Source organism: Gobio gobio (genome assembly GCF_949357685.1).
Source record: "Gobio gobio genome assembly, chromosome: 1".
Classification (NCBI taxonomy): Eukaryota; Metazoa; Chordata; class Actinopteri; order Cypriniformes; family Gobionidae; genus Gobio; species Gobio gobio.
The window spans coordinates 50,202,972-50,491,329 of NC_137097.1; the positions used below are offsets into that span (position 1 = coordinate 50,202,972).

Below are 288,358 nucleotides of genomic sequence, written 5' to 3' on the forward strand. Positions count from 1 at the left end.
AACACATTCAGAACATTCAGTTTGAGGAATCCTGTGTTTAAATACAGAAACTAGGAGTGTCGGGCCTTCGCATATTGCTTTTGGGCCTTGGACTCGCTACCTATTGTATAGCGCTTAAATTGTCGTTATGACTGTACTCTTATAATAGTATCATTGGGACAATAGCTTGTTAATCAGGCACTTTCATCCTGGCATATGAAATATAGACCAACAGATCATGGAGCCGCTGATGGGCCGTCACGCCAGAGCTGCGTCTTTCGCGTGACCAGCTCATTAGCAGCAGCTATTCAGCTCTTCATATCCACCGCCGGTATTCACCCAAAGAGTGACAGACCCCCGCTTTCCGCTCTGCAAATTACCATCACAAAATGCCCCGGACTCTACCTATTAATAATGCAATTAGCTTCCTTTCTCCTGCCCGCCAGCTACTATTGTGTGGCCTTTGAGGCCTTCGGCACGTTTGTTTCTTCTCCAATGACACCTGCGCTAGTCGCTCGCGCTTCGTCATGCCTGACTCTCAACTCTCTGAACATACCGGCTTGAATGTTGATATAGCTTGTATTTTTGTTGATGCTCAAAATATGATGAATAGTCAATAAATGTGGAGCCTGAATTGAGTTTTGATTGAGTTTCATCTCATGAATGCAGTGACGCGGGTCTGATTATCAGTGACGAAGAGGCATGTTAGAGGTGTTATTTATACCCCACTTGTAGTGGCATTCATTAAACATAATGATGAGCAAATGAGCCAAGCCACGTCAAGATGAGAACCGCGTCTCCTCTAGTTTTGCCTTTTCCTCACAATGTCTTTCCTCTTTCTCGCACACTATAATTCTTCCTCTTTGTTATCCAGTCTTCCACGACTTTTCTGATCATTCAACACTTCTTTTTTCGTATACTGAAAAGGGCAGAGATTGTATTAAATGGTTAGTTCACCCAAAAATGTATATTCTGTCATTAATTACTCACCTTAATTACTAGACCTTCATTCATCTTCCGAACACAAATTAAGATATTTTTGATGAAATCCGAGAGCTTTCTGACCCCACATAGACAGCAACACAACGACCACTGTCAGTAATCCATGTGATTACAGTGGTTCAATCTAAATGTTATGAAGCAACAAGAACACTTTTTGTGTGCAAAAAACAAACGACTTCATTCATCAATCTCTTCTCTTTCGTGTCACTCTTCTATGTGATTCACGTAAGCACCACAACGCATGCATGGGGTGCTCAGCCAATAGCGAGCCAGCGTTCTGCTGTAGAACCCAGAAGCGCTGCACTGTGTGAATAGCTCAACAACACGAATAGCGTAAGAGAGTGACAAGGAAGAGACGACATTGTTGAATAAAGTCGTTATTTTTGTTTGTTTTTTTGCGCACAAAAAGTATTCTCGTCGTACATTCTTGGGTACATCAAGACCCATATGTGTCTAAATGTGGAAATGTAATGCGTCTATTCAATATTTTGGAAAAAGAAAAGGATGATGGATAAAAATAGAGCGTGATGAAGTTTAATCTAAACCAGTGATTCTCAACTAGGGGGACAGGGCGAACTTCTTCTTAAATGATTTAAAATAAGACAAAACAAGCATTAAAATCAGCTAAACTTTTTTCTTTTCTTTGAAGAAACGGTGCTCCCACAGTCTTGTAAAAAAAACTGGGTATATGAGGTATATATGAGGAAGTGTGAAAAGTCATGTCAATTTATTAAAAGCTTTAAAATATTTGATTAGTTAGAAATTATAAGTAAAAAAATCTTAAAAACCATTGTCCTTAATCTGTATCCATTAGAAAACAATGATGGATAAAAATAGAGCGTGATGGAAAACTTTCTCGGTCCGTCAAAGTGAGGGATAATAATCTGACACTCCGAGTGACAGCAGGAGAAAGCGAGAGACAGTCTTCAGTCCCAGGCTTGTTATGCTTTGCTGCACTCAGGTCATCTGATCTGGCTTTGGACACTCTATGTAAAATGGATCATGTCTCTGCATTAGATCCGTGTGAAATATGAATGAAGGTCTTGAGCTCCAGGGCTCTCAGAATCACTTAACTGCCATGTACTCCACCACCTCGCATAAAAACCATCATCCACACGGTTTCCTCACGCTTTTTCTCTTTTTTTCCCACTGTAAATTCAGGCTCTGCTCTTGTCCAGCTGTTATTTCATTAGGCAGCGAGAGAAAGAAAAGTGAGATATAATAACCTCATATCATTCTCAAATTATGCAGTTTTGGCATTTACTTCCAAATTATGCTACAATTTGTTGGTTTTTAATTTGAAAACTGCTAAAAAGTTTACTGTTTAGGTTAGAGTGTTGGATAAAGTTAGTCTATATACTGTACTTATAATTAACTTGCAAGTGTATTAGCCATAAGCAAGCTTGTCGGTTAGCTGTTGTTCTATCACATACATTATAGTGAGAGAAAACATTGCTCTGCTTGTTTAAATGGTCTGGTATGCCAACTACTGGCTCAACCAGTGACGTGGGTTAGATTTGAATTTTTTTAAGAAAAAACATAATTTCTGCAGTTCTATTTGGTGCCGTACTTCACCTCAAAAGTGTGAAGAACTTGCTGTAAAATTACTCTTTTTCCTTTCTTAATTCCAGTATAGAGTGAGCAGGAAGAATCTTGAAGATTTGCATTCACAATGGTTTCCCTTCATCGCAGTTTTCTCTTCCGCTCTCAGTGCCAGGAGCAAACATTGTGAAAGGAAAGGTCAAAAGTGAAGCGATGAGGGAAACATAGGGAAATATTTGAAGACAGGGAGAAACGGAGAAGGAGGGAACGAGTGACAGATGGCCAGAGGGAGGCTGGTGTCATTGTGGAGTCCTGCGTGTCGTCATACAGAAGTCCGTTTTCTTTGTCACTTTTACTCTCTTTCTACTCTCTATCCACCTGTCACTTGCGCTCAATCACTTTTCCGTCCTCATCAGTCACTCTCATACACTCTTATCTCGGACACTTTCTGACTATCCCCTGCCAAACAACTCATTTTTAGGTTGGGTGTCATGTAGCATTTGTAGCGTTGTCAGATAAATGCATGTAGATGTTCAAAACAAATTATGGATGTCCAAGTATAGTCAGTTGTTTTATATATGAATGAGAGAGAACAAAACACCCAATATGGTGCTTGTAGGAATGAAAGGCTCCGCTTATAGTTCTCAACGGAGACATCTCATAGATGTAGACTGAATAAATTGTATGCCTGTTTCCTACATAGCTTCCTGTAGCATTATTAAGTGAGTGAACTGACTTGGTAAAAGGATTTGGTATAACTCAAGGGGTCAAAGTTTGGCTAAATTGCACTAAACCCATGAGCAAAGATGACAGATTTTGAATGGCAACTGACTTTAAGATGAAAGGAAATGCAAGCCAATAGCCTTTTCTATAGGGTATAGATCAATTGCGATATCTATAAAGAAATTGGGGAAAAAATACTATCAGTCAAATTCATCTTTAACTTTTTTGGCCAATGAATCACTCAAGATATGAGGCGAGGAGAGAGTTTGTAACCATAACTGTACAAAAGCGTACAAAAATAACTTGTGTTGATCAGCACAGTGAGAATGTCTAACACCTCATCTTTTTACGGGTTGAGTGTCTTGCTTTTGCCTGTTATCTCCTGCGATATGATTTTGAGCGGCTATACCGCTTCATCTTATACATTTTTGACGTTTTAGGGCGGATGGCAACCAGAGTTAAGGTTCAATGCCACCATCTACTATGTTAGAGTGTCAAACAGATAGTTAGAGGGTACACTCTAAAAAAAAGGCTCGTAATCATAGGGGAACCTTTTTTAGTGCTATATAGCACCAATTTTGGTGCTTCAGTGGTTCTTCAGCGGTTCTTCAGAGGTGCTATATAGCACCTTAGTCAAAGAACCGGTGAAGAACCTCTGAAGAACCACTGAAGAATCTCTGAAGAACCGCTGAAGAACCACTGAAGCACCAAAATTGGTGCTATATAGCACTAAAAAAGGTTCCCCTATGATTACGAGCCAAGAACCATTTTTGGTGCAATATAGAACCTTTTTTTTTTTTAGAGTGTAGTTATTTGAGATATTTTCATGTTTTAGTATTAACATTACAGTATATCAATTATTCATTTTCGAAATATCACCGTTAGCATCATATTTCACATACTAGTCATCTCAAATCATGTCTTTAAAAGTTCTAGAAAACTTTTGCTGGCCCGTACAAGCCACTTAGGTACAGAAGAGCAGCCGTTTGAGGTCTCAGAAGAGCTTGAGCATAGAGGCCGCACACGTAAGCGCACACTCTCCCAACATGAAACGGGCCAAGATCAAACCTGGCTAAGCGTTCTGATACACACGGATAAAACACCGCCATGATCAATAGATCAAAGCCTTCTGGGACACTGAGGATCAATTAGCACCCAGCTGGTGAGAGTGTGTGTGTGTGTTAACATGTGATGAAAGCAGAAAGGGAGCATCCCGAATGCCTCTTTTTCTAGAACGCATCACATCCTGGTATTTATGACATCACAACCCCATTATCATCCTCATTGTCAATGTCATTGCTATGGAAATGGGGTTCATACGAGCTCAGTCTGTCTCTCCATCAATCTGCGGCGTGATCTTTAGTTCTTCTGACACATGAGCGGCATGCATGTATAATCAAAGCGCTTGTGCACTCTTCGCATCTCCCATTTTGATTTCCCTCGCAGGAGAGACACTCTGTTTAGCTCAGTATCTGAGGAGGCACCTCATCTGATCCTGTTGCTGTGGCAACAGGGCCCGGCTTGTCTCGGGCTACTGTCAGGGTCCAGTGCAGCTTAACATCTGGGAGACAGACAACAGCCTTCCTCTTCTTCTCTTTATTCTCGCCCACTCTTACACCCTTAAGACTTGTGTATGTGTGTGTATTTGTGTGCAGATGTGTAACTACATCACTACTGTGACTTCCATGATTGGTGCGCTGCGTCTAGATGATTTTGAATGCAAGAACACGTCTTGCGTTTCTCTTATTCCGCTTTATTCCTCTTTTAACAAAGTGTTGAGGGCATTTGTCTTGTTTTCCACTAAAAAAATCTTTAAAACACGGTAAATTAGCTTTAAGGCTAAATTGAGTTGTAATATTTGGTTTTAGAAAACTTATCTTCAATTAAACGTTTTCTAACCTCTTTGGCTGATGTGGGTAAAAAATATATTTTGTTTTGTTGATCTTTTGTTGATTATTAAAATCTAATAATGAAAGAAAGAAAGAAAGAAAGAAAGAAAGAAAGAAAGAAAGAAAGAAAGAAAGAAAGAAAGAAAGAAAGAAAGAAAGAAAGAAAGAAAGAAAGAAAGAAAAAAAAAAAAAAGAAAGAAAGAAAGAAAGAAAGAAAGAAAGAAAGAAAGAAAGAAAGAAAGAAAGAAAGAAAGAAAGAAAGAAAGAAAGAAAGAAAGAAAGAAAGAAAGAAAAGCAATGTGCCAGTGGGGTAAGAAAAATAAACTTATGATATAAATTCTTAAAGTGCCCCTATTATGGTTTTTCATGTATTCCCTTTCATGCAGTGTGTAATATTGGTGTTTGTGAATGTAAACGTAAAACGTTTTTAAACGTAAAAGTTGAAAGTGCACAATAAATAAAGTTATTGTCTCCCAAAAGAAAGAATCGACTCTGAACCGCCTTTATGAGTCCTTTGTATTTCGAATCTTACTGTGGGACAGTTTTGTGTCACTAGAAAAGACATTGCATAATGCCTGTCTAGGGTTGGGAACCGAGAACCGGTTCTTATGCAGAACCGAAACTGATTTTTGAAAAATACCAGAACCGCGCGAAATTCCTAAGTTTCGGTTCCGAAAACGGTTCTGGTGCAATGTGTGTGCGAAACGCTGGTAGCGTATCCTTTAATAGCGAGCGACAGCTCACCTCATCATGAATATTAATTACGTTGCCTGCCGCTTTCAGGAGTGCAACCAATTAACGCAGTTCAGCACTGAAAGCCCTCGCACTACACATTCACGGTTTTGCGTCAGATATTTTCGCATGGTGAAGAGAAAGTCACAAGTATGTAGACACATAGATATGGATATCTACGTGTAGACATCCCAAGTCTCCCGGAAGTACCGGGAGTCTCCCGCATATAGATAGCGGCTCCCTGATGCCCGCAAATTAGTTAAATTCTCCCGCAGTCTAGAGCGAGCGAGCAAGAGCGCGCATGCGAGACACAAACTGTGTACACGAGCATGGCAGAGAGGGAGAGAGAGCGAAGGACTTTGCGTGTGTTGTGTGCTGGTGTGCACCTAATGAAGCGCATGTAAGACAGAGAGCATCCTGATTGGCCTGTTTCGGTAAGTCAACCAATCAATTGTCAGTGTGGGCGAGCTACAACTAATTAATAAATATAACTAATAAATATAATTTATAACTTGGTTTTATTCAGAGACAGAGAGAGAAAATGTAATAAGACAATTTCAGAGGTGTTCATTTGAACATTTAATTTTAATGTCCATAAATTCCTTTTTTTTTTGTTGCAAGAATGGCTTACTGTAATACTGTAATATGTTCAAAACAGTACTTTTTTTGATATTACCAAACTGTAAATTAATTTGAGAGCAAGTAATAAACACAAAAAGGATTGTTTGAGTTGCATATTGTGCCTTTTCCTTTACCACTATTTATTTAATAATTTTAATGGAACCGGAATCGGAACCGGAATCGTTAGGCGGAACCGGAACCAGAATCGGAACCGGAAAATTTCTCACGATTCCCAACCCTATGCCTGTCTATATGCAGTGTTGGGGAAAGTTACAAAAAAGTAATGCATTACAATATTGCGTTACTCCCTTAAAAAGTAACTAATTGAGTTACTTAGTTACTTTTTAAGAAAAGTAATGTTACGTTACTTTTGTGTTACTTTTTCTCACCTGGGCTGGGCTTGTTTTTTTTTTTTTTTTTTTTTTATAACAAAAAAGTTATATTTTTGTGCAACGGTAAAGACCTCTTCATACCAAAATTGAAATAATAAGCCCCAGGCTGAGGTAAAAATGCAAATTCACACATGAACAGTATGCTGCCATTCTGGATAATGGTAGAATAGGATGCAGGAGAAAAAAGTTTTACCAATAAAAACAAAAATTCGAGTAATTTTCATCATCAAAGGTCAGCAGCAAGACATTGGTAAATTAAATATAAAGGTAGATTAAATGCATACAAATAGTTGTTTTATTTAACATTTAATTATTGGAGGTTTGCATAGTATTCTGATTTTGCAGATGACTGTTTTTATTCATTTTGAGGAGTACTGAATCTTTATTGTGCAAGTGAGATAAATAAATGCTCACATTTAGTCTAGAACTACAATAACCATCATGTTTACACACAACGCCTCTGCACTTATTTTTCTCAACATGGGGGCAGGAGAGCTGTCTGTCAAATTAATGTGAAAAAGTAACTCAGGTATTTTGTTGTAAATTTGAAAAGTAATGCGTTACTTTACTAGTTACATGGAAAAAGTAATATTACGTAACTCAAGTTACTTGTAATGCGTTACCCCCAACACTGTCTATATGTTGTACGTTTTCAAGCCCTCAAACGTCATTTTACTGACGACTGCTTCTCTGAGTTCTCAAACTCTGAGTTTAACGCGGGATTCGCAAAAAGCTTGCTCTTGAAAGATGTGTCAGTACCCAGTTTATTTGGACGAACTTGCTCCTTAGAATCACAACCTGTAAGTATGATTCATTATTGATATAAATATTTTCTACAGAGTGTTCAAAACACGTTTAGATTTATATTGTGTAAGTTTCCGGCTAACTCATTATTACTTACTGAAATACTTCTGCAAATCAGCTGTGTACCACTATTACCTAAAACTGTGTCTATTAATGCAGATTGTCTGTCGTTCTTACTACTTTGAGTAAAGATAAAGGATGGAGCGAGATTTGTTTAGCAAACTTTAATGTTACATCAGTCATTCACGTTAGTGCTAGGCTAACATGTGCACTGTGATACAGTTAATACAGTTCCCGCATGTGCACCGCAATAAATTAGAAATATACACATTTATTGATGGACATACACTTGTTAATGCTGATGGTGAGGAATTGCAGTTGCAACATCTCATAATGTACCTCAAACTGACTTGCGTATCACTAAGAAAAGTCGTCCTTGTGGTGGAGGTTCAGGTTGAATAACTAGTCCTTCCAATGTTTCATCATCAGACTTAAAATCGACGCCATTGTTTTTTTATGTCTTTACAGTGTGTACAATCACTGAGCTTTAGCAAGCGGAGCTGAAGTTAGTTATGGTAATGGACGAAACTTCCGAAACGCGCTGTACGCTGTGGACCAATCACAACAGACTGGGCCTTCTGGCCAATCAGAGCAGAGCAGGCTCGTGGAAAGGAGGGGTTTAGAGAGCCTGATTCATGCATTCGTTTGAGAATCATTGAACACTGTGGTTATGTGCAATGTATATTATGAGAAAATGCAAGTGTTTTTTTTAACCTTTGGTGCATGTAAACCTGTGGTAGGAGACCTCCAAAACAAAATGAGGAACCTTTAAATTAGCATTATACGGTCACTTTAATATTTTAATCAATTTGCTTCTCAAGTTTAAGGGTGTTTAGCTTTTAGGGGGGAAAAAGTATGAATTTAGTCCTCGTCTAAATGCTATGCTAAAAATACAGTATTTTGAAAAATAAAATATCAGGGTATGCATTTATTTTTCATCAATCATTGCTATCACTTCTGAACACTCAAACTCATACCCATCTCTAATATAAAACGGCCTCTGAGACCACAAATGCTGGGAAGCTAACCAGGTTTTGAGACATAGTGTGTTTTTGCATGCCCTGTCCCATCTGTATTTTTAAAGATTATTGTTTTTTTGATGGATAATGTAAGAAGCATCACATTCAGTATTCACGTCTCAGTGTGACACTGGAAACAAGGTGTTCAGTTCCACTGCAGTCTGTTCTTTTTGTAAGCGCACTGTGCTGCACGATGTCCTCTCTTCGCCTCTGAAAAACTGCATAGATTTTCAAGCCTTAATGTGTTAAATGAAAACAACTTAAACACACTTTGCTCTGTTTGCCCGAGAAGCTGTTTATTGCTCTAGGCTCCTCATAAAATTACAAAGAAATTTCTATTATTTAAAACGTAGATGCAGCAGAACCAGCTTAACACATCTTGGCTTGAGTGTGATGCTCATAGACTTGCAGAACAGTACAGAAAAAGGCCTGTAGGTTGTGTGTGTGTGTGTTTAAGGAAATATGAAGGAAAGCCTCACTTAACGTAAATGCTAATGTTGATAATGTTTTGAATATTATGCAAATACATGTGGCTTTTTTTGGTGGGGTCATCCTCTGGTTAAGGTGACCAGATGACCATGATGAAATATGGGGACACATTCTAGGCTTGGCTGAGTGGCTAGTATGCATGTTTCAACTAATTGGGCGGCAGTGCAGACAGCCCTTGTGTGATTTTAGGGTAATGTTTTGGTTTTATTGTTTGAAATGTGGTAAAAACTGTAGGGGCGCCCAATCCTATTCTTGTAGATCCACCTTCCTACAAAGTTCAGCTCCAACCCTGATCAAACACAACTGAACCAGCTAAGGCTACGTCTGCATTAATCCGTGTACATTTGAAAACAGCGTTTTCGTTTTAAAACGCTCTCCGTGGCGTCCACACTGTTTTCCAAAAGTTTCTCATCCACACTGAAATGTTGGAAAACGCTAAATTCACCTTACTGTGTGAGCGTAAAACCTTATAAAAGCTCACTGTGATGATACACATGGAACAGACATAATCAAGTTCTCACGCTATTCTTCTGGCAGGATAATTTTATTTAGCTAAATATCTCGCCATTCACTGATTCATACAGGTCGCACTTAATCACATTGTATAAAATGCAACTGCCCTCATGTTTTGCCACAGGACAAATGATACGCGGGACTGTGATATGAAGAGTGTACAAAGGAACATTTTAGCAATAGTGTGAAAGTGAACAGCACATAACAGACACAATACTGGGTATAAACATAGATATCTGTTGGTACAATATGCTTTACATAACTAAACATGCGTCATAGTTTTCGAAGGAGTCCGTTGTCACAGTCCACACTACAACACGAAGACGCCATTTTCAAATGTATCCACTTTTTCAAAAAAGCTACATTTTCACAGGACAAAAACGCAGTCTCGGTGTGGACAGAAGGCAAGACGGAGAGAAAAAGATGTGTTTTCAAACGAACACATTAGTGTGGACAAGGCCTAAATAAGATCTTCAGGAACATTTGATAATTACAGACAAATATGTTGGATCAGGGTTGGATCTGAACTCTGCAGGTATAGATCTCCACGAACAGGATTGGGCACCCCTGCTGTAGAAGAATAATTAGCTTTGGGTTGTTGAATTATTGAAAATGAATCTACATTAATTAAAAGTGTAATGGCTACAATACAATTTTGGGATGTGCATTCATTTTCAGTAATTGAACAGTCAGTTGTGATATACAAGGATATGATATATAAATGAGCTGTATATCCTTAATAAAAAATAATAATGTTAATAATGTATACTTATTATGATTTTATATAGATGTTTTACAAAAGAAAAGCGCTTTACAATAAAGGTAAAACAGCAAGAATAACACAAGATATGAAGACAAGAATAAATAAATAAAACCAGTATTCAAGTAAAAGATATCCTGAAAAAAGATGAGATTCAATAGTACCTAACAATTGTTCTTCCCTAATGTCAGCTGGGAGAGAATTAATATAAGCTTTATAAATTAGATTTTTTTTTTTTTTTTTTACAAGAATGAGGCTAGCCTACTGTTTCTTATAATTGTACTCACATTTGCATGATTCAGTTGTGGAAGTGGTTTCGAGGTATGTGAGATTTGTGTCGTCTTCAGCTGCTGATGAGTGCATGAATATTGCAGCGTGCCTTCAGCTGAGAGTGTCTGACTTAACACGATGAGGCTGTTGAGGAGGTCAATGGTTTTAGTGAAGTGTGTACTCTATGTCTGCTTGTTTCACTTTGAGTAGTGACATCCAGCCAGTGTCTGCCTACTTTCTCTGGAGGCTCAACACACTGCGCTTTTGACCAGTATGTGCGCTCCAACAAATCCAGCAGATGAAAAGATCAGGCAAATGTACAAAGAGAGAAATGATGGAAAGACCTGAAGTGATTTTGCAGAATGTGAAAATACAGACTGGATTGGAATGACAGTTTTGGAAACTTCAGTACTCATGATGATACAGTGCTACTCAAGAACAGCCAGTGTTGCTTTGGTTACTTTACAGATTACTTGATTTTAAAAGTAACTAAGTTAGATTACAAGTTACTTTATTAGTTACATTCAGCATCTGCCGACAACACCCCCTGCCCCCTCAACATAAAAATGACAACCATCTTTGCCAACACTCACTTTATTGGAAGTGCATTTTTAACAGTAACGTTCAACATGTATCTCCTGCTGTTGAAATTAAAAAATATTTCCTGTTTTAATAAAAAAGTCTTTCTTGACTTCACTTAACATAAATACTCTCCCCGAGACGCAAGAAGAAAGCAAAAATATATATTTTTACTAAGGAAAATGACAAAAATAGAAACTCACAGTGACTTGGATAAATTACTTTAATCTGATTACTGGTTTGGAAATAGTAATGTGTTAGATTACTCGTTACTGGAAAAAAGTAGTCAGATTAGAGTAACGCGTTACTAAGTAATGCGTTACTGGCATCACTGAGTAGGCTACAGCTCGAGTGAATGTATATATTTTTGCCCACAATAGAGGGCATTCACACAGGACATGTTCTTCTATGTTAAAAAAAAAAGTCTGAGCACAACAGAAATGTAACAAAAGACGTCTCAACTTTGGGCACTTTGTTTGCTGGGGTATTTTTTATTTCTACTGTCAGAGAATGAATTTGCATTTTCATTCAACTCGTCTGCTGCTTTTTCGCATTGGTCTGAATAGACAAATTGCTGGCAAAATCTGTGCTGAGCATTTGTGTTGGTGTGAACAGGCCCTAAAGGGTTAGTTCACCCAAAATTGAAAAATCTTTCATCAATTACTAACTCGCATGTTGTTCCAAACTGATAAGACATTTGTTCCTCTTCAGATCTCAAATGAAGACATTTTTTATGAAATATGAGAGATTTCTGCCCTTCTGTTGAAAGTCTATTAACCCAAAACGCTTCATAAAAAGATTCTAAAATAAATCCATATGAATCGAGTGGTTTAATCCAAGTCTTCTGAAGAGACACGATCGCTTTGCATGAACAGATTGAATTTAAGCTTTTTTTTCAAATATAAACATTGGTCAGCGAACTTGCGTAGATCAGTCAAGTTTGGTAGAGCTCAGACATGTTTGCTTGACGTGTGAGAACCAATTAATTTATTCTCACGTATCAAGCTAAGCCTCCATTTACCATATTTGAGTGTTCTATGTATGTTTGCTGTTCAATGTTTTTCAAAGAATGAAAAGTCTTATGAGTTTGGAACAACATGAGAGTGAGTAATTTTTTAGGTGAACTATCCCTTAAAATGCACCTCTCGGAACCTTCCAGAAACCGTTCACCTTCTCAGAAAGTGGCTACAGCTCGGATGTTAACTGTTCTGCTGATCATGGTTAATATTAGTTAGATATGTTTGGAGAGTTCATCTTGGATTGAGGACTGGAGTGAGTTTTTAATTTTACTGGAAGATGAGTCTGCTCCCACAGACAGCTATGAGTCACCACGGCCTTCGTCGACAGAGTTTCACACGGACACTCACACTTCACACCACACGTTCCTCTAACAAGAGTGCAGCACGCAATCACTCGCGCACACACACACCCAGTGTACCAGAAAAGCAGGCAAATTCAAACTGCGCGTACAAACCCACACAATTAAGGACAATGATGCAGGCAGAGTTCATAGGTGCTTTGTCGATTGTACCCAAGGGAGATCCACACAGTTTCACTTTACAGAGCTGTAGAGTACTCAAGGGACGCGCATACTCGCTTTTATGGTGAAAGGTTTTAGTTAACTGGTGTTATTAATCCTCCTCTTAACATCTCTTAACACCAATAACCAGAGCAAATGTCGCACGCTCTCCCTTCAAAACACACACTGCCCGCGAGCTCTTTACATACGCTCACTTAATGCTAATGCGTGGAGGGTGGTGGGAGTGCTTCTGGAATTTGTTCCCTTTTCCACTGAGAGTTGCGTGGTTAAAGCGGAACAGCTAAACGAGCGCAGAGGCAGTCAGCTGAGCAATGGCTGCAGTTATTTGCACAGCTCCGCGTGGCTGTAGGTCGTCCAAGGCAAAAGAGGTTCTGCATAGTGTGTGCGTTCATTGGATAATGTCCAAACACTCCTTAGAAGTCTACATCAGAGAGAGAATGACTCAAAGAAGCCATATGACGTGAGAGAATCTGTAATACCATTTTTTTCCTTTCAAAAGCTATAATTTTTCAGCATCATTACTCCAGTCTTCAGTGTCACATGATCCTTCAGAAATCATTCTAATATGATGATTTGCTGCTCAAGAAACAATTATGATTATTAGTAATGTTTAAAACAGTTGTGTATTTTTTTTTGTTGTTGGTAGGATTTTTTGATGAATAGAATGTTCAAAAGAACTGTATTTATCTGAAATAGAAAGCTTTTGCAAAATAATACCGTTCAAAAGTTTTGGGGGGCGCTGGGCACTTAAAGAAATTCATGCATTTAGTCAGCAAGGATGAATTACATTTATCAAAAGTGACAGTAAAGACATTTATAATGTTACAAAAGATTAAATTTAAAATAAATAATGTTCTTTTGAACGTTCTATTCATTAATGAATCCTGAAAAAAATATTTTACACAAGTGTTTTCAACATTGATAGTAATCATAAATGTTTCTTAAGCAGCAAAGCATCATATTAAGCCCTATTCGGACGGTAATTGTTTCTTGTGGCGTCATAAGGTATTTTCATCATTGACAGGGGCTAGTCAGTGATTTTATTGACGTCCGAATCCAGAATGTCAGTGTTTTTCTCCCACCACCCGCGTAAAATGTACTGTTTTTCTAAATTATCAACTAAAATACAGTTTTTTGACCAACACCAAGGTCGTTTTGGTAATTTAATTGCCGTCCGAATCCACATCTCTGAGTTTTCAAGTATATCACTTCAAAATTCACTGTTTATATCCTTTTTGACCACTGCAGAGCACCGTACAGTTGCACTTCGCTAATTTGGATGCATTGCCTTTATTACTGAAATGCTGGTATTTACAAGAGCAATATATTTCATCACCGCTCAAAAAATAAAAAGAATAAAAGCACGTAAACATTTGAAATGGGGCGTTATTACGGAAGCAAGTATATACTGTATGTTAAAATAACCAAGCAGCATTATGTTTACCTCATGTGGCTGTATTAACTTATTTCCGCTCATTTCCATGTGGAATAAAATGACACCCTTTATTTTTAGATGAAATACGCATAATGTGCGTCTCTATATCTTCCTATTTTAAAAACAGATTTAAATAATTAAATGATAATTAGGATATCATTTTCCTATTATTAAATTAAGTATGCATTTATTCTTATTATACCAAGCATGTGACATTTTATTTACGGCATACAATCATGTTATTGACCACGTGAGTTGCGCGTTCCCAGATGCGCAGGATCACATAACTCGCTCCTCCACCGTGAATAAATCACCATCCGAATGCAAAAACTTTATCACTGAGGTGGCATGCAAATGTATTTTTACGGACGTCCACGTGAGAAACAATTACCGTCCGAATAGGGTTTTAGACTGATCACAGAAATAAATTACATTTTAAAATATATTCAAACAGAAAGCAGTTATTTTACATTTTAATAATATTTCACAATATTACAGTTTTGTTTTGTTTTTTGTATTTTTTATAAAATCAATGCAGCCTTGGTGAGCATAAGAGACTTCTTCTAAAAACATAAAAAATCTTACCAATCAAAAACTTTTGAACGGCAGTGTATTTTTTTCAGTAAACTGATCACAATGCATTTTGGGATTGCCTTCTTTCATAAAGGATACATGTGATGCTGTCTTTGGCTAAAATTAGGTATCTTAGGAGGCATATGAATTAAATTACCCACGGTACGTTTTTAAGCAGCCTTCACATCAGGTACAGTGACTTAAAATTCTGCCTCTGTAGAGTAATTGCCAAGAGAAAATGTGATGGACAGAACTGTTTTTGTAGATGAATTAGCTCATGCACAAGGCCAGATGTCACACCTGCAGCCTGTTTGTGTGCGAGGAAACATTTACAGCATGTGCTTTCACCGTTGACTCACACCGCACTACCTTGTTCATTAAATCTGTTTGGTATGCTTCTGCAGAGCACGGCGGGTCGTTTAAATCAGTATTTTTTTAGCATTGTGAGACAAATATTTTGTCATCTGTGGGACCTAGAGTCCTGTCCTCATTATTAAAGTCTCCATGGGAGCGGAATATCCCAAAATAGGGCCCTTTTTCCTCGTCAACTGCCTTAATTCTCATATTGTGTAATATTTTTTTGTCCTTTGTTTTTATATATATATATATATATATATATATATATATATATATATATATATATATATATATATATATATATATATATATATATATATATATATATATATATATATATACACACAGTGAGGAAAATAAAAAGTATTCGAACACCCTGCTATTTTGCAAGTTCTCCCACTTAGAAATCATGGAGGGGTCTGAAATTGTCATCGTAGGTGTATGTCCACTCTGAGAGACATAATCTAAAAAAAAATCCAGAAATCACAATGTATGCTTTTTTAACTATTTATTTGTATGATACAGCTGCAAATAAGTATTTGAACACCTGAGAAAATCAATGTTAATATTTGGTACAGTAGCCTTTGTTTGCAAATACAGAGGTCAAACGTTTCCTGTAGTTTTTCACCAGGTTTGCACACACTGCAGGAGGGATTTTGGCCCACTCCTCCACACAGATCTTCTCTAGATCAGTCAGGTTTCTGGCCTGTCGCTGAGAAACACAGAGTTTGAGCTCCCTCCAAAGATTCTCTATTGGGTTTAGGTCTGGAGACTGGCTAGGCCACGCCAGAAGCTTGATATGCTTCTTACAGAGCCACTCCTTGGTTATCCTGGCTGTGTGCTTCGGGTCATTTTCATGTTGGAAGACCCAGCCTCGACCCATCTTCAATGCTCTAACTGAGGGAAGGAGGTTGTTCCCCAAAATCTCGCAATACATGGCCCCGGTCATCCTCTCCTTAATACAGTGCAGTCGCCCTGTCCCATGTGCAGAAAAACACCCCCAAAGCATGATGCTACCACCCCCATGCTTCACAGTAGGGATGGTGTTCTTGGGATGGTACTTATCATTCTTCTTCCTCCAAACACGTTTAGTGGAATTATGACCAAAAAGTTCTATTTTGGTCTCATCTGACCACATGACTTTCTCCCATGACTCCTCTGGATCATCCAAATCGTCATTGGCAAACTTAAGACGGGCCTGGACATGTTTAAGCAGGGGTTTATGCAGGGGAACCTTCCGTGCCATGCATGATTTCAAACCATGACGTCTTAGTGTATTACCAACAGTAACCTTGGAAACGGTGGTCCCAGCTCTTTTCAGGTCATTGACCAGCTCCTCCCGTGTAGTTCTGGGCTGATTTCTCACCTTTCTTAGGATCATTGAGACCCCACGAGGTGAGATCTTACATGTAGCCCCAGTCCTAGGGAGATGGACAGTCATGTTTAGCTTCTTCAATTTTCTAATGATTGCTCCAACCGTGGATAAATAAATAGTTAAAAAATCATACATTGTGATTTCTGGATTTTTATTTTTTAGATTATGTCTCTCACAGTGGACATGCACCTACGATATCAATTTCAGACCCCTCCATGATTTCTAAGTGGGAGAACTTGCAAAATAGCAGGGTGTTCAAATACTTTTTATTTTCCTCACTGTATATATATATATATATATAGCCCTTGAGTACAAAGGTTCACTTCCACTATGAACACAAAATGAGCTGTCTACACCTGTTCCTCCCTCTAATTCTGCTTCAGTGTGTGTCACCCCTTGATCCACCAGTGTCCTGCGTGTCTTAATGGCAAATCCAACAATGTTACAGTGCCTTTGGTTTCTTTCACTTCAGGGTGCCAATTACAGCAATCCCCATCTTCATCCTCCTCCTCCTCCTCCTCTGTCGTCTCTGTATTACGTTGACTCAAACATAAGCTGCGTCTGTCTTAATCAGCTAGCACTTGTAACTGATAGAGCTGCTCTCAAAATTAACTTGTTTCATCACTAATCACACTTAACACACACCTAATTCTCCACTTTCTCTTGTTCATCTCCCTCTCTCTCTCTCTATCTGTGGCTCTGATGGTATATGCATTGGCATAGGTGCTGTGCTGTTTTCCTGATGAGCCTCAGGAGGCCTGATTGTAAGTGTCTGTGATTGGCTGTTGATACTCTGACCCTCCCCTTTCTCTGATAGGAGCTTTCTCATACATCATGCATGATCTTATCAGTGAGCGGTTTTGCATACCTGTCAAAGGTGCAAGCTTTTTGACATAATAGCCAGTGAGTGAATTGAGAATATATATTGGCCGTAAACATTTTATGATCATATTATGCTATTTTAAAGGTCCCAAATCTAATTTTGTTTGGGAGGTCTCCTACAATTGGTATACATGCATCCAAGGTCAAAAAATACTTGAATTTTCTCGTACATTGCAGCAGCACCTCTTTCTCACAGTGTCTGAAACTGTTTGATAAAGGATTCTGTCTCTCCAAACCCATCTTTTCTCAGAGCCTTCTCTGCTCTGATTTGTCAGAGGGCCCAGTCTGTTTTAATTGAAAGAAACGGCCATTACCATATTTGAATTTCAGCTCTGGAGGCTTCCTCAGCAAAGTGTAAAAGTTGATTTGCTTTCGCAGCATAGAAAACAGTCTCTTCTCAGCATGGCGACAACATGAACCAAATTCGTCCTGGCCTCAGCTACACCTACAGTGTTTGAGGGTTGGAAAAAGTTGTTTAGTATATTTGTTATACATCTACATTGGTTTGTGCATGAAGTAAGACTGACATTTCTGATGACTCATTTCAGGCAGTTCAAAATCTTTCTTTTGAGAGACAATAACAATAACAAGGACACTTTAAAACAAATAGTTATGGCCCTGTGAACTATCTGTGCTGTAAATAACATCCTACGACCTCAGAAAAAAATTCACAAAAGTGAAAAGTGAGTGAAAAGTGTAGTGACGTGTGGCCCATGGGGACCCATACTTGGAATCTGTGCTCTGCATTTAACCCATCCAAGTGCACACAGACAATAGTGAACACACAGCCAGCAGTTGGGGGTTCGGTGCCTTGCTCAAGGCCAAGGGTCTCACCTCAGTCGTGGTATTGAGGGTGGAAGACCTCAATCTTCGGGTTACAAGACTCTCTAACCATTAGGCCACGCCTGCCCCCAAAAGCTGTCACTGGGGCAGTACCCATACAAAAGCTACACCTTTGCACCTTATGGCTCGTTTCCACTGAGTGGTACGGTTCAGTCCAGTTCAGTTCAGTATGTTCCGGGGACGTTAAACCCTGATCCGGCTTGCGTTTCCACCGCCAACAGCACCCTTATGATAGGCGTGGTGTAGTGACTGACATCATTCTCACGCGAAGAAGTGGCACAATCAAAAATAGTGGACGACATACAGCAGATCTTGTTCTTGTTTTTCGGCATGTGGATGTTGTCACAAGAAGACGACAAGCTTTGTTTGAGCCAAGGCTGCAAGGAACAACACAGCCAAAAAAGCATGCGCAAGTGACGATTCTCTGTTAACCAATCAACGTTCTGCAGTGCAACGTTCTGCAGTTCTAGCTCCACCCTTTAGTACTGGACTTTTATGCTAGGTACCCCAACGGAAGGGTGCCAAAAAAGTAATACGGTACAGTTCAGAATTAGGGTACCATTCACAACTTCTGACAATGGAAATGGCAAAAATTGCGTACCGTACTGAACTGTACTTTAATGGTACACATTAGTACCTATATTAAAATATTAGTACCTAAATAGTACTTAGTATCTTTTGAAAGGGTACTTCCCCAGTGACAGATTTAGTAATTTTATTCTGAGGGTGTATTTAGAAAATTACAAAATCCTTTTTATCTTTGAAGCGATAACTTTTTGCACTATTTTGCATATTTAATTTAAAGGATAACTTCATTCATTTTCAACCAGCTTTGTATTGTTACAATGTCAGGAGTGCAGGTTAAAGAGAACAAAAAAAGAACACATTGTATGTTTACATATACTCCTGACATTGTTAGAATAGGAAGCTGGTTGATAATTTACAAAGTTATCCTTTCATTTTTGTAACATTTTTTGTTTAATTTTTGTATTGTTGATTATTTATTTTCTCTTTCATTTTTAACTTTTTTTTAATCTTGTTTTTTTTTGTATAATGTTTGGGCCTATGCATTTCATGGAAATATTAAAGGGTTAGTTCACCCCCCCCCCCCCCAAAAAAAAATCTGCCATTAATTACTCACCCTCATGTCGTTCTAAACCTGTCAGAACACAAATTAAGATATTTAATGAAATCTGAGAGCTTTCTGATCCCACATAGACAGCAACACAACTTAATTCATAAATAAATCCGAAACCCTAAACATTAAACTTCAACACAGCGACCACTTTCAATAGTCCATGTGACTACAGTGGTTCAACCTTAATGTTATGAAGCGATGAGAATAACTTTTTTGTGAGAAAAAAAAGAAAAAAAAAAAAAATACTTAATTCAGCAAATTCTTCTCTTCTGTGTCAGTCTCATGCACTGTTTACATTGTAAGCTATTATTATTATTTAGCTATTATTAAAAAATTGTAAGAACATTTTGTTCACTTGCATAATAAACAGTGTTGGAACTGTGTTTTTTTGCCACTTGATATCAGGTCCAGAAGCAAAATCAAGTGCAATTCCTCGTCCACCCTTTCTTCCCAATAACATCTTTGAGTGAAATGTTTTCCCTGTGTGCATGTGATTGTCTTATTTCACACTCCCTCAGCCTTCCTTCCATCTATTCCTTAAATAAACAGGCCATGTTTCTGTCAACCTATCGGCTTTGGCTCGCTCTCTCTTTCTCCCTCTCTCTCTGTGATGTGTTCTGTGAGATTGATTTTGTGCTCCTGTCCCTTTAATGTCATTTAAGTGTTTCTGTTGGTGCTTTTTCGCTCTGCCAAAAGCCTGCCTCATAACCTGATGAGGTATCAACAATAATATAACAAAGAAAGGAGCAAGTAACCAGAGCGAACGCTTTGCTGAATGATGCGGATGCTTGCTTTACCCCTATGAGGGTTGCGGTCTCCATTCTAATGATTAAAGCAGGAACACAAGCCTGCAAGGCTTTTTACAATATTACACACGCAAGTTCATAGTGTGGCCAACACTGTGGCAAATCCCTTAGTCTAATAGCACATGCATATTGAAATGTACATGTATTCTCATTGAAAGTTGAAGGGGGAGAATGAAATGAAAAATTGCTCTTAAATCACATTTTACTGAGTGCCAGAAGCCTATTTCCGGTGCAGTGCGTTTTTGGTAGGTCCTAATTAATTGAGGAGTGTATAGCGTTGTAAGATCCAGCACAAAGCGAAATCAGCAACCCTTTTGCCCTGTGGCTAACACGGTTCAAACTGTAGAAAATGTTTCATGAAAACAGGAAATAAAAGGCAAGTGTTGGAGATGAGAGGCAAGATGGAGGGAGAAGGAGAGAAACATGATGGAGTGAAGGAGGAAGTTAAACGAGGAGGAGCAGACGGTATGTGCAAACAGAACAAAATAGCTCACTAAAAGGTTGACCAAGCCGGAGGAAAAGACGGAGTAGAGTAAATTGAAAAAGAAATGGTCCATAAAGGTGAAGAGATGAGGCTTGTAGAGATTTAGTGGAGAGGCCTGAAGATTTCACTCCAGCTAACAGGCCTGAGGGAGGAGGGGGTTTCAATTTGTTTTGTGTTTCTACGTGATGTGCTTTCACTGTGAAGGTTGGATTAATTGAGTGGCCCGATAAATACAGTACTGTATAATGTTTATTAATTTGCTGAGGCTACATTGGCGTGAATAAACTGCTCTGTTCATGTAAACGAATCTACATCCAAAATCCGCATGGTGCTATATTTCATGATGATAGGTAAATATTTACAACAAGATTTGCTTTTCAGAATTATCATTATAAGTGGTGTCTGCTAAGGCATTAATCAGCCGCAAACACAGCTAATAATGGAAGATAAATCTGTAAAACAAATCTTGTTCCTGAATTTGAATAGGAAATATTAAATACTCACCTGTCACATACATAAATCTGAAACCCTAAACATTAAACTTCAGCATGGGACTCATTCTGGTAGCAATCAGCAAACTACATTGATATACTACCATTCAAAAGTTTGGATATGTTTTATATATATTAACAAAAACTTAATTGTGAAATATTACTATTTATTTTCTATTTTAATATACTTGTAATTTGTTTTTCTGATGATTGTCAAGCTGAATTTTCAGCATCTAATATGCTGATCTGATGCTCAAGAAACATTTTTTAAAACAGTTATGCTTACAGTAATACTTAAAACTGCTTAATACTTTTTATATGGACCATGATACAGTTTCTTTGATGACTAGAAAGTTCAAAAGAACATCATTTATTTGAAATTAGTAACATTATAAATGTCTTTGTCCCTTTTAATGTGTTTTTGCTGAGTAAACATTGATTTCTTTCTTTTTTTATCTTACTGACTGAAACTTTTTAACAGTAATGTTACTTCTTAGCATCTTGGTAGCATTTTCCCCACAGGTACGCATCTTCTGTGGAAAATGAACTTTTGTGTATTATTGCATTTAGGTGTCTGCTGATAAACATTATCCTTAACATAAGCTTCCTCACGTGGTTCGAGCGCATCAGTATCATGGTGATCCTGCTGAACTGTGTCACTCTGGGAATGTACCAGCCCTGCGAGAACATCGACTGCACCTCAGAGCGCTGTCAGGTTCTACAGGTCAGTATGGACATATATAGGCCTACACACAGACTAGCTATTTTCCAAAACCTAACATGCAACCTTTCTAAGGCATTGTAAATGTTATGGAACAACCTATTCTGTCATTCTTTTTTCTTTTATTTTTTTGTTGCCTTTTATGTCTTTAATTTTAAAAAGGGAAATTAGTTTGGCTGTTCTGCTCAGTAACTTGCAACATAGTCTTAGGTAGTTAGGCAGTCTCTGTGGATGAAATGTTTCGGTTATAGGAGAATTTCTTTTTTTTTATTCTAGAAACAAGTGTTTGGTATTGTAGCAAACTTATTTAAAGCCACTGAAATATTGTTTTACGGTGAAATGGCTAAGTTACAAAAGAGGGGGTGGCGGTAGGGATGTGGTTCTGGGCTCCTAATTCATCATGTCTACACCTTTAGAACAAGGAATTAAACAAGTTCAAACAGCACCTGGGAGGCATCCGCTGCTCTCTGAGAATCCTCTCTGACCTGGTGTTTGGCTCAGCTGTCCAAAACAAGCACATTAGCAGACAGTCCCAGTCCCAGACAGATATAAGATCATGGATTGCGATCAAGCCTGAAAAAATCGTCATATGATATTGTTGTCATATCGGCCACCCCTAGAACATCATTAGGCAGCAACTCTTGTCACGCACAGATTCTCGTTTGATTTCAATAGAGATTAATATTAGCGTGTTGCTAAATTAAAAGCATGATACTCTAATTACCATGTTATCTTAGTAATTGTATTGAATTAAATGTGTTTGATAATAATCAAAATTTCTCTCAGTCCGCCATCTTTTTTAAACAATACTTTCTGCACTCTCTGGAAAAAAAAGGTGCAAATATAGTAACGTGTTAACCTCTAAAAGTTTCATAGTAGTAACTTAAGTATTAATTTAAGGGTGCATATTACTACTCTAAGAAAAAAATGTGTTGTGCACCTGATGTGTTGACAAAGAATGGCCTTTAATTGCTTATGTCATCTTTTGGGAGCTTTAGGACATTTTTCATGTGTCCTCTAAACTCTCCATGCATTCACTGTCCCAGGAGCCCTGCTGTGTTCATTAGCTTGCCTGGATGTGATGACTGGGTCCAAGGAGTCTGTTCAGAGAGAAAAAAATTTTTTTGCCTATGGCACTTGCTCCATTTCAGCTTTCATTGCACAGCTTAAACATGAACACACTCCATTGGGGTGGCAGTGGCTCAGTGGTTCATGTAGGTTGTCAACAAACCAGAAGGTTGGTGGTTCTATACCCGGTTCCACCTGACCAAGTGTTGAGGTGTCCATGAGCAAGACACCAAACCCCAGCTGCTCCTGACGAGCTGGATGGCGCCTTGCATGGCTGACACCGCCGTCGGTGTATGAATGAGTGAATGTGAGGCAATATGTGCAGGGCTTTGGATGACCCTGGGTCTACCATTAAAGGATTAGCTCACCTAAAAACGGTCAGTCAGTACGTTGACATGGACAACAATACTCTGATATTAACCTGATTAAGACAATACTTAAGAAACTACCGTGTAAACAGCAATTTGTAATTACCTTAATGTAATAAGCAACATGAAAGTGAGAAAATTATAACTTTTATATTCAGATATCAGACAAAATAGCTGTATTTTCCCTTCCCCCTCCTAGTTTTTTCTTAATCTTTACCAATGTATGCAGTATAAACTCTCTTGGTATCTTATAAATAAAACAGAGCCTTTGTGGGCCGCCCATCCTCACGACTCATCAATATGAGATTAATTTATATACACCCGATCTTGAACAGTGTCATAATGGATGGTAGTAGGTTGGTGATTTTGACTTCTGCCTGCACTTGTGAACATCCTCTGTATGTGCAACACCCTCCGACATTTGCAACACCGTCTAAATTCATAAGCCCTGTGTTCACAATAATCAAGGCACAGACCAATTTGATTTGATGCAAAAGCTTACCGCTTAAAGGCATAGTTCACCCAGAAATTAAAATTCTGTCATTTATGAACGCCCATTCATGTCATTCCAAACCTGAATGACTTTCTTCTGTAAAAGATATTTTTTTAGAATGTTTTGGCCATACAATAACAGTCAATGGGGTCCAAACAGAAAAAAATAAATATATATATATATATATTATCTTTTCTGCTATAAGTCGTGAGTCATTTTCTTTTTTTGGGAGAAGTTTTACAAGGATGAAACAATACAGGCAAAGCACTGTAAGTCATATTAAAGGCCTTTAGTCTTAGAGATGATAAGTTATCGAGATCTTCTCCTAATTACTAAGCTTTCCGCCAAATCGAATGAGGTTTATAGCAATTCCCAATAACTGCCTACAGTGCATTGCCCAATTAAGAGATATTGCTGACTGTAGGCTTATCTTACATCTCTGGCTTACCTGTGAAAGTCGCATACGTTAAAGCAGGCCAGAGGCATCAGGCGGCAGCTTTACCTTCTCATAGGTGCAGCTGAAATGGAGCGAGAGCCATGACTCAATATTTTATCAGCCAAGATGGCTGACAGTATTCCCTCAGTGAGCTCTCGCTGTTTAAAGCCGCACTTCCATTGTGTAAAAAGAGTTTTGAAGAGAGAAATGCAAATGAAGGTCTGCAATGCGATATTTCTCACATTAGCTTTTTGGATTGACTGCAAAACAAAAAGACAGGGTTGAAATGAAAACTGTGTGGGCAGGAACGAGAGTCTGTCTCTCTCCTGCTTGCTGTGTGTGTACAGACTCGTATAGAGAGCCATATGTCACGTATGCCGTGTGGAAGAAGGTAGCTTTAGAGGAAGCGTCCTCTTGGCGCCAGGATGTTTGCGTCCTCTGGTCCCACAGGGGATCTTAAACCAGTGCTGTTTTGCTCGCCTGCACTGGCCGATTTCAAACTCTCCGTTTCTCGTGCGGGCGGGCGTCCAAATTGGCATCGCTGCACAACGGCCTCCTCCCTGTATCACACATACACACTGTAGCATGAAACAAAACCTGTATCAGCTCTACTTGGCAACTGGGGACATGTAAAGTGACGAAGGGCACAACGTAACAGACTTTCTTTTTTCTGCAAAAAAACGCTTCTCACATCTTTATAATTATCCCCGCAGGGTCGAACTTAAGAACTAAACGAGTGACCAACGTAAGAAGAGAAACAAAGCCATTGATGAGGGTGATTGCGGCCTGACTGGTCTGTGTAATCAGTCGTTGAAATCCCAGCTATCTGTGGTGTCGTAATGAGAACGCAGCGGGGCTTTGACAGCGACAATCACACGTCGGAGTGTTTGTAAGGAGCTAATTAACAGCTCTTTTAAAGTCTGTGTACTCGCGCGACTCAATTGTTTATGAAAGAAACGCTTTCTGTCAAGCTGATCGTCTGCTCTGATTGTCAGTCATCTCAGCGTCATTTGGGAAATGAGATCCGGGGAGGGTCTTCCAGGGTCAGGTGAGGGTGAACAGGCTGGGTGCTGACTGGACTTCATAATCAATCGTTCATTTACACAAGGGTTCTTGAGAGACCTTTCGTTTCGGATTCATTCAGCTTTTGACTTCTCTCATTAGTTCTCATTGGCAATGGCAGTCAGACATTATGTTTTAGAGGGTTTCGGTCACTATGTCCTTCCCAGAACAATTTGAATGATCAGTGGTTCCTTTTGAAGAGAGCACAGTAAAAGCAGAGCATGATAATGGATTGTGACCCAGATCTGGTGAATTGGTTCCGTATGGACTGCTAATCATTTCTCTAATAATCATCTGTCTGTCTGTACTGTACCTATCTGTCTGTCTGTCAGTGACTCAGTCATCGTGAACCAGATCTGGAGAACTGGTTTCATCCGGTATACTATTCATGTTGCATAAATTAATATAATCTATAATCTGTCTTTCTGTCTGTCTATTGTTCTCTCATTCTATCTAACATTCTATCTATATCTGTCAAACTGTGTCTTTCTGAGTTTCCTCTCTCTTCAAAAGCACCAGCCACCTCTGATTTACATAGGAATCACAGTTTGCAGAAACAATGTCATCACATTTTGTCTGCCGCTTGTTGATTCTGACACACAGCGAATGAAAAAAAAAAACATGCTCTGAAAGTCATGACAATGGCCCAGTGTAAAGCTATCAATTTCTTTCCAAGTTGCCACGGTTAACTTTGCAATTCATCCAGTAAGTGAAATAACTAATCTAATGTTGGGTCTGTTTTACACACACACACACACAGTTTTTTTTGTGATCTTTGCTTTATATGATCATTGTCATTAAGAATTTATTTAATTTACAACTTGAAAATTTACAAGGAAAATTGGTGGTTTTGGGGGAGGCACATTCTCATTATAAAGAGCATCTAATTCACCCTTCGCCGCAAGTTTGATTGACAGGCGAACTGACCAATCACATCGCCGAATCTGCCGTTTTGTCCGACAAAGCAGTCAGGAGAGTTAGTAGATTAACGTCGGTGGACTTGAACATGGAAAAACGGTGTGTACTGACGTCTTTCCGCGGTTGAAACAACATTTCTTTTAGTGTTCATATTTCATGCTTATCAATGAACTAGAAGGAAGAGATAATCGGTTCACGAGCAGCTTTAACTGAGGCGCTACAGCGATCACGACACATTAAAGAGCCACAAAACGGTATTTATTGTTTAAATTTCTTAAAAAAATTACAATTTCAAAGTTGAGACTTTGTTTCATGTCAAAAGTAACTTGCTTTGTCCTGTCTGTCGGCATGTTGTCAGTGTCCTCTTTGCTCCGCGAAGTATTTTCTCTACGTGAGAACGTGTGTGGTGTGAGAGCGTCATGGCTTGTCGGAAATAGCAACAGTAACTAAAGGGGGGCGGGTCTTTGCGAACGGTCAATTGGACAAATTTGTGCAGTGATTGTCAACTTTAAGGACTACACTATAATTAAAGCCTCAAAGCTAAATGTGGACTCAAAGCCACAAAACTATAGATTTTGATTTCATGGGTTTTGTCAAAACATACACTGTGTTATTCAAGTGCCTTTATTGATCTCTCTTTCTCTGTCTTTTAGGCTTTTGATGCATTTATCTACATTTTCTTTGCACTGGAGATGGTGGTGAAGATGGTGGCTCTAGGGATCTTTGGCCATCGCTGTTATCTTGGCGATACTTGGAACAGACTGGACTTTTTCATCGTCATGGCAGGGTAAGGGCATTTGTGTTTTTTTTCCAACCTTCCCTGACATACCATTCATTGTAGCTGCAGGTGAATCCGGGGCTATAGTGACCCTGAGTGGGTTTCTTTTTTCGTCTGCATTCTGTGAACTGTATTAATGGACATTTCAATTCAGTTGTTCAGAGAAAATGGCTCATGTAAGAACTAAATGTTTAGATTGTGAAGTATCTCTCAAATACTTGTACTTCATGTTTTCCTCTAGAATGCCCTTGATGGTCTTTTTATTTGTTCTGTTGTATGTCCAGGCCAAACCCTTCAGCTACAGTCCTTCAGATCTCAGCTATGTCGAGTACAGGCATCCCACATGTTTTGTTTTGGGGTTTTTTTATGCTGTGTGTTTTCAAGATCTCCTAGTTTTTAGTGCCAAAAAGAGAAGTGAAAACTGCTAAAAGTGCTATGAGAGTATTATTTAACTTGTCTGGATGTTTCTCTGAGGAGGACATCAAAACAGACAGGAGAAGCATTGAATCAACAGGACAGACCTGCTGGAGTGAGATAAACCTGTTGTAATTTGTTATATACACATAGTCTCTCTCTGTCTCTATCCACACTAACTCACAGGAGACAAACACTCATAAGTTAAGAGGCTGAACAAATGGGAACACAGCCATAATGTGATACAGGTTGTTAATTTTTTATTATATACTACCTTAATTGGCCATGAGCAATGCATCGCATAGCTATCTTTCTTTCTCTTCATAGAGCACATTAAGCTTTTCTTCTCTACTGTTGCATGTTAATTTGGTTGCACATTTAAGTGTGCATTTAAGTACAATAAGGTAGTACAGGGTTTGTATCAGTGAGCAGCCCCACCCTGGGTTTGGCAGGATTCGCTGAGTGAAAGATTAGACTCATTAGAACATGATGGGCATTAATGTAGCTTTGCCTAATGACAGACATTAGTCTGTTCCATGCCTGTATCCCTGGTATAAAACAACTCTGTGTCATATACACACTGTTGTGAGTAATTTTGTGATTTGTGATAGATTCACACTTTTTTTTTTGGCAAGGTGTATTTGTTCATATTGTCCATTAAAGCTTAAAGGGATAGTTCACCCAAAGATGAAAATTAGCCCATGATTTACTCACCCTCAAGTCATCCTAGGTGTATATGACATTCTTCTTTCAGACGAACACAATCAGAGTTATATTACAAAAGTCCTGGCTCTTCCAAGCATTATAACTGCAATAATAGTTGCTCTGTTTTTGAAGTCCATAAAAAATGCACATGTCCATCGAATAACATGCTCCATGCGGCTCCGGGGTGTTAATAAAGGCCTTCTGAAGCGAATCAATGCGTTTGTGTAAGAAAAATATCCATATTGAAAACTTTATCAAGTAAAGTTCCAGCCGATTGCCTTCCATGGAAAACTGTTGAAAGTGAAACGTTAGTATTTCGATCGGCAGTGGACCTTTCAACACTTTTTCCATAAATTGAACACGGAAGGTGGTCGTGTTTACTTTATAAAGTTTTAAATATGGATATTTTTCTTACACAAACGCATCGATTAACTTCAGAAGGCCTTTATTAACACCCCGGAGCCGCGTGGAGCACGTTATTTGACGGACAGATGCATTTTTTATGGACTTCAAAAACAGAACAACTATTACTGCTATAATAACGCTTGGATTAGCCTGGACTTTTGTAATATAACTCTGATTTTATTTGTCTGAAAGAAGAATGTCATCTACACCTAGGATGACTTGAGGGTGAGTAGATCATGGGCTAATTTTCATTTTTGGGTGAACTATCCCTTTAATGTTTTTGGCTTCCAGCCTTGCCAGACTAGTTATACTGGTCAAATCTGAGGGTTTTAAAGAGATGTTGAGGGCTTGTTATCTAGTCAGGTTAGAAGGCCAGCTGGTTGACCAGATAAACACCAGCTTGGCAAGGCTGGGAGACCAGCTAAACCCGGTTAACTAGCTAAAACCATCAAATGTTTTTTCCCCATATGGTTCAAGACACATATTTGTCTCTGCTTCCTACTATTTACCTTCTGAACTGAGGACCAACAGCTTATTACAAAATTGCTTCAAAGTAGATTAGATTATCAAGGTATTTACATTGAACGCTTGAGGGAAGGTATTGATGGAGGAAAGTACTGGGAAACACGGAATTTATTACTGTGTATTACTGAGCAAGAAAACCTTAAAAGCCACAGACAGCATGGGCATGTTTAATGTAATTCTCATTTTGTTAAGTATGATTTGAGAGCAAACAGCAATTAAAAAAAATGTCAAATATGACCCACTGGAAAGTGTAAAGGGGATATGTTACTTCCATGACCCAGTGAATCGGTCTTCACTGCATGGTTAAAAAAAATAGCAAACAGATGAGGGGTTGCATCACACTGTGCGGTTCAGTTGAGTAGTGCCGAAACATCACATGAGTGTTCGTCTTCCCGGGGCAACTTTTTGAGCAATGTTGCTGGGCAATGGGCAACCAGGTGAGACACAGGGCCCATGACTGATTTAAAGTATCTAGATAGAAATTTGTTGCCCATTCTCAATGGGAAAGTGCCCACTCTGCAAAACAAATTTGCCCTGTGTATCATTAGCTTAATGCAGTCTGTAACTTTGAGGAATGTTAAAAGGAATAGTCTTCTAATAGGTTTTATTCCGCACACACCCACTCCCACTCCCATTTAAAATTCACTCTGTGTTCACCCGCTTACCGCTTAGAATTATTTTCTTCCTGACCCGACCGATCCCGCTAAATTTAGACCTTGTTTCCAGATTTATATTTCCCATAAAAAAGAGAGTGTGACTGGGCTAACAAATATAAAATGTTGGCTATACAATAATTGTATTTGTTATTTTGTCTTATCATGATACTGTCAATACCGTAAAAAATGTCACAGAGAAAAATAGGCTCAATCAAGTACGACATCTGTCACTCAAAACTAAACGAAATTATGCGAAAACTGTCGGCTTACTAGCTATAGCTACTGCAAATTATTAAAATAATTTTTTTACATCCGTGCAAGAACAGAATGTCGCTGACTGTCGCTGAATGTTCTCTCTGAAGGTGCTCTTGTAGACGGGATGCAAAGAACATATATTGCCAGGTTCAGGGCAGGGAAATGGGAACTGTTAGCCTGACGTCGTCATACTCAATTCTAGTCAGAATATGAGTCTGATACTGCTCCATTGGGCTGTGATTATGGGGCGTGTTTCAACCGAACCAGGAAAGACCTCAATTGGATAGACCTACAACCAATCAGAGCAACGGAGCCACGCATAGTTGTCAACAGAAATTAACTGCACGCACGCTGGAAGAAGTAGAAGAAGAAGATGAGTGTAAACGGTCTTTGTCGATGTTGTAAAAAGAATTTAAGGATACACGTACTTACAGGGGCGGGTCTAGACAATTTTTCGTGGGGGGGCCAGGCTGGGGCACAGACTCAGAGAGGGGTGGCACATTTAAATACATGTAAACAGTGAACCAGTATAAATAGCCCTACACTGGAGGTAATAATACTGTATATTATTGATAACTAAACGTATTATAATGAGTGTAAATGAATTAAAAATGAGCAACTTCAAATTTGATATGAAATAACAAATAACTCAACAGTAGTAGAAGAACATGGGTTGTGGTAAATGCAATGCAAGCATGATTTTTTTCCATCATAATTGTATATAGTTGTAAACAAGATGGACCAACATAATTGACAAGAGTAGAAAGGCTTTTGAGCTCAACAAGAAGCTGTAGCAGTGTTTATTCATATTTATATTACATTATACTATATATATACATATATATATTACATTATATATTATACGGGTTTCCCACAGAATTTTTTGAGACTATGCTGGGTAGACATTGGTCCCTCTAGGCTAGGGGTTGCTCCCCAAAAGAAAATTGTTCATTTTAAATTTAAATGCATAAATCTGGTGCATTTTGAGAGAAAAATTAAGTGACTAGATCCATAAAGAAATGTGTTTTTTGTAAACAATTTTGTACTTTAGTAGTAATTTATTTATTGGTTGCATAGATATGAATGGTGATGGTATAGGGCACATAAATGATAGTTCATAAATGGTAAAACATGGAGAGTATGCATTCAAACCATCAAAAATATACAGCAAAAGAGGTTACCTTCGTTGAATTAACTTATTTCTAGAATAATTAGTGGGGGCCTGTAATACATATTTATTATGTGAATATTTAGGCTATAGGGTAACTGTTCAAATTACTCATGGTTCAGTCTGTATGTGCTATATTCAGGGAAAAAATAACTACTGTCAAATAAAAATAAAGAAAATAAAAACAAATAATCTAACTATGCAAAAGCACAAATAAATACAATCAGAGCAAAGATACTTATAAAATAAACAGTGCTTTTCAGGTTTTTCTGGTAGATCTAACATTAGTTCTCAGAAATGGAATATCAGTAATCAAATGTAAAATTGCATTGCATAGCCTATTTGACTGTATAAATTAAAGACTGTTATTAAAGTTATAAAAGCTAAAGCAGTGAGTGATTTCCTTGTCTTTTGTAGTTTGATTAACATTAAAAACAAAGACAGCAGGAATATTAGTTTGCTAGAATACTCAAGACGATCATGTTGACAATTTTTGTGTGAATTTGTCCGTTTAGGCGGAAGACTTTAAAGAGAACTCAATATTTGCTCGCTATCTGAGACGCGGGTTTGCGCGCTTCGGATGAGCACACACACACACACACACACACACACACACACACACACACACACACACACACACACACACACACACACACACACACACACTCTTCTCACAGCGCGCACAACTTCTCATTCGCGTCTTCTAGCTCCTGAATTGGCTTAGTTTTAGTTTATTTTTGTGCTCAATTTTTTTATAAGCTTTAAAGTAGAGAAACCCACCACCGCACTTCGCCGTCCGTTTGCGCCCACTATTTACTCCGATAACAACACGTGACGGTAGAGTGGTTCCTCTCCAGTGCAGAGGCGCTCCACAACCACAACAACAACAGGGGGATGAGTGCAGTGGCCACTTGCATGCATACAATAAAATATAAATAAATCAATGCTCTGTAAAATATTAGTTTTAGTTAAGAAAACCGCTGGAACTACTTGTAAAGAATTAATACTGACAAGTCCAACAACATATTACCTTCCGACTCTGATGGGTGGGGGTGGGGGGGGGGGCACTTGGGGTGGCCAATTACATTTTGGGGGTGGCCCGTGCCACCCCAGGCCCCCCTCTGGCCCCGCCCCTGCGTACTTACCAACACGATCATCATTTTTGAGAGAAATAGTAAAGGTGAATGCATATACGAACAAGTTCTCTGTTTATGATTAGAACGAATTTAACCCAAGCGCTCTTTGGGGACGTGGATGATTACGTTACTGTTGAGCATCTGTCCATCATCGTATAAAGCCCACCCTGACAATTTCATTGGTCCGAACTGCTCCTGTTCGGGCATAGTTGCTCCACAACGGATCAAGTCCAGACCGAATTTCCCGAACTCAAATGTTGTGGGCGAGGCTAAATTCGGCTGGCATCCAGGCTAGGGAACTGTGTGAACACCAGCATTGCAGAAAGTTTTGTTCACTTCAAGTTCAAGCGTGGATACACTGTTGTCAAAGGATGTCAGGAGCCGCAGGCCATTGTCAGGGCAACCGCCAGCTTTTTTTATTTGGAAATTTAATCCCGCATTGCAAGAAGACACCTGCGTTTGTTGGTCTTTCAGAGTTGTGACACATCTGGGTGCAATCATACATAAATGTTCTCAAAGTAAGACCTAACGGCAAATTAATTAAAAAATGAAACCAGTTGGGAAATGTAACGTAAAGTCATTTGCACTTTTTGAATGGTGGAATTTAAAAAGCATCAGAGCTCAACAAGTACGAAATATCACCCACGAGCAAATACAACACCATTAGTGCACAATCTAATGAGAACCTGCGACTTCCAGGTGAAGAAGACATGTTTAACCAAGTAAAATCGAAATGTTTAAGTACCCCCTGAGGTACTCACACACCTGGTTGGTAAACACTGGATTAGAAGCCCTGTTACATCAAGTCCTCTCCTGTGTGTGTTTTCTGTGTTGTGGGATGTCTCTGTGTTTGTGTGATATTTTCTAGCCGACTCTTTGGCTAATCCTTCTGTTGTGTTGTGGGTGAAGTCAGTGAGGCTATCTCGAACTACACACCCAGATTACATGCCTCTTTCTCCCAATTTTTCCCCATCTCTCTCTTTCTCTCTCTCGCACTGCCTCAGCTCAGATTTCCTTACTGCCTTTTTTAGTCGCTATCTCTCTCTCAGTTTTTTTTCTCTTCCATCCCCACACCCACAGAAGAGTCATCATTTTTGCAGTCTCATTTCTCAAGATGCACACATCAACAGCACACACACATATACACCCCACACATTAACACTCTAGAAGACTGACGGTACATGAAAGTGAGGGAGATGAATGAAGAGCAGGAAAAAGAGGCTGCAGCAAAGCAGTGAACAATTAGAGAGAGGCTGCCCGTCGGCAGGTAGCTAATTACTCTCACAGACACACACTCTGATTGATGTGCACTGAAACAGCCGATCTCTCTCTCTCTCTCTCTCTCTCTCTCTCTCTCTCTCTTCTCTCTCTCTCTCTCTCTCTCTCTCTCTCTCTCTCTCTCTTCCTTCTAAACCCTAAACCCCTGTTCAGGATTTGCCTGTGTTTATTTATGTCTCTCCCCACAATACATCACACATGCTGTGGCTTTTTTTTGTGTTGTTTTTTGTCCATCCCTCCATTGTTTTGGCACGTTCCCTCACTGCTTGGCACAGCAAGGTTGATTTGTAATTCAATTATTCTGTTAAAGTTATACTAGACCCACCTGGGGGGCCTGACATATAGCAATGACTATATTTGTTACATTAAAGACTTTGTCAATGAAAACTGTCACATTTTCATCATGCTGCATAATAGTTAAACTGATAATAATCATTATTTTGATCAAAAATGTAATCGCAATGATTGTTGTCGTTTGATACTTTTTTTAAATTACATTTAATCAGGATTATTGCACTTTCATCCTATGAGCGTGAATCAATAGAATGTCAACTCATACGTTTGGTTTATTTTACCTCATCTAGTGTACTGGTTTATTATTGGCTATTTATCATATAAATTAACACATTCTCTGTTTACATTACGCAAACTGGTAAAACAAGAAATGTCTCTCAAATTAAATCAGTGAAATTCCTAATAGTAATTCCAATAATTACAAATTGCATTCATGTTTTTTCTAATTTTAAACAGCAACAACAACAACAAAAAACTTTATATTGCCACACAAAGGTTGCCTATAAGATTTATTTAGCAACCACAATCGCAAACAATATTGAGATCCATGTTTGGATATATTAAAGGTATTTACTGAGGAGGTTTGATCACAGATTTAGTCGCAGCAAACAGCGCAAGTGGCTCATGATAGAACCCAGACTGGTTGAATGAAACTTTCTTTTAAGCAGAATATCTCAAATGGAGATCACTAAACTCCAGCTTACTTGTTTGTTGGTGTTTTCAGATCATTGGCGCTTCTTCCGCAGTGTAGAGAGAGCACTTGTAAAAATGAAGTAGGCTAAAACACTGGGCAGAAAATGTATCCTTTTAACAGAAAAGTTCTGATTGGGGGATTTTAATCTGGCAAGCTCGTAGTAGAAGTTTGTAAAGACTAGTCTGTAATGTTTTGTCTCTCTTTTTTTCAACAAAAATAGAGATTTTGGTAAAGTTTTTATTTTTTAACTACATTTTAGTCTCTGCTCTGCTTATTGCGTGTTGATATAGTCACAGTTATTGTTTAATGACCTTATTGTCGCCTCGTCATCATCCCGTTTTAGTCACGGGGAAAGGTTTTTGACTAAAAAATTTTTGTCAGATTTTGTCAACAAAATTAACGCTAGTTAGCATTAGGAGTGTGGGATATTGAAGAAAAATGTGATATGCGATATCCTTGTTAAATAATGCGATATTCGATATAAGATACGATATTGCTTTAAGTGTGTAAAATCTAAATTTAAAGCATTTAAAGCATAACCGACTGTGTTTACATGAATATTTATCAAGACAGCCATTTGGCATAACTGTGTGTGTATTTGACAGTTTGAGTGTGTAACACGACACAAAAAAAAAAAGGCTTGTGCACACGTTTCGGTGTGTGTGTGTCAGACAGCAGACAGCACGAGACTGCAAGGAGTTGTTTTTCGTAAGTTGAGGTTTCGTGAGTTTCGTGAGTTGTTTTTTATTGCATTTAATAACTCTTTTTAACGTCAAGCAATTCACATAAGTAACAGTCGTGTGCCCAGTCTATTCTCTGCTATATGCGTCGACCTAAAACCTATTAAAATCATTCAGATATTGTGTGCCATTGCGATATGCATATTGCGATATGTACATTTGCGATATTACGATAATTTCGATATATTGTGCAGCCCTAGTTAGCATTAATTGATTTTATACCCTGCTGTGGGTAAAATTTCCTGCAAACTATTCAAAATTAGCACATTTGTGTTTGGAAGTGTGTCTGTCTGTACGGGAGGGACTGCTTCTATAAGAATGTTATACAGAAAGGCCTCCTGCCTGCAGGTTTAATCCCTCCAGGTGTAAAAGGAAAGGGATAAGCTCATCTCTCTATAGGTTTATGTATGTCTGTCAATTTGCATGTGTCTGTGGTGGTTAATTTGTCCAAATGTAGCTTGTTCAGTTCTCTCATGTCCCTCTGTTGAAGATATCCGGTAGGCATCATGGTGCCTTTCAGGGTCGGACCCTTTTGCCATTAAAGCATGTTTGTGTAAATGGTGTTAATGTCAGTGTGTTTGTAGAGGGGAGAGATCCTGCTCTCTCGGGTATTCTCACTCTATATGACATTTCAATCGCCAGTCTGACATTTCAACTGATTCTACACTGCAAAAAAAAAGGAAAAAAGCTCTGCTGATATTTTTGGATCATCCAACCTGGTCAGTCTGACTTCTGCCTGAATATTTGCCTTGAGTACAAGTGTGTACTTGTACCTCCTGAGCGTGAATGTGTGTGTATTCACCCAAAGCCTGCATTTATGCATCTAAATGGAGCCGTTTATTTCATTCCTAATCAGGAACACTGTGTGTGAAGAACTCTACTTAAAGTGCTACAATGTTGTCCAATTATACACCCGTCTCATTGGCTTCACTCTGAAACAAAATAGCTTGTCGTGTACTGTTCTTCACTTAGCTGTCCAATCCCCTCTCTGATCCTCTATTCTAATCAGCTTTCTTTGCATGAATGAATAATGTATGTATGCTAATGAGAGGGCCAGCTGCTGTATGTGATTAGCAGGTGTTTATTGAGTGATGGACGGAGCACCTAAGGCTCTGCTTCCCTCAGCAGGCCCGGGCGTGAATGAGTAAAGATGTTATGGAAATTCAAAATGAAAGAGGAGAAGAAATATTTTTTCTACTAGATTGAAATTGAATGAGATGTTCAGAATGAGTGGATGCCTTCATGGATACCACTGTTACAGCAGTATCGCTATTGCCAGTGGAACATTTTTTATTGGGGTACTGTATTTAGCATAGTATGTACGATAGTAGATATTTCCAAATAGCTTGAGGTACTCGGCCTGAACTTGTTTGTGTAGATGCGCTTGTGGCTCATACTTAACATTGCCATGTATTATCTGAGGTTAGTGAAAGAGATCTCGAGGGATCTCGAGATTTGTTTTTCAAAGAACTGCTTATGTATTTACATTTAAGCATTTATCCAAAGCAACTTACAGTGCATTTTAAAAGATCATTTAAAATATTAATGAATACTCTAATAATATATACATAATACTACTGCTCTTGACCCACCAGAAGCACTGATTCAGTTGCTATCATGTTGTAAGACATTATGGAGATATTATGGAAAACTTTGGACAGTGATGGAGAGAGAATAGGTGTGCTCAGAGAGAAAGGGAGACACTTGAGGGGAAAAGAGAATGAAGGAGGCTGAGTAAAAGGAAAGAGAGAGAATGAGAACAAGTCAAGTGACGAATGCACATCAAACTTAGGAGTTTTCCTGAAGCCATGCTGGTCTCAAGCTTTTCAATAATTCATGACAGACATGCAGAGAATTTTAGTGAGAGAGAGAGAGAGAGAGAGAGAGAGAGAGAGAGAGAGAGAGAGAGAGAGAGAGAGAGAGAGAGAGAGAGAGAGAGAGCGGGATGGAGAGAGTGTGTATCTGTGTGTATCTTAACATAGGCTCAGCTCTAGCCGAAAATGTGTTGTCCAGTGCTTTGTAGAAATAATAAAACAGCAGCTTACAGAGTGGTTAAAAGCAGTTTATAAATGCGTACATTTCAAATTAAGAATAGCCTTTATGGAGAAATAACCATTGTAATCTTTAAATATTTACTTGGTTATCTCTAAAGCTCACTCAAATTTGTTTTCAGTATGTCATTAGACATGACGTAATAGTGTATTAGAAGGTCTTCGTGCTAGTTCTGTCTGTTTAGTCATGGACTGACTGTGCAGTAAAGCTGCTGCCTTCAGGTTTGAACAGTTCAAAATTGTTGAGAGTTTTATTGTGAGGGTTTCCTCTTGTTAACATGTTTTTTGAAAGTGATGGGTAGTATAGTCCTAGACTATCTGGGCTGGTAACCCAAAAAGTTCATGGGACGATCTGCAGGGTAGCCACTTAAACTCCGGTTTCTCCAGGCTCGTTGTCCCTATTGCTGTACAATAGATCACCTAATAAAAAAAAATATATGAGCTAAGAATATCTGAAGTTTAGTGCACTCTTTGTGCATGCAGTGAATACAAACAGATCAAGGCTATATTTGTGTGAGTGTTCGTACAGAATTCTCACGCCAATTCATTCATAAACAGTTCTTAACATCCCGCTTTACATGCATGTTTGTTTATTAAACATTTTGTAATAATTCAATCAGTTACCAATTTATTTAATGCTCTCAGGTTTTCCATTTTAATACATTTGCATTGGGTAGCTTGACCCACACTGAAAATCCATTGGACTAAAATTCTACTCCTTTGATATAAATGCATATATCAGACATGGATGGGTAGAGATTAAGTGTGAGTTTGCCGCCTATTATTTGAATACATTTGAAATGTTTTCTATTATGATACAGCCAGTTAAATCAAGTCTTTTTTTGATTTTGAAGCGTGACTTGGATTATGATTGTTTTGATTAATTGTGGAAGTTTTGAAAAATGTAATGATAAATTCCTCAAGTTCCACAAGAAGATCCATAAAAAGCATCTTATCTGGTTGAAATCATGGAATCACCTTAGAATTACAGTATTCAGCTGCATTGTATTGGGAAAGCGCACAAGTCATGCTGATTTACTGTGATTTTCTTGCATCACGCAGCATTTTTACTTCGACATGGACAAAAGAAAATTGCTTGTCACTGGAATCTTGTCTCATCATGCATGCCTATAGAGACAGAGTGACACGCGTCATAATCTGAAAGCCACGCCCACCATGAAGCGGCCTCCTTGTCATTTCTGACTTATAACAAAAAACAGAACAATGTCTAAAAGCTGATATGTGACGAAATGTACCGCAAACAAGCTAAACAAAACCCAGAACCAAAAACCCAGAATTTTTATAAGCTGTTGACACAAAAAAACGAGCTTTTAAGGACACAAAAGTGGATACAGGCAATTGAGACAGGGCACGACATGTTATATTACTCTGAGAACTACACCCACTAGAGGGGAACGTAACCAGCGACAGGAAACATAATGTATAAAACTTACATTTGGATATTTGACTTAGCTGTGACAAAATGTTTACTGCACACATCGGCATACTGAGACATACGGAGTGTCAGGATCCCAAAATTTACCCATTCTTCCTGCTGATGCTTCACGTCTTATTGCCTGTATCCACTTTTGTCTCCTCGAACGGTCGCTGTACACCCTGTCACATAGCAGCCTTTAGACAGGGCGTGGCCTAAATGTGCTCTGTCTCTATGACATATGTTATATTTGTAATGAGAGAGCTTTTGCTTATTTTTATGAGGATTTGCATCTGTATTATGAAACATTATACCCTGGAATTTATTATTGTTAAGGAGTATGTCTGTCACTGCTTGAGCCACACACATCCGTGAGCCACACAAGCAGCCGCAGTGGTGTGTGTGTGGCAGCGTCCCACTACTTTTCGAGTGCTGACACCGCTGTCAGTCAGACAGTAATTGACATAATGGGATTGTCAAGCTCTACAACAGCAATGGAGTCGATCGTTCATCTGTGGTAGTACTACGAAGGAACACAGTCCATGTCCTTGTTCTCTTTCTCTCTCTCTCTCTCTTGCTTTCTGACCTGTTTCCAGTCGGAACTCTTTTCCCTTAAACCAAGTCTTTTGGATAAAGCCATGCCTCTAGGGTTATGAATATCCCATAAGCCCTTTGTACAACTTTTATTAACATCCAGTCTCACTGGTACAGTCATAATGATTGGTTACTTTTCTAATCAAGGCACAGCATGTCCGCACCTGCCTGCCGAAATGCAGCGCTTGCAACCAGATGTTTAGTCTCCATTGAATATTTTAATTAGCACTTTGTTTCTACTCACCGGTGGATTATAAACTGGAATTCACTTTAGTGGTAATTTTTTGCAGGGTTTTTGTTTGTTTGTTTTTTTTCTTATGTTATATTCATTAAGTACTTTATTTTTTTTTTTTTTTTGTCATTTACTCTGACTAAAATGTGTCTTATTTTATTTGACAAGAAATACAATGTTAATAAAGTGAAAAATGAAACCAAATATTCAGTCTTGCATATTAAATTAAATATGTATCAACATTTTATAAAAACATTTCAAAACTTTTGTTGTATAAACCTGAGACACAAAAATAATGATACTGAATACACAAAAAATTATTTATGCTTAAGTTAATAATGTATTAATAATTTAATCTGTTAATAATGTAAACATGTATTAGAACTTTACAGAAAGAGCGTATTCACAATGCATTCTGACAAGCGCTGAACTTAGTTTGAGTTAACTTGTGCATTCACGTCATTGCCAGCTGTAAACGTTCTGATCTGATTCGTCCTATGGATATGATTTGGATGAGTTAATTAATCCACTAGTAAAGCTCTTCATTTTACTTTTGTGCATTCACTTTTCAGCTTTAACTCACTCAGCTCAATCCCCAAATTCCTGATATAACTGCATTATTTGAAACAATCATAATCTTTCTAGATTGTCCTTTTCTTCTCATTTTTTTAAATCGTTAATGTGGTGAAGAAATGGCACTTGTAGTGTATGGACTGCTTTATACAGGAAAATGTTTAGATTAAGTAGTGGAGACGATGTGAACATGGACTTTACATGTAACAGAGCAAACTGTGGGTGAGTCTTCCGTCAGTTCGCTTTCTGATTGGGTATTGTTTCGTTTCATGTGATAATCTCCAGAGCGTGCTCGCATTTTTGTCCTCGGGGTTCCCCCCACACAACAGGATTTCTGATTGTAAATATTCAACATGTTGAATACTTACTATTTGAGATCGGTGCAGCTCCGATGTTCTTCCAGGCAGATTCAGTCACTCTTAACGCACCTCACAACACAGGAAAATCTGATAAAATAATCTGTAGAACCATCAAGATAATCTGGACTTTACCTAGGATTGTTGGAAGGGGATTAATCGGCCCAAAATCACCCGATTCTATTATGTTTGTAGCCAGCACTACATAAAAGCTCATCAGTAATTTTGTAGATTAACACCATTTCACCTGCAATGAAACACAAACATCACATTTTAAACTGTCCAATAACATGACTACCTGTTTAAATCCACATTGTAGATTTTCCCCTCAAACGCCATTTGCAGATTCCATATGGGCCCGCAGATCATTCCCGTTAAAGTAAACGCTACTAAATGGTTTAATTACATGCATGTGAGAAGGTTTTTGGCAGTGGAGCGGCTCTAGAGAGCTGTGGAGTATTTCTCACTGTGTGGTTATGTAGACATGTCGAATGTGTGACTCCCTGTGCTGATGCTATGAGATGCTGTCATTATATTCTCAGTGGCCGGTGTGACTCATTCGTCCCGTTCTGTGACTCAGCTCTCACCGCAGATGCCTCCCATTGAAAACCATCTCATGGAGATGGAGGTCAAAGGGAGGCTGACGAGATTGGTGACATCACCGGAGGTGTGCCTGCTTTAAGATGGTCCTCACTTGGGTGGGAATAAAGTGGCTGTGCGTGTGTGTGTGTGTGTGTGCTGTTGGTAGCACAACAGCATCTAGATTTGTTCGCTGTGATGAACCATGCGGATTAAATGGGAGATCAACAGCAGATAATGTCTGGTTCTGTCTGGGAAAAGAAACCCTCTGGCCTCTATTTTCAAACACACCATCCCACAGGGCCGTTTGATGCAGAGAGCAGTCAGTAGCTATTCCAAACTGCTCTCACAGAGACGAGAGAGATGAACCCCACCGCTTCAGTCCCTGACATAGTACACATGGTCAGATCAAGATGAACAGCGTTGTGCTTAGGGTTGGGTTGCATTAGAATGGCCTGTTGTCCTCCTGTGTGTGTGTGAGAGAGAGAGTGATGAATGGAGGTGTCTGATTGTGGTGTGGTCTATATGAAAATGCTGCTCACCTACAGTGGATGTGACCTGGTGCTGAAGATGGAAGCAATACCAAATTCCTTTGGATTGCTAATGAGCCACAGGACAAAATAAAACACATGGGATGAGTTGATATACATACACTACCATTTAAAGGTTTGGGGTCAGTAAGATTTTGTTTAAAGAAATCTCTTGTGCTCACCAAGGCTGTATTTATTTGAAAAAATACAGAAAACAGCAATATTACAATTAAAATTTAAATTTAAAACAACAGTTTTCTATTTGAATATATTATTGTATTAGTGTCACATGATCCAGAAATCATTCTAATGCTGATTTGCTGCTCAAGAAACATTTCATATTATTATCAATCTGCTGCTTAATATTTTTGTGGAAACAGTGATACATTTGTTTCAGGATTATTTGATGAATTGAAAATTCAAATAAAATATAGTAAATTATAGTAAAAATATAATTCAAATAGTAAAAACAAATGTTTTTACTGTCATTTTTGATCAATTGAATGTGTCCTTGCTGAATAAAAGTATTAATTTCTTTCTTTCAAAAAAGAAAATCTTACTGACCCTAAACTAAAAAAAAATTGGATTTATATGCAATATATTATTTTAAAAAATGTATAACATAAAATGCCTGGGAAATATAAGGTCATTAATAGAATAATCAAATGTTTAACACTGATCAATGTGAACTCCTCTGTGCAGACCGTCAGTTTTTTCCACTCAAATTGTTATGACATTATTTTTAATGAAAAAACAGACAAATAAATTGTTACAAAAATTAAAGTACATGCCATCTAGCAGGTCAAAACCCCTCTAAAACCATTACGTTAGACCAGTCTGACCAGCTAAGTAAGTAACGAAAAGGGTGGCAGAAGCCAGTGTTGAAGTCGAGACCTAGTCATTCAAGGCAGTGTAAAGACTAAGTCCAGATAAGGTTCGGATTCCACATTTTCATGGTCTTGGTCTCGTCATGAACTTGAGAACATGGGGACTCAGTCTTGACTCAAACTCGACTCTCTTCTGGTCTTTGTCTTGACTTGGTTTTTAATGAGCTGGTCTCATCTACACTGGCAGACACTGGCAGAAAAAACTACTTTTTTTTTTGTTTTGTTAGTTTTTTTTTTTTTTTTTTTCAGTTTGTTTACACTTACAGTAATTTTCTGTATGTTTCTATTTCTCAGGATGGTGGAATACTCCCTTGATCTCCAGAACATCAACTTCTCCGCCATCAGAACAGTGCGTGTACTCAGACCTCTCAAAGCCATCAACAGAGTACCCAGTGAGTAAACAACACATGCCCCGATTCACTGTGTGTCAGATTTTTCTGGTGTTAATGCCAAGCCTCAAAAGCATCCTCATGTGTCAGCATCAACCCCTGTCCTATCAAAGCCACGGTAGCATGCATTGTGTAGCTTTGTGTTTGGCATGCAGGTCTTCCAGAGCAGCAAAGCTGGAATGAATCAAAGAGGATTTCAGAGCTATTACTTCCCTGCCACCACCATTAGCATAGCCAGATTAATCCCCTCCTGTAATTGGGTAGAAAAACAGTTGTCCTTGAACAAACGCCATAATTCATATTCCTCTGCTTCACGTTCACACCCATTCAAAAACTTGTGGCCTTTTTTTTATCTTCCATAAGAAGCCCAGGATTTATCAATATTTCAGTGCCCATGACCATGGTGTAGCACATGAAATATAAATGCTAACTGAATTAGCTCGCATTTGATTTTGCTGCTCAAAGTCTTGATGAAGTGATAGTGAGTGTTCAAGGGGACGGATTCAGGAAATGTTTGTAGAATGTAGGTCTTTGCGTGTCTGGAAATAAAAAGACACACACAAACACAATGCATAAACACAGTTACACACTCTCCCTCATGCATGTAGGCATGCATAATCAAATTAACATCCACTTATCTGTGCATGTAGCATGTCAAATTATAGCAAGGTTTTATACAAGGCTTCGTAAAAAGGATAGTTCGTTAAAAAAGAACATTCAGTCATCATTTACTCATCATCATGTCATTCCAAACCTGTATTTTTTTGTATCATTTTCTGTGAATTTGCAACTGGATATTTTAGTTAAATGTTTGCAAACTCTTTTTGTCGGAAAAGAGATGGACATTTCAGGCAATTTTAAAAATCCAATGGCAAGAAAAGTCATGGAAATTTCTAAAATGATGATACTCTCAGAGGTCAGTAAGATTTTTATTTGATACCTTTATTCTGCAAGGATGCGTTAAATTGATCAGTAAAGACATTTATAATGTTAATGATTGAAAAGATTCCTATTTCAAAAAAATGCTATTCTTTTGAACTTTTTATTCATCAAAGAATCCTGAAAAAAAGTATCACAGTTTCCACAAAAATATAAAGCAGCACAACCAATTTCAACATAATAGTAAGAAATGAGAAATATATTCAAATAGAGCATAATAGAAAATATGTGCATTCTCTCCTGTTGTTGTTAGCAACTGTGATTGCCTTTTCTGTGAGCGGCCAAAGACACAATTCTGCTTCCATTCCAGAGGTCCAGATATTCACAGCACTAGACCCTTCACCTGTCCGCATTGATGTTTATAACATGTTTAGTGTTTCCGCACACCACACCAGTGTGTTAATGTGTTCCATCAGTGTTGTGTTCCTCCTCTCTCATGTTTCCCCCAACCCCACACACTGTGGTAATCACATGCTGCTGTTCTCCAATCAGAACAGACACACACCCTTCATTCAATCCCAGCAGTGCTTCACTACACACATGAACACACCATCACTCACACTAACAATCCCACTGTTGCAGAAGCAAACATAAAGTTTTATGATGACATACTCGCAAGAGTCACAACAGGGTGGACGGTCATAGTAACACAAATTGTTATATGCAAATAAAATTACAAAATGATGTAAAAAATAACCTGAGAGTGGCAATGACATTAACTCCGCAATGTGACAAATGTATGTTTTCAGTGAAAAGCTGAACATTGATTTTATGACATTTTTGCTCAGTAATATTATAAGGTAGTGTCAGAGACAGGAAAGGTTATTACATTTAATGAAAGGATACGAAAATCCACTTTTTCTAGAAAAATGAATATCATAGGGTTGTTAATCTTTCGTATCATAATCATTTTTCTGTGTTTGTATAGGTATGCGTATCCTGGTGAACCTGCTGCTGGACACTCTACCCATGCTGGGAAATGTGCTTCTGCTCTGTTTCTTTGTCTTCTTCATTTTTGGCATCATTGGAGTGCAGCTGTGGGCTGGACTATTAAGAAATCGCTGTTACCCAGAGGAGAACTTCACCCTGTGAGTACCAAAAGAGGAGGGCTGTTGGGCTTAAGGGAGTGTGTGTGTGTGTGTGTGTGTGTGTGTGTGTGTGTGTGTGTGTGTGTGTGTGTGTGTGTGTGTGTGTGTGTGTGTGTGTGTGTGTGTGTGTGTGTGTGTTGTGTGTGTGTGTGTGTGTGTGTGTGTGTGTGTGTGTGTGTGTGTGTGTGTGTGTGGTGTGTGTGTGTGTGTGTGTGTGAGAGAGAGAGAGAGAGAGAGAGAGAGAGGAGAGAGAGAGAGAGAGAGAGAGGAGAGAGAGAGAGAGAGAGAGAGAGAGAGAGAGAGAGAGAGAGAGAGAGAGACTGAATGTACGGTTCCAATTTAGATTTAATTGCGAAAATAGGCACAGAATCCAAACTGTGGGTTTATTTGGATTACAGTTTAGGTTTACAAGGATAAAAAGATTGAATTTAGGAGGCCGGATCTTCTAAAAGATGCATTTCAGAGTGCTTGATCACTCCATCATTGGATTGGACTTGTATTTCAAATGTCCTCTCTTTCTAAGAATGGATACTTGATGTGATCAATGGATATTTTGGGATCACGTGGACATTGGGGGCCAATAAACAAATGATTCATTCAATTCCATGTTATCCTTGTCGTATGTTCTCAGATTTTTTTTTTTCTTTCAAAAAGTTTTAAAGATGTAAACTAGTCTTTCTTTCACTCATCTTCTCGCTTGTATCCTTGTTTTTAATCTCTCCTCTCATCTTTTTGTTTTTACTGTCTACCTGCCACTAAAAATGCAAATGTGGTTCCACCCAGTCGATGGCTCCAGTTGATTAAAACTCAGATTGGCGTCCATATTCATGAGTGGGTGTCTGCCTGAGGTTACCGTGCCAACCGTGGTCTGCCTGCCTCTCGCTGCTGTGTGATTGGATTTAAAAGGACTCACAGTGCATGGCAGTGTGTGAGACACCCTGTGCGTTTGTTTTTACGCGCGTGTGTGGGATAAAGAAGTGCATGTCTGAGTTTACACATCAGATGAGGTCTGATTGTCGTTTATTGTCTTGCAGCAAGTATATTTACGGGCTGGCACTACAGTCAGAGGATGATGAAGTGTTTTGAAACGAGAGTCTATCATAGTCTCTTGAGAGAATGCCTGACTTTCTTCTGTTTCGTACATTCTGTACATTCTTTTTAAAATGTGCATTCTCCTTTGGTGGAGAATTACTTGTTTTTATGGGGTTTGAAAGAACAAATACTACACTGATTTATTTCAACGTATCATATAAGGAATTTTTTTAGCTTTTGCAGACGTTTACTGCAAATGTTAGATCACAATAACTTTTATTTGGCTTCAAACATTACATAACCATAACAATGTAACCATACCAACAGTTAGCTGCTGGAGCACTCTCCGATTATCGAAGCTTATGTACCATCATAGTTAACTTCATAGTTTTACATATATGTAAGTATATCAAATAAACATCTTAAAAGATACTATAAGCAATTTCAGCCATTTTGTTATTTCAATTATATAGCCATTTTAATCATATTCCCTCTCAAAACCCGAAGATAAGGCAGTTGCCAGCATTTGCTTGCAAACTAGTTTGTAAGAATGCTTTGTAAGCTTGCTTTACACTTTAAGTTATTACATTTTATTGCATTTCAATTACTAGTTTGTTTCAATTTACCTTCAGAAGTGACCCATTTGTTCTCATGTAGACATAAAAAAGCAGTTTTTGTGATATTCGCAAGTATTAATGTAAATCTACAAATTAAATTTGCTTGGATTAAAATGAAAGGTGTGATTCCTCATGGCACCTATTTCAGCGATGTCTATCATGTAGTTGCTGATACCCTTTAGGCCTGTACACACCGAGACGAATATCGAGCACGCTTATCGGCAGCGTTTTTCGTGATGTTTTTTGGCGCGTCTTGAGTGTTCACACCCAAGCGATTTTCACTGGCGATGCGCCGAGTGAACGTGCAAATTCAGTAGATAGCGCTCCCAGTACACAAGGTGGTGCTGCGGCACTTTACGCTTCTGACACTTGCTTGTCACACAGAAGAAGAAGAGAGACCGTATTTACATGCTTGCCAAAACCAAGCACGTAAATACTGTCTGTGTGAAAACCGTTCACACACTTTTTGCTAACTGGCAAGCAGCATTAGCAGCTCATCTTCTTCTTTGTCTACTTACTACTACTTCGTCGTATCAATGTGTGCTCGGTAAGACCGTTTTGTGCTTGAGCGCCACCAAGTCGTGTTTTACTGTCACTTCAGCAGCTCCAGGCACGTGAACAAAAGCGCCGATCTCATTGGTCGGCCAGTTTTTAACGCGCCGCATAAAAATAAAAAATGAACCAGAGGCGTTTTTTTTTTTTAAATTACGCTTTTACGCCTGCCGTTTTGCACTTCAGTTCGCACACTCACATTGGCGCCCTTTGTTTAGTCACGAGGCGTTAAACGCGCACGAAAATCGTCCCGATGTGAACAGGCCTTAAAAGTCGCAATGAAACAGAAGTAAGGACAGATCTTTATTGACGTACATCTGTGTGTAACGTTTAATTGAAAAAGAAAAACTGTAAGGCGGGAACTTGATTTTGACGTGGGCATTGCACTCAAAAATAAATGCGAGCTTGCATTTGATGGGATGAGGTATAAGCGAATGGAGAGGACTGACATGCTTCTCCAGAAGTTAATACGATTAATAACATGCATTTAGAAAATTTTTCATTTCATGCCGACTTTAAGACCATCAACGTTAACTAAGATAGAGGCACTAAAAATACATCTTCTTAAATTGAACCTTTGAAAATTACTTCTAATCTGAGGCTCGATTTATACTGCATTCCTTAACACCCACCCACCTGCGACGGCTCACAAACAGCTTGTCAGTCATTGGTCCATTATCCCCATGTGCGAGAGCAATGTCATTGGCAGTGGAATGGCATTTTGTGCCACAGTGGGGTGTTAGCGGTGTGCCACGCTGGGCTGTGCGTCTTAGTGTGCTGCCACGCTGTGCCCGAGCCCTGGCACTGGAACAAACATCATTCACACTCCAGCACTCCTTGCAGAGCCCTGACAGACCTACTGATTCTCTGTCTCTATGTCTTTCTCTCCCAAACCCCTGGTTGTCGCCATACCACTGAGCTCTTTAAGGAAAATGGTGCCGCGCAGTCCGGCTTGACTGTCGTACTGAAAATGCAGACTTATGTTTATAGGAGAGTTCTAGAAACACACAAAGCCCACGTTGGGAATTCATACGTCTGGTTTGATGATTGATGCATTGGATCAATTTGCCATATCACCGGCATTGATTAGTTTTGCGAGTTGGAAATGTGCACACGCATATCCTCGCACGAGTGTCACCACGGTGGTCTACCTAGACAAATTGCTTTTTCTGGTGTAGCCTGATATACCATTGCTCATTACTGGTATCGAATGGCTCCGATCTTTTGGCTGGCGTGTTGTTGAAGGGCAAAGGAGAAATGTGCTCCACGACAGCAGAAACATTCTTGCCCTTTATCGAGCTGCGTGTCTGCGGAGGAATCCTCCGTCCAAATGGGGAGAATTACACCCTGGGGATGATGAACCAATCCTTTCTTGGCATCCAATACCTCCAACATGGCTGTCATGGGAGCTTTGTGTATGTGTGTGTGTGTGTATGCATTTAGATTAACTGTCTAGACCTCAAAGCAATAGAGGCATTGATTGGTCAGTGTGACTGTGACTTGCATGTGCTATACTTATGTGTGCTGTGCAGAAAAATGGCATTGTATGTTGCTGCAAATACATGGATATGTGTGAGAGAAACAGAGAAAGAGGATAAGAAGGAGTGAGAGCGGAGGAAAGGGAGGGTAAATAGTCATTGTGACCCTGTTATATGAATGAGAGGGTGAGTAGCTGATGGAAACAGCTATTTCTGGGCAGTAAAACACTGTGATTAAGGGGCAGGCTGCCCTCAATGGGTCACTCCGAGAGAAATGGGCTTCACACACATGTACACTCTACACAAGCTCAGTTGCTCTGTGAGTGAGTCCATACTGGATACTGCTCAGGACAGGGGCCATATTCACAAACCATTTTATCTTACCACTAAGAGTTTATAAAAATTGTTTTATTAACAAAGTTCGGGAGGAGCATGTTCAATAGCTCTATCTAATCACAGCCGACTCACCTATAGTTAGCTTGACAGTTTTCTGCATCCTCCGCCACACCGACTCCTCACTCTCGGCTGGTTCCTATTCCCAGGATACGGGGAAGTACCCTGGGTTTGGGCTAAATTCCGAGCTCGGAGCCTCTCCTCGGACAGCACGCCAAATATGCCTATTTTACTCTTTTACTCCATTTTCTTATTAATCTATTTATTTATTTTCAAAGATGTATTTTTGGCATTTTTGCCTGATATGACTGTGAGTAAACAGGAAGCGAAGTGGGATCAGGAAAGGTTCACAAACTCGAACTCAGGTCACCCGAGCTGCCCATCATCAGCGCCGACGATAGGATATTATTTTCAACTTGATTGCAATGTTTTATTCTCCATCATTCAATGCATTTTGCCTGTACATGAATTAACGTTTATGTTATGTCATCGTAGATTAATATCTATAAATCAAAATATTTATTGCATTTATGATGAAAAGGCTCAGCACCCAAGGCTCTATTGCCTGTTATTACAGTGTCTTTGGGCGGATTGCTGAGGCAGATTGCCAGCAACAACTATTTTAGGATTTTTTTGTGATTTGGTCTTCGTGTCCTCTTGACTACTCCTAACGGTTCACAGATTTAGGAGCTAGTTTTAGTTAGGGCTGGCGATATGGTCAAAATTTATATCACAATATATTTCTTCATTTCGGTCGATTCGATATCATTCCGATATCGATATGAACAATATAAAAGCCTCAGAAAAACTGCCAAGAACGCCCACAACGGATGTCTGTACCTACAAACTTCTGAAAAATGTATTTCCCAAGTCTATGAAACCTCCTCCTATGTGTTTAGCCTTCATACAAACAAGAAATGTGAAATCACTGTCAAATAAACAAAAGACTCTCAGACTTACCTTATTGATATTAACATCTTTAACTTTTAAACTATAACATAGGCTGATTATATTATTCTAATAGATTGAAACAAAAGTGCTTCAGGATAAAGAGTGCTCAGAGTTGCTGCAGATAAAAAGAGTAAGCAACAGCAAAAACACATGTTGCTGGGGAGCGTAACGAGGCGCTGAGTGGTTTGCGTTTTTACCGGAAACGCACCATTATTGAAAAAAATGATATTGCGATATACAGTGGGGAGAACAAGTTTTTGATACACTGCTGATTTTGCAGGTTTTCCTACTTACAAAGCATGTAGAGGTCTGTAATTTTTATCATAGGTACCCTTCAACTGTGAGAGACGGATACCCCCCCCCCCCCCCAAAACCATTAGTAACACACTACGCCGTCATGGATTAAAATCCCCCTGCTCAAGCAAGCGCATGTCCAGGCCCATCTGATGTTTGCCAATGACCATCTGGATGATCCAGAGGAGGAATGGAAGAAGGTCATGTCGTTTGATGAGGCAAAAATAGAGCTTTTTGGTCTAAACTCCACTCGCGTGTTTGGAGGAAGAAGAAGGATAAGTACAACCTCAAGAACACCATCCCAACCGTGAAATATGAAGGTGGAAACATCCTTCTTTGGGGATGCTTTTCTGCAAAGGGGACAGGACGACTGCACTGTATTGAGGGGCGGATGGATGGGGCCATGTATCGCAAGATCTTGGCAAACAACCTCCTTCCCTCAGTAAGAGCATTGAAGATGTGTCGTGGCTGGGTCTTCCAGCATGACAATGACCCGAAACACACAGCCAGGGCAACTAAGGAGTGGCTCCGAAAGAAGCATCTCATGGTCCAGGAGTGGCCTAGACAGTCTCCAGACCTGAACCCAAAAGAAAATCTTTGGAGGGAGCTTTGAAAGTCTGTATTGCCCAGTGACAGCCCCAAAACCTGAAGGATCTGGAGAAGGTGTGTATGGAGGAGTGGGCCAAAATCCCTGCTGCAGTGTGTGCAAACCTGGTCAAGAACTACAGGAAACGTATGATCTCTGTAATTTCAAACAAAGGTTTCTGTAACAAATATTGAGTTCTGCTTTTCTGATGTATCAAATACTTATGTCATGCAATAAAATGCAAATGAATAACTTAATCAAACAATGTGATTTTCTGGATTTTTGTTTTAGATTCCGTCACTCACAGTTGAAGAGTAACTATGATAAAAATTACAGACCTCTACATGCTTTGTGGGGAAGTGGGGAAACCTGCAAAATCGGCACTGTATCAAATACTTGTTCTCCCCACTGTATATTGATATTGAATTATTGTTCAGCCCTAGTTTTAGTGCTAAATACTCTTAGATTAAAAATGTAGGAGTCCTAAATATAGGACTGACACGCCCATTATTTTTAAGGCAAGTTAGGAGCTACTTTTAGCCTTAAGATAGATGGCTGCATCTATCTATCTAAAACTTATAGCTTATATATATATATATATATATACTGTATATATATATATATATAAATTTTTTGTTTTATTTTGTTTTTTTGTTTTTTGTGTGTGTATATATATATATATATATATATATATATATATATATATATATATATATATATATATATATATATATATACACACAAAAAACAAAAAAACAAAAAATTTATATATATATATATACAGTATATATATATATATATATATATATATATATATATATATATATATATATATATATATATATATATATATATATATATATATATATAAGCTATATGTGTGTGTGTGTGTGTGTGTGTGTGTGTGTGTGTGTGTGTGTGTGTGTGTGTGTGTGTGTGTGTGTGTGTGTGTGTGTGTGTGTGTGTGTGTGTGTGTGTGTGTGTGTGTGTGTGTGTGTGTGTGTGTGTGTGTGTGTGTGTGTGTGTGTGTGTGTGTGTGTGTGTGTGTGTGTGTGTGTGTGTGTGTGTGTGTGTGTGTTTTGCATTAGGAATGTGCGCAACGACTAATTTCATTAATGTTTAAACAGAAATTTTGTCTAAACCTCCAGAGACAGTCTGTATATGCGATCCATTTGAATAGACTACTTAATCTATGAACAGTCAAATCCCATATTGAATGTAACTAAAAATAGGTCAAGATACGTGAAATGTCCTTGCCTTGCGTTCTCGTTGTATATTAAACTTGAGCGTTCACTTAAGCATCATTTGACATTACAGACATATTTATTCAAATCAATAAGTCAATCGGCTGTGCAGGACCTATATATTAATATCCAATAGCCTATTATAAACAGATTTCCTCAAATAAAAGGTATTCCACATTAGTCATCATTTTAAGGTATTGTTGTTCGTTACCATGGCAATCACTTGCGTTTTTTAAGTATCTGTACAATTAGCGGGTGGCAAAATCCCAAGAAAAGCCTGACGTCTACTGACAACTATACATTATTTAACCATATTTTCTTTGTTATGATGTTGATATAGCAACTGTTCAAGTGTCAAGTAAGTTTCATTCATAATGTTTCTCCTTTAATCTGATTTTTAAAATTGTACCGTATTTTCCCTCTTGACCGGTACTATAACAAGCCTATAAGCAAGCTTAATTGCTATTATACTTTTACATAACAGAGAAAAAAAAGCCTTTTGTGTAGGCTTTCAAAATACTCCCTCTTCCGAATGGACATTTCTCTGAACCCGAGTGCCACAGAGAAAACAAACGCATGCAAAATCTGAGATAAAATGAAATGATTTTGTTTTCTGCTGAAGATACACTTTTCAAAATAATGTATTCATTTTAAGATGTAACATTAACATGACAGTAATTTATACATAGACTTTGTAAAAATATAAAGCAAAACATTAAATGTGCAAAAACTAGTATTTTCAAGTCTACTAGCAGCAGCAGTATCGTTTAATCGCACATCCCTAGTTTTCATATGTGTATGTATGATTATATGAATTATTTCTATACATATTTAATGCATTTTAATTTTTAGTTTTTAACACTGTATTTCCAAAAACCTTGACTTATCCCCTCGTCTTGTCCTCAGCACATCTGGCATCACCCTCCCCGCCCCATATTATCGCCCTGAGGAGGATGACGAGCGGCCCTTCATCTGCTCTCTGGCTCAGGATAATGGCATCATGTCCTGCAATGATGTGCCTGCTCGGAGAGAGGGCGGACGAGAGTGCTGTCTTGATAAAGACGACGCGCTGCACCGTCAGGCCCTGGGTCTGAGTGCGGAGCCGCTGGTCAATGGCAGTGCCTCTGCAATGGGACTCTGTGTGAACTGGAACCAGTACTACACCCGCTGTCATACAGGACACACCAACCCACATAAAGGAGCGATAAATTTTGACAACATAGGTTACGCATGGATCGTCATATTTCAGGTATGAGGCTGAGCCAAGTTCCATTTGTTTAAATTATACATCTGATTCAATCTATTTCGGGTGATCCTATCATAAATCAGAAGCGCTAAATATAAAGTAAGTTATAAATGCGCATTTTATATATATAACATATTTTTTCCCCCTAATCCAAACTAGTAACTCAAACCATGTTTGGATGAAGTCAGTACTGCATGTGACCACTTTGCATGTGTAGTGCGTTGCAAATGGACAACAGTGCTTCCACTCTTTTTACACTCTTAACACTTTTTACACTCTTAACACTTCTAACTGATGTGCATATATTTGCTATATAGATTCTTCCCTCAAAATCTATAATTTACTTCATTATGAACAGCAGTTTGTCTCAACTAACAACTTGTGATGGATCATCCGAGACTAATCTTACCAGGTGTATAAAGAGTCTGAATGTGGTCTGATCTGGTTTGTGCAGGTGATCACGCTAGAGGGTTGGGTGGAGATCATGTACTACGTCATGGACGCTCATTCCTTCTACAACTTCATCTACTTCATATTCCTTATCATCGTAAGTTTTTATATGTTGGCATGCATGTGTTCAGAAATGAAGCATGTGTCCTAATTATTGAGAACTTGTAGTCTGTGGTTTTATATGGCATATATAGTCTGGGAGGACCTGAAGTTTGGTGACCTTTAACAGGGCCAGAGGGTAAACTGGATGTTTGGTCTCACTGGTAAGAACAAAAAGGTCATGTCTCTTCCCTGGACACAAAAATAGAGCCTAACACGTCACAAGACTGAACCTTTCAGCACAAAGCCTACTAATTAGGGATGCACTGATATTAATATTCTGGCCAATACAGATTAGACAGTGATTATTTTCATGTTATGGCTGTTAACCGATAAATATCTAATATTAAAATTCTATACTATTTTGTCTAAATTAATACAAATAAAAAATAATACTGCAGTCAACCAATTTAAATGTAAAATTAGGCATCAAAACATTAATGTACAGTACCAAAAATGGCTTTTCATTTTGATATGTTAAATAAATGAAAATATCGGCCAATAACTACTATGGCACCAATATATTGTGCATCCCTACTACTAATTATTTATTTTTTTCTTCCCGAAAAATAAAAAATTGGGACTCATATTTAGTGTTTAAAGTGCCATCTGTAAGCTCAAACTTAATACAGTAGTTTTAATGCAAGGCCACGTATCAGCTAATAGATATTTAAAGACAATATCCATTTGATTAGTCCTGCCATATGGCGCATTGCAGCTGAAGTTTAAAATTTTGAAAGGCATCACTGCTCTCATTCCTCAGAGATGCGTCTGCACCCAGCTTTTATTGACAGACTGAACTTAACTGAATCTGTAGGACTTCCGTTGATGGCCTGAAGGTTTCAAAGATGCAGATATTAGCTAAACAGCACATTTAGGAGTCGACGGAGCCGGAGAGATCAATTAGGCAATGAACAACGTAGTGAAAAATCAATCGCTGGACACTATAAAATGAATTTATCGTTGTTTTTGCTGCTTGTTTAACGATGCCGTGTTTGAGCCAGCTCTCGTACCGTGGTGGCCCTCTTCGTTGAATTGTAGGAACGGCAGTGAACGAGACAGCCCTGCAGTGAGATGTGCTTCAGATAATGTCTCCTCCCAAGATTAAAGAAGAGAGAGTGCAGAAAGAAATGCCCTGAGGATAAGGAGGAAAGGGATCTGAGGCTGAAAGACAGCAGGAGACTAAAGGAATAAAGGAGGAAGGGAATGGGTTTAGGAATGAGATGTGCAGGTCAGATAGTGGAGAGTCCTGCTGATATTTGTTGTAGCCATTTGTGCTTTTCTTTCCTTGACCGTTTCCTGGGTTCAAACGCGTGTTAGACAACTGATGGCACTGCTGGAGATGGCGAAATCCATTTTAGCCCAACAAATGGCATGTATAGGGAATATATGTGGAGTATATGTGGGTGTGTGTCTGTAGCTAATGACAGGGCCTAATCCTGTGTAGGTCAGCGGAGTGAAAGCATTAGCAGTTAATTAGAGCCCATCAGACTAGCGGACCCCTGCCGCCATCACGGCAGTCTCACACACTTCCAGACAGAGACCCTGCCACCTTGACACATGCACCCTGTGAAGCTGTCTTGTGATCCTTCCCAGCATGCACCAGCAGTACCTTGACTGGTGGAATGTGACACTGAGTGAAGTATAAAGAGACTAAGCAGACGTCGAGGACTGAGCAGACATCATTTAGACTAGTCATTATTAGTCTTGTGCTTGCTAAAAAACAGGACGTGTCCATAGGTGCAGCCCAGTTGACACTCACTGCATCCGTATTTACTTTGCAACCATTAAAAGGAAGGCTGTATGTAGTATGAATATGGGCAGTATGAATGAATCCTCAGATGTACTATATCTGCCATGTTGTTATTGTCACGTGACCTAACAGTGTCAGTTATCTTGTTTCAGTTCCATTCATAAATCCCCTCCCGTGGCCTTGTGGGATAGTGAAGTGTTCATCGAATGTGCACTTCAGAATCTTGGCGGAAGTAGTAGGTCATCCAGGGACTTTTCAAATACTATGCATTCGGACATACTACTCTTTTGACGTACAATATAGTAGGGAAGTATTTGATTGCAGTGAGGGAAGTATTCGATTCGAATGCAGTGTGTGCTTTGTACTCGCCATTATAATAATGTACCATAGTTCTTGCACAGTATCCTAACTTTTATTCAGTTTAACTATGCTAAAACTGTGGTTTGCACAAATGCATTGGGATTTTTGAATGAGTTTCTTTAAATGAGTTTTTGGTTAACACAAGCTCAATGTATTTTCATGTTTTATTCTGTTCTATTTTATTCCCATTCATGATTTTTTTCAACGTTTTTACATGTCTTGAAAAAGGCAGTTACTAACAAGCGTGGGCACATTAAATGTCACACTGAACAGGAAAACTCATATACGTATTAAAAAGCGTATACAATCATAAAATCCCCACTAGATGAACAAAAATCACAGAAAAAAAATTGCAGAAAACGTAACAACACGCGGAAAATGCCATATTTTTGTTTACAAATTTTAATGTATCCTTCAATTTAAGCTTAATTTTTTTTTTTAATTCTTGATTTTTAAGTTTTGTATTTCTGAAATCTTTTTAAAGGAAAGCAGTTATGAGTTCTTAAATTCTTAAGTCTTTTGACTCTCTGTGCGTGTGCGTGTGTGTGTGTGTGTGTGTGTGTGTGTGTGTGTGTGTGTGTGTGTGTGTGTGTGTGTGTGTGTGTGTGTGTGTGTGTGTGTGTGTGTGTGTGTGTGTGTGTGTGTGTGTGTGTGTGTGTGTGTGTGTGTGTGTGTGCGTGTGCGTGTGCAGACTGTCCCTCAGCACTTTTATTTACTTCTTTGACGCCCTGCTCTGTCTGTAACCTGGCAACCACACAGCCAGCCATCGCTACCTGTAGAGAGAGGGCCATAGTGTGCCGACACAGCCCACACCCTGCTGATGCACTTCTATTCACTTCCTTTCGCTTCTATTGAACATTGGAGCAATTAATTCGGGCTCGGCATCTCTGTGCCCAGTTTTTCCTCTTCAGCTGTTCTCTGACATATCGGTGCGAATGATCACAAATAATTAGATTAAATGCATTGTCTCCGATTACAAGCAACAAAATATTAACAAATCTTATGTTTTTGGCTTTCTGCTTGTGGGTTTAACTAATGAAAATGATTCAGAATCATTCATATAATTTTTTTTTAAATTATTATTATTTTATTGCCTAATCTATTTTATATAAATCTATTAGTGAAGCTCTCCATATATTTGCAAATGAATGAAATGGCTGGCTTTGCTGACTGTTCTTTTTTTGGACAAGAAGTCTTAAGGTCACCCTGTCTGCAGTCAGACCCTTCCAATTGTATTGAGGGTATAAATCATGACCTGTCATTGTTCATCCAACTGTAACAGAACTGAAGTATATTCACTAACCAGCACCTCTTTGACCCCTTTTCTACTTCTGCCTTGTTCCTTCTGTATGGCTGACCCTTTCTTTCTTTCTCTTTCTCTTTCTTTCTTTCTTTCTAAGCAATGTCAGATGATTTATTTTATTTTTTTGGTTTGATATATTGTATAAGTAACAGCGCTGATTTCTTCTATGTTGGCACCATTTGGGATTTAAAGGTGTAAATTAATTCAAATAAGTTAAGTTGTTCATGACTCTCACTACCACTTTTATGGTACCTATTTTGTCCCCCAGTCCTCATTCTCTTTCATAATATTCAAGACTGGCCTAGGTTGCATTTCCCAAAAGCATCATGAGCATCATGGTGGCAGTGGTCTCCACGATCAACTTTGGCTCATGATGCTTTTGGGTAACACAGCCCTGGATATTCCTCAAAAATTCACATGAAGACAGAATTCCAATGAAGAAAAAAAAGTCTTAAAGGTCCTGTTCTTCGTGATCCCATTTTTCAAACTTTAGTTAGTGTGTAATGTTGCTGTTAGAGCATTTATAATACCTGTAAAATTATAAAGCTCAAAGTTCAATGCCAAGCGAGATATTTTATTTAACAGAAGTTCCCTTTCAAAGCCTACAGCGAACGGCTGGTTAGGACTACATCCTGGTATTTCCTGCTTTAATTACGCCAGTAGAGCAGTATGTCGACTAACCTCCGCCCACAAGAACACGCGAAAAAGGGGGCGTGGTCTTGTTGCTCCCGCGTGGAGAGTGTTGCGTTCGGTTGCGTTCGTATAGTTTGTTTTTTGCCATGTCGTCGAGACGCTGTTATTTTCATCCCGGAGTCAAGTCACCTTTGTTTGGCTTTCCCAGGGACGCTGTACTTAGAGATCATTGAGCGCATGCATCCCCGTTATGGTGAGAGGCGTGACCTTTCCGGTAACGTGCGCTCTGCGTGCCCTAAGCTGCTGTCGAATCACAACACGGGAACCGCTTGCACAATCAGAACTCATTACGTGTTTCTGAAGGAGGGACTTCATAGAACAGGGAAATCTTTCAAGCCGTTTTGAGGACAGTGAAAACAGCAGTATACAGATAAGTAAATTGTGTGAAAAATACTGTGTTTTTTTACACGCGAAACATGAACACATGTTATATTGCACACTGTAAACACAATCAAAGCTTCAAAAAAACACGAAAAACGGGACCTTTAAAAGTACAGGTTTGGAATGGCATGAGGGTGAGTAAATGATGACAGAATTTTCATTTTTGGTTGAACTATCACTTTAAAGGAACCCGTTAGTTCTGGCAGGCCATGTTGGTCAAGCTTGCATCAGCTGACACTCAGCTTATTCACTCCTACCTATAGGAGATGGTGGTCTAGTGTGTCCTTGAGCAAGGCACGTTGCTCCAGGGGGATTGTCCCTGCACTGTAAGTCGCTTTGGATAAAAGCATCTGCCAAATGCATAAATGTTAATGTAAATAGGAATACAACGCCTATCACAGCATATCTATAGGGTCCATTCAGTATGATCGCATTTCTCCGGAGCTAATTACCCTTCTCCATCCCCAGCTCCTCCTGTCGTCCAGTCAGAATTTTGCATTCTGATATTCCTCTTCAAATCAGAATCATTTCTCGAATTATGTTGTTACATTAAATTATTGTCATTAAGAACATTAATGACATCGCAATACCTTATATTGCTTCTGTTCTGTTTACCCTAAGAGGGGTTATCGCTGCTCTCCCTGCTCTTATCTATGCTAGGCTGCATAGATGCCAGTGTTAATTTCGTTGACAAATAATTTCCTTCATAATTTTCATCAACAACCTTTTTTCACTGACGAAAATGAGACGATAACTAAATAAAAACTAGTGTTGGACAAAAAACTATGACGAAAATCAACTGTCATTTTCATCAACAAATAAAAAAGAGACGAAAATGTTAGGGAGGGACGATTAGGGAAGAGATCCAGTCAGAACTGATATCGTGTAACAGATGTGCACATTTGATTTGAATGTGCTGATCTAACCTCTGGAAAACACAGCGCTGTTGCACGCTACACAGGCTCACGCATCCCCAATACAGTGCTCCAGAGCGGCTCACAATCAATGAATAGCGCACATTTATGCCAGGCAATTGTTTATGAACAAATGCTGATGAATAATGACGATGTTTACTTTACAATGTTTATATAGTAATATGTTTTAGACGGTTGTAACAATGCATATTTTATCTCCTGAACTTGAATGAGCATCCTGCAACTGCAATTTTAAGGCGCAGACATTTCAAAATAAGAGTCAATGTGTATTTCGAGCTTGTTTATAATTAAAAGTCACGCATTATATATATTCGTTTTTGGTTACACAATAAACGGTATTTAATTTAATTCCCATTTAATTCATAGTCAGGAGGAAAGACCAGTATTTGACACATATTCAGTAAAGTATCAGGGTTATAATAGTTAACTAAAACCATTAAAAAAATAGACATAACTTTAAATTAAATAAATATTAACTGAAATAATAGTAAAATAAATAAACAAACTTATTTGAAGCTTTAACTTAAGCTGATATGAAATCTTATGATATTTAGTCGACTAAAACTAGACTAAAACTAAAAACAATTCAGGTGACTAAAATATGACTAAAACTAAATGGCATTTAAAACTAAATCAAAATTTGGTGTCAAAATTAACACTGATGGATGGGAGTCCTTGCCCAGAACAGAACTATACCGCCAATCCAAACTGTATGCTAATTGTCAATTATCTTTGACGATAGTGGTCCTGACAAAAATATGTTCATAGCATATTGAAGTGAGGAGCAGAAGACACAGTTGTGTCTCTGTGTGTGTTAAACAGTACAGTGAAATTGATGATAGGAAAGGTGAGAGCAAGGAAAGAAGGTGTCTATCTGCATAAAACAGAGGTCTGGTGGTTGATTAGGCACAGTCCATTCACACATCAGAATCCCAAATCAGGACAGCAGATGTGAAGGCAGGATACATCCGCACAGCTGCCCTACACACATATGGACAACTCCTCATTTCTCCACCCTCTCTGTCCCCCTCACAGCCCGTCCGTCCTCTCTGATCCCCACTTCACATAAGCTGGAACGGGCTGTACTTTCATTAAAGAGTGCAAGATCTGTGTGCGTTTGCGTGTTGACAAATGCCAGTGATATGAATGGTAAATTATATAAGAGCAGGCTCTCTGTTCTGATGAGTCTGGAACTGGTTCGCTCTCAGTCTTTAAAATGATTGCCTCCCGATTCTAATCCGTTTTACGTTGGCAGAGGGATCTAGCCCTTCTCTGCGAGGACTAGGAGATATTTAGAGGTTTTGCTGCTATGAAGAGCCTGATAATTATAGCATATCAAAGCCAGAGCGGTACAGGCGCACACACAACAAAACAGGCTCTTGTTTGGGCGTCTGCTGACTTCTTCAAACATAGGGTCCGTTTATAGCAGCTCATCTAGACAGCTATGGCCGCTGCTTATGCCAAACACTGCAGCACAGGCTGCGTTAGAGAGCTTCCAAGGGGTTTTGGTGTCATGTAGATCTGGATATTTAAAGCAGCTGATACTTCACACGCAGTGCAAGAGTTATGGCTACAGTATTAAGCTTAAGAATGATTTTTTTTAATGACGGCAAAACGCATGTAAACTCAAATAAATATATTTAAAGGTTTAGTTCACCCAAAAATGGATATGAACTTCGTCGTTTCAAACCCATTTTACATCTTTTCATAGAACACGAAAGGAGAAATTTGAAAAGAAAATCCTGATGTTTTTCAATCAATTATACTGAATGTGGCATGGAGCTTTCAAGTTTTAAAAGGATTGCAAAAGCACCATAAAAGTATCGCAAAAGTGGTCTATAGGACTTGTGCTCTTTAGTCCAAGAGTTCTGAAGTCATACAATAGTTTTGTGCGACAAAGAGACCAAAAAGTTATCCAGTGAAAAGCTGCCTTAGCCTTCCTTGAGAGAAGTGCTGAAGTCTGATTTGTGTATGAATCACGGTTCTTATGTGAGTCAAATTGGTTGAATTGATTGATTCAGACACAATTAGTCTGAATGATTCAGGTTTAACTCACTATAACTGCTGCGATCATTGAATCAGCAAATTAAACGGCAGATCCAAATAAGTCTGATTCAAATTCCAGAGTTGTCAATGAACAACAAAGCTCTTATATGACCTTCAGAAAAGAATGACCAGTACCAGAAAGTTCTTCAACATTTCTTCTTTTTTTTCCACTGAAAAAAAAAAGACGTTAGGTGTGGTCACATTAGGGAAATTTTCGCAAGCAAAAAAGGTCCATTGTCTATTGTCAATCGTGTAGTGATGTATTAATCACAGAAAAGTCACTTTCAAATCAAGTAACTTTTTTTGTTCAACACAGCAAAATTGCATGACCAACTTGAACTCGTTGTGGCTGTATTTTGGCTGTGAAAATTAGCTGGACAACTGTAAATGTGACTGCAACTTTAAGAGTTTAGAACAATGTAGGAGTTACTGGCATTATTTTCAGGATCTCTCTTCTTCTTCCTGTTCCAGATTGGATCTTTCTTCATGATTAATCTGTGCCTGGTGGTCATTGCCACTCAGTTTTCAGAGACCAAACAGCGAGAGCACCAGCTGATGCAAGAGCAACGTGCTCGCTACCTGTCCTCCAGCACGCTGGCTTCGCTTATTGAGCCCGGAGACTGTTACGAGGAGCTCTTCCAGCTGGTCTGCCACATCCTACGCAAGGCCCGTCGCCGCTCAGCCGCCCTTTACTACATGCTTCGTGGCAAAGCACCTCCTCCTGGGGGAGGGAGGGGGCGTGGCAAAGGAGGCGCAGGATCAACAGGGGGAGGGGCTAATGTGAATGGTGGAGAACGACATCACTGCCATTCAGCTCAGAGTGAGTAAGGAGAGAGTTGGAGGCAGAGAAATGACAGTGGATCATAGAAAACCTATGACTAACCGTGTTAGGGAGTAACACAGGAGAAACTATATTTTTCTTAAGTAACCTGACATTAACTCAACGGTTTTTAAAATAGTAGCAAGCTTTCATAAAAACTCTCGCTCATTTGTAATGTTGAAAAGTCAGTTCATCCTAAACTGTTTTGTTTAACATATGTTGTGCTGGAAAGTCTGATTTTATGGAATGAATCAGACTATCCAACACGTTTATCAATCATGTGATTGATAAAATGTTTGAAAATATGATACATTCTAGTAAACTAGTTATTGTCTTAAACGTAGCATTGATTTGGTTGATCTTGAACTCTCCTCGATCACTTGTATTTGGCGTCAAAAAGTCTGATTCATTCTAGTGAACTGGTTAATCTTAAAATGTCATCTCTCATTCATACATAGCATTGGAAATTCTGATTCGTTCTAGTGAAGTGGTTCATTAGGAGGGTTTAAAACATGCTTTTTTATTCAGTTACATTCAGTAAATTAGGATCTATTCTAGTTTAATTTAGGTGCTATCACCATTATTTAATTCAAAACTCAAAGAATATGGTTCAGAAAGTAGAGAGTTGTTTATTTGAAAAGATATTTCCATTTTAAGTTGCTTCAGTGCATTTAGCAACTTTGTGTGAGCTTGAAGCCTGGCCAAGTTTCAAAGTAGCTTCCTTGATGCTCCAAACCTAATAGCAAGTTATAAAAGCAAAGAGCAAGTTGCAATAAAAACAAGAACAAATCCATCCTTGTCTTTGCTTTAATGCCCCAATTACATTTCAGTCAAAAGCAGTATCATGGCAGTTGTTCAAGAAACTGACATGTTGAATTTTTCATCTGTCTTATAGCGCCTCACTGTATTCACGAAACCAAGTTGGACCACAGCTCCCAACCTCTAGAGAATGCCATCTCCCTCTCCATCACCCCAAACCCACCGGAGTGTCCACAGTGTGCTGCATCCCTGTCACTCAAGATGAAGCATTCGGCCAATGGGGAGGAAGAAGAGAGTGTGCTGGAGGAGACCGACAGGGATGAGAACCACTTGGACGAGAGGGGGGACGAGGACTCCGAGGACACACTGAAGAAACGCTCCTGTTTCGGGAAATGTAAAGACGTCTGGGATGAAATGAGGGTGAAGCTTTGGGGTATCGTTGAAAGCAAGTACTTCAACAGAGGGATTATGATCGCCATTCTCATCAATACAATCAGCATGGGCATTGAGCACCATAACCAGGTAATTTCACCCACAGTGCAGTCGGTTCACATAATAAACCCAGCCTGAAGATGTGTTCAACCTCATCATGTCACATATTACTGTAATAGCCGGCTCTTTCTGCAGTGCTGATAGAGTCTTCACAGGGCCTGCCATTCAAAGTAATGAGAGCGTGTGGAACGGCCTTTGGAGTCTTGTTGGATTTTTTTCTTGCCATATAAGTGCAGTTAATTATCTTTGGAAGATGTAGAAAGCTACTACTACTCATGCACACTCTCTTGCTCTCTCTCTCTCTATCTCTCTCCTCCTCCACCCCCTCACGTCTTCGCTATACCTTGCCTGCAGTGGGGCCTGTTTTCTCATCTCTGTGGGCTCTAAAAATATCAACAAGCAGAGAAAGACAGATATAGCGAGAGAGAAAATGAGAGAGTCACCATTGGCTTCTATTACGCAGCATTTCTAACATGAAGCATCATGTAAATGCAGCCCACGCAGGCAAAACAGAGAAGCCCCTGTGTGCATGTTCACATATAAACACAGTATCTGTTCAACAGTTCTTTCCTCACGAGTTTGTGTTCTAATCGACCTGATATGGTTGAACAGATCATGTGTGGTAACATCATCTGCTGTGACTCATTATGTTTTAACCTGGCTCTCAAAAAGGCTGGTAAAGATCACAATATTTACATGTGTGTGGGCAGCATGTGTGTGTGTTTGTGCTCACGCACACAAGTCGATGAGTGTCAGTGAGTGTCAGGACACTTGGTCTGCACAATCAAATGCATTCAAAGATTCCTGTAGCTCAAACAGTAGAGCATGGAGCTAGCAACACCAAAGCTCGATTCCCAAGGAATGCATCAACTGAAAATATGTACAGTGCATCCGGAAAGTATTCACAGCGCTTCACTTTTTCCACATTTTGTTATATATAGCCTAGGGATGGGACGATTACCGGTTTCACGATAAACCACGATAAAATGTACTGATGGTTAGTAATATAATTATCCTGTCCAGCCAGCATCAGTCTGACGCAGACGCAATGTTGTTTTTTGAACGAGATGAAATGGCAGAAGGATTGGCAGAAGAAGAGATTTTTCAGCCTTCTAAAAGGACCAAATCTGAGGTGTGGTCATATTTTGGCTTTTACAAAAGTCCTGAGGGAAATTTCATCGAAGAAAGAAAAGTCGCAAAAAGAAAGTCGCTGCAATAGGGGGAAACACTTCAAATTTGCGTCTTCAGTGAGTCATCTTCAGTGTATAGCGAACGCAAGGCAAGTGGACTTTGACCTCAATACCAAAACTATGTCTGGGAAATAATTGGACACAAAGTTTTGAGCTTAAATATTTTATCTCACTCGCTTAAAATTATCCTGAAGCTTCCATGAAGAAAAGTTTGCAGCAAGTGATTTTGAGCCAAAGATGAACGAACAAGTTCAAATAAGACAAAAAATATTAAACGTGACATTTTAAGGGATAATACTGTATATTCATTAATTACACAGATTTTCTTTACCACATAAATAATTACGGGAACATATTGCATTGAGATTAATGTTTTAAATCTTACCTGTTTATAAATCCATTTTGTACAGCATATAAAACAATCGTCCAGACAAGATGATCAAAAGAAGTTATAGTAATTATAGTAATAATTATAGTAGTATTAATAGTAAAGTCCTCTGATTTCATTTTCAATACAATCAAAAACAGAGACTCAACTGTAGCATTTGAATGAAACGAGAGAGCGTGTCCGTTGTGATGCATGGATGTGCGCTCTTATAATGCATTGCTATTGACGATGGCCATTATAAGGATCGAAATGCCACAGAATAGAATTTTGCTTAAAAAGTGCATAGAGCTGCTTGTTTTATTTGTTGTTTGTTGATTTTCAACAAAACCGTGATAATATTGATAATCGTGATAATTTGAGTCACTATAATCGTGATATTAAATTTTCGTACCTTCCCATCCCTATTATAGCCTTATTTCAAAATTGATTCAATTCATTATTTTCCTCAAAATTCTACAAATAATACCCCATAATGACATCGTGAAAGAAGTTTGTTTGAAATCTTTGCAAATTTATCAAAAATAAAAAACGAAAAAAGCACATATACTTAAGTATTCACAGCCTTTGCCATGACACTCAAAATTGAGCTCAGGTGCATCCTGTTTCCACTGATCATCCTTGATGTTTCTACAACTTGACTGGAGTCCACCTGTGGTAAATTCAGTTGATTGGACATGATTTGGAAAGGCACACACCTGTCTATATAAGGTCCCACTGTTAACAGTGCATATCAGAGCACAAACCAAGCCATGAAGTCCAAGGAATTGTCTGTAGACCTCCGAGACAGGATTGTATCGAGGCACAGATCAAGGGAAGGGTACAGAAAAATGTCTGCAGCATTGAAGGTCCCAATGAGCACAGTGACCTCCATCAACCGTAAATGGAAGAAGTTTGGAACCACCAGGACTCTTCTTAGAGCTGGCCGCCTGCACCGCTCCGCTCATCACCTGGCCAACACTATCCCTACAGTGACGCATGGTGGTGGCAGCATCATGCTGTGGGGATGTTTTTCAGCGGCAGGAACTGTGAGACTAGTCAGGATCGAGGGAAAGATGAATGCAGCAATATACAGAGACATCCTAAATGAAAACCTGCTCCAGAGCTCTCTGGACCTCAGACTGGGGTGAAGGTTCATCTTTCAACAGGACAACGACCCTAAACACACAGCTAAGATAACAAAGGAGTGGCTACGGGACAACTCTGTAAATGTCCTTGAGTGGCCCAGCCAGAGCCCAGACTTGAACCCGATTGAACATCTCTGGAGAGATCTGAAAATGGCTGTGCACCGACACTCCCCATCCAACCTGATGAAGCTTGAGAGGTCCTGCAAAGAAGAAGGGGAGAAACTGCCCAAAAATAGGTGTGCCAAGCTTGTAGCATCATACTCAAAAAAGACTTGAGGCTGTAATTGGTGCCAAAGGTGCTTCAACAAAATCTTGAGCAGGCTGTGAATACTGAATTTAATCTATTTTGGAATAAGGCTGTAACATAACAAAATGTGGAAAAAGTGAAGAGCTGTGAATACTTTCCAGATGCACTGTATAGCTTGAATGCAGTGGAGGTTGCTTGGGATAAACATGTCTGCCAAATGAGTAGATATAAATATATGTAAATATAAAGGTGCTATAAGCAATGTTACCAGATGAGTCCGCTGCAATTAGCAGCTGTTTCAATCCTGTATGGGATCATCTGAGCAAGCAGTGAGACCATGAATAAAACTGCTAAATACTCAAACTTATGCAATTTCAAAGCTGAAAAACCTGATTTAGTCTGTAAAATGTACATTATTGTATTTAATTAATATTTCAAATGCATGCTTGAATTGTGGATCGACTTCGAAGTAAATGGATTAGTTTGCCCCAATAATGAAAATTCTTTCATCGTTTACTCACCCTCACTTCTTTTCAAACCAGTATGACTTTCATGAGGATGTGGCTTTTATGAGGCTGTGGAACACAAAAGAAGATATTTTAATGAATGTTGATAACCAAACGAATTGAATTCCATTGTATGGACAAAAAATACATTTCTCAAAATTTCTGCTTTTATGTTTTGCAGAAGAACATCATGGGCGAGTAAATTATGACAGAATTTGTATTTTTGTGTGGGTTTTATTTATCTTTAAAATATACTCACTTTAACACTTTACAATAAGGTTCATTAGTTAACATTAGTTAACTGCATTAGTTAACATGAACTAGTAATGAACTGCGCTTATAAAGCATTTATTTATCTTTGTTAATGTTAATTTCAACATTTACTAATGCATTATTAAAATATTGTTAACATTAGTTAATGCACTGTGAACTAACATGAACAAACCATGAACAGCTGTATTTTTATGAACTAACGTTAACAAAGATGAACAAATGCTGAGCAGAGGTGTTGTTCATGGTTAGTTCATGTTAACTAATGCATTAACTAATGTTAACTAATACAACCTCATTGTAAAGTGTTACCATATACTCGATACTTCAACTTAACTACAAGGAGTGAAATTTGGGAGCAATGAGATTTCACAGTGGGAAGTTTTTAGCAACACTGTTGTTGTCTCTTCCTGATATGAGTATGTACTGCATTTAACATCTTAAGCATCTTAGCTGTTACTAAAGTACGTTCTTTACATCCATAGTGTGGTATCTTGGTCGAAGTGGCAGGTAATCCTGTTTTTTGCCTTCTGTTTAATGAATACTGGATATTCGGACACAACACTCAATTGACTTACTGTCTTTCACATACTATAAAGTAGGGAAGTCACCAAATTTGGACATAGAGATTAGTCATTAAACTAACACCCTCGAAAACCCTTTTTGGAATGTTCATTTTTGTATGACTTCTTCAGATATATTTCAGTAATCTTTCCGTTTTTGGTGACAAGTTATTCATGGTTTACAAAAAAATCACTTAGTAGCTCTTTTAAGTAGTGTACAAATAGCTCCGATAATGAGATGATCTGCTGATGGATTATTTTAAGAGAAGTTTACATACAGCGTGAGAAAGGACAAAGAGAAAACGAGCCATATAAACGAAAAGAGAGGGGAGAAGCTGTTGTTTTGCTGTTATTACTCCTGATTGCTGTGTCAATATTCAATTTCTCTAAATGGCATCTCGCTGGAGCTGCCTGTGGTTTGGTTTTCATTCGTCCTCCAGTTGTGTTTTCTCTGCCTTAACTTGTCAATGGAAAGATATTGATCAATAAAAGGATGGAGGGAAAAGGAACAAAAGGGACAATGAAGGAAGTGTTTTCAAATCAGAGTTTGCTCTCGCTCAACTGGAATTTGGTCGCCCTCTTGCTTGTGCACATGAACATACACTGAGAAAAGGTGTAATGGATTTATGTGATGTCAGATTACACAGCATGCACTGAAGCAGATCGGGGTGGTCTGTTGATCCCTTTCTAAGCCCCGTAGATCTTACACTAGTCTCAGCATTCGACGGACCACCCACAAGCCGTTCACTGACTGTCTGATGCTTAGTGCACAATACAACCTGAAAATGGCTAGCTTCACATAAAGTACATGAGAACACAGTCTGCTTGGAAACAAAGGGGTGTGTACAAGGTTAGTGTGTACATTACTGTACTAGTAAAACTACACTACAGTTCAAAAGTTTGGGGTCAGTAAGATTTGTTTTTGGCATTTATAATGTTTCCAAAGATTTCTACAGTATCCACAGTATCAGTGTACTCGCATCACCCCTGATCTTTTCCTAACTGACGTTCCGCAAGGAATTGTTCAGGTTTAAACTCGGTTTTCTCTGACCTTTTATATCATATGAGAGGTCACAGCCTCACTGAGGATCTCATGCCTGCTGTCGTGAACTGATCTTGTCCATGCAACAATGCACACACTCTCTTAAACAGCAATGCAGTGATCTGAAATGACCTCTCCACATTTACCTCTCCTTTTATCCATCCCAACCTCTTGCTTGTTCTCTCTCTCTCTCTCTCTCTCTCTCTCTCTCTCTCTCTCTCTCTCTCTCTCTCTCTCTCTCTCTCTCTCTCTCTCTCTCTCTCTCTCTCTCTCTCTCTCTGTCTACAGCCTGATGAACTGACTAATGTCCTGGAGATTTGTAACATAGTGTTTACCAGTATGTTCACTCTGGAGATGATCCTCAAGCTTACTGCCTTTGGCTTCTTTGAATATCTGAGAAATCCCTACAACATCTTTGATGGCATTATTGTGATCATCAGGTAAATGGATTTACTTTTATAGTTTGACAATATTATTATATGACTTATGGGTGTTTCTTTAACTGTGATCAATTTTGGTCTTGTGGACATTTAGAAAATAAACTGTTGATACATTTTTCACACACTCACTTGACTGTTTAATTTGTGGATATCAATGTCCATCAGGGTATAAACATACTTAACAATATATATATATATATTGCATACAAAAATATTATTACAATGTTATTTTATTAAGATTGAAAGTATGGGTCTGGAGCATGGGCTAAATCAATCTAATGATCTCAAATCATGAAGACAAAAGTTTTCCCCATGCAGATTTCTCAGTGAATTCAGTGCGTTAACTAGTCTCAGCCTCAGACGTCATGCCCACTGACCGTGGGCTGAACATCTGATGCATATGGAATACTTTTCTGGAAACGCTTCAGGAGTTTCAAAGTCGTCATCTGATTGGTTTAATTCTACAGGATGTCCGCGAGACGAGTGTATTGCGTTCTTTAACGGTCCACTTGAAAACAAATGCCGTGGGGCAAACCCCCTTGTGGAAGAAGAAAACTGTGGTGTTTACAACTATGACAATGAATGCTTACCAGGATCAACTAAATGCTGGTTTTTCAAAAGTTAGTGAAGTTCGCGGCTCCATTGTTACAGTAAATCTGCACATCTTTCTTAAATGAATAATTTATAGATGCACGCCGGTCTTTTAATGCAGGGACCGTGACTTCACATTTTCAGGCCCCTAAACATGATGCAGAATAAATCGAACTGTGATTGGTTGGGTTACATGTCAGTCAAATGTCCTCTTGGGTGGTCCTCGACCAATGAAAGCTGCGAGACTATGCGTTGACCAACCGAAAGCTGCTTGGTTTAAAAGTAACTAAAGTGTGAGTCATTGCACGTCATATCACTACATTATTAACAGTAGACAATGGACAAAAGTCAACATTTCACAAAAGTGTCTGAAGTTAAAGAAACACCCTTATGCGATAGTTTTGTCTACATTTAATCTACACTTTTTTTGTGAATATCTGTATAGTGTATGTGAGATCATTGGGCAGTCTGACGGGGGTCTATCCGTCCTGAGGACGTTCAGACTGTTGAGGGTCATAAAGCTGGTGCGGTTCATGCCAGCTCTGCGCAGACAGCTGGTGGTCCTGATGAAGACCATGGACAATGTGGCCACCTTCTGCATGTTACTAATGCTCTTTATCTTCATATTCAGGTGGGTTGGTCTTCGTAAATGCATTACAGTGGGTCTCATACACAATTATTAGTGAATGAAACCCAATGCGTTTCATATCTGTGTGCTTACTCATAGCCTCTGTCCGTATCCGAGCTCATACTTGTTTGTAATAAACGCCATACACTTTATCACACAAAGCAGCCTGGGTTCATAAAATCCCACACCTAACAACAGCCCCCTCCTCACAGCTGGATCACGCCGGGCTCTGCATGGCTGAGCGTCTCAGCTGCACAGGCTCCACAGAGTACACCTTAGCTTCAGTTGCGAGTGACAGGCCCATAAGGATCAGAGTGAGATTGATGGAGAGCAGAACAATAACACTCAGGCCCCTGGTGCCCACTGACTCACCCGCCTTCCCCCTGCAGCGCTGCAATTCCAGCAGAGTGCACAGAGACAGATGGAGGCTGCTGCAGGATTGAGTGCATAAACCAATCCTGCCGATTCGTCTTTCCCACTCACGTTTAGCTTTCAGCGACCCCCTCCCCCCACCAAGCATCTCAATTTATAACCCCTCATCTAAAAACAATGCCCTGATTTATGTCTCTTAAATGGATAGAGTTGTCCCCAGCCTGCGGGTACAGTCAACAAGCTTTAGTAACTGTTAGCAGATGCCTGGGATGATGTGTCTTTGGAGGAAATTGAGAGAATGAATCAGCATTACAGACTCAAAGTTATAGTTGTGCCAATTATTAATCAGCTTCATCATCGCTCTGCTGCATAGAGAACTGTTTAACACAAATTAAGTTTGTCTTTCACTAGGTGTTGTGAATGGAGTTTTGTGGGATGTTGCTGCTAAAAGAAATGCGTTATAATTGTGTTTTACTTTTTAGGAAAAGCAACATTAAGTTTCTATTTTGTCTTATTTTTTCTTTCTTCAAGAGTGGGAATCATTCAAACATTCACTGACGCACGCACTCACTCACACACACACACACACACACACTCACACACACACCCACTCACTTACTGACACATTCAATCACTCACACACACACACACACACACTCACTTACACTCTCACACTCACTCAGTCACTCACACACACACACACACACACACACACACACACACACACACACACACACACTCACTCACTCACTCACTCACTCACTCACTCACACACACACCCACTCACTTACTGACACATTCAATCACTCACACACACACACACACACACACTCACTTACACTCTCACACTCACTCAGTCACTCACACACACACACACACACACACACACACACACAATCATTCACTCACTCACTCACACACTCAGTAACTCACTCACACACTCATTTACACTCTCACACTCAGTCACTCACTCACTCTCACACTCAGTCACTCACTCTCTCTCACACACACACACACACACACACACACACACACACACACACACACACACACACTCAGTCACTCACTCTCACACACACACACACACTCACTCACTCACACACACAATCACTCACTCACTCACTCACACACACACCCACTCACTTACTGACACATTCAATCACTCACACACACACACACACACACACTCACTTACACTCTCACACTCACTCAGTCACTCACACACACACACACACACACACACACACACTCACTCACTCACTCACACACACACCCACTCACTTACTGACACATTCAATCACTCACACACACACACACACTCACTTACACTCTCACACTCACTCAGTCACTCACACACACACACACACACACACAATCATTCACTCACTCACTCACTCACTCACTCACACACTCAGTAACTCACTCACACACTCACTTACACTCTCACACTCAGTCACTCACTCACTCTCACACTCAGTCACTCACTCTCACACACACACACACACACACACACACTCAGTCACTCACTCTCACACACACACACTCACTCACTCACTCACACAATCACTCACTCACTCACACACTCAGTCACTCACTCACACACTCACTTACACTCTCACACTCAGTCACTCACACACACACGCACTCACTCACTCACTCACTCAATCACTCACACAAACACACAATCATTCACTCACTCACTCACTCACACACAATCATTCACTCACTCGATCACTCACTCACTCACTCACACACACAATCATTTCACTCATTCACTCACTCGCTCACTCACACTCACTCACTCATTGCACTCACTCACACTCACTCACACTCACTCGCTCACTCACACTCACTCACTCATTGCACTCACACTCACTCATTCACTCACTCACTCACTCACTCATTCCACTCACTCACTCACTCACTCACACACTAACTCACTCACACACTAACTCACTCATTCACTCACTCTCACTCACTCACACATATATTAATAATATTATTAATCTGGATGTGTTCATTCACTCACTCACTTACACACACTCACTCACTCTCACTCATTCCACTCACTCACTCACACACACACTCATTCCACTCACTCACTCATTCCACACACTCATTCACTCACTCACTCACTCACTCACACACTCATTCACTCACACTCACTCATTACACACACTCACTCAATCACTCACTCACTCACTCATTCCACTCACACACTCAGTCACTCACTCACACACTCACACTCTCACACTCACTTACACTCTCACACTCAGTCACTCACTCACACACACACTCACTCACTCAATCACTCACACACACACAATCATTCATTCACTCACTCACTCACACACAATCATTCACTCACTCGATCACTCACTCACTCACACTAACTCACTCATTCACTCACTCACTCACTCACTCACTAACTCACTCACACACTAACTCACTCTTTCACTCACTCTCACTCACTCACACATATATTAATAATATTATTAATCTGGATGTGTTCATTCACTCACTCACACACACACACTCACTCTCACTCATTCCACTCATTCCACACACTCATTCAATTTCAATTTCAAATTTGCTTTATTAGCATGACTGTGTATCACAATGTTGCCAAAGCATTAACATATTATATATAGTTAATAAAAACAAACAAACAAACAAACATTCACTCACTCACACACACACTCATTCACTCACACTCACTCATTCCACACACTCATTCATTCACTCACTCATTCCACTCACTCAATCACTCACTCACTCACACTCACTCACTCATTCCACTCACTCACTCACTCACTCATTCACTCACACATATATTAATAATATTATTAATCTGGATGTGTTCATTCACTCACTCACACACACACACACACTCATTCACTCACTCACTCACTCACTCACTCACTCACTCACTCACTCACTCACTCACTCACTCACACTCATTCATTCCACTCACTTACACACACACTCATTCCACTCACTCACTCACACTCACTCATTCCACACACTCATTCACTCACTCACTCATTCCACTCACTCACTCACTCACTCAATCACTCACTCACACTCACTCATTCCACACACACACTCACTCACTCACTCACTCACTCACTCACTCACTCACACACTCATTCCACTCACTCACTCACTCACTCACTCACTCACTCACTCACTCAATCACTCACTCACACTCACTCATTCCACTCACACACTCACTCATTCCACCCACAGACTCACTCAAATAGGTTATCTGTATGACATGCATTTCTCTCTTGACGTGTCCAGTACTGCGGAGATGGCGAGTCAGCATCGTCAACTTCATCTTTGCAGCCAATAATGACAAAGAAAAATTGAGTTTATTAATAAGCAATTAAAAGCTCTCCTTGCTATTTTTGACACATTCATAATTATTACTTTTGCTGTTCTTTGTGGCAAGCTTTATGCATGCGCTTGAGTGCGGAATAGTAATGTATGTAATGTAAACTAATGTATTACATAAATGCTTGTTTAGAATTCTCTCCAGTATATATTTAAGTAATTAAATTAATATACATGTGTACTTAGTCATCAACTAATTGGTTAAATGAACAACTACTATTCCAGTAGAAAAAACTTTCGTCAGTGGCAGCCCTAATTATTTCACATATTTTCCAGTCCTTCCAGAAAAATGCGGCTTTTTTTTGTGATTGTTGCGGGCAAAAATCCTTGATTATGCGGCACGTTTTCTTAAAAAATGCGATGAAAAATGCGGGATATTTATGCAATTTTATGCGATAAAATTGCGGGAACTTGCAAAAACTGCGGTTTGATGAGAAAGAGAAAAAAAGCACTACATCACAGAAAGTGCTGGAATATTTAAGTTCTCATCTTGTTTTATTGAAGACCTTAATAATGGCTCAAATTTACAAAACATTTAGTCAATCAAGTTCTGTAGCTTTACAAAAGGAATATGCTACAACTTCTGAAAAAATTTATAAATAACTTCCTGTTTTACAGATGTCGCTATACAAAACAGACATTTGAGTGCTTCCAATGCACAAAGTGCAATCTCTTAAAGGGTTAGTTCACCTAAAAATGAAAATTCTGTCATTAATGACTTCCCTTTATGTTGTTGGACACAAATTAAGATATTTTAGTTGAATTCCGATGGCTCAGAAAGGCCTCCATTGGCACAATGTACACTCTCAAGACCCATAAAAGGTAGCCTACTAAAGACGTCGTTACAAAGTCCATCTCACTACAGTGGTTCTACAATAACTTTATGAAGCGACGATAATAGTATTGTGTGCAAAAAATAAATAAATAACGACTTATATAGTGATGACTGATTTCAAAACACAGCATCATGATGCTATGAATCATCGAGTCGATTCATGATTCGGATCGCGTGTCAAACTGCTGAAATACGTGACTTTGGCGATCCAACCCGCTGAATCGACTCATTGATTCATAACGCTTCAAACCGCTGAATCAACTCATTGATTCATAACGCTTCAAACCGCTGAATCGACTAATTGATTCATAACGCTTCAAAGCTTCATGATGCTGTGTTTTGAAATCAGTCAGCACACAGGGAAACTGCTTTGCTCTTTTGCTGTTATTTTTGTTGGCCAATGGGAGTTTGTGCTTCATCATGGTTTCACCGGTATCTATGGTTTCTCCATGGGGTTTGAAGCTTTTCGATGACGTTCGCGTCGGGTAATCACGTCACTTCAAAACGTTCCCATGGCAATAGGCGGAAATGGCGGCTCTTGTGTGAAGTAAACGAAAATGTTTCAACTTTCTGCTAATATATATGACTTTTTTTGCAACGAAAATGCGGGGATTATGAAATCATGATAGCCCCGCATATTTTGCACGCGGAAATAGGCAATTTATGCGGCGAAAGTGCGGCGTATTTGAAAAAATGCGGCCCCCGCATGAATATGCGGACTTTGGCTGATTATGCGTTAAATCACGCGATCGCATAATCGCGTTTTTCTGGAGGGACTGATTTTCGAACCAGCACATCACAAAGGGCATTCTGGGTTGAGCAAGCGCTCCGCTCACATGCTCTGATGTCCATATGCAATTGCTGGCACGTGTGCCATAGGTTGCCGAACCCCGCTCTAGATCTACTACAATACCTACACGTCTTACATAAATGAGAGGTGGTCTCTCAGATATTATGGTTTAAATTTACCACAACACATTCTTTTACTTATTCCTTAAAAATAAAATGTCAAGTTGTCACGTCACAATGTCTGTCACGTTACCACGAACACTGCTTGTATATGTTTGTACTATCACCTCTGTCTCATTTATCTCTTGGTGTGTGTTGCATTCTGAATTTGTTGATCCGTCTCTCCAACATGACTGATCTCATCTCTGGCTGCTGTCCAACCAGGACATTCGTCTTCTCTCATAGCACTGATATCATTTTTATAGGCTCCTCACCTCTGACAGACTCATTCATCCCACATCCTGTTGAGGTTGATCGGAAACACGGTATCAGAATATCTAAACGTGAGAGTAACATTCAAAGCTTGTCTGTCTGTTTTCGTTCTGCAGTATTCTGGGAATGCACATATTTGGCTGCAAGTTCAGCCTGAAGACAGAGGCTGGGGACACGGTACCTGACAGGAAAAACTTTGACTCCCTGCTTTGGGCTATTGTCACAGTGTTTCAGGTGCGTAGATCTCAAAACTCATCTCACTTATGAAAGCACTGCTGCAGGTGACGGGAAACACAGGGCAACTGGGAGCTGGGTGAAAACACATTTTAATCACAGACTTATGGGTATTCTTTGTAGAGTTTAAATGTTTATACTAAATGTTTTGGTCTGTTTTATTATATACAATAACAATAATTAAATTAATATTTATAATTATTCATGATATTTTATTTATTAATTCGTTTTTCTTGGCCTGTTTTATTGTAAAAAATAAAAAGATAGAAAAAAATTATTATACATACTATAATATGAGATTATTTATTTATAAAAAAATATAAATAATTTTATTTATTATTTATAAATAATTTATATAAAATTTATTTATTTAAGCCAATTTATATTGGCTTCTTGTAAAATAAATAAATAAGTAAATAATAATAAGTAAAAAAATATATTTTTTATTTCTTTTTTTAACTAATTTGCTCCCAAGTTTAATCTAAAGTTGAACAGTATTTGATAACGTGTGTGTGTGTGTGTGTGTGTGTGTGTGTGTGTGTGTGTGTGTGTGTGTGTGTGTGTGTGTGTGTGTGTGTGTGTGTGTGTGTGTGTGTGTGTGTGTTTCTGCAGATCCTAACTCAAGAGGACTGGAACATGGTTTTGTATAATGGCATGGCCTCTACCTCCCCCCTGGCAGCACTGTATTTTGTAGCGCTCATGACTTTTGGGAACTACGTTCTGTTCAATCTGCTTGTGGCCATCTTAGTCGAAGGATTTCAGGCTGAGGTAAGGTACACACCTTAAGGCCTCTGGGTAATTGAGTGTTTTGGTTGATGCACAAAACAATCCTAGACATAACAGGTCCAATAGCTTTCAGGTTTAGCTGCTAAATATGAAAATTTCACGCTCAATGAGGTTATTTGAATACGTTAACCATCTGTTGGCTATGGTGCTTTTCGTAATAAGGTCAAATTGTGCAGGTGTATAGCAACAAAATGACAGCAAGAACATGTTGTGGCTCTAGTATCTTACCGCTGTCCTGGGGCATTTTTCCAAAGGCTTTTGTCGTTCTTGCCAGTGAATATATTTTCCATGTGCATGCTTGTATAAATAGGGTTTCACGGGCAGGTATGCAGTCTGCAGAAGTAAGTTATCTCTCCAGGGAGCTTGTAGAAGTGGGCCTTCAGGTTATGGTTTAGATCAGAGGCACAATGTGAGGGTGAGTGGGGAACTAGAGCAAATGCGACTGACTTTCAGAGGGAGGGCAACAAGATGACATCTATTAAAAAATGCTCATGACTGTTAAGTTATTACTGTAAGAGATTCTGTCCCTCACTCTTGTCTTTTATTTGTCTATGGTTCACACAGCACTAGAATGCCACACAGCACTAGAATTTAGAAAAGTTTTACAGTATGGAAAGTATGGTTATGCTTACACACTTAGGTTAAATCACATTCTTTAACCAACCTCACTTTTAAAGTGAAATATGTGATATATATAAATGTATTTTAGCAGTATTTGCTTGATAAAGTCAACCTTATTATTGTTCTTGTGTCATTTTGACCTTTTGTCCCTGTTTTTTTTTTTTTTCTGCCTGAAACAGGGTGACGCTAACCGTTCCTACTCGGATGATGACAGATCCTCTTGTAACTTAGAAGAAACAGAGAAAAAGGACTCGCTCCAGCTGTCAGGTACTGAGCTGTGGACTAATTAAAGAAGTGTTCTTAAAGCACAGCTGTGTTTTCCTGTGTGCTTCCGAACCTTCGGTAAAATACTGTAGTTTTTAACTTGGGTTCATTCTGAGCAGAAACAGAATATCCTTTCCAAATTATCGTAAAAATGGGTTAATAACTATCCTGTAATAACTATATAACTAGTAAATAAATCTTTTACAATGATGGTACACTGCGCTATGGTCAGTTACATGTTAAAATTCATACAGTAAGCCACCAGTGTTTTGAATTCTGGTGATGATTTGAATTTGTCCGACCAAGTCATTTAGTCCTAACACCTACAGTAATTACAAATGTAACTTTACAATATATAATAGTGATGTCCTTTTGCATACAGTATTTTTTACTGACGGTAGTTATGGGTTGCTACTGCTAACATTTGCCAACTTCCTTGCATTGATTACTCTATTGGAAACTGTTTTGCGCTGACAAGTCAAACTGTTTTGCGCTTGAACTGTCTTGCCAGTCAAGATGAACAGATTCCTGATTTATTATTCATTTATGATTGAATGCTAAATTCGGAAATGATCACTTTGGTACATTGGGCTGGCAATAATTAACACTTTGGTATCCTTTTGGCAATCCTTTGGTATTCGCCAGGCCACAGGGAATTCCCCCATTGCTCTCGATGGCCAGTCCAGGCCTACTGTGAACGATGCATTGAAATGTCTCATTAATATCTGGTCAAAAAAATGCATGGCGCTGTGAGATCTGAGGACATGACGTTATGAATAATGCATGTACACACTGAAGCTCTCCACAGACAGAGGACAAACTTACATGCTCCCACCAGTGTTGCCTGGCATGAGAGAAGGGTATAGAGATACCAGAAACTTGAATAGGCTTGGTGGAATATACTTCTTAATTCCGCACCACAAACACCAAACAAATAGTTTTTCAACGTATTGTGCCATGCAATATGATGGCTAGTTTTCATCAAATGATTTTGTGATTCTATTCTAATCAGTCTTGGCATGTGTGTTTTTGCAGATCCCAAGATTTCCACTTTGACCCCTAATGGGCATCTGGATTTGGCACCTGCACCCAATGCCGGGGGCTTGTACCCATCTGAAAGGCTGAGCTTTGCCTTGGGTTCCTGCAACAGCAGTGTAAGCTCTCTGGGAAGGGCTAGCCTGGAGCAGACAACGCTGGTGAGCCATTATGCATGCTGCAGTCAACCTGCCATTCATTACAGGGTCTTACTCACCGAGAGGGCACAAAAGCTATATCATACCACTCCAGCAATCCAAAACCCCTTTAAAAAGCACAAAGAACACAATAATTATCCATCGACTCTGCATGTATTAGCATTCAGCAAACCATTAATAAGACACTTACTCAGCACTTAGAGTCTCGTCTCTACTTGTCTAGCTTGCATTATATTATCATACACACGGAGGGTCATTGAGCAGGCACTCGAAGAGCTGAGAGCAACTTATAAACTACATAATTATTTTTACAATGGTTTAAATAATAACAGCCCTTGTGAGGAGGTTGGCTTTTTATAAGGGCTCTAGACGGTGGGGGGAATTAGCTAAGAATGAGTTGAAAGCATGGTTTATTTGCATGTGCTGTTTGTTGTTTTAGCCAGATTCCTCAGAAATGATGTAAACCAGGTAACACGCGGCACGATTTTGGTGCTACTTGTGGAGGATGCAATTCACAGTTTTCACGTAACGTCATAGTCAGAGAAATAAAGAGAACACACAGAGGCACAAACAACTGCTGGGACGTAACAGTCTTATGGTGTGTACTTGGCATAAAACACAGGGTGTGCTTAAATGTTTCAAAAGATTTCTATTTCAAATAGGTGAAATAATAATAAATGTTTCTTGAGCAGCAAATCATCATATTAGAATTATTTCTGAAGGATCATGTGACACTTAAGACTGGAGTAATGATGCTGAAAATTCAGCTTTGAATCACAGGAATAAATTACATTTTAAAATATATTAATTTTTAAATTGTAATAATATATAACAAATTTAGGTTTTTTTTAATTGTAAAAATTCCCCCTCACAGCCTTATACTTCGTTTTTTGAAAGCATAGTCGTTTTAGTCTTGTAGTGTGAGCTTTGCATAAAACACTGGGGTAGGTGCTTAAGTTCAGGTTCATATATTGACTATGAACTTTTTTTTTCAGTGTCCAGGACGAGCTTCTTTGTACCACAATTGGGGACGGCCCACACGACCCAGTATATGGAGTCGCAGGTCGAGTTGGAACAGCTTAGGGCGATCCTCTAGATGCCTGGGGATGGGGGGCGGAGGTAGTTTACGGGTTCGTAGCCCTCACTCTCGTCCCGCTGAGCAGGAGTCCCTGCTATCTCCTCCGCCCCCTCCTCTGCATCCGCCTCTGCTCTCTAGACACTTTGTCCCGCGCAGAGAACGACGTGCTCTCTCTTTGGAGCTTCCGGAGCTGCTGCAGGTGCCTGGACCAGCCTTGCCCCCTCTGCTTCCCCGGCAACGCAAGAAGAGCTTCTCTGGGGGTCTGGGAAGCGTTGGAGAGCACCAGGACTGTAATGGAAAGACACCATCAGTCCAACCACAAATCATCAATGAAGTCTACCCTCAGGTCAATGCACGCAAGGACAGGGAGGATCTGGACGATGAGCTAGACTATGTAAGTCTAGTGTTTTTTTTTTTTAGGTATAGTTCAACTATAAATGAAAAGTGTCATCATTATGTTCCATATATATATGGAATATCCTGAGTGCTCATATCCCAACAGTGAAAGTGAATGGGAATGGATGCTGCCAAGCTCCAAAAATGACAAACAAAAGCATCATAAAAGCATATGAATGTGTCATATGTATGTCACAAGTCTTCTGAATCCATACGATAGCTTTGGGTGAGAATAGCATCTTAAATGTTTATCTGTGATTTGCACTCAGCTAATTTATACAAATTTTCGTACAATATATATATATTTTTTATTCTGCAAGGATGCATTAAAGTAATCAAAAGTGACAGTAAACTAATTTATAATGCTACAAAAGATTTATATTTGAAAGAACTTCTGTTCTTTTCATTGTAAGCAACACAACTGCTTTCAACATTGATAATAAAGAAAAGTTTTAGAATGAATCATATTAGAATGATTTCTGAAGGATCGTGTGACACTGAAGACTGGAGTATTGACGCTGAAAATTCTGCTTTGCCCCCACCGAAATAAACTTTTGAACGGGAGTGTACTGTTTAGAAGACTTGAATTATGCTACTTTTATGGTGGTTTTTTTATCATTTATGGAGCTCAAGTAATCGATGTTCTATTGAATAAAGAGATTTGATGAAAATGTAGAAAAAGAAAAGAGTTGTAATTTTTTTTTGGATTATCTGAGAATTCTGGAGTTAGTATTGTCCCTGTAAAAAACAAATAATTAAAAAAAGCTTCTGCACACATTGTAAATCTCCTAAAACAGTGCCAATTGTCCATACAATCAACTACACAATAAAAACCACCCAATTATTATCTGTTGAGGAGGAACGCTAGCAGATGGCAGTAGGATTTGAGTTTTTAATTTACAGCCAGACTCTCTTGTTTTGTAAGCAATTAAGAGTAACATGGCAGCTCCAAGGGGACATGAAACATTGGAAAGCTCTGTTTCATAAATGCTTTAACTATCATATGCGTTTCCAAGAAAGTTCTCCCACCCTGGATCCTGCAGAATTAATCTCAGTCCTCATTTTTGCCAACAAATCTTCAACTAAATGCTTTTACTGTCGGCAGAGTTTATGTTTCCGGATCCAGAAGATGATGGAGGTGTACAGACCAGACTGGTGTGAGACCAGGGAGGACTGGTCCGTCTTCCTCTTCTCTCCTCAAAACAAGTCAGTCCTTTCACTGTCTCCTCTCTTTCAATACATAATAGTCATGAACACTACATAAGAGCTGAGGGAAGCTGTTTTTAAATTATTCAAAAATTAACTTTGGTCTAATAAATACAACCCCAAATCAGAAAAAGTTGGGACAGTATGGAAAACGCAAATAAAAAAGAAGTGATTTCTAAATTTACTTTGACTTGTATTTCATTGCAGACAATATGAACACAAAATATTTCATGTTTTGTCTGGTCAACTTCATGTCATTTGTAAATATGCATCCTTTCCTGTCATTCAGACCTGCAACACATTTCAAAAAAAGTTGGGACAGGAGCAATTTAGGGCTAGTAATGAGGTAAAATGGTTAAATAATGATGTGATTTGAAACAGGTGATGTCAACAGGTGATTGTAATTATGATTTGGTACAAAAGCAGCATCCAAGAAAGGTCTAATCCTTTAGGAGCAAAGATGGGCCGAGGATCGCCAGTTTGCCAACAAATACGTGAGAAAATTATTGAAATGTTTAAAAACAATGTTCCTCAAAGAAAGATAGGAAGAGATTTGGATATTTCACGTTCAACAGTGCATAACATAATTAAAAGATTCAAGGAATCTGGAGGAATTTCAGTGCGTAAAGGACAAGGGCGCAAGCCTAAGCTGAACAACCGTGATCTTCTTCCCTCAGGCGGCACTGCATCAAGAATCGTCATTCATCTATAAGCGATATCACCACATGGGCTCAGGACTACTTTGGCAAACCTTTGTCAAGTACCACAATACGTAGTTACATCCACAAATGCCAGTTAAAACTGTACTGTGCCAAAAGGAAGCCCTATGTTAACAGTGTCCAGAAGCGCCGTCGACTTCTCTGGGCTCGGAGGCATCAGGGATGGACCATCACACAGTGGAAACGTGTACTGTGGTCAGATGAATCCGTATTTCAGGTATTTTTTGGGAGGAATGGACGCCGTGTGCTCCGGACCAAAGAAGAAAAGGATCATCCAGACTGTTACCAGCAACAAGTCCAAAAGCCAGGGTCTGTCATGGTATGGGGTTGTGTCAGTGCCCTTGGCAAAGGTAACTTGCACTTCTGTGAAGGCACCATTAATGCTGAAAAGTACATAGAGATTTTGAAGCATAATATGCTGCCTTCAAGAAGACATCTTTTCCAGGGACGTCCATGCATATTTCAACAAGATAATGCAATTCCACATTCTGCACACATTACAAAGTCCTGGCTGCGGAGGAAGAGGGTACGGGTACTTGACTAGCCTGCCTGCAGTCCCGACCTGTCTCCAATAGAGAATGTGTGGCGCATTTTGAAGCGCAAAATGCAACAACAAAGACCCCGTACTGTTGCCCACCTTAAGACTTGTTTGCAGGAAGAATGGGACAAAATTACACCTGAAACACTTCATCACTTGGTGTCTTCAGTCCCTATACGTCTTTTAAGTGTTGTGAAAAGGAATGGCAACATTACAAAGTGGTAAATGCTTTACTGTCCCAACTTTTTTTGAAATGTGTTGCAGGTCTGAATGACAGGAAAGGATGCATATTTACAAATGACATGAAGTTGACCAGACAAAACATGAAATATTTTGTGTTCATATTGTCTGCAATGAAATACAAGTCAAAGTAAATTTAGAAATCACTTATTTTTTCTTATTTTTTTGCGTTTTCCATACTGTCCCAACTTTTTCTGATTTGGGGTTGTACATATTTTAGGTCAAAGGGGTTTGGCTAACAAAAAAGTTTGGAAATACTTGGCTTACTTACTGTTGTTGTTGCACTTGTGCTGGTCTCACCTTAACCAAAACCCACTGACATTCACGTAGCTTCGTGTCACTTTACACTTTAAAAATCACTCATGGGTTTTGTCAGGTCAGGTACAAGTCAAATGCTAATATTTGAGAGTGCAGCTGGAAGTTGTCTTTCATAGAGCCTGACCTCATTATAACACAAAGCAGATTAGTAGTTGCTCTACGCCCTAGAACAGGTTGAAATTAAGCAGATAAATGGAAGCTAGTGTCGCAGGTTGTTTCCTATAGTGCCACTGATTTGATCTCTGAGTATTACAGAGGGGAAGAAAATTAGTGCCCACACACCCCTTCTTCTCTCCTGACGGTAACTCGGCCAGCAGTTATTCTGCGATCCCTGCCTGATCAATAGCACTGATGGGCTGCCAGCTCTTTAGAGGGTGGCTTGATTAGGATATTGATTGGTGTCAGAGAGATAGGAGCCGATTATTCCCACCCTCTGCCTATCTATCTGTTTTTTCCAAACTGTCTAGTCTTTGAATGTCCATCTAAAGTTTGTGCTGCAATGGAAAAATTTAGATATTTGACTGTTCAAACAACTATTGAGCTGTTAGAATGCATTTTGACAAACTGTAAAAAAAAATTATCCAAAGTGGCAGATGAAGTAAGAATCATATTACACTACCATTCAAAAGTTTGGGGTCAGTAAGAATGTATTTTATTTTATTTTATTACTGTTTTTTTTTTTTTTTTTTTTTTAAGAAATTGATACTTTTGTTCAGCAAGGATGCATTAGATTGATGAAAAATTATTTATAATGTATAATTAACTTTTCCCCTGCCATTGACAGAATTTTCTGGCAATCCACGTTTTTAACTGTTATACGGTAGGGGACGCTATTACGCATCTTAAAGAGAACTGAATCTCTGGATCAAAACACTGGTGAAGAAGCAGCAGAAACAAACAATAAAACCATTGCTTATACACGTAAAATATTGCAATTATCAAACATAAACAGCATATAAATCAAAACTGAATAACGTTACCAAATGAAACCCCAGTCAGTATAAACGCGATATACAGTTGACAATTCAAGGATCCGCAGTGTGCTTTTAAACAGGTCGCGTGCTATGTTCATCCAATCAATGACGCTGACCGCGAATAGGCAAATAAGAACGTAAACCCAGGGTTTAGGAATGTACAATGTGAAGCGTCAGCTTATGAATACCCAGGATTAATTGTAAACGCGAAGCAAGATAACCCATGATTCAGTTTACCTGAGGTTTAGAATGACCCATGGTTAATTTAGCCAAAGTTAATGTGGGTGGGCGTAATTAACACAATAAAAATGTTTTATTGGCGTAAATGGTATTCCCATTTGTAAATTTACACTTTTTGATAATAAAGCACAATTTTTTGTAAATAAATCGCACCTGATTAAGTTGCATGCACCGGGTCAGACTTAAGTTGTTGAGAAAAAAAAAAAACAGATCAATTGCATTGGTGTATCAGTCGCATTTTATTATTACATTCCAAAATAATGTAAAAACGAAATGTTTATAAACATTACAAACATGTACTGTATTTTAGGCTATTTCCACAACAAATCCTTGAAATTTAACTGTGTTCAATATGAAACAAGAATAAAAAATAGACTATAAAATAAACAGAAATTATAGTGGCATTCATTACAAACAATATTTATTTTAAAGCTTTAAATTAATTTATTTAATGCGAAACTGAAACCGGCGTTGGGCTCCTCTCATTCGGCACTAATCCAAATGTTTCTATATTCACACTTAGATCCTAAACAATTATTTGTTATGTTAACAAGGCTTTGTACTTCACCCATGTCTCAGTATCCACGTAAAACAGCAAAAACATGTTTGGAATAACATCATAGCAACTGTATAAAACAGCGGTATTCAAATGGCGGGGCTTGGTTATATCTGGACCACGGGACATAATTGCGGCATTTGATAGTTTCTACAAGTTTAAAATGAGTAGCGCATCAAAACGGCCTAACCCTAACCCAAAAAAGAAACATTGACACAGAAAACCTGTCCACCTTACCCAACACGAAGGTGGACTTGCGCTCAGGAGTAGAGCGAACAAATTATTTATACGCAGACTGCAACGGTCACAATATGATGTATGTTTTAAAAAAACATATTTAAACATAAATAATGCTTTTTTTTTATAGCCCACTTAAAGTGTTTATTACAAATAAATTTAAAATGTTGCATTGCGTTTACAGTCGCACCCCATACTTCCTGCACCCCTGGTAATGACCAAATCCTTCAGAAGGAATTACTAATTATATTTGGATCAGTATTCTCAGTGAAAAGCATGATAACTTCCTAGTAATCACTGAAGTCACTAAGTCATTTTGTAAGGTTTTGGATAATAATGACCCAAGTGTTACTACTTCCTTCTAACGGAATTATTTGCCTTTTGGATCAGTATTCTAAAGTAAAGATCAGGGTAACCCACTAGTAATGACTCAAGTGTTACCAAATCTATCAGAAGCAATTATTATCAAAAACCTTACAAAAACGTTCTAAGGTTACGTATGTAACCTCTGTTCCCTGAGAACAGGGAACGAACGCTGCGTCTAGCTGACGCTATGGGGAACGCCTTCAGCGTGACAGGTGTCTGAAGCTACTATCGAATCACGTCAATCCTATTGACCGACGACAACCCATGACGTCATCACTATGCGACCCGGAAGTATATAAGGGCGCTGTGCCAACACATACACATCTTCTCGTCTGAAGGGACTGTATGGCAGATAGGCCCTGAAGCATGGCAAAGCGACGCAGCGTTCGTTCCCTGTTCTCAGGGAACAGAGGTTACATACGTAACCTTAGAACGTTCCCTTTCGAAAGGGAACTCTCGCTGCGTCTAGCTGACGCTATGGGGAACGATATACCAACGCCGCCATGCTGAGGGGAGTGTCTGCCTAGTGGCAGTGACCACTGTCAACACAAGTAAATTCAACTGAAAAAACCTGAGCCACTCCCTCAGGTCACACTGGGCTGTCAGCGACAGCATTCCCTACGGTCATAGCCCAAGCTATACATCTAAACGGAACCTTAACGCAACTGCGTGAGGTTCTTATCCAGACTGCTCAAAGGCCCGAGACCACTACTTCAACAGAAGGGGTCACTTTAAGGGAATGTGGCTAGGGGACCCGAAGGAACCCTGGCCAGTCACTACTCGGGAAACAAGTTCTCCCGAATGCCACCAGGGAGGCCTGACCTGGTGCCCTAAGAGTTATGGACACTTCGGTTTAGCCAACCCTGTCTGTTCAGAGACAGAGCCTCTGGATGGTGCCCAGGAGGCATCCAAACTAAGGGACTGAAAAACTGGCAGTCCTACTCAGCCCGGACCTCAGAGACGGGTTATCCAAGAGAGCAATACTCAGCATAGCGCTTTACAACCCTTGCTAGCGAGGGGAGTCTGCCTGCTCAATCAAGGATCTATCAGGTGCTTGTGTTTCAAAGCAATAAGGAGGCCGGAAAGGCCTACGGACTGATCTAACAGGGAGGCCTCACGAGAGGCCTACAACCGTCTGACCAGGCTCAGGCGGCTGTGTGCTCATAGACGACCCTCAGTTAGGGGAGCAGCTGAGCCTGCCTGGCGGGTAACCTCCAGCTGTAGGCCAACTATGACCAGTTCTAAGACAGAGAACTGGTAACCAAGAAGTGCCTACCTCGGGAACTTCGCCTTCAAGGAGGCCCGGTGGGCCTACTACCTGATAAAAGGTTTATCCCCCAGGGAGGCCTATAAAGGCCTACTACCTAACAGCACGCCATGCTGGCAACTTACAGAGCGTTCAAGCTCACCTTCAGGGAGGCCTAGAGAGGCCTACTACCTGACAGCAATATATGCCAACTTATAGAGCGTTCGAGCTCACCTTCAGGGAGGCCTAAAGAGGCCTACCACCTGCCAGCGAAGCATGCTTACTGCTGAGGTTACATCTAGGGAGGTCCCGTGGGCCACCTGATAACAGTTGAAGCTGTCTGTCAAGGCTGGAAAACTGAACTTGTTTTCTCAAGGAGGCCAAATGAAGGCCTGCTACCTGACAGTCAAGCTACGCAGGCTAGCCGAGCATCCTGACTCAGGAACTCGCCCTCAAGGGAGGCCTATTGAGGCCTACAACCTGATAGCCAGCCTTTAGGGAGGCCTGGAGAGGCCTACTACCTGTTTGTTTTTCGTTCCTAACTGTTTCTCAAGTGAGTGGGCCCCAAGAACGCCTTAGGGAGGCCTAATAAGGCCTACTACCGGCCTCTGGGATAAGCCCGGTACAGGCCTACTGTCAGATAGCAATATATACTACTGATCTAGTGACCATGACCTGGGAACTCCTTTTCAGGGAAGCTTTTGTAAAGCCTTCCACCCATTTTAGCCTGCTTCCACTACAACAGGCCTTCAGGGAGGCCTGATGAGGCCTGCAACCTGCTAGCCGGCAGGCCAGTTGTCCCGATGTGACCATCGGTACTTCCTCCAGTGAGGCCTGGGCGAGGCCTTCCAACTGATAATGTGCCTTGATCAAGAGGCCTATTGAGGCCTACTTGACAGCCGACCCTCAGGGGAGCGTAATGGCTCTTTACAACCTGATAGCCAGCTAGGCAGGCTCTACCTTGATGCCAAAACATCGGTACCTGCCTTCGGGGAGGCCTGATAAGGCCTACCACCTGAACAGCTTGCCAAGCTAGAATACTCCCGATGCCCACACATCGGTACTCGCCTCCCGGGAGGCCTGACTGAGGCCTTCCACCTAACAGCCGACCGTCAGGGAGGCTTAGTTTGTGGCCTATACCCTGATAGCCAACCGGGCTATTTTTTCACGATGCCCTGCATCGATACTTGCCCTCCCAGGAGGCCTGGTGAGGCCTACCTTGATAGCAAGTCATGCTAGCTGCCTGGAAAAACTCTTCCAGAAGCTCACCCTCAAAAAGAAGCCTGATGAGGCCTTCTATCTGATCGCAAGCCTACTAGAGAGGCCTAGTGAGGCCTACCACCTGCTAGCACTAACTCAGCCGTGCTAGCCGTCAAGTGACTGAGACTCAGAGCACTCCTCCAGCGAGGCCTAGCTTCAAAGGCCTGCCAACTGATAACAAACATTTTGCACAATGTGAGAGTAAAAAAGACCCTAGGGGCTCGTCTCCAAGGAGGCCTGACGAGGCCTACCACTTGATAGCCGTCAGGCTAGCCATATCAAAATCACACATCGGCCCTTGCCCTCAAGGAGGCTTGAAGAGGCCTACTACCTGATAGCAAGCCATGCTAGCTCCCCGAGTATCCCACTCAGGAACTCGCCTCCAAGGAGGCCTGGTGAGGCCTACCACTTGGTAGCAAGTTTAACTGACTGCTATGAAACCCTTGACAGTTAGACCACTGGCTGACTAATAACTGCTTTGACCAAACGACTCTCAAGTGAGAGGAGGCTACCACAGGGATGGTACAAAAGGCTCAGAATCACGAAGTGAACGGCCAGAGGTGACAGTGCCTCAGCAATGCAGCTCCCTCATCAACATAGCCTAGGCCACATGCCCAACTGAAGCTCCAGCATCAGTCTCTAACGAACACTCTGAGAGAGACAAACTACTCTAAACTGCGGTGGCTTACCGAAGGCATATAGTAAAAACCCTAAGCGGTAGAAAGAAACACTCCATTCTCCCAGAAGGGTGTGCTACCGCTTAGTATTCCGCAAACATTTCAAAGAGAAGAGCGGCGGCCTAAACACCACTCTCACCCTGAGAGGAGGCCCTAATTACATACATATGCTACCATGAGCGATGGCCTGCCTCGCGATATCTTGACCACCAAGGAAAAGCCAACACGCTCACCTCCACAGCCCATTTCCTGGTGCTGCAATAAGCCACCTACAGGGGGGAACTTCAGTTAACTCCTCCTTCCTAATGGTTGCGTAAACCCACACTCTATACAGGGAACAAAGATCTGTAAGAAATACATATTTTAGTGTTATCACACAAAATAGACCACTCTCACCTGCGGCGTGTAGAGCGAAGACTCACCACACGGTTCTCATATGACCGCGGTGTTCTACCGCCCTTGCATGCCTGAAAGGGGCGCTCTCACTGATCAAGCCAAGGCGGGCCGCCCCAGGCCTGATGTAAGAGGCGCCTGGAGAAACGCTCTATGAAGAAACACTATGAGGGATCCCTCTTCCTACGGGAGACCGGCCTCTTCTGCGACCTACTCCTATGAGAGGGCGCACGAAAAAGCAATACTGGTACTCTGGCCCTGTCTCCAGCCCTCGGGCCAAGACGGGCCCTCCCGCCTGCCTGGGCGCGGATCCGGATCTCAGCGGTAAGCAGGTTCAATGCTGCCGAACGCGCCTTCGCCTCTCCAAACTTTTATTGAAAAGTTTGCAAGGCAAGACCGGTGAATCGTGGAGAAAGCTCTTTACTTTCTCCACGTTATCCGCCGAGTTCAACCACAGATGTCTCTCCTAGGCCACCATCGCCGCCCACGATCAGCCGATCGCGGCAGCTGCTTTGCTCGGTGGCGCGGAGAGTTAGACCTGTGGTGCAGCGCAGTTCGACTACCGCATCAGGGGTTAACCCCCTGATCGAGATCCCCCAGCAGATCTGCCTGGTACGCCTGAAACACCGCCATGGTGTGAAAAGCAGCACCAGCCTGACCTACTGCCGTGTATGCCCTGCCATTAAAGCACAACGTGATTTGGAAAGGTGGATGGCAAAGTTTGAGCTCTCAGTGTTGATGCCCACAACACGCGAGAAAAGTTCGCAAACTTTCCTCGCCAGTCGGTAGCATCAACACATATCCATATTCCCATATCCCCTCGACATCAGCGAAGTTAAAACGCTGATGTCGATGAACATCGGGTTGAATATGGATTCTTCCATGCCCTCTCGATCTCTGTAAGAAGATCAGGAAGGAATGGAAGGCTCATCTGAGCTGATGGTTTATGGCCAAGGAGAAATTGATCGTGCAATCTATCACGAGCGATCTCTCCTCTTAAAGCGCCAACATGGCAGCCGCAGCCTGCCTGCAGCGTGTTCCATAACATTCACCAGCTCAGCATACACGGTCAGGGTGGCTGAGAGGAATCATACACTCTCACCAGCCATCCCTAAGAGCACTTGCTGATTAGTCTCGCTAGCCGCCAGATCGCTCGAGAGGAATATAACCTCTCGCGACGATCGGCGAGCTGCATCTGAGAACCCATGATGCATGCCAGCGCTCAGCCTCAGCGTGAGCGGAACAGCATCATCCAGCCCCAGATGCCAAACTCTCTTCCCTCAAGAAGAAAGCCAGACTAGAGTGGAGCGATCTCAGATTGAAAACCGCTCACACTTACACACAAATTCAACTTCAAATGAACTGACTGTGCATGCTCTTGATCCCAGGCAGTAAATACACACTTGTGTGTATTAAATAATGAATTTGTATTACCTTAACTCGTATAGCACTTCAAACAGACAGTCCCTGAAGACGAGAAAGATGTGTATGTGTTGGCACAGCGCCCTTATATACTTCCGGGTCGCATAGTGATGACGTCATGGGTTGTCGTCGGTCAATAGGATTGACGTGATTCGATAGTAGCTTCAGACACCTGTCACGCTGAAGGCGTTCCCCATAGCGTCAGCTAGACGCAGCGAGAGTTCCCTTTCGAAAGGGAACCTCAAAATCTTACAATGACTTCAGTCATTAGTAGAGAGTTATCATGCCTTTTTCCTTGTTTGTCTCATGAGAACGGCAGTGCTGACAATCGCCTCGCTCACATAATGTTATTATATATTTATGATTTTTAAAACCATATATCGTTATTACAGGATAACATTGTTTTTATGACATGTCGTTATTACAAGAAAATATATAGTTTTAACAAGAAAAATAATTTTAAAAAAAATCTGGTTATTATGAGAGGGTTATTTTAACAAGAAAAATTTTAACAACAGCATCCCGTTATTATGAGTAAATTATGTGACCCGTGCTGGCAAAAGGAGTTGGAATGCGCACAGGATAATTTCAAGCTACAGGCAAAACAAGTGACACATTTTTGATTTTGGTCAATTTTGAGGTTTTCACAAAAATCATCTAGCGATCCCAGTGCTCCAAATAGCAATGAAATATCTAAAGTAGTATCTTTATTTGTATGTTTTCAGAGAGAAGTACCTTTCTTTTGTCCATGAAAATTATCTCACTCGCGCTGCACTAAGGACATATAGATATTTTCCTATAGATTTCTGGTTTTGACTTGGTGTGTGTCAAATGTGGTGATTTTAAGGTATGGTTGCTAGGTAATTTTGTTTGGGAACCTTCAGAAAACTTTAACTTGATTTTTCTCAAAATGTACTTTACTCACTCTCTACCAACAGGTGTAGCTCAGTAATTGTTTTGGCAGATTTCAACAAATCATACATCATCGTGTAGTTTTAAAAAAAAAATAGAGAATGTGACAAATAACTAACACATTTTTGAAAATTTGCTCATTGCGACTCATTTTGCCCGCACGGGTCACATCACACATCACAGATTCCACAATTTATAACCATTTTCAACTATTTTATCTTTGACAATAATAAATGTTTCTTGTGCAGCAAATCAGCATATTAGAATGATTTCATGAGACGCTGAAGACTGGAGTAATGTTGATGAAAATTAAGCTTTGCCAAGACAGTAAAAAAAAAGGAATAGAATTTTAAAATAAATTTAAATGGAAAATGGTTATTTTCTTCTAAACTCCTAAAGAATATGAAGGGAAAAAAACTATTTACTAAACTAAAAAGTTTTGAAGAATATTTTATTATATATTATATTATACTATTATGTTATATCAAAGTCCCTTTAAGACAGGTCCATTCACTTGGCGGCCATCTTTTGAAAAGCATTCAAGTGCAGCTCCTATCTCTTTGAATAGGGAAACATCAAATTCTTCAAAACTGTTCGCCAGACTTACAATTAAATTTTATATTTGAAATCACCAATGAAATCTGACATCAACTGTCTCATAAATGTTGTTTCTAAACACTGGCATCATGACAAAAAACAGAATTTTTCAGGCTGGACCAAGCTAAGTGTGCGTCTCAGAACGCTGACTGTTTCTATAGTAACCGGAGCTATGAGCTGCTATACGTGCAAGCTGCAGTGATGCGATGACTTTACCAACCGCCAATTGGCTCTTTTCATTAGAAGAAGGGACTTATTCCGCCATATTGTGTTTCTCCCATTCATAGTCATATGAGTGCAACGTCAAGTCTTTGGTTATATTTATATATTGTTTTATATGAAATATACTAAGGCCAGTCTTTTCCAGTGTGTGCTCAGCTGTCTATATTTGTGCTTATTGTGCCATTAGCTTAATAACATCTAGTCATCAAACTTTTTTTAAATCAATTGCAAGTCTATTCATGCTTGCAGATTCTAAATAGCTCGCTTGTGAGGTTCCATTACTGTTTGGCTGCTGTAGGCAGTAGGCAGCTCACTAGGTTTTGAAACAATGTTGGTGTGTCTCTATATATGTCTTCCTGACACACCGCTTACTCTTCAGGTTCAGGTTGTTGTGCCAGTCCATCATAGCCCATAAGCTGTTTGACTATGTGGTGCTGGCCTTCATCTTCTCAAACTGCATCACTGTGGCTCTGGAGAGACCCAAGATTCTTCAGGGTAGTCTGGTAAGTCTGAGGCCATATGATTCGGTTGTTTAACCCAGGGGTTTTCAAACTGGGGTCCTCCAGAAGGTTCTTCGAAAAAAATGTAGAATAAAAAGACAAACCAAAAATGGATAGTTTATGGAACATTCTAACTGTTTAATTTCTGAATGTTTTTCTCTTTTCTTGCCGTATACATACTTTCCAGAATTGTAAATGTGTGCTTTGTATCTTTCTAGTGAGTTTTTCTCTCTATAGTCCCCTTTATCTTGCTCACTGGGGTTCTTAACGCAGTACGTAAGCTGCTTACATACATTTATTGTGAAAGTTGCTTATACAAATCTTTTTTAATTAGAAATGTTCTTCTTCAGGTTTATACAAACAACATTAAGTATTGCCAATTTGAGTTTGGAAACAAAATGTCAGTTTAAATAGTTTAACAGTTTAAATGTTTTTTCATACATAAAATATATAAATGGATTTTAGGAAGGGGGTCCCTCATAAAAGGTTCATCATATTTGGGGGTACTTGGCATCATGAAGTTTGAAAACCCCTGATTTAACCTATTGTTTTAGTTATTGATGATTTTCGTTTGTTCACAAGGAGATATTCTCACAGCATTGACAACATTCCAGCTTTTCCCTTTCTTCTCTTTCCCTTATATTTCTCTTTTTTTCTCTCTCTCTCTCTCTCCTCCTCTTTCTACTGCAGGAGAGGCTTTTCCTTACCGTGTCCAATTACATTTTCACAGCCATATTTGTGGGGGAGATGACACTCAAGGTAAATATTTACATTCACTGCATGATATATTTATTGTCTTGATGTCAGGGCTGCCATATTTAGATTTTTGCTTTCCATACCTCTAATCTATTTTGACTAATCAAGAGAAAATTATCGATATGATCATTATTTTCACACCATTTGCAGATACTATTTCTGTGTAATAACACTCTTTTTCAATTTTTCATGTGTGTCCTAATGTACAATTACTTTCCATTTAGTTATGCATATAACATACAGTGGGATCCAAAAGGCCACCACTGAAAATGCTTGTTATTCATATTTCTAATAAATGCGACTTTTCCATTATAAATAATATTATCAGCATAACAATTTCCGTAAACAGTTGAATTGAAAAAGTGAATAAACATTTTATCTTAGTATTTGGTTTGTCCCTCTTTTGCTTTAATGACAGCTGCACAAACAGGTTTTTGATTTGAAATCCTGTGATCATGTTCTCCAGCACAATTTGAGATGATCATTTTGCTTCTTTGTTTAGTGACCTAGAAATAGTGCAGAATGTTAAGATTTCTATTTCTTTTGGACCCCGCTGTATATATGAAGGAATATTACATAATGCATCATTATATTAAACTTGGATAGATATTAAACTAAATTACGCACTTACACAAATTAGTTTGAGACATTGACACTGTGGTCATTTGAATGAGTAATTAGCTAAATATCTTCCAGAAGATGAAAACAGTGTGTGTGTGTATCTCTAATCCATCTCTCATTTCATAATTTTCCTTTCGCTCTGTCTCTCTTTTTTGCTAGTTTTCTCTCACGCTTTCTCCTCTGGAACTCTGGAGGGTGGGGTATTACGTTTGCTGGCCCTCTCATGACAAGCAATTAAGCAATGATATTAATTAGAGCCAGTTTCCTCTTTCAGATGCAGTCAATCGCACAGCCTAGCCCATCTATTCAGCTGCAAGCACTTGGCACTTGTAGGTCATCAATTATGTAACTTAATCAATTATTAAGAAATGGAACAAACAAGAGATAGACCTGTCAAAAGCAATACTACATTTTCTTAGTCCCAGACCATTGTGCATAAGTGAATCGGTATGAATATTTTATTTTATCCAACTGCTTGTCCTATGTTGGGTTGTGAGGTAGAAAAAAAAAAGATGCCTACGTGTATATATATATATATATATATATATATATATATATATATATATATATATATATATATATATATATATATATATATATATATATATATACACCTCATTAGCGACTGTTTCTATGGGCCGCTATACGCTAGCGCCTGCCATTTTCGAACGGTCAAAGCCGGTCGTGAACGAGCGAAATGTGAACATTCAAAAGTTGCCTGTGCGTAGTTATACGCATGCATGTATGAATATATATCTGCAATAGACTGAAGCAGATGATTATGTAGGATTTAGTTTATCATAAATGGTAGATCATTCAGCATGTTAAAAATATTGGTTAAAGATCTTAACATTATCTTAACATTATTAATATTATTGATCACCAGAGAACCACAGACACATTGCTCAGCTTTTAATGAAAGCAGTGAAATCATTATAAACAAGCTCATTGGAAAGAAATCATAAACCATCAACCAATCAGCCATCAAAATAAATAAATTATAAAAAATAGTAATAAATGAATAATGTGTTTATACATACATATTATAAACATCAATATAGCCTATTTAATAATTTCAAACCATGTTTAATCATCATAAACTAGGTATTATTTTAAAGCTTAAATTCTCAAAAATCATCCTATTTTGCAATCGTTTTATAAAAAAAACTTTATAAAATGATGAACGTCACATTACTGAATTTAAACCATTTTTAAGAACAGGGAAATAATAAATTAGGATTCAAAATGATTAATTATTCTACATTTATTTAAAATATGATTATATATAATATTCTAGATAGCTTGTTATTCTACTTTCTACATTATTTGAATGCACATAGATTTACAAAACTGCTTGTTAGCTGTGTAAAATAGGGCTCGTCATGGTCGAGCTTTTGTATCCATCTGAACAACACCGGCAGCAGACTCGCTGAATGGAAATGGAAATTTCACTCTCTGACAGTAGGACGCGCTTATGGAACAGCAGAAATATAAAGGTTTCTCTTCTTTAACTACTCTTAAATTTTGTTTAATTTAAGCACTTTCAAAGACCAATGTTTGTTTTCACATACTTTCCAGTCCTTGAATACTGTGTCTGAAATTCAAGGACCATGAAGCCTGTTATTAACTAACAAATGTTACGTGTTTTGTGTAGATCCAAACATTATAATTGCTAAACTAACACAATACATGAAGAACGCATTACCTAACACAACATTAAAAAGTAGCCTAACCGGAGTTAAAAACCTTTAATATTGACTTAAAACATATAGGCTATATAAACACAAACCAACACATTCTCACCTGTGAAAGGTTATCCCATTTCTTCGGGAATTTAAATCGCGCCTGGGTTTACACAGTTTTACAGAGGCTGCGCAGTTGTTTTTTTTAATGCGAGTGATGACAGCATCTGAATTGTTGACATGTGTTGACCATTCTAAAATGGCGGTGCATCGACGTTCCTGGAGCAGTCGAATGAGGCATCTACGTATATATATCTATGTATACACCGATCAGGCGTAACATTATGAGTGAAGGGAATAACACTGATTATCTCTTCATCACGGCACCTGTTAGTGGGTGGGATATATTAGGCAGCAAGTGAACATTTTGTCCTCAATGTTGATGTGTTAGAAGCAGGACAAATGGGCAAGCGTAAGGATTTGAGCGAATTTGACAAAGGCCAAATTGTGATGGCTAGACGACTGGGTCAGAGCATCTCCAAAACTCCAGCTCTTGTGTGATGTTCCTGGTCTGCAGTGGTCAGTATTTATCAAAAGTGGTCCAAGGAAAGAACAGTGGTGAACCGGCGACAGGGTCATGGGCGGCCAAGGCTCATTGATGCACGTGGGGAGCGTAGGCTGGCCCGTGTGGTCCGGTCAAACTGACAAACTACTGTAGCTCAAATTGCTCAAGAAGTTAAAGGGATAGTTCACCCAAAAATGAACATTTTGGCATTAATTACTCATTATATAATATATAATGGACTGACGGTAACAAGGATGTGCTGTTGACGCTTGCGCAGCGAAAACAAACGAGCACAGCTCAGTGCTCACACAGATGGTTAAAATGCTAAACGTGTAGTTTTTATATGTATAACATATGATACAGTTAAGCAACATCACATGAGCAAGAGTGCTGATTTATCTCATCCATCCACAATTAATTGGAATGTTATTTTGTGTTACTTGGCCAGCCCGATCGGTGGCTATAACCGCGAACCGTGCATCACTAACACACACACGCACCGACACACACACAAGCCAAGTACGTGCATCAGCAAAACTTCACTGCAGACAAATCCAACATGTTCAAAACTTTCCTTAAAATAACAAGGCAAGAGAGTGAACATCGCACATCAAGAAAGGAATGTTATTTCACTATTTAAGATAGCCCGTCGGGCAGGTGATACATTTTGGTAGCCCGACTGAAAAACACACAGCCCCGGGACGTCGGGCTTTGTGAGCCCTGGCCCATACATGTTCGAGTCTGATCACGAATGACAGGACAATGAACCAACAACACCTCAAATACAAAGGATACTCCAACCTGTGACAGTGTGGTAACATGCTGCAACTGCACTCAAAGCAATCCGAGTTCGAGTCCGGCTTGAGGATCAGGTTTCTCAAGCCAGCATCAGTTTGTTTTCTAATTTAACCCCCTCAAGTTGGCGGTCGCGCTTTTTGATCGACTCGCTTTTTTTTTTACCAGTTCCAAAGAGACGCAAATAACTCTGTATTTTTCTATCATTCAGTCAAGTGTGTCACAAATAAAATGTGAATTGTTTAAATGTACATTTATTGATTCAAAACCCTTTTCGAGTTTTGTTATTCATTGTCTGTCGTTTTTATTAGTAGTAGGCTATGTTTATCTTTAATTGATAGGCTACTTATTGACAACAACGGCAAAAAAAATGGCAAGTTATAACATTACAATACATTTGCTACATTCCTGTAGAGCCTCCGTTGCTCCGTGGTTAAAGGCAGATTTGGCCGAAGAAGCTCATCGTTAATTCTCTAAATTATTGTTTTGTATTGTTTTCCTATTATTAACATCTTTACTGACGCATCATCTTAATTTTACATCCCATCGCACAGGGAATACATCTCTGATCTCTGTATGCAAACCTGCAATAATGAATAAGTTTAACTGTCCCCAGACTTTATGTAGGCCTGTGTTGAAAATGTTTTGGCCAATTTACGGAGCCCCATGACATGCGGGGGGAAAAAGATATCAACAAACAAGCATGTTTTATTAATCATTCATTTTGGTTGAAACTTGAGGATGTTTTATTAGGCTAATTTGCCCCTGCATTTTAATTCCATTGTTGTAGTTAAATTGTGGATACCTTTTAGCCTACTTAATTCGCTTCTTTGTTTTTCAAATAAGAACAAATTAATAGGCTACAATGTTCTTACTCATTAATAGGAATTAATAGGAATTTCAATGTGCACGCGTGACCTGTTGAAATGCATCAGCGAATTAGGCTATTAAATGTAGTTTCAAATTTTATTTTTAAATAATTTGGTCACACCAATTTGGTCATTATTGACAAAGTAAATACATCCACGTGTTAGAAAACTAGGCTATATCATTCAGATCCACCTTAAAATCCACATTTTCTGTCATATTTATTTTATGGCATAATGTACACCTCCTATAATCATCTAAAATACTGGCTAGTACTGTACAAATAAAATGTATATAATTACTATGTATATTATTATGTAATAAATAGTACTATTGTTATTTAATTTAATTATTTTATCATCATTTAAAAGTAAAAACGTCACAATTACAGCCTTACTGAACAATTTTGCTAATCCGTCCCTTTGCCCCACCTGTTGATTTCGTGAACGAGTGTCACATGTGACTGTGTGTGTTGTATTTAACGCTGCTGTCTCGTGGTGCTAATAGGCAGTTTGGTTGACTACCAACTGTATGATTTTTTTTTTCTGTATAATTATGCAAGAATGACATTTCTTTAGATGTTTTAGATAGCATTTCATATTGTTGTCAACGTTTGAAATGTCATGCCAACTAACCATACGCAGTCAATATTTAAGATGATGCAGCATATATCCTTTTCTGTGGACATTTTTAAAAGCATTCCTGCAGTGGGAGACACAAGTCAAACAATGATTCCACCTTTCGCTCTGGGACCAGAAAGTCAACAATTACAGTTCATCCTTTGGGAGGCAGATTCTGCAGGCTACTGCAAAAATATACCTACTGGTATAACAGCCTGAGGGGCAACGGCTGGTTTTACTGTCCCCAACCCACCTACACTCGACTAATAGGAGTTCTGCAAGCAGATCTGCTCTCACTCAAAAAGCGCCTCCTTAAATTGCTAGCATGAGTGTCACATTACTGTACTAGCCTGGTATACATCACTTGATTTATTATTGGCTTCTTTTGGCAGTATTGTAAAGAAACTGTCAGACTAATACAGCTCAAATTGATCCCAAGAAAGAGCAGATATGTGTAGCAGTACGGCATCTCATTTCTTAAAAGTACATAATTCTCTGTGTCTATCTCTGTTTTCTTGCTCTCTTTGCTCTTCTCACTTTTAGACCTCAGCCAATGCTGACGTCAGGCTGTGTGCGTGCGAGTATTCCTGTCACTCGTCTTGTTAGTGTCACAAGAATCTGCCTGGAAGGCCTAAGGCTCGGGTCACCTTGGAGCTTCAATGGATTTTATATTTTCGTCACTTTTTCTGTGTTTTAGTTTAGCTGTTTTTCTGCTGTTTTTCCACCCCACAAATTCACTTGTTTTTTTTTAAGTCGTATCTCACTGCCATCAGCAGTTCCCTTAAGTATATCTGCATGTCACACTGACATAATGGTGGATTTTAGACGTACCTGGCAGAGTTCAGTTGAGTTGCAAAATCAGCTCTACAGGAAGCACTATTTTAGGGCTCCAGTTAGAACAGCTGGTTTGGCTTGACTGGAGATCAGAAGCTCAAACTGTTTCCCCACTTTAATAAATGTTTCAGTCAATTCCAGCAAAGACACACTAGTAGGGATCGGAATCAGATTCAGAGGATCAAAACAGCTATTACATAAAACAGAACAAAGAGCATACAGTATCGCACCAGTACACCTATGATATACAATGAAAACAAAAATAAACAGTACATGACTGCTTCATCTTTTATGCTGACCATTTCAAATATTGTGTTTTTGTTTATTGTAGGTGGTGTCTATGGGTCTGTATATTGGAGAGCAGGCGTACTTGCGCAGCAGCTGGAACATCTTGGATGGTTTCCTGGTGTTCGTGTCTTTGATTGACATTGTTGTGTCAATGGCGGGTGGGGCTAAGATCCTGGGAGTGCTCAGGGTTCTCAGGCTTCTACGCACACTGCGCCCCCTCAGGTACAGCAAGCAATTGCAAGCATTTGTTGTGTTGTCCAACGAATGCTTGGTTTATAACTCTGCAGATGCTAAATGGTATTTTTGTACCCTTCTGACAGGGTTATCAGTCGAGCTCCTGGCCTAAAACTGGTTGTGGAGACTTTGATCACCTCTCTGAAGCCTATAGGAAACATAGTTCTCATTTGCTGTGCCTTTTTCATCATCTTTGGCATCCTGGGAGTCCAGGTAAAGAACAAGGGCTCTCATTGAAACATCATGCACATTCAGTGTGCTACCTTATTATAATTTTTTTTTATGTATACACACATTACAGGTCAAAAGTTTGAAGTCAGTAAAATGCTTCTATTAAGAAAAGATGTGTTCAATTGATCAAAAGTGACATAATTTTAACAATGTAAAAGTCTTTACTATTTCAAATAAGTGCTGTTTAGAACTTTCTATTCATTAAACATTTTTGAAAAAAAATGTTTCACAGTTTCTACAAAAATATAAAATAAAATATAAATTAAACAGCACTGTTTTCACATTGGTAATTGGTAAAATGTTTAAGCAAATCAGCATATTATAATTATTTATGAAGGATCAGACTGAAGACTGCTGAAAAGATCTGCTTTCTAATTGTGTTTAATTTTATTATACATTTTTTTGTAAAACTTGTAATGTTTTTTTGATGCAATCTTGGTGAGCAAAAGAGCCTTCTTTCATGGTTAACTCAGGCTTTGAACCAGGGATCCTTTGCATGTTGTACAAAACATTATCAGTGCAATAACATTACCTACCTCTTAAAAAGTTTTTTTTTATCATTTCTTTATTTGTTGATGTCTTATCTTGCCTAAGGCACCAATTAAGCCTGCCACTGGTGCAACCTCAAAAAACACACACACACACACACACACACACACACACACACACACACACACACACACACATATATATATATGATGCCCCAGGGTGTCCCGATGCCTTTTTTCAGATTGTCTGCTTAATCTCACTATCACGCCCTTTCTGTCTTGATCACCATTGCTCTCTGTTTCATTTCAGTTTTGTTCATTATTTCTTCTTATGTCTTTTTACTGTTATATCTTGTTCTTTTCTTCATAGAGAATGTTTTTTCCTATTTTCTCCTGGTCTTCTTTCATAACACCCTTTTTCTTTCAAATATCCCACAGTGCTCTGACAGTTTTATTAAAGAGATCCTCAAGACGTGTGGCATTGAGTGACGTGAAGTGTGTGCCATTTATTTTGCCTCAACAGCTTTTCAAAGGCAAGTTCTACTACTGCTTGGGCCTAGATGTCAAAAACATCACCAACAAGTCTGACTGCGTCTTGGCCAATTATAAGTGGGTCCATCACAAGTACAACTTTGACAACTTGGGGCAGGTTAGTTTGTTCTCTAACTGGGCCTATCAAATGACATGACAGATTCTGAGTAAGTCAACGTGTTGCTTTGTTTGATCAAACTTTATTGATCCATCTTTATCAGAATTACCTGTCATTGTGTTTTGTTTTGTTTTTTGCATCACATGTGGTTGTCTATCTGTCCTTGCACCTTATTTGTCTGTTCAATCCCCATCTATCTTTGCTTGTCCCGCTTCCATCCATCTCCATACTTCCGTTTGTCCTTGTATGTGCTCATATGAATGAGTGTTTATGTTTTGACAGGCTCTGATGTCCCTGTTTGTGCTGGCATCGAAGGACGGCTGGGTCAATATCATGTATCATGGTCTGGATGCAGTGGCAGTGGACCAGCAGGTAATGTTCCATGTAACATGTTCACTGATGTTCCCATCCTGCCATCCTGATAATACTGACTGGCTGAATGTAAATGGTGGTCTTTCAATGTTGTATGGACTTTGTCATGAATTTGTATATTGATATTACAGTGAACTTTCACAGCCAGCCCTCTCGTATAGGGTTTGTGGGCAATATTAACCCAAAACAGGCACATTTATACAGACTTTTTTTTAAAGTAAAACAAATTTAATCACACAGAGCTTATGAAATACACAAGTCAATGGTTTTAATCCAGATTTTAGTTAACAAAAAAAAATTAAATATACTATAAATATACACTATTCCACCCACAATGATAAAATAGTTGTAGATAATAATAGTAATACATAATTGTAGATAAGTGAAATTAAAGCTAAATATAAATACAAAGTACCAATCTAGCTAGGTTATCTGAAGTCCATAGATATCGCCGCCAACACTTTCTCCAACAAGCGGATGCGAATGTTTTCCTTTTTGTTCATGGGATGTTTGACATACAGCCTATTCAGTTTTTCGAAGTAGCCCAGTGCACCCTCATTGAGAAAAAAAAAGAATAAAAAAAACGATATTCTATAACTAAGATAATACAAGTAAGCTTTAACAACTTTGTATGAAATTTAGTTTATTTTCAGAATTAGGCATTTTCATACTTATTAAGTGTTAAAAGATCTCTGAACCAAACAAAATTCACTTTCTTTTAACTAAAATAAAGAGCTTTAAGGAATAAGCACTCAACAGTGAATATTTAATCCTGAATACACACAATCAGCTTCATGAATACTAACCGGCTTTTGGCTCTGAAGCTGAAAAGCAATGATTTTCAAGAGTCCTCGATTCAAAAAGCAGTGAGCTTGCATCATTTAGGGACCAGCACATAATGATTACGTGTAGGCCTGCAGCCAGATCCTCTCCCACTAGAAGAGCCCAACATCTCTAGGTAGTCAAACACAGGGAAACTCATGGATTAAATGGCATGAGTAATTTCCCCACTGCATCATCTCTGTCACTCCAGCGTCCACTGCAGGATGTAATCTATGTGTGGAAGCAGATGGAAATGTGCAGAGTACTGTGTGCTTTCTCATCCCATGTTTTAGAATGAGCCAATTTATACTTTGGCGTCTTTGTTTCGCTCTACGCTGCTGCTGCTAAGCAACCAAGTAAAAGCTGCACCTAAGTTCACTTTACCATAATTTGACCAATTTCCCTCAAGCTTATGAGTGTCTGCATGTTGATTTTTACTCAAGGCTGTGTTGATTATCTTGTTGTATTACATTTTAGGCAGCTCTCTGTTCTGGCCAGTTTCTTGTGGTGTTTTTTTGTGGTACTTGTGAAGAAAAGCATTGTCGTCATTGTTCTGGTCAAAACTTGATGAATAACCCATCCTGACCGGTTTGTGCCACAAAAATGAATGATACCTTAAATAATGTGACTTATTAAGTGTAGAGGTGGGCTTATATTTGTGTTAAAAAAAATTTTTAAGGCATTTTAACCTGGCAGATGACAGGTGAACATCCTTAGCAGCAACCACAAAGAAAGCCTTAGCAAATGCCTAGCAACACCCTAGCGACCACCTAGAACACAATAGCAAATGCCTAGCAACACCCTAGTGAGACGCAACCACACTGAACACCACAGCAAATGTCTAGCAGCATTCTAGCAACCAACTTTAACACCATAGCAAAAGCATAACACTCTAGTGACCACCCTTAACACCACAGCAACACCCTATCAACCACCTAGAAGGCAAGCGGCATTCAGTTTATGTCTGGTTTTCCTAACTCTTTCATCGACCGTTCTTTCTGTCTCTTCATTTAATAGCCCGTAACCAATAACAACCCCTGGATGCTGCTGTACTTCATCTCCTTCCTCCTGATTGTCAGTTTCTTCGTGCTGAACATGTTTGTTGGAGTAGTGGTGGAGAACTTCCATAAGTGCCGACAGCACCAGGAGGTGGAAGAGGCCAAGAGGAGAGAGGAGAAGAGACAGAGACGCATGGAGAAAAAGAGACGGAGTAAGGAAGAGAAAAAGAGAGGCTAAATGTTTTGAATGGGTCGATAATGGAATAACCTCTTTTTCAGTGTAAAATTGTCTTCAGTTTGGGGAAAACTATATATAAACTATATATAAATAAATAAAAATATATAATTACTGATATTAGACATGCTGAAGTATGTTGAAGTATGTTTGGTTACAGCCCTACTGGCCATACGGGCTCCATACAGGGAGTGCAGAATTTTTAGGCACGTTGATTTTCTGATCATATTTTTTTTCCAGACACATTTGACCAATTCCAAACCACAGTAATCCTAATAACTACTATTGATTTAGTATTTAATAATGTATAAGTGATATATAATTGTTCATGAAGGCTGGAAATGAAAACCACCTTATATTCAGGTGTGCAGAATTATTAGGCATGTTTTCTTTTACAGATAAATTGAGCCAAAAAAGAGATTTAACTCAGACTGAAAAGTCAAAAAGTATTAAAGGCCCATGAGAAGGATGCAATACTAATGCAATACTAGACATTGCAGTTAAGGCATGACCATTGGACAGTGAAATGCTCGTTGGGTCAGCAGGATCTGACAAAAACAGGTGGTGAAGAAAAGACACTGCATTAGTATTGCATCCTTCTCATGGGCCTTTAATACTTTTTGACTTTTCAGTCTGAGTTAAATCTCTTTTTTGCCTCAATTTATCTGTAAAAGAAAACATGCCTAATAATTCTGCACACCTGAATATAAGGTGATTTTCATTTTCAGCCTTCATGAACAATTATATATCACTTATACATTATTAAATACTAAATCAATAGTAGTTATTAGGATTACTGTGGTTTGGAATTGGTCAAATGTGCCTGGAAAAAAAATATGATCAGAAAATCAACGTGCCTAATAATTCTGCACTCCCTGTAGACAGGGGAATGAAATCCATAATGGAAAGAAGGAGGGAGGGGAAGGATGTAAATGAAAAGAGATGATTTGATTTGCACACTAATGCTGAACAACCAGTTTAATTCTCCAGACATCTCATAATAGCGTTAACCAGATGGAGAGACTGCACAGGTGTGTTCTGTGATGCATCTTTCCTCTGAAAACAACTCTAGTTTACGGACCAGAGAGTAGCCTTATCATCACACATACAAACTTTTGGTGATTATATTGGTCAAATATTCTCCTGCCCCAGTTTAATGTGTAACTAAGAGGAATCCATTAGTCGGTTGATTTTCAGAAAAGTATAAGCACTGTGGCTCTGTTGCGCTATCAAATAATTTCTCTTTGTTTGAGCAGCACAACAACATTCAGCTTAACCAAGGGTATTAGTTTGGGGGCCCGACTATATGTTTGGCAGACGAAAGAGTGTTAATGAAACTTGTTTAAATTCCATTTGTTCAATATACACACTTCAACTTTAAGTATTTGAAAAAGTGTGCTTACTGATTTTAAACTGATCATTCTATCAAATCTATTCATTTCTCTCAGAGGCCCAGAAGTTGCCCTATTATGCCAGTTACAGTCATGTGCGACTGATGATCCACACTCTGTGCACCAGTCACTACCTGGACATCTTCATCACCTTCATCATCTGTGTGAATGTTGTGACTATGTCACTGGAGCACTACAGCCAGCCTCGTGTAAGATAAAATGCAGGCCTCATCCTCTAAATCATTTTTATATTGTATATTTATCATTATAGCCATCATTGCTGATTTGACTTTACAGTACTGTATGTCACTTGCCTCTGGTATTGTTATTGTTTTCAGTGAGACATTTTTGTTCACAATTCAGAAATTTCCCCCATTCCCCTTGAGGATTTGAGATGGACACCCTGGAAGTCCATAAATTTGAGAAAAATTCAGCTCTGAAACATACATTACCATTGCATAATTGACTTTTCTCTATTTATTGGGCTTTACACGAACATTCATAGAATACATGATAATGCTATATAGCTAATGTAAAAATGACTGGTGCAACTGACTTTATGAACCTGAGGCGAAAGTCTTTTAATCATTCACACCTCTCTTGTTCTCTTCCTCTGTCTCTCTGGCTTCCTCTCCGTCTGTATGTTTCCTTCCCCCCCAGTCTCTGGAGATCACACTCAAGTACTGTAATTATTTCTTCACCAGCACCTTTGTGCTGGAGGCTGTCCTGAAGCTCATCGCATTTGGCTTCCGACGTTTCTTCAAAGACAGGTATTCAGTTCATTCCCATCTTCACCTTTCATCTCCTCACATTTTCTCTCCTACGATCGCTAATTGATTTAATGAATTCATTAGATATCGATTCCACATGACCGAGTCCTCTTAGTTTGTTGACTGGAGTCACTGGAGGGTGTGTTATTGGCAAAATGTTGCTTCTGCTGATGCATTTATGACGCGGATAGAAATGAGATTAGCCCTGCGTGATGTTAATAGAACAAAGCGCACCTGACTACAGTGAGAGCAAGAGTGAACATGGTTATTCGTCTCGAGGGTTTAATGAAATCTCTCTCCTGTGTTTGTCTTCCTAATAGAACTCCTATTTATCATTAGGTGGACTACAAGAGCGGTTCCTCTAGCTTGTCATAAACCAGTACTGACATGGATTGAGGTGCATCGAGAGAGCGCAGGGTGTAAACATCTTGGCATTTTGTAGCTTTATTAGAATATATGGTATTGACCCATTTAAAAGAGTAAAAAACAGGCTCACGCTGCAATACACTTTGTCTTTTTTATTCACGCATATTTGGGTCTGGCACCAGAAAGCTTTCAACAAGCCATTATTTATTGTTGTGGCTCTCCGTGCCTCCTAACTAGGTCACAATTACGAGCTGGATGGCAGAGGTGTGTGTGCAGACAGGTGTGCCACGGCTGGTTCCAGCACCGCAGATGTGGGCGACTGTGATTTGTGCTGTAGTGTAAAAATGAGCCATCCCTCGTCCTGCATTAGCGAATGAGGTCACCTATGGTGGAGTGAGTCCTTAATTCTCCCTAATTGGGTGTTATTAAGTGGTCCCCTGCTACAATTCAGGTCCCAAGCCAACTGTTTGACCAGACCGATCTTCAAATGCTAATTTCTTTTAAGCCACCTCTCTGGAGGAATAAATGACCAGAGCGAAATGAAACTAGAGAAAAAGGTTGGATTCGGAGTGCATGAAAGTTGAGTTTTTGCATAACTAAGCAAATCTGTCCCCTGTGTATGTGTGCAGGTGGAACCAGCTGGATTTGGCTATAGTGCTGCTGTCAGTCATGGGCATCACGCTGGAGGAGATCGAGATCAGTGCAGCTCTGCCCATCAACCCCACCATCATACGCATTATGAGGGTCCTACGCATCGCACGTGGTTAGTCACGCAAACACAGATGCTGACCACTGATAACACTAATTATCATAGTTGCTTATAGACATTTCAGCCCCCTTAAAAATGTCATTAAAATCTTTTCTGACCTGACCATTGCCAGCAAGGATTGGTCATGATGGTTGACCAATCATCACGGAGGTCCAACTCTAGTTTTTTCCTTTATATAGTCAGTACTTAAAATATTATATTATATATATATATATATATATGATTTTGTTTCAATATCAGTGGTGCAAGTGTAAACTCAGAACCTCTTGCTCTTAAAGCAAGAAATATTCCTCTAACCCACATCAGCTCGTGTTCAGATAAGACTGAAATCCTAGAATCGCCCCTGCCACACATTCATTCCAGCTTAATCTCCACAAGTGCTTATTGTCACATACCACAGCCATTATTCTCCTGACTTTTATCTGTCTTTAATTTATTTTTAGCCTTTTATCACTTTTATTGAGTGGTAAGTAGTAAGGGAACAGGAAATGATGGTGATGGGGAACTTGTGCACCAACATGAGCACCAATGTGTTTTATCATGTCCGTTAACCTTTTTTTAGTCTTTCATCTCAATAAATGGCGAAAATATTGAAGAAAAAAAACTGCATTGTTCTCCAGATCAGATCAAATTGCTTTATTCCCCTGCTCAGAGCGCCATTTAATCTTTTAATCAGCCTGAAACACAAATGAACTCACTTCATGTACAGAATATTGTTACGAAATGTTGCTTAATTGCTTATCTCCAGTGCCAAATTCTATTTGTATCCTTAAATCTGTTGTTTTCTCCTCCCCATTTCCCTCTAATACTTGATCAGTGGCCCATGTGTTGATAAGCCCTTAATAGCTGATGAGTCTTACGTTTGCCTCATTACCCAATACGAGCCTTAGAAATATCGACTCAATCATACCAAAATGGTATTTTGCACAGGTCAGTGATGCTGTATTATTGAGGATTGATCTGTTTGTCTAGAGTTTAATCTGGTATTTAATCCTGCCGTTGTCCACAGCCATCACTGAGTCAGTGTGCCATCACTCTACATCTGTACAGGGAGAGGGCGGCAGTGTGAGGGTTTAATTTTAGCCCTGACCTTTTCCTTCTCTCCTCATTAGGCTGGAATTAAACCAAGGTGGTGTGTGGGGAGGGATCCTTGTCTGTTATCAGCCTTTTTGTTTTTCTTCTTCTGAAATGATCAACGCCTTGTAGACATGCACACACACTGAGCTGCCTTGTTGAACTCTCTGTAACGCGCTCTCCCTCTCTCTCTCTCTCTCTCTCTCTCTCTCTCTCTCTCTCTCTCTCTCTCTCTCTCTCTGACAGTGTTAAAGCTGTTAAAGATGGCCACGGGGATGAGAGCGCTGCTGGATACGGTTGTCCAAGCCCTGCCACAGGTGATGAAACCCCCTGATGAAACATCGCATTATTACCCCACCCCCTTTTAGTCACATTTTGTTATGAGAAGTGGACGTGAACAGGCTGCTCATTGGCTCGTGAAAATTGGTGATTCATAGGAACCACAAACTCGCTCAGGGCGGATAATAACCTGAAAGCAAGAATAAAGTACCTGCTTTTGCATACACACACACACACACACACTCATCTTGTTCATAGCTTTTTCAACTATAATACATTAATAACAAACTTTTATTTCACAACTTTAAAGCATAACATAAAACCACATAAAAAAGAGATATGAAAAAGGAATGAGTCAAATAAAAGTTGAGACTCTGTATAGAAAGATCCATCTCCCATAGAGCATAAATGAGTTTGAGGAAAATTTAAAAGACGCAAGTTTAAAGAAAGTAATATGAAAAGAAAGTAGTTCACACAAACTCCATAAAGCAATAAGAACTCTTTTATAATCAAACACACAGAGTGTTGTTGCCGTCTAAGTGGTCACAGAGTGGTAACTGCTACAGTAGAGAACTGCTAGCTAGACATCGTCAGGGTGGAGTAAAGTGTCTCTCCTCTGTGGATATTGATCCCTTGTTCATTACTGCTGGGCCCAATGTCTTATCCCCATGGCATCTGCGAGGTAATTAACGCTGCAGCTGATTAAAGAGCCACTCAGACACACAGTCCTACCACACACAGTTCTTATTTAGTAGATCCTTCCAGAAACTCCTGTGCATTTCCTTTATAACTCTCTTAGAGATACTGCTCATTCCCCATAGGCTTCAAATTGACTTTAATTTAGCCTGTATCATTTAACCTTATTATGGTCCTTGTATTGATTTAGTTTTGCAGTAGACATACCTTAAAGGGTTAGTTCACCCAAAAATGAAGTTTCTGTCTTTAATTCCTCACCCTCATGTCATTCCAAACCCGCAAGACCTTCATTCATCTTCGGAACACAAATGAAGATATTTTTGATGAAATCCGCAAGCTTTCTGACTCCTCATAGACAGCTATTTAATTACCACTTTCAAGGCCCAGAAAGGTAGTAAAGACATCGTTAAAATACCATTGGCTAGCTCCTGCATTCTGCTGTATAACTTGGAAGTGTTACACTGTTTACACTACGTCAACATCAACAGAAAGCTCTCGGATTTCATCAAAAATATCTTTGTGTTCCGAAGACGAATGAAGGTCTTGAGGTTGAGTAATTAATGACAGATTTTTCATTTTTGGGTGAACTATCCCTTTAAGCCATTTAAAAAGGGGTCAGTAAGATTCGCAAGGACGACTTGAGCAGGACGTTTCTCAGTGATACGCTACTCATTTTGAGGTACCTAATGAGATGTTGCAACTGTAATTCCTCACCATCAGCATTAACAAGATGTCCATCAACAAATGTGTATATTTCAAATTTATTGCGGTGCACATGCGGGAACTGTATTAACTGTATCAATAAAAGCGCATATGTTAGCCTAGCACTAACGTGAATGACTGATGTAACATTAAAGTTTGCTAAACAAATCTCGCTCCTTTATCTTTACTCAAAGTAGTAAGAACAACAGACAATCTGCATTAACATACACAGTTTTAGGTAATAGTGGCACACAGCTGATTTGCAGAAGTATTTCAGTAAGACGATAATAACGTGAGTTAGCCGGTTAGCCAGAGACCTACACAATAAAAAACTCAAAACTACACAGTAGAAAATATATACATCAATAATGAATCATACTTACAGGCAATGTTCCCTCTTATTTCTTTTCTCGCTGAGCAAAACTTTTCTCTATTGGGCGGAGATTTTGGTCACCTTAGCAAAAACATTCTTTACCTGTACAGCGTATGTAAACGAACACAAAAAAGTGGTTTCATCATGCAGTTATAACTTTTAACTTTAATGTGCCATTTCTATTTTATTTAACCATTGATGTAACTTAGTGATATATTAAATAAAAAAAAAAATAAAAAAAAAACAGTTAATTCAGAAGTCCCTAAATTAAGCACATTTTACAGTGCTGTTAACTGTATTCTTCTTTACCAAGAAATACTATTAAAATCTCCCCCAGGACAGTTCAATTCTTTATAATATAATATAATATGAAAATAATTAAGCGGTTACACTGAGATGGTTCTTTATGTGTTTTGTACAGTCATTTATTGGCGACAGGCAGCATTAAACCATCTATATTAAATGTTTGTTTATTGCTTATGAATTTCCAAGATTTTCTATATCAGGGGTTTTCAAACGTTTTAATGACAAGGATCCCTAAACAATCCCCTTGTGAGATCAATTCTTTATTAGGCTTACACTATAATACAATTATAATAGCCTATAATATCATATAAAAACTAGGGATGCACCGAATCCAGGGTTCGGGTTCGGATTCGGCCGAATATTGGGCTTTTTGACTGGGTTCGGTTTCTGCCGAACCTCAGAATTTATTTCCACCGAACCCGAACCCTAGGCTTGCACTATGCGCGCCCCGCTGGTCGAACTTAATGACGCCGCTGTTGAAAGTGAAAATGGAACTCATGAACAGAAAACGTGGCAGTATACTTTAAGTCGAAAGAAGGCGATTCAAGTTGAGCTACGCGTTCAATTTGCAATGCCGATTTGTCTCGTGATGACAAGGACCCTAAACAACAGCCTCTGTTAAAACATTTGCATATGAAACATCCGAGAGAATACGATTTGTGCATGAAGGAATCTACAGACAGCAGCCAAAAAGTATTTTATTTTACCGTGCAAACAGCCTATAGATCAGATAAAATATAAATAAAATTAATAAAATATATATAGGCTACTTAAATAATTACCAAATTAAGATGACAAAACGAAAATACACTGAATCCGTTAGTTTGAAGAGCCGGAATTAGGTAAATAGGTAGATAATATACTATATATCTTTACATATAGCATACTATTCTCTTAAAACCATAATTTCGTTATTTTTATTAACCCAAATAATGATTCATCCGCTAGGTTGCACGTGAGGGGGAAAAAATAGGTTCCTTCCACTTAAGAGTTGAGCTCTTTTTATTTTAATAGGCTATATCTCTTTACATAAATACTATTTTCTACTTTAAAAAAAAATAACTTCGTTATTTTACTAACCCAGTGTTTTGTATGTGAATGCTGTTTCACGTGAATATAACCACAGGAGTGAAGCACAAAGCTTTGTTTAGCCTAGAAAGGAAATAATGGTCAGAGAGCACTTTTTCATTCTGTTTTGCTATCTGGATATGGTCACTCGATTTTCCGTGAATTTTAACAATAGGCCTAGTCCATTTTATCCCAATGGACATGTACATCTCGTTGCTTTTCCCAAATCTTCACTCGCGTCGCACCCATTCGCAGGGGATTATAAACGTTTGTTCCTTTCGTTTGCTTATAATTAAGTCTATTATAACTATTCACATCCTTTACTGTGGGAAAGTATAAAAAACACTGTAGGACGAATACCTTTTTACTTCAAATTTTATTTAACACAGTTTGTTCTTGTTATTAAACTTGTTAAGGCGCGTCAAGTTTGGTTTATTTGAATAACGCATTTCACACACACGCCGGTGATTTTAGTTTCGTTTTCTCTGGCAGTGAATAATCACATTGCCTAAATGTCTTGACCCTGTGGAAGATAAAATCCGCTCTTCAGACCTTTTACAGCAAGTGTTGCTTTGCAACATCAGTAGAACATATGAAGACGAAGATATTCGAGAAGGTGTAGGCTATATTCAGTGTCCCATTCCTCTCAAAGCGCAGAGCGGTAGGCTATATGACGCATCTTTGCAGGGAAATAGTATGAATCAAATATTTTTCTAACTAATATTTAATTTTCATATATTCTTGAGGTTACCATTATTTACTGAAAATCGTTTTTGTTTTATAGGCTGTGTTGTTTCACTGACGGAAGTGCTAAAATAAACACGCATGCTTATGGATGTTTCAGCCTCAAATGATTTCAAAATGTAGGCTATATAGGCTATCTGGCATAGACTACAGTATTTAAAATCGCATATGCATTAGTTACATTCTCAATTTAATTTACAGAGCAATTCCTGCTAAGTTTTTAGTTTAACTAATACTATAGAAGTGGATTAGTGTGTGTCGCAGACTCGCAACGGGGGCGTGGCATCACGATGGTGGCGCTCCATCTTGATGTCGGCACAACCCTAGCGCGCGCCTCCTGCTCTCCGTTGGGTTGTTCTTTGAAACGACAGAGGACGACTCGGGGTAATTTTTCTATAAACCATCATGAAATAGCGGCGAGAAGAACATACACGACAATGTTTCCTTTAGTAAACTTGACCAAAACTGGTCAATAGCATCCCTACACTGCTGTGGACGTTGTTAACTTCATTAATGTGTTTACTGTGATAATGGACTGCGGACGGGAGTAGGATTCGGTATTCGGTTTCGGATTCGGCCGAATCTTAACCAGTGGATTCGGCCGAACCCCAAAAATCTGGATTCGGTGCATCCCTAATAAAAACTAATGGAAGTATTTAATCTGATAGTATATTATATCAGTTTAAATGCTTCAATTTGTAAAAAAAAAACTAACTGAAGTAATTAAATAGATCTAATAGCTAAATATGTTCAAGGGAACATGTTAACTCTTTTATAGTTATAGTTTGCACGCTACACTTGTGGTTGATGTAACTGTAAATGTCTGTTTTGTTACCGTGCTGTGTCCGTCATCTGTTATTGAGCTATTTGCACCGCAAACGCGACTCACTACTGCTCTCACACGTGACATCAGTCTTTCTATGAAACCTGTAAACCACGTCCACTGCCAACACGATAGCGATACTAACTCTATAGCGGTAGTACAACAGAGCACTGCAATTGTGTCTCATTTAAACTACAATCAAATGGATTTCTCCCCACAGTTCGCGTCTGTATCTACCATCTGCGCAGCATTTTATTCTTTCTGCGCGGCCGCGGCATCTCAAGTGCTCGGCCGCGCACGCGCGCAGCTTAGAGGAAACATTGCTTACAGGTTGTGATTCTCAGGAGCAAGCTTGTGCACATAAACTGGGTACTGACCCATCTCAAGAGCAAGCATTCTGCGAATCCTATGTTGAATCCGAGATTTGAGAAGCAGTCAGTAAAAGGACATGTTTGTGGGCGTGTCAAGTTGTTCGCGGGCGGACAATGTACAACATAGGCGGGCATTATGCTAATGTCTTTTCTAGTGACGTAGAAATGTCACGCAAAAAGATTTTAAACATTCAGAGTCTATTCTTTCTTTTGGGAGACAATAAATGTATTTATCGTGCACTTTCGATTTGACAACTTTGCAGGACGTTTGCATTCACAAACAGCTATATGATACACTGCATGAAAGGGAATTTTCGAGAGAAAAAAAACCATAAAAGGGGCACTTTAATATTTTTGTGGAAACCGTGATCCTTTTTTTCAGGATTCTTTGATTTAATAGAAAGTACAAAAAAAAACAGCATTTATTTGAAATAGAAATCTTTTCTAACATTATAAATGTATTTACTGTGACTTGATCAATTGAATGCATCCTTGCTGAATAAAATTCTGACAGTAACTGAATGATACCATGTTTTTTGAACGTATTACCATTGTATTCTTTGAAGCACCTTGGGGTACCTCTGGTGCATGAATATAGTAATAATTTAGTACCACGATACACTGTATATCAAATGGTGTGGATTTACCATCTGTGTGAAACCAGTGCTTGTTTCTAATCTGCCTAACCAATATTTTGTGCTTCATAGTGAAAAACCTAGTGAGATGCCTACTGTGCCTAGACTACATGTTTGGCCATCATAGGCTCATTCCAGATTGAAACACAGCCAGAGATCCTCACTTTAGGAACAAACAGAAGAATGAAGCAGTATTACAGCTATTGTGCACACATCCTGATTCTGTTAAGTTGGTTTGTAGGTTTGATAGGCCATTACTTAGCATTAAATTGTAATAAAGCTCAACTGTAGTTTCATCATACCTGCTGACACGCCACATTAAACCACACAGCCAACCACATCGCGTAACTATAGAAATTACAATAATGTGATCTAAGATGGTTGTTTTATTCACCATTTTACATATTTATAGCTCTCTCGTACACAGCTTTCATAATTACCAGCTTTTTAGGCTAGATGTTAGCGCATGTGCCATATTCTTTATCACCTTCAGTTTTGTCTCATCTCTTTTTTGTCTTTTTTTTGAGCTCCCTGTGCAACAGTGGACACACCCACAACTCATATGCTAATATTCTTGACAGGCGTGTGAGCCTTGCAAGCATGCAAGGGTAAATTATTTTCCCAGAGCTGCACCTCCGACATGACCACTGGTGCCATCCATCATTTATGAGCTTTTTGTTAAATCACAAATTTGTTCTGCTCATTGTTTTGCTGTAGGGAAACAGGTACAGCATGACTATGACTACAGAGAGACTCAAATTGCATGGGCAGAGATATTAAAATGTACATGCTTTTTGTTATTATTATGTCTGTTCCAGACACTTCTTCCATCTGTACTAAACCTCAGGGTAATTTTTTGTCTTAGAAACATTGCAAAAATCATTTTCTTAATAATTTTTCCCAAGCCAAAATATATTAACATTCTTATAACATCATATATATTTACTTAAGAAGCAAGATTGCATAAATAATGTGACCGTATGTCTTGAATTCAATTTATTTTTGTTACACCATTGGTACATATTTTGTTTTAGCTTTAAGCATAAATATAGCAACATTTAGTAAGGTTTAAAACATGGTGAAAATGCCTTTTTTAAGGCACTCTGGGAAGGTGTTTTAGACTGCATTTTATTTTTAATTGTAATTCATCCTCTTTAAACTATAAACAAGTTATTAAAATGAATTTTGTCAAGAATACGGGGCAGCTCTGTTTAGCGACAAGAGAGATTTAGTGCAAAACTACAAACTTTTGTGCTCTAATTTTTGTTCTACTTTAGCTTAATCCAGATTGTGGTACTACTCTTGGCTTTTGTATGCTAATTGTTGTTTGCTTTGGATAAGTCATCTGCTGAATGATTCAGTGTAAATGTAATTCAGTGTGCTTGTCTGTATATTGTGTCAAGGATTAGAGCATATGTGTTGGTTTCAGTCTTGATTTGTGTGTTTCAGGTGGGGAACCTTGGCCTCCTCTTCATGCTGCTGTTCTTCATTTATGCTGCACTGGGGGTGGAATTGTTTGGAGAGCTGGGTAAACGCATACTACTACTATTTAACTCCTTTTGATGCATATTTTCTTTCCTCTCCCTTTCTGACTGCATAGGTAACATTGAGACAAATATTTTAGGTGAAAACAAATTTTCAATAGTATTTTAACAATACAAAAACTCTCTATACGTCTCTATCTGTTCGCTTCAGTGTGCAACGAGGACTACCCATGTGAGGGCATGAGTCGTCACGCCACCTTTGAGAACTTTGGCATGGCGTTCCTCACCCTCTTTCAGGTCTCCACTGGTGATAACTGGAACGGCATAATGAAGGTACAGCAGAACAAAGAGCCATAGTACCATTAGCATCACTTTGTTATAAAAAGAGGTGGGGACGGAAAAAAAAAAAACTTTTTAAAAACTTTTATTTCATTAGTTTGGAGTTGTAAGATTTTTTTAAAAGAAGCCTTTTCTACCAAGACTGCATGATTTAATAATATTGTGAAATATTATTAAAAGTTTTCTTCTTTAATATATTTTAAAATGCAGTTTATTCCAGCGATGGTAAAGCAAAAGCAGAAATCATTCTAATATGATGATTTGGTGCTTATGAAACATTTCTTGTTATTATCAAAGTGGTGCTTAATATTATTGTGGAAACCATAATACATATTTTTTCAGAATTCTTTAATGAACAAAAAGTTCAATAGACCAGTATTTATCTGACATTATAAATGTTTACTGTCACTTTTGATCCGTTTAATGTGTCATTGCCTTATGAATGTATAATTTTTTTTTTTATCTTACTGACCCCAATCTTGTAAACAGAAGTGTAAGAAAACAAACAGCCAGAAATTGCTAATAATTGCTTAGCAGTCATTAAATCATTTTAAATAATGAACAGTCTATGTGATGAATTTATTTGAAGATACATTCAAAAAATATCTTCAATATCAAGCAAAATTTCAGTAGCAAATTCATTGGCCATTTTTTATTATTATTTATTTATTTCTTGAATAAAGTGAGTTGTGTTTAACTCATTAAACAATGATTTGAGTGAACAGTCATTCTTGCTGGCAGTTTCAAGTATTCAAATGAGCTGACATATTTAATATGATTTCTTTATCCCTACATCTGCCAGTGTTGTTCATGGGGTTTTGTAGATTAGTGGATAAATGCAGGGATCAGCAGTCCCAAACCAAATATGATTTAGATTTGAATATAAGCTGTTCAAGACCATAATAAATAGACCCTAAGGTGTCTATTTACACCAAGTGCAAATATCATGTTAGGCTCAAGGATCTAGGTTTTGACAGGATCGACCTGGGTTTGAATCCGCCTTTTGCCGAGCTCGCTCTTCTCCCCTTTCCCATCACAAATCACATCGGAAAGGCATTTACTTTGAAAAAAAAATTAAGAAAATGTTCTAAAAATGGAAATAAAGTGCCTAATGCAATGTTGAATAATAATTAAAGTTTCAATTAGTATGTATCTGTCAAAATAAAGTATAAATAACATCTAATTACTATTTACACATATTGCATAGAACGGCTACTTTTACATGGTGTAAATAGAATATATTTTCACTATTTTCACTTAGAATGCTATTTCACTGTAAATATCATCTAACGCTAAGAAAATTTTATTTTCACTTAGTGTAAATAGAATCTAGTTGCTATTTACACTTGGAGTAAATAGCATCTATCATTATTTGCACTTGGTGTAAATATCATATATCGTTATTTGCATATAGTGTACATGGCATCTATTGACACTATAGCATCTATACGCAGCAGCAACAGAAATACATTTCTTTGTATTTTATTTTATGATTACATCGTTGAAAAACAAGTAGAATAGACAAGAGAACATTGCTGTTGTCACTTTCTGGGACTGAAGTAAACAAGCACTCTGCAAAATATTAAAAATAACAAATTCCAATGAATCTGAATTCATTATAACACACAAAACAAAATGAGAGCTTGCTTCTTCTGTGTTAGGTACAACACTGTCATTTCATAAAATGATTGGAACCAAATCAGGTCTGGCAAAAGGTACCTTTAAAAGTGTTTTTAAAAGTACCCATTTAAGCTCAGAGTACTCGACAGAAGAAGCTGACAGATTGCTTGCGGATGATATGAGCAGACACTTCAGAGGCACATTCACTAGCAAGATGCTTATGGTTTCTAATGTGTCACTGCAATAAAAAGGCCAGCATAGGTTGTTATGTAAAGTCCTTTGAGAGAGAGGCTTATAAATCGACAGCGTTACAATCTGTTCTCACCGCTTTTACGCACTTTTCTTGATCCCTCCTTTTGGTTTGTACATTATTTCACTATAGCCTCTTTTATCATTGTTTCTCTTTCATGCTCTCTGTGTCTTTCTCCTCTCTAATACATTTGTCTTTGAGGAATGAGTTCTTATCTGCCTGTATAAAGAAAACCTGCTGCCTTTCATCTGCTCTCCCTCCAACCTGCCGTTTATATGATAGGTATATGATGGAGGAACTACTAGCTCAGCATATTCAGCGCAGTAGTAAAGCGCACCTGAATAAATGAGAACCCATTGGCGTGATATCGATGCGTAACACCCCGCACACCCCAGCGTGTGTATTTGATGGAGGGTGACAGGCTCCCCCCATTAGGCACACATACAATGAGTTTTATGGTTGATGGAGGATTGCAGTGGTTTCCTGGCAACTAAAGCACCATAATCAGAGCTGTAAATTACAACCTGAGTTCCTACATACCTGCAGAGAAGCCACCGCCTTCCCGAACCCAAACCCCATGCATGAGTGGCCAAGCAAAATTACTGCGAGAGCCCTGCTCCCATCTGCCTCTTAGTTACTGCTGCTTTGGAAGGAAAATATTTCAATTCAAATTCAGAGTTTATGTTACATCAGAATGAAATTGGCAGTCTGGGATTTGTTCCTATAGTGTTCCTGTATCTCATACTAATCAAACTGTAGATGATAAGAGAAAGAAGTTCTCAGTGGTCACATGAAGTGCTGGTTATAGGAAGTCGAGACCATAGAATATTTTAATTAAAAGCAAATATTTGTGGTTATTGTTTGATTAATGCAATATAGTATAATTTGTCAAGTGTTAAGTGGTCAACCCTATTTAACCCTATTTATTTTCCGTTTGAACGTAAATTAACACAATAATCAATATTTTTGTCTTGTTTTCAAATAAAAAATATCTAAACATCCTTAAATGATAAATTGTTCAAACATTTTTAAATACAATTTTAATAAGATAAAATATATGTATTTTATGTGTTGTGTTGCTTTCAGACTTTGCCTGCATCTCAGTGTGCATACTGTCCATCCTAAATAGTATGTGGCATTAGTAATATTCAATATTATTTAGGGTGGATAGTATGCACATTGGTATCCAGTGCCAGTTTTTCTTATCCTTTTGGAGCATAAACATTTTAAGTTTAAAACAAAACTTGTTCAGCTTATGATTTTAAAAGAGAGTTTGTCTTGTTTTCCTGCATAAAATAAAATAAACAGTGGGATAAAAATGTCATTATTTTACTAATTATTGTATTTTAGGATGTTCCGATATTTTTTAAGAAAAGTAAATGAACTTATTACAGTACTACTATTTTACTCCAACAAAGACAGTTCTAAAAGAAGTGGGGTTGAGTATTGAAAGTCTATGTAGTGAACCTGATTTGTCCAGTCAAATACTGTGGTATAAGTTTAAATATCTTTATGGTAACTCTCTCTTTACTCCTCTAGGACACTCTTCGAGAATGCCCGCAGGGCGAATACACCTGTAATCCCAGCCTACAATTCATCTCTCCGATGTACTTTGTGAGCTTTGTGCTCACGGCCCAGTTTGTTCTCATCAATGTGGTTGTGGCAGTGCTGATGAAACACCTGGACGACTCGAACAAAGAAGCGCAGGAGGAGGCAGAGATGGATGCAGAGATTGAGATGGAGCTGGCCCAGGGAGCACTCTGCTGCATCTTGGGAGGGGGGTCTGGAGCCGAGAGGACCGGTGGGGGGCATCAGGGGGCTGGTCCCAGCACTACTGTTCCACCTCACTCCCACAACACACACCCAGGGACCCAGGAGCCCAACAGTGCCAGGAAACTATACTCACCGGCCCAGGTAGGACACACAGCACTGGCAGGGAATGGATGGATGGATGGATGGACTAGTAAACAGATTATTGATGGAGGAATGCATTCATGAATATTCATATTTGGTTAGATGGATGGATGGATGGATGAATAGATAAATAGATTGGGTCATGGAGCAAAGGATGATGAATTATTGATTTGGGTGAAATGAAGAACAGATAGATCATCACTGTGATAATAAATGGATGAATAATTAAATAAACGGCGCCTAAACGGATAGATTGTAGAAGGAGGAATGTATTGGTTAAGAAAAGGTTTGACTGAATGGATGGTCACAGTTTGATTGATGGAGGTTTGATTGATGATTACATTGATAAAGAGATAGATTGACTGATTGTTAATGGAGGAATGAATTGGCGAATATATGAATTGGTAGTATGTTTTCAACAGCCATTACTTCATTTATTTATCCAAGAATCCTGAAAAAAAGTATCACAGGTTATAAAAAATATTAAGAAGCACAGCTCATCATATTAGAATGATTTCTGAAGGATCATGTGACACTGTATATTAAAAAAAGAAAACCATTATTTTAAATTGTAATATTTCACAATATTACATTTTTTTCTGTATTTTTGATCAAATAAATGCGAGCTTTGTGAGCATGAGACTTCTTTCAAAAACCAAAAAAATTGTAATGTGTCCAATCTTTTGACCGTTACTGTATATAATTTAAAATATAATGGGCATATACAAAATTTTGTTCACATGCTGTGCAATAATACATGCATGAGATCACAAAAATCATGTTTTCCATTAATATGTTCATAAGCAACTGAAAAAGGCACAAATGTCAGAGCATGTCAAAACTTCTAAAGGGCCCCAAAGCTGTGCAGACCCATACCGGTTAAAGGCATCTTTTTACTAAGCCCTATGAATGAAGGCCAATATCACTGATACCAGTACTAATGTCTCTATTACATGGATGTTTCTTTCGCAATTTTAGCCATTCAACATTACAGTATAATTGAGCTATAAGCTATAAAAGCTATAAAAGCTATAATTTTTTTTTAAATATAACATTTAATTTGTGAACTTAAAACAATCTTCACATAAACCTGTTGTAGTAAATGTCACATTTAGCTGTGCCTTCAACACTAGGTTTTTTTTTTCATGCGGGGCGGTTAAGATTTTTACCTGCCCTGCTAAAATACACAAGCAAGTTATTGTTTTTGTTGCTTTAGACCCATGTGCCCTTGTAAACAGTGCTTTAAGATTCTCAGATGGGTTTAACAGGTAGGAGCAGAAATTGAATAAAGTTATCAAGCACTTTACAGTCTTCACTGCATTAATTACAAACTAAATATAGATTAATCCTTATTAAAGCTACAAATGCTATTCAGTCAAGGTCAGTGAGTGATTTTCTCTTTGTCTTTTATTCTTTGATTAAGATTAATCACAGACTGCAGTAGGTTTATTAAGCTGCTGTCAAGGCAAGGCAAGGCAAGATTATTTATATAGCACATTTCATACACAATGGTAATTCAAAGTGCTTTACATAGAAAATGTACTAAAACAGTGATAGAATAATCACAACATATGCATAAGAAATAAAAATACTATGTATAAAAAATAATAACCATCATATCAGAGATTTTCGGTTCGTTAGACACACTAGTAGCAGCCCTGCTTCCTATTGACCTCCTGCCTTCACTTTAAGTCCTGACGCACATTACTCGGATCTGACACACGTCCTATTTTCTCTCAACTCTTTGCGTTTGCGTTTTTTTTTTTACACTTTTTATCTCATTTAAGATGGCTTACAATGATACTCGACAAAACAGTAATTTTGGCATAATTTTGTGTATTTCTTTTCAATTCAGTTTCATATATATATATATATATATATATATATATATGGATGGATAGATGGATGGATAGATAGATGATTTCTGGAGGTTCGGTACAAGTTTGTGTATTATCTGTAGTGGTTTGTAACGATCATTTGTCTTCATGCATGGAAAAATGTTTGTGCCCTTTGCTCATAAAGTATGATTTGGGTCTGCTAAAAGAGGCATAATGAGGGGGAAGGAGAAGCCACAAAATGAAACGTTATCCTTATAGATCCTCGGGACTCGCCCCAGCTTAGATCCTGTCACCATGGCAACACATTGTCAGTGTGCAAAGGTCTCTTAGATATGTAAACACACTAAACTACAATTAATCACCTTTTGTAATTAAGTTAAGGATCAAATGATTAACTGCTGAATCAAATCCATCAGTCCAAACCAGGAAAGAAAAGTTACGCACATGTCCATGCATGACTGAACTGCTAAAAACAGAATACTGACAAATGTTGTGGTGCACTCATACAGACACACACACACACACACACACACACACGCCATGATGACTCACTGTCAGGCAGCTATTGTGGAGCTATAATTGTCTTTACCTGTCCATTTTTAGCTTCTGCAGCAGATTATGTAACTGCCGAGAGAAGAGGAAAAGAGGAGGAGGACAGAGAGAGAAAGGAATGGAATGCTAATTGAAGGGTTGAATTCTTTGCAATGTTAAGCACATGGATTCAATAGTGAAGCTAGGTTTGTGTATGCACCTAAATTATAAACGTTTTTACATGCTCATGCATTCAGGTGTACATAGCCAATATCGATTTGAACTTTATACTCTGAAAAGAACAAAAAAAAAAGTTCAATCTTAATTGTTGCAGCAGTGTTTCTACTTTCTACGTTTAGGGTATGCAATAGGGCCTCAATTTTTTTTTTTTAAGAAAGAAATGGTCAACTAACCTATTTAAACATTAATGTAAACAACGGAGAACACTGAGCTGAGAAAATCAACACGGGAGTAATCAAGGGAAAACAGAACAGGGGTGAGAAAAGAGTTTATACTGAGGATGGAGGGATGGAGGGGCTGATAGAAGGCAGCATCACAACATCCAGAGGGGTGGCAGGAGCCCGGTGGAGTCGTAAGGATGACGGCCCCAGGTGGAGCCGAGGGAGGATCCAAGGTGGAGCTGACTGGTCGACAAGCTGAGGTGGAGTGGGTGGCTAGAGGGAGAGCCAGGGGATCCCCATGCCATGGCGGAGCTGGAGACTGGAAGACCCAAGGCAGATCTACACAGCAGAGTGGAGTTAACAGAGGGGGAGCCGAGGGACTGAAAGGAGCCAGCGGATGCGGGGCAGAAGGATTGGCGAAGATGGAGGCTGGGTGGGATCATCGGAGATACAGGATTCTTGGAGCTGGGTGGGACCAGCAGAGACACGGGACACGTGGAGCTGGGCGGTACCAGCACAGACACATGAGACTTAGGAGAATTGCCTCATCCAATTCCTCAAAATAATTCCGGAATAAGTCGACCGGGATGGACAATGTTGCCGATGTGGTCAGACTTTTCATTGGGCTCGGGATCCGGGGTGATGGTTCAGTTGTAAGATGTCTCTGGCGCTTGGTCCGTGGCAGGCTCGGGCTCTGGCTCATACTCCTCTGCCTCGCAGAAGGTGAGAGGGGAACTGGTGTGCAGTAGCACCCACCCCAAATATTCCACTAGAGTCCTTGGCTTGAGGAGGAGGAGACGCTGGTGTGTCCATGTTTGTATATTGGTTGGTTCTTCTGTAACGGTCTGCTGGTCAGCACACACGACGAAAGAGATTCACTCAAACAGTCTTTATTTACAGTCCAAAATCACTCAACACAGGAATACATTAGAGATCACACTAACCAGACTTAAACATTAGTGTAAACAACAGAGAACACTGAACTGAGAAAACCAAGGGCTTATAAACACATGGAGTAATCAAGGGAAAACAGAACAGGTGTGGAGCAAATTACAAGCCATGACAACAGATGAACAAACTAGAACTAAGGCGAAATGGAGACAATGAAAATCAAACTAAGCAAGGCATGCATGTAACAATATCATGTTTGTATATCATACACATTTATTTTTCATATAGCATCTAACTAGTTAAGAGTTTAGCTAAATAAATTACAGCAATGTTTATTAGTATTGATAAACTTATTTTTGATCTATTAAAAATCGTATTATTTTTTACAATAAATTTGGTTACAGGTTTGAAGGTTGAGCTTAATGATTGCAGTCAACATAATTGAGAATATTAAATGAAATTATTTATTACCACTGTTTTACTTATTTTTAGACAATTTTTAAGGAATGCAAACATTTTGTAACATTGTGGTTAAAACTAGCTACTTGTCAGTTATGTTCTTGTTAGAGTTCTCAGCAAAAACAAAACAAAGAAAATAAGGGATTTGTGTCTTTTGATGCTTTAAAATAAAAATAAAAAAACAGTTTTGAACACCATATGTGGGAGTACCATATTCATGGAAAGTGCTGTATCAGTCCAGATAGCTATTCAAGCAAATGCTTCCATGTTTTCTAATTAAAAGTTAAAACCAATGTATGGAGCCAAGAAATAAAAGTCTCTAAAACTCAAGACTTTTTTTTGCTACCCTCATGTCTCATGTCTTCAGCTGTCGTAGTGCAGGCACATGTGCTGAAACTATAGCCCCAGTGCTGGTGCTAGTTTATTAGAATACTAAAATCCAAAGAGACAGATCACTGCCTGAAGAAAGTGATGTCCCATACCTCTACAGGGTTTGAGGTAGAGAGTGACAAACACACACAAACACAGAGGCACACACAGCAACACAGACTACACAGCAGCAGCTTCCCATGCAGTGAACTCAGTCCTTATCACTACCTGCAGGCTCTGGGCTGAGAGATGGAGAGGGGGAGACAAAGAGACACAGAGACAGGAAAGAGGTATGCATGACAGTCAGCAGAACAGGAATTGGAAAAGCTAGTTTGACTTCAAGCAGAAGCCATGTCAGCAGACTCAAAGCATTTCATCTCCTCAGAGAGAAAGAGAGCAGAACGGAAGAAGGATAGAAACTCAAAGAATGCAAACGTGTCATTAATGAGCTTAATTTTTCACTGATTTCAGCAGGCGTCTTCACAAAAATGTCTTCTATTTTCTGGTTTTAGACACTTGTAGTTATATTTAAGGAAGGATATATATATATATATATAAAATTAGGGCTGTCAATCGATACAAATTTTTAATCACGATTAATCACACGTTTGTGGTGCGATTAATCGCACGAATAACGTGAAATTAAGCATACGTCATTTATCTCATTAAACACATTCATTTGGTCATCATTTTCTATATCCAGCAAAGTAAACAATCAGATTGAAGGTTGATTCTCACAAAGCTGTATTTTCTGCAAGCTTCAAGGATCATTGGAGACTCCAAAAGAACACCAAATAACTAAATATAAGGAGTCCATATAATTCTATTATATAATCAATTTATACACACCTAAGTACCCATGAAAAACAACATTACAGAAAGAACTACAGAATTCACAGTGTAGTATGGAAGGATATCGCGGACAATTTTCAAAAGGAAAATTCAAAAGTTTTCAATTTGTGGACGCATAATATGTGACACAATCCAAACGCAATTGCAAATCGCGCATTACCATTTGCATTTTCGTTTAGGCAAACGCACAACGACTGCCAAATTTCAAATGGAAAAGCAAAGTCTGTTTGCAATTGCATTTCCAATGTCTTGCAAGTTATGACCCTGCCATTTTGGAATAGCAATAGAAAATCACCTATTTGCTCTTTTATTTCCTCCGTGTCCTGCCACAACCTGCACAAAATTCAAATGGAATCGCAATCCCCTTTGCGTTTGCATTTCCGATGCCTAACACAGTCAACTGTCAATCAGGCTTGAGGGCGGGGTTTATTGATGTAGTCGGAAATTAGGCCACGCCCTCAAGTGGTGGAAAACGGGGGATTTGGCTATTTTTGTAATAAAAAACAAGTTTAAACTCTTTAGTTCAAACAAAGTCAAAATGCAGAACTGATTGTATGTTCACCTGCAACCAGAAAAAAAAACAGCAAATAAGAAAAGTGACATGACTGCATTCGGTAGGCTATAGCCTATATCAGACGAATATCATCATATTGCACCCGACACAGTAAATTATCATGATGAGTTAAAATCAGAAAATCTATAGAAACTTGACATGATGTGAGTTGTGTGTTGTCCATACGATTCTGTGCTCAAGAGCCAAGCGATCAAAAAAGAAAAGAAAACTACATTAGTGACATTCAATCGCAGTTCATGTTCGTTTCGTAGCCTCCTCTGATGATCTGATTTTCTTCTTCATTTCATTTTATTCAACATTATTATTTTCATCATATGTAGCCTATTCCTATTCATTGAACTATATTTGTATATTTATTTTGACATTTAACAGATTTGACAGAACAGCTCAACAACAGAACCTGGATTCACACAAATTTTCACGCACCTGCAGCGTTTCTGACAACAGAGAAAAACTGAAATAATATATAGCCTAATAAAGTAGGCATATAAATAAAAAGCATAAAATAAATAAATACTAAATAGCCTATTTCTCACTTATTCTAAATAATTAATACATTAAGATGACAAAACGAAAAACTACTAAATCAGATTGAATAAAGAACCGGCATTTTTTTCGCATCAGATTAATTAAAAATTTTTCACTTTGAGGTCCGGTTATAAATTTATGTGTGTGCAGTGCACGCACACAGTGCTTACATCTACTGTGTTTATGTGAATACTCGACTTGGCATTTTGATATAGCCTATTTCTGTGTTTATTTGGCCGTTTGGGCACGCTTGTCCGTGTTGCGCTCGGAACACGCGCACAGAATCCTGTCAGTAATTCAGTTGTCTTTCGTGACTTATCGCGCTTTTATTATTTATTTTCGTCAACTGAAATCTACACGGATTATCATAAATACAACACATTTATTTATCACAAGGATCTCCGCGGCAAAACCGAAAGTAGCCTACCAGCTGGTGAAATCTTTCAAAATGTCTTTTTGCCCCAGGTTCAATAAAAGGATATGCCTATTTTAAAAGATTATAGGCCAATATTATATATTGAACTGATTTTTAAACCGAATTTAGCATATTTTGCTTTAACCATGCAGCAAAAAAATTAAATAAAAATAAAAACCTTAAAAAAAAAATATATATATATATATATATATATATATATATATATATATATATATATATATATATATATATATATATATATATATATATATATATATATATATATATATATAGGCCTACACATTTTAAACCGTTTAACTGTATATTAATCTGTCAAAATTCTTACTTTTGGTCAACGGTTAAAGCATCCCTATCTTAATTGCTTCTTGACAATTTGCTTGCAACCAGAGCAGTCTTCTTTTGGTTTCTTTTTGTTTGGTTGGCAGGTGATAAATAGTCTATTTCCAGGTATTTGGCTTTGTTTGAAGTGCAAAAAACTACACAGTAGTTTTATGAAATTTTTGTTGTTTTTGCTAAATAGACACATTGGATATTTCTCCCCATGTTCTTAGGAATGAATAATGATGAAAAAGTCCTTGTGAAAAAATGATTGTGGGTTTAAGTGGCTCGTCACTCTATACACCAAGTTGCCAGCTCAGGGGGCTGACCCACCAAAGAGGATCCGGTTAGAGACCACACGAAGATTCAAGTGTTTCCTGGGAATAACCCATTTATTGACACCACTCAACAGACTGGCTGGTTGGATAGTATTAATGTGTTAATGTGGTTTTCTATAAAGTAAAAACAGGAACATAAACATGAATATATATATAATAATAATAATATGGATAATACGGATGAATTACAATAATTAAACAGATTGTCAACAATACAGGACAATAAATTATCCCCAAAATCAAATAGCAAACATGAAGCAAGCTGTAATTCTTAAATTATGGCACGTGCACAGATGTAACCTGACACCTGGTTAGTGCTGCAAAACTCTGTAAGAGCAGCACATCAATTGTTTACATCTATTTCCCCGTTATGTATAAAGAAAAACACTGAGAACCTTGCATCAAGCCGGCATATAACATGTATTAATAACAACAACAAGGATAACTGTAGCTCGGAAATAATAGCGATATGTACACTAACCTACAATATAGCGAGTTATAGCCATGAACACACGCATACATATACATCGTTACCTCACGTGCATATCAAGTTGTTTACAGGAACGAATACAGTTCTCATCAGTTCTCATCGTCTATATAATTAAATATTGCACACTTACTTCTGCATACACGCACAAAACTTTGACTCAAAAGGCGATATTCTAACAGTTATTAAACTTCAGCCTAACTTCTGCGAGCTGTCTCCCGTGTCCCGCTGCACTGAACTATCGTCTCTGTGAGGGTGGGGGAGATCACATGGTCATGTGTCCGGCTGCTGATTGGCTCAGGCAAGGTGTTGTGTATGTGTGTGTGCCTCAGAATACGGAGGGAGAATTATGAGAGAGAGGTTAGTGACAGCAAACCATAGCCTTTTTTACAGCCGCCCCCAGATTTACACAAGGAAATATGTACATCTAGAAAAAGGCTTCTATTCTACTATGGGGTTTACAATTAAATTAGTCAGGGATGGCAGGTAATTGTATAAGGCGTGCGACTGGCCGAGTGTACGTTTTTTCTCCCACCTGAACCTTTGCTGTTCTCACTCTGGTATCAGGTCCAGGCAAAATTTCTGACACCTTTCCCACAGGCCATAGAGCTCTGGGTAGTTGAGGATCAACAATCAGCACCGTGGTGCCAACCTGGATGTCTGGAGTGTCATTTTGCCATTTTTGACGGCTTTGAAGGCCAGGGAGGTAGAATTTAAGGAAGTGTCTCCAGAATTGGTCCGCAAGAATTTGACTATGACGCCATCGACGCCGGCTGACCAGCTCAGACTGAGGGTATACTGTCAGTGGAAGTGAAGTATCTGGCCGCCCCATCAGGAGACAATTTGGAGTAATGGGGTTAGGATCCAAAACATTAGATGATGTATATCCCAGTGGTTTGGAGTTCAAAATTCCTTCAATCTCCACCAGCACAGTTTGAAGGACCTCAAAAGTCACTGATTGAGCTCCTAGAGTAACCATCAATGCGTTTTTCAAAGAGCGAATCTCTCGCTCCCAGCAACCTCCAAAGTGTGGCGCGTTTGGAGGGTTAAAATGAAACTCAATCTGCTGTTTAGCCAACTGGCTCTGGAGATCTGGAACAAGGGCTGCAAAAGCTTCCTTTAGCTCTCTTTCGCCTCCCCTGAAGTTTGTGCCTTGATCTGACAAGAGCTCGTGGGGTTTTCCTCGTCTAGCCGTGAACCGCCTGAGAGCCATAAGGAAGGAGTCACTTTCCAGACTATGAATGATATCGATGTATACTGCTCTTGTGGTGAGGCATTTGAATATTATCCCCCATTTCTTCTCATTTCGTCGACCCGTTCTGACAGTATAGGGACCAAAGCAGTCCACACCAGTGGAGTAAAAGGCGGGCTTAAAGAGACGCAGTCTTGCTGGGGGAAGGTCCGCCATTCTAGGTACCTCTGGTTTTTTTCTCCATTTTTGGCACTGTGCACACTCTCGCTGTAGATTCTTAACGGCTTCTCTACCACGCAGAACCCAGTACTTTCGACGGAGTTCAGCAAAAACCCTCTCGGGCCCTGGATGGCAAAGTTTAGAATCATAACTTTGGATGATAAGTTTAGTGATGGGATGCCTCGGGTCCAGTACTATAGGGTGCATGTTGTCAGGTTCAAGGTAGGGACTATGCCGTAAACGTCCACCAACTCTGATTAAGTTAGTTTCTACATCGACTTCTGGGGCCAGTGCTTTTAGACGACTGTTGCGGGCCAGTGGTTTACCGGTCCGTAGTTGTTCCAAGTCTGATGAAAAGCATTCTTGTTGTGCTTGCTGCAAAACACTAACCTCAGCACTTCTGTAGTCACTGGCTGTGGGCTTACCATCGGCCGCCCCTTGAAGAGCCATGGACTCGATTAGCTCCTGGAGAGTCTTAAACTGATTGAAATCAGAGGATGTGAAGCAGACCAGAATACTGGAATCAGACTTGCGCAGTTCTTTATTTTCTATTATCTCTGGACTGGGGCATTCAGGCCACAGATTGGGTGGATCTTTCAGGAACAGCGGTCCTTTGCACCAGCGGCTTCCCGTGTTGAGCTCGAGTAGACTCTTTCGAGTAGTAGCGAAAAGTCGAAAGGCTTTCTGGTCTCCACTAGCAATGTTTGGGCTATCCATTAACTCTGCAATCCGTTGTAGAGCTAGTTGATGTGGCTGGCCATACTGCTGGTCTAAAGCAGCCATTGTCCTGGTGTAAGGGTGTTGCGAATGGCAGTATGAGTCAGCAACTAGTAGAGCCTCCTCTAATTTCAGATGTTCCATCAGTATCTGAAATTTGAACCGTTCTGTTGCATGAGCTGGGAGGATATTTTCCAGAGCAATTTTCAATCGTGAGAACTCTCTTGGGTTAGGATGTATGAAGTCAGGAATCGTGGGAGTTGGACCTCGATACATCAGTTCCTGTTCAGGGGGAGGTGATGGAGTAAGTGACCGGCGCCTGACAGGGTCTTGGGAGTCCCCGTATGGAGAATTTGAGGGGTCATGTCTGTGAGAGTAATGCACCTCTGATCGCTGACCCCCTTGAGGCATATAATGGTAGGAGGAGCTCTGTTTAATAATGGAAGCTGATGCTGGAGTTGGGCGTTGTGGAAGTCTTCGAAGCTTGTCATCAGTCTGATGCTCCCTTTGAAGTTTGAGACGTGGAGCTGGTACAGGTCTGAAACCAGTATCACCAGAATGTTCGTGTGACTGAGCACGTGGTGCAGGTATAGGACTGGAGCTATACTGCCTCGGAGGGATGACATGCTCAAGGGGCTGACTTCCAGGACGTTGATGGTCCATTTGAATTTGTAGTTGCTTCATTTGTTGCTTGAGCTGAGAAAGCTCTTTTGCATATTGGTCATTAGCGCTCTGCACTGTGTCCCTTTCCTGCTGTATCATATACAGGGCTTGGCGGAGATCTTTATTATCTCTCCGTACAATGTCTGATGCGGATTCACACTCCTCATCGGACCACTGTAGTGGACTGTCAGCCTCATAACCTGGTAGCAGCTGAGTAAAACCTTTTGCGCCTTCCTCTGCTTCATCGCCGTCAGCCAGTCTGGTTGAATGAGTGAGTGGTGACATGGGTTGTGAAACAGGTTTATGGATGGCGAAGCCAGTGAGATCATACTCATTGTAACGTGCGGGAAGGACAGACTTCCTCCTGACTCGCACAGTTGGCTCATCATCTGCAGAGTGTGACATCTTCTATCTCTTTGGTAAATCCACAATCCGGCTCGAAGGACCATGAAAAAATGATTGTGGGTTTAAGTGGCTCGTCACTCTATACACCAAGTTGCCAGCTCAGGGGGCTGACCCACCAAAGAGGATCCGGTTAGAGACCACACGAAGATTCAAGTGTTTCCTGGGAATAACCCATTTATTGACACCACTCAACAGACTGGCTGGTTGGATAGTATTAATGTGTTAATGTGGTTTTCTATAAAGTAAAAACAGGAACATAAACATGAATATATATATAATAATAATAATATGGATAATACGGATGAATTACAATAATTAAACAGATTGTCAACAATACAGGACAATAAATTATCCCCAAAATCAAATAGCAAACATGAAGCAAGCTGTAATTCTTAAATTATGGCACGTGCACAGATGTAACACCGAATCCAAGATGGCGGCACCGGTGTTTTCTCGTCTGTCTATGTAGTTTATCTGTGTCTGTATCTGTGTTTTATAAGCTTAACGGGTTACCTGAATCGGAATAAACTTTCATCCTGTGTCTCAGAACTGTACAAGCAACTTGGTAAACAGTAAATAACAACCCGATAACAACAAAACGAGCTGGTCTGGCTGCATTGATAACATGAGGCTACCGGTTTACCTGCTGCTCGCTTATGTGCTGAGCTCACCAACTGTGGACGCTCTCGGATCTGGATCATTTGCATCTTCCCGGATTATTCTCCCAAATTCTGTGACTATGCTGTTTTCTGATGCCGGATTTACATCAATCCACATGGCTTCATCTGACTTTTCTGACTGTTCTACTAAGACCTTGCACAAGTACGGACTTCTCAGTTGGACAGAAATTCGGCAGTTCCAGTCCATCTCCTGCAAGCGTGACTATGGAATCATCAACGCACGCCCGACAAGATCAACAGGTTTTTGGATTATTCTACTCCTGTTCCTATCAGGTAACATCCATCCTAACCCAGGCCCAGAATTGATTGAGCTTTTGAGTCCTAACGATTTGAAAGATAGCAGTGGCTTGCGTTTTATTCATGTCAACGTGCGCAGCCTGATTAATAAAATCGATGCTATTCGACTGTGGGTTAAACTGACAGAAAGTGACATAATCGTCTTGTCAGAGACGTGGCTCAAACCATCAATCACAAACAATATGATTCATATCGAAGGGTATAATCTCTTTAGGACGGATCGTGTGGGTAAAGGAGGGGGAGTAGCCATATATGCTAAGGCTTCGTTGGAATGTTGTTCCATTGAAACAATAACAAAGCCAAAATTCTTCGAACTATGTGCAATCAAATTAAATCTCCCCAATGGCGCTTCTCTGACTGTGGTAGGATGCTACCGCCCACCTTCGGCTGCAGCTGGTGCAACTGCCCTGCTGTCTGACTTTTTGCATAAACTGCCTAACGAGTACATTGTCCTAGGAGACCTGAATTGGGACTGGCTATCGACTCCATCAGCGTTAAGAGACTTATGTGATGCGTTACATTTGACCCAATTAGTACAGTCACCTACACGCTTAAATCCAAAACGAATGGACAAATCTACATTAATTGACGTCATTCTGACCAATGCTCCACATAAGTACTCAGCTACTGGAGTTTTTTGTAATGATGTCAGTGATCATTGTATGGTTGTCTGTGTTAGAAATTGCAAACTGACTAAAACCAAGCCACGGTTTATTTTTAAACGAAATTATAAACGTTTTAATGAACAAGCTTTCCTTCATGAAATCTATCAGAGTGATTTAAACTTAGTTTGTGATATGGATGATGTTGAGCTGGCCTGGAGTTATTTTAAAAATACCTTTTTAGCCATAGTTGACAAACATGCTCCTATTAGAAGATATAGAGTGAGGGGTAGAGATAATCCTTGGTTTAATGACTCTATTGCAACAGCTATTAGAGAACGGAATGAAGCATGGATCAAAGCAAAAAGAAATAATAATGATAAATGTTGGTTAAATTATAGGGTATTAAGAAACAAATGCACAAGACTAATAAAAAGTACAAAAAGTGAACATTATCTGAATTTAATAAATGAAAACCTAAATGACCCCAAACATTTTTGGAAAGCAATTAAATCTTCTTCGGGTGATGTGCCACCCCCCACTATCCCTGAAGTTATAATAGCAAGCCATGGTGAAGTAAGGGGTAAACAAAATATAGTAGATACTTTTAACAAGCACTTTATTAATGCAGGAATAGCTACTCAGTCGGCACTCCAAACCAACTCTACAGATAGTGTAACCTCTATCACAGACTTGTCTAGTGTAGGTTTAAATAATTTTAACTTTACTCCTATATCTGTCTCTGAGGTACGTGAGGCACTGTCAGGCTTGGACTGTAAAAAGTCGGCTGGCCCAGACCAGATTGAGCCATATTTCCTCAAAACTGCTGCAAACTTGATTGCTGATCCTATTTCCTCCCTTTTTAATCTTAGTTTATACAGTGGTTCTATCCCCAAGTCATGGAAATCTGCATTTGTCCTCCCACTATTAAAAAGTGGAGACCCGTCAGCCTTAGACAATTATCGGCCAATCTCCAGGCTATCTGTCTTGGCTAAATTGTTTGAGTCTCTTATAAATGAGCAACTAAAACATTTTTTAGCTGACAACTGTATTTTAAGTCCCACTCAGTCTGGTTTCCGGCAAGGACACAGTACAATTACGGCTGTAACCTCTGTTATCAATGATATTGTTAATGCTTTAGATGATAAAAAGTCTTGTGCTGCTTTATTTATTGATTTATCTAAAGCATTCGACACTGTTGACCATTATCTTCTTCTGCAAAGATTGCAAAACATAGGTTTTAGTAACACTGTGCTAAATTGGTTTTCGAATTATCTGAGTGGTAGAACTCAGTGTGTGGCATTAGATAATTGTACTTCATCCTTGCTAGAAGTAAAAATGGGTGTCCCCCAAGGATCAATTTTGGGTCCTATTTTATTTTCTATTTATATAAATAATTTAGGTTTGAATCTGAATCAAGCAAAGGCTCACTTGTACGCAGATGATACTATTTTGTATACCTCGGCTATGTCATTGAAGGAAGCAATTCATAACTTACAGTCTGCCTTTAGTGAGGTACAAAAATCGCTGGTAGGATTAAAGTTGGTATTAAATGCTAAAAAAACAAAATTAATGGTTTTTACACGTTCACATTCACTTATCGATTTCCCTATTTTAACACAAAGTGGTACTCCAATAGAGAGAGTGAGTTCCTACAAATACCTAGGTATTTGGTTGGATGATAAATTGTCTTTTGGGGTCCATATTGAGAGCCTTTTAAAAAAACTCAGACCCAAGTTAGGTTTTTATTTTAGATTAAAGAAGTGCTTTCCATATTCAGCAAGGAAAAGGTTGGTGCAGAGCACATTCTTATCAGTTTTGGACTATGGTGACCTAATTTATATGCACTCTTCTTCATTTTTATTAAAAAAACTAGATGTACTATACCACTCAGCTTTACGTTTCATTACAGGTGCAGCAGCTAGGACTCACCACTGCACTCTGTATGAAACTGTACAATGGTCCTCCCTCTCCCTCAGAAGGAAATTCCATTTATTGATTTTTATTGCGAAAGCACTAATGGGTAAATTACCCATCTATATTTCAAATTTGCTTATTTACCAAAATAGTGTTTATAGGACAAGGTCGTCAAAGAAAATACTACTAATTATTCCATCAACAAGAACAGCCCTTGGTAAAAAAGCGTTCTCATCTTATGCACCAAATGTCTGGAATGAACTCCAAAACACCTTAAATCTAGTGTCACTTCCATCTATCAATACTTTTAAAAACCTTTTAAAGTCAACTCTGACTGAACTGTGCAGTTGTTTTTAACTAGGTGCCTTTTACAATTGTATGTTTGTATCTGCTAACGTCAAGTATAATGATTTGTTTGTGTTCTAGTATGTATAGTGTATGTATAGAGATTTGTGGTGTATTATGTAATTTATGTTTTGTCTTTTATGTATTGAAACTTTTGGCCGCCAGTCTTGGCCAGGACTCCCTGGGAGAAGAGTTACTGTAACTCAATGGGACTTTTCCTGGTTAAATAAAGGTTAAATAAAAAAATAAAAAAAAATAACCTGACACCTGGTTAGTGCTGCAAAACTCTGTAAGAGCAGCACATCAATTGTTTACATCTATTTCCCCGTTATGTATAAAGAAAAACACTGAGAACCTTGCATCAAGCCGGCATATAACATGTATTAATAACAACAACAAGGATAACTGTAGCTCGGAAATAATAGCGATATGTACACTAACCTACAATATAGCGAGTTATAGCCATGAACACACGCATACATATACATCGTTACCTCACGTGCATATCAAGTTGTTTACAGGAACGAATACAGTTCTCATCAGTTCTCATCGTCTATATAATTAAATATTGCACACTTACTTCTGCATACACGCACAAAACTTTGACTCAAAAGGCGATATTCTAACAGTTATTAAACTTCAGCCTAACTTCTGCGAGCTGTCTCCCGTGTCCCGCTGCACTGAACTATCGTCTCTGTGAGGGTGGGGGAGATCACATGGTCATGTGTCCGGCTGCTGATTGGCTCAGGCAAGGTGTTGTGTATGTGTGTGTGCCTCAGAATACGGAGGGAGAATTATGAGAGAGAGGTTAGTGACAGCAAACCATAGCCTTTTTTACACCTTGGTTTTCCACTACTTGAGGGAGTGGCCTACTTTCCGACTACATCAATAAACCCCGCCCTCAAGCCTGATTGACAGTTGACTGTGTTAGGCATCGGAAATGCAAACGCAAAGGGGATTGCGATTCCATTTGAATTTTGTGCAGGTTGTGGCAGGACACGGAGGAAATAAAAGAGCAAATAGGTGATTTTCTATTGCTATTCCAAAATGGCAGGGTCATAACTTGCAAGACATTGGAAATGCAATTGCAAACAGACTTTGCTTTTCCATTTGAAATTTGGCAGTCGTTGTGCGTTTGCCTAAACGAAAATGCAAATGGTAATGCGCGATTTGCAATTCCTTTTGAAAATTGTCCGCGATATCCTTCCATAGTATGTAGTACGTGTACAGAGAAACAACAACAACATTGTTTTCATTTTAGACGAGTCCAGCTGCGACACCGAACCTAAATCAACCGCTTTGACTTGACTACACAAACCTACGATTACTAAACACAACAACGTACACATGACAAATCAAACATTATCCTGTGGAAACAACGCAAATGTACTGAAATGTGTCTGTACATGAATACAGCGTGCGATCAGTGATCTGGAGCGTGGCGTGCACATACATGGTTCGTTGTTTGTGCATCAATATAACAGACTCTCACATGCTTTTACGACTCCTGTATGTCACCAAACTTGTGCTGTAACAATCGCAGAATACGACAGAGCTCGTGTTTTAAAGCAAAGCACACATTGGAATGAATAATTCACTAAAAACGCAATGCGAGTCTCTATTCTCTATTATGTCTCTGAGGTAATCAGCCTGGCCTTTTTTACATTAGCGCTGTTTTGGACTGTGAACACTTTGTCTTGTGATGCGTTAGAAGCAGGAAAAATGAGCAAGCGTAAGGATTTGAGCGAGCTTGACAAGGGCCAAATTGTGATGGCTAGACGACAGGGTCAGAGCATCTCCAAAACTGCAGCTCTTGTGGGGTGTGGTCAATATCTATCAAAAGTGGTCAAAGAAAGAAACAGTGGGGAACTGGTGACAGGGTCATAGGTGGTCAAGTCTCATTAGGGACTTTATGCAACAGTTGCTGATGGAACGGCAATGGCCACCGGAAGTGAATTGTTAACTGCCAGAGCCAAAGAACGCAAAAATCACTAAGCAACAATAAGGAGGATGGCATAATGGATCATTTAAACTAAATACAAAAAAAGTAATTAAAAAAAAGCAAGAGAAGGGTTGCCTTTGGCATTAAATTGTATACAGAGACAATTAAAATGTCACATAACCGTAAAATATAACATTTTATTTATTTAATCTGTCACGTCAGCGAAGGCTGACCCGTGTGGTCCCATCAAACAGACGAGCTACTGTAGCTCAAATTGTTCAAGAAGTTAATGCTGGTTCTGATAGAAAGGTGTTAGAATACACAGTGCATCGCAGTTTGTTGCGTACGGGGCTGCATAGCCACAGACCAGTCAGGGTGCCCTTGCTGACCCCTGTCCACCGCCGAAAGCTCCAACAGTGGGCTTGTGAGCATCAGAACTGGACCACGGAGCAATGGAAGATGGTGGCCTGGCCTGTTGAATCACGCTTTCTTTTACATCACATGGATCGCCGAGTGCGTGTGCGTCGCTTAACTGAGGAACACATTAGGGATCGACCGATATTGATTTTTTAGTGCCGATGCCGATACTGATTTTTTTCATCAGCCTTAGCCAATGACCGATACGGGCTGCCAATTTTCTTGAGCCGATACTGCTTTTGTTCCCTTAATTTACATCATAAAAATGACACACTGATCACGATGATAACAATTTAAAATTTAAAAAAGGAACATTTAATGAACAGAAAAAAAAACACTTTTTAACATATAGTAAAAACAGGTGAGGTAGAACAAGAAAGAAAAGAGTTCAGTGGTGAAAATAAGTCCTGAAAATAAATATTTAGGCATAAATAAAATAATTACACTATTGCACACAGTAGCAACAAGCAAGCAGCATAATAAAGTGCACACTGACTGCACTATACTTAATTTTAAAACTATTTACAACCTAGTCATTTAATGCTTAGGTGCACTTAACTTAATCTCTTAGAGCAGTGGTTCTCAAATGGGGGTACGCGTACCCCTGGGGGTACGTGAGATTTGAAAATATAGCCTACATATATTTAAAAAGTATCATCCATGCAAAAATCCTGTAAAAATAATTATTTAATCAATATTTCAGGAAAATATAAGTATAAGTTCATAAAATGAATTTTATATTCAGTAGGCTATTCAATTTCATTATCCTAAAAACCCAGAGTCTCCCCCATACCAGGATGGTTTGACCCAACCTGTCATATGCCGCCTAGCATCACCTGTCAATCTCTTGGATCAACGATAGGGTGACCAGACGTCCCCGGGGACAGTCGCGGTTTTTAATGTTCTGTCCCCGACTGGAGTTGTCCCCGGAAATGTCCCCGTTTTACAGCTCGTTCCAAACAACCCACAGATATATTGGAAAAAAGCGCCCAACCAACAATCAACTTGGTCGCGCGCCGCTGCTACTTCATGAAGAACGTACCGAGTCGAGAGCAGACAGAGCGCCATTATATCGTCAAATATCAAAAGAAACCTCGTTATCGTTTTCAAGGTAGTAACATACTAACTATTTGTTTTTTGAATATTGTTTGGATGTGCTTTACAACAGAGCCTCAAGGTGCGGGATTGTTTTGTCCCCAAAAGTTCCGCAGTCACAACGCAGTGATTACCGCACATCTGAACTTTAACTTAAATATAAAAACCCCCAAACAATTACACTTTCAACCAATACATGTGCAGAATGCATATACTTTTTGCTTAAAATAAGCCTACAATGCAAAATAACAAGACCAATTGGATAGTAAGAATTATTTTCAAGCATAAACGTAACAAAACTTTTGAAGTAAAAAAAGTAATTGATATAGTAGCCTATAAACTTAAATACAATGATAAAATGTTACAATATTTGTTGAATAGTTGTATTTATCATATTTATGATTTATTTTTGTAATATGTTTTTGTTAAGTCATGTTACAATATTGTTTTGAACTGTTTTTTTTTTTAATTGTATTAAATCCAGACCAAAAATCCTAATAATCAAACTAAATCATATTAATTTTTAATGTTAATAATAATATAGGGACTCCACAACAACAACAAAAACATTCAAAAATGTATTGTCCCTGTTTTTTAATTAAAATATAATAACAAATGAGATTTTAGTGATATTTTGACCCCTCAAATAGGAAATGTCCCCGGTTTTCATTTCAGAAATATGGTCACTGTTTTCATTACATTAGTTTGAATCACTACATTTTAGTAATGAGAAATATTTGCAATAATTTAGTCATGGATTATTATTATTTAAAATGTTTGAAATAGTTTCTTTTTTTCAAATGTTTGAATTTTGTATGTGTTTATCTGTTCCAAAGTTTAATAAATCAGACACTGATGGCACAGTGCTCTGTTTTAAGTCTTTTTTTCAACCAAAAATGCTTTGCGCTGGTTAGGGGGTACTTGGCTGAAAAAATATTTCACAGGGGGTACATCACTGAAAAAAGGTTGAGAACCACTGTCTTAGAGCAACACCAGCGGTAATTCAGGAAAAAATCTCCCAATGCTCCACGTGAAACTTCGGTCTTCCGACCTTTTACCATCGTGTGAATTCTCAATTGATTTTGATTAATATGCATGAGGGAGGGAGAGCAAGACAGTTTGAAGACGGTGAGAGTGCGCGCGCGCTCTCTGCTCGTTCTCTCAGCAACATATGCGACCGGTCAGAAGTGCAACAGTCAGTCTCATCACTCACCGATCAAATAAGGCTTTAGTGGGATAAAAATTTGCTTTGGCAGCCGCCAAAAAAATGCAGTATGTGACAGCCGGTGTTGATTCTATGGCGCACCACCGCGACTTAGTCTATGTGTGGGAAACACTGAAGAAACACACACACATGCGTCTAAACTTCAGCCAGGTGGTCGATGAATAAAACTCCCACAAATACCACGGAACAACGCCAGCATTACTTAATCCTATGACCAGTGTTCGTAACAGCTACCGTATGCATATGAATAGCCTACAACTTAGCTATTTGCAGCTCCCTAAATACAATGGCAAGCAGTTTTATAGACGAGGCATTCAGCATTTGCGTTTTCCATTTGGGCGCACAAACTTGATTAGCTAGAGTTCCAAGCACATATAGAGCAACTTGTTTCCACTTTCAAAGTGTATGGCAATATTTAAACTAAGTCAAACAGTTAAAAGATGCTTTGAAAGTTTAAAACTTATCGTTGTCTTGAAAAGAAGATTCCTGTACTGCTAGTGGGGGAGGGGCAGTGCTTGAACTGCAGCGTCTCCAGCAACACAGAGCTGCCTGTGGACGCCTGTCTGTAAATAATGTCGGGGGGAAAATATCGGTGAACGCATCATCCTTGTATCGGCCGATGCCGATATACGTAAAAATCTGAAATATCGGCATGCCGATATATCGGTCTAACACTAGAACACATGGCACCAGGATGCACTATGGGAAGAAGGCAAGCCGGCGGAGACAGTGTGATGCTTTGGGCAATGTTCTGCTGGGAAAACTTGTGTCCTGCCATCCATGTGGATTTTACTTTGACACGTTCCACCTACCTAAGCATTGTTGCAGACCATGTACACCCTTTCTTGGAAACGGTATTCCCTGGTGGCTTTGTACTCTTTCAGCAGGATAATGCTGGATAATGCCTAATCGGTGTATGTATGTATGTATGTATGTATATATATGCATGTATGTATATATGTATGTGTATATATATATATATATATATATATTTCTGCCCACCTACTTAGCCTACAGCCGTAATTATTTTTTACTATACTTAATGCACTTTATTAAAATTATCATTTATATTGTATGTGCTTCTTTCTTTATAATACCTGTATATTTTATTTCTTTATTATTTTGCATCGCTGTTATCTATTTCACACTGTTCCTCGTTTTCACTGTTCTTACAGTATCTGAAGTTAAGCTGCTTCCAACTGATTTGGCAGTTCAGACATACTTCTATTTGTTACACTGGTAAATCTTGCTAAAACTGAGCAGCAGATTGTGAAATAGAGGTTTACATCCTGAGTTCAAGCACAGTTCAGTGTGTATTTATAACAGAACATATTTTAAATTCAGTGGGAAGTCACCTCCCACTCTAGACAACTCTTCTGAATTGTGCCTTGCGCACTGACACACTGACTGCAGCATTTCTGCTGAACAGCGATTCTTATCCTCAAAGCACTTCAACTTTTTTGGTCACACTGTATGCCATGGCCAAGAAAAGTAAGATGATTGTCTGAGTCACATGGTGCTGTCGAGGATGTGTATTTTTTTTTTTTTTAATGTTCAGTATCAATGAAATATGGGTGACAGAGCTTATCCATTTCTGTATAGGATTTTTTTTAAATGCCATTAGGCCATGTTATTTTGTTTATGTGCGGTTTGAGTTGCATTATGCCTTTTGTTTAGATGGATAGATCAACATTTTCCTCATGATCAGCATTGTGCAAAACTGCTGCTAAAGTCAGCAGATGAGAGTAGTCAGGCAGACAGACTGCGGCTTGTATCGAGTTCGCGACCGTCTCTGGTTGATTCATCTACCTGTACAACAACCTTCAGAAAAGTGCAAAACCGGCAGATGATGCTTTCCCTTGAATTCACACCTGTTCGCGCCATGTGTTGAATGATTTGCCACTGGGAAGCCGCCAGAATGCTCATTAAAAGAGGTGGTTTGGAGGTGCACACTCTCTTATGCTTAGATTTACGGAGACCTGTGATTTGATGAGTGCTGAGGTAGCCATATGCTGAGACACTGATACTTTCATATGCTGAAATATCATCAAAACTACATCCTTGTCAATTATACATTTCCCCGCTCCATGCGGCTGATACGAATTATGACCCACGTCGGCACAGGTGAGACTATAACAGCACTCGAGCTCAGAGCCATATTGAAAATGATTGTGCATTGGCCGCAAACAGACCTGAGTGGGTCGTTATTTTTGTGGGTCATGGCTGGAACCATAAATTGGTTAAACATCTGGACTACAGAAGTGTATGTGATCCTATAACACCATGCACTGCTTGGTGCTAATCTTCAAGGAATAATAGCAGCCTGTGAGTTGATGTCAGGCCAAGTGTGAAGTCGTGCTGTCAAACTCTCATTAGAGCTGCTGAGGTGAATGTTACAGCTTTTCTGTTTGTTGGTGTTTGTAACAGCTCTTATTGTACTGTACAGGCTTTTGTTAGACATAAGAGGTTGCTTGCTAATAAGCAAGTGCACTCAGAATTAGCAGGCCGGCCAGCCTGATCAATTTTCATCCAACTCAGATTAGTCATTTCAATTTAATTGTTTATTTGTGTAGGAAATCAAAAGCATTTGGCTTCAACAAGCTGGCAGTGATGCAAAGAGTGCAATTACCTGGGGAAATAAATGATTGTCATTAGGTAATGCTTCATTATGATTGTGTTAGATTGATCCTTCAGTTGACTGCTTCCTTTATTGCTCTGTTGGGTAAATTAAATATTGAATGGTCAGATCTTTATTCCTTCTCCCCGAAACGTATTTTCTTGTGGGCATTGCACAACATTTGCTTTATCTTGACGTTATAGTTGAGTGATGTGGCTTTTATGAAGGAGGCTAAAAAAGACGTTGATTGACGCGGGCGAAAGGCTTTTGTTTATGTGTCTAGAGCCCTCAAGTTTAGTCAAATTTCAAAAGCTTTTGAGGTGCCCCAGATATGTTTTCGAACTTTTAGCACTTTTAATTTTTTTTTTTTCCCCACAAAGGATTTAGCTGAGCGGATACAAGTGTGTGTGTGTTGTGTGTGTTCAGGTTTAGCCCTCTGCACAGCTACTCTTTGAAGCTCTGCAGCTGTAAGGATCTTCTCAAACGCCATCAGTCCTGTGACAGTTAAGGAGACCCTTTTTCTGACCCTACCCTCTCGTGTGTGTGTGTGTGCGTGTGCGTGTGCGTGTGCGTGTGTGTGTGTGTGTGTGTGTGTGTGTGTGTGTGTGTGTGTGTGTGTGTGTGTGTGTGTGTGTGTGTGTGTGTGTGTGTGTGTGTGTGTGTGTGTGTGTGTGTGTGTGTGTGTGTGTGTGTGTGTGTGTGTGGGCATGTTTTTGTGAAATATGAGGACACAAATGTGTATAATGACATGGGTATGACATAGGTATTACAAAAAGAGGGTGAAATATGAGGACGTTACCCATTTCCTCACTTTTCAATATGCTTATAAATCACACAGAATGAGTTTTTTTCACAGAAAGTAAACTGTGCAGTTTCCTGTGATGGGTAGGTTTAGGGGCAGGGGCAGTGTAAGGGGATAGAAAATACGGTTTGTACGGTATAAAAACCATTACGCCTATGGAAAGTCCCCACATTTCACAAAAACCCTGTGTGTGCAGGTGGGTTGGATGTTCTATTTTCTAGTACAAAGACCTAGACTGACAAGCCAGACCCACATCAAGATGTTGGGTCTGGGAACTCGCCATTGGCAGGGCTCAATCCGAGGGGCGGGATAAACGGTTGTCTTTCAAATTCCCTCTGCACGCAATAGGATATCGCTACAACCAACCAGAGCAAAGAAGAAGGTGAAGCGGAGCTAGTTGATAGATTAAACTTTCGCCGTATCCGGTCGGTAAAACTCCGAACACATCTTCCTTTCTTAAAGGCCCACTGAAATCAAAATAAAGTTTTTTTAGCTTTTAGTATGATTATCTTTGCCTTAAGGTTATGAATAAGCTGGTGTGTTCCAAAACAATGACAACATTTGCATTTAGGAGATATAAGCATTCAAAACTTACAGTCTCTCACTTCCGTTGTAACGAATCACAGATTTTGATGACATCATCGCAGACTTCACCTTCTCATCAAATCTTCTGTCCAATCAAATGCACTCTAGAATCTGAAGTCCCGCCCCCTGCATTATAAATAGACCCTGAACTGCGTCTGAAAACGGTCAGTTGTTCACGCATTTACTATTTTTTACTTTATGGAGGAGATTAGGATGATAAACGGTTAGATTCGGAGGAAACTGGCTTTAACAAACAGAAAGACTAGTCAAACTGTGGTAATAACGAAACGCTATTGGCTGTTTCAAAAAAGGGGTGGAGCTGCTAACAGCTTGAGCCGTTTTAGGGGAAATCACGTCAACACATTGAATAATGCTGCGCGTTCCAAGGCACTTCAGTGGGCCTTTAAGAATGACTTAAGGTCCCGTTCTTTGTTCTTTTCTCAAAGAAAAGCTTAACTCCAAGTCTTCCAGAGTCGTGGCCAAAGCCGATTCAAAAGACCGCTGTTCGCCAGCTTCTTTGTTTACAAGTAGCACACGGAATCGCGTTAACTCTGCCATCATTATGTTAAGCCCGCCCACCGACTCTATACACAATGTGATTGGCCTGACCAGAGTTGGGTTTTTCCAGCTCGCAAGCCAACGGAGAGTTGCTAGACGACCCTGGCTGCAAATTAGATTTACTGCCGCTAGGGTGCATCTAGATTTCTAGGCTAACAAAGACCATCTCAAAGTGGATTTATGGATGCATACATACCGGCACCATGAATGCTATCGGCCGATATTAGAGTATTTATTTTATGTATTATACTTTTTTAAATCGATATTGGATTATTTAATTTTGCATGTTTTTTTTTTCCTCCAGTTGTACATTTAGATTACTTTTGCCATAATTTAATATTCCAATAAAGTTAACCATTAAAAACGCTAATAATTTAATAACACTATTAAATGTTATATATAGCCAATCTTAAAATGTAATATTTTATTCTGTACATGTTCAAGTGCTTAACAATGTCAGGATACACAAACAAATAAACAAAACAAAGAAACTTCACAGTAGAACATATGTCTCAGTGTCAAAACTCAACTCAAAATGAAAGCTAAGGAAAACAGGTGGGTCTTAAGCAACAACTTGAAAATTTCAGCAGTCCGAGCTGTTCTTATATGAACAGGTTGACTATTCCAGAGGTTAGGAGCAGCCACTGAGAAGGCTCTGTCATCTTTATGTTTTAACCTGGATCTTGGAACTTCGAGGAGCATCTGATTGGATTAGGTTAGGGTTAGATATAGTTAGGGTGTAGGCTGTACGACCTCAGTGCTTTGACAGGAGTGTGGACATGTAAAAGCTCTGATAAATAAGAAGGCTTAAAATCTTTAAATCAATCCTGAAGCAGACTGGAAGCCAGTGGAGCAAGGCTAAAACTGGGGTAATGTGCTTACGCTTTTTAGTCCCAGTTAGGAGCTGAGCTGCTGCATTCTGGACTAACTTCAAGCGATGAAGAGAATGACTGATCCAATCCAACATATAAAGAGTTACAGTAGTCTAGTCGAGACATAATAAAAGCATGAATTACTCTTTCAAAATCCTTGTGCGGCAGGTAGGGCTTGACTTTAGCCAACCGTCTCAGCTGGAAGAAACTGCCTTTTACTTCCGAACTAATCTGTTTTTCAAGTTTAAAAGCACTGACAAAAAACACTTGAGATTCTTGGTAAATGGATGAATATTCGAACCTAAAGTACCAAGAGCATCTACACAGGCACTTAAATCCACATGTCGACCAAACACAACAACCTCAGTCTTATTTTCATTAAGACAGAGAAAGTTCTGATCCAACCATAATTTTAAATCTCTCAGGGAGTTAAGCAATGGTTGAACTAAGACTTTGTCATTTGTTTTGACGGGCAAATAGATGTGTACATCTTTTTCATTACAATGGAAGGAAATATTGTGTTTTTTGAAAATGGAGCCCAAGGGCAGCTTATACAAAGAAAACAGCATGGGGCCCAATATGGACCCTTTGGGGGACGCCACAAGAAAGAGGGGCAGGAGATAAAGAAAATTCACCAAGGTAAACAGAAAAGCTCCAATCTGGCAAATACGATTGGAACCATTTGAGGGCTGTGCCCTTAATGCCGACACACTGTTCGAGTCGGGATAAAAGAAACGAGTGGTTGACCGTATCAAAGGCAGCAGTCAAATGTGCATTCTTATTTGATATATTTTAAGTCATTTAAATGTTCTAGAAATATAGTGCATTATTCATGCTGAGTTATGCACTGCGCAGACTTAGTGTGCCCTCTTTATCATAGATTTTGGGAAAGCGTTCCCAGATCTCCAAACCCCCAGTCTATGGCCCTGCATTTACTCAGTGAGTTATTGTTAATAACTCTGTGTGGTGATGTGTGTTTGTATCCCAGGAGAACTTGTGGCTGGACAGTGTATCTCTGCTTATCAAAGATTCATTTGAAGGAGAGATGCTGATGATTGACAACCTCTCTGGCTCTGTCTTCCATCATTACTCCTCCCCACCCGTCTGCAAGGACTGCAGGACTCATCCGCAAGAGGTACGGCTTCACACTGGAGATGTGTCAGTGTTGTTGCAAATGCACTCATGCGTTTAAGAACTCTACATCAACTCTTTCTCCGCTAGGGTTTAAAAAAAAAAAAGAAGTTGCCAGCCACCGCCAGCATTTTTGATGATTTTCACAAAATTTCATTACCCCAGAATATTTTGTTGTATGAATATACCATGCAATATATCAAAAGAAAAAACAAAGTCTCTGCTTTTAAACAAACAAACAAAATCTTTTTAATCAACACTTGAATGTGGGTAAGTTGCATTAAAAAAAAAAAGTAAAATTTTAAACAAAAAGTTTTTGTTAAAGACTATGTCTGGGTCGGATTCAGAATGATGATCAAAGCATAGATGGAGTTGAGTCCATCAACACCCCCCGAAGCTTCAACATCTTTAACCCTTCCTGGGTCAACATTTCATTCAGTAACGTTAGGCAGTTTCAATTTATATGCTATTTGATGATTGTGTTATTTTACATATGCATATCCCACTTGTCATTTGTTTCTGCTGCTTCTTTGCCTGTGTTTTATATTATATCTGAGATTCTGTACTCTTTCAGAAGATTCACAGTTGCGCACCCTACCGTATAACAGTGAAAACATGGATTGCCGTAAATTTCCATCAATGGTGGGGAAAGAGTTAGACTAACCTACATCCAATCCCTTCAGGATTTAATTCGGAATGGCTTTTAAATTGAATTAAATTTAATTGTCTTAACAAGCATGATGCAATGTTAATTTAAAGAAGAAGGATTAAAATAAATTGAAATTCAAATGGATGAATTGAATGGATGGATAGACAGTACATAATTTCATTTACACATGCTTTTGTGCCATCACAGTGACAGACAGGATAGGGGTAGTTCAGAAAAGAAGTAATTCAAGTGGTAACCTCCACTCCTGTCATCCCACCATTCTGCCAGGCTGCCAACAATGTCAGTCCATCAGTCTGTTTCCATTGCCTTGTCTCTGCCATCCATACATCTCTGATTTGCATGCTCTTCTCTCTCCTTAACTCTGTTTGACTCTAAACATCTCTCTTGTTACCCAAATTCTTAACCCAAATTTCTTATTTGGAAAATCATTATCACATTGTCAGACATGCACCAAGCTGTCCATAACAATTCAAGGTCTCTTTTGACAGTTTAATCGCTCAAAATTCACCACATTCTGCAAACTCTATCTGTTGGGCTGGCATATAGTAGAAAGGATTTTAATGATTAAAACCCCTCTCAATTCTCCATACTATAAATTCTGGTCCACAGCAGATCCACATGGCTGAACTGGAGCAGGCGTCTCTGAGGTCAGAGCAGCTTTCAGATAAGTCATCCTCGCCAGCGCTGCCTGATGACCTCAGCCTGGACGAGCAGAGCATGTACCAGATGGCTGCCAAGGAGGGCAAGGTGAAATTTCTCACAGAAAGATGATTTTGTCACAATGCTTTACCCTCTTAATTATCTCAGGTTCCACACTTACAATTTTAAATATTTAAATCTATTTAAAAAGGGATTCGCTGATTAGGATTCTTACTAATATCGGAAATCCACTATTTATTTTCATGTTATGGTCAATGAGCGATAAATGGATAATATTAAAATGTATGATTTTGTCTAAATAAATTAAAAATGAATAAACAACATCCATTTTGAGATGTATACAATACCAGTAAGTTTGGGGTCAGTAAGATTATTTGTTTTTGAAGGATGTCTCTTATGCTCACCGAGGCTGCATTTATTTGATAAAAAATACAGTAATATTGTGAAATATTATTACAGTTTATAATAACTGCATCATTACTCCAGTCTTCAGTGTCGCATGATCCTTCAGAAATCATTCTAATATGATGATTTGCTGCTCAGCATTTATTATTTATTATTAACATGTAGTATTATTATTATTATCAATGTTGAAAACAGTTGTGCTGCTTGATATTTTTGAGGAAATCTTTTTTTAATATTTTGTGACCACTTTATATTAAGTGTATTTAACTACTGTGTATTGACAAAATAATCATTTGATACAATGCACTTATTGTGTACATACATGTTTTATATATTTAAAAAAACTAAATACCTGCATGTAATTACATCTATAATTATATATTGTACTTATTTTTTGATGTAAGTACATAGTAGTTAAGGAATAATAATAATTTAATAATTACACCTAATAATTATATATGTTCCACACTTAAACATCTAATTAAAGTGTTACCAATGTATTTGCTGTCACTTTTTATAAATGTAATGTGTCCTTGCTAAGTAAAGTATGAATTTCTTGAAAAAAGAAATGTTTAAATGGTAGTGTACACTTACAATGTTATGAAATTATTAGTAGTTTTAAAGATATGGTAAAATATATATACATGGTCTTTCTGAATGTTCAGATTCCCCAGAGCATCAATCATATATATAGAATATATATATATATATGCTGTAATCCCTTACATCTCAAACTATGATCCTTTAATTGAATATAATCAGTTAGAATGACCCGACTTGCACTAATTAGAAATAAGAAATCAAATAACTAGAAGCTGTTAGTCTAAATCCTGCAGTCTCATGAGGCATCTAGCTCTGCTGCTCAACCAGCGTAGTTCTTTTGCAGACTTTAAACTTTTCTATCTCTTTATTAGAGAAACATCATATAAAGGACAATATGTGGGGCAGATGGCTCAGAGCCTAATCGCTCCTTAATCTCTTTTACTGTTATAGAGAGAAGCCCTGGATGCAGAGAAACTAAAAGAGTTTAGTTTACCATGAAAGCAAGATGTCAGCGTTTAAGAGTCCTAAAAGGCTCCCCAGGATGCTGAAACCTCATGCTAATGTTTTTGCTCAGGAAAGGGGCTGTGATGAGTGTCTTACCGCAGAAGAACCAGGGGGGAGAGGTCACAGCAGGTTACGGCAACCCTCTCGGGTTCACAGCTCCGGGACTGAGGATGGGGCGGAAATACATGGAGGCAGTTCTCAAAGTCCACATCACAACACACCTGCTCGTCACAGCATAGGTAATGCGGCACCTTCACTGCACTGCAGGAGTGATACTGGAGAACAAAGCAAGAAAACTGTTGTGCACATTAGCGAGCAATTTTGCGTTTAAAAGACGCCATCCAAACACAGCCCTGTCAGTGAAAATTGTATAAACCGTAGTCCAAGAGTAAACTAGTCATCTAGAACATGAAAATGTCAAAGAAATGAAACCAAACTCCTTGTAATCACAAGTTATTTTGTCAAAAACAACGTAACCCAATTCAAGGTTATTTTGGCTAGAAGTGGGTTACTCACAGCCGGACTATATGGTTAAACGAGATGGTGAAATGCAAATATGCCTCAACACACAAATCTTGAACACTAACAGTGAGAGAACCAGTATCAAGATGCATGTTGACTAAATTCAAGCATTAAAGAGAAAACAGTGTCTTCACTTTTATCTTTTTACACATTCATTTCCAACATATAATTGAATGAGGAAAGGAAAAACAAAAGAATAAAAAAAGCATGTTGACTACTTGAACATACATTTTGCTCTCCTTTCTTTCTGGCCAGCAAATTTCTCAATGACTCTCTGATTAAAGTCAGTCATCTCAGTAGTGTCATGACGTTTGCATTGTTCAGGCAGATATTTGAGGTCTCTTACCCCCGTTGTTGTCCACAAAACTTCAGTACCGACACTTTGAAATAAAAGACAGGGAAAGCAATAAAGGGCATTGCTAACAACACATCCAGCCAGCCACCTACGTTTCTCATAACAAGCGCGTGAAGATCCGAGTGCAGCTTCATCCTCTGTCACTGGCCTGCTGCTGGATTTGTAAATCGCGTTGGTCCGGTTCAGGATCCTTTATCATTTTTTTCTTCCAACAAACGCCTTGTGAAAGAATTTGGTTTAACTGCTGCCATCTCTACGAAAGTGATCATCCATAACAAGGTTAGGTGGCGGAGTCGGAGTGACGATGTTGCACGCGCACTTTCGCTTTAGTGGCCAAGAGCGTAAAGTTGAATGACAGGTGACGAGAACCAATCAGATTGGATAAAATAACACGCATCCAATTCTGATTTGCCAGGGACGCAACGACCTGCGTCCGGAGGAGGATCTTTAAGAAACCAATTAGAGACCAGCTTCAGGTCACATGCTGCCCATATATTTTTATACTCAGATAGACATCCATTTGTCCGGCGTCCCTCACGCATGAAACCGCATGAAACATATTGAAGAACATATAAAATAGTTAACCCATCAAAGCCAGTTTTTATTAAATGCTGAGGCTCTTACTAACAGCCAGCACATCGTATGAGTAAACTATTTTATTTCACTTTTATATCATTTTTGTATACATGTATATTTCTGGAATTTTGATGGGGGCGGCGCCCCAGCGCCCTCTATTGACCAGCCGCCACTGATTTGAATTCTATATCCGTAAATGTACACTCAAATTACCCTTCTGCATCCTATTTGCTACCTCAATTTAATTTAAATTCAAATTCAGTAACTGAATTTGTGTGCAGGTGGAGTTCCCTGTAGCAGCGGTAATCAAGAGTACCCAGAGGTTTCTGGAGGTTCAAGCTGCTCTAACACTCTTATTCGTCTCCCAGCTGAATTCTTCCACCCAGCTGCCGCGGTCCTCCCTGCACCCCCGAGAGACCGACCAGGACACAAACCAAGAGGGCTCCGTCTTACTTCCCCAGCCTCATGGGCATCTCTACGCTCTCCTGGAGCAAATACCAGGCGGCTAACCACACAGGTATGTTCAAATGGGGGGGGGTTTAAAAAAAAAATTTACTTGGGGGGTCCTCTGGTGTTTCATTTAAACTAGAATACTAGAAACATAAAAACAAAACAACAATACATTTGGCATTGAGTGCGTTTACATGCACCCTCATAATGCGATTATAATAGGATTTTGGAGATATTGCGATTCTCATGTAAACACAATACACAATACAACGAATGTGATTAAGCTCATAATCGTAGTAACCATAATCGTATTAAACTATGTTGCGTACACCGATTTTATTCGCAATAAACAGGCATGTAAACACCTTAAACACATTATTGTATATATTGTATTATTGTATAACCAAATCTGTGGATCTCTGTAAATAAGAACCAAAGTTAGGGGAGTATATAGTTTGGTCGCTGTTTTGTTTTAGTTTTTTGTTTTTTTATGAGTTATACCCACCAAGAGCTTTGACATAATTCGAACACTGTATAGGATTACATACATGTACAGCTTATGCATCTTGTTATCAATTTGCTGCTAAAAATTTGCCCTCTATGTCCTCAGTATCCATCTCACAGTGACTCCTCCCTGGCTACGGGCAGCTCAGAGGGCAGTCTACCGGCCACCATGGAAGAAGGGCTCAGTTTCATCGTATCCACCCCCCAGCCCCTTCTGGACACGTTCCTCGACGAGCGTGCCAGTCTCTCCACAGAGACCCTGAGACCCAGTCCTCCAGTCACCCAGAACCTTCAAACCATGAGGGGGCACCAGCGCAGCAAGAGCAACTGTGAAACAAACATCAGTGCAGGATGCACTCGGCAAGGCTCCGATGGGGATGTAGGGATGGTACGGTGCGCCTCTAACCAGACGTGTGACAGCCAGCAGCTCTCAGAGACGCCGAGCAGCCTGTCGCTCACGTCTCTGATTTTGTCAAGCTCTCTAGCGCCCCCGTCTGTGAAAAAATGCAACAGCACGGGCAGCTTAGACCAGGGGACTCTCACAACCCAAGAAAAGGTGTTTGCAAAAGAGCCACTGGGTAATATCACCAGACCCTGGAAAGAAAGGAAGGAAGGAGAAAGAGAGAGGCAGTTAGAGGCAGCACAAGGAAAAGACGGGGAAAGTACAAGCCAAATAACAATCGTGGGCTCTAGAAAAAAAAGATGAAACTCTATCTAGTGTTAGTTATTTCTAAAGCCCACTACTCAAATCTCTGTTTTTTTTCAGGGAGCAGTTTGACATGTGGCATTCCATCTCAAAGTCTTTCTCTATCTCCCTGTTTTCGTTTGTGACCTGTTACCATTTTGTATTTGCTCGTGGTAAACGTCTGACAGGACTGTAGAGAAACTGGAGGAAGAGACTTGAGAGAAGGAATTTGGCCCCTCAGCGCATGACTAGACAGAAGGAGAAAGTTCAACCAGCTGCCTGAAGGATCAGTCCAGGAAACAACGTACTGTACACGCAGAGCTTTCCATATGCTGGAAATCTGGGAGTTTTCTTGAAAGTTAATTTAAAAAATAAATAGATATATAGAGAGAGAAATTGAAAAAGTACAGTAAAGGAGTTTTTTTTTCTCTTAAAGAAGACATGCCTTGTTTAATGATTGAATTCAGTTAAGTACACACTTTCAGTAAAAATACTTTTTTACAGGTTATCTGTTCATTTGATTTTTTGTTTGTTTGTTTCTGTCTGTATTCTAGTTGAGGAAATAGAAAAATGTTCCACTGTCAGCCTGAAGCAAAGCTTTCGTTTTAGAGAGGGACCAAACTGAATCTATCTACAGTTTCATCTATCCGTCTGTAAATTTATTTATTTATTTATTTGAGTTTATTTAAATTATTGTTTGTGTATTTAATTAAAGGGCAAATGTGGAAATATGTCGTCTCCTACCTTTTGCATTAGGAGATGAAGAAAATATGGACACAAGGACAAAGAACAGTCCTCTGCATGAAGGAGTCTCTCTTTACAAAGAAGTTCAATGTAACAATTACTGAAGATGTCAATGCTGGATGAAAGGAGTGAGGTTTTTACTCAGATATTTTTTTATTGATATGTTCTGGATCAAGGAATAGGTGACTCGCGTTGTTGTGGTCACTTTTGTCCTCCCCACAACCCAAAAACATTTCTCTATGTGACTTTATTCTCTGCAAGTGGCTTCCATTTTTATAATTTTGGTTAAGTGGAGGGGACTCTTTGTATGCTCGGGTGAAAAGATCCAAGCAAACGAACAAAAAAGGAAGGAAAAAGGATTTTAGACTGTGGATTACATGAACTCATGGATGTTTTGGAGGTTGAACAGCCAGATGCAAAAGATGAGCAGGCCATGGGATTTAAATGCTTTTTCAAGAATCCAGGAGCCTCTGCTTTATTTTGGTCCTTGGATGGCATGTCAGATAAAGAAAACAAAAGACGGTGATATTTAGCTTTCATTTTGACAAAACTAGGTTGATTGGATTTGCAACTGAATCAATGATTTATACATGAGTTTTCTTTAGCATGGTTACTGGACTGCAGTAGGACACCTCTTATTTATTATTCCTCCTCTTTAAAAAAAAAAAAAAACAATTGCACTTGTTTGCTCTTTATTTCGTCTAGCTTAGACTTTGTCACTGTATTCATGTGCAAATGGAGCAACTGTAGGTATAACACTCCAAATATCCAAATATCTTTAGTCTGCCGTAGTGTTTAGCACCCCTGGTGAGTTTTCTTTTATACTATTCATGTCAAATATCACAATTAGACTTAACCTGTTGATGAACTTCATTGTCACTTGATTGGTAGTGACTGTCCATCCATGACGTCGGGGTCTCTGTACATTACATCAGTTGTGTTGTGGTTTAGTCAGGACCTAAGTGCGGGATTGTCATTTTAATCCTGCCTGTTCCATTCATGGAGCCACCGTTTTGAAATGAGGAACACCTGAAGTATTAAAGTTTTAATCAGCAAAACACAATATCAAAGGGCTTACTTGGTTTCCAAGGTGTTCTTGGATCTCACAAGACATTTTTTGCTAATAGTGCGCAAGACTTCAATGGTTAGTCTGACACTACAGCAATAAACAGTAGCTTTGTGTGCCCCAAGTAAACATAATGATGTCAATGTCTTTTTTTTCTTCTTCTTCAAGTAGAGGATTGACCCTTGTTTACTAGCCTAAGTAACAATACCTGCACGACGTGAGGGCTGATCACATTACATAACCATTCGATCATTGGGAATTGATGTGCTGCCAATGGTTCAGATGAACATACGAAGTCATTTCGAACTCAGGACCTTGGAAAATACCACTACTGAACGCTCCTCAGGGAGACTGATGGCTGGGGTGGGGGGGGGGGGGGGGGGGGCTGTATGTTAAATGTTAATGTTCATTTGATTTGACTTTGCATTTAATGCTCTAATAAGCTTGCGTCAGTGCATCACCATTATAGCAGAACACGAGCCGTGGACAGTTTTATAAGAGTAACAGGTAAACCAAGATTTAGAGTTAGTTTGAAAGTGTATGTAGCTTAAAGATACTTTTAAGGATGGATGCATATATTCCGTTTTTGAAAAGTATGTGCGCGTGATGTTAAATGGTCTAGAGTGATGGGTGAGATTTTATACGAAACTCAACGTGTCTTGTCACTGGGTTGAACATATGTACATATCCTTTTATATATCGAATTGCATGTGTGCTATGACCAATGACAATGATACATGCATTTTAGAACGGTTGAGGCTTGTAGGTTTTATTATTTTTTTCGCCCACCCTGAGGTCTTCCTGAATCTGTATTCATGTAAAACATCATTTCCTTTTGTTTTATTAATGAGACTACAATTTCTCATTAGACTGCTGTGGTCTTTTGCAGTTTGGGCTCAAACTGTTTTCTGTGCTAGCTTAGATCCCTTATTGAACAGTTAGTTCTGGTCCTCGTATTTGATTGGCTGTGCTGAGTACTGATATTTCACTGTTTGTTTGACTGTGTTGTCAGACCAGAGTATGTGAGCGGTGTAGACTGAGTGGGATTGTTTTGTTTTGTAAGTGCGTCTGAGACCAAAATGTATTTGAAAGGCAGATGCTGGATTTCTCCAAATGGGGAGCAGGCAGTGGAGCTGGAAAAATCTGTGTGATTATGAAAATGTATGTCACTTTATTCTACTCACATCCTTTCTTCTGGCGTGCACAGTATGTTGGTTGGTGACACAAAGCTTTATGGTTGGGCTTTTTGGGAAGTATTTTATATAAAAACAAATGTTATTTAAACCTGAACTTACTTGATTTTGAAGGGATAGTTCACGAACAGACATACAAAATGTGGCATCATTTTAAATTTTTTGGTCAACTATGCCTTTAACTACTTGTGCTAATATTCAGTGCAGCTCATGTGGTGTTGCTTAATTGGATATTCATGAGTACAATTCATTGATTTTCCCCTCTAAAAGAAGCAATAAACTCCATGTAGCATGGTACTTGAGAAATTGAAGGTGGGTGGAAAGAGACAGGAGAGGTTCTGACAGTAGACATGCTGCTAGTGCTTTAGCATGCTTGTGTGGTCGGTCAGAAAGCTCTGAAGCGGAAATGCATGCATCCACACCTAAACCATCTCTTCCCTCCAGCTATCTGTCCTTTAAATGTCAGCTGCTCTGCTGCTCCAAGTCCTGACTGCACGCTCGTAAGGCCTTGGTGTCGCCAGCCTCAGGAATCTTGGAAAGCGGGCTGTCACACCATTGTACAAATCAAGAACCCTCTGAAGGGGTAGCATTTCTGAAGCTCTAGTTTGTGGGGGGGGGTTTTGTACACTGGTCCCTGGGAATTTCTGGAGGTCATATACTTTATATTTGACTCATAAATGTGCTCTTATCTAATCATTACAGCTTTGGAGAGTGTCGGTTAGATGTATGGAGAACCTCTGTCATTGTGGCTGCATCAGTGTTTTATCTCGAGGTTGAGTAATTATTCTACCCGTTTGACTGGAATAAAGGTGAAATAAAAGTGATCCTCCCGCTTAATGAGAAAAAGGATCTTCAGTGATAACCAGGGCACCTCTGAGAGGACAGTGAGATGGATACCCTTGTGGCATACTGTATGGCCTTGAATGTGTCATTATCTGTACCTTTCTGTTTTTGAAATTAAAAGAAGGAAGAAAGATATGGTTAAAATTACTTCTATGAGTTGTATTTTTGGACTAAATTGCAAGTGTAGCCCTGAGTTCATTTGTTTGAGTCTCTCTCGCTCTCTCTCTTCCCAGTATACCTCTCATATTTGGTTTGTTTGGCAATCACTAAATCAAGGCACCAGCTGTCCATCATCACAGAGCACAGCACTTCACACACCTGAAATATGGTAGCCCACCCAGACATACATACATAAACAATAGTTTCATCAAGGTGAAATAAAACAAATCGCTCCTGACATTCCGCTCGAAATCGGTTACTCCACCACATTTAGTGCCGATAAGAAAAAAAATGAAGAGCAAAAGAGATAAAAGACACAAAACGAAAACACTATAAACATCCTGTGACAACAGGAACAAAGGCTGAGAGTTATCTGATGTGCCTGTCAATCTGCCCCATTAGAAGCAATGCTGATACCTGCACTCTACAGCAATGGCTGCAGTTATCACCCTGCTAACGGCAAATAATAAAATGCAATTTATGTATCATCTCGGTCCTTTAGAAGAAGCTAGTTGCCATGAGCGTGATACCATTAAAATCCAATGATCCGTTCCTTTTCAACTCTACGCTGCGTCATGGTGTTGACGCTATGGGAATGCCTTCAGTGTGCACCAGTGTCTGAAGCACACTTGAAAGCATGCCAATCCTAAAGGCCGATGGATGTTTGGTGACGAAGTGTAGTGCCAAAACATCCAAAACTTTTTGTGTTGTGGCAGGCTGGTCCTTTCTGCACACATGCATGGAGCTTTACATTATGGACCCCAGGCTCTCAATTCGTTCAGTGTGCAATTGGGTTGAAGCACACTTGAAAGCATGCCAATCCTAAAGGCCGATGGATGTTTGGTGACGAAGTGTAGTGCCAAAACATCCAAAACTTTTTGTGTTGTGGCAGGCTGGTCCTTTCTGCACACATGCATGAGGCTTTACATTATGGACCCCAGGCTCTCAATTCGTTCAGTGTGCCATTGGGTTTGTGCACATTAGGGGTTGAACAACTTCAGATTTTTTTTTTTAAGTTGACCTCTATGTGATGAAAGCCGATTGATTGCATCATTAATGAACAAATAAGCCTGAACTTCGAGCTGAGACTCGAACGAAGGTTGCATTGTGCACAACTATGGCATATGACAGCGCTGCCCACATTGCTCCTACATAACAGCTTATTTTTATCACTTCTTTTGTCTTTAGATCATTATATTTCTCACAGATTTAATGCAGCAGAGCATTCGTTTAGAATAGCGATAGAATCAACGTTTACAATAAGCTGTCTAAAATGTGCATTAACCCAAGCAATTTTGAGCATCTAGATGGTGTAATCAAACATATATTTTGATGCGCACTCAGAGTATGCATTTATTTGTCATTTGAACTGTTTGGAAACGGAGTGGACTTCAGAGGTTTCTTATCCTTTTGCGCCCTCTATAGGCCATGATCAGCGACTAGTCGACAAGCTTAAACCATCATGGGAGAGCAATAAAGTCGACTAGTCAGTGCAACCCCTAGTGCATATACGTACTTCAACCTTGTTGGTCAGGCATTTGTTCAGTATAGTGGCGAGGGTACTAACGTTCCCATAGCGTCAATGCCATGACGCAGTGTTCAGTTCCCTCGAAAGGGAACGTCTCACCTGGTTCCTTCTCGAGGAATGAGGCGCTGCATCGCTTTGCCATACTTCATGCTTGCTCGGCTACTCCAGATAATTAGAATCTGGGGATTCAGTGACGTAAGTGCCCTTTAATGGTCTTGGTCTTCGTCACATGACTCACAATAGGATTGGCAGGATTTGACATGTGCTTCAGACACTGGTGCATACTGAAGCCGTAACCCTGAGATGTTTTATATGCCTATGTAGCCAGATTTAACTTAATTTTTCAAAAACAATTTAGGTGCTGTGTTGGGTCTCTATTTTGATGTCTGATGAAATCTGGGTCCTGAGTGTTCTTTCTTTATTTATGTCTTTCTTTTTTATAACCAATTTTAGTTTGTCACAGCATTTGATTGGACAACATGAGTCAGTGCAGGATGAGTCATCAATACTATCTAGAGAAAGATCAAATTTATCTGCTAAAATGAAACTTTTTCAGTGTTTAGGAGCACACAAGTATACAGTTGACTTCAAAACTAAAAGAAAAGGGCTTAGAGCCACATTATTCAATTTGATATCAGAAAGAAGACTGCTGGTCTAATTCTGTGTGTTTGCACAGGTTCTTTGGGTCCGTTTCTATTAGTTTAAATTGAATTTGCTTTGTTTTATTTTATTTTCATCAGGCGCAGGAAGTGATCAAACTACAAACGGAGGTTATATTTCTATGCAGGTTTTTGCATATAACATGTATTTGCTAGCTTGTATGTCCTTTCCTAGTCCTGATTCATATTTATGTTGAAAGAAAAAAAAAAAGTAGCCGTGATGTTCATTAATATTCATGGTTCTGAGAGCTTTGCTAATGTGAGTTCAGCTTCAGTTCATTTCACTGGTTGGCTTTATGTGTAAGTTTATGTATGTTTAATAGACAGCTGATGGCAATGATAATTCATTTGTTGTATCAGCGATTATGAATCCCCTTTTGATCCTGATTTGATTAATACTAACTTTAAAAAAAAAAAAAAAAAAAAAAGAACAGTAGAAGCTTTAGTAATTTTAAAATAAATTCTATGTCCTCAGTCGAGACCGCAGGTGTTTTTGTTGAAATCCCTGCCCCAGAACCCTACTTGGAAATAAGAGAGATCTTCTTTTTTGGTCCTGAGACTGATGATGATTCTTATTTGCAATGACGGCATCATAATTTCTTGTTTGGGCGAGGTAGGCCTGCTATTGTCTGGGCTTGTCTGCGATCACTACGACAGGCTTATGAAGTGTCAGATCTGTATTATTAAGTTTGCCCAGTCTCACCTTGCCTGTGATTGAATTATGGCCCAATAGTTGGCATCTAAATTAGAGGACCACTAAAAATGTGCAGTTCATTGTTTCGGTGTTCATTTCTACAATTGAAATGAAAAATCCTTCAAATGCCCAGTGCACTGAGGATTTCACTAGCCTTTAGATGCTGCTTATTGTAACTAGCAAAATAATAATATTAATAATAATGTAATAATAAAACACTGACCACATTAAAAGTATTTTTTTTCTTATGGTTACCATCTGTGATACAATTATTTTAAAGGGGTCATATGATGCATTTTCATGTTTTCCAGCATGTTATGTCTGTCTGTTTGTTTAGTTATGCTATATTGACATTAAGCAAGTAGTGCCTATATGCTTCAGGCACACGTCATACGCCATTAGTCAAGCATGATGATATTTGTTTTAACAAACATGATCTTGTTTTTAATCGAGCAAAACATGTTGAATTCTTTTGTACGTTTAAGGCGCCATTTACAGAACCTCATTTCACTTCGCAGGAACAGATTGAGTGTGTTGTTCTGATTAAAAAACTGCAGTCCAAATCATTCTTGCTAAATGACTGCACCAAGTGCTCTTGGAAATCCAAATATGCTTCAGCAATATGCGGTACAATACATTATATATACAGGGCTCTCAGTTAATTTGCTGAGGCATGAATTCTTAACATCTGCCTTCTGCTATGAACAAGGAAAAACCTTTCCATTTCAATGTTACAAGATCTTATTTTCATTCCAAGGTCTTACACAGCAACGGCTTGGCTTGGCCAGTGGTTATCAGTGTTTGGAAGCTACCTTGAAATTGTAGCTTGCCAAGCTGCAAGTTAATCATAATTTGAAGTATTTCAACTATTTAAAAGAGTTAAGCTGCTGTTTTTAAAAAATGTGTTGACTATACTATCGGCTACACTATCAGCTACAAACAGAAGTAGCTAACAATTTTTTTTTACTTAATAAATCAGCGAATCAGTGAATTGGTTGTTTTATTTGTTTATTTACAACCATTTAAACAAACTAATTCATTAGAGTTAGTCAGAATCTGCAACGCAACATACTGTATGAGAAAGAGTACAGTTTAGGATGATGAACCGATTAATTACAATGAATCAGACCTCCAATGCTAGATGAGAGAGAGGATTAGGTGAGTGCATTCAGACCCCATCTTAAAGGGTCATGAAACCATTAAAAAAAAAAGAGAGAGATGTGGACAGATATGTACTGGCTGCACATCACTGAAAACACACTAAAAGCACTCATACATTTTTATAAAAAAGTGGAAATTGGTTAATTTAGCGTTTTTCAGAGCAATTTCGTTCTTCCGGAATCTGTGGTAGAAGCGCTCTTCCGGAGTGTGTGATTGGCTGCAGGGGCTGGAGAGAACAATTCTATGTCATCCGGTTCTGAGCTCTTCTCTGCATTATTCATCAGAAAGAGCTCGTTCAATCCAAACACTGCGCCATAGTATGCATGAGATCACATTACAGCAGAGAATTCAAACGTCACGAAAGACCATTTCAGCGCTTTTCCTTCACCTCTGCCTGTTCAACGGTGCGTTCGCACACGTGTTGTATGTGTATGTTTCCTCAACACAGTAGCACAAAAGTGTTGTTTCATTTTCCCCACAATGCTGTCAGAGCTGGTGTTAACTACCAACATATGGAACAATATTTAGTATGTAACAACACATGAGAGAGGCTTCTGCACGGAACGCCACGATGAGTTTAACAACACTCGCAACAAAGATCATATATCAAATACGAACTCGAGTAAGCGTGCTTCGTTCTAAATCACATGTTTCATAATGTTTTTATGGACATATTTTATATAATCTAGTGCTCTAAACATGAACCAGCACCGTGTATGTGCACATTTAATCATGTCTTCAAATGAAATATTTGTGCAAATAAGGATACCGATAGCCTACAGCCGTGCGTCTGATGATAAACACAATGACACGTTGGACAAAAAGTAACTATGCCTTTATTCTTTCTGTGTTAAACTGACGCGTGTCGTTTGTTCAGAGACTAGTGCTCGTAAACGTAATGAAAATATTATTAGACCTTTTAAATGTTCTTCCGTGTTTCTCCCTTGTTCTTGGGAGTTTGTTGTCATATAGGGTTATATTTTTAAAATGCATCATGGTGCCCTTTTTTGTGTTTCTTTTTCCTCCATGGTCATATTTTAATATTCATGTGTCTGTATAATGAGTGTGTTGCAGGTCTGTGTTTTATTGGTTGTTGTCTTCCCTTTCCCCACCCTCTACTCTCCCACTTTTCCACAGCTTTACACACCCATTTCGTGAGACTTTTTCAACTCTGAGGGGTGAATGACCGGGCTGAATCTGGGGTGTTTCATGACACTTTAAACTTCAAAGTTACCATGAAATCAAAATTCTTATTTTGTATGGTATACACTCACCTAAAGGATTATTAGGAACACCATACTAATACTTTGTTTGACCCCCTTTCGCCTTCAGAACTGCCTTAATGGTGGTCATAAAGGGATGGACATGGTCAGAAACAATGCTCAGGTAGGCCATGGCATTTAAACGATGCCCAATTGGCACTAAGGGGCCTAAAGTGTGCCAAGAAAACATCCCCCACACCATTACACCACCACCACCAGCCTGCCCAGTGGTAACAAGGCATGATGAATCCATGTTCTCATTCTGTTTACGCCAAATTGACTCTACCATCTGAATGTCTCAACAGAAATCGAGACTCATCAGACCAGGCAACATTTTTCCAGTCTTCAACTGTCCAATTTTGGTGAGCTCATGCAAATTGTAACCTCTTTTTCCTATTTGTAGTGGAGATGAGTGGTACCCGGTGGGGTCTTCTGCTGTTGTAGCCCATCCGCCTCAAGGTTGTGCGTGTTGTGGCTTCACAAATGCTTTGCTGCATACCTCGGTTGTAACGAGTGGTTATTTCAGTCAAAGTTGCTCTTCTATCAGCTTGAATCAGTCGGCCTATTCTCCTCTGACCTCTAGCATCAACAAGGCATTTTCGCCCACAGGACTGCCGCATACTGGATGTTTTTCCCTTTTCACACCATTCTTTGTAAACCCTAGAAATGGTTGTGCGTGAAAATCCCAGTAACTGAGCAGATTGTGAAATACTCAGACCGGCCCGTCTGGCACCTACAACCATGCCACACTCAAAATTGCTTAAATCACCTTTCTTTCCCATTCTGACATTCAGTTTGGAGTTCAGGAGATTGTCTTGACCTGGACCACACCCCTAAATGCATTGAAGCAACTGCCATGTGATTGGTTGATTAGATAATTGCATTAATGAGAAATTGAACAGGTGTTCCTAATAATCCTTTAGGTGAGTGTATTGCAGTATTCATAAATGATTTATCCCTGCTACCCATTAGAGATGGCTACTGGAAACCAAGCTCAATTTAAACAGCTGTTGTGATGCGATACACAAGTTAGTTTTTAGCTGTTAGGTTTAGTGTTGCTTCTCCCAAATACTGGTGGATTTATACCCTGTTGAAAAAAAACACCATATGCTGGTTAGGTATATTTTGAAGCATGGCAGCTGGTTTGATCTAGTTTATGCTGGTCCTTAGTTGATCATGAGCTGGTTTAAGCTGGTTGTTTAGGACCAGCACTTGACCAGCTTAAACCAGCTCATGACCAACTAAGGACCAGCTCAAACCAGCCGCCATGCTTCAAAACATACCTAATCAGCATATGCTGTATTTTTCAACAGGGAAGTCTCAAAAAGATGTGCTCTCTGCTAATTGTGTCCTAATGTCATGACACATACACATCAATATCGTTACGTGCGGCTGCATCTGATTATATTTGATTTCAGTTCAGCGTGACTGACTAAAAGGCCATTCATTTGTCTAGTTGAATGTAATGTCACGGTTTAACATGAAACATGGTCCGTGCGCCGCAGGTAAAACCTCCACTGTACCTCTTCGTCTTTGTTCCGCTACATTTAAGTGGCCGTTTGTTTTGTTTTCACGCGGTATATTAACTCGATAAAAACCTCATCTGTTTTTCCATTAGAATGTGAAGTGCTAATATTGGAAAGTGATTACTCAAAGACTGCTTTGCACGAGTTGACATTAATACACAGGCAGCAGCGTTGCAGATAGGCAAAAAAATCTCTTGCAATTTATTCCTGATGTGTCATGTTCTCTATAGCAATTATGATGCTGGCCTATTGTGTGAAGAATAAAGGAGGTGCAAAGATAGCATTTGCCGTTTTTCATGAACTCTGGGCACAGCTACTGATCTGTCACAACAAAATGCTCTCTGTCTTTCTCTCGTTCTCCCAGTCTTGTAAACGTTGAGCTGCACGTGGCTTCGGTATGCCACTAGAAGATTCGGTGTGTGCACAGCGTGTGGCTGCAAGTTCACCCTAGGCAACGGCCCTTGGGACTGCATTACATATTTATCATGGCAATTAGGAGACGTGTGCACTAAGGCCCATTAAACCGAAAGAGCCCTTGTACGCAGTGCGTTGATGCAGTCTGTGCTCTCCACTCGTTCTTAAAGCCGATTATCAATGGCCATGGCTTTTGTGTATACACGAGAGATGCTCAAGCTCTCCATTACAGTCACCATCACGGCACTATAGGGCTCTGCCACTCCCTTTCACTGTACCACTCTGCTTTCATAGAAAATAGCTGCTCGCTGAAAGAGAAATAGGGAGGATGTGGTCTGAAAAGCTGTGATAAGGGTATATACACACCAGCCTACAGACATCTACAAACCGAGGTTGAAAATAGCCCTTGTTTGTCTGGGTGACATATGTTGTATAGCCCCAGGCTCCAGGAAATCAGTCCAAAACCAGCACCTCCAGCACAGGATGCTACTATAGTGCACATACTATCATATTCTTTTAGTCATTCATGAATAGAAACGAAAACGGTTGGCTACAATTCTACTACAATTCAGCTACATGTTGATAGGAAGATGAACTCAATGTTATATATGTGGGACTTGCCTAGTTGCCCAGAAGGATGGACTGATGTGTAGACCCTGGGGCCCTGCTCTGCATTCATGGTAGACTGGTCCCAGCCGTGCATGAATGAATGGATATCTGCATTAGCATCTTCTCACATCAGTCCTCTGATGTCTCCCACACTTTGATGTTTGGGAAGATGGACAGAAAGAAGAGAGGCAATGGGGAAGGTGAAAGAGATGGCAGAAGATGAGAGAGTGGGATGAAAGCCAATGCTGAGGGAAGAGAGCGGAAGATGGGTCATTTGGGATTTTCACATTTGTCTTTGCATGGGTTTTATGTAGCATCATCAATAAAATGAATCATGGTATAGGAAGTGGGAAACGGTGTTGTTTTATATCGCTATCCACCAAGATTATCCTAAAATATCTGGGTGGAATGGACAAATGCCAAAATTATGTAAACGCTTCACTTTTAAATAATGGGTTTGGATCTTTCAGTCAGATGTTTTCAGTTAGTTCATTACCATTTTTATCTGGTCCACAAAACTAGCTTGAATGATTGGTTCACTCACTGATTTTAATTCTTGAATTTCTAGAGTGCATAAGTAATATGGAAAACTTTGATGGCGATTTTTTATGGTACATTTGCTTTCTTTTTGAAGTTGGAAAGCTCCATGCCATTTATGCATCTGTTTGGAATTTAAAAATTGTACGTATTGTGTTCCACAGAAGAAAGTACATACGGTTTGGAATATTGTGAATGTGAGTAAATGATTTTTCATTTTGAGGTGGATTTTTTCCATGGCGTTGGAATTCCAAGTACAGATTGGTGTTGTGTTTGTGTTTAGATATTTTCTGGCCGTTTAGTTTGTTTGAACAGCAGCAGAGAGTGATGAATGGTCTCATTCTCAGAAGCATAGCTTTATGTCTTGTTTTCACATTTGTTAATGTACAAAGCCTTTTATCCCAGCAGTCCGATGCAGCGCTTGAGTTATTAGTGAATAACTGGGGGATATGAAAAACAGGCCATTCATACTCTATCTGGACTTGGTAGCACATAGAGCACTACATTCTTCACGGAGAGTTTACACAGCAGCCGATGGAGTGACAAATCGAATGGATTTTAGATGGTGCAAACTGGATGAGAGGGAGACTGAGAGTGGAGGAACAGTAATACGGTAGATGGATTTGAGCATCACAGAAAACAGATACCTCAGATGATGAGAGCTCTTCAGTAGAAAGGACGGAGAGGTGGAAGGAGGGGAATGAAATATTTTGAGCTTATTATGGTTGTGTGATGTGTCTTATGGGTCTTATAAATCTAGAAGGTGTCTTGTATTTGTCAAGGGTCTTGTGTAGTGTTTATAGAGCACAGGATCTAACTGGAGACACAAACTTGTGCATGATCATTTGAGGACAAGGGTGTTACGGCATTTAAAGGTGCAGTGTGTAATATTTATCGGGATCTATTGATAGAAATGCAATATAATATACATAACTATGTTTTCAGTGGTGTATAAAGACCTTACATAATGTACTGTTATGTTTTTATTACCTTTTAGAATGAGCCATTTCTACACTGCTGGTCCCCGCACAGTGAAATCACCCTTTTGCGCCATCATGTTTCTACAGTAGCCCTAAACGGACAAAATGCTCTACAGAGCGCTAGCTACTCTCTGCTCTCTCCGACGACGACATTTTTGTCCTGTGTTGGCCCCCGTAGCTTCTCTATGTGCTTCGAATGGGAGGGGTGAGCGGTGGGTGATTGCAATTCACAACCTCGCCGCTAGATGCCGCTAAAATTTACACACTGCACCTTTAAGGGTGCTTGAACTACCCAACTGATTAAGCTTTCACAAGTAGGAGGTACTTCCTATGAGCAAGCCCAATCAGCAGAGCTGACACTCAAAATCACTGGGGGCGTGGCATTACTCACCACTACTTCTCTGGCTTTCTGCTGCAGTTTGACTGGTTTTATCACGTTGAGAGGCTGTTTATATGAAAGACTTTATGAATATATATAAATATATATTAATATATGTATACATAACACTTTATTTTTGCTTTCTTTGTACTATATTGTCAAAATGGATTGATTGCTTTATTTTGTTGATTCTGTTCATATAAAAACCAAACAAAAAGTTGTGCAATAAGGAACAATGAAGAAAAAATATACCTTGTAATTTAGTGTATATATTCAGCCTGGTGGCAATAAAGAGGTGTGATTTCACCCAGAACTGAGACTGAGGTGTCCTCTCTCACCTTTGTACATTCACCACCAGTCCTGCTTAAGATTTCATTGTAAAATGTATTGTATGAAATAAAAAATTTAAGATATTGAGACTTTATGAAAAACATTGTGCCATGCATTGTTTATTTAAATTAATTGGTTTGTTTGAATTGGATGTTGTTCAGTTTGCAATGGTATTTTTAGGTCTCTCGTTGACATGCAATAGTTTTTTTTTTTCCCCTTCTTCTAATAGAATCGGATGGCCTCATTAATGCACAATGACCCTGTTTTGCGTTTGTAGGGGAAATAGCAGCAGCAGTTTGTGTTTGGTGATTTCTTCTTCCTTTTTATGGTAGGTAGGGGGTGTTTAGGATGAGAGGGCATTGTTTTCTGTCACAGATGTTCGTTTGTGTGCACGCCAGATCTACTCCTACAATGTTTGCCCAAAGCAAAATTGTTGAAAACCCCATTTACCCATCACACTATTGAGTCAATCTCAGGAGAAAACTAACATCTCAGACACACTCGATATCCCACTGTCTTTCAATAACACAGATTAAAGGAGTGCTATTGACAGTCTGATGTCAAGTTTCAAGGGTCAAAGCAGCAGTCTTCTACTTTCCAAATAAGACTGCATTAGCTTTAATTAAATGCTAACAAGGATGAAATAGCTTGAAGCCTGATCTTTGGTTATTAATCTGAATTATGTATTTACTGTGATTAAATGTTTTGTAAGGGATCAATATGCTGGTTTTAGCCCAAAATATTTATTATATCTGAATCAACCAACAAAAGTAGCCTAATTTTTAACCCTCGCTAGGGTAAATGATTTAAAAAAAAAAAGTTGTGACCTTGTCAACTTTTGCATTTCACACAGATGTAAAGAGGCAGAAACACACACACACACACACACACACACACAAATGCTCTAATGCACCACAGAACTTAGTAAGTCAATTGCTTTGCACCTGTACATTAGTCAGCCTCAGTACACAATGAAATGTCAAAGCAATGAGCTGTGGCGCTAGCAACACCAAAGTCAGAGTTCAACTCCCAGGGTACACAAGTACCTCTAAAGTTTATACCTCGAATGCACTTCAAGTCACTTTGGATAAAAGCATCTGCTAAATGAATAAATGTAAATGAAATCTGCTTTATCCACACGAGTTGAAATGATGTAAACAAAGCTTCAAATGCCATCTCTATAATGTAATCATGTAATATACACATTTTAGCATCCAGAATGAAGCTGAGGAGCAAATAAACACAAACGGTAACTTGCACACTCTACCCACGTCATGTTTCGTATCTCAGCCTCGTTTTAACAGCTAATGATTGTTCCCTGCGGGCGAATGCTTCAAAGATTTCATGGAGCTTTATGTGAATGTACAACCACACAAATGAGGAACGTTTGGATGACAACAAGGTTATTTTACATGCCACGTGAGATTTCATAACTGAATGTCTCTACACTTTCCAGAGTATATGTGGTGGTGAAGACATGCCAGGACTGGATAAGAGAGACTGTCAATAAACAAAGGATGGACGTTTTTGCATCCAAAAGAAGACTATTTTTGAACCATCTTCTTGTTAATTCTTTAGCTGGATCTGTGGGTGTGTCATGCAGGTAATTAATGAACTGATAACAGTATAGTTGCCTAAAGCACACCTTGCCTGATGCTGCCAATTACTTTCCAGCTGCACTGGTGTGAAATGAGACCATAAAAAGCCACTGGGATTTTAGTTTGGGGAGAGGGGCTGCATAACTGGAGTTTTGATTATGGCATTTTCCTGGTAATTTCATTCCCTTTTCTTACCGTTGTAGTTGCTTTCCATTTGATTTATTCCCTGACACACCTCTTACATGTAATATGTTTGTCGGAGCTGTAGCTCTGTTGTGGGTCTCTCACCAGGAAAAAATGAGTAATTTGTAGTTTATTTTCCTTTCAGTTTTTGTTCCTTTTGTTGTGGCTGGCCAGAAAAACCTTCCATTCAATGCCCATCTCATTTTGCTTCAAGTGACGACCAAACAGAGTACTTAAATTGTGCAAAATGTAAAAAAAAAAAAAAATAAGGTTTTAAATATTAATATTCAGAAATGTATTAGTGTAAAAAATATATATATTTTTATAAATACAAAATATAGTAATATTTAAATTCAAATATATTTGTATTAATGTATATTTTGTAACACTTTACGAGGTTTCAGTTGTTAAAATTAGCTAACTACATTCGTTAACATGAACTAACAATAAAAATATTTTAACTGCATTTATTAATCTTAGTTAATGGTAATTTCTACATTTACGAATACATTTTTAAAATCAAAAATTGTATCTGTAACATTAGTTAATGCACTGTGAACTGACATGAACCAGCAATGGACAATTGTATTTTTATTAACTAACATTAACAAGGTTAAAAAATGCTATAAAAAGGTATTACTCATAATTAGTTCATGCATTAACTAATATTAACAAATGAGACCTTATTGTAAAGTGTTACCAAATATTTTAATATTTTTAACATCAATTTTAACAATGCTATGAAGAACTTTATAGGTCCAGCAAAATGTAAAATGATTAATGTGACCGGTCTAAAAAGAGATTTGACAATTTTGCAAACTTTGCTCAGCCTACACATCAAGCAAGCACTTGGCCAAATATTGTATTAGCATTATTTGCATTTCTGAGTCACAAATTATTATTATTTTTTTTATTGCATGGCCTTCGACGGCAACAGTTAATAAGCTTATTTATTTTTCTATCCTCTCTACACACGGGTGCATGGTTGCAGTTTATTAATTGCTTTTAGTAATGCTGAGAACCACTGCTTTAGTTGATTCAAATATTCTTAGCTTAAAGTGATAAGAAATATTCATTTTTTTGCAGTCTGATCCTGACTGAATGGAAAGGAGCATAATTACTAAAGGGCAAAATCTCTTTCTTAGCGCATCCAAACACACTATGATGTCAGTGTTGTCTGGGCTGCAGGTGTGTAATTTCTGTGCAATGTCACAGTGTTGAATTTGTAAGCCCTGATCCGTGTCAAGTCTTTGAGTCAACGCAGCAGAGCTCCATTTTGCCCCAAACAGCAACATCTGATCCCTCTTTGATGGAACAACACACGGACCTGCAGCCAGATCATCAGTCTGTCAGTGTGCATCAGATCCTTTCCAGCTGAACTTTATTCTTTTTTATTTAAATTTGAGATCTGCACTTGTGTGCTTGTCTGTGCACCATTCATTTTTTGTTTTGGGTTTTCTCCCAGTCTCATCATCTGCGTCACTCTGGCTTCCACGATTCTCTGCCCCCCCCTCCCAAGGTGTTGTGTGTTGATTGGAGGATCTCCAGTAAATAGCAATGTGATTGGTGTAGCGAAGTGAGATGAGAACAACCTCTTGCCAATTGAAAATGGGTGTCATTACAGCTGTATGCTTAGAGCCAAGCACACATGCAAGAGCTCTATGTTCATATGTCCAACTATATTCCTTCTTATTTCCATTTGACTCCACTGGACATAATCCTTATGTATCGGCTTATCTCCCTCTAGTTTACTCTTTACTAGCACCACATTCAGCCAGATCCCGCAGAGAAACCAGGAAAGACATGAACTTTTACAGACTGGATACTTGAAAATGAGAGAAGAATCCTTGTAACTGCTCTGCTGCCTGACGATAGGCCCGGAGAGCAGGACTGCATGTCAGGGATTAGGATTACATTGCATAACCTGTCCAAGGAAAGTCCTTCTATCTATAATACCAAGTCTTGTATAAATTAAAATGATAACAATTAAATGTAGATGATATAGAGAGACATGAAATAAAATACTTACATACTGTTTATGGTAACTAAAGTCTGAGGCCATAGTCAAGAGTCTTCTGTTTTACATTTCTTTTTGCTTTCTAATGTAGGTAATACAATTAGTTTATTGCAAACTTTGTTGTCTGCATACATTTGAGTAAAATGTTGAATTGAATAATTTGCATTAATTTCAGTTGTCCACGTTTTGCATTTTCAATTTTGCATGCTTCATTTCCTCAAGCGAAACTGCAAATATATGTACGCAATTTTCCACGAAAACCATCCCGTCCAGTCTAAAATATAAACACATATAATAGGCTTACTGTACCATAGTGAATCAGAGTAAGACAAAAGCATGTTTTGGAAGATGTATTGAAAATGTCAATTAAATGGTGTCAATTTTGAACAAAAATGAAGTTACATAGTGTACCTTTTAAATATATCCTATTTATTTTCAGGTTTTTAAACAGAAAAAGCATCCCAGGATTTTTATGTGGTCTCTTTTGAACCCCACTTTATGAGGTAACCGGAAGGTTGCAGTTTCGACCATCATAAGGAGGGAGACATGAGCCATCACCATCTTGCCCTTGATCATTGCACTTAACCCCAGTCAGGACTGTCTCTCTCAATAGATTTATGTCGTTCTGTAGTGATTTTATTGAAGTCCAGCAGATTCTCTTCCATATATAGAGAAACATAACTTAAATGATGAGAATAAGGTGGAACTGAGTGAGTTTTAACAGAGAATAGAGGAGAACCTGGTCAAAGTGGCAGGGTCCATTAGTCTTCCTGGCATCTCAATTATCACATCTCCTCAAAGGTCATGGTGATGCCTCCTGCCCTCATGACAGTTAATGCAGTGACCCTAGGTCAGATCTCAGGGACTTGTGATGGACTGCACACCCACACCTGACTTGCTTTCATTCATTACCTTCCTACCTCTTCTGTTTCCTTTTTTCTATCCCTTTGTTTCTCTCTCCAGAGTCCATGTTAGTTTTGAGTTTGATTGAGAGGCTGGTCGCATATTGATTTAAATGTGAACATAGATTTGATTAATATTGCATACTTAAGACAATTAAACTATAATTTAACCCTCATGTCTTGTTGAGATTGAATTTACTATTTTTATGTTTGGGTTTCCAAAGACCACAATATGAAAAAAATAATGTATAATCACTAGTCCAGGGCCTAAGACTCCCAGCACCTGAGAAAAGGTTGTCTGATAACAAGAAGAGATGCTAAAAGGCCATTTAACTTCTACTTGTTAGATTCTACAGGACCAGTTAAGGCTCCAACAGGGAATGTAGGACCCTACTTTAAAACTCTGACAGCAGAGGAGGGTTCTATTCTACACTCCAGGGGGCGGCCCACACTGGTTCTCGGCGCTCCGCCCCCAGTGCCCTTCCTCCTGGAAGTGCATGAGGAGATTATTAGATCATGGACGGCACCTTTTTCTGCCCGAAACGGGTCTAGTAGCTCCTCCCTCCTCACTACTCTTGATGGCGGGCCAGCCAAGGGGTACGTGGAGATTACGCTTCCTCCTGGCATAATCCGCATCTCCCATCCAAGGCCTGTAAGTTTACATCCACTCTAATGGGCACCCTCCACCCTTCGGGTGACAAAAGTCACCGCCCATTCAATTGGTCTGGCGATGTCCACCATGGTGGTCCAGGAGCAACATCTCTGGCTCAACCTGGTGGATATGAGGGAGGCCGATAAATATCGGTTCCTGGACTCCCCAGTTTCCCAGGTTGGGCTATTCGGCGATACCGTCGAAAGTTTCGCCCAGCAGTTCTTGACTGTCCAGAAGTAGACAGAGGCCATCAAACACATCCTACCCTGGCGGGCCGCTGCTGCCTCCACCCACCCGCCGGCTGCAGATCCTCCTCCTGCTCGTCGCCGAGGGCTAAAGCCCAGCAGCAGCCTCCATCGTGGCAACACATTGGATCTGGCCGCAGGAAGAACGTCCAGCCGCCCCAGGCCGCTGCTAAACCAGATGGCAAGCGGAAGTCCAAGCGACCCTGAGATTGGCCACACGGAGATGGAGGGGACAGCTCTTCGGGAGATGGTGACCACACCACTCCCTCCCCCGAAGGAGGGCCGGGGGAAATCCTTTGTTGTCGTTCTATTTGTGTTCCGCCCAAACTTCAATAAAAGAGCTGTTTCCAATATCTCTGGGTGCCAAGAGAGCACGCTGGTCCCTCCAGCCAATATGAAGACCGGCTTCTACAGCCTGTACTTCATTGTACCCAAGAAAGGCAGTGGGTTACGGCCAATCTTGGACCTGCGATTCTTGAGCCAGTCCCTGCACAGGCTGCCGTTCAAGATGCTAACGCAGAAACCCATCTTCGGGTGCATCCGTCCCTGAGACTGGTTTGCAGCGATCAACGTACTTTCAACGAACTTGCAGCGTACTTGCAGCGATCAACGGACACGTACTTTCATGTTTCGATTCTCCCTCGACACAGACTGTTCCTTCGCGTTGCGTTCGAGGGGCAGGCATATCAGTATCCTACCCTTCGGGCTGTCCCTGTCGCCCCATGTCTTTACGAAGGTCGCGGAGGCGGCCATTGCTCTGTCATGGTGCTCAGTCACCTCAGCCAGTTGGGACTTCGGATCAACTGGGGAAAGAGTAAACTCTCCCCGTGGAGAGGATGGTTTACAGGGTGGTCTACGCTCCCATTGCCTGTCACAATTTTTTTTAGATTTTCAACTCCACTGACTGTAAAGGTCCAAAGGGCCGTCAGCACCAGAGACAAGTCCCAAGAGGGTATTTTGAATGTTAAAATAGGGGTCTCCTGGAAAAAAGGTTGGTAGCTAACCACTGGTCGGACAGTTCGGACCCAAATAATCGAACTTGGTTCGGACCAGACACTTGGTTTATTATTACATTTTAAATTTGAGTGAAACATCCTAGACGTGGTGTTATGGCAAGTGTTTGAGCAGAGCCTCAGTGACAGCAGAGGTGATGTATTTAGAGTCTACCTGTGCAGGCTGGCCTTTAACCCTGTAACGGCGGTGTCAAAGATCAGCATGAGTCCGTGAGGCAGTCATGTACCAAGCAGTTAGTGGAACAGTGGCGGATTCACACTGCATACTACCTTAATTGATCATATTTCCTAGAATATTTCCCATTTGTTAACACTGCCTACAAAATTGTCAAATTCTGTTGCAAAGTAAGTACTTTGTAAACTGCTGAATGTGGCATTTTCAAAATAATCAGCTCTTATTTCTTTCTTTTTTTTGCTTCCATCTCTCTCTCTCTCTCTCTCTCTCTCTCTCTCTCTCTGTCACTGTTTTTGTGCTGTCTGTCAGAATTAGAATTAATGGCTGAGTTTTATATGTTGATTCAGTCTCAGAATATTAGACTCAGAGCCACTCTCACATCCCTGTCACCTCCTGCGCCAAAATACTGCTCTGATGAGCAACGTATTTACATTATTACAGCTGCACAGGCTTTGTTTCTCTCACATGTACGCATACACATCCTCGCACATTACTTCCACGCGTCTGACAGTAACCTGTTGTGTGTGACCTTGCAGGCCTGAGACAGCGGCCTGAAGCAGTCAGCACACATACACACGACCACACAACCGAAGGCTACGACCTCGTCTCACACTCCGCCATCTTTCTATTACACCTCTCACGCTGTTATACCATCCCTCCCCTCCTCCACTGCTCTTTTTATCCAAAACAATCTTCTATATCTAATCTATCTATCTAATCTATCATTGTGTAGTTATTGGGCTCTTTCCTCCTGTTTCCACAGAGATCCAGATATCAAGGTTAGTGTTAGTAAAGCAGGTGTGTGTGTGTGTGTGTGTGTGGTGTGTGTGTGTGTGTGTGTGTGTGTGTGTGTGTGTGTGTGTGTGTGTGTGTGTGTGTGTGTGTGTGTGTGTGTGTGTGTGTGTGTGTGTGTGTGTGTGTGTGTGTGTGTGTGTGTGTGTGTGTGTGTGTGTGTGTGTGTGTGTGTGTGTGTGTGTGTGTGTGTGTGTGTGTGTGTGTGTGTGTGTGTTTTCTGGTGTAGGAGACACACACAAGCGCAGAAAAATTGACACAGAGTGAAAGATCTTATCCTCTCAACCCAGGGGGTCTTGTTAGAGGCTAGTCGCGGTGACACAGCAGACTGTGTTACTGTAAAAGTCATCAGTCATAGCACTGTGTGGGTGCAGGAAAAATCTGTTGCTCCTTGCAGAAAGCTTGTGCAAAAATCCCATGAATCTCCCCCAGTCATGTTATACATTTTCATTTGCGCCTCTCCTCCTATTTCCTGTTGCTATTATGTCCCCTTGCAGTTCTTTGCCAGTGCTTTTCTGCTGTATCCTCTCCTACGTCTGACTTGGATGTGTGTGTGTGTGTGTGTGTGTGTGTGTGTGTGTGTGTGTGTGTGTGTGTGTGTGTGTGTGTGTATGTGTTCCAAGTGACGAGCAGCCCGCAATCATCATTATGATGATCAGAATAATTAGCATGTTCAGTAATGCATTTGTTGAGCATGTGCAATGAGTCAGATGATAAACCATCTGTTTGCCCTGAGCCGGAGGCAATTTAAGCATATATTCCTGAGAAACTCTGGTTTGATGAAACTCATGCTCCAGCCATTGCATATGCATTTCCCGAAAGTGAAAACAAATAAATATAAACCTTAATATACAAATTATTCATTTTTTTACATTACTTGACTCAGTTAACTACTACGGGTCAGTCCTTAAATCTGATTATACCAAATATAGTACTACATTTACTCATTATCTGTCAGTCATGATAATAAAGATAAAGCAAAACAACAGCCCCAGAAGGTCTTAGTACATTTTGACCATTTTGTTGCCTTATTTGGCAAGGAATAACAAGGAATAATTTTTTGTTTGTTTGTTTTCATTTTACTTTAAAAGGTTCTGTCAGGGGCTTGTGTGGCTGTGTGTATGAGGATGGATCTTAACCAGTATATTCTATCTATCCATCCAAACATCCATCCAAACATTTGTTATTGTTGAAGTTTGTCTATTTTATATATATATATATATATATATATATATATATATATATATATATATATATATATATATATATATATATATATATATATATATATATATATATATATATATATATATATATATATATATATATATATATATATATATAATGTGTGTGATACAACATCATTGCTGCCAAAACAGCCCTGACCCGTCGAGGCATGGACTCCACCGACCCGAGGTGCGAGTTGAGAGTTGGGGCCTCCAATGGATTGGACTTGTTTGTTCAGCACATCCCACAGATGATCGATTGGATTGAGATCTGGGGAATTTGGAGGCCAAGTCAAAACCTCAAACTCGTTGTTGTGCTCCTCAAACCATTCCTAAACCATTTTTGCTTTGTGGCAGGACTACCAGGGAATACCGTTTCCATGAAAGGGTGTACATGGTCTGCAACAATGCTTAGCTGGTACGTGTCAATATAACGTCCACATGGATGGCAGGATCCAAAGGTGTGTTCCACAGGTAAGCGACGCACACGCAGCGGCCATCTACGAGATGTAAAAGAAAACGTGACTAGTCAGACCAGGCCACCTTCTTCCATTGCTCCGTGGTCCAGTTTTGATGCTCATATGCCCACTGTAACTTCTTGTGCAATTTGAGCTACAGTAGCTCGTCTGTTTGATCGGACCACACAGGTCAGCCTTTGCTCCCCACGTGCATCAATGAGCCTTTTTGATAGATATTGACCACATATATATATATAAAAATACATATAAAAATACATAAATACATAAAAAAAACTATATAAAAACATAATATAGACATAATTCAAATATATATATTTATTGTGCTTTTCGATATAGTTAATATACATTTTATAGATGTGATACTCTTTAAATTGGGGTGGAGACCCAAAAGAAGGATTCAAGAAGGATGTAGCTCAGTGCTGGTTTAGACAGTCTATTAAAACAGACGTGACATATGAAATGTTAGCATTGCATAGAAAAGTAATTCTACAGCATGATCAAACATGGTGTCTTGTCACAGCACATCATGGTCTGTCTTCCAAAGGTCACTAACAGATAAAGGGACTAAAATGAGGAGTATTTCAGGGGATTTCAAACCATTTATTTTGTCTGTGTGTAAGCACAATGGTGCTTTGAGTTTTTTTTTTATGTTTTTTTTTATGCAGTGGTTATTACAATGCAGATTATTGGAGGTCAGGTTTGAAGCGTTGCCATGGAGAGGAGAGTGAGTAATTTCACGTCTCCTCTGGTTTAGCTCACCTGCTTGACTCCACTCTGCTGAAGTCAAATAGATTGTGAATCACATTACCAGTGATTTAACCAGAAATGCAGAGCGGTGAGCACTCACTGTCTGGACTGCATCCATATCTCCACCCACTTCCAGAGAGAGAGAGAGAGAGAGAGAGAAAGAGGCAAGAACCAAGAATGCAAGCACAGCACAAAGCAGTGTGATCCTTAAAGGGAATTAAAATGGAAGCTGATTCTGGAGAGAGTAACAACAAATATGAGTATATGTAGAACGAGATGAGAAAAGTGACTCGAGCGGAGTCAGAGAGGTGACACAGAGATGTCAGCGTGAGGGACACACACCCCTACGGATGGGCCATCTGCTCTATGAGAGAGAAATAGAAATGGATGGAGTTTTGGTGGCAGTTGTTTGTGGTCATTTTCAAATAAAAGGAAATAATCTCTTTTAATATTTAACAACACTAACTGGGTCTGTTCCCTCATATCTCAAGCTGTGTCACTGGTGGGTTTCCTGGTGGGCGTCCCTCTCCCTATATTTCTTCATAAATAATAATAATAATAATAATAATAATAAAGGCCATTTACTGTGATACTCATTCTTTCAAGATTTTAAAGTTCACACATGAGCACACACACAAAACAAAGGCAGAGCAAAACAAGTCGTTTTTTTATTTTTATTTTTTATTTTGCTAAAAGCTAAACACTGCCCCCTGTTGATGACTAAGAGTTTTTATTAAATGCTGCCACCAGGCTTGCAATACAGAAATATACATTTACATTTCAAAATAGAAAGGATTTACACACTCTAGAAGAAAACGTGCCATATAGAACCTTAAATGGTTCTGGCAAGCGCTACTTTTAAATACATTTTCTTATCATTTTTTACCATTTAAATTAATTTGAATGAATTTTGTAAAATATATATTAAACGTCTTGCAAACATACTTTATCACTAGAAAAACTGAAATCACACATTAAACTTCAATGCAATCATTTAAGACATTTCTTCTTCTATAGAACCTTTTGGCATAAAGGGTTCTTTAAAATTGAGGCAAAAACCCTACAGGGTTCTATATTAAACCCCATTAACCCTTTTTATAAGAGTGCAGCGCATTCTATAACCTTGCTGTTGTTAGTATCATATTCCACCATCATGATTAAACACATTAAGCCCAAAAAAGAAGAAGTTAGCATGAGTGGGGACAGGAAACATCTTTCTTGCATTTATAGACTCTAGCATCTTCTTCCATCAAGCCATCTATAAATGTACCTCATATATGCTACTGCCAAGCTTGGTGTCACCACAAATATGAGGCATTGTCAGGTCTAAACTAGCAAACATAAAGACAGTTTCTATTTTTGCAGGGTGTCGATCTGTTAATCAATTCTTTCAGAGAGCGAGAGAGAAAATTCCAGCTGGAGCCCTCACCTCTCCATGGAGACAGATGTGTGCTCATGGGGTCAGCAAGGAGGACGGAGATGAGCCAAGTCTTCTCAGTGTCACATGACAACCATGGTGAGTTGGAAATGCCCCCAGCTACACCTTGCCTTGGGTAACGGTACGGTACGAAAGAGGAAATGGCCTCTTATTCAGGTCAGCTCATTCACATAACATGTATGTATTTGGTAGACATTTTATTTTACAGCGGGTGGTTTTTAACACTTTTTACAGAAAAAAAAAAAATCCTGATCCTGATTGTTGTCACAATGTAACCTGTTAACCATTGTTCGGTTAGATTGTAATTAATACAATTATAAAATGACAACTTTTAAAAGCTTGTGACAACTTTCCCCAAAAGCAAAAATACATGTAATCTTTTTTTATTTGTTTTTTAGCTTATACATTTATTTGCCAATTTAGTTATTTATTTTACCAATTTTTATATTCTTTTTTTTATTATTATTTGATTATATATACAGTTTAAATGTTCGGGGTCAGAATTAATATGACCGCAAACTTTTGAATGTTGTAAACTCTAGTCTGAATATGTAGCCAGTGTGATTTTATTGTGTTCACTTGTTTACCCAAGAACTTATAAAAAATGTGAAGATACTGATTCAATTTTAGCTTGGAGGACAGCAGAATAGAATATGCTAAATAATGAAGCAATTGCATTGAATTCCATTACATGTTCCCTGCATTCCATCTCACATTCCTTTTGTGGATCCTCAAGTGATGACAACTGGGAGAAAGATGCGCCTGTTATTTATCTTTTGTGTGTGTGTGTGCGTGTGTGTGTGTGCGTGTGTTTGGCCTAGCTGGACCAGAGCCAGCCGTATAGAGCAGGAAAGCCCCAGGGAGCTTCCTTAAACACAGTATGTACATTGACCCGGTGGCTGGAGGCTATTAATTACACCTCAAGTGATGAGTTCTGACCGAGCATGCTCTGTGCCAGCTTGAGTGTGGGCTGGTGAGGTCACCACAAAGACACAGAACTGATTACACGTGATATGAGGTGGCATTCTGCCAGCATAGATAGAACTACCAAGCTTTCTCTCCTTCTCACTCATCCTTCTATTGCACCCTCTCTTTCTTATGACAGAGGTGGGGCAATAGGTGGCATGCTAACTTAACCAACTGCATTTCCTTTCAGCAAGGATGTAACCATGCAACCATTCAGGGTTTTTTTTTTAAAGCTTTTCCTAAATAAACTACTCGTTAATGACATTTCATGACAAGTTCATAACATGCTTCAACCACCATGAATAATGTTAAAATAATTCCAAGTTCTCAGACCACGTCTATTTAAAACAATATGGATCTTTGGCCTCTCTATTGCCATCTGTGGTGGAAACATAAAATTGAATTAATTTTTTAAATGTCAGTTGTGTCACTTCGCTTCTGCATGGATGAATCTGATGGTTTAAGGACTCCCCATGGTTACCTGTGTTCACCATATCAGAGCGGATCTGTCATTTAAACCATGACCCACTGACAGTAAGACGAAAGTGATAAAAGGCATATTTGTGGGGAAATTATTTGTTTTTTTTTAGCCTGACAAATAAGTATAGTTTTCCAGTAGCTCAAAAAGTAGAGCATGATGCCAGCAATTTCAAGGTCATGGGTTTGATTCCCAGGGAAAGCAAGAACTAATCAAATTAGTTTCATAAATGCACTGTAATTCGCTTTGAATAAAATTGTCTGCCAAATGCATAAAATGCAATGTAAATATCTGCCTCCTTAGGGCCGGTTCATGCAGAATGCATTTAAAAACAGTAGGCACAGGGCAAAGGAATCACAATTATTATTATTAATTTTAATTTAACTTTTACATGAACAATCAATGGGGGAAAAAAACAATGTATGGGATGCAGAAACGTGTTTTAAGACACTTAGTAGCCATGCAGACCTTCTTTTTCTGTTTATGGACATGATATAAACATAATTTCTTATTATATATGTTATGTATCGAACATTTATAACCCCCTCCAAAAAATGTGCACAGTACACCCTTAAACACAAAACACAACATAACATCTTTGAAGATGACAACACTGTCACTCATTCATTCATGGCATCAGCATATCCATCCATTCATAATTTCTCTCTCTCTCTCTCTCTCTCTCTCTCTCTCTCTCTCTCTCTCTCTCTCTCTCTCTCGCTCTCTCGCTTTCTCGCTCTCACTCTCTTTCTGTCCCTGGCCAGTATTCTGGCCTCTTTAGCAGTTTCCTCTTCCTGACCATCTGCTACATGCAGGGTACTCACCTCATCTCCTCGGTGGCAAAGGGAACGAGTCCGAGCAGTTGCCATAGAAACAAAACACCATCGTCAGCAATAAAGTTATCCCAGAACAACTTGCACGCATACGGATAATGTGAGTGATCGTATCACAGTAAGAGAGGAAAGCCTCAGCTGGATTTAACACGGTTTCATGGAGTGTGACTCCAGAGAATATTATCTTCCTTGCTGAGAGGGAAAAGAGGAAACAACATTAGACAGAGACTCGAGAACAAAAAAAGGCCAAAAGGAGACGTAATCTGAAAGAGAGAAAAAGACATGCATCACTTACTTTGCAACAAAACATTGCACATCAGACACAGTACTGCATATGCAACCAGGAAATATTGTAATTTATAGTGAGCAAAATAATTTACACTTAAATTTGGGGTCAGTAAGATAGGCCTATGTTTATATGTCTCTTGTGCTCACCAAGGCTTTATATTATTGGAGTAATAGTGTGAAATATTAGGCTTCTACAGTTAATACAATGATTTTCATTAATTCAATCAAATGTATCTTGCCAGATCAGTCGCTTGGAAACCATAAAAAAAGGTAAACAGTTTGAGCTTGCTCTCTTTTTACTTGCTTGTCAGGCCGTTTAGAAAAACTGAGAGTTGTGAAATGACATCAAACTTGTTTGTGAGCAAAACATAGACATTTTGTGACTGTATGTGTGTGTTTGGTCCTGGTAAACTCTATGGGGACCAAATGTCCCCACAAATATTGAAATATCCGAAATCCTTGAGGGGGATTTTTTTTTGGTTCCCATGAAAAATAGCTTATAGATCATACTAAATAATGTTTTTTTGAAAATGTAAAAATGCAGAAAGTTTTATATGGGGTTGTGTTTAATGGTTATGGGATAGAATATACAATTTGTACAGTATAAAAAACATTATGTCTATATGAAAAGTCCCCATAAAACATCTGTCTGTGATGTGGCCAAATGCACAAAATCATTTAATAATTTCCCCTACACTGACTCAGATTTGTGAAAGGAAGCAGGTGTACATTGCAGATGCAGGCAGATAGATTAGGCAGAGGTGTTAATGAGATAACATCTCAATCAGGTATCAAAACTACTTCTCACAACCTGCTGGTAGCGTTAGCACTTATCATTCGAAAACGAATGACTATGATACTATAAAGATGTCATCCTGATTATAAATGTCAAATCTATGACAAATCTATGCCAAAACTAAGAAAAACCCCAGAAGAGCATGTTAGTTCGCAACCATCTTTTTCTCATTTGTGAAAAAGAAAAAAAAAGTGTTATCAAAGTGCAATATTAATCTTCTAATCTATATCATGTGCTGACAGAAGTGATAAACTTTACCCTCAAACTCAATTTTAAAGGAGTGATACTGTACATCTTGTATTCCATGTTCGTTCACAGCAAGTCAAGCTTGTCCAGCTGAGATAGGCCTGCTTGAGTGACCAACACATAATGGCATGCATTTATAGACAGTACTGGACAGTAGTTATATAACAGTTGGTCAGGATACAGCAGCGGATTCCCATTCACTTCTGCATTCTGACCTGTCTGAGGTCATGTTCTGTGTTCTGTCAGGAAGCTTAACTTAATTATTGACAGACAAGGAAGGATATTTGTCAGAAAGGGGGAGTTAGAAAAGGAGTTAACCCAGAGTATACCGCAGCTCAAAACCACCTGGGCATAAAACGACAGCCAGAAATTAGGGGTCACATTTTACATGTTATATTATAAGTTGTTATATATGCAACTACATACTGTGTGTAACACAAAAAATAATCAATGTTTTATTCCATGTTTATTTATACAGCACATTTAAACACAACCAAGGTTGACCAAAGTGCTTTACAAAGTATAAAAGAAATTCACGAGTTTGTGTGCCCATATAATCTTGGTGAAGGTGGTATATAGATTTGGCTTGCTGTCTGCAATAGAGGGGCTCGGAGAGGATATTCTACCCAAGCTCAGATTGCCACCCTATAACAGGCAAAATTTTACAAAAAGGAGGAGCAGGGGAGGAGGAGGGATGCTGCAGGAACTAACAACGGAAAGAGGTAAGCTGCTGGTTTTATACTTTGGTATTAATTGAAAGATTAGATGGGCGTACTCCTCCCGAAATTACGTTTAATAACTTCCCATAAAGAGTAAAACGATAAAAAGAAAGAAAGAAAGAAAGAAAAGTAAAAGAGCAAAACAAACACTCAAATAAACAATAAACAGTAAACAAGGAAAACCCAGGATAACGTACTAAGGGGTGTTAAAAGCCAAGGAAAATAAATATGTCTTGAGATAAGATTTAAAAGTAGTGAGAGATGGGGCATGCCTAATATAGGGAGGAAGGCTAATCCAAAGTTTGGGTCCAGCAGTAGCGAATGCACTTTTTAAGTTTAACTCTGGGTAGCCTGTCAGTAGGCTGAGGTAAAAATTACACGTAAATAGCAACTAAAAGAGGTTTTAATCTTCAAAAGTTTTCTTTTCTTCATTCTCTCTCTATCTCTCAGTTACAGTTTAGTTAAAAACTTGCTCTAAACATACAAAAACATGACATTTTTGTGTGTGTCAATATGTGGCTTGAGGTGTTGGCCTGATTCCTGTTGGTGCATAAAAGGTTTTCACATGAGGGACCCCCAACCGAACCCACTCACATAACACCCTGACCTGGACCTCTGCTGGCCTATATCAAAGCTTGAAGATCCATGAACTTGAGCCAGAACTGGCTTCATCAATTTGTATGTGCTCGGAATGTAAACTATCTATAACTTTGTCTGGGTGTTGTAAAAGGCATACATAGACAGGCATTCGAATATGGTGTGTTAAGGAGTGAAAGAGAGAGAAACCACACACTTCCAGCGAGTTGTTCTCAAGCTGGGTTTCCTGTCGCACGCCTTGCCACTCTAGCAGAACTGCAGCAGTTGTGTGTTCCTTTTCTGCAAACGTTACTCGTACAGATAAGCAGACTTGAGCGCATAGACTGAGCTATTTTATGACTTTACAAGACACAAACGACATAAGAAATGTCATTTTAGGTTACCAACATAGGCCTACATCAACCAAATGCTTAAAGATGTTAGGCCTATATCAAACTAATAGCTTTGGGGATCTTGTAGTTACAACTATACGTTTAAACAAGGTTTTCAAAGTGTTTTTATTAACCACAACAGTTAGGCTACATCAGGCAACAAGATCGTCAGAATGTGCCAAAAAGACGTTCGCGAACAGAAGTTGTAATCAAGGCAACAGTTCGTTGAATCGACCCCTTTCAAGGCGGAGTCAACAACAACAAAAAAGGTTCCGCTCGTTCTTATGGGCGGTGAGCAGTGCAGCCCTTTGAGACGCGGCCCCGCGGGTACGCGCATGCAGGTAGAGGCTGACAGTACAGGGTGATTTGTGAGACGCTTCTTCGTTGCCGGACAGTGAATCAGCGAGACAAAGGTAAAGTAATATGGTTTGTCTCTAGTTTTATACCGGATAATGAAAGTTGCCACGACCAGAAATAGATGAAGTTGCTTGACGGTGACATTCTGAGATGCTCGTTTGAACTGTTCGCTTCTGCTTTTATAGTCATCAAAAACTGTTCAGATTTAGAGACGTGCTTAAATGCGTGACATTTGTTTTCTTGACAAATGTGCTGTACAATTAGCATTAAATATTAATGTTGGCCAGGATGAAGGGAACCCATTGTATACAACATCACAGCTGGAAACCTCATGAAAGTGGTTGAGAGAAATCCAGAGTAGCCAATGCAATCCTAGCTATAATACCTGGAAAGTATTATTTTTAAGAAGCTAAAATATGTTTTTCGGTCGCCTTTTCCTCTTAAGTTTCCAATGTCCCTCTAACAATTATAAAAGTCGACTCTCACATTGTATAGTGGAAATTGTTTCGCTTTGTTTTACTTGTAGCTACACACATGGTGTTCTGTAGCAAGTGCAGTCCTCCCCAAAGAATATATTCGCATAAAAGCACTGATCTGCACACACAGTTACACAAAGAGATCATCTATCGAGGGAATGAGACTTAAGCTTAGTGTTTATTCGTGAAACAACTTCCCTGTCACAGCAGTCAAATCAGCTTTCAGTCGTTAAATGGCTTTTTTGTTTTTCTCAACGAACAGGTTCATCAGCAGCAGCAGGCCTACAGAAATATTTAAAAGTTACAAATAAAAGTTACAAATGATATTATCAGCAAAAGCGGAATTTCACAATTGAGTAAATTTTTAATTTCACAGTTAATTTCAATGAAAATCTTAGTCTTAGTCTAAAATCTTTTGCTTTAATGACAGCAGCATAAACTCAAACTTATGATCATGTTCTCCAGCATGATTTGATATGATCCAAAGAGTCAATGATCAGTGTCTCAAATTATTTGAATAATGACTTAGGAATAGTGTAGAATCTTGAATTTGTCATACTTTTTTTTACATTATAACCCCCCCCCCCCTTTTTTGAATCCCTTATTTTCTGTGTGGACTTTTGAACCCTTTATGTAAAAAGTTTTGGTTTGAATAAACTTTGTAATATTATAACCTTAAAGTATCTTTATGCAAACAAAGGATCTAATTTGTTCTAGTATATTCTGATTTCTCGTTCATAGCCAAATTAAGTAAGATTAATCCACAAAACCAAAACAGAACAGCTCCCCTCTTCACAAACTTTAGAGAACAGAGAGTGTTTATGTAACATTTGCAGTTAGGTTTCTAATTATCATGGATGGCACACTTTGCGCTCCATTTTAATGTGAAATTGTTGCTTTTTGAACTTGCGTCATTGGGCCCCCCTTCTGTCTCTGTCTGCGTTACGGCAGGAGCTGAGTTTAGGCAAAGATAACTGAGCACTGTGGAACCGACAGAGCACATTAACATGACTGACAGATCAGCTCTTACGTCTAATCGCTGCTCATCTGAGAAATGGTTTTTCACAAGGCCAGAGGGGAGAGGGAGGGACGGACGCCTCCATATCCATGTCTCAGAGTGTGGCTCAGTGTAATCAGGAGGTGACAAATTGAAATAGATGACATCGAAAGCTATGTCGGAGTAGGACACTGCAAACCAGTACAGTAAAAACAGCATGTGCTATAGTATGAATCATCACATAAGATTTAATTGCTATAGTTAATAGTGGGACAAAAAAATATTTTTTTTTAGATCATAGATAATCAAATCCAAGAGGCATGATTTGATGCACAAGCATTTCTTTGCACGAATGCACAGTATTTAATTAAGAGAATATACATCAGCCCCAATATTATTGGTACAATTGCAGGCATAAAACGTCATTGCCAATGCCAACTGGTCACATACAGCTGCAGAAGTGATCATTAACAGTTATGTAAAGAAATAACCTCTGGTAGTTACATATTATGAGGAAACAAATTGTCCTTGATTTTTTTAAATAAAAGAGCCTGATGTACATTGTATGAAAATATTCCGCAAAAATGAGCATTGTGACGCCACAGAGATACACTGATCAATACTTGCCTGTCCTTATTTACTTTTCTGTATCCCTATTCGGATGAGATTAGATTTACATGGAGAGGTGACATATAAGTAATTATTACCTGAGTTTCTCAGACAGTAATGACACTTATTGTTGATTTTGCTTGTGAAATGGGTGATTCTTAAAAGAGCAGAAGTAAAAGGGACTGTAATTTTAGAGAGAGTGGAAATTGAAATTGAAAAATGTATAACACCTCAGGGATAATAATAATAATAACGTAAAAATATGAGATGAAAGGTAAACTGGTGTTCACAGAGGTCCATGTAGGATTAGTGTGTTTTGTAGCGAGGTTGTAACTATTGAGCATTGGTGGGGACCAAAGGTTTTGTTGTTGTTTTTTTGTGGGGCCTGTAATTTATCTTTTAATGTAAAGGTCAAATTAAAGAGTCCACACCACAACTATAATGATAACAGCACAGAGAAACGATATTGTTGGAATCACTTTCAGAACGACTTTTTTTTTGTCGGGCGATGAATGATAAGAACATTGATAGCCAATCAGGATCCACCTGACTTTAAAGAGCTCCTGCTATTAAAGCGGCAGATGACAAAACTGCAGTGCACACTTAGTTGGATAATTATATAGTTATTGTTCTTGGTGTGAATGGGCCTTATGTCTTACAGCTTTGCTTATTGGCGGGTTGTATGTAAGGTACTGCTTTTTGTCCTTTTAACAACACTTTGGTGCCTTGTAATTGTGTTGGTCTGGTTTTAACAAAGTGGACTACTTAGAAGTATTAATTTTATATAGGGGTAAACGTAAGCTCACCAAAATCTACATTGAGACATTTTAGTGCACAGGGTATTGGTTTGAGTACAAGAAGTTATGTTAAAATAAAAGATTAATCTCTCACATAATATTTAATTTTATTTTAAATGACACAAGCATTTAAATTAAGATATACTTCATTAAATGCAAAAAGTATGGCTGTGCTTAATGGGTACATGTTTGTACCCTAACATTAACTTGAAGTGACTGTTTATTAAGTATTTACATAGACTTTTAATGTGAATGAGCTTAAAGGGAGCACACTGAGCTTTATTGGAAGCTTTATTTATTTCAGCAAACATTTTTTAAATTAATAAATATTATTAAATTTAATTTAAAAGGACAATTTTTCTAAAATAAATAAAAGAGGTCACAGCCACTTGATTGAGAGATTAATTTGTGATGGAATAATTACTTTATAATTTTATTGGAGGTTTACACACATGTTGTGCAGTTAATCTGAGCCCTGCATTAATTTGAGTGATGACGGATATTATCGGAGTGGCTTGATGCAGTGCCCAGATAACTTGATCTTGACCACAGACCATAAAAAAAATCTTGATCCTTAAGAAACTTTAATTAATACTATCACGTAACAAATCTGCTTCAAGCTGAATTAAAAATTGTGAACAGGGCATTAAAAATGACAATTTTTCTAAATAAATATTCATAAAATATGTTCATACATATTTTAATATGAACAGCTATTATTGAAAATATCTATGAAATTATACTTTTTCTTATTTATGTCTCACTGAAGCTGTGATTTTCATAGTAGTGCACCCTTTAACCTCACCTTACAATAACATAAAGTATTTAAAAATTACAGCAGTGAAAAGCACAGAACATCAATAAACTATACATTTATAATATAATGGGTTTAAAAGTACAAGCCAGTAATGCCTGTGAAGTAATATATTAGTGTAGCACACAATCTTATACAGCTAGTAAGCCAACTATGTTCCGTAGCACCTGCACTTTGTTGCTAAAACTATCTTTTGGATCTAACTGTTATTTCCCACATCCAGGTTCCAGGTTATATACAAAAATCTGCAGTAAGAACTTATACTTATCGAAAATAAAGGCTTAAACATCTAAAAAGTGCACATTTAAGGGGCTGCTCTTTTGGTGAAAGTTTTCAGACAGCTTTCAAAATGGTCACCAGACAGTGTGAACCAGACAGTGTGAACATATGAATACCCATACGTCAGTGTGCAATGGTGTGATTAGCTTGAAATTACAGGAAGTTTATAGTAACAAACACATGATTTGGTTAAGACATCAAATAGGATGATACATATTTTTTTTTCTTTTTATAATCTGAGCTCATAGATAGTAATGTGCTTAATGGGTACTTGAGCTTAATAGGTACGTTTACCCTATATAAGTTCACCCTGCTGTATTTAATACAATAAAAATGGATGATAGCCAGGGGCGGTCGAGTTTCAAAAATAACAAAAAAGTACCATAACAGTGGTCCATATGACTGCTGAGAGAGTCGCAGCAAATTAGACATATGTGAAGAACAATTTAGTTTCAGTTAAATGACTTAGACAGGGGAATTTATTTTTCTTCATCTAAAACAGCATGAACTGTTGATAAAGCTTCAAAACATTATCAGTAATGATGACTTAAATGTTTGTTTTCCACTTAAAAGTTATCTTACAAGTTCAGACGACCAGGGGTCCATTCTTCGCACGTCGCTAACTCAGTTAGCTGGATTTGATTGTTGATGATTTGGTATGATCTTGGGTTGTTTGGTTCTTTAAAGCTCATCCTGGACTTGCTGTCATAGCAACAGGTCCGTAAAATCAAACCTGCTCGAGTTGGGAGCCACTGCTACTTTATTACAAGAGTTCATTACTGAACCAGTAATAATTTTAAATAATAATAATAATGATATAAAAATGTATTTGAAAATAATATTACAATGTTATTATAATGTATATAATACTATAGACACAGCCACTTGATTGAGAGATTTATTTGTGATGGAATAATTATTTTATAATTTTATTGGAGGTTTACACACATGTTGTGCAGTTAATCTGAGCCCTGCATTAATTTGAGTGATGACGGATATTGTCGGAGTGGCTTGATGCAGCGCCCAGATAACTTGATCTTGACCATAGACCGTAAAAAAAATCTTGACCCTAAAGAAACTTTAATTAATACTGTCACGTAACAAATCTGCTTCAAGCTGAATAAAAAAATTAATGAATTGCTAATTACAACATTGAAATAAAAATGTAAGGGTGTACAAATACTATAAAATCGTGAATATAAATAATTGGGAATCATGTTTTAAATTTTTTTTTTGCACATTTCATTTATCTATTATAACTTTTATGTTGGTTTGGTCGTTTGGCTGTTTCCTTATAAAGGTCCAGAAAATCATGTTGTTATTTTTTTTTTTTGTCAAGCTTTGCCAGGTGGCTTTTTTAATTACATGATTATATCATTACGTTGCTGTCTTGACCCTAACCAATCGCTGCATTGCTGATCGTGGTTTCGATTATCGATACATCTGCCCTCTTCGGGGAACACAAGAACGCGCAGTAATCTTAGACAACTTAATCCAGATATTTTAATCCAATCCGCAAATTTGTTTGAAGAACCAAATTAGCCAGAGATCAGTTATCATGATTAAAAGATCTGCGATCTGTCAAACAATCTCAGACGTATCAAGTGAGGTACGAAGAACGGACCTCTGGATTATACAGTAGCGCACATGCGAATGGACTATGTGTATGTTTTGTGATACCACAACGAATTTTACTTCGCTGATTTACAACTGCTTTTTCTGTTCTTAAGGTGGAGCTGTGATGGCCTCCTGAAGCCAGTTAAACAGGAGTGTCTCTCAACATCCTCAGATCACAGACAGTGTATTATAGTAAGACCTCTTCATTCATAATTATGGGTTAATACAATAATTGACCTGCTTTAAAAACAAAAAAACAAATGTTCCCCTATTACAATCTTTAGGACTGAGTGGTCAAATCTTAAAATAGGATAAGCATGAGTAGCCTTTTTCTCTCCAACTTGCTCCACTTTAAAAAAGACAGTTTTGCATTGCATACAATTGTGACTAGCCAGCTAACCACAACTGCACGCTTTTGCTTAGCAGAAAATCAGCAGTTGTTTGACCTCTCGGGTCTCTCACAAGCCTGAGGTTAACACACTTCAGTTACTCTTCATTTTCTGGTTCTTTCATCACCCTGGTTTGACTAACCTGTAACCTATCTCTTTTATAGCAGCTTATTGACCCTCTCCTCTGTTCAACAAAGTATTTTATCATGGAGGCCAGGGGAAAGTTTGACTTCAACGGCACAGCAGAAGATGAACTCAGCTTCCGGAAAGGAGACATTCTGAAGGTGAGAGATAGAGGACACAAAAACACACACTAAAAGCTCTTACTTCAGTTTCAGAGTTGTGAGGCCCTCGAGTCAGGTTACTGTATGCTCAGTTATTTGCATTGACCGACACATGAAAAGCATTACAGATGCTAGTAAAAAAACCGGAAAGTGAACAGATTAAACAGTGAAAAAGAATTTGAGCCTATAAGACAAATCCAGCTATTGTTTTTATACATTGCAGAATGGGTTCATAAAACTCTGGAATGCTACATGACTGCCCAGAAGATGAGGCATTCAAGATCTCTTCATAAAGTTTGAGGTTTTAAACACAAATGTAGGTGTGAAGTTGGACCTACAGTATAAAGACACAAATTGTTTGAGTCATGTTTATTGTTGGTATCAGCCGATGGGGGTCAAAGTTCAAACAATCTTTTAGTGCTGCTCAACCATGCCTGACTACAACAGTTACTGTATAGCTAGTGCCAATGCACTGGGCAAAGTTAATGCGAGTCATGTGATGTCTGTCCACTGTTAGTTTTTTTTAATAAATACAATTCTGCATTACATAAAATATAATAATATTTAATAAATAATAAAACAAAACCGCTTTGGTAAATCATAGTTTGGTCAAATCATACACAAGAAGTCACAATTATGACATAAAAGATAACTTCTTTGTCGCAATTATGACTTTTTGTCTCATTTCAGCTTTTTATGTCATAACTGAATTTTTATCATAATTTCGACTTGTCATAATTATGTGTTTATTTCATAATTTTGACTTTTTATCTCATAGTTATGACTGAGAAGGTCATTTCTTTTTTAAATCTCATAATTATGATGTATTTTTATCTAATACTTGTTCATTTTTTATCTCAGATAAACTAAGACTTACCACTTAACCAAGATTTACCAAAGCATGATTTTATCTTATGTGAAGGAAATGTGCTTCCATTCATTTTGACAAATATTGCTCCAAATAGATCCTGGGATCTCAAGATGACTGGTTCAAGGCAGAGATACACGGTCACGAGGGCTATGTACCAAAAAACTATGTTGACAGGCAAGCGCCAAGGTGAGCTCATGTGATATTAATCTTTGAAACCACATGCAAATAACCTGTTAGCATGTAGTAGTTAATAGAGAGACAGAGAAAAAGTGAAAGACCCGAATAAGCACGCAAGTGTATTTGAATTTCCTCTCCAGCTGGTTCAAAGAGAGCGCCAGTCGTGGCTCGGCTGAGGAGATGCTAATATCCCGAGAGGTGGGTGCTTTCCTGATCCGTGGCAGCCAGAGTTCCCCTGGAGACTTCTCCATCTCAGTCAGGTAACAAAAGTGGAATTAGTGGATTAATATTAGGATTAATATGCGTACATATCCTTTTTATTTGACCTCTGTGTTCACTGTAATCAACATAAAATTACATGAAAAGAATGAGATGAAAGAATGATAAAGTCACAGTCCTGTTATCCTAGTACTTATATTTCAGCTGGCCCATGAAGGTCACCCTTATTAAAATGCTGTGAATCTGCAATCGCACAAATTGTAATGTCAGTCTTCTGCCCCCTAAGCCATGACGCTGATGACAGACTAGTCTAGAGGCTCACACCTGAGCCATTTTGACCCACACACACTAAATCTGACCTATGGAAACACTCCATCAATAATGCATCAATAACATCCATCTTATTACAGCGGTCAGACAGTCCATTTGTTTCAGCCATCCTCTCATAAATCACCTATACAGTAGGTCCTAACTGAATGCACTGTGTAAGACAGAGAGAGAGAGAATGAACAAGGGTTCCCTCTAGTGTAGAAAGCAGGTTGTGCAGCTTTTGCTAACCGTAGTTGATTCAAAAACGCTGGACATTAATAGATCCTCAGGGCTGGTAATCGAAATTACAGATTATTATTAGGGGGACTGTGCCTTTAATAAGTTAACCCTTCTGCTAAATGACTTCTTGAGTTTATTTTTATACATGTATATCAGTCTGTCATATCACCAAAGGAAACATTGAAATAAGTGTGAACATTTATGTTTTTTTTCCCCCCTGCTCACAGACACGAGTATGATGTACAACATTTTAAAGTTATGAAGGATAAATCGGGCCAGTACTACCTGTGGACGGAGAGGTTTACCTCTATAAACAAGCTTGTGGAGTTTTACAAGACCACCTCCATATCCAAGCAGAGGGAGATCTTCCTTAGGGACGGAAGTGGAGATGAGCCAAGAGCACCTCCGCCTGTAAATAAACTCTAGATTTAAATCAGTAAATACAGTAGGTTTGCCGATAATCCTCTTGGTCTAGGAGGTCACTGTTTATACTGAATCTCATAACATAACTCCATGAAGTCAAACCTAATCATTAAACTCTCTTTTTACCTTCTTTGAACTAAGCCATCTGCTAATTTCACGCTAGCTTTTCAAGAGATTTCTGATGTAAGACAGTTTAGGTATTGTCAGTTCTCTATATATGCAGATTCTGTCAAACATGCCATCTAAATGAAAAGAGTCTACAGAGTGTACAGGAGATAAATAATGATCAATATATGGTCCTCATTTTCAGTTAAAGAGTCAACCAGAAGTTCGGCCTCCCCCAGGTGGTGGTTATGGCGGTCCACAAACCTCATCACAACAACGCAGCACAACCGATCAAACTCAAAACCAGAAGGTACAAGCATGTCAACAGTAAAAACTCAACCCCAGCTGTGCATGCATTTAAAACTAAAAACCTTGCTGAACTATTGAAAAGCTTCCATTCAAAATGGAATTATATCTGCTCCTACTAACTAACCTACAGCCATGGTTAAACTGATGATTAAAAGACACATACATTTTTATAATATATATTATTAATTATATATATATATATATATTAGGGGTGTAACGGTACACAAAACTGACGGTTCGGTACGTACCTTGGTTTTGAAGTCACGGTTCGGTACGGATTCGGTACAGCAGTTTTACAAAATTGCTTTTTATTCATTTTTATTCAACAGTGGTTTAATGAAAAAAATGGTGTCTGTCCTTAAATGAATTCAGTTATAACTAAAAGTTTCTTAAAGATAATGCTGTAAACTATATAGGGAGCCCTTACTTGCATATTGCTATTAAAGATTAACAACAGAGCCCAAACTATTAAATTCAGTCGCTATTTATTTTTAGATATAATAATCAACACTCGCTTCACATAAGGCAGTTTTTGCATTAACTTCTAAATCTAATTATTATTATTTTTTCTCCAATTCGTTGTTGAAATATAATCATTTAGTGGCTGTAATTTTCATGACAGGTTTATTTAAACATACATTAAACAAGACATCACTAACAGGCTAAGTAGTAGGCTATATAATGAATATAGGCTAATATAATGAATATATAGGCTAATATAGTGCATGTATTCAGTGAAAGAGTTAATCTCTCTAGTGAACTCAGCTGTGGACACTGAATGACTTCTGAGGTAAACGAATTCTACACGACATTGTTTACAAGCTGTTTTATTGTCTTTCCGCGGTTGAAACACCGATGGAGCGATTACACAACATATGATACGTTTCAGTAAGTTGTAATGTATCCTCAACATACCTTAAGATATTAATTTATGTTTATTCTTTAGAAGAGATGATCGCGTTCACTCAAGCGCGCCGCGCGCTGCCGCTTGAAGTTGAACTGATACGCGTCTATCAGTCATGTCACATTATAGAGCGTTAAAACGGCATTTATCGTTTGAATTTCGTGATAAAATGGACTGAATACTCAATATGTTCATATGGGGACTCGGATTGAAGTGTGTTCCGCGTTTTAAACAAGCCGACTGTTAACTGTTAAAGATTGCATTCATAACCGTTCGGTACACGCGCGCACCGTACCGAAAGCCCTGGACCGAAACGGTTCAATACGAATACGTGTACCGTTACACCCCTAATATATATATATATATATATATATATATATATAAATAAATGTAATATAAATTCTAAATAATTATGCATAATTGTTTAGCAAGAAAAAGGAACTGGCTAATAATTAAAATTGTGCTCTTTTCTCAGAGTAAGAGAGGAAGTGTGGAGGAGAAAGCTACCATTGTGGGTCACCAAGGGAGGAACAGTCCAGCCCCTCGGCGAACCTCTGACACTTTGCCTGCTCCGGTATGATGCCAGAAATTCTCACAAACTGTCTCACCTGCTGTACTGTCAAGGCTTAAAAGCCATCTTGTGTTAACTTCTTCTTTCTTTTTTTAAGTGTGTAATGTGTGCAATATTTTCAATGTTAAAATACTTTCCTGTCCCAGCTTAAAGGGTTAGTTCACCCAAAAATGAAAGTTGTCATTTAATGACTCACCCTCATGTCGTTCCACACCCGTAAGATCTCTGTTCATCTGCGGAACACAGTTTAAGATATTTTAGATTTAGTCCGAGAGCTTTTTGTCCCTCCATTGAAAATGTATGTACGGTATACTGTCCATGTCCAGAAAGGTAATAAAAACATCATCAAAGTAGTCCATGTGACATCAGTGGGTTAGTTAGAATTTTTTGAAGCATCGAAAATACATTTTGGTCCAAAAATAACAAAAACAAAACAAAAACTTTGTTATCTGGTCCCTCTGTAACACGTCAGCAGCGTCACTGCGGAGTCGTGAACGCGGATTGATAACAGACATGGAAGAGAAGACAATGCTGAATAAAGTCGTAGTTTTTGTTATTTTTGGACCAAAAAGTATTTTCGAAGCTTCAAAAAAATTCTAACTAACCCACAGATGTCGCATGGACTACTTTGATGATGTTTTGATTACCTTTCTGGACATGGACAGTATACCGTATATACATTTTCAATGGAGGGACAGAAAGCTCTTGGACTAAATCTAAAATATCTTAAACTGTGTTCCGAAGATGAACAGAGATTTGACTATGTTTTTGTCCGGCCAATAGAATGTTTGAGAAACTTGTTTGCAAAAACTTGTTTTTTTGCAATTCGTTTTCGTTTTTTCGTAAAAACCTTTAAATGGCTACTGTCTACTGTAGTTCTATAAATATACAGAAGGATATAGTAGCCTACATTTTATGGTACTGACATTTTATTGTGTTTGTGTGTCTGTGTGTGTGTCAGAGGTCAACCATACAGGTGAGAGCAGTATATGACTTCACTGCAGAGGAAGATGACGAGTTGGGCTTCAATGCTGGTGACATCATTGAAGTACTGGACCGTTCTGATGCATCATGGTGGAAAGGTCGATTGCGCGGCAGGACTGGTCTTTTCCCTACCAATTACACAGATCAGATCTGAGATCTTGCGACTTCCTGGAGGTGTGGAATCACCATACTAAATCCATCGTACTCTCACCAAATGCCTGCCTATAATGCACGGACTGGTTGATTATTTTCAAATTACTTTTATAAAGCTGGCTGTAAAACATTTGAAGAGAAGTGAGAAAGACATTGCTCATGAAGGGCTTTGTTGCTTCTCCTTTTTATACATAGCCATATGTATTATTTTTTTAATTTTGCAAATAAGGTACGAAGAAATGGTCAAATTCTCCTAATGACTAAACGGTTTCCCTTGTATGAATTACTGAATTATACAGTACATACTGTAGCCCATTCAATGACAGTTTTATTGCCTTCAGGTCCAGTTCATGTTTATATTTTAAGATTTTCAGTAGGACACACTAACACAAGATAAGGTGTTACAGTACCAAGCAAAGCTTTCATGTTACTGTACCAATTTTTGTACTAAAAATCTTAATGTTGTTTGTCAAAATAGGTCTATGGCACATGCAGAATAGGTATGATTATTGTTTTACTATGCGGGATGAAAAATACAGTAGTGTAAAGGATTTGAATAAACTTTATCTCCCTGCTTTCAGATAGTCAAGTGTTATTTTTTTTAAAAGATGGTTCAATCACTGATCTATATATAGATCAGTGGGTTCAATACAAAAATGATTTGTTTTTTTTCAATCATTCAATCACCATTATTACCAAACATGTATGTCTTTATTTCTCTTTTCTCTGTTTCAATAAGTAAAGTTATAAAGGTAAATAACAAAACTTTTTTTTCCCCCTAGTGGTAGTTTATTATGCAATTTCTTGGGAAAGTCAGTCAGGGAAAGTACCGTGACAGTTTCATTCGTCTTTTATATTTGAAGTTAAACAAGTGTCATCATGTCAATTCCCATGAACCTTCTTACAGGCCGGCGATGCCCCGCCCACAACTTTACCGAGACTCCGCCCACCTATTCTCTTTTAATCTTGCTCTGAAATCACCTCAACCAACCACTCAAACAGGTAAAGGTGGGCTGAGCGCACTGCGTGGAGCCACACAGGTGAACCGTTGTTTCCGGGAGCACAGCTGCCATGGCTGAGTCTCAGCTAGTATGCATGGACGATGATCATGTTAACGTGAAAATACCGGAGTCCAAACCTGAGTTTTATTTCAGCGAGGAGCAGCGGGCCGCGCTCGAGCAGCTCTTGAAGAACGGGGATGGCGCGTTTAAGATGCGTCTCAAAGAGGATAACGTTAAAGACTTTCTCTCCGCCAGGGAAGTCAAATGGATGCGGGACACGCTCCAGGAATATGACATTGACTCGGACACCTGCTGCTCACGGTCGCCCCATGATACGAGTGAAGACTCAGGTGTTCACTCGACCTACTGGCCGACCATGTCTGACACGGAGATCCCTCCGCTGGACATCGGTTGGCCTAGCAACGGCCATTACAAAGGGGTAACTCGGGTGTCAGTTTACACCCACCCGCCCAAATCGAACAGTCCGCATATTAAAGAGGTAGTTCGCCGACTCATTCAAGAATCTACAAAGGTAAGTGATTATGGCCGTTTACCATTTATTACTAATTAATAATAAATCTATTTTTGTAACTGGTAGTAACTAGTATGTCGTTCAGTTTCACAATTCACTATTGACCTATTTGTTCAATCAAGCCACCTTTATTTACATAGCGCTTTATACAATACAGATTGTTTCAAAGCAGCTTTACAGTGATAACAGGAAAATGATTCAATGATGCTAAAAGAAAATAGTGACATTGTTCATCTGAATCAATAATATTGTTGAATATTAGTCTTTAGTAGCCTACTTATGCCTACTACTTATTCCTTTGCTACTATTCAGTATCCTAATATCTCAACAAATAACTGGTTACTATTTGCAATGATTTGTCATTACATTCTATTGTGATCTGTGGTTCACATGTCAACTAGGCCTGTTTATTTCGGTAGCACTTTAATTTAGGGTTCAATTCTCGCTATAACTAGTTTCTTATTAGCATGCATGTTACTAGGATATTGGCTATTTATTAGTACTTATAAAGCACATATTAATGCCTTATTCTGCATGACCATATTCTACATCCCTTAAAGGATTAGTTCACTTCAAAATTAAAATTTCCTGATATCTTGCCATCCAAGATGTTCATATCTTTCTTTCTTCAGTTGAAAAGAAAACAATTTTTTTTGAGGAAAACATTTCAGGATTTTTCTCCACACAATGTACTTCAATGACAACCAAAATGTTGAAGGTCCAAATCAATGCAGTTTCAAAGGTCTTCAGAGGCACGATCGCAGATGAGGAATAGGGTTTTATCTAGTGAAACCGTTGGTAATAAAAAAAAAAAAAAACAATTAAATTGCTCATCTTGCTCTGCGACACACCACATTGTGCAATCATGTCGGAAAGGTCACGCTAGACGTAGGCAGAAGTGCCGCCCCCGTGTTTACGAAGCGCTTGTGGGAAGACTAATACAAACAAACATCCTTTAAAAAAAGGTTAAACATCGATGCCGGACGATTTTGAAGTTGGAGACTTGAGGTTTTTTGTAAAAGGCGTTTGTATTAGTCTTTGCACGTTTGCTTGGGGCAGTACTTCCACCTACGTCTAGCGTGACCTTTCCGACGTGATTGTGCAATCCGTGGCATGTCGCAGAGAAGCGCAAGATGAGCAAGATTTAGGTTAAAAGGTATATAAATGTTAATTTTTTCTTGAAAATTACCAATGGTTTCGTTAGATAAGACCCTATGCCTCACCTGGGATCATGCTGAGCCTTTGAAGCCCTTCGAGGTGCTTTGAAACTGCAGTGGTTTGGAACTTCAACATTTGGTTGCCTTTGAAGACCATTGTGTGGAGAAAAATCCTGGAATATTTTCCTCAAAAAACTTAATTTCTTTTCCACTGAAGAAAGAAAGACATGAACATCTTGGATGAGATGGGGGTGAGTAAATCACCAGGAAATTTTCATTTTTAAAGTGAACTAATCCTTTAATCCTACACAATACCTAAACTTAACAACTATCTTACTAACTATTAATAAGCAGTAAATTAGGAGTTTATTGAGGCAAAGGTCATAGTTAATAGTGAATGTGTTCCCCATACTAAAGTGTTATCTTTATTAACTAGTACTGTTTAATTTGTTGCTCAAGTTTTACATTAACTCATATTACAAGTACCTATTTCAGTTCCAGGAGATCATATCTTGTTTTCCTAAAGTGCCAACTGAATAGTCACTATTATATTTTTATTGGACCTCTGTGAATTTACATTGTTTGTTACTAGTACAATTTTACTAGTAATCATTTTTTTAAACTATGAAGTAGCCATTTCAACCAGTTATTAAATGGGATAAAAAACAATCAGTGATAGTGACATAACAAATGTTAACAACTGGGATAGATGATAGTCTGTCTCAAATATCCGAATCAGAAAGAGCTTTATTGCCAAGTATATTTACTGCACATATGAAGAATTTGTCTTGGTAACAGAAGCTTCCACAGCACAGACAGAACGACAGCGACAAGATACGGATAATAAAAAAATATATAAAATACACTATATACAAAATGGACAATATGTGTATGTACAGTATGTTATATACAAATGTTAGGTAATGTGAATAAGCATTATGGTGTTCTAAATAAATGTAAGTATAAATAGTGTTTTGTATTGCACATATTTATTGCCCAGTGGAGGCAATTAACTGTTTCTGAGGTAGATGGCCTGGGGAAAGAAACTGATTTGGTATCCGAGCCGAACCAGACAGTTACAGAGGTGCAGAGAACAGACTCTTATGACTGCAGAGTAGAACTGCATCAGCAGCTCCTGTAGCATGTTGAACTTCCTCAGCTGGCGAAGGAAGTACAACCTCTGCTGGGTCTTTTTCACAATCAATGTCAATGTGATTGTCCCACTTCAGGTGTGTACTGATAATAGTTCATATTTGAACCACAGATTCCCACTAAAATCTAATGAATAGTTAACCTGTGAAAAATATACTAGTCACTATTGGATTACGTTTTTTACAAAAGCACTAACAAATAAAGTAGTAACAGAAATGGACACTAGTTTTAAAGGAAATAAGGGATTGTTAATTAGCGTCTTCACTAAGTCTGTTGTGTCTGAGTGTCTGTTTTTATTTGTATCATTCACATGATGAAGCATGTGGCCTCCACCAGCTTTACTGTAAAATGGGGCTGTCATTAAGACCCGTTTTGAAGTTAATTGTCATCCATGTCGTTCTATACTTTTGACTGAGTGTGCCATCATCTTGTAAAATAGTTTTAAAGTAGTTTTAAATAGTAAAATAGTTTTAAAACATGCCAAAAAGTTGTGGGAAAATGGATTAAAATTAAGGTGTGTTCACCCAAAAATGAAGTTTCTGTCATTAATTCCTCACCCTCATGTCGTTCCAAACCCTTAAGACCTTCATTCATCTTCGGAACACAAATGAAGATATTTTTGATGAAATCAGAGAGCTCTCTGACCGCCCTATAGACAGCAATGGCATAACCAATTTCAAGGCCCATAAAGGTAGTAAAGACATTGTCAAAATAGCTCATGTGACTACAGTGGTTCAACCTTAATGTTATGTAGGGACGAGATTACTTTTTGTGTGCAAAAACAGAACAAAAATAACAACTTTATTTGTCAGTCTCTGGTGCTGTTTATGTCAGAACGCCGGCTCATTATTGGCCAGCTCCTGTGTCCGCATCACACGCATGCGTTGTGGTGCTCACGTGAATGGTGTCGGCCAATACAGAGCCGGCGTTCTGCCGTAGAACCCTGAAGCACTGCACTGTGTTTACTACGTGAACAGCGTCAGAGACTGACATGGAAAAGAAGAAATTGTTGAATAAAGTTATTTTTGTTCTGTTTCGCACACAAAAAGTAATCGCTTCATAACATTAAGGTTGAACCACTGGAGTCACATGAACAATTTTAACGATGTTTTACTACCTTTCTGGGCCTTGAAAGTGGTAGTTTTTTGTTTCGCAGCCTATTTGGGGTCAGAAAGCTCTCGGATTTCTTTAAAAATATCTTAATTTGTGTTCCGAAGATGAACGAAGGTCTTACGGGTTTGGAACAACATGAGGGTGAGGAATTAATGACAGAAATTAATGAAAGAACTATCCCTTTAAGAATTAAGCTCAGCAGATTTCGTCTGAGGTGAAGAAGTCAGATATCTTGGAAATTCACTGTGATTTTGCCAAGTAAGACATGTTCCTGGATCAACATATTTTGTTGATCCGGGAACAACATTTCTGTCTGAAAACTTAGCCCTAACCCCATCCCTACCCCTGAACCTAACCTTACCTATAATTTATCCCTAAATCAGAGTGAAATCGGTGCTTGAAGTGGGCCGGTACGAACATATTCTATATTTGAATCTTTAGCGTACCTTCACTTTTTCTTGCGTACAGAGTCAAAGTGTCAGTGTCTGGGTTAGACACTTTGGTGCTTTCACGATTAGGTGCTTCTACATCTGTGTTATTCATTAAGCCTAAACTTGACATAAATGGTATACTTGTCCCTCAAATCTGATTGAAATGTAATGTTGTACATGGTGAAATCACATTCACCTAGTCCCTGCATGGGGCAGTGGCTTTTTTCTCAGTGGATTGACGACTATTTGAGAAATAGGTCTGAGCTTGTTTGGAAATCCCCCTTGAATGACGTGCAACAGAGACACCATAATTCATTTGAACTTTAAATGAAATTAACATTGAAAGTGAAAATTACCTTCAAATTAAAATGTAAATAAATGTATACGTAAGGTACAAAACTGATAGTTTGTCCATAAATAAATGTGCTGGAAAAAAATGCAATGTTGATTTGAAATACTACTAATTATAAAATAGTTGTTTAGGATTATTCATTAAGTATTAGAGGAGAAAAACACAAACCAGAAAAATATCTTTTCATAGGTTAGATTAGGCAGTATGTAAATAAATATCTCTAACCTTTTGTATGGTATGATGCATGAATGCGTTTCAGTAAAAAGGTGAAGTCATTATCAGTGAAGAAATCACTCCTGTATAGCCTTGGGTTTTGTCTGTAACTGCCTTGTCGGTCACACTGCCCGAGGCCTTAAGTCTTACGTCTTTGCTACCGGTTTTACACTCACATGATGCGACTTCCTTAACAGTTATTTATAATGGCACACTTCAGGAACAAAGCATTTCAGCGGCCTTCATTCCACCTCAATGTACTGTACAGTAATCCTCAATTAATACAAAAGCTGTAATAAAGGTCGATTATAAATATAGGTTTGACATTTTATTGTAACATATAATTTAGCTTTCCTCTCATGAATGCCTTCTTAATCTGTCATACATTCCAAAAGCCACGAGATCATGCTTAACTAATCATTAAAATCTTGCTGAATTCAATAGGTAATTTTCTTTTTGTAACAGTAAAATGAATACAGTATGAAATGTATAGCTGGCTAATTGAGCTTGTTGGGGTATATTAAACATTTTACGTTGTGTCTATTCTAGTTTATAATTGTGTACTCATGGTGCAAAGAGATGTGACAAGCAAGACATATTTGTTGGTGGGTTGCGGTGAAACCTATTCAAATGCACTTGTCAAACAAAGTTAACGTCATTCTAGCAGGTGCTGCCCTTGTTGTCCTTAGTTTTGTAGTTACATTCCTGTATAGATAAACTTTATACAGCAACTGAGAATGTTTGTGTAACTAAATTGTGAATTTAGGTTTTTTACTATTCGTCTTTGTAATAGTCTTGATATACAGTATTGGTACAGAGTGTACGTACATTTATGTCTATATTTTATACACCTCACATTCTGGGTACATTTGAGATACTGTCCCATAATCGTTAATTGGGTGATATTTAGAAAGTTCCGACTGCTGACTAGCGTTTCATTTTAGTTCGAGGAAATGTGTCAATGTTAGCATTAGTCTATGTCCACAGGACATGCCATTTACATATTATTCAGGTTGATCCTGATGCTCGCACTTCTCTTTAATGTCATCTGAATGTCTTTGATGTTCATCTGAAGCATAAGGCTCCTCCTCTTGAAGAACCGATAAGAAGCATGTGTCTTAAAAATAACATTTCCTTGAACTTTGACTTGTGCAAAAATGTTAAAAAGGTTAGTTCCTTATCTGAAATGGATAGCTTACTGATAGTATAATAAGCATGTCTTTACAGCATTTCTGAACAAAATCCACGTGGGTTTTTAATTTCAACAGAAGAACAGAATATGTGTTATCAAAAGTAATTTAACAGACACGCCTGTGTTTGTTTTCTCTTTAATGCAAATTGCTTCATTCTTATTTACATAGAGCATGAGTCAGTGAGGATGAAGAAGGGTATGAGGCCTAACCTTAAAACCCTTGGGCTTTAAACAAGCTTTGAAATGATCCATTCAATTTAAACTTGTTTTTCCACGTCATTATGAGTTTTATGCTGATCTAGTTTAAATTTGTAGTGTGTAGTTTATATAAAACACATGCATGCCCTTTGAACCAGATTGGCTGCTTTGTTTTATGAATAGCTTGTGACAGACTCATGATGAGTTTGGACTTTTGGTCTAAACCCCCTGAGTATCACATCGCCTCTAATCTGTCTGCTGGAGGGTAGCTGCTCCCTGTTCTCCTTCCACCTGTATGAGACTTCACATGTTACCTCAAGCTGAGACAGGCTACACTGCCACTGCAATTAAAGACTAGAGTCGACAAAAATGGCCAGTGTGGCTTCATACACACCTCAAAGCAGATGCTATGATAAGCTCAGTGAATAAGTTAAGCTCTAACCACTTTTTGGTTTTGCTTGGTTTTCAGTTGGTTGCAGTGGTCATGGACCTGTTGACAGACCTGCAGATCCTGCAGGATCTCTTAGATGCTGCGAATAAGAGAGGGGTGGCCGTGTACTTGCTGCTGGAGGAGAATAGCTTGCCTCACTTCCTGGACATGAGCAGCAGGCTGCAGATTTCTACGCAGCATCTGAGGGTGAGAACAATGGACTGATTCACACATTTTACCCCATGAATCAAAACAAGGAAAATGATAAATTGTATTTTGCATAAAGCAAAAAATATGCCAATTTTAGGGTAAGATTTTATTTTTCACAAGGACATTTCCCACAAATGTTCATTATAGTAATGCAAAAGAAAATGTTCTTGTTCTTCTGTTCTCATTACCATAATGTAAAAACACGATTTGTACTGGATTTAATTAGATTTAAATTTATATTTTTATTTTAAATGACTGTAATATGGTAATAAGAATAATCACTGAAAATGATAGAAGAATGCATTATATTAAAGCAAATATAAAATATTTGCTCCTTAATGTAGGCTTCATTTTCTATTTCGTTTATGATATCAATTTTATATTATATTATTTAAATGTATTATTATAATTTTATTTTATATAATTTTATATAATTCACCATTTTAACTTAACTATTGAGACCATGGAGTTTAAAGGAACTGTATGTAAGAAATGTATTTCAATTAAAGGGGTGGTAAAACACATTCTTTTGAAGGCTTGACTGTGTTTGTGGGGTGCACTGTAACATGTGTTCATGCTTCGTTTTAAAAAAAATTGCCTTATTTTTCATATATTTGACCTTTATTCTACACTGCTCTGTCCCTCCTTGTAAAACGGTCTGATGCTTTCCGGGTTGTATGAAGCCAGTCCCTCAAAAATACGCAGTGGGCTCAGATTGGTTAGCTGGCCCAGTGTGTTGTGATTCGCTAACCGCAGTGCACGTCGGAAACGTCACGCCCCTTCCCGCCCGAATCAGACCCAGAACATTTGAGTGAAGATGATCGAGCAGAAGCTGTTCAGTCCTCGAGAGTAAAGACTGCGGATCTATAGTGATCGCTACTGAATGGCACTTTAACTTTTGTATTTTTAGAACGATTATAGCCAAATATCTGTCGCAAGAACTAACCCAAAACGAACACTAAGCACTGGCTTTAACTAGTAAGTTAGCCAAATCACACACAGAACCATGTTTAACATGCCTGTAGATAAACAATACATAAAAGCTCTAATCAAAGAATCATTTACACTAATGCCAGGTTCGCTGTTGAGATTTTAACGTTAGTGTTTGTAACGTTAGGTGTTCGTCGGATAACGTTAAGTATGAATGAGCATTTAACAGACTGGTTTGCAGAACAGCGTTGTCATCTGTTTACTTCCTTGCTACAACCTATTACAGGAAAACACATCGATGAAAAATAAATCAGACTTACAGGTTGTGGCCCGTAAACAGCTTCTGTTTGTAAATCCAGCTTTCAGGACAAGCCGTTGTGCATATCCTGTATTGAACTCGCGAAGTTTGTGGAAGATTGTGTTGTCCTCCGTGAAATGTGCAGCGCGCGCGTCGTGCATCCACGCACGGCAGTGTTTTTTTCACGCAGCTGACGTTGTGCAAATCTGGCATTGAAATCGCGAAGACGGTGGATGTCTTCCTCTGTTAGATGTGCTGCAGGAAGCCCTGCGCGCGCCTGATTCCCCGCTGACTCAAACACTCGTGCATATAACATGCTGTGTGTTAAATGCTCTGCAACGCACCCCCGTCCCTATGAAGGCTGAACAGAGCAAGTACCCCAGACCTGCAATCCGGATGAAAATAACAGCGTTTCCTCTGCATCGCGGCAACAACACTCCAGCCTAACTATACCACAACAGCGCCGCGATACAAAATGGCCTCACCCCCCCTTATTTAATATTCTCGGAGGAGGGGTTTATGTAAATATTGAGCCTGGTGATGTCACCAACCCTGGAGGAATGTCTGTAGTCGCCTACTGGCTGTTTGCTGTAGTTCTTAGAAACTGATTTCTTTAAAAGCAAATATCTCCCTTTGCTTTAAACTTTGAACGTTGTAACTTTGCAGATGTTGTTTATGCTCAAGCAGCAACATTACACGTTAGCTAAAGTTAGAATAGTGAAATCGTGGTTTACCACCCCTTTAATCATAAAATGGCCCTGAAATGTCACTAGACATTAAGAAATCATGTTAATTTCAAATACTTATATCACTGACAACAGTTGTCCGGCCAGGATATTGTCATTTTAAAAGTGAAGTTGCAGCCCTCAACTGATGTTGATGTTGACATGTTGTGTTTTGGCCTGAAGCGCCACCCTCCACCTATCTACCAATCACGAAGTCAGTAGTGTTTCGGCATCCGGGTTGCCAGCTCTGCTCTAGTTACCACAGTTGCAGCTACAAACTTTTTGGATAAAAAATGTCTAAGGAGGGGGAGAGGGAATAACACCGCTCTACAGTAATTTGAAAGTGATTGCAGTACCAGTTTTGGCCACAGTCCTACATACAGTTCCTTTAAAACAATGTTATACTGAATTCTTCAGATCGCAGGACCAATCAATGTCTGTTCATCAACCCCATTAAATATTTGTTACTTTTAAAGGGTTAGTTCACCCCAAAAAAAAAAATTTCTGTCATTAATTATTACTCGCCCTCGTGTCGTTCCAAACCCGCAAGACATTCATCTTTGAAACACAAATGAAGATATTTTTGATGAAATCTGAGAGGTTTCGATCCCTCCATTGACAGCCTATATAAATGTTACGTGTTTAAAAGATGTTTAAAAGGGATGACGCAACATTTATGTGAGATGTGACTGTTGAGGGGTGCAGGTAGAAAAACATCCAACAACCTGAATAAATGACATTAAAGTAATTTATTCCCAGGAAAACAATACCACAAAAATCACCATAATGAAAAGTAACAGAACACGAAAGAATCAAGAATAACAAGAGTCGCCCAAATCAATGAAATAATCAAAATAAAACCCAATGATTACTAACCCAACCTCTAATACTAACTAACAAAGAAAAATGTAGAAACCAAACCGAAATCTTCAGCGTATGCGACGCTATAAATAAACTACACTAACTACCAAACAAAATTACAACTGAGGGCGATCTCTCTTTCTAACTAAATAACATTAGAGAAAACTAACTATCTAAATGGAAGTAAATAGACAAATAACTAACACAAAACAAAGAAATCCGACCTCCACTGACGAGTTATTTCACCATGAGACTCATACGCGTGTAACGCTCTGATCTCAAACACCTGCCGGCAATACAATTATCGCAAGCACTCTCAAACGTGACGAGTCTAACTCTAACATAGCAACGAACAAACTCCAAGATAGAGTTAACAAGGACAGATTAAGCAAAGGCTTCTCATAACAGTTAGGATACTTTGACAGTCACAAATATGACTAAAGCAGAGACTTCTCATAACAATTAGAATACTTTGACAGTCACAAATATGACTAAGACAGAGACAGCAATGAGTGAGAGTTCGCGTTGATCTGCTCACTGGCCATCCATGGGAAACGAGGCCTCTTATCCTGCAGGCACGTCCGCCGATTGGCCGAACGTCAATCGTTACGTATGACGTAGTGACGTCAATAATGTTCGTCCGTAGTGAGGATTCCCTAAAGAAATTAACAAAACAGACAAAAAGTGGAAGAGAAACAAACACCCTCCAAAACATGTTAATGAAAACACATGGAATGTAACAACAACTAATACTTTCAAGCCCCAGAAAGGTAGTAAAGACATCATAAAAGTGATCCAGTGATTTAACCTCAATTATATGAAGTGATGCAGGCGCTTTGTTTGTGCAAAAAAACATAATTTACCACTTTAATTTCAAATATTAAATAAATCTCCAACGCGCATTCACAAGAGCATCACGATGCATACGTGTTGTTGACATAAGAGCCAACGTTGTTGCGTAACATTTTTTTGCACAAAGTACTTGTGTCGCTTCATAAAATTGAGGCTGAACCACTGGAGTCACATGGATTACTTTTATGATGTCTTTACTACCTTTCTGGGGTTTGAAAGTGGTAGTTGTGTAGGTTGTCAATTTGTGTTCTGAAGATGAACACATTGCAAGATAATCGGGGCGATTTTGGGCTGATTTCTCCCCTTCTGACAATCCTCGGGTAAAGTCCTGATTATCTTTATGGTTCTAAAGATTATCTTATCAGATTTTACTGTGGTGTGAGGTGTGTTAAAGGAACACTCCACCGTTTTTAGAAATAGGGCTTATTCAACTTCTTTCCTACATTTAGATATGTGGGCAAATGCATTTTTGTCTCAGTGCATGCATTGTTTTAGTTTGGCAGAGTCGTCGCTAGCTTAGCTTAGCATAATGAATAGAATCCTATGTTGCCAGCTATCATGTCCCGAGTAAAAGTGATAAATTTAAAAAAAAAAAATCCCCACCTAATTACTTCTTGTGGCCTGCGTATTCACAACGAATACAAATAGCGATGCAGATTAAGACTAGGCGATTTCCGAGGCAGATATTAACTTGGGACTATATTAGGGTGAAGCACAGGCGAAGCACTGCTACTTGGGCGCAGAGATATCACGCAATACATGAAATCCCCAAACTTCCGCCCTGATCTCGAATCGTAAATATTCAACATAAAATCCTGTTATGTGGGGGGAACCCCGGGAACAAACGCGCGCACGCTCTGGAGATTATCACGTGAAACGAAACAATGCCCAATCAGAAAGCGAGCTGACGGAAGACTCACCTCCAGCTGTCACCTACAGCACCTCCAGCTCGCTCTCTAACATGCAAAGTCCATGTTCACAGCGTCTCCACTACTAAACATTTTCCTTTTTTCCCCCGTAAATTTTCAGTAAAAAACAGTCTATTAGCGTAAATACACTAAGTAAATACACTATTAGCGGCATTTCTCCTTGCCGGTCGTCCGCCATGTTTGTTTACTTTAAAGTCACATTTGATGCGAGAGATTTTGCAAGATTTACCGTGTACACAGGCAGGGCTGTTTGTGAATGTCGCAGCACTCCACACACTAGAGGAACAAAATGGTTAAATATATGATTTCTTATGTTTGTGGTCTCTCACATTTAGAAAATAAAAAAATATATTTTAGTGTGGCCCCAGCTTTACTGGTTTAGCATGACATGAGGATGAGTAATTCAGGATTTTTGGGTGAACTATCCCTTTAATGCAAGTTATTAGTAAAGCAACATGATCCATTTTGCCCTTTTATTCTTAACTCTGTGTGATCGTCACACAATGTAAGATAAGGAAAAGACACGTGTTATCAAAACAACAATGTTTGTATGTTAAGAATAGCCAGACTTGCCTTATCAGGCTTTCCTGGAAAAGAAGTCAAACATGAACACGTGACTTACCATGTCACACACAAATGCATTTGTTGAAAGATTGTCAGCTGACCTATAAGGGATCTGTGTGAACTTGAAACTCTGGATGATTCTGCAGCTGTTGCCACAGGGTTCAACTGACTTCCTGGTCTGCTGTGCACATGCACATCTACAGCACTGTAGAATGAAACCTAGGACTTTCCGCAAGACTGCCCCAAATACCGCCGATCTCCTTGAGATACACTGCCAACAAGTCTTATCTATGCGGATTGTTTTATATAGGACACTGGGGCTTTTCATCTGACACTTTACACTGAGCAATAGAGTTGGATAATTCAGCATTGTTATTTCCTGAAAGAGGATCTGCAGATTTCAACAGAACTCAGAAAAAAGGGCAACTTGATCTCATTTAGGAGAGTTGTAGAGTACTCTCATCTCTCACGCTTCTGCTTTTTCCTTGTCCATGCCAGCCTTGTACTCAAGTCCTTTTGTAGCTACAGTATTCCTTTCCTTAGTCCTCAGTGTTCAAATGAAAGCGCCACACCTCTGTGAGCAAGGATTTCTTTTTCATTAACTAGCGACTTCAACTTGGATATTTGCCCATGTCGGGTGTGTTGATCTGACACCTCACATCTTTTGTAAAAGCCAGATTTCCCAGGAGTAAAGGCCCATTCACACCAAGAACGATAACTATAAAGATAACTATATTGGGGTCCGCACCAACGGGTGATAACATTCTGTTTATTAGAAGTGCAAGCTGCAATTTTGTCGTCTGCTGCTTTAAATGCTCCAGCTCTTAAAGGAACACTCCACTTTTTTTGAAAATAGGCTTATTTTACAAGTCCCCTAGAGTTAAATAGTTGAGTTTTACCGTTTTTGAATACATTCAGCCGATCTTTGTATCTGGCGGTAGCACTTTTAGCATAGCTTAGCATACATCATTGATTCTGATCAGTCCATTAGCATCTCATTCAAAAAATGACCAAAGACACTTTCAATATTTTTCCTATTTAAAACTTGACTCTTCTACAGTTACATTGTGTGCTAAGACCAACTGAAAATGAAAAGTTGCGATGTTCTACACCTATATGGCTAGGAACTACGTTCTCATTCCTGCATAATAGTCGTGGATCTTCGCGGCCGTACCATGGCTGCAGCGGCGCAATGATTCGTTGGTATTCTGTGAAACATGGTGGTAGTATACACCTTCGACTTACTATCACAGCCCTTTACAACACACAGAACCATGGCTAATCACACAGGTAAATTCACAACACAATTTGTCGGCTGCAAGCCTCAAACTTTTTCTGCAACTACACGAACTTAGTGCCAGTCACATTGAAAGTTACCTAGCTGGGGGCTACTTTCAGGCGCTGTAATATCATTGCGCTGCTGCAGCCATGGTACGGCCGCAAAGATCCGCGACTATTACGCAGGAATGAGAAAGTAGTTCCTAGCCATATAGGTGTAGAAAATCACAACTTTTAATTTTCAGTTTGTCTTAGCACACGATGTAACTGTAGAAGAGTCAAGTTTTAAATTGGAAAAATATTGAAAGTGTCTTTGGTAATTTTTTGAATGATATGCCTAATGGACTGTTTAGAATCAATGATGTATGCTAAGCTATGCTAAAAGTGCTACCGCCAGATACAAAGATCAGCTGAATGGATTCAAAAACGGTAAAACTCAACTATTTAACTCTAGGGGACTTGTAAAATGAGCCTATTTTCAAAAAAAGTGGAGTGTTCCTTTAAAAGGCGGTGGATTCTGATTGGCTGTTTTTATTGTTCATCAGCTAGTTCACGAGTTCACACTTACATATAATTTATGGAGAGTAATTTAAATGCGTATTTGGCGTGCTGTCCGGGGGGAGGGCTTCGAGCTCGGAATTTGGCCCGAACCCAGAGTACCCCCCGTGTATGTAAGTGGTTGATAAAATAAAAGTGTGGAGAAGGGGTGGTGGAGGGACGCTGGAAAACTGTCAATGAATGGAGGTAAGACTGCTGCGTGTATATATACCTCTATTGTTGATTAGCTGAGTGCTCTCCACCTGTGTCAATTATCTGAACGTGCTCCTCCCGAACTTTGTTCATAAAACATCATAAAAAAACAAACTTGTGAAAGTGAGTTCAAAAATCACGTTCCTCTGTGTCATTATTTTTATAGCTGTGGTGTGGACTTTACTTTACTCAGAATAAGGACTTGTCTGTTTATTAAGACGTGTCATGTGTGTTTTGACATCCTCTTTTACATGCATAATTGAAATGATTCCGCAAGAGGCTAGCTCTTGATTTAAAATCGATTATATTTTTCTATATGAACAAAAACAAAGAGTCAGTTGTGACTGGACAAAAGAGGCATTTCTTCATTCTTCAGAGTAAACCTGTGGTAATTTTGACCATAACTTGACTGAAATGCAAAATAAAAAGATTATTTTTTTAGCTAAACGCTTCTATTACATGCTAAATTGTCATCCGTCGCTGTGCTTATTTTGGTTTTTCATTACGGTTTCACTTGACGGATCCACAATTTTAAATACGGTTATGTTTTCTGAAGCATAAGATTGTTCTCATGCCATCCAAGACTGCCAATTTTTCCAGTGTGACAAAAGAAATAATTTACAGTACCAGAATTGTGTCTTGGACGGCAAAATCGTGGCAAAATGATTCAGTGTTCAACCGGCTTTAATTGTTATTTTCTCTCTTGCTCTTTCAGAACCTGCGGGTGCGAACTGTCAGGGGCTCTGGCATGCCGCTGTCCTTTGGTCGTCTGCCAGGATCGCTTTGCTCAAAATATATGTTGGTAGACGGAGAGAAAGTGATGTTTGGATCCTATAGGTTAGTATGTAGACCAAACAGTCCACCACTGTGGTGCGTTTGTTCACTCGTTCATCATTACATTCGCTTTACTCTTCTCATCTTCATAGCTTTACGTGGAGTTCCTCTAGGATGAACCGGAACACAATCACTGTGATGTCAGGACAAGTTGTTGACGTCTTCGACAACGACTTCAGAGAGCTGTATGCCGTGTCTGATAAAGTGGACCTGTACCGTGAGTTTCACATCAGCAAGCCGGCCCTGCCGGTTCCTGTGCTGAAAACACCAGTGGAACCCAACAAACTCACAGTTCCCGTATCCACATCGCGCTTCCAGATCTCTGTAGAGGACAACAAAAAGGCGAACCTAAAGGTGCCTGCACATAAATACCACAACCCTAAGTACTCTTTAGTCGTTGGCAACAGTCTAGGTGTAACTGGCTCCCTGCAGGATCTTTCTAAGCTGAGGGACTATGTTGACCATTCCTCTGTGAGTAACATGGAAAAATTAATCTACCCCAATGGGGACATTATATCACAGTCCCCGACATCCCCGGATGGGACAGAGGACAGTAAGGGTGATGGGAAGAAGCCCTCGCTGTTTGGTTCTAAAAAGCAGCGCTCTTCCTTCCGGAATTTCTTGAAAGGCAGAGCAAACAACCCGAGTCCAGATACTCTCTCTAAAACAACCCATCAAAACACAGATACAAAACAGATCAATCATAAAGACACTAAGCTTACCAACAGTTCCAAGGAAGCATCTTGGTTGGCCAATCATATTAAGGAGCAAGAAGATGCATCCAAAAACATTTCTCCCGCTACTCGCAAGATCTCAGAGACTGAAGGCACTGATGAAATTGAGGACACCTTTGAGATCATAAATCCACCACAAGTGAAGTTTAAACAGAGCAAAAAGAACAAAATGGGTCCAAGAAGTGTTTCTCTTCAGACTATTGCCACAGATGGCGAGGATGGTACGTATCCTGACTACAGTCATGTACAGTATTTTCAATTGGTGCAGTGTAGTTAAAGACTGCATGATTTATTAAAATTGCGATTGCTGTTTTAAAATGCGATTTAAAAAAATCCAGGTTTGTTGTGCTTGTTTTTGTAGGGCTGCACAATTTGGCCAAAACTTGGTGATTTATATAATAAAATAATACTAATAATACAACTTAAAATGTATTATTGTAAGTAATGAATAAAAACAGTAATATTTCAGTGTAAAATATATTATATGTTTTTTATATTTACTAATTATTAATTTATTATTTAATAACTGTATTTTTTAAGCGTTAAACCATTTGATCATATTTTGACAGAAAAGATTTTTTGCAGCATGTTGTATTCTCAAATGCATGTTAAATCAAACCAAACTCAGACAGATGCTGAGATGTTGTTTGTGTGGAGCAACATTTACTGTGAACTAATGAACTAATGTGCTGCTCACTTGTAAGAACACAGTGCCGCCCTTCACTCTGAAACACACAGTGCAAATGTTTAATTAAATAGCAGCCTTCGCGATTTGATAACCACACAAAGACATATGACGATTATGGTTTTATTTAAATTAACTGGCAGCCCTACTTAAATTTTTACGAAAATATAACTTCTTTTGTTTCTTTTCAGGCCTGAGAGGGCGGAGGCGTAACCAGAAGAAGGCCTGTATTCAGTCCTGAGGTATCTCTGGGAGAGAAATCAACAAGAATGTGTGCTTCCGGATTAGGATCTTGGATACTGCAGTATATGCTGTAAAAAAACAGGAAATTGTCTTCATTATGTTCATTTTGGACAAGATGTGGGTAGTGATTCTCCCTACAATTATATTGATTCAGCTGTTAGCTGAAAACTTAATGTTTTGGTGCTGAGGGTTGTGAGGTTGCTTGAACAGCTTCCAAAATGGTGCTGACACTGCAGAAAACAATGACTGAAATATAGTGCGCAACCTGGGATCATGTGACCTCCTGTCGGTTACATAGCTCATGGTTGGAGCTTTGAATTTTAGAATGTTACAATTTTCCTGTTTTGGCAGATCTCTGCCTTACATATTATCCCTGTCCCAATCCGTTCTACTTACACAATCCCTGAGCCTGTGGCTCCCTCAGAGTCATAGAGGAAGGAGGGAAAAATCCAAAGCAAAGCTGACAGATGCTTGATGAAAACATGCCTGATCAGTCACCGTTAAAGGTGTGGTCACATTTACTGTTGCTCAGCGAACTTTCGCAGGCAAAATCCAATCATTTAAATAGGAATCTGTATGTTTGGGAGTTTTGCATGAAGATAAACTAATGTGACCCTTCTGTGTGAAGTGAACATATGCTGCTTGGAAAGAATAGATTTTTCAATCATGAACGCCAATAAATGGCTTGAATAAATAGATTGTTTTTGTATTTCTTCTTCATTTAACTTCAAAATATATAATCTTGCACTGTAGAAAACTGCCTGGAAGAAAACACAATAAGCAAGGTTCTGTTGATGTGAACGGGCCACATTTAGAAAACATTTATGTCTTGATCATTTAGAAAATGACACCTATTGAAAAAAACAGTATTATCATACCTCATCCTTTGATTAATGCAGCAACTATTTGGCCACCAGACAGTGATAAATAGATAAACTGATTAATAATGTGTTGAATATTTGTGTTAGTGCCTTTTTTTGGCCGAAACGTTTTTGGTTCGAGTGATATTGATAGTGAATTCTGGTAAATTGGGCCTCTTTATGAAGTCAAAAAAGTGACCAAGTCATGTTCAAAACTGTGTTGGGTTGAGTTGTCAGAAAATACAATTGTGCGTTCAATTGTGGCTTTATAAGACAATATAAAACAGCAAAAAGCAGAACTGTGTAAGTGTGCGTATGGTGACGTCCACATTACTTGAGCTGACATTGTCAGAGACACAGTACGTCAACAGATTGGTTAGACTAACATGGGTGTGACATCTTAGCTTGTGTGTTAAGAGAATTATGATGTGCGCTGATAAAACATGTACGTTACACCAAACACGTCCGTGGATAACAAGTATAAAAACGGATATTCTTTCTTTTCTTTTAATTACTTGAGCCAGACTCTTCAGTCTACAAAAGTCACCAAATAGTGCTCAGGTGCTGAGTTGGCACATTTAGAGGACTGAAATAATGGCGAGCGATTGACACAGAGATGAAGGAAATGATACACAGGAAGAGCTGTGTTCTCTTGTAGACCACAAGTGCAATATAGATGTAGAAAAGGAAGCAACTCTAGCCCATGAGAGTTCAGATCTTTTTTCTGTAGATTAGGGGGGAAATAGTGTAGCTTTTGAAGAAAGCCTTGCATACCACGTTAATATAATATGGATGAATATTAAGAATGGATGTTTATTTGTAGGTATTGTAAAAAAAATCTGTAGCCGTCTTTACACACACACACACACACACACACACACACACACACACACACACACACACACACACACACACACACACACACACACGCGCGCGCGCACGCTACAGGAATTGATCAACAGTGCCCTCTGCTGGACAAACGAAGCTTGATCAGTATATTTTAATTACATGGTTGGAATGTATTCACAAGTTTAGTAGTTATCAGTAATTACATAAGCTTATAATCAAATAATGATATATTCATTAAATCATTTATTATGTACAGAATATGGACAATTTCAATCTGATAAACATTAATGCTAACCGGCATTGCAATATTTACAAGATGGACATATTGATCAGATTAAAAACATATAATAAATGTGTTTTAGTCAAATGGAAACATACACAGGGAAAAAATAGATTTACAACATAAATACCTTATTAAATGTAGCTTAATTTAAACGGTTTTCATTGAAAATAAAATTTAAACATGACTAGACAAATCCTACAGTTACCAGGTGACACTATACTATACACTATAGCTTTTTTACAATATTTTTCAAATAAAAGAAACTGCGATCTTTCCCAGGCTAACTTTTCACGGTAAGATTTCTCGTAAGCTTTAAATAAATAGGAAAATATTTTTTGACTGTTCTTCGGACCACAACACATAGCAGTGTACGTGGTGGGAGGAAGGCCTGAGAATTAGCACCCTGAGAACCTCATTCATCATTTCCAGCTCACTCGCTCAGTCCCATGTACCCACGGCAGCCCATTGGCTACTGTTGGTATTTCCGTCTGTGTGCAACTGATTAGAAATATCAGATCTCCTGAGTTCATTAATCTGTCAGCTGTTTAATCAGCTTCAGTCGTGTTCGGTGTGGCTGATGATCTTCTTCTTGCGTGCAGATACCAGGTCATAGAAAGGGTCTTTTGTGATACAAGCTCTAAGAACAAGAGAGGAAACGGTTAGATTCAGAGACACCATTTTTTCTCAGTTCCTCTGTCGATGCTAATATCTAAATGCTTTTTTAATTATTTGATTGTTAATGTATGACTACGTTTGTGCAAATTTCTAAACATACAGTACTTAACTTCCTCTTTCCCATGGACTACAACACATTTCTGTACTCATGAAAAGTTATTTGTTCACACGACTGACAGAGTTGATCAAATGTGATCCGCTTGTTGACAGTGTTGTCAATATCTTCTCATTTTTATCTCTCATATTCCTTTTAATGTATACCTTTATCATTTTAATTAATGCATTTTTCCCTTCAATATTTACTATTATGTAAATTACTTGAAATACCACTGTGTATGAAATGTGCTATATAAATAAACCTGCCTTGACTTACCTATATTGGTTGCTATAATAATGATGTAAGCATTAGTGCAATGGAAAAACTCGTCAGAAAACTGGAAATTTTGCGGTCTAAAACCATTGACTTCACTCATTCACTATTCACATCTTGAAGGGATAGTTCACCCAAAAATGAAAATAATTCTTCACTTTATTCAACAATTTCTTCACGTCTGTGTCAGTCTCCTACGCTGTTGACGTAGTAAAAACAGTGCAGCGCTTCTGAGAGCTATGCCAGAACGCTGGCTCACCATTGGCCGATGCTGGTCATGTGAGCACCATGACGTTTGCATGAGATGCTGACGCAGGAGCTGGCCAATGTAAACTGCGTAAGAGACTGACAAAGATGAGAAGAAATGATTGAATAAAGTCATTATTTTAGGGTTTTTTTGCGCACAAAAAGTGTTCTCGTCGCTTCATAAAATTAAGGTTGAACCACTGGAGTCACATGGACTATTTTAACAATGTTTTTACTACCTTTCTGGACCTTAAAAGTGTTAATTATTGCTGTCATGGAGGGGTCAGAGAGCTCTCGGATTTCATCAAAAATATCTTTATTTGTGTTGCGAAGATGAATGAAGGTCTTACGGGTTTGGAGCGACATGAGGGTGAGGAATTAATGACAGAAACCTAATTTTTGGGTGAACTAACCCTTTAATGAATGTCACATACTGTAGAGTGTTATATGAGGAAAAACACACTATTTCAGAAATTACTGCACTTTGTTTGACATAGGAGTATTGTCCTAAATTATGAGAAAAAATAATTTTTCTATGATCTCTAATACTATTGAAATCATATAAACAGACATATTCCAGCAGAACCGGATTTCAAACATCATATTGATGTAGTTTGAATTATATTTGTAAAAAGTGTTACACTTTTTTTTTTTTACTGTGTAAACTAGGGTTGTGTGCCATTCAGAAATGTATCATCCTGTTTATTGTGCTGTCTGGTACCTGATGGCCTGGATCCAGTCAGCACGTTCCTCTTCAGAAGCAGCACTGAGTCTGTAGGAGTGATGTTTGCCCATCACGACTCTCCCATCGGTCTCTGTTTTACATGCCTTTATCGTCTCTCCTTTACGATGAGGGCTGAACAGCTCCAAACAGAACTGAACACACATTTCAAAAGAGGAAATGCATATGCCGTCATTTTCTAAAGGTTACGTTCCATGGTTACAAGAGCATGTTATATCAAAAACATTTAAATGTCGATTGGTATTATGAGATGCTGACTCAGAAAGAAAAATAGAACTCAGGATCTGGGCTGAGTTTAGACTGTGCACGCAGAGTCTAAGTTATCACTTAGTGACTAAAAGAACCATAAATCAGCAGGTGTAATAGGGGCCTATAGAGAAACACACTATCTGGATTGGTCATAATAGATAAGATGGAATGGAAAGAACATTGCAAAAGTACCTGTTTGTGTCCTTCCTCCACCTCTTTCACACTTAAGTTCTCTAGGGGAATGATTCCTTTTGGTTCTTGGTCCTAGAGAGGGAAAATATTGCCTTTTAATGATTTAATTAAAAAAATTCTCATTCAAATTAGAAAAATAAAACTAATTTAATGTTTTTTATATCAGTGAACTCTGCATTTTTGTAAAGGTAGAGTACTTACAGTAGTATATTGGAAATAGTAGAGGCAGCTATCAGTCAAAATGAACCACCTCCTCTTCCAGGTCTTTATTCTGCCACCTATGGATTTATCAGAATTGTTACTGACATTCAGAAATACCAAGATGATCAGAAAGAACAGTTGGTTCCAGTCCTCTAATCTGATTGGCCGAGCTGCACAGGGCTGTTTCACAGCTTGTAATGCCGCTTGATCAAATAAATCATAGGAATGGAACAAATTATTTAAAATGCTTAATAGCAATGCAAACAGAGGTTTATTATAATAGGGATGCTTTCATTTAATTAACTACATTATATAAGTATTAGCTGTACCAAAGAGTAACAAACCTTCTTTTAGTAGCCAGCCCTCTCGATCAGGATTAAAGAAGGTGTGCGTGAGATCATTGCCGTCATCTTCTGGGATCTTAAAGGGTTCGTTCTTAATGCTCTCATAAAGTTTCTACAGAATGTTTCCATAAAGAGAAATGATCAACAATTGATCATTACAAAAGACATCAACAGTGGATTATAAAAAATATATACAGTACAAAACTAATTTGCCTTTGAAATAAAAAATGAATAATAATAATATAATTAACTTGCTTATGAATGACATTTCTAACTACATTTACATTTTACTACATTTAGCAGATGCTTTTGTCCAAGGCTAAACTATATATTAACGATAAAATATCGTTATTATGCTCATCAAAGCTGCATTTATTTGATAAAAATAATATTGTTTAAAATAACAGTTTTCTATTTTAACAAAAATGTAATTGAGTCCTATGATGGCAAAGATACATTTTCAGTGTCATTACTCCAGTATTCAGTGTCACATGATCCTGATTGGCTGCTCAATAAACATTTATTATTATTCATTTCTAAAACCGTTGTGCTGCTTTGTCTTTTTTGATCAATTTAATGCATCCTTGCTGAATAAAAATATTAGTTTTCTTTATTTTTGTAAATGGTAGTGTATCTGAATGAAATAAAATACTGTAGATGGAAGTGTTTGTGATTTGAGGGAAAATGTGACCTGTCTCACCTCAAGTAGTTCACAGGGAAGATCTCCTCCATTGTTGATTCCTCTATTCATGCAGATGAAACGTTCTAGTGTGGTCTTGTCTTTCACATTGGGGTTGTGCAAACTTGTGTTGAGCATGATGATAGCGAAGGAAAGGATGTAACAGGTGTCTGCAACACACACACAAACACACATACTGTATATAAGCGTTTTCAAATGTCTACATGAAAGTAGTCTATAGCAGTGGTTCTAAACTAGTTTTACTTCAGGACCCAGATTGTAATGCCTTTAACCTTTCTGAGCCGCAGATCGAAACTTAAATGGATGTAATGTATGAATGCTTCGGCAGACTCAGCAGATTATTGCAGAAGTGAAAGCAATAAATACATGTGTGAACATTATAGAAGGTTAAGTTTACTGTAAAGCAAATGTACTGAACTAAACATTTTCCTTTATGCAAAATATGTTTTACTAAATAATTTTGACTTTAAAATGTCAAGAAAGTCAAATCCATGTCTATTTCAGGTGTGTTCCAAACTTTGAAGTTGAACCAGTTAAAGGGTTAGTTCACCCAAAAATGAAAATTCTGTCATTAATTACTCACCCTTATGTCGTTGGACACCCGTAAGACCTCCGTTCATATTCGGAACACAAATGAAGATATTTTTGTTGAAAGCTGATGGCTGAGAAAGGCTTCAGATAGGCCTCCATTGGCATTCAGTACACTTATACTCCCAAGACCCATAAAAGGCACTTAAAACGTCGTTACAAAGTCCATCTCACCACAGTGACTCTACAATAATCTTACGATGCGACGACAATAGTTTTTTCTGCGCAAAAAAAAATCAAAATAACACCTTTATCCAGCTTGTTATTGCCTTCCGCGTGTGCCTCCACGACGCATGCGCGAGAATATGACGTAGCGCCGGGGTTCGGGAATCCATGAAATGCACACTTAAGCCCCATTTTGAGCACTACGCCAAGACCTAAAGCACGATCAATGTAGAATCCAACAGCTTAGACACGCGCGTCTTCCTCTGCTTGTCAACAAATCGCTTCTGGGTCATGTGTCCGAACGCCGGATCTGCGTCATATTCTCGTGCATGCGTCGTGGAGGCACACACGGAAGGCAGTAACAAGTTGGATAAAGGTGTTATTTTGATTTTTTTTTGCGCACAAAAACTATTGTCGTCGCATCGTAAGATTATTGTAGAGTCACTGTGGTGAGATGGACTTTGTAACGACGTTTTAAGTGCCTTTTATCGGTCTTGGGAGTATAAGTGTACTGAATGCCAATGGAGGCCTATCTGAAGCCTTTCTCAGCCATCAGCTTTCAACAAAAATATCTTAATTTGTGTTCCGAATATGAACGGAGGTCTTACGGGTCTCGAACGACATGAGGGTGAGTAATTAATGACAGAATTTTCATTTTTGGGTGAACTAACCCTTTAATCCTGGTTTTCACAGGATGTATTTGAAAGGAAAAAATAAAAAAGCAATACAAATACATGCCAAGTGTCCCCCTAGTGGGACACTGCCAGCTAACAGGCTATAGTCAAGCGCTGAAATGTATTCATATTACCATGAACGGCATAGGCAATATGCTGAATTATTAACAATAAGGAAAAAAGTGTATTTTGGTTTCTAAATGTCTCTTGAGTTTCTTGATGTTTTCATCCTCTTGCCAGTCAAACACGAAACCTATCCTCTAAATGAAGTGGCAAACTACCTGTGGACTGAAAAACCCCAGCGTTACAGGTGCAGTAGCGCAGAGCGAAGGCCTCCATCATGCGGTCGATCTTCTGAGCCTCACCAGGTAGACGGAAACTCCACAAGAACTGCCTATGGCCACAATCAAACAATCACAGAGCCCCCCAAAATGGACAGAATTAGTATTTGAATATGTTACAACGGTGTAAAGAAATACAAACAGCAAGAAGAGGATCTCCTCTCACCTCAAAGCCTGAACTAGATTAAGGTTTGAGAACTCATGAAGGTGAACAAAAGCCTGCAAGATCTGAAGGTGGATCTCCTCCCTGTGGATACAAGAAGGAAACATCTTTTTCTCTATATCAGAGCCACAAGCAGTATTCGCCACAAAAAAATCACCATCATCACACCATTCTCCTAAGAAAATGCCGATAGCTGTTTTATTGAGGCCTTCCTCTTTGTAGAGGAACTCCGCCACAGTCTCTGGTTTCCACTCCAACAGGTCATTATCCACTAGGTACTGGATACCCTGAAAATAACACACACAGTTAACCTCAATGAAATAATGCTGATTTTTTTACCACAGACCACTGGCAACACCGTTATCAAACATTCATTAAGAAACTGGATATAAGATACAGATCTTGACGCATGATCTATTTGTCTAATAGGCCTTATTCACAGCAGCGTCATCTTTGTTTTTTAACGGGAATGAAAGCAAGGCTATGAGGGATAGACATGCATCTCTTCAGTGGGTTGCACTGTCATTTCATGTGTCTTTGGATTGTTCAGCTGACGAAACACTGCAAAAATATCTTTCCAAGAAATTTCAGTAGACAAAAAACGCCAGATTGTGTGGAAATGTATAAGTGATATAGGAGCTTTCACTGCTTTTTACAGCAGATGCCATTGAAAACACTGTAAGTCTGCTCTGATTAAGGTCCATAGGTACATCAATTGCATCATTCAATCTTTTATTGGTGAGATGTTTCGTATGATTGGGGGATGCATGGTGAAAAATGTGTTTTTAACACACTGACCATGTATACCAAGCTACTTGGAAAATGCAGTGTGGCTTGAGCTCACTTGTTCTACAGAAAACACAGGATGTGGTTCAATCTCTCTTTCTCTGCCTCTCTCCACCCCCTCTTCCTCTAACCTAGTTTAGCTAATTCTCCTTGTAGTTGTGAACCTGTTACCCTACATGTATCACGCTGTTGCGCTGCATGCAACTCAAATGATTCATTGTTCGTACCTTTTTGGGGTCCATGTTAAACTTCTTTTTTCCACACTGGATTCTCTTGTTCTTCATAACATTTTTACTAGAGGACAATAAAAAAAAAAAGACATTATTGTGACAAAAATGAAATACATTATCTGTTCCACAAAATGTTTCCAGCCTGTTTATGACAATATTGTTGATTCAGCTAAGTATTGTTGTGAGTGTGAACTGCGAAGTGGTTCTTGAATATATAATCTGTCTAACATTTTCTGTGGCTTAGCATGTCCAAATATAAAGGCATAAATGTCTAAAGCCAAAGCTCTTCTCGTAAAATTGACACCAAGAAACAGGAAACAGATACCCACGCTTATAGATGGTGTTTCGTGATGTGCAAAAAAACTGAACCTGTTAACAGCGAATTCATGGTATAATTCAATTCAAGGAAGATTATTCAGCTTCTAGTGCACATGCAAAGTGTCTTGCATAAACACACGGGTGTATTCTCACACTTAAAGACTCAAAGCAACTTTTCTTGACTATGGAATGCCGAATTGATAATATGAGCTACATGCTTGGCTCTAATAAATCACTTGTGCTCAGTTTTAGGAGACATTTTGACGCACATGGATTCAGACTGCTATGAGGAAAGATGTGGGTTTATTTTATTAGACATTATAAACAACAATACCATAAACCCAAGTGATATATGTGGACATAATGAAAGTGGATATGAAAAAGAATGATGTAATACAGAAAGAAACTACACGGGTAAAATATTATGTATACATTTGATCGATTTTTTTGTTCTAGTTGCTATGGTACCTCAGAGCTGAGGGATAGCGGTGAATACTCACTTCTCATCATCTGCCTCCATCGTTTGAATTTCTGTCATCATGTTTTCGATTTCCAGCCTGAGTTTCTGCACGAGTGAAAACATTGATCAGCCAAAGCTTTGTCTGCACATGATGACACATAGCTCACAAATACTCCATCATTTTCTCCACAAAGTTTTGCATGCCATTTTTCTTTAGCACAAAATTGCATTCATAATGCTTAAAAGCCTTTGTTATATCTGACGCTATTATTAATAATGGTATGCAGAAAGAGACTATGAATCCAAATACCTGAATATCATCTAGAATCACATGCTTATGGACGTCAGACTGCTTCTTGTCATTTGCATTGTAAGCTAAAGGTGCTGAAGATGACATGGGAGCATGATTAGATCAACAGTTAGCAACAGTCTCGCATCAGATCCAGAAGACGAATTGCACAGAGAGAAAACCCTAAAGTGCAAACACAGCCCAAATGTATCAGCTAAATATAACACTGCTACTTCGGTTTAGGAGAACTGCCCCACATAGGATGTATTTTGGTCTGTTGCTGGTTGCATTTACGCAATACTGAAAATTCTGTGGATGACATCACTCAAAATATGTATAATAAATGTTTACTACAGTAGCTATGCCCTGTGGAACAGTATATGATATTATTACATCATTAAGTCATTTTTAAGCAAGTCTCATGAAAACTAATTTCCCTTGAAACCACACAATATTAAATAACAATTGCAACATTGCAAAAGCAAGGGAAATAAGTAATATAATGTATGGCTGCTCTCTTCAAGTAACACACAGATTGCTATTGAGAATCCTTAGATCCTTTAACGTTGTATCCTTAATTTTAACACTAATTGCTGGTCCTTTAATATCACACACATACGTAGGCCTTTACAAAACGTCTAATGATGAAGGTTATATCACAGGTATCCCACTACAGGTGCACTGGAACATTTTGCACGAAAAGCCCCTAATTCACAGAACCTTAAGAAGTTGATTAAACAAGAACATACCTTTCCCCCAGAGGAAGCTGTCCTTTCTTTGGGTTCCCATGCTGGCTGTGTTGCAGGGGGACTGTAAAAACAGGAAGATCAGTCTCCGAGTCAGTGCACTGACACAGATCATTGCACACCACGAGAAATGATAAATCTCGAAGTGCTGCTGACTGTTAGCCTACTATATAGCCTATTAGATAACTAAAGACTATTAAAATAACGAAAAGTATTATGATAATGTCTTGATGATGTCAGTTTTTTCAGTATACACATATATCTTTAATCAATTAATATTCATTCCAGCAATCTGTCGAAAAGCAACCTAACTGTCGAAAAATCGGGCTGTAAAGACTCATAAAAACGATAGGTAAATAGGTGAGGTATGCTGTAAAACTTCTTTCTCCCTTACAAAAAATACTGCAGAGTTTTTTTTTTTGTAATACTGCAGTTGTTTTTTGGAAGTTTTACTTAAATGTACTGCATTTATATTGCGTCTATACTTCATTATACTCCAAATCTACATTTGTACTTCATTGTACTGCAGTTATCCTTCATTGTACTACAGTTATACTTCAATGTAGCCTGCAGTTATTTTTTGTAATTTAAACTAAGAAAATCAATTACAGAGTAACTATTAAAATGGATGTAAAACAGTTTGTAAAAAAGCAAAATAGTGGTTAAAACGCATACCTTCATATGTGTAACTCGGTGTGCAAGTAATCGCTGTGGTACAGTACGAATGTAAACGTGGAGTGCGCTTTAATTGATGAACAATCGCCGAGTTCCTGCGCGAGGAGGGTGACGTCACGGCCATGAATGACAGCTGAGCTCTTGGAACTCGTTTCCTCAGCATTTCCTCAACATGTCAGAATTTTTATTTCTTCACAAATGTGAATGAGATTTTTTATCACATTTCAATTCAGAGAATCCACTGACACGTGATACTTCGCAATACAAACCTTTTTCAAAATCCTCCCCCTAACAGTTAAAAAAAAAAACCCTACAAAATATCTTTGTAAATTGTAAAATACCGTTAAAATGATGCAAAGTGATGCAAAGCTGATTTTTCAGCATCATTTCTCCACACTTCAGTGTACATGATCCTTCAGAAATCATTCTAATATGCTGATTCAGACGTAGGTTTTGTTAGATTAGAATAACATGCTGAAAATTTGGAAACAGTTGTGCTGCTATATATTTTATTTGGAACCTGTGATACTTTTTTTTTTCTTTCAGAATTCATTGATGAATAAAAAGTTAAAATCAATCACTTTTTAAATGTACATATTTTTTTTTAATGATTTAAAATGTATTCAAATGTAAATATATAATTGTATAGCCACGTTCAATGATGATTCGACATCGCCCTCTCGTGGTCTGTATGGCATATTACGCAGTGATTTAGAGAGCGTTCATGTCTTTCACTTAAAAGTTAAATACTTCCTCGTATAGTTGAACACGTTCAAAACTGTCACAACCACAACGAGTGCGCAGATTAGAGAGAGAGAGAGAGAGAGAGAGAGAGAGAGAGAGAGAGAGAGAGAGAGAGAGAGAGAGAGAGAGAGAGAGAGAGAGAGAGAGAGAGAGAGAGAGAGAGAGAGAGCTGACACACTGAAGAAGCAAATCTGTTTCCTGTATTACAACTTAGTTCCTTAACAGTTGTTTTACAGCGGCAGCCGGCAAAAGTTTCTTAAAAGTATTGGAAAATGCAAGCAATAAAGTGTGTGGTGGTCGGAGATGGGTGAGTGAAGAAAGTTAAATATTAAATGGATTTATTAGCAAAATCTGATTTTTTACCGTTTAACTTTAAAGTTGTTTGTAAACATTACAATGGTTTATATTTTCATGTTTATTAATTTGAAACCGGCTTGATAGCGTTTAATACAGTTTTCAAGGCCACTGCTAAAGTCTTATAAACTCGTTTTATCTGCTTCATCTGTTGGTTACTTTTAATGTCCTCGTTTGTCACGTGAGATACTTTGTATTTTAGTTTATGTAGCCTCAGGCTCAGGTTAGTAGTTGCTGAACCTATACGGTCATGATTACTTGAATACACTTCATATATCTCACATTTCTCTCTTTCTGTTTTGGGTTTTAATTATATAAAATAACCTACCTACAGGTTTCATGATTTAACATGTACTGCGTTTGGCTAAAAGATGAGCAATATTGGGCTGACAGTCAGATTGGGGGCCGCAAATATATATATAAAGCCTTGACATTCACAGACAAGTTAATATAGTGTGCAGGAAGTTATGCCACACAATATTACCTGATAACTGATTTTCATCAAAAAAGGAAACAGCAGTTGCACTTAGGTCATGTTCCTCTGGAGGTTTTTATGCTTTCTCTATCCTGTGAGTGACAAGATTGTGTTAAGAATGTTATGAAATCATATGGCCTAAACCAGTGGTTAAGACATACTTAAGGAGGGGCCAGGATTTTGCTTTGTTAATAGATGAAAATACGTTTGGGAGGGCATTAATAACATTATTAATATTAACAATGATCCCATTCTAAGTCTAATGTTGTTGAAGCCATATTTAGACGGGCCTGGTGTGGAACAGTAGTCAAAAACTGTTGGGAAACGTTTGCTTTCACAATTGGGCACTTCATCAGGCTGTAAACATTGGGGCCGTTACTAAGGAACCAAGCATGTTTTCCATGAAGCATGCATCATAACAGTGCCTGGAACACAACAAGCACCTGTTCTTCTTTCATTGTACGAGAGCAGTCATACAAAGTTAAGTCATGCAGTCAAAATGGCATCTTTTAGTCTGTTTTCAAGATGACTGGCAATTACAGAGAAGGAAACTATCCTTTATTCCTTTAGACCTAAATATGACAAGCTTGTAGTCTGCTTTCTGTTAAACACTGACAAACATGTTAGGTGTTTCTAGAATATATGCTGACCTACAGACAGACATGATTCAAGATGGAGGATGAGATGGCTCTGATTTCGAAACATGTGAGACTGAAGCTGCTTGTCAAAAGGAGGAGGGTTGGGTTGCATAGGAACATATATGAGGTCTTGATTTGCGACATCGCTTCATCTCATTTGCTTTACGTATATAATGCAGATGAGACAGAACAAGACAAATAAAAGCAATGCTGATGTACAGATCTGGAAGCAGAGCAGAATGCTGATGAAATCGTTATTAGGGACGAAGGCTGAAGGTATAACGTGTTGAAATGTTGTAATTTATGAATGACATGTATCAAAATGCAGTTAATGCTTCGCTTTTTGGCCACGTTCTGTGGAACATCTATCATGACAAATGGCAGCAGGGGAGAGGTGCTTTCGCTATGAGGATATCCTGTTTAAACCCTGTGCACAGTTCTCCATTTTGAAGCTGTTAACTTCCTCTTGCATTTGATGCTGTGACCCAGCTGCCTAAGTTCCTCGTATTGCTCGAAGATGAACTGGTTAAATAGTCCTCATTTTTATCCTCATAGTCTAAAAATTCTGTCACTATTTACTCAAATAAAAATTTGAAGAATCTTCATATACGTAGATCTTTTTCAGACAGTGACAGCTTGAAGTTACCACAGGCCATTCAGCTGCAACAAGGACCAAAAAAAGCACCATTTAAAACCACAAATTAGTCCACATTACTTTGAACTGTGCTATGTTTGCCCACATTACATCTGGTTACCAGTGACGCAATGTTATAATGGATTTGAGAGATGCAGCAGAGGTGAATATTATCAGAGATAATATTCAATCGAAGGATTTATTTATTTCTCTTTTGTTTACAGGGTCTTATTGGGTAAGGGTGGGTGGGTAAGATTTTTTGGAATGTAGCTATGTTGTATGATATGGGCAGTTTATGTTAAGTGTGAGTGGTGACGGTTTTTTGTTTGTGTCTGTGTATGGTTTTGAATTTTAAATGAATAAAAAGGTAATCACAAAAAGAGATTACTTCAATCTGTTTTTTTCCTCATACATATATATTGTGTGCCTTCTGTATACTTGAAATCTTGTGCATATAATGGACAGTCCGTGGTCACTGTGAATGTCATTGAATGGAAAATATTTATGTGAAGTAATTCCACTTCATTACTAGTCATCCTCAACTACTGTTAAATATACTGTTAAATCATTCCATTCATATCCATGCGAATGCGGAAGATGGAAATTCAAGCTCATGCGGATTTTGGTGAACTCTGACTATTCATATCTCATTAAAGGGTTAGTTCACCCAAAAATGAAAATTAGCCCATGATTTACTCACCCTCAAGCCATCCAAGGTGTATATGGCATTCTTCTTTCAGACGAAAACAATCAGAGATATATTAAAAAAGTCCTGGCTAATCCAAGCATTATAATGGCAGTGAATTGTTGCCTCGTTTATGAAGTCCATAAAAGTGCATCTATCCATCATATTACTGCTCCACACGGATCTGGGGGGTTAATAAAGGCCTCCTGAAGCGGAGCGATGCGTTTGTGTAAGGAAAATATCCAGGAAAATAGGTGCCAGCACATCTCGCAGTTCAAAATGCTTACGTGCTACACTTTTTCTGTAAGTTGAATACAGAAGACGGTCCTCCGGAAGTTAGACATTTTACTTTATAAAGTTTTAAATATGGATATTTTCCTTACACAAACGCATCGCTTCGCTTCAGAAGGCCTTTATTAACCCCCCCGGACGCCCGGAGCTGTGTGGAGCAGTTATATGATGGATAGATGCACTTTTATGGACTTCAAACAATTCACTGCCATTATAAAGCTTGGAAGGGCCAGGACATTTAAAAATATATATATAACTCTGATTGTGTTTGTCTGAAAGAAGAATGTCATATACACCTAGGATGTCTAGAGGGTAAGTAAATCATGGGCTGATTTTCATTTTTGGGTGAACTAACCCTTTAAGACGTGACCAATAGAAGATTGATATGTCACAGTGTGACTTCTAAGCTGAATTAAAAGAACACAAACCATAAAGCTACAGATTTGTAGCATTGCATTAATGGGGAGTAGATTGTATATTTTGTCATGCATTTACAATTATTTGGTAATGTATGTTTTTTTTTTCAAAGAGTGTGAAGCCATATCACTGCATTTGTAGTTTCCACAAAAGTTTTGCATGCTTGAAGTGCAGTTTGTCTGTGGAATCAGTCCGATTATGTAAAAAAAGCTTCACAAGACTTAACGCACTTGTGTGTGTTTAGAACTTTAGAACTGAAAATCTATTTCAGAAAACTGAGTAAAGTTTAGATAAACAAAAACCAACCATGTTATGTCAGGGAAATAATTATTTTCTAATTCAATGAAACATAATGTGACTCCCATTTTTTTTTTTTTTTTTTCATATTGTGGATTCGCTTCTTAGCTCATGCAAGTCAACACAAATCCTGTGGCACTGATTTCTTTCCACTTTTTTTGTTTGTTCTTTTTTTAACTCTGATGCTATCACATGGTGTCTGCTCAGTTCTCTGAACTGTCATGACATCCGTGTGGACATTTTCTTTTTCTGACACTTCTGACTCTCTTCTCAGTATTAGTTTGCTCTATATTGACTCTCTCTTGCTCTCTGTAAAAGCCGGCTCTGCTAAAGCACGAAGCCTTGCACTTTGATACGATCGGCATAAGATCTGCGACACACAAGTACATGTGCACACTAATAGCGATCACATAGTTTGACAGTTGTAGGAGATGCACACAAATGCAAAATGAAAACAGAATGAACAAGTTGAAGCGACCAGGGGCACATTTTTAAAAGCACACTTCAAAAAGAGGCTCGCTGTCTCTCTTCCTGGATGACACCGCCCAACTTCCTGTCATCCTGTCACTGCAATGCCAGGCCCCATACTGAGTTTTCTCTTGCTCTCTTTCTCTCTGTATCTGATTTGCAACTTCAAAGAGCCTCAGAAAGTGGTTATATCCCACTGTTTTCTGATATGTGCACTGTCTCCAGTGTGTACTGGAATTTGTGTAGATTAAAATGTATTCAAGTATGCTCAGTGATGTAATCCATGTTTGATTTCCACCGTGGCTGCACTCACAGGCTCAGTTCTGTTAATATTGCATTATTTTGTTGTGACTTGTCAAAATGCACAATACGCTAGAGCCTAGCCCTTCAGTCAAGTGCACACAAGTCTGGATATCTCAAATGGTCTGTGGTTGTTGCCACGTGTGTACGTATGTGTTTTTTTATGTCTAAATATTAGAGAGAGCAAGAGAGAGAAATCAAGCACAGAGGTTTGTGTAATAAAGATGGCAAATAGTTGTGATGTGACTGAACATGTGTAGCCTGAGGCGAGTGATTTTAGCCTTGCCCTTGAGTAGCTCCAGTGATTCCTGATGTGAGGGAGATACAGCCACAGGCTCCTGAATCCCAGCATTCCTCACTTTTCGCTGCATGCATGCAGCAACATGTGCTCCACTGGAATTTGTGTCTCGCACACACTCTTATTTCAGCCCATGTTTTTTTGCATTTGCATTTTGCAGTTTCAGGTGACCTGTTTTCATACCGAATGTCATCTTCTCTTTTTGGGCTTATGGAAACATGCACAATTGTTTTGAGGTATTTTGAGTTTCTCTACAGTCTGTTGTCACAGCTCTGCATGTGGCATAACTATCCGTGGATTTTGAAATACATCAGTTAGGGGCTGTTTAACAAATGAGAAAAGGTAATAATAATTTTAAAAAAGAGCAGCGCAGAATGCTCAGGCTTTTATTAAATAGCTAATGCCTTCCATACACTACACAACCATCAAAGTCGTCGGATTGCAGTTCTTTTCACTCTACACAACTGTCTGTCATTGCCGATGTCAGTTCTAGTCAAAACATTTCACACTACACGACTTGGTTTGGAGGTAGGGGGGGTCTGGAAATTTACATCACATCAGTGATTATAGCTTAAGTTTGAGTGAGTACCAATGTGTCATGCCATGTATTTAGCAGGTAAAATATCTTGACCTGTTTGCGGTTCAAGTAGTGTAAAATGGCATTAAAAATCTCTCTGCATTGGCGCTTCTTTCAGAAAGCATCTTTGATATGCGATATAGCGATAGAGAACGAGAACCAATTTTGAGCTTTTATTGGCAACCTCCAGTAGCCTAACTCACGGTGAGCAATGGGGCAAAAATTCAGTGTTGGCATAAGTGCCTTCTATGATGTTGCCGACAAATTATACACTGCTGCCCAAATTTGGGTCAGATATGGACAAACCTAGCCATTGGGTTTACATTTTTTAAGTTTTAACTCAACGGTTGGGTTTGTCCATATTTGACTCAAATTTGGGTTAAAACAACCCAGCCTTTTTTGGAGTGTGCTATTCGGGGTGTGTGAAATTCTTTAAAGTCGATATAAAACGGAAGTTGCGATTAGTCTTTTCTTGCTTGTTTTGGCGTATATATAAAGTGAAAGTTATAGGGCGGGACTTTTATCGGGAATTGATTGGATCACTGTGGTTTGCTACTGAAGTGATCTCATGTGAGGGATTGTCCAGCCCTCACACTATAATCACGTCATCAGAGAAGAGATGTCGCTGCAAGAGGGAGAGGAAGTTATTTTGAGGTCGCCGTGATTTCACAAAGACCGACATGTTCCTGTATCAACATATATCCCTACCCCTAAACCTAACCCTACCCATAACTTATCCCTAAAATCAGAGGTAAAAGACTGATGTAGAAGCACCTAAATCTGGCCTTAAAGCCTAAACTTGATATAAACTGTAAACTTGTTCCTCAAATCTGTTTGGTTGATTGAAATGTTGTTCCAGGACCAACAAAGATGCTGATCCAGGAACATTTTGTACTTGGTGAAATCCCGTTCATTGTTATTTTGATTAAAGATCAAGGGCACACAAATTTTAAATAAATAATGTGCACGGATAAATTATTTTTAATGAATATTGCAATATTCCATAAAAAAATGATTTGTCAACTTTGATTTCATTGTGACTGAAGTTGAACTTGTTTAACAACACTTGTTTCATGAGGGAATCGCTGAACAAAGGGACACTGCACAATGGTAAAAGATGGCTACACGTGTTTACATTGGAAAAACTATTAAAAAGCAATGCAGTGGCATGCAAAAAAACGTGTTCTGTGTGAACCATTCATGAGATGGTTGCTTTGAGCAATGAAAAGCAATAGTACAATAGACAAAGTGGATACAGAATCTCTCCTTTATGTATGCCTTTGCTGTATGCAGTTAGGATTTAAACATTCAATGCCAAGTTCTTGAAAAAGGACCACATACCATGTTCTTTGTATTTGAGAACAAATGTGTGAATTCACTGTGGAAGTACAGTACACCTGTTCCTCGTATTGAATGATGGTTACACCATAGTGTACTTTGAAGTAATTTTAGCAGCATGTGTTTTACTGAAAGTACTTGATGTTGTTTGTTTTCCAGTAATCTGACAGATAACTAACTGTCTCTTTTTTCATTGTTGTTTGTATTTTTCAGAGCTGTGGGAAAGACCTGTCTTCTCATCAGCTACACTACCAATGCTTTCCCTGGGGAGTACATTCCCACAGTGTGAGTACCACAACAATAGAGGAGGATTGAACTGTTTATATTTTTATGTTGAACTTGACACTCATGGTGAAATATTGAGAGATTGTGTGGGTTGGCTGTTTTCGCTCAGGTTTGATAACTACTCAGCAAATGTAATGGTGGATAGCAAACCAGTCAACCTGGGCCTCTGGGATACAGCTGGACAGGAAGACTATGACAGACTGCGGCCACTGTCCTACCCTCAGACGGTATACACACACCATCATAAACATTTAGTGGGACACGTCCCCTTGAATATAAATAATTGTGTTCAATGTGATCAATGTTTTTGTCTTTTATTTTTAAATTGATTTTTGATCTATTTGGCTATTTATTTGATCAAAAATACAGTAAAAGAGCAAAATTGTAAAACGGTAATAAAACTTAAAATAACTCTTTTCTATTTGAATATACACTGCTTGGCCCCAAAAAAAGTAACTTGGAATTAAATTGGCAAATGCTTAAGAGTCAACGATTGGATCATTATTGCAGTGATTTTTGTGTTTCTAGCATGTTATATGGCAACAGTTCTTCCATCCTAATTGATGGAGTGTGTAGCTTTTCATTTCTTAAACAACCATGTAGGAAGACACACTATTGCCATATTCCAGGATGACAATGTCAAGATTCATCTGGCTCAAACTGTGAAAGAATGGTTGGGAGGGAGCATGAAGAATCATTTTCACACATTAATTGTGTCCCCTTGAATCCAGACCTTAAATTCATTGAACATCTTTGGGATGTGCTGGAGGAGACTTTGCAGAGTGCTGGACTCTTGCATTGTCTCTTGATGAAAATAAATGCTGTAATGTTATTTCCATCAAGAGGTGCATACATTTTTGGTCCAGATCTTGTATTGACAATGCAAGAGTCAAGCACTCTGTAAAGTCTCCTCCAGCACATCCCAAAGACTTTGCTTTAATAGTTTTTGCTTAATATTTTTGTGGAAACCATGAAGCATGTTTTTTTTTTCAGGATTCTTTGATGAATAGATTTCAAAAGAACAGCATTTATAATGAACATAGAATAGAATAAACTAAACTTGTGAACGGTAGCATTTGTTGAGTTTATTTGTCAAAAGATGGTATTTTTGCCTCAAAATATGTCCTCTTATGGTATTTTTGCAGGATGTGTTTCTCATCTGTTTCTCTCTGGTGAGCCCAGCATCGTTTGAAAACGTCAGAGCCAAGGTAAGTCCTTACTGGTGGTGGCTTAGTCTGGATCTTAATGAAATACAAGTAGTCACACCAGCACGAACCTATAGACACAATCCAGTAGCAAACAACAACATTCACCCGCACAATAACCCACTTCCATTCTATGTGTGTTCCCACGCACACATACCCTCACGCATGCCCTTAAACACTTGCTCTGTACTGCGCTGGACACTAGATGCCACTGTGCATTAATCCAAGATGCATTTACTGACCTTAATCACAAACCTTTACTAGATGTAAGAGTCATATTCAAATAGAGATATTGACGTAAACATCAACTTCTATAAAATATGGGTGGCCTTGTGAGTATTCACATTCACAAATTAAAGGCTTAGTTCTGTCAATGCCATTCAGCTGTTTTAAAAGAGAAAGTGTTTTGTTCTCAGGAAGCATTTATCACACACAGCATCATCTTAACCTGTATATTTTTCACCCAGCCTAAAGGTTCATTCAATACAGACTCTATTTAGTAAGTTATTTATCTAACTCACACTCACAACCCCTCAAACCAGCAGTTCAGCTGACCTTGATGTGTTCTTCATTAATGCAACTGTAGATGCCTGACAGATACACAGCACTTAGTGTCCTGGTACAGGTACTGTTTCTATTTCACCCTGACAGAGAGCATCTTTAAGTGATCCCAAATAAGAATGTCAGTTCTCTGTAGTGCAATCAGAAAATAATCAAGTGTCCTAGGGGCAAAAAGAGATGCTGCCTGCAAGCGTTCAGACAATGTAGAACGGCTGGTTAGGTTAACGTTGGTTTGTGATTCTGTGATGATATCTTGTATTATTATTATTATGGTTAGACTTTACTCCCTTAAACTATTACTAGGATTGTATCTAATTTTCTTGAAACAGGCAGAGTCCTGTAAACAAAATCCTAGTTTGGTGCTGGTCTAGTCGGTAAACCAGAACAGCTACACAGATCTTACCTGGTCAACCAGCATGATCTTTCTGACCAAGGAAGTCTTGCAGTCTTTAGTCTATTTTAGAAGCCAGGGACACTAGAATGCTTATAATCCATGCTATGGATCAGCAGTGTCTTTTCAGAATATACTTTTTTCCCCTAAAGAAACCCTTTCTCTTTTGAAAACTGTAAAGGTTAAACATTTCGTCAGGGACATGTTCTGTTTAGAAAAATTAAATTTAGATTTTTTTTATCCCTTTTCTCTGTGCACAAATTAATAGATTACTGTTGGGATGAACGTAGACATCTTTCTCTGTTTGAAAATATTATTGATTGCAGGATCTGTGTTTACATCAAAGTGTAGTTTGACTGTAGAAAATCTGCTGTTTTAAAGGGATGGTTCACCCAAAAGTTTAAATTATGTCATGATTGTCAGGGTTTAGGTAAAGAGGTGAGGTGAGCACTCGGATGCAGAAACAATTGCCTTTTTATTTAATAAAAAAATAAAACAAAAACTACCCTGAGTGGGAAAACCGGATCCTTGACTTGACTTGACTGGCAGGGAAAGAACATTCTTCATAGAACATTTGGAGATGATCGCGCACAGGGCTGCAAACACAAGGAGAATAAGACTACGTTTACACGTGGGCGGCTATTTTCATAAACGGACATTTCAACCTCTCCGGTTTCAAAAATAACATCGCGCACACATGTCAGTTTTCAGAAAAGTGTTAATTTACACGTACCCGTGTATATATGCCGTCAAGAGCATGCCAAACCTGTAGGTGGCGGTGTAACGAGAAGCTCAAGCCCACGTAAGCCAATCAGAATTCCAAAAACCGGCGGCGTTGGCAATGAAGCGGACTGATTCTTCGTGTTGGAGGGAGAAGTTGTTGCAAAATTGCTGACCTCCGAGCACTCGTTCGTCTCTGCTCCTCGACATAATGAAGCAGCTGTATTTGCAAATGCAAACACACGAGAGGAGTTTGCACCAACATAAATGTGACTGCTACTCTGAACGCTTCCATGATCACATGTAAACATAGGTCGCACTTTTGACGTAGGTGCGAGCTCTGGCGCATACTGTGACGTTGGCTGCCTAAACACCCGTTTGTCTCAGTTTACATACAGACGTGCAAACAAAGATTTTCAAAATCTCCACTCTGGCCGGAGTTTTTAGAAAGACTTGTTTTTTAGAGGCGAATTCTCCGTTTGCGTGTAAACGAAGGGCGCAAATGAAGGGAAATTTCTCCGTTTTTCAAAATAACCGTGTACGTGTAAACGGGGCCTAAATAGGGAGCAAACAAGACCGGCACATGGCACAAAGAAACAGACATGACAAGCCATGTGCTCAAACAAAACAAGACACGAACATGCAGCTAACGAGAACACTCAATGTGTGTTCACACAAAACATGACAACAACAGGCAGCCAGGATGTGAACACCAAGCTCCTCACACAAAACAATATATATACAGGCCGAGCGAACCTGGAAACCGCACACTCACAACGACAAGACAAGACAATGCAGTGTCACAGCTCTGTCAATAATAAACAGAACCCTGACAATGATTAATGATTTTTTAATGATCACTCTCATGTCATGTCGTTCATGTTTGTTTGCTTTTGTCCATATAATAAAAATCAAAGGAGTTTATGTTGTTTAGAACCCAGTTTTCTTCAAAATATCTTTTGTGTTGAAAAAGAAAGCCGTAAAACAATACAATAAGGTTAAATTTATTAAAGCTACACTATGTAACTTTTCCGTCCACTAGAGGTCGCCTGTTCAAAACAAAGGCGTAGTTTGATGACGCCACGTTTGAGCACAGAATCTTGGGACATGTGGACCTCACAGCCGATGGAAAAGAGTCAGGATAGGACTCGGGCAGAAATCATGTTCATGGATGCAATTATTAACATTACTGTAGTATGAAGCAGAGCAGGACCGAGTGTTGTGGAGCTGAGGAACCGCTGGAGCGATAGAAGAGCGGGACTGTTATTATGGCATAGTCGACGGCGGGACTTTTATTATGACACGGTCGCCGACGCCACTTCCTCTTTTCCAGTCATGAGTATGAGGTAACGCAACTCTGTTTACCGTATTAGATATATCTGAGTTTGTTGAAAAGGAAGTTATGACGTTCACTCGGTGGCTGCTATGACACTTGTTCACACTGCAGTGAGAGTAAAGCGTTTCTGCTAAATAAAACCAGAAACCGAGGGTAACGCAGATATGACGCAATCGACAGACGACTCCCTCAAACGCATAGCTCACACGTCCCGGTTCCTTGGTTAAAATAGCAATTTCTCACGATTTACAAATAGTTGGAAACGTTTGGGATATTCTAAGTACTCAACTGAACAAAATATATAACACTGGCCTAGTGGTTTTTGGATATTTTACTGCAAAAATCTTACATAGTTCACCTTTAACATTATTGTTAATGCATTATCATGGACTTGTTGGTTTTAATAAAGACTTGGAGCACTTATTTCTAAGTAAAACGCATAGAACAAAAAGGGTGTCACGCTTTAGGCCCTGTCCCAAATGGCACATTTCATGTGCACTTTCGGTCTTGTGGACTTACAATGGCCGTTGCGTGCGCGTGTCGGTTAAGTCCGCGAGACTGCAGGGTGTCTCTTTTGTCATTTTAGGTCTCAGAAGGGTCCTTGCGAACGCCCCCTTTGTGGTCGATATGCGCCCTCGATGCGCACTTCTGCCAAGCCTGCACTGGTGCGGGTTACGCAGCTGACTTCTTCCCGGCAGTCAAAGCGGCATTACGCCGTGAAAGTGCGGACTCAGAGGAAGACCGTGAGGGTTTAGGGTGCCATTTGGGACAGGGCCTTACTGTGCGTTAAACGAAATGCACATCTCTTCTTTTGTTGAAGGACCAGAATACAAAAATATGCTTAGATCTCCACCTACTGGTTATACTATTAAAAAGGATCGGAATTCACATAAGACAGCTTGATAACTTAATCAGCTTTAACTAAATACACATAATTATTCTAGTAAGAGTGTATTTTTCCAACACGCCTTCTCACTCGCAAACAGAATGATTAATTAACTGATTTCACTCCAGCCATCTGTCTCAGCTTTGTGAACTTTTTCACTCAGTCCTCAGTCAGCAACCATATCTTCAGTGCTGCAGTATTTCAAGTCTCTGGCTCCACTTGCAATTTTCTCTCAAATGAAGTGGTACTTGATGTCAATGTGTTTGGTACATCCATGAAATTTAGGGTTCTTTGTAGGGATGCACGGTATGAAAATGTTTAACCGATACCGATAACAGATAATTAAGTCCTTCTCATGGCAGATTCCGATACAGATACCGATAACCAATAAGTTCATATTTTTATATAATAGTTTTCATATACTCTGCAGTTTTGCACCCAGGAGAATAGAAAATCTAAGACGCACTGATGAAACTGATATTTTAGTAGCTCTGGCCTAACTATAATGGCAAACATCAGTCCTGACTCTTCAAATGTTTTTATTTTTTGTGGAAGGCACCACAATACTTTGTAACGGAATGACAGAAATATGGTTTATCTGCACTTAACAATTTAACAACAAATTTATATTCAAGTATTTCATGCATAACAAACAAATGCATCTATTCAAACGTAAGTGCATGAGGATGAGGAAGGTGTATAGACTTCAAGTCACATGTTTTTCAAATACATAATAAATAAAATGCATTGACATTTGTCAACCTTTTTTCATTCCATTACTTTGTTGTTTATGGATTTAGCCTTTTTGCTGTCTCTGGAAAACTCTTTACAATTTTCAAATTCTTGCTGAATGGGGACATCGACACTGTGTTTTAGGCTTAGCACTAGTAGCTGCCAGTTTCCGTGTCCAGAGATCGGGTCGTCGTGGCACTCGCCTTCGACTGCCACCCGATCCACTATGCATTGGCCCCTTCCAATCCCTCCTGCAGGTGGTGAGCCCACAGGAGGGCGGCCCCACGTCGCTTATTCGGGCTGAGCCTGGCCGGGCCTATGCACAAATTTATTTGTGAAATGTGTGTGCGAACGATTTAAGAACAAATCACAATTCGCCAAATATTTTGCGTAATCATTTTTTTTCTAATTTTACGAAAAAATACGCACGCAAAAAGAACCTACTCTGTATGGCTTTATAATCGTGTTAAAAAATTCATCCCAACACGACTGTAATTACATTGAAGTATATTGCATTAATTGTATTATATAATCCATATTTAAAAGTATATAATTATTAAATAATACAATTTATTTTAATCTTAAATCCATTTGATCATATACAGTTAAAGAGTAAGAAAAGCTGCGTTATAGCTTCAGCTGCAAGGTTTCTCTGAATAACGCAGATATAAGTGTATGTACAGCTGGCTAATGAGAGCCCTGTAATCTGGATCTTTATAAAAAGGTGTTTGTTTATGTGAGAACTGGTGAGAATGGCACACTTGGCATTCGGATCCAGGCGAGAGCGCATCTGCGAACAGTGGCAACTTTGACGAGAGTGACGAAAGGCTGTAAGGAAAGCCCTTATATGAGATGGTTTGGGCATGTTTTATGCAAATGACTAACCTTGTCCACGCGGCCGCTTATTTAAAATAGTCCAAATTCACAAACATCCGAACGAGGTTAAGAACACATTCATGTGCCTACGAACGTTTTGTGAATCAGGCGAAGATTTTTCGTGAGAAGTTCTCCTGTGCGTACAAATAGGAAAGGATCCACGCAATTATTAGTGAATTATTAGTCTTATCAGTGTTTTGTTCATTCATTCAGCTACTCCTTTTTGCTCCGGAGTCTTCGGTACTGTGAGCTCATGTTGAACTCCTTATTTCTTCAGGAAGTCTTGAAACTCCGATGAGGTATATTCTCCTCCATTATCTGTGCGTAAGACTTCAGTCGTCTTCCAGTAGATTTTTCTGCCATGGCTTTCCATCCCAGGATCTTCTGAAAAACATAATATTTCCACTTTAGAACATACACTCATACATAGTTAGTATTCTCATCAATCAATTTCAGGAAGTATTCAACTCCACTCAAGGATTTTGCATTCATTTTCCTGCATACGTCACTTTGCACTAAGCCAAGTGGTTCAACAGCTCTTTTGCGATAACTAGTTGTGATCTCACTGCGATGATGCTTTCCTTCAGCACACGAATCACAAAAGTCTATGTCTTTTGACACATCAAAGCCAAAGTCATCAACTAGACACTCATTGCACAGCTTCTTCAGATTTTGTACACCTTGATGATCATAACGTAGGTGCCAGGTTTGTTCCTTAGTCTCTTTATGCACATTCCCATTTTCTGTTAAATGCACTTTCTCTTCAGTTCACAAAATAGAGACGGCCTTCTTTTGTTGCAGTAACAATCAGCTTTTGATTAACATCAGTGATGCAGCATCTGTTCTCTGTGAAATTTGATTTTTTTTCAAGACTGAGTCACCTTGGACACACTCAGTAAGATGTATGAACATTTTTGTACATACAAAACATCATTCAGCTTGCATTCTTTTGTCTTACCATCAGTCAAAAAAATGTTTTATGCAACACACAACGATGACATCAAAACTGGTAATGGAAATGCTGTAAGTATTCATGCGGTGTTCAAATGTTATGTCCAAAGATTTCTGCATTTTGCTGTGTGACGGAGGAGTTCTGCACCGAGACTCGACAGGGTGCTTATTTGGAGAGCGAGATGATGCACCTCCACTTTCATCCGTTTTGAAAGCCTCGTTATATACGTAGGTACTCCTACGTCATTACCAAAGCAACCCATGCCGATAGGTTGTTTATGTCTGGACACACAAATCTTATTTGATCACTTGCATTTAATAGTACGGTCTGCCTGAATCGATCTGATTTGAGAAAAAAATAATAATAATTTCCCTGCAGTACAAAATATGCCTGCATGCTAAACATAGTCTAACTGATATTAATTTAACTTAAAATGTTAAAAATGTATTAGTATATGGAAATTGACATTGATTATTAATCCTGTCAGGACCACTATCGTCAAAGATGATGGACAATTAGCATATAGTTTGGATTGGCAAATAACCAATGCGAGCTTGACTAAATTGACCTGCCAGAATTTGATATGCTGAAAAAATTAATTGGCATTGTTGCTATTTTATCAACTAATTTAAAACATTTTTACAAAACTTTTAATAGGCCTATTGTAAAGTGTTAGATATGCAGTTGATTGGTGACCAAATATCTTTTATTATGTTAGTTTGCCATCAGCTATCAGACTAACTGTGACTATGATAGCATAACTTGAATTGCAAATTTTAGCCAAAATGAGCATGGTAATATGAAGCTGCATTAGCATGACAGCAACTGATGGTGTAGACATACAAATAACTAAAAGAGATGCACATTGACAAAAGAAATCATAATCAAACACAAACAGAAAGATAGCTTTATAATATTCTACCATCCTAGATTTCTTTCATTAATAAAGAAAAAAATGTACGAGCAAAGAAAAAAAAAAAGCAAGTTCCTTTTCTGCCGAGTAGTTGTTGTTGTTGTTGTTGTTGTTGTTGTTGTTATATCACGACCCCCACAGCACGTTTAAGGTGAATGAGATGGAACGGAAAGAAAATTGTTTGTGATATCACTAATTCCAGAACCACTCAAGGCTTAATCCGGTCCAATTTACATTGCTTAAAATCAGCGCTTGCATAAACAAGTCCGCAAACAGTCCTTTGAATTGTTATTAAGTTCAAACAATGGCAATCTCATCTCGCCGGTTCCTTAATGCTTGTTGCTTTCACTCCCAATCAAAGACCTTCAGAAGCTTCTTTCACTCTTTGCTTTTTCTACCCTCCTCTTTTCCTTTATTATTTCAACAGTATATTCCAGAGTAGTAACCATGGTAACACAGGCTATATGCAAATGTAGTCTTGATAGATTGTGCGAGGTTGAGGAGGCAAATTAAAATCTATTTAAAGGAAAGTGCATAGATGCACGTTGCAAGACATCACGTGACCTGTGCGTACGCATCCATTTGGTAGCAATCAGCTATCATGGACAAGTTAAGTGCGAAGAGATAATTTCTCATTACTGATGCGGGCTGATAGTATGTGAAAACGTGGCGCTGCAATAATGGTTTGCTTTGACTGGATCAGAAAGCGATTATCAGAAAGCACCTCCCTCACTCACCGGCAATCATTTATATGCTCACAACATGCTGATCCCTAAAGCCCACTATTTTGTGTCTCTAAACCATTTTGAAGTCTTTTATAAATATGTTTGAAGAAAAGAAACAAATAAACCTTTAGTTGCATGCGCAATCTGTAGTTGAGCTTCTGAAGATCAAATGTAGGACTGAAAGGGAATGGATGAACAACTAGTGGTTATTTTTAGAAACTGAGTCATGGAAGCATCAAGGAGAGGTTTGTTTATTGCTCTTTTTAAAGTGCTCTTTTGTGTGCACTTTAGTTCAAAGTCCCTTTAAGACAAGTCATTTCACTCGGTGGCCATATTTGAAACACCTCTCGGGCAGCGATTTCAGTCAAGCATGTGCAGCTCCTAACTCTTTGAATGAATCCAATTCTCCAAAGCTGTTCACCAAGCTTACGATTAAATTTCATATTTGAAATCACCAATGAAATCTATTTACAATTGTCTCATAAATGTGGTTTCTTAGGTTAAAATAGCATTTACTTAAACGTTGCAGACCCTGTACAGAGTCCTCCCTTCAGATCCATTATTATTACAGCTGAGACAACATATAGCCTACTTACATCTATTAGCAGTGGTTTATGTAACGGCATAGGGTTTCCTTTAAAATTACACCAAAACTAACCAAAACCACTCTATGTGTAACTCTGTATGTGTAATTCCACTGTTTTTGGAAACTTTTACATTTGGGTAGGCCAAATCCAGGCGGAAATCCCAAAATGGTCCCAGAGCATAAGTTTTTATTGCAACCAGAGCAGCTGCAGTGACACAGTGACTTTATCAATCAGCGATTGGCTCTTTTATATAGAAGGCAGGACTTATTCCACCATATTGTGCATTGCACTTTCTCCCATTCATATTAATAAGTGTGGCGTCTTTGCTTTAGTTCGCAGTACAGTGTCTGGTCTGCATTTGTGAAGCAAGTGCTAAGTATGAAATTGCTTCCAATTTTTGGATGACTGCTTTGTCATTTTAAAGTTTTAAAATTATTACTATTATGGTTTTTCAAATATTCCCTTTCATGCAGTGTGTAATATCACTGTTAGTGAATGTAAACGTTCTGCAAAGTTATAAAGTCGAAAGTGCACGATAAATACATTTGTCTCCCAAAAGAAGGAATCGACTCTGAACCGCCTTTACGAGTCATTTCGAATCCTACTGCCTGACAGTTATTTGTCACTAGAAAAGACATTTGCATTTTGCACACCGATGTTGTATGTTGTCCACCTGCAAACAACTTGACCAGCCCACAAACACATCATTTTCTCTGAGTTTAACGCAGGATTTGAAAAACGCTAGCTCTTGAAAGATGGGTCGGTACCCAGTTTATTTGGACCAGCTTGCTCCTCAGAATCACAACCAGTAGGTACGAATAATTATTTATGTATATATTTTCTACCGGGTGTTCAAAATATGTAGTTTTGTGTTTTATATAAAGGGTATGCATCGTTGGTACTTTCCCAATGGAACACGCTCCCTCAGCCTTGACTGAATGGCAGAAGAGCTGCTGCATGACTGTATTTAAAGGAACACGCCAGCTTTTTGGGACTTTGGCTTATCTAACTCTGGGGAATACAGTTAATAAGTCCATACATACCATTCTCATCTCTGTGCGTGCCATAACTCTGTCTGACGCAACAATGTTGACGTTATTTTGTCACTTATTGAGCAGTAGGCTAGCTGGAGCCATATACTTCCAGTCTTTGTGCTAAGCTAGGCTAGCAGGGGGTGCGTCAGACAGAGTTATGGCACGCACGGAGATGAGAATGGTATGTATGGACTAACTCTGGGGAATACAGTTAATAAGCCAAAGTCCCAAAAAGTTGGCGTGTTCCTTTTAATAGGGGGAAAACGAGAGTAAAACAAACGGTTATCAGTTTAAACTAAAGATTGGACTCGATATAGTGTTCTTTATAACTTATCAAAGATCCAGTGATCCATGGATATTGACATGCAGCCAGGAATTGTGTTTCCTGACATTTTTTGTATGAGCCTGATTTCGATGCATAAATATTTTTCACTGTCAGTCATTACAGTTTCGAGAATGAATCCCACATGTATATGCGGATGGACCTATGTATTGAAGTGTGTATGTGGCCGCTTGTCAAAAATGAAAGACAGAAGTTTTATTCAAATTCTAAATATATTATACAGGGAGTGCAGAATTATTAGGCACGTTGATTTTCTGATCATATTTTTTTTCCGGGCACATTTGACCAATTCCAAACCACAGTAATCCTAATAACTACTATTGATTTAGTATTTAATAATGTATAAGTGATATATAATTGTTCATGAAAGCTGGAAATGAAAATCACCTTATATTCAGGTGTGCAGAATTATTAGGCATGTTTTCTTTTACAGATAAATTGAGCCAAAAAAGAGATTTAACTCAGACTGAAAAGTCAAAAAGTATTAAATGCCCATGAGAAGGATGCAATACTAATGCAATACTAGACATTGCAGTTGGGTCAGCAGGGTCAGACAAAAACAGGTGGTGAAGAAAAGACACCTTTTAACCGCAAAAGAATTAAGAATTAAGGTGAAGAATTAAGAGTGAAGCCATCAGGAACCCTTTAGTCTCCAGCGCCACCATTTTCCAGAGCTGCAACCTACCTGGAGTCTCCAGAAGTGCAAGGTGTCAGGATCTCAGAGACTTCAGTTAGGTAAAGAATCCTAAAAAATGACCCCCACTAGATAAGAATCACAAGCTGAAGTGTTGTAAAATACATGAAGAAGGTTTTTTTATAGGCTTTATGGACAGATAGGTTGAGAGTGACTCTTGAAGGACCAGCACCACATCCTCTAGTACCACTGTTTGAAGAATTCATCTTCCAGAATCTGGCAGTACGTTTTGGGAGTTCATTTTTAGTCCATCTCTGCAAAACGGACTTGAGGATGGACTAAAATGAACTCCCAAAACGTATCACTTATACATTATTAAATACTAAATCAATAGTAGTTATTAGGATTACTGTGGTTTGGAATTGTTCAAATGTGCCTGGAAAAAAAATATGATCAGAAAATCAACGTGCCTAATAATTCTGCACTCCCTGTAGGCCTATTTATCTATCGCCTAGTTAGCGCGCAAAGAGCGCTGCCATTATAATCACTAAAAGCTGTCACTCATTAAATGAACGCAATCTCACAAAGTTGCGTTATATTAATCAGTGAAGCTGACGACACAATGACTCGCTTATTTACATAATGTCTACACTTTGTTAGAGAGGACTGGATAAAAACTCGAGCGGTGAGTGGATTCTAACTTCAACACCTGTGATTGACCATTTCGTTCATGAAATCAACAAACATGTCTGTGATTGGCTACACTACTCAACGAAGTGAAAACACATTGGAAATTGAATCATTTGACAAGCGCAAATACAGGATCTTTTGCCAACTCTTTTTCGCTAAAAATATGCTATTTTTACGAAGAAAATAACTAGCTCTTCCAATTTTTCATCATCGGACTCACGCTCATTGTTACTGTCTTTACAGTGTGTACAATAGCTGAGCTTTAGGAAGCATCCGGAGCTGAAGTTCAGTAATGGTAATGGGTGTTTAGCTTCCGAAACACGCTATGTATGCGGTAGACCAATCACAACAGACTGGGCCATCTGGCCAATCAGAGCAGAGTAGGTTCGCGGAAATGAGGGATTTAAGCAGCCTTCACATGCTATCGGAAATTTCCTACTTCCCCCTTCTGAAGTCGTGATTACGAATTTTGACTTGAGAGGGATTTCATGTCCTATTTTTAATAATTTTGATAGCCTTCCGATAATCGATAATTCCGATAGCACGTGAAGGCAGCATCCCTACATCGAGTCTTTTGAGAATCATTGAAAAATGTGGTGATGCAGTGAATATTATGAAAAAATTTAAGTGTTTTTTGTTTTACCTTTGATGCATGTAAACCTGTTAAAACAAAATAAAGGAGCCTTTAAAATAGCATAATAGTGGCACTTTAAACTATTTTGCCATATAAACTTGTGTCTGGGATGTCAAGGACACCGTGGGCTTACTATAGCAATGCTCTTGTGCCCATTGACTGCTTAAGGTCTGCTCAACGTGACTGCATGGGTTGCTTTGTGTATGGAAACAATGGTGCTTGTGAGTGTCAGATTAAAGCCAACATTCAGAGGCCAGGCCTTGAAAAGTGCAGCAGTCCTTGTGTGTTATAGGTTTTCATCAATCTTTTTCCTCCGCTCTGCAGTGACCAACGTGTTTTTGCTGCATTTTTCACATACTTTGCACACTTTCTGAGATACCACCGACATTGTTAATGTGCTGCGCTTTAACGAATTATTCAGTTGGTGCTTTTCTGAGGAAAATCTTTTTAACGGAAAAGGCCTTGGCACTTCTCAGATTGACAGACATAAAGTGGAACAAACTGTAAGTGTCCATTAGCCTGTGTTTTCACTTCATTCTGTATTGGAACTGAATGACCGACTTGCACGACTGATTGTGGCATTGGTAGCAGATAGGACCAAGCAGTGGAAGAAAATCTCAACTCTTTGCAAATGAATAGCTTTGTAGCCCATGTATTTGACAACAGACAGGCAAAGAGAAATGCCATACAGTCTAGAGATGGACTGATAATCAGGAGTGAATTAATTGTTTTGATCTGCTCCTCTGCTCCCTCTAGTGGTATCCAGAGGTGAGACACCATTGCCCTTCGACTCCAATTATTCTGGTTGGCACCAAGCTCGATTTGAGAGATGAGAAGGAGACCATCGAGAAGCTGAAAGAGAAAAAACTAGCGCCGATCACTTACCCACAGGGTCTTGCATTGGCCAAAGAAATAGGTGAGGCGGCAGAGGTGGTTTTGTTCATTTTATATCACTGGACGACAGTAAATTACTGTTCGAAAGTTGGAGTCAGTACGATGTTTAAAAAATAAATGTTTACTTTTATACAGCAAGGACGCATTAAAGTGACAGAAAAATCTATTTAAAATACAGTTAATTATAATAAAATGTATAACAGTTTACACAAAAATATTAGACAGCACAGCTGTTTTCAACACTCATAATAATAATAATAATAATAATAAGAAGAAGAATAAATCAGCATATTAGATTGAGCAGCAAATCAGCATAATCAGCATGATTTCTGAAGGATCATGTGACACTGAAGACTGGAGTAATGATGCTGAAAATTCAGCTTTGACATCACAGGAATAAATTACATTTGAAAATATATTAAAACAGAAAACAGTTACTTTAAAATGTAATAATATTTCACAATATTACTGCTTCTACTGTCGTTTTGATCAAATAAATGCAGCCTTGGTGAGCAGAAGAAATTAAGAAATTGGTTTAATTTACAGTTACAGTGTAATTATACATTTAATATCAAGTAACAACATGTAATATTACTATAGGTTTAGGACTAGGAATGGGGTTAGCATGTTGCATGTAATTATGCATAATTTTGAACCAGAGTATATTTGATTCCCTTTGCTGTTTGAGCTTAAACAGTTTATAGTTGCAACAATTCTACTGGAAATCTGTTCATAGAGAAAAAAGAGAGAGAGAGAAAAAAAAATTAGGCTTAGTTAAGATACAAGACAAATGTAAGCTCTGTTTACTGTCTGGTTTCTTTGTAACATATAATTCTCTAAATACAAAAAAATTACAAAACACTGCATATATCAGGCTACAGATTTAGACGCTAAATGCAATTTGTCCTCAGTGTGATTTGAGCTAGCATTTGGGAGAACACATGGGCTGGTCCTCCTACACGTTCAAGATATGACAGATTTGTGCACACCTAATACACCCAGACATCTGGTGCTAAGTATCCCACTCAGAACGGATCAGAGATGATTCAGTACTATGCTTAAAATATACTGTATATAGAGAGAAAGGAGGTGATATTAACAAACCTGATATGTGTGCATGTGCTTGTGTGTGAACAGATGCTGTGAAATACCTGGAGTGTTCTGCTCTTACTCAGAGAGGTCTAAAGACGGTTTTTGATGAGGCCATCCGCGCTGTGCTTTGCCCACAGCCCACCAAGGTCAAGAAGAAGGGCTGTGTGCTGCTCTAAGGATGCACGGTACATTTTCATGCGTGTTATTGGTGTGTTGAGACCGGAAAAAGTCAGAGAGGGAGAAGGCCATGCATAAAATTTCAGATGTGACCTCAATTATGGCAAACCGCTTTTGTTCTATTGCTGCTTTGCAGTTGTCGCGACTTACAAATGCGCTTCCTGCTGGAAGTTAAAGACAGCTATTCTGATTCACGTCAAAGGCTATTCTTTAAAAAAAGAGGATGTGAGGAGATGCAAAAAGTAGTACATCCACTGACCTTTTGTTCTTTCTGCCTCCAGATTCGTCACTGTAAAACAGGTACCAGAGAAATCCACTGGTTTTCTACCACAAACCAACGAGGGATGCAATTACATTACGAAAGCCTTTCTTCTCTTTTTAGCTGAATATACCACATTGATGCCAATGGAATAATATTGTTGTTGACAAAATATTTAATCATATTTTAACTGATGTATTGTGTTATATTGTGACTGATGTAGCTGAAGTGTTTTGTCGGGTACACAGTTGTGAATTGTTTTCTCAAGACAATATAAAACGACTGATCTTCATTTCTTGATCAAAAACAGCACAAGTACTTGTTAAACAGAGCTGGAATTTGTTTTAGACCAATGAATCACATCCACATAATACTTGTATAGTTATTTTTGGCAAAAAAAATAAACGATACCACTCTGTTTCCAGACAGTTGTGTTTCTTCTCCATTCCACCTCTTGTCTAAAGAGTTCACTCATAACAGGTATGTTGAGGACACATTGTTTTCAGTGACTGTATTTGTAATTCTTTGACAAAGCCCTTTGATTCAGGCGCTCTAAGGTGCCAATTATAGTGCCTGATGCTGAGAATATGATACAAATCAGCATGATTTCCCCGTTGAGAGCAGAACTACAGCTTGAATAGCTTTCTGTCTATTGTCTCATTGCTGAAATTGAAGCACTAGAAATGTTACTTATCTGTTGATATAGCACTCTCTCACCTTATCAACCCTTCCTCTTTTATTAGCCATGTGGACTTTGTGACATGACAGCATTGACTTCAATGCGACTATCGTGAGCTCACATCAAAGTGTTGCCATTTACAGCAAGTCTAGATGTGGTATATTCTTCATCTCAGAGGTTTAGTAGTAAAACAGGTTCCGGTGCTTCCGGTTTTGCCTTGTACAACATGCTAAATTCAGCACAAAATAGGGAGAAAATTCGCAAAAAAATCTATTAAACAATATTTAGCAATTTAGGCTTTTATAAAGTGGAGTGAACTGTATACCTTCTGTTTAAAAAAAGTCCAGATGAAAGCCTGTTGTCACCTCTAGAGGGAAAATAAATAAATGAAAAGCAAATTAAAACTCAATGTTACTTTTTGCCACATTTCACACATAAGTAGATATTTTCTGTGAATGTGCGAGTATTGGTATTCATTATCGGCTATGGGTAAATCACTAGTATAATTACACTAAATAAAAACTATTTACATTACAATCATGTTTATGATAATAAATAAAAATTATATGATCGCAAATACGAGTTTGCAGCGCAACAGACCAGCTAAAATACCTGGAAGCAACTGAAAGTTAAACATGACCGTGCTCACGCTTACATTAAAGGTGGATATTTTGACTTTGTGTCTCATAATGTGACTTGTGGTGTGACATCCTAATCTACGATTGGAACGCCATTCTGACTTTTTTAAAATTGTGCCTGTATTGTGCCTGATTTTATATCTCACAGTGTGATTTAGTTCATATTTGAATTGATCTCGCTATTAGCTTCTTTTTTACACTCTGAGGTGGCAGCAGGCTTTCGTAAGTCCCCCCACGCAGTGACAGGCACACAAAACAGCACTTTCCAATCTGACTGAATCCAGATGATTAAGTAATTTATAGCTACATTTTGGAGTTTCATGGGGATTAATTGCCATTTAAATGTAAATGTGGTCTCCTTTCTCATGAAAATTAGATTTAACCATGCTTAGGTTTGTAATAGTTATCAATGGCAATCATTTTTTTTAGAATGGACCCCAGGACGACTAGCTGATTGCAAAGACTTTCAGCTAATGGGATCCATATAAATTAACAAATAAATAAATAAACAAATGGCCCACCCCTGATAGCGATTTTATAATTTGTGGCTATAGTTATTAAAAAATACTCAATGTAACAATCCAGAAATAACTTTTTCTGTACAGAGCCACACCACAAGTGTGAAAGCACAAAACACACTGTCAATGCATGTGGTGTGAAACTAGCCTTATGGTGCGTTTTCAAACTGTTAACAACCCAGTTTCATGATAAACCAGCTTATAGTTAAGCAGTTACTCAGGATCACTCACCATGACAGAAGGTTGCGGTACCATGTATTTAGACGAATAAACCAGGACACCATGAAATGAAAAATATTACTTAGATATTGTTCTGTTTTTCTTATGCGGCAAGGCATTTATTTCAATGACTCACAAGAAATCGGTATGACTCACATATCACAGTTACTTAAAAATAAGGCACTCCAAGAGGCAGCCATGGGGTCAGTGCAGTGACCAAGGAATGGAATCAGATATATATATAAAAAAAAGAGGAGATGAGAGAGAGAGAGAGAGAGAGAGCGAATGAGCGGAACACAAACACAATCAAGTGGAGTCAAGAGAGATCAGTTTCCCATCAGGCATCTAAGGGGTTATAAATTATGTGCCGACGTGTGTGGACGTAAACAGGCTTCAGAGGCCAGGCTGCACTCTGAGATCTCGTGAGGTATCGTCTGATCTTCAGAAACCTCCCAGTCAGTTGTGATGTGATGAGACGAGAGAGCAATCCCACCGAAACGCCACCGGAATACCAAACTGATTGATTGTCTTCAACAGAAAGGAAGAAATGAGAAAGCTTCTGGGCAGAAAGCTAGACAGATACATAGGCTACATAATTCGACAGAGTCTGATGACGTGCGACCCGTTTCTCATTTCTTGCTCCCACCCTCATTTGTCTCTGCACTGAATGAAAGAATCGGTTTTAATACAATGGCAATCCATCAGCATCAAATTGCATGTCAGTGCTTGAATGAAGCATCGTTAAAATGTCATTTTTACTATTTAATTTAAAAGTAGACTTCTAAAGAATGTATTCTTGCATGGTCTATATTTCAAAGCATTCAAATGTCTGCTGCTATCGCCACAGATTTACTGATCACAAACCGTTTTTATATTTAGTGTACTGAAGAAGTGTTGAGAACCTGCGGGTGAGTTACTAAGGTCAGAATGGGTTAAATAAATGACTGTGGCTCTATGTGATCACTACCTTCTGTTTTTACTGTGTTTTCAGTCTTCATCAGCTCATCTGCACTGTGCTGATTTATGATGTAACACAACAAATGAGTGGTGCAAGGTTTGAATTGATGATTATTTTTATTATTATTTGAACTATTCATGTCATATACTGTTTGAAAGTAAAAAAGAAAGAAATTAGTATTTTACAAAAAATAAATGAATAGCCTACTTTTATTCGGCAGGATCTGAAGTGACAACAAAAGTGACAATTGAAGTCAAATGAATGCGGTTAAATGCTTCTATTCATAAAAATAATCATTCATGAAAATTCTCATCTCATTTTACAATTTATTAAAATAGAAAATAGTTATTTTAAATTGTAATATTTCATAATATTACTGTTTTTAATGTATTTTTGATACAATAAAAGCAGCTTTGGTGAGCATAAGAGACTTATTTCAAAAACATTTAAAAGATATTATTGACCCTAAACTTTTGATAGGTAATGTATAATGACATTTCATCCCTTTTAAATACTATTTATTAAGCAATGGTCAAACTTTGTGTATCCAGATTGCTACATACAGTCCATACATAGGCTATCAGTGATGCGCGGGTCAATGTATAAACAACCCGCACCCGACCGACGTTTTCAACTAACCCGCCCGCAACTCGGACCGCAAAAAAAAAAGAAGAAAATATTGTACCCGACCCGCTTCCTGACCCGCATTTTTTAAAAGTAGTAAATGCTCATCGTAGCTCATTGGGCAATTGAGAAAATGTTTCAGGCCCTGGCGTGGTGCGCTCAGAGGTGCAGCAGCGAGAGCAGGAAGTTCTTGCGGCGGCCCATCATTTTCCATTTCAGCTCCAGATGCATATTATTGATGAACGCGATGTTTATGTTTCGACCCGGCTTGAAGAATTCATCAGCCCACATTTGGAAAACATTTGGAAAAGTGTGAAAGCCCTTAGGAGCGCAAACTGTTATTTTTCTGAATGCTGTATGCTAGTGTTATGTAATACAGGCTTGATTTATTCATTTATTTCGTTTAATTTTCTTAACAATTAAGATGCTGCATGTGTTTATCCAGTCTAATCGAAGTGTGCGTCTCTCCCCCGACTTTCCCAACAAAAATCCCGCCCCCTCTCAGAAAATACATAAAACTGACTTTAAATGCGTTTAAAAGTAGCCTATTAAAATGGTACAATGGCATTGCTCAGTTCAACGTTTTGGGAAATCGGGCATTTTGTCCCGCGTCAGCATTTATTCAAAAGTTAATAACGCTCAACATTCAAAAGGTAAATAAGGATTTATTGACGATCCGACCGACCGTGACCCGAATATCATTAAAAATATTTTTGGATGACTCGTAACCGCGGGTAACCGCGGGCACCCGCTCATTTTGGATCAACCCGCGCATCACTGATACATATAATATTTTACTTAAACCTTACTTCACTTTATTTGTTTATGTCACCAAAGGGCAATTTTTTTTGCAACAAGACCAGCAAATAACTCTTAAAAATAAAGGTTCTTTGGCGTGTGGTTCCATGAAGAACCGTAAATATACCCCTTTTTGGTTCTTCCTGGCACCTTTTATTTTTAAGAGTGTACATACATAAAAACAGTTTACAAACATTAAAAACACCTAAAAAACAACACAAGACCGCAGCAGCCCAAAAGTCTACCTATTTCCCACAACTCCTCCCATGCCCGAATTTAACAAAGAAACCACAGTAGGAATAAATAAATGTTTATACTTGTTGCTGCTAAAAGTGGGAAATCTAAATCTAAGTCCAGAGGGTAGAAAATTAAACCCAGACTGTAGGGGATGGGAGGAATTCATTAAAATAGATTGGGCTTTTCTTACGACCTGACAATTATACAAGTCAGTAAGGTTACTCTGATGAGCTCCTATAATTTTACTACTGGTATTGACTATTTTCACCACCGCATTCTTAGCTTTAACGCCATACCAGCATAATAAAGAGAAAGTTATAACTGACAGGTCATCAACGACTTGTCAATATCAAACTTAGACAATTTCCGTAAACAAAACAGGCGTTGCTGGCATTTTTTACAAATCATCTCCACATTGGAATTGAAATTTCAACTTATTATCAATCACACACCCCAAATACTTGTAAGATTCCACCAATACAACATTCTGCTCTTTAATAATTGTACTCAATTGATCAGTTTGATTATGTCTAAAATTTGTTTTAGACACATTTATTTGCAGACATGCCCTGTCACACCACTGCACAAAATCATCTGCCACTGGGCCATGGCCATTTTCATCAGCACAGAGGAGGCTAACAACAGCTGAATCATCTGCATATTTTAAAATAAATCTATTATCATGCCTACTTCGGCAGTCATCAGTATATAAATTATATAAGAGGGGAGAAAGGACGCACCCCTGAGGGGACCCTGTGGAGGAAGACAATACCCCTGACAGACACACATTTACCCTAACTCTCTCTGTTTTCGAACAGTTAAAAAAATCAAGAATCCATTCGACAATACTAGAGTCAAGACCAAAGCTCAAAAGCTTCCTTACTAAGATATGTGGTTGTATCGTATTAAAAGCTGATGAAAAATCAACAAATAAAATCCTAGCGTGAGTCTTGATTCCTTCCTTAAGTATCAAATTGAGCAGGGTAGCTGTAGCATCCTCCACCCCTCGCACAGCACTATAAGCAAACTGAAGGGGGTCAAGGGAGTCTTCTACCTTTGTAAGAAGCTCTTTTTTCAGTAATCTCTCAAAACTCTTCATTACCAGGGAAGTTAAAGCATCTGGCCAAAAATCATTTAAAATAACTGGGTGAGTAATTTTTGCCTCAGGAATGACAGTGGAAGTTTTCCATGATCTTGCCACCTTTTGTTGAGTGGGTGACTGTTCAAAGATGTAATAAAAAATGTGTCCCAGTTGTTCTGCACAGGAAATAAGAGTCTGACCCTCGATGTTATCAGGGCCAGGGCTTTTCCTGGCTTTTGGATGTTTAAACACATTGATTACATCTTTTTCAGCAAAAGGGATAAGGCCACTGCCAGATAAATTTCTTTTTTGCTCATAAAAAAGTCATAAATATCAAACCTTGCATAAAACTCATTAAATGTCTGTGTTTAAAATCATGACTAGTTCCTTCCAATACCACCTTAGAATGTCTGCTATGCTATACTACCAACAAAGCCATCCCAGACTGAGCCCAAATGATTATTCTTTGACTCCCATTCTATCTTTCCTTTATACTGCAACTTTGCTTTAGTTATTTCCAGTTTCACTTCCTTTTTCAGCCGATCCAATTCGGTTAAATTTCCTTCCTGAAATGCCCTCTTTCTTTTTTTAAAAAAGCATCTTAAGTGATTTAGTTATCAATGGTTTATCACACTGAACACTGCATTTTTTAAGAAAAATGTTGCTTGTGGTTCATGTTTGTATACTAACAGACCTTTTAGCAGGTTGTATTTAAAATGTCCAGTATTTCTCTTCTGGGGAGAAAAAAAAATATTGCTAACTAATGCTGCACTACTAATGCTCTCTAAAATGAGAAAGTCCCTCCACCTGCAGCCAACCAGGAAGTTGCCAATGACACATAAAGTCATGGCTGCATCTGAAACAGCAAACTTCCCTATAGTAGGCGAAAAACAGTATGTGAAAAGAGTAGTATACCGAATTCACAGTATCAAAAAAGAGTAGGCAAAAAGTACCTGGGTGACCTACTTCTTCCGGGGAGATTCTGAAGTGTGAATACAATTGACACTTTACTATCTCATGAGGCCACGGGAGAGAATTAGTATGTCCCAAATCGTAGTATGTTGAAAAGAGTATTCTAAAGATACACGGATGGTCTACTATTTACGGTCAGATTTCGAAGTGCAGATCGATGCACACTCTAAAGTATGTACTTTTTCTTCACAAAGAGTACATACTTTTAGGTCGTAGTATAAGTAGGTGAATTGGGACGCAGCACTGGTTTATATATGTACTGATACTTCCTGTCACATGACAAGGGGACTTCCTGTCATGTGACCATTTTTCCAATTTAAAACCAAGCTTCAATATGAATAGGAGGTTAATATACTCAGTGAGCATGTCTCCAACACCCTCCATCTGAAGCGTCCAACAATATCCTCATGTGTGGAGTTGGAAATCACTTCTCCATTTGGATTACGTTTATGCACAACTTGGATTATGTATCACTCGGGACGGTGACATAAGTTTCATTATGCCATGTCGTAATTACGACCGCATCAAGTAGAACATCATGTGTTGTCATCTCTAAATTACGGTAATTATTTAAAGAGCACCTATCATGGAATTTTGAAATTTACCTTTCATGTAGTGTGTAACATAGATCTAAGTGAACAAAAACATCCTTCAAAATTTTGAAATATGACAGTACACCGTATATATAGTTATTTTCTTTCAAAAGTAAGAGTCGACTCTGAGTCATTTTTAAGAATCGTTAGAAGACCGAAGCTTTTTCTCTGACTAGATGACGTCAACTTGTCAAGTTATTTGAATACGATACGCCCACTTATTGCGCTCCAAGACGCCAGTGAAAACTAGAAAACATCATGGCGACGAGACGCGGTGTTCTGAAGTGCCACTCAAAAGCAAACTTTTTTCATCTGCCCAAGGATGAGCATTTGAAGACTAAGTGGCTTGAAGACAAACCATACATTGTCGCGATTGTGTGTTTATTTAATCGTCAAATGTCTCTATTTGCATGTTTCGCGATCTCAGGAAGCTTTTATTATGGACTTCTATTATGGCACATGGTATCTTCTTCGTCTGTCTGTACCATATGGACTACATGTGCACAGAGCGCCCTCCGGCTGCCAGTATGAATTGAAAACAACACATAAGAGACTCGATCGCTCATGATTAGGATACATCTGCGCATTTTGAGGAAGTATTGAATAAAAAATACTCCTCTGTTTAGAAATTTGACACAGACATATGAGAATATATCAATATGTCTCCTCATCTGCACACTTTTGAACTAAAAGCCCTGAGGGATGTTGATTTGTCGCGAGTCTTCGTGAGGAGAATAGAGGAGTTTTTTTATGAATGAGATCAACTGAGGCTCATATTACAATCAAACGGTTCCGACGCGTTTTCATATTCATAACTCCTGACACATATTAACAAATTACTGTCACTATAAGACTTTGATGGGCGTTCCGTTTCCGAAAATATCTGCACAGACTATACCAATCACAAATGACTGGGTCATCGGACCAATCACCGCAGATTAGCGTCACATAAAGGCGGAGTTTTGAAAAGTGAATCACTAAAGGAATCATTTGAGAATCGCTGTCAAAACAGGTAAAAATAAATACATATTATAAGAAAACTAAAGTCTTTTTTGTCATTGCATGCATGCAAAACTGTTGTTGGGGACTTCTAAAACAATATTTGGAACATTTTAAATGCCATGATAGGTGCTCTTTAAATGTGAACCCAGATAACAATTGTGAACAATTAGGTACATTTATGGATTGATGGGCCTTTGGGGTTGTATATTGTTTTTGTTTGGGGTAGCAATGTTTTGCTGTATACACTTGTCTGCAGTCAAACTATAACTGTTCCTGGCTTTTGATATCACTTTAACAAACATCTTGAGCAGCAAATATTAACTTCTTACCTTCAGAACTAAACCCTTTTAGCTGTTTTAAAAAGGACAAGCTCTTTGATAAGCTCTTCAACAATAAATGCGTCCACACAGGACGGAAACCTGCATTTGTATTATTATTTTGCTGTTGTTGTTGTTGTTGATGTCAAGACTGAACCAATTTTTTTTTTTTTTTTTTTGAGAAACGTCTTATAATTCTTCTTCTTAATGTTATTCTTCAAATGGTATTTTTCTTAGTGCCACTTATTACAGCAATGTGTAAAATTACCATAATGTATAAAATGGACATTTTAATATTTAATTTTAATATTACAATATATATATATATATATATATATATATATATATATATGAGGAAAATAAGTATTTGAACACCCTGCTATTTTGCAAGTTCTCCCACTTGGAAATCATGGAGGGGTCTGAAATTGTCATCGTAGGTGCATGTCCACTGTGAGAGACATAATCTAAAAAAAAAAGATCCAGAAATCACAATATATGATTTTTTAACTATTTATTTTTATGATACAGTTGCAAATAAGTATTTGAACACCTGTCTATCAGCTAGAATTCTGACCCTCAAAGACCTGTTAGTCTGCCTTTAAAATGTCCACCTCCACTCCATTTATTATCCTAAATTATATGCACCTGTTTGAGGTCGTTAGCTGCATAAAGACACCTGTCCACCCCATACAATCAGTAAGAATCCAACTACTAACATGGCCAAGACCAAAGAGCTGTCCAAAGACACTAGAGACAAAATTGTACACCTCCACAAGGCTGGAAAGGGCTACGGGGAAATTGCCAAGCAGCTTGGTGAAAAAAGGTCCACTGTTGGAGCAATCATTAGAAAATGGAAGAAGCTAAACATGACTGTCAATCTCCCTCGGACTGGGGCTCCATGTAAGATCTCACCTCGTGGGGTCTCAATGATCCTAAGAAAGGTGAAAAATCAGCCCAGAACTACACGGGAGGAGCTGGTCAATGACCTGAAAAGAGCTGGGACCACCGTTTCCAAGGTTACTGTTGGTAATACACTAAGACGTCATGGTTTGAAATCATGCATGGCACGGAAGGTTCCCCTGCTTAAACCAGCACATGTCCAGGCCCGTCTTAAGTTTGCCAATGACCATTTGGATGATCCAGAGGAGTCATGGGAGAAAGTCATGTGGTCAGATGAGACCAAAATAGAACTTTTTGGTCATAATTGCACTAAACGTGTTTGGAGGAAGAAGAATGATGAGTACCATCCCAAGAACACCATCCCTACTGTGAAGCATGGGGGTGGTAGCATCATGCTTTGGGGGTGTTTTTCTGCACATGGGACAGGGCGACTGCACTGTATTAAGGAGAGGATGACCGGTGGCCATGTATCGCGAGATTTTGGGGAACAACCTCCTTCCCTCAGTTAGAGCATTGAAGATGGGTCGAGGCTGGGTCTTCCAACATAACAATGACCCAAAGCACACAGCCAGGTTAACCAAGGAGTGGCTCTGTAAGAAGCATATCAAGGTTCTGGCGTGGCCTAGCCAGTCTCCAGACCTAAACCCAATAGAGAATCTTTGGAGGGAGCTCAAACTCCGTGTTTCTCAGCGACAGGCCAGAAACCTGACTGATCTAGAGAAGATCTGTGTGGAGGAGTGGGCCAAAATCCCTCCTGCAGTGTGTGCAAACCTGGTGAAAAACTACAGGAAACGTTTGACCTCTGTATTTGCAAACAAAGGCTACTGTACCAAATATTAACATTGATTTTCTCAGGTGTTCAAATACTTATTTGCAGCTGTATCATACAAATAAATAGTTAAAAAATCATACATTGTGATTTCTGGATTTCACCCCTCCATGATTTCTAAGTGGGAGAACTTGCAAAATAGCAGGGTGTTCAATACTTATTTTCCTCACTGTATATATATATATAGCCAACAGCTATGTAGTTTCTTTTGATCAGCTATAAAATTGACTTGAAATTGACTGTTTTTCCTGTTTTTGCATGTAGCCACAGGGATAGAGTACATAAAATGTTAATGATGCACAATTTTGCACCTCTAGTTAAAACATATGCAATGATTAATAAACACATATTTATTCACCTCTGTTTCCATGAGCAAATGATAACTGGGCTATAGGCAAGGACACATACGCAAAAATACCCCTTAAAATATTTTAATATTTTACTCAATAATTAATTATACTTGGTTTTAGTTTAGTTTTTCTTGATTAATTGATGAACCTCATTCCATTTGTTGGATTGGTTAAAATGAATGGAGAATATCTTGTGTTTTTCCATGGGTGCTCGAGGCCCTGAGGTTCTTTGAACTGCATTTTCAACAAACAAGTGAAGAGGAAGAAATCTCTTTGAAATCAGATTTTTTTTTTATCATCCTATCTTTTCTCCTTAACAGTTTCATGCACTTTGTGTGTGTGTGAAAATAGAAATTGCTCCTCACCATTTATTCATTTTACCAACTTGATCAAACACACTTTATAAACATTTTACATGCTCAATTTGAAATTTGAAATATATTTTATACAATTACATAATGATACAATTTTATTTTAAATATAAGCATTAAGTAATGAATCCAAATCAGTTTTTTCCTTTAAGTAATTAATCTAAATCAAAATGATCCATGCTGAAACCACAAGGGATGTCACAATGGGGACAACAGTCATGTCTCGCTAGACTAATTTAATAGCTACATGGCAGCCTAACACCCCACAAAAAATGCAGACAATTATTAATTTCCACCCAAAATCAATAATTACTTTCTAGTTTTGAGCACAATATACATCAGGCAGTTGCTGTGTGGGTGATGTTGAATTTGGTTTGGAATGTGACCCCAACGACAATCACTTTTTGTTAGGCGTGTGTAGCGATCAACGTCATTCTTGCGCAAAGAAGAAAGTGACACAGTAAACAACAGTGGACGACATACTGCAGATCTTTTTCTTGCTTCTCTGTATGTGGCTGTTATGTCACAAGCAGACGAGCTTTGTTTGAATCAAGGCTGCAAGGAAAAACAGCCAAAAAAGCAAGAGCAAGTGATGATTCTCTGTTAACCAATCAACGTTCTGCAGTGAGTCTAGCTCCACCCTTTAGTACTGGACAACTGTGCTAGGTACCCCAACGGAAGGGTGCCAAAAAAATTGTACGGTATGGTTCGGAATTATGGTACCATTCACAACTTCTGACAATGGAAACGGCAAAAATTGCGTACCGTACTGAACTGTACTGAACCATACCCCTCGGTGGAAATGAGCCATAAGTGAGTGGCATAGACAGGGGGCATTCAGCAGTCATGTCTGCTGGAATCGTATCAGAAATCATCACATAGCCTCAAGGCAGGCTGCTGGATCTGATTTAATAGAGGTGTACATTAAACTAACAAGTAGTAAAGGGGCTTTCTGGTTTTTTGATCACCATGACATGTTAATTAATCTAATTTGCAACCAGTTACAGAAATTAACAGCCAGTCCTAGTTAAACTGGACATCGGCCAATCTTCTGTATTTGCAGGCCCAGTCAGAGAAGAAATTAGGAGAGGTTTGGCAGAAATGATGATGCTCTGAAGCATAGCAAAGCGCTTGGGGGTTTATACTTGTTGACATTTACAAGCCTCATGCTGGCTTAATGATGCAGGAACAGAAGCAGCCAGCGCACCTTAGCAATGACCTTTAGCACACTGTGGGTGTGGACCCACAAACCTGGCCAGGCAGATACACCAGACTGTCAGACTCCTCTGAACTAACACTCGGACGAGCCACTAATGGAGCTCGGTTTTTTTTTATGCCAGAGAGGACATGGTTAAATTGGGATGGCTGGTTTAAGGTCTGAGCGGTTGTTTATGGTGACCCGGGGTTTGATGGATTCTAGAGAACACCTCTGGCTTTGCTGTTAAGGCTTCAACAGTTTTGAAATGCCATAGATGCCATGAATAAACAAGTCAGGGATCCCTGAGTCAAGTGCAAGTAATGAGCTATTGATTTCCTGCATACTACGACATAATCTGGACAGATTAGATTCGGACCAGGTTTAGCTCACTGACGAAAGGAAAAAGAGCAATTATCTCATGCATTCACTAAAGTTACTAAATAAAGCATCTAAATCTTTAAACAAGCAACCGTTATGTATTTATTGATTTTAAAATGTTTTTGAAGGTGAAATTGATAGAATTATTTAGTTAAAGATCTTCTCAGTTCTTACACGATAAACTGCTTTAACCAGCTATGCACGCAAAAGACACTAAAAGTCTTTTCTTGTGCATGCGTTACGTTGTATGACTCTTCAATGAAAATCCTTTTATCATTAACCTCTTTAGGGGATCACCCGCGGCTGATCTAGTTATCACAGATTCATCCTTTTTGAAATGTTTGATCCCAGATATCTCATGAAGGACCTATATCAGATATCACTGCTGCAGTGCCATAAGTGCCTGGTTTCTTGTAGAAATTCAAGGTTACAGGGAATTTTATACAGTTATAAAACATGCGAGAATATTTGCAAATCCCAGTTGTTGTTGTTTTTATTCTTCTTCTTCAATAAAATACCTTTAAATGTCTTAGACAAGTAGACAAAAGTGAGAACTGCATATGTTTCTTAAGTAAATGTAGCCATAACCCAAGCCTTGATCTCTCTGAAAATTATTACTACGCATTCAGCAAGGGTTTCTGTCTTTCTGTGGTAAGAAAAAAAGCTGTGAAAATACTAGAAGATCAGAAGAGTACATTACAGGTGAGTTTTTGTGTAACACGTTTTATGTAGTCAATATTTAAAGGGTTAGTTCACTCAAAGATGAAAATCAGCCCATGATTTACTCACCCTCAAGTCATCCTAGGTGTATATGACGGAGTTATATTAAAAAAGTCCTGGCTAATCCAAGCATTATAATGGCAGTGAATTGTTGCCTCGTTTATTAAGTCCATAAAAGTGTGTAAGACCGCTAAATTCATTCCAACGACGGTAACGATAGCGATTTGAAGGTCGCTGCGCGTTCTGTTTTCAGCTGGGTAGAATGTATTATTTGTAATTTATCTTTAAATCTGACTCCATTTTATCATAATCTCGAATTTAGGATAGAATGCCAATTGGTTGTTTGGTCATTTATAGTTAATAGTTAGTCACACATTTAATCATTCTGTTTAACCCTTCGTTGCCATAATCTACTAGAGAATTATAGAGTAAGTTGAAAATGTAACAATTTATTAACAGTCAGGTAAATGTATAATGCCAATTACATAGTAGACTGAAGTCTCTTTCAAATGGAAACACAAAATCTGGTTATGGTTACACTTAAAATAGTTTCAAAATGGATGTTTTAGATGATAAACTTACAACATTAAGTACACAGCATGTTACCTGAGAGAGAGAGAGAGAGAGAGAGAGAGAGAGAGAGAGAGAGAGAGAGAGAGAGAGAGAGAGAGAGAGAGAGAGAGAAAGAAGGGAGCCAAAGAGCAGGTCCTAAGCAGAGAAAGCCAGAGAATAAAAGAGGAAGAACTACCGTTGTGATCTTCTTTTATCCTTTTCCCTGATGTCACCAAACTCAAACATGACCCATTCAAAACTAAACAATCAGGCCAAAACGCGAGATGTTCAAACTAACCAATCAGACCAAGCTTCCCCCACTGTACTAAAGGTTTGATCTCTTTGTCTTCAGGAATTCCAAATGGCCCTCTGATAAGGTTAAGGTGGGGATTGACAACAGTAAAGCAAATGTCTTTGTTCAATTTCAAATATCTTTGATTATTTTCAACCTTACAATTGCATCTATCCATCATATAACTCCTCCACACGGCTCTGGGGGGTTAATAAAGGCCTTCTGAAGCGAAGTGGCGCGTTTGTGTAAGATAAATATCCATATTTAAAACTTTATAGACTAAAATAACTAGCTTCCGGCGGAAAGCCGTATGCAATTCGACTTACAGCCTGACGCAATGTATAGAAGCATCGCAAGCTTTGACGCCTCTCGCGGATAGTGCTGGGCAACAAACTCAAGCCCCTCTTCTCTTATATCGAAATCCTCCTCCATTTCTCTTTAAAAATTCTTGTTTTAGACTCTAATTCATGACCGGTGTTTTGTTTTGCTCTATCCTCTGCGTTTCTGTGTTCGTCAATACGCATGCATCAAGGGTTCAAGGGTCAAGGGTTACTCTTTCGACGTAAATCGATGCGTACGGCAATCTGCCGGAAGTTAGTTATTTTAGTCGATAAAGTTCTTGCCACTTCACTTCAGGAGGCCTTTATTAGCCCCCCGGAGCCGCGTGGAGCCGTTATATATGGATAGATGCACTTTTATGGATTTAATAAACGAGGCAACAATTCACTGCCATTATAATGCTTGGATCAGCCAGGACTTTAAATATAACTCTGAATTTATTTGTCCGAAAGAAGAATTTCATATACAGCTAGGATGACTTGAAGGTGAGTAAATCATGGTCTAATTTTCAGTTATGGGTGAACTATCCCTTTAAGTGTAAACCAATCTGTTCCCTGAGGTTTTTCATGAGAGGCAAACATTTTCACTACATTTTGCACATTATTTTCCAATTAAGGTCCAAAAATGAAAAGTTTGTCATCATTTACTCACCCTCAAGTTGTTCCAAACCTGTATGAGTTTCTTTCTTCTGTTGAACACAAAAGGAGATATTTTGAAGAATGTTGGTAATGAAACGGTAGCGGTTGACGGTAGCCATTGACGTCCATTGTTGGAAAAAATTAATATGGAAGTCAATGGCTAACGTCAACTGTCTGGTTACCAACATTCTTTAAAATATCTCCTTTTGTATTCAACAGAAGAAAGAAACTCATACATGTTTAGAACAACTTGAAAGTGAGTAAGTGATGACATGACAAATTGTCATTTTTGGGAGAACTATATCCCTTGAATTAAAAGTAATTGAATATGTCACTCAAAATTAAAGGCACAATTATGTAAGATTTTTGGATTAAAATGTCCAAAAACCACAAGAACAATTTTATATATTTTGTTCACTTGTGTACTTACATTATCGCAAATGTTTCCAAGAATGTTTAAATCCAGAGAAATTAGCAATTTTAACCAGGACACGAACCGTGTTTGTGCATCGCCTATCAATGACATCATACTCGCGTTACCCTAGATTTTTTTATTTTGTAGAAACAATGGAAATAACAAAGATGCTTTATATATAGTATGTGTTTTATTACACAGGTGAGGAAATGTTTGGATACAATCATCGACAGAAAACTAATCCTTATATAGCTCAACACAGTTAGTCTAAGGGTCCTATTACACACATGTGGCGCCAGGCGCGACACAAGTGTTTTTTGCTAGTTTCAGCCCGACGCAGTTATCATTTTCACGTCCTGCACCACGTTGTTTAACCCTCAAGCCACCCTCGCATAACAGCCCTTAATCTCACCCTCGTGGACACATTTGGGCATGAAGGTCACAAGTGTGATTCCAAAAAATGTTTTTTATAAATGTTATATCATCATCTTTAATCAAATTTATTCTATCAATTGCTGTGTCTCATTTCATTTAATTTTGAAGGCTGCATCCTCTGGAGGACACATCCTATGAAGGATGCGGTATACGGAGAGTCCTTAATCAGAATTAAACGAGACGTCCTCCGTAGGACACACAGGCAGGAAGTATCACGTTGCTATGCCAACACGTTCACCGTGGAGTTGCGCACTCACACCAGTTATATGAATGAACATTATTTATAACTTGAAAATGACTATGAAATGTTTTGCCTTGACAGCAAAGTACTGTTCTAAACGTTTAAAAAAAAAATCACAACACTTGTAATCCTGTTTACCACAACTATATATTTGAGGTATATATACAGCTTAAAAACAAAAACAAGCTTTAAACTACTTAAGTTTAAACACCACATCTTCGCTTGCATGTATATCTGCCGGCGGCGCCATTTTTTCAAATAATATTTAAAAAACATGACGGTTGTTAATGGCGACGCAAAGAATTGTGGGTTATCTGCAGCAACGAAGGATACATCTCATGCACACTCCGAATTCCTGAAAAGAAGTGCGCATTTGAAGGTCGCATTCGGAGTATCCTACTTACTTTTTTGAAATGAGACAGCCTTCAGACGCATACAGCCTTCAAATGCGACCTCCGGAGGATGCAGCCTTTCGAAATGAGACACAGCTATAGTATGCCTTTCTTTGTGATTTTTGGGGTATTAAGGAATTTATTTACCTCTAAAAGTACCATATTTTTTATGTAAAATAATGCTTATTTTTATGTTATATTTAATATTTCTTTAACTAAAAAAAAAAAAAAACATATCAGCAAGTCCTGAGAGCCAAAACCTAAAAATGTGGTGACTTTGGTGACATCTGGTGACCTAAGATGGTATTAATTTCTTTTTAAAGCTAAAATATCAATAGCCACTAGATGGCAATATAACTCAATGGCTGCATATGGGCTGAACTCTGTAAACCAATGTTTTAACACATTTTTTTTAACTTTTTTTATTATTTAATTGCTCAGTTATTGGCTCATTTAATTCGTTTGTTTGTGCATGTGTGACTGTTTTTTATTTGACAAAAATAAAAAGCTAAAACACACTCTGTTATAGTCTCATTCAATGGCTTTCAATGCAATGCTTTTGTGGATGTGTGTGTGTGTGTGTGTGTGTGTGTGTGTGTGTGTGTGTGTGTGTGTGTGGGCATGTTTTCGTGAAATATCAGGACACAAATGTGTATAATGACATGGGTATGACACAGGTATTACAAAAAGAGGGTGAAATATGAGGACGTTCCCCATGTCCTCACTTTTCAAAATGCTTATAAATAACACAAAACAAGTTTTTTTTCACAGAAAGTGAACTGCACAGTCTCCTGTGAGGGCTAGGTTTAGGGGCAGGGGCAGTGTAAGGGGATAGAAAATACGGTTTGTACGGTATAAAAACCATTACGCCTATGGAATGTCCTCACATTTCACAAAAACAAACATGTGTGTGTGTGTGTGTGTGTGTGTGTGTGTGTGTGTGTGTGTGTGTGTGTGTGTGTGTGTGTGTGTGTGTGTGTGTGTGTGTGTGTGTGTGTGTGTGTGTGTGTGTGTGTGTGTGTGTGTGTGTGTGTGTGTGTGCGTGCGTGTGTGTGTGTGAGTGTTTGCCACATTGAGAATGTTGTATAGGCTCACTCCTTCATTTGTGTGTATGTATGATCTGCATTGTGTTGGATTTATTGATTTTTATTGGACAAATAAAAAAGAATATGCTCGGAATTACAGTTGTTTCCATTCATTCCTTTGGGTGCCCATTTTTGTCCACGAAGGCGAGATTAAGGTTTTTTTTTTTTTTTAAGCACTTAAAGGACAACTCCGGTGAAAAATGAACCTAGGGGTTATTAACATGAAAATCGAATGTAAAGAGTTTTATCTCTAAAAACAGATTAGCTTATAACGCTAGTAAATGGGGCACAGAATAAGTAAAATTAAATCGCTAGTTAATACCACTAACAAGGCTCAAAATAGCCTCACACTAACACGGTAGCATAATGAGGGTCCCTACATGCAAACCGAAGCATTGAGAACTTTGTAAGTGTACAAACAGTTTAATAAGAAGAGATACTTTATAAAGACAGAACATTACGCGTATACAGACAGGAGCCATCTTGGAAAACAGTCTCGACAAGTCGAGCCACGAACGCTGTGCTAAGTGAGCTGGTCGATAGGAATTATCGCAGCTTAGCACAGCGTTCGTGGCTCGACTTGTCGAGACTGTTTTCCAAGATGGCTCATTTAATTTGACTTATTCTGTGCCCCATTTACTCGCGTTATAAGCTAATCTGTTTTTAGAGATAAAACTCTTTACATTCGATTTTCATGAAAACTCATCCCAGAGAACGATCTACTCAGTAACCATGTGTTAATTACCCCTTGGTTCATTTTTCACCGGAGTTGTCCTTTAACATTGTAGAATCGAGTAAATTTTTTGTGTGTGTGTGTTCAGGTGGCAAATTTAGGAAAAGTAGCCAAGTCTTGTACCACTCAGATTAAGGAGAGAATTAAAAAAACGATTTTGCCCTCATTTGTCCAGAAGATGGCTTTAGGGTTAAATAGCAAATGCATTTGTGCGCCCAGGTGTATTCAGGTGCATTGTTGGTGCTTTGCTATTTTGAGGCAACTCAAGCTGACTCGTTAGGTTGAGGGTGTCTATATTACGCCATGGTGCAAGCGCAACTGGCTTTTTAACCCTCTACTGCATAGCGTTGCTCTCAGGCAACGGAAAGTGTTTTTAAGTTTAATTTCCAGTACATGTTTCTTTAAATAATTGCAACCAATCAAAATGGTCAAATGATTGCTATAGAATGGTCCAATAAGGTGTGGGAGTCACTATCAAGCATCATTTGAAGGCGGGGCTTCCTTTTCTGACATGTGGTCACATGAGCACATGGTGTGAGAAGAAGGTAAGATTATTTGCTTCAGTAATCTTATTTACAATGACATGAACTGTAAATAAAAAATATATGTATGTGCATGAAGGTGTAGAGAAGTTGTTTGTCAAGTTTTATTAACTTTTTTTTAATTTAGCATGTTTAGAAATTCAGTTTTTCTTCTTGTTGCCTCAGGGCAACGTTATGCGATAAGGGGTACTTTTTATGGAGGTCTTTGCTGACAATGTGTTTGGATGTTATCACACATCATTACATTTTATTTGTGCACAATATGGTAAAATAATAATAATAACTTCATAGCCACGCCCTAGCAACCAGTTACAGCACCCTAGCAACCATATATCAACATTAACGAGCCATATCTCAGTACCAGAGCATTGTAGAAATACAGAGTTGGGCTCTTTTGACTCAGACTGGCCAATAGTCTTTCAATATCACCCCATTAACTGTATAGCCAAACCCTAGCAACCATTTAGAGCACCCTAGCAACCGTATTGCAACATAAAGAAGCCATATCTCAGCCCCAGAACATCGTACAGTCATGAGGGTGGGCTCTTTTGACTCAGACTGGCCAATAGTCTTTTAAATATCACCCCAAGAACTGTATAGACACATCGTAGCAACCATGTACAGTACCCTAGCAACAGTACAAACACATTAATAAGCCATATCTCAGCCCCAGAACATCCTACAGACATGTTGCTTGGCTTTTTTGCATCCCAGTAGCATCTGAGAGGATTTTTTTTGCCACGGCAAGCACCACTCACATTTTCTTCAGGAAATGTACATTCTAGAGTGAGAAAGTGAACTGTTCAAACAGGTTCTACAGTGTTTGAAAAAAGAAAACTACCTCTGTTTGATGGATTGACAAATAAGTTTTAGTCAGATTAAATACTTTTTACTTGCTAAGACATATTTGAAGTGTTTTTAAAAGGAAAATTACCACTGTTTGATGTGTGTAAATGGACCAAATGCTACAATTAAATATTTGAAACCCATTATTAATTGAAAAGAGTGCCAGTTCCCTCTTGATTTTCCTAATAAACATTCAGACAATATTACATTTTTCTCTGTGATTTACTACCTATACTGCATAGCGTTGCCCTGAGGCAACAAAATAAAATCTGCTAAGGGGGTGGGTTTTTAAAAAAAAAAATTTTTGTTTGTTAATCTGTTATCTTAAATCTTCAAGAAAATAAGATTATTTTTTTTTTTTATGCAAAAACATAATTCATGCATTAGAGGGTTAAGGGAATGGAAGATGAAACTGTTACGCCCAGAACACACCCATGGCCATGCATCTGGCACACTCCCCGTTTTTTTCCATCGTTAAACAAGCAAAAGTGGATTCGGACATGCCCTAAGTGCACCTGCGTCATGTGCTTCTACATAGGGCCCTTATTGTTTAAATCTCCTTTTCTTGATTTACTGCGAATGCACAAAGTAGCATTATAACATAATGTTCAACACAATCAAATGTATCTAATCAGATAAAACAGCGCTGCCGTTGACCGGAAGAAGCGGAAGCAGCATAATAAAAGTCTCGCTCCAGTAGTCTCGATCCGCTCCAATGGCTTTTAGCCCCACCCTGCTTCAGTGACGTTAATAAATCTTTAATACATTACCTAATCCATGAATATGATTTCTGCACGAGTCCCATTTGATTCTTTTCCACCAGCTGTCGAGATGAAGACAACAATTCCCATGATACCACAAAATCAATGCATCATCCACGCCTTTGTTTTGAATAAGCGATCTCTAGCGGCAAAAATTACATATTGTGCCTTTAAGATAAAATAAGGTAAATTGAGAATAAGATGTCCCCAAAAATGTATACAAAAAGGCATTAGGGTTAGGTTTAGGGGTAGGCCATTTTTGCTTTATCTGTAATGGCAATCTGTTTTAACGTGTTTACACTCACCAAAAGGATTATTAGGAACACCATACTAATACTGTGTTTAACCCCCTTTCGCCTTCAGAACTGCCTTAATTCTACGTGGCATTGATTCAACAAGGTGCTGAAAGCATTAGAAATGTTGGCCCATATTGATAGGATAGCATCTTGCAGTTGATGGAGATTTGTAGGATGCACATCGAGGGCACGAAGCTCCCGTTCCACAACATCCCAAAGATGCTCTATTGGGTTGAGATCTGGTGACTGTGGGGGCCATTTTAATACAGTGAACTCATTGTCATGTTCAAGAAACCAATTTGAAATGATTCGAGCTTTGTGACATGGTGCATTATCCTGCTGGAAGTAGCCATCAGAGGATGGGTACATGGTGGTCATAAAGGGATGGACATGGTCAGAAACAATACTCAGGTAGGCCGTGGCATTTAAACGATGCCCAATTTGCACTAAGGGGCCTAAAGTGTGCCAAGAAAACATCCCCCACACCATTACACCACCACCACCAGCCTGCACAGTGGTAACAAGGCATGATGGATCCATGTTCTCATTGTGTTTACGCCAAATTCTGACTCTACCATCTGAATGTCTCAACAGAAATCAAGACTCATCAGACCAGGCAATATTTTTCCAGTCTTCAACTGTCCAATTTTGGTGAGCTTGTGCAAATTGTAGCCTCTTTTTCCTATTTGTAGTGGAGATGAGTGGTACCAGGTGGGGTCTTCTGCTGTTGTAGCCCATTCGCCTCAAGGTTGTGCGTGTTGTGGCTTCACAAATGCTTTGCTGCATACCTCGGTTATAACGAGTGGTTATTTCAGTCAAAGTTGCTCTTCTATCAGCTTGAATCAGTCGGCCCATTCTCCTCTGACCTCTAGCATCAACAAGGCATTTTCGCCCACAGGACAGCCGCATACTGGATGTTTTTCCCTTTTCACACCATTCTTTGTAAACCCTAGAAATGGTTGTGCGTGAAAATCCCAGTAACTGAGCAGATTGTGAAACACTCAGACCGGCCCGTCTGGCACCAACAACCATGCCACGCTCAAAATTGCTTAAATCACCTTTCTTTCCCATTCTGACATTCAGTTTGGAGTTCAGGAGATTGTCTTGACCAGGACCACACCCCTAAATGCATTGAAGCAACTGCCATGTGATTGGTTGATTAGATAATTGCAGTAATGAGAAATTGAACAGGTGTTCCTAATAATCCTTTAGGTGAGTGTATATGATGCTTGCTTAATCAGATTATGACATGATTTATATAGCTTACTTGTGTAATGTGCATATAAACGTGGTCATCAGTACTCAAGTTTACTTAATGATGTCATACTGACTTTGAGTGAACATTTTTCAACATTCTGGCTAATATTTGGAGAGCCTCTTACGTTTAACGAGCGAACATGAGCTCACCATGTTTTTAAAAAACGCAAGGGTTTACGGCGTGTGATCTTCACACTCTGTCGCTATGGAAATAAGAAGACACTAAAATGCATCTAAATCTACTACTTGTGTGAATCGTTCTCTGTCCCCTATATAGTGCACTATGCACCATTCACCATGTAGAAAGTAAATTGTAAATGTGTGAACAAATTGATTTTTAGCCGCAATTTCAGCCTCTATTTATGATGTAGGGAACGGGACACTTTAGATTCTAGATTCTAGAGAGCATGATTGGACAGAGAATCTGATGAAAACCTGAAGTGCAGAGTGATGTCTTCAAAATTATTTATCCATTTAGGTGGAAGTGAGAGACAGAGAGTTTGAATGCTTAATCCTTCTAAATGTGAATTTTGTCATTGTTTTGGAACTTATAGATAACAGTAAAGCTAAAATATTCATACTAAAAGCCAAACATTTTCATTTTGATTCCATGGGGACTTTAAATACGGGACAGGCTGTCTAAATATCAACAGCCAATGTGCCCTTGTTTTACCTGAGGGGAAATATATTACGCGTATTCTCATCTGCATCATTTCACGGAAATAATCTGTCCAGCAGTATTGTGCCATAATTATTTTTTGTGTGTGTGCGAGCACGCCACACTTGTTTATAATCAACAACAAACCTCTAAAACACACGGACGCGCGCGCGCGCGCGCGCCACACACACACACACACACACACACACAGGCTGACGGTTACTGGAGTGATTTATATCAACGCCTACCTTTCTTTGGCGTGTGCTTGCGGAAGAGCCGTTACCTGGTTACAGGGGAGTGATGGAGCATTGAGTAATGTAATGTTCCGTACTCCACAGACAAGAGAGTTTCTCTCTCGCTCGCCGAGTCAAGCCACCACGCGCTTTTCCTGCAGCATCTCCGGAGCGCGCAACCACAGCGTGTCCAGGAAAAACGGTTTAACCTCTGAATTAAGTAAAAAATATCTCCACGAAGAGTCTCTAGCTTGTCATATTACCAATTGTAAGGACCAAGTTGGCCGACACATATTGGTTTAAGGTAGGAAACTTTGCAAAGCGCATTTTTTTGGGATATAATCTTTGTTCAGTGTATAAAGAGTTATGGATTTTCATTCTATTTAAAGCTATTCAAAACAATAAATAATAGGAAATTGACTAATATAGATAAGTGCTGTGTGATGACAGATTCTATACTTCAGGGCTTATTCGTGACTGCAGTAAACACTGTTGTTTTCTCTGTCAGTGTTAAAGGGATAGCAAGACAGGTGAAGCGCAGGTGCTGTTTACACTAATTAGTGCCATTAGAGCGTTAATGTTACTTGGTAACGTCTTAGTAAAGTCTTCGATTCATATAGTAAAATATGTCTTGTAGGCAAGGATGATTATAGGCTATGTAAATATTTTGTAATTATGCTTAATGTTCTGGGGTTTCAATGCAAGGGATTTCAGTGATATGATCATTGTTCCTTCATGGTGTGAACAGCATGGCAATTCTTAATCCAGTTTTACTTATCCAGATGTTTAAATAATAATAATAACTATATATATATATACACTTCTAAATTGCATACCCAAGTTTATTTGTGCAAACATCTGAGAACTGAACCAGTCAAAAGTTTGGAAGCATTATTTTTTTTTTTATGTTTTTGAAAGAAGTCTCTTATGCCCAGCTATCCTGCATTTATTTGATCAAAAATACATAAAAAACGCTAATGTTCGGAAATATTATTACAATTTTAAATATTGGTTTTCTTTTTTTAATATACTTAAAATGCAATTTATTGCCGTGATGCAAAGCTGAATTTTCATCAGCATTACTCCAGTCTTCAGTGTCACATGATCCTTCAGAAATCATTCTAATATTATGCTGATTTGATACTCAGTTATTATTAATGTTGGAAACAGTTGTGCTGCTTAATATTTTTTGGGAACCTGCGATACTTTTTTCAGGATTCATTGATAAATACAAATCTAAAAAGAACAGCATTTATTAAAAATATAAATCTTTTTTTATGTAAAATAGAAATCTTCTCTAATAATATAAATCTTTGCTATCACTTTTTAGCAATTTAAGATCCTTACTGAATAAAAGTATTAATTTCTTTCAAAAAAATAGAAAGAACAAAAATGACTGACCCCAAACTTGATTATCTTTTTAAAACTTTTTCTTAATCAAAGAATCCTGAAAAAAGTTTCACAGGTTATAAAAAAAATATTAAGCAGCACAACTGTTTCCAACCTTGATAATAAATCAACATATTAGAATGATTTCTGAAGTGACACTGCTTTGCATAACATAAATAAATTATATTTTAAAGTATTAAAAGAGGATATACTTTAATAATTTTTCACAATACTTGTATTTTTGATCAAATAAATGCAACTTGATGAGCATAAGAGACTTCTTTCAAAAGCATGCTTTCACTCAGTAGCTGGTTTAACAATGTTTGGTTTGTAGTAATTGATATTTAAAAATACAGAAATTGTATTTGCTACTTGATACAAAAAAAAAAGTTTAATCTTTTCCCCCCTACAGAACATGCTTGAATGGTTGAGCTTGATGTGTGCAATCAACACTACAATTTGTATCAAACTTAAAGGAACGCCACTATTTTTGAAAATAGGCTCATTTTCCAACTCCCCTATTTAAACATTTGAGTTTTACCGTTTTCGAATCCATTCTGCCGATCTCCGGGTCTGGCGTAGCACTTTTAGCATAGCTTAGGATAGATCATTGAATCTGATTAGACCGTTAGCATCTCACTCAAAAATTGACAAAAGAGTTTAGATATTTTTCCTATTTAAAACTTGACTCTTCTGTAGTTACATCATGTACTAAGACCGACAGAAAATTAAAGTTGCGATTTTCTAGGCCGATATGGCTAGGAATACTCTAATTTCTGTAATAATCAAGGAACTTTGCTGCCGTACCATCGGTGCAGCAGGCGCAATGATATTACGCAGCGCCGGAGCATTTAGGGGTGTGGTTCCCCAGCACACTCCCTGTGCAAGCAGGTTGTCACGTTGGTTATGTTGACGGAAGTGTAATTACAGAAGAGTCAAGTTTTAAATAGACATTTAACATTTTTGACATTTTTGAGCGAGATGCTAACGGTCTAATCAGATTCAGTGATCTATGCTAAGCTATGCTAAAAGTGCTACCGGCAGATCTGGAGACGCTGAATGGATTCGAAAACGGTAAAACTCAACTGTTTAACTCTAGGGGAGTTGGAAAATTAGCCTTTTTTTTTTAAGTGATGTGGTCCTTTAAGAAAAATTTCATTTAATTTTCTCTTTTCACTCCATACTGTAAAAAACATTGTATTTGTACCTCTAATGCTTCAAAGGTAATGCGACAGCCCTATCTGTGGAACCATATCCTTAAATTCTTACATTTGGTCCCCCAAATCATGAATATGAGATTACATATGAGGTTGAGTCTGGCATTGAGCTGCACTACTAATACTAATGCAGTAACAGAAGCCCTAACTCAAAAATCCTACCGAGTGCAAGCAAAGAAGATCGCACCTTTTGCTCTAGGAGAAAACTGAACTCATGGCTATGGCAACAGTCAGTGCTGTTCACAGACGAAACCTGCTAAGAAAGACAGGGATACTAGCCAGTGAACCAAGAGAACCAGCCAGTACGATTCTCAAACAAGATGTGTCAGTTTTGACAGCCTATAGTGTAACTGGTGAACTGGCTCTGCTTGCATGGAGCATTTGAGAACATCTTGACCAGTATCTTTCACAGACTAATAATTCCAAATATTAGCATTGCAAATGTTTATTGCTGCTTAAATGGACGTCTTTTTTATAGTCTTCTGTCCTATTAAAGATTACATTTTGTGGTTTTGCCTGGCCTCCAAGCGGGTATATATCTGTAGTCTGTCTTCTACATGAATAAAACAGAGAGAGACTGATTGAAAAAAAGAATAAGAGAGAGAGAGAGAGAGACAGGATGAGAGTGGGAGGGTAGGAGCAATAAATATGTGCCCTCCTCCACTGCCTAATTAACAGCTCCTAGTCCTGTTCCCCTTTAGCTGACAGTCATGACAGCCTGTCTCTTCAAATCCAATGGTCTCCAAATATGCCTGTTCATTCGACAAGTCTGTGTGGAGCATAAGTTCTTGACATGTTTCTTATCAATACCAGAAGATTTGCACATTCTTGCACTGTTGTATGTTGCATGTTCTGATGTAATCTGATCTGCTGACTCTCACAAACATGTCTGGGTGCATCGAGTGTGTTAGTGTTTTATGTTTTATTTTTACCCAGAACATGTCAGCGCCTCTGTCAGTAGCCTTTCGACTTTTCGCAGTGAGTGTTACTGTGTGAGGAACAGTGGGACTGCATTGTCTCATCAAATGCCTCTCTCCATCCCAACATTGCTCCAACTGTTCCACCCACATGCAGCACACACTTTACCATCTATCATATAGAAAGTAAGTATAGCAGACTAATAGCACACTAATAGCACACAATTTTTTTTTTGCTGGCAGAGATTTTTTTTTTTTTAAATGTGCTTCCAACGTGTGAAAAGTAGGGCTTTCAATGTAACATGTTAATTTAGTTATTAATCAAGGATACTTGGAAAAAAGAACCGAAAAACTACGGAGAGAGGCATTTGTTGAAATAACCACAAAAAAACATAACTCCTTCCAGGATAGCCAGGAACCTTGGAGTTGTGATTGATGATCAGTTAAACTTCACTGATCATATACTACAATGGCCCGGTCCTGCAGATTTGCATTATAAAACATTAGGAAGATTAGACCCTTCCTATCAGAGCAGGCCACACAACTCCTCGCCCAAGCTCTTGTTCTCTCCAGACTGGACTATTGTAATGCTCTCTTAGCTGGCCTTCCGGCATGCACTATCAAACCTTTGCAACTGATCCAGAATGCAGCAGCGAGGGTGGTCTTCAACGAGCCTAAGAAAGTGCACGTCACGCCTCTCTTCATCAGTTTGCACTGGCTGCCAATAGCCGCTCGCATCAAATTCAAGGCACTGGTGTTTGCCTACAAGACAACCACTGGCTCTGCTCCAATATACCTAAACTCACTTGTTCAGACCAAGCGGCAACCTCCCGCAGTTTCTCTTGAAGCCAATACGGAAGTTACTTAAACTGCAATTCATTGACTGGCCACAGGCTCCAGAAGGGAGCAGAATCTCATTGAGCCCCATGTTAAAGTGCCCAACTTTACAGCAGAAAAAAACATGTTTACAGCCTTGTACAAATTGTGGTTTTGATCATATGGCTAATTTTTCCCTTCATGACAACTGTGAGGGGGGTGAATTTTTTATAACTCATTTGTTTACATTATATAAAGCCTTAAAGTTATGTATAATTAAGGGTTTGGCCCCTTTGAGTGACAGGTGGATAGCCATTTATCTGCTGTCTGTTACTCATCGCGTCACCTCAGCTCCACCCACGTCCCGCCTCTTTGCCCATTTTCTATTATCCGGGAGTGACGCGCGATGACGCTCATCCCTACTTTACGCTTCAAAACTGCTCTTCAGAATCCTATGGGTGACGTCACGGACACTACGCCCATATTTTTTTACAGTCTATGGTTCAGACTTATGCGCCCTCCAGAAGCTTTCGTTCTGCGAGTGAAACTCGTGGTGCCATCCCAAAGAGGCACAAATTGCTCTCACAGACCTTTTCCTGGACCGTTCCCACCTTGTGGAACGACCTGCCAATTTCAATTTGAGTAGCTGAGTCTGTAGCCATTTTCAAAAAACATCTAAAAACACATATTTTCCAGCAGCACCTGACCAATTAGGGCTAGCATTTGCCTATTCTATTCGTTTTCTTAAAAAAATTATCAAATAAAAAACTTGCTATGTGTACTGTGCTAAACTAAATGAGACTTGTTACAGTACTTGCATACTGTTGCCCCTTGTTAGTCTGATTGCTTCTGTTGCTCTCCTCATTTGTAAGTCGCTTTGGATAAAAGCGTCTGCTAAATGAATAAATGTAAATGTAAAAACAGTAATAATAATAATAATTTGTTACATTTATATAGCACTTTTCTAGGTACTCAAAGCACTTTACATATAGAAGGGGGGAATCTCCTCAACCACCACCAATGTGCAGCATCCACCTGGATGATGCGACGGCAGCCATATTGCACCAAAACGCCCACCACACACCAGCTGATTGGTGGAGAGGAGACAGAGTGATGAAGCCAGTCATATATGGGGATGATTAGGAGGCCATGACGGACAGAGGCCAATGGGCAAATTTGGCCAGGATGCCGGGGTTACACCCCTATTCTTTATCGAAGGACATCCTGGGATTTTTAATGACCACAGAGAGTCAGGACCTCCTTCGGATGAGACATTAACACCATAAATGATACTCCCTGACCCATAATGAGGTATTTTCCTACCATCAAAGCAATCTAAACTACTTACTATAGGCCAGTGACAGGATTTGCTTATTCTCAGAGAGGGACAAATAATGCAAAGAGTCGGACGTCAGCTCTCGATGTTAAAAAAGCTTTTAAAAAACGATTGAATGTCTTTCTATGTCTTCAAAGGAAAGCTTGAATGTATGGCGAGATTGTTTCAGACAGGTTCAAGATATCTGATGCTATCAACAAAGCAACTAATCAGATCAGCTTAGGGTGGCAAAGTAAGCAGGTGGATTTGATCTGTTGATACGGAGTCATTTTTGTTTGAGGTCTGTGTGACTTTTGTAGTCTTTAATGTTTTAAGTCTGCAGCATTTCATGGGAGATAAGGGTGTTGTTTGTTGGTGAGCTCTGAGGGGAGGTTTCAAATATTTGAGAGATCAGTTTAGAAACAGTCTGACAGGCATGAGCAGTGAATGCGTGGCCCATAAGATCTAACTGAACCAGCCTGCAGGGCTGTGATATAATCTCTCTCAGGACTTGTAGCAATCAGTTACCACAGCTTTGGGGTAGAAATTAAAAATAAATATGGTTCAGTCACATGAAACTCTAGAGGGTGCACACTGATAGGTTCTTTAAATTAAATCTGCAAGGAATCACATCATTACTGCATGGCACAAGCTGATTGGCCTCTGCTCATCTTGCAACCAATAAGATTTTCATTGTTTGCCGTAAGGTAGTCCTGCAGCGCTCTATCAGAAGCCTGTTTTCCACTGAGGCTGAACAGTTCTAAGAATAGGAAGGAACGGTTCCAGTTGTATTTCCACTTTAGCCTGGTACAGTATAGCACGATAACATACTGTTCTCGTCCCGGTTGCTGGTAGAATGCGTGTAATGACAGAGCAAATCAGGATTAGTCACTTGACTGTTTCTTGGCTACCAATTTCTCTGTAGCTGGCTAAATGCACTATTTTCAACCCATTCACACTCCCAAGGCGTCAAAATCCGAAGCATGGTCAAGTGCCTTCCGTGTCACATCGAAGACGCTAAAGTCACCCCTAGGCGTCACTATATTAACACACTGGGTGCTCCATTAATTTCAGTTGTTTACCCAATGCGTCAGATCAAGACGCATGTTATTCTTTGCATTTGTAAAAGCAGACATGATTTTATTCATATTTTATTCATATTTAAAGGTTACTTTTATATTTTGGAGCAGCTAACCCAACTCCTACCCTAAACCTACCCACTCCTAAACAATAAAAAACACATAACAGGCAAATACAAGTACAGTCACATCTATTTATTGCAAAAACTGACCAAAATCAGTATAAAAGTATTAACTCATGTTGAATTCAAAGACGCTGATCGCTTTTGGGGATTTCCTTCACACAAATCAATCACTTGGCCTCGGAATATTTGTACTTTTTGAATAAATTGTGCATGCAGTCGTATCTGCCTGTTATATCTGTGTTTTATATGTCACACAACATGGGTTACATGTTAAAACGTGTCTAGATAGCGTAAATAAAATTATGCTGGCTGATTAAATTGAGAATCACAGTCTTATGCTGCGTTCACACCAAACGCGAATTGAGCGTCAAAATCGCGTCTACCGCGTCTAGTTTCACGCGCGAACATTTTGAATGCATTCGCGCGTCCGCGGCGAATTGGACGCGCGTAGAAATCGAGCGTTTGAAGCGAAATTGACGCGCGTTCAAGGCACTCCAGGAGAAATATGTCATAAAACACCACTCTGCCTCTTTTCATTTTCATTAAACATATATATTAAGCATTAATAGCCACACAAATGTGGTCCAGGCAACTCCTACATTATCTTCCCTACATGTATATTTAAATATCCTTAAAATATAAAGTTATGAAACTTCTCTTTGCCCTCAGTCAAAACGATTTGGCAGACAACAAATTATAGATTCATGAGAGCAAAGATCGGCCGTTAGATCTACACAAAACGAACCACTACAGGACATCAGAGCCAGCGGCAGACGCCAGAAGGACTGGCCGAGGAAAGGCTGCCTTCGCCGGGGTTATGAGCAGTGATTGCCCGCGGTGATCGCCTGGATCTCACAACTCCAAAAACACAAGATAATTTTTTTTTAAATAGGCGCTCTCTTTATAAATAAACCACAGACTTGAGCTTTAAACAATTACATTCCCACCTGAAAGAGTCTTAAAACTACATTTTGTGACACAATACTACTATTTTTAATTTATGCAGGGTTTCTCATACACGTCACTTTACCACTTGACAGCATCAAGCAGGCTCCTGATTGGTTAACGCGGCGCGAATTGACGGCAAAGTTCAAATTTTTCAACTCGGGCGTCAGACGCGAATTCGCTTCAAACACGTGAATGCACAAAAGCACCATTCGCGTGTAATGCGCGTATCGCGCAAGACGCTCAATTCGCGCGAATTGGACGCGCGAATGAGGCGGATTCGCGTCCTTCGCGCCGCGCGTAACGCGCCTTCCGCGCCGCGGGACCACCAGACGCGCGTCAACGCGCCTTTCCATTGACTTAACATTGAAATCACTCGCGCCAGACGCTCAATTCGCGATTGGTGTGAACGCAGCATAACATGTCACAATGGCAAAATCATAACCCAATATATGATCATCATGACGATAATGTTCCCATGCCCAACGCGTCTGTGTATGATGCCAAAGGTTTCTCATTGAAATGAATGGACCACTCAGCACGTCGATATAGTGACGCCTAGGGGTACCTTTAGCGTCTTTATTGTGACGCGGAAAGCACTTGACCATGCTTTGGACTTTGACACCTTGGGAGTGAGAACGGGTTGCTATTTTACACGTCGTAAAAAATTAATTAGTAATAAAATTAAAAGAAACAGAAAACAAATGATCACCCTCTATAACGCCGCCAATATTTACATCTCATATCATCTGTAAACTCTTGCTTTACCAAGACAACAACTGACACATTCGTATTACATTCTATAGAGATTCGTCATCAGCCCCACAGTGGAAAATGAAACCATATCCATACCGTTTAAGCAAAGAAAACAGTTTGAAAAGTGGCTGTAATTCCTTAGAAACACTCCCTTCCCCAGCTCCACCTGCCTAGATCTGCTACGGGATTTATGTATGTTATGCAGCAGCAGCATATCTTACAGAAACATGTTTGTGTATATATTAGCAGAGTGTCCATACTTGATGTGCAGCAGCAGCAGCGTAGTATGTCTAGTCCACCAAACTGAATACATTAACATCGCAATATTCTATAACATGCCAGAACTATTCAGAGAGTTGTCATGATTGTAGTAACAGCATATACAGGTGCTGGTCAAATAATTAGAATATCATCAAAAAGTTGATTTATTTCACTAATTCCATTCAAAAAGTGAAACTTGTATATTATATTCATTCATTACACACAGACATAGATATATTTCAAACGTTTTTTTAATTTTAATATTGATGATTATAATAGACAACTAAGGAAAATCCCAAATTCAGTATCTCAGAAAATTAGAATATTGTGAAAAGGTTCAATATTGAAGACACCTGGTGCCACACTCTAATCAGCTAATTAACTCGAAACACCTGCAAAGGCCTTTAATGGTGTCTCAGTCTAGTTCTGTAGGCAACACAATCATGGGGAAGACTGCTGACTTGACAGTTGACCAAAAGACGACAATTGACACCTTGCACAAGGAGGGCAAGACACAAAAGGTCATTGCAAAAAAGGCTGGCTGTTCACAGAGCTCTGTGTCCAAGCACATTAATAGAAAGGCGAAGGGAAGGAAAAGATGTGGTAGAAAAAAGTGTACAAGCAATAAGGATAACTGCACCCTGGAGAGGATTGTGAAACAAAACCCATTCAAAAATGTGGGAGATTCACAAAGACTGGACTGCAGCTGGAGTCAGTGCTTCAAGAACCACTACGCACAGACGTATGCAAGACATGGGTTTCAGCTGTCGCATTCCTTGTGTCAAGCCACTCTTGAACAACAGACAGCGTCAGAAGCGTCTCACCTGTGCTAAAGACAAAAAGGAAAAAAAGTGGTCCAAAGTTATGTTCTCTGATGAAAGTAAATTTTGCATTTCCTTTGGAAATCAGGGTCCCAGAGTCTGGAGGAAGAGAGGAGAGGCACACAATCCACGTTGCTTGAGGTCCAGTGTGAAGTTTCCACAGTCAGTGATGGTTTGGGGTGCCATGTCATCTGCTTGTGTTGGTCCACTGTGTTTTCTGAGGTCCAACGTCAACGCAGCCGTATACCAGGAAGTTTTAGAGCACTTTATGCTTCTTGCTGCTGACCAACTTTATGGAGATGCAGATTTAATTTTCCAACAGGACTTGGCACCTTTTGGCTCTCATAACACCTGAGCAGTGCCACAGACTGATCGACTCTATGCCACGCCGCATTGCTGCAGTAATTCAGGCAAAAGGAGCCCCAATTAAGTATTGAGTGCTGTACATGCTCATACTTTACATGTTCATACTTTTCAGTTGGCCAAGATTTCTAAAAATCCTTTCTTATTAGTGTTAATTTCGTCAGACGAGACGAGACTAAATATGTTTGTTAACGACCTTTTTTTCCATGACGAAGACGAGACGATGACGAGACCGCACCAATGTCCAAAAACACTGACTAAGACTAAATTAACATGCATTATTGTTGACGAAAAAGGAAGAGACTAAAATGTTTTGCATAAAATAAAAACTAAGATAAAATCTCTCTTCATTTTCGTCTACAATTGTCTCTACTTTTTCATCATGAGATGAATATTCAGCTGTTCAAAATATTCCGAAAGAGTTCCCGCTGTTGCTCGAGTAGGTTACAGGTCTCTCATACTCCTCCTGTCATCTCGGGGGGCACGCGTGGTCACGTGGTTCCCGGAGCGCTCAACACTTCTAGCGCTGTGTCAGTGTATGTGAATGGCTTAAGCCGCGCAAGTTACACAACAGCTTCACTATACAGGTGTTTGCAGCAATTTTTGGTAAACCGTACAGCATAGTGTGCGTCAGCCACATTTACAGTATCATTTTATTAGGGAGAGTGGTAGAGATGCAACATTGTTAACATTAATATTAATGTTTTTCTTGTATTTAACCCTCAGGTATTCCTTACTAATTAAGTCACACTTATACTCATTGGTGGTCAAATGTGACCATACACCTTAACTATTTTAAAAATAAATAGCCTATATTTTAATTCAATAATATTTATTGAATAGTTTGAGGAGATCTTTTGGTACTAAATACTATTTGTGCAATACTTATGGTCCATTAATGACCACTTAAATTTTTTTTTTATTTTTATTATTTATATTACAATTAGTGTGTTAATTAAGGTTAAAATAGAGAATTCCACTGCAAAGAGGTAAATTAGAGCCATTTTGTGGCTGGAAAAATACAAAAATTCACTTGTAATGCCATTACCCACTGGGTGCCTGTATGGCTCTTTAATAATACACATGTAGTCTAGTTGCTCAAAAAAGTATTGCAGATCATAACTGCTTACTTATTTGTGAAATTTTGAAATGTTAATAATAGTGAATAGTAAAGAATGCAAGCAAATATAATATAACGTATTGTTCCTTATATGTACAGTAGGCTATATACATATGAATTCATACTGAATCAAGATCGAAATCAATATTTGTGCCCATCGTCTCATGAGCTAATGCTGATTTTAGGCATCTATGCTGTAAATCAACCAGTTAGCTATGGTGTTGTTGCACATTATGCAGGTTATATATATTTTATGTAACTTATTTTGCCACAAAATATATTGAGTTTTCCTTTGACTAAAGCTAGACTAAAATGACTAGACTTTTGGTCGACTAAAACTTGACTAAGATACCTTGAGTTGTCTTTTGACTAAAACTAGACTAAAATGACAAGACTTTTAGTCGAAACTTTTAGTTAAAAATAGGTGACAAAATTAACACTACTTTGTATTGGTCTTAAGTAATATTCTAATTTTATGAGATACTGAATGTGGGATTTTCCTTAGTTGTCTGTTATAATAATCAAAATTAAAAGAAATAAACATTTAAAATATATCAGTCAATATATGTGTAATGAATGAATATAATATACAAGTTTCACTTTTTGAATGGAATTAGTGAAATAAATCAACTTTTTGATGATATTCTAATTATATGACCAGCACCTGTATATATAGTAACAGTAATAAATTATATCAATGGTTCCTTTCAAAAACCTTCCAATGCTGAATCAAAATCCAATATCCAATCCAAGTACCATCTACAAAAAACAAGGTTCTCTCTCATTTTAAAAAATTGAGAGAATTGCCATCTCTTTGAGCAAGGACTGTGCTCAACATATACAATTTGATCAATATCTTATATTTGGTTAATATCCTTTTATCATATTTATGCTCTGCTCTACAATATTTTATTCGCTAGAAATTGCTCTGTGTGAGTCTTTATAAAATAGTTTTAAAATCCATACCTAGGCAATTCGAATAACAGGAAAAGTCACAGAAATGCAGTCCAAAAAGTATGGTAACACTGCATGGTGTTTTCACTTAAAGGAATAATTCACTCAAAAATTATAATTCTGTCATAATTTACTCACCCTCATATAATTTCAAACCTGAATGACTGACTTGCTGCTGTGGAACGCAAAATTTGAATTTTTTGAAAATCTTGAAAATACATTTCAGTCTGTTTGGTCACACATGCTTCATACATACTCTGCTTTTATATAATAAAAAGTTGATAATCACACAAAAAAACAGTCCTATAAAAACACGTTTGAAATGGCATGAAGGTGAGTAAATGATGATAGAATTTTCATTTTTGGGTAAACTATTCTTTTAAGGACATGCTGGATCATGAATTTATGTGCAATTCAAGGCCTCCTGGCTGGTTCGAGTAGCAAAGGATGATGGGATAGCTCCCAGATGGAAGGCTCCTGCTGCTCATCAGCACAAACACAGACTTTAGCTGTAAATGTGCTGCAAACCTTCAACAAGTGTTATGTGATCTACTTTAATATGAATAAATTCATGCCTGTGGTGGTGACAAACACAGCGTAGATTTACATGCATAACAATGCCAGAACCCAGAGACACTGAGTGTTTTAACAGATCATGTCACCAGCAGTCTGAATTGCATGAGAATGGTCTCTTTACATGTGCCAATTTTTTTTAATAAGAAATGCAAACAAGATGGAATGAAAACACTAATTACCAATGCATTTCCCCTGACACATAAAAGAAACATAGTTGGAGAGAGAGCGCATTTAACACAAGTGAAATCATCCTCCTCATCATAGGTGTGTTATAATTGCGGTTCTAGGACTCAAACATGTTTCATTTATGAGACGGATATGTACAACTAAATACTATTATGTGATTGAATCTGGCTAACTTCACCACAGAGCAGATTTACTGCTGATATGCAGCAAGGGCCGGTGATCTGATTAGCTGATGGAAACATAAAAGAACATTTAAAACCGAACATAATGCACTGGGACGCAAAGGTGACACCACAGCAGATGTTTATAAAACATTCATAGGTGATCTTTAGTAATATTCATCAGACTTTCCTCAGCAGTTTTGTTTTTCACCGTTAGGGAGATCACATCTCCGTAACTGGGTCCATTACCATTCTTTTCATGTAATTAATAATAAATAAAAAAAATGATCAAATTCTTATTAATCTCAAGAAGACAGCAGTAAAGTCAAAGGGTTTTTAATTTTAGATATTACATTACCTTCTTTCTTCAATTGGTGTTGCATGCATAAGATGTAGTCTCCAACAATTTTTTTAAACATTGTTGAAATAAATTGAGTTGTTTCCACTTTATTTTGCATCACCGAAGCTATTTTCTGTGAATGTGTGAGACTTCTGATTCATTAGCTGCTATAGGTATATAAATAAGAATACCAAAGTGCAGTAAACAATTTTCACTATAAATCAGTGTTATGCATGTTAAAAATAAGGTATAAAAAACCATGTGTACTTTAATCTTTCATATTTCAGTGTTGATCAAAACAATATTGTTGTAAAGTTTATGCATAACATGACACAACGACATCAAAAACTTTTTCAAACTTAATACAAGCTCATTTTTATCCTACAACATGAGATGCCATGTTAGTCTCTCACTGTCTGTATAATGCATGTGCATCTGTTTGGGAATTGGAAATGTTCTTTATAAATGAGGCAGCATCCAGCAGAGCTGTCGTTTTTTTGGAAAAATGCAAATAGAAATATTTGTAAATATTTTAATTGTCACATTGTGCATGTATGCAAAACTAGGAAACTGATCTTGTTTACACTGATGCAGGTTTGCACGTCAAAGTTTCTTTTATCAGATCAGTAGTTTCTGTTAATTTAATATTAGTTCTGCTTTTCTTCTAATTTATTTGAGATAAATTCGTATCTGCTTAAATTAGTCATATCTATTGTTGTGAAGTGAATTAAGTGAATTCATCTCCATTTTATTTGGGCAAACCAATCAAATCCTCACAAATGGGGCCGATTATAATAATGAAATGTAAACTCATAATTTCCCAATACAGAGGTTAGGTAATTCTACACCATTCTTTTTGTTTTCTTTTCTTTTTTCCAGAGTTACATTGACTGTATGTGTGAGTCTTGTGTACTGCTTAGAGCATAATCCTGATTGTCTGAACTGAAAAATGGTGACAGAAAAGTTCACATCAGATTGGTTTCGGCTTCTATTGCACATTGTAATAAATGTGATTTAATGTTTCTATTTTTAAATGGCACTTTTAAAATCTTATCTAGTTGTCTGAAATCTTAATCTTATCTATCTGAAAGATTTGTTTAAATTAGTCAATGATTGATGAAAAATATGATATTACTTACAAAAATACTTCATTACTTATGAAAAAAGGTAAGGTGTTGTAGCCTGACAAGCCAGACCCACATCAAGATGTTGGGTCTGGGAACTCGCCATTGGCAGGGCTCAATCCGAGAGGCGGGATAAACGGTTGTCTTTCAAATTCCCTCTGCACGCAATAGGATATCGCTACAACCAACCAGAGCAACGAAGAAGGTGAAGTGGAGCTAGTTGAGAGATTAAACTTTTGCCATATCCGGTCAGCAAACCTCCGAACACATCTTCCTTTCTTAAGAATGACTTCAGGTGCCGTTCTTTGTTCTTTTCTCAAAGAAAAGCTTAACTCCAAGTCTTCCAGAGTTGCGGCCAAAGCCGATTTGAAAGGTCGCTGTTCGCCAGCTTCTTTGTTTACAAGAAGCACGCGGAACCGCGGCAACTCTGCTGTCATTATGTTAAGCCCGCCCACCGACTCTATACACGATGTGATTGGCCTGACCAGAGTTTGGTTTTTCCAGCTCGCAAGCCAACGGAGAGTTGCTAGACGACCCTGGCTGCAAATTAGATTTGCTGCCGCTAGGGTGCGAATAGATTTCTAGGCTAAAGGTGTTGACCTCAAAGAGAGAGAGAATTTCAGTGCAAATACTGGCAAGACTGGCATCAAAGAGAGACCAAGGCAATGTCAATGAACTATCCCTTTAATATTGCAAATGTTAATTTCAATTAGTAAAATTTGCAATCAAATTATTATTACAGGTGGTAATGCCGTTTTGATGATCCCCTCCCATTAATCAGTGAAGCTGCAAGTTTCATGTGACCGTTTGAGGTCACAGTACACACACCACCTTCTGCAGTCTTAGGAACATTTGCAGTTTCATTGGTATTACATCATCTGCTTTGAAAGCTAGCGGCACATATAACATGTATCGAATCAAATTACTGCTAATGCTTTTCGCTTTGTTCGTGCCACGTGTCTGACAATGCCGTTGCGAGACCCCCTTAAAATCTGCAATTAGCCGTCTGCACCCTTGAAATCTGTGATTAGATGATCTCTCTTCACGTTAGCTAAAAACAGCAGCCGCAGTAAAGTCTCTGAGGTTATTTCACTCCGAATCAATGTCTCGGGTCATTAAACTAATTTTGACGTTTGTTACATTTCTGTGCTCCTCATATCAGTTGATGTTCAGCTCTAAATTTATGAAAAGTAACACTTTAAACATGTATCTATGGATCCGACCGCTTAAAACCAATTAGGATCAGTTACTGATTCGATTAAGTGGCCATCACATTCATGCATACAACGGAGATGTCTGTGATTGGTTATCGCTGCAAGAGAACATGCATAAAACATTTTGGAATAATGATAGTAGATGTAAATGGAATTCTGTAATTGACAATTTTAGTAATTAGTTAATTGTGAAAATTATATTAATTGTCTAGCCCTAGTGCATTGAGTCAAGCATCTCTCTAAACAAATTGACGAGATAAGATTGTCTCTTTCACTAATTGGTAGTATACAAATGTCATTGTTCTCATCTAGCAGTTGTCCCTGGAGCAAATGCCATATATCAGATGAACCATTAAATGGATGAATGGCTCCCATGAGGCAGTGGGTGAGAGAAGACAGATTAAAGTGAGCACTCGTTCAAACAATACTGACCTCACTGAGCAGAGCGGGCCTCTGTCTACAAAGCAATGAGATGGAAGGAGAGGAGAGGAGAAAAGGACAGGGAGATGGGCACAGTTGAATGATGAATTATGCATTGCTCTCACCATTGTCCATAACCTTTCAAAAAAGTTTCTTCCTCAGTTTAGAAAAATATTATATATTCAGCTTGTCACACTCCATTTCAACAATGTAGATTGTTGAATAGACAATAAATGGTGGACATCAAATCGTAAACAAAATCTACTATTACTAGTAAGTGTTTATTTGCGTTGCTACAAAATCAGCCTGTGGTGCAATGTCATTATAAATCATATAAAGACGTATAACGTTTTTTTTCCCCTGTCTGCATGTCTGATTCATCCATGTAACTTTAAAAGAACCAATTAACTTTAAAAATACTGCAAAAAGCGCTGCTTGCACACTTAGTCAATTGAAATCAATCATTTGATCATCTGAGAAGTTTTTTAAGCAAAACTGGAGCCAGAAAAATGTTTTTGATGGTTTGGATAGCTATTTAATCATGAAGGTTATGCGCGTGAAGCTGTATGAATGTCAGGGACTTAAAAGATCACAGCCTTTCTTCTCTTGCTTTTATCTCTTTTCACTTATTATTCTCTTTGTTTGACTTGCACTTTTATTCTTTTCTACATTCATTTCCCTCGTTTCAACATGGCACTGCATACTACTTTCATCGGTTTTGGGGGACAAATCTTTGTAACTCTATAGATATTTTTAGAATGATTTAACGTCAAGACTTTATTCTGAAATGTTTCAAAATATCGTTTTCTGCGTTCAATGGCAGGGAGCTTCAAAGAATGAAACACAGAAATTGTCAATGCATCTTTTATACATCCAAAATCAAAACAATTTTAAAAAGGTTGTCTAATATACAATGAGTTCTTGATGGTATCCAGTGTCTCCAATTTTCATCTAGAAACTTAATTCATGGTCATATCTCAGCCCAGATTACATTAAACCTCTATATAGAGCATGATGATGGAAGTTCTTCTCTGCATGTTTTCCCGTGTCTCTCTGTATGAGTGCTACAGTGGTCCAGAGTCAATTTATCTTCTATTCTCTGCTTCTAGCTGTAATTGGGAAGGAGAGAGAGAAATTAAATAGAAATGGAGAGAGGCATGTATGAATATCTAACCAGGTTTTTCTATTTCAACAAAGAGATGTGGAACATGCATCACTTGATCCAACTTACTCTCATCTCTTAATGTTAAACACTATACAGGATACATAGGTAAATATAAAGGGGTTTAGCCAAACATAAAAAAATATGTCATTTACTCACCCTTATCTTGTTCCAAACCTGTATGCATTTCTTTCTTGAGTGAATGATGAGAGAATTTTCACTTTTGAGTGAACTAGCCTTTTAAGCTAACCAAG

The 288,358-nt window shown here is 38.7% G+C and overlaps 6 protein-coding genes across 10 annotated transcripts in view; 5 read left to right on the top strand and 1 right to left on the bottom strand.

Moving 5' to 3' along the window:
* The first annotated feature begins 21,908 nt into the window (after positions 1-21,908).
* On the top strand, positions 21,909-154,697 carry cacna1ia (calcium voltage-gated channel subunit alpha1 Ia). The gene is made up of 35 exons (XM_079826914.1): positions 21,909-22,022; positions 27,018-27,151; positions 42,944-43,041; positions 44,906-45,065; positions 53,119-53,461; positions 53,913-54,005; positions 61,950-62,298; positions 63,194-63,579; positions 69,168-69,319; positions 70,356-70,541; positions 76,479-76,596; positions 77,209-77,364; positions 78,183-78,270; positions 79,303-79,463; positions 80,456-80,932; positions 82,040-82,140; positions 93,437-93,560; positions 94,248-94,316; positions 100,629-100,807; positions 100,906-101,032; positions 102,062-102,187; positions 102,470-102,559; positions 104,399-104,591; positions 106,063-106,214; positions 106,666-106,775; positions 107,771-107,904; positions 109,231-109,301; positions 116,431-116,509; positions 116,677-116,798; positions 120,214-120,588; positions 146,749-146,895; positions 148,171-148,308; positions 149,744-149,912; positions 151,408-151,643; positions 152,187-154,697. Exons 1-35 carry the CDS (start codon positions 21,933-21,935, stop codon positions 152,784-152,786), a joined length of 6,333 nt encoding a protein of 2,110 aa, XP_079683040.1. The 5' UTR covers positions 21,909-21,932; the 3' UTR covers positions 152,787-154,697.
* A 28,812-nt stretch (positions 154,698-183,509) lies between these two features.
* grap2a (GRB2 related adaptor protein 2a) lies at positions 183,510-196,070 on the top strand. Of its 4 annotated transcripts, none has more exons than XM_079813265.1 (10): positions 183,887-184,023; positions 189,670-189,748; positions 189,980-190,027; positions 190,110-190,229; positions 191,195-191,286; positions 191,418-191,537; positions 192,273-192,456; positions 192,779-192,883; positions 194,262-194,360; positions 195,319-196,070. In XM_079813265.1, the coding sequence occupies exons 4-10, from the start codon at positions 190,152-190,154 to the stop codon at positions 195,493-195,495; spliced, it is 855 nt and encodes a 284-aa protein (XP_079669391.1). In that variant the 5' UTR covers positions 183,887-184,023; positions 189,670-189,748; positions 189,980-190,027; positions 190,110-190,151; the 3' UTR covers positions 195,496-196,070. The 4 variants fall into 4 exon arrangements, with proteins under 4 accessions (XP_079669388.1, XP_079669391.1, XP_079669390.1 ...); XM_079813264.1 differs by having other exon boundaries at positions 189,983-190,027; XM_079813263.1 differs by having other exon boundaries at positions 189,983-190,027; positions 190,113-190,229.
* Positions 196,071-196,486: 416 nt separating this feature from the next.
* On the top strand, positions 196,487-213,846 carry fam83fa (family with sequence similarity 83 member Fa). Its single transcript, XM_079821272.1, has 5 exons — positions 196,487-197,027; positions 203,305-203,472; positions 211,378-211,499; positions 211,589-212,451; positions 213,107-213,846. Exons 1-5 carry the CDS (start codon positions 196,566-196,568, stop codon positions 213,154-213,156), a joined length of 1,665 nt encoding a protein of 554 aa, XP_079677398.1. The 5' UTR covers positions 196,487-196,565; the 3' UTR covers positions 213,157-213,846.
* A 955-nt stretch (positions 213,847-214,801) lies between these two features.
* cyth4a (cytohesin 4a) lies at positions 214,802-224,506 on the bottom strand. Of its 2 annotated transcripts, XM_079836057.1 has the most exons (14): positions 224,305-224,506; positions 223,633-223,693; positions 222,905-222,978; positions 222,635-222,699; positions 221,814-221,880; positions 220,969-221,087; positions 220,804-220,884; positions 220,578-220,690; positions 218,870-219,018; positions 218,170-218,281; positions 217,826-217,902; positions 217,625-217,696; positions 217,163-217,317; positions 214,802-215,787 (listed from the first exon to the last, which is right to left on the bottom strand). In XM_079836057.1, the coding sequence occupies exons 1-14, from the start codon at positions 224,308-224,310 to the stop codon at positions 215,706-215,708; spliced, it is 1,233 nt and encodes a 410-aa protein (XP_079692183.1). In that variant the 5' UTR covers positions 224,311-224,506; the 3' UTR covers positions 214,802-215,705. The 2 variants fall into 2 exon arrangements, with proteins under 2 accessions (XP_079692183.1, XP_079692182.1); XM_079836056.1 differs by having other exon boundaries at positions 220,804-221,087; positions 224,305-224,434.
* A 587-nt stretch (positions 224,507-225,093) lies between these two features.
* rac2 (Rac family small GTPase 2) lies at positions 225,094-248,194 on the top strand. The gene is made up of 7 exons (XM_079827985.1): positions 225,094-225,355; positions 232,034-232,105; positions 232,215-232,332; positions 233,251-233,313; positions 246,081-246,240; positions 247,356-247,495; positions 247,769-248,194. Exons 1-6 carry the CDS (start codon positions 225,321-225,323, stop codon positions 247,484-247,486), a joined length of 579 nt encoding a protein of 192 aa, XP_079684111.1. The 5' UTR covers positions 225,094-225,320; the 3' UTR covers positions 247,487-247,495; positions 247,769-248,194.
* A 22,776-nt stretch (positions 248,195-270,970) lies between these two features.
* LOC307138043 (somatostatin receptor 3) overlaps positions 270,971-288,358 on the top strand; it is a 24,687-nt gene continuing 7,299 nt past the window's right edge. Inside the window, exon 1 of the mRNA XM_079836155.1 lies at positions 270,971-271,147. The gene's annotated coding sequence lies outside the window, so the exon portion shown is untranslated. The remainder of the gene's footprint in view (positions 271,148-288,358) is intronic.

Excerpts from the sequence above, each read along its gene's own strand:
- cyth4a (XM_079836056.1), bottom strand. Across the intron at positions 219,019-220,577 it reads TGGGGTTTTTCAGTCCACAG|ACACCTGTTACATCCTTTCC; the intron begins GTAGTTTGCCAC and ends TGTGTGTTGCAG. Across the intron at positions 215,788-217,162 it reads GACTGGATCCAGGCCATCAG|AGCTTGTATCACAAAAGACC; the intron begins GTACCAGACAGC and ends TCTTGTTCTTAG.
- grap2a (XM_079813262.1), top strand. The coding sequence starts at position 190,152 with ATGGAGGCCAGGGGAAAGTTTGACTTCAACGGCACAGCAGAAGATGAA. Across the intron at positions 190,230-191,194 it reads GGAAAGGAGACATTCTGAAG|ATCCTGGGATCTCAAGATGA; the intron begins GTGAGAGATAGA and ends TGCTCCAAATAG. Across the intron at positions 191,538-192,272 it reads GACTTCTCCATCTCAGTCAG|ACACGAGTATGATGTACAAC; the intron begins GTAACAAAAGTG and ends CCCTGCTCACAG.
- fam83fa (XM_079821272.1), top strand. The coding sequence starts at position 196,566 with ATGGCTGAGTCTCAGCTAGTATGCATGGACGATGATCATGTTAACGTG. Across the intron at positions 211,500-211,588 it reads GTGATGTTTGGATCCTATAG|CTTTACGTGGAGTTCCTCTA; the intron begins GTTAGTATGTAG and ends TCATCTTCATAG. Across the intron at positions 212,452-213,106 it reads TGCCACAGATGGCGAGGATG|GCCTGAGAGGGCGGAGGCGT; the intron begins GTACGTATCCTG and ends GTTTCTTTTCAG.
- rac2 (XM_079827985.1), top strand. The coding sequence starts at position 225,321 with ATGCAAGCAATAAAGTGTGTGGTGGTCGGAGATGG. Across the intron at positions 232,333-233,250 it reads CACTGTCCTACCCTCAGACG|GATGTGTTTCTCATCTGTTT; the intron begins GTATACACACAC and ends GTATTTTTGCAG. Across the intron at positions 246,241-247,355 it reads TGCATTGGCCAAAGAAATAG|ATGCTGTGAAATACCTGGAG; the intron begins GTGAGGCGGCAG and ends GTGTGTGAACAG.
- cacna1ia (XM_079826914.1), top strand. The coding sequence starts at position 21,933 with ATGGTGATCCTGCTGAACTGTGTCACTCTGGGAATGTACCAGCCCTGC. Across the intron at positions 116,510-116,676 it reads GGAATTGTTTGGAGAGCTGG|TGTGCAACGAGGACTACCCA; the intron begins GTAAACGCATAC and ends TGTTCGCTTCAG. Across the intron at positions 149,913-151,407 it reads ACCTGCTCGTCACAGCATAG|GTGGAGTTCCCTGTAGCAGC; the intron begins GTAATGCGGCAC and ends ATTTGTGTGCAG.